Here is a 275,056-nt window from a genome sequence, read left to right as displayed (position 1 = left end):
GGGTGGGGGGGTGGGGGGTGGGGGGGGGGGGGGGTGGGGGGGGGTGGGTGGGGGGTGGGGGGGGGGGGGTGGTGGGGGGGGGGGGGGGGTGGGGGTGGGGTGGGGGTGTGGGGTGGTGGGGGGTGGGGGGGGGTGTGGTGGGGGTGGGGTGGGTGTGGGGGTGGGGGGGGGGGGGGGTGGGTTGGGGGGGGGGGGGGTGGGGGGGGTGGGGGGGGGGGTGGGTGGGGGGTGGGGGTGGGGGGGTGGGGGTGGGGGGGTGGTGGTCTGCCCCTCCCCCACCATGTGTTCTTTCTAATAAATAAAATCTTAAAAAAAAAAAAAAACTCTGATGTATATGAACTGAACATCACAACCAACCAGCTCTAATGATGCAGGAAAAATGATGCATCAGTTTCTTCAGGACTTGAATGATGTTAACAAACTTAACCTAGACAGTGTGGGATCTGTTATTATGTAAACGCTGAAGAAAGTAAAAAAGGTTAATTCCTGGGTGGAAAGCCAAACAAATGAAGAACATCAAGAATTACTTGTCAGTGGCTCCCTTAGCAGCTCCATTGTACTGGTCCTGATGGAACAGAGTCTATTTCAAAGGGCAGTGGGACCAGGAATTTGGTAAAGAACATACTGAGGAAGGAGATTTTTAGCTGAATATGAGCCAATCCAAGTAGATGATGAAGCAAAGCAAGGTCTTTAGCTTTGCCTTCCTGAAGGATGTGCAAGCCAAGATCCTGGAATACCATAAAAAGGCAAGCATGACTTTGCTGATCTGATTGATCATGCAGATCTAAGCAGGATTTGCTGCTGCCAGAGGAAGTAAGTGGTCTGAAGATAAACACGCCACTAAAAAATTGATAACTTGGGCAACTGAGAATGTGAGCAAGAGAGATGTAATCTATACTTACTTCAAAGTGGAAGAGAGAGCTCTGATGTCAAGGCCATGCTGGGAGCCATGGGAATAATGGACACCTCAATCAACAGGGCCTGGCCAGGAGCCAGGGGGCCTAGGTATCTAAAATCCTATGTAAGTCCGTTATCGAGGTGACTGAGTAGGGCACAGAATCTGCAGCTGCCCCTGACATGGAAACTTCCAACATCATTGTCAATTTATGAAAATTTCCATTGTGATCACCCTTTTCTGTTCTTCAAGCACATTCAAACCAACAGCATTTTTCTTTGGCAGAGCCTCTTCTCCCAAGATGCTATCAGCGGTCACTACTTTTGGTAAAAGCTCACAGAGTTGTTCCAGTAAATTGATTGCTAGAAATAAACAGGTTCTATTTGATTTGTTTTCCTAGTATCAGTCATAATCAAGAATTTGATATTTGAAATGCCATGTGTCCCTATTTCTCTTTCCACATGTAGTTTTCCAATGTAAAACTACATTTTTTTCCCATTAAAATTCCCTTTAAAAAAATCCCTGCAAGGGTGCCTGGGTGTTTCAGTTGGTTAAGCATCAGATTCTTAATTTTGGCTCAGGTCATGATCAGGATCATGGATCGAGTCCCTTCATCAGGCTCCTTGCTGGTCCTAGAGCCTAGGTAAGATTCTCTCTCCCTCTCCCCTGCTTCCCCCCTTTCCCTTTCTCTCCTCCCAAATAAATAAATAAATAAATAAATAAATAAATAAATAAATTCCCCTTGGACAAAATATGCAGCTCCCAGACTGGACAAAGAGATATTTCAACACTGCATCTTCTGAAGTTAAAATATCATTCGTGAACTGTTTTACATCAATCAAACCAATTATACCTGCCTTTCAAACTTATTATTAACCCAGACTCCTCCATTTCTTTGAGTTTGGGTAATATCTGAGACCCTAACATATCTATTATTTTATTTTATAAAATATATTGTCAGTAAGCCAATGACTTACTCATATTAAGAATACTAGCACAGCTGTTTGCACCACCTTCCTTTTGCCTGAAATTACCTTTCCCCAGATTTTTTCTTTTTTTTTTAAGACTTTATTTATTTATTCGTGAGAGCCACAGAGAGAGAGGCAGAGACATAGGTAGAGGGAGAAGCAGGCTTCCTGCAAGGAGCCTGATGTGGGACTCGATCCCGGATCCCAGGATCACACCCTAAGCTGAAGGCAGATGCCCAACCGCTGAGCCACCCAGGTGTCTCACTTTCCCCCAGATTTTCATGTGACTGATGACTTATTCAAGTTTCAGACTTGAATATACTTTCCCATATCCCTTTTGCTGTCTTTAAAAAGCTTTTAATTTTTGCTAATCTTGCATTTCTTATCTATAGCCTTTCAGACATAATATTTACAGATTAGTGTTTTTAAAACATAACACAAAAGTGAGAAATGGAACTGTTACTTATTTAGCCTTGTGAGATGGTCCTGTAGCCTGTTTAATCTCATATTCTCCATTGATGCTCTATCTCCACTAGTAAATTAGACAAAATGTTCTACTTGAAATCAGAGCAGTCTTGGATCATCTTTTGTTACTTTTTCTGCATAAAATTTATCCCTTTAAAATCATTTAGCAGAGAGCTCCTTATGCTGCTGCCATTTCAGCTTCTATGTTTTGGCCCTTTTATTACATACCTGATTTATTTATGATTATAGACTCATAATTTCATTCACACATAAAACAACGAAAGAGCCTTTTATTTTCCCTGGTCACAGTATATCATAAACGGCCAAGAGATAATACTATCTTTTTCTAAATGTGTGGAAACACTTTAATAAAGCTAAATGAGGTAATGGTTAGAGGAGGTAGGGAAAAGAGAATTATAAAGTGCTATTTTATGCCATTAAGATGAGGAAACTTGTATCATCATGTTCAGCATTTATTTTATGACTATTAAGAACTCCAAGATGAAAATCACATTCCTCCCTAGGTATGGGCCCTTCCACTTCATCAACCTATACTTCATGTTCCAGAATTGGTCACAGCTTCCATCTAGGTAGTAAGCTATGTGTTCACACGGTGCTAATACTATGATACATTATATGGATATCTTAAAGCTGCCTTCTTCCAAATATATTCCTCTTGGTCAATGTGACTTTTAGGATTTCTTTGATCTTATTGAGTTTCACAAAGAATCCAACAGAGTTTCTGGAAACATCGCAGATGTACACTTCCCAAATATTACGGAGTGATTGAATCCTATATGATGTATAAGGAAGAGATCGTTGTTTATTTGCTCAGAAAGCCTTGGGTCTCTCTTCAAAATTCTTTTCATATTGAGTGTCTTTTACCATATGATGCATTATAAAATGCATAAAGAATACTGAAATCATTTATTCAACAAACAAGAGGCACCTAGATGGCTCAGATTAAGCGTCTGTCCCTTGATTTTGGCTCAGGTCATGATCTCAGAATCACGGGATCAAGCCCTGTGTCTTGCTCATACTTGGTGGAGAATCTGCTTAAGATTCTCTCTCTCCTTCTGCCCCTCCTCTGCTAAAATAAATAAATAACTTTTTTAAAAAAATGAATAGGGATGCCTGAGTGGCTCAGCGTATGAGTGTCTGCCTTCGGCTCAGGGTGTGATCCCAGGATCTGGGATCGAGTCCCATATTGGGCTCCTTGTGGGAAGCTTGCCCCTCCCATTCTCTCTCTCTCTCTCTCTCTCATGAATAAATAGATCTTTAAAAAAAATGAATAACTAAAAAAAATAAAAATAAATGAATAACCAAATAACCTATTTTTTAACACCTTCAGTGATGAGGAATACTGTTCAAGACAGCCCCCTCTGTTTGTAAACACCTATTACTGTTAGATCCACCTAAGTTTGCTTTTCTGTTCAGCTGTCCACTATCTTCAGAGACTATGCAGGAACAAGTCTGGGATCCTCTAATGACAACTTTTCATACATTAGAGGCTGTCAGAATATCTCCCATGTCTTTATTCTCTAAGCCAGATGTCTTCCAGTCTTTTCAATAATCCTTCAAATGATAGTTTTAACCTATCCCAGCTGCCTTCTTCCAAACATGCTCCAGTTACTCAATGTGCCTTTTAAAATGTGATACTCAGAACTGAACAATATGTTCTGAGTGTGGCGTGATCAGGGCAGGGTGCAGGGAGAAGCACTGTCTGTTTATTTTGCCCATTACATCGCTATTAAGTTATACCACATTAACTCTTTACAGTCACATTAAACTGTTGACTCATATTCAGAGTGTAAATAATTCGAAGATAGCCCAGAAATAAACCCATACTTATAAGGTCAATTGATCTATGAGAAAGAAGGCAAGAATATACAATTCTTATATACATGAGAATATAGGTCTTTTCAATAACTGGTGTTGGGAAAATTGGACAGCTACATGTAAAAGAATGAAATTGGACCACTTTCTCACACCATATACAAAAATAAACTCAAGGGACGCCTGGGTGGCTCAGCAGTTTAGCGCCTGCCTTCAGCCCAGGGTGTGATCCTGGAGTCCTGGGATCAAGTCCCACATTGGACTCCCTGCATGAAGCCTGCTTCTCCCTCTGCCTGTGTCTCTGCCTCTCTCTGTGTGTCTCTCATGAATAAATAAAATCTTTTAAAAAATCCTCAAAGTGTATTATACCTAAATGTAAGACCTGAAACAATAAAAATCCTAAAAGCGAACACAGGCAATAATTTCTCTGACATCAGCCACAGCAATATTTTTCTAAGTTTGTCTCCTGAGGCAAGGGAAATAAAAGCAAAAGTAAACTCTTGGGACTACATCGAAATAAAAAGTTTCTGCATAGAATGAAAAAATCAACAAATGAATAAATGAAAGTTTGCATAAAATACAAAGGTAGCTCAGAGGATGGAAAATAATTATCCATAGTGAGTTGGGGAGGGAGGAGAGAAGAGTAAAGGAAAGCTTCCAGTAAGAGATGAGAGGTCTAGAGGATGGAAAAAAGAGGTCAAATGAAGAACATGAGCTAAAGCCTGGAGTCATGAAGCTGTGTGTATTTAGAAAACTGGCCAATTTGTTACTGCCAAAACATAAAATATTTTGCAGCGAGAAATTACAAGGCTGGAACGTAGGCAGACACTTAATTATAGACAGCTCTGAAAAGCTAGATTTTATCCTGTGATAGGAAGTCAGTGAAGAATTTTAAGTACACTGAGAGATAAGATTAGGACTGCATTTTACAAGGACTGCTTCAACAACAGTGTGACAGGTGGATAGGGATGTGCAGAAATGGTGGCAGAGAGACCCAGCTAAGATGTGATTACGACAGTCTATAGGAGAGAAGATGAAAGATGAAGAACTAAAGTAAGGCAGTGAAAATCAGGATTGACAAGAGGAGGCAAGTTCCAACATGTTTAAGAGGTATTCCCGATGGTGACTGATGAGGTGCTGGGGAAAGGAATGGTGGGAGGGAAGCAGGCATGTCTTGGTTTATTGCCAGACTTCAGGGTGAATGACTGGGTAGATGGTTATGTCATCTTCTATGAAGAGAAGACAGAAAGGAAAACAGATTTGGCAAAGTATCTGGCCCCAGACTGACTTTTTGAGATGCCTGTAAAATATCTAGATGAAAATATCCCTTAGCGAGTGCATATTACAATTCTGAGGCTTAGTTGAAATGCCTTGCTGGAGTAGAGTGGTTGGTGAAATTGTTAGGAAGGAGCACCTGGGTGGCTCAGTCAGTTAAGCGTCTGCCTTTAGCTCAGGTCATGATCCCAGGGTCCTGGGATCTAGTCCCACATCGGGCTCTCTGCTCAAAGGGAAATCTCCTTCTCCCTCTCCCTTTGTATGCTTGCTCTCTCTCTCTCTCTCTCAATCTCTCTCAAATAAATAAATCCTTAAAAAAAAGAAATTGTTGTGATAAACCAGGAAGAGGATATGGAGCTGTGCTGTATATAATAAGATGGGAACTAGCCACATGGTGCTATTTAATTTTTTTTTCTAACAGTTTCATTAAAATGTATTCAAATACCATACAATTTGCCAACTTAAACTGTGCAACTCAATGGTTTTTAGTGTATTCAGAGTTGTCCAATCGTTAACACAATTTTGAACCTTCAAAAAAAAAAAAAGCCTGTACCTTTTTTTTTTTTTAAGATTTTATCTATTCATGAGAGACACAGAGCATTGGGGGGAACTTTAAATAGTTGAATATGGCTAGCTGGATATAAGTTAGAGATCAGATGTGATGCTGGGGAAGGAAGAAGCCATGACATTGAGGTAAACATGCTATGACAAGAAACTTGTTATTTTATCCTAAAAGCAATAGGAAGCCCTGAAATATTTTAAGTAAAAGAATGGCACCACTAGATTCAATTTTGTGAAAAATCACCCTGGAGGATATGATAAGTGGAGTGGAGAGGAGTTACAGTGCAAGAAGGCAGACTAGTCAGGAAGGTATCACAGTGCTCTATGGAAAAAAAAAAAGAGGTATGAGGGTGTAAATTAATGTACAGGCAATGTGAATGAAGAGAGAATGAAGACTTCCAAATATGTCTCTTGGGTAACTCATTTTAAATAGCCTATAGAAAATGCCTTCGAAGTTATTCTCACATTGCACTTGGGTATTTTAAAATTAGATTTAGTCTCCTCCTTATAGATAGAGAACTCTATCTATAGATAGAGAGAAGTAAATGGATTTAGGAAGTGATTTCCAAATTTGGCCAGTTATTAGAGTCACCTTGAGGATTTGTAAAATAATTTAAGGAGGGATGAGAAAGAATGAAGAGCTTTGGAGCCATAATAACTCACAGATACCCAACATCAAAGCAGGCTCTTGGGCATGGCAATCTAGAATTTGAGAAGTGTTTTGTTTTGTCTTGTTTTAAGTAAGCTGTACACCCAAGGTGGGGCTTGAACTCATAACTCCAAGATGAAGAGTCACACACTTTACTGAATGAGCCAGCCAGGTGCTCCTGAGAATTCTAAACTAGACAAAGCTTTTGGAAATAGGGGCAAACAGCCCAAATGAAGCCATATGTGTAGATTAGATCATCTACTAAAAAAGTAGAGAGAACCTAGAGCAGAATCTTGGCATTTAAGGGAAGGAAGACAAAATGAAACTAAGAAAGGAGACCAAGTACGAACAGCTAGAAGGGGGAAGAAGAAAATCCCTGAGAAGAGAGTTGCAAGAGACTGGGGTTGTCCAAGGTATCAAAGCCACAAAGACCTCTTCAGGCTAGGTTATGGATGTTCTGAAGATACTATCTAAACTTTAATGATTATCAAAATCCCCAGAGTAGCCTTCTTAAAATATACAGAATCATTGGGCAGCCCAGGGTCAAGTCCCACGTTGGGCTCTCGGCATGGAGCCTGCTTCTCCCTCTGCCTGCGTCTCTCCCTCGCTCTGTGTCTCTCATGAACAAATAAAACTTAAAAAAAAAAAAAATATATATATATATATATATATATATATACACACAGAATCATAATTGCTGCAATGGAGCCTATGACTCTATACCTCTGAAAAGCCTCCTGGGTGATTCTGGTATGTAGTTGAGTTTGAGAACCATTAATTTAAACTACTTGCCCAATCCAGTAACAGAGAAATTTATTTAAAAGCCCTGGAAAGAGACCTAAAAAAAAAAAGAGAGAGAGAGAGAGAGAGAGACCTAAAAAAAGAAAAATCTGCACAGAATGTCAGAATAATTTTGATAGCTTATGTTATAATCTCCCCTTGGAAAGAACTAAGGTAAGTACCTAACTTGCCACAGTAAGGTATTGCACCGATGCAACAAGAATAAAGTAATGCCCACAGTAGACAAAATGTCATTTTCAAATACTACTTAAAAATCTTAAAAGGTGGAAAAGAACATAAAGAGCTAGAATTAAATAATTTATTACAAAGAAGCATTTCCCATAAATCTGTTTCATCAACATACATGACATTTCAGTATATTCATAATTGGAGTAAGGAAAACTTAATACTACTGTGAAAAACAAGAATGAGATTCAGGTAACCATTTGTGATTCTGTGCCCTAAAGGAATCTTGTTCACAATAACAGGAATGTTGATTAAACAACCGACGAGATTGGTGCGCTGAAAGGAAACCCTTCTTTCATTCCTCCAAATACAAGGAGGAAAAGAACTGTAAAATGCTTACTTTATGAATCCTTCCGATCTCACAATTGGTCTGGGTGATTAATTAATCAAGAAATTCTTTCATTTCTCTCCCTACTCCAAAGTAACTAAATATAAATCACCAATCAGCAATGAATAAGGTAAAAGTGGAACTCTAATTCCACTCAATTAGTTTTAAGGTATATTACTCTGAGAATCAAGTTCTTCTACCTAAGTACATGAGGTTTTCCTTTAAGGAACGAGTGCATTTTTAACAGATTCTGGAACTCGGCTTGCATAATAGTCGTAGTTGCGCAGCGTGGCCAGGACGCCTGCGGAGTTCATGTGCTTCACCTCCTTGTTGTACTGAAGGGCATTTCCATGGATATCAGTTAATTTGCCTACAGAAGAAACATCAATACAACATTAGCAGCTGGCCAGATCATTATGTTCCTCGTTATTTTTAAGTGCCTCTTACTTCCCTATGTAATAATATCAATTAATTCTGGATAAGATAGGAAAAATAATGAGTGACTATAAAGGTTAAGCTTAATTCACTTGAATTTAAAACTATAGAACAATTTTGATTAAAAAATATTTTTTCTCCCTGATTAATTTCATTTAGCATTTTTAATTCATATTTCTTGGTGTCAATTAATTTCTCTTTTCCTGAGGTGATTACTTTTCCTGTTGGTTCTGCTCCATCACTACTATTCCCATTTTCAAAAGGGTTTTCTTCCTTCTACCACTGAATATTAACACTTTATTTAATAAGAGTTTAAGTGAAGTATGTTCATCAAATATAATTGTGTTACATTAGTTTCATTTGCATCCTAATGAGATGGGATTGTGATAAATTTAACTCCCTTGTCATGGGACGCCTGGGTGGCTCAGCAGTTGAGCACCTGCCCCTCGCTCAGGGCGTGATCCGCGGTCTCAGGATCGAGTCCGCATCGGGCTCGCTGCCTGGAGCCTGCTTCTCCCTCTGCTTACGTCTCTGCCTTTCTCTATGTCTTTCATGAATAAATAAATAAATCTTAAAAAAAATAACTCCCGGGATCCCTGGGTGGCGCAGCAGTTTGGCGCCTGCCTTTGGCCCAGGGCGCGATCCTGGAGACCCAGGATCGAATCCCACATCAGGCTCCCGGTGCATGGAGCCTGCTTCTCCCTCTGCCTGTGTCTCTGCCTCTCTCTCTCTCTCTCTCTCTGTGACTATCATAAATAAATAAAGATTTAAAAAAAAAAAAAAATAACTCCCTTGTCATATAATATGCTGGTGGGATAATATGGATAATATATTAGGAGAAAGGATAGAATAAAAATAAAGTGTTTTAAGACTAAAAGTAAACTGATGTCTAATATAAACTGAAAAATCATCTTAGTATGCATATATTTATAATATATTTTCAGTCATTCTAAAAAAAAATCTAACTCCATGTTCTTAAGCACTAGGATTGCAATATTTACCAATATTGGCTTACATGAAACTAAGTGAGGTAAAGACGATGATGAACATTTTACTTTCCAAAGGAAAAAAAAAAAAAAAAAAAGAAACCCTAGAAGCATTAAAGCCACAAATCCAGAAGGGTTTAATTAAATCAACTGTATGCAAATTAAAGTCCAAAAGGCAAATAATAACTAAAGAAAAATTAATTTGCTAAAAGATTTACTTTCTCACTTCTGAAATGCAGGGTCGGATTTGACTAATCTCTAGGATTTATTCGAGCTTTTATATCCTCAGAGTCTAAAGTAATATACTGAAATAATTTGTCTTAGCGTAATATAAAAACTATAAAGACTTTAATTCCCCAAAATAAAAGGACTGACCTCCCACAGCATGTAAAATAACTTCCGGAGCACAAGTATCCCATTTCTTACATCCAGGACTTGCGAATACATAGGCAGAGGCTTTGCCTTCAATCAGCTGAATAATCTGTAGGGTTAGAGGTAATAATTTATCCCTAGATCATGAAGTGATTGAAGGATAAGAGAAATTGCTTGTTTCTATCCAGTATAGTTCATCAATTCCTCTGTCAGACTCAGGTTAAAGCTTTCAGCCAATTTAAAGGACATGAGTAGTACAGAGAAACATACAGAATACTATAGGACATAGAATAATATAGTGACCCGAAGGGGGAAAAGGTGGCTAAATAAGCTACAAGGAGGATACTGGAACAGTCTTCATAGTCCTACTTCGATAGTTTTATTTTTATTATGTTGCCTTTTTTCTTACTGTAAAAGCAATATACTGTATATTATAGAAAAATTTAAGATTTTTAATCTTGTAGACAAGTGATCATTATTATATAAAGGACAGAGGAACATCAAGTAGTAAATTAATTTATCAACTACAGTAAGTCCCAACAGATACACAATGCTGACTAGGCTAACAAGTGGTTTCTCTAGTCTCTGGAATCCTAGGTATTGGTGTTTGTACTACCAAAATATGAATTCTTAAATTGTCATCTTAATAACTCAAGCAAAACTGAGGTCACTAATAGAAACTGTATGACTCTAAAAGAGTCATCTGCTATCAGGCTTTCATTAGTTACTTATTTTTTTGATTATACTGTAAAATAATCAGTACTGTAAAATTCAGACCTCAAATATTCTGATGAAGAGACCAGACTGAAAGAAGGAAGAAAATCTCAGTAAACACAATGTAACAAATTGCCCTTCTTAGTATTATTCAAGACACCATCATTAAACCTTGCTGTAGACTTTTATGTAAAAGGTTTTTCCTTCACCTAACAAATACGTGTTGAGTCTTATTATGTGCCAAGAACTATTTCAGGTATATTTTCTTGAGGGAAGAAGGGCTGTAGCCTTCATTAGACTCTTAAAGAGTCCTTGATATAAAAAAAAGTTATTAACTGTTCAATAAAGTCTTTTTATAGAAGAAAGGGTGGAGGATGTGGAGGATGGGGCCTTTGTTCCTAAGGAGAATGGTGCCCCTTGGGAATAAAAGACAGAATGGGATTTTTGTAGCTATAAAATTAAGGGCAAAGAGAAATCACACCTGTCACTACTTCGAATTAGTGATGACCAAGAATACATTTTTACTTTGAAATGTTTTAGATTTCCCCCCACCAAAGTACTGCTATTTTTAACCTCTCATTTTCATCCTCTTAAAAGTAAATCCCTTTGAAAAATCTAAAAATAGTTGATTATTGCTTCCAAAGGGTAGGTGAAGAAAAATGAATCCCACTCAGTTCTGTAAGCATTTACTATTTGCCCTCCCCATGCCAGGCATACAAGTGTGAGATGCACATGCGTTGGGAACTATAGCCAGTCCAGTATCATGAGTATCTGAGTTGGGGGATGTCACGAGATAAGGCTGGGTGTGTTCAAGGGCCAAAAAATATAGAGGAATTTACATTCCATTCTCACAGGCTTGGATCTTAAATTGTTGTGTAGGGAGTAACCCAAGGATTTCGGGCAAGGGAGTGACATCCAGTAAGTTTTGCATTTTAAACTGTTCTGTGGTATTGTGAGACTGGGACTGAACACACAGACCATGTGGAAGCTACTGGAAAGTCTGGGGGATGATGATGGGTGCAACTAGGACGGGGGCAGCTGAGATGGACAAGAGGAGATATTCAGGAGGAATTAAGAAGATACAAAGATAGGATGGGAGGAGTCTAGAATGACTTTCAGGTTTTTGGCTGGAGCAATTATGAAAATAGTGGTGCCATTAAGCAGACAGGAAATAGGAGGAATGCACATGAGGGCAGGAAGAAAAAGGAAGAGATCCAATTGGGTCTGTTGAATTTGAGATATCTGAAGTATGTCACCATGATAATATTCAGGGAGCAATCAGATGAGAAGAGATTGGGGCTAGGGATACAGATTCGATTTCACAATTCTCTCAGGAGGATGGAAGGCTTGGTGAAAGAATGGGGAAAGTATCTAGGAAGGGGCAGGCAGGCCTATCCTTAGAGTCCCCAGAAGAAAGGTGTAGGAAGTAACCCCAGTGGTTCCTTGAGAAAACAAAGGCTGCCAAGACGCATAGGATCCTATCCTAATGGCTTCTGTTAGCACTGAACTCTCTTAGATAAAAAGACTTGAACCATCATATTTTTTAAAAAATTCAAATGTTGCTGAAATGTGCTTTCAATGGTCAATTACAACTTCTAATTCCTTTTCCCAGCTCTTATTTCACATTTTTCAAAAGCTCAAGATTTCTTTCCATGATTTAATTGCATTCCAGCGGAAGGGCAGACATTTTCATACCTTATTTCCTGCTCCTCCCACTCGCAGTACATCATCAGGGTTCATGGCAGTGACACAGTCAGTCACCAACTTGCTATTATGGGACCGGGTCGTTGTGATGATGTGTTTCCCAGCAGGCACCTCTTTCAGCTGAAATCCAAAGGCACCCAAACCTAAAACTCCCCAGATTGTCCTCCCCAACACAGCATCTGGTCCTGCCTATATAAATGAGTGAAACAACAGCAAATCTTGTAATCATCTGGAGAAAAATGTCAGCCATACATAGAATACTGATTTGAATTAGCATCAAGATTTAAAAAAAATAATAATGTAATAAACAACAAGAACAATATTATCCCCAATGTAATTTTCCTGAGATAACCAACTGATTATTCTCTTGTTGTTTGGGTAACAAGTGAGGTTTGAGAGCTACTGAGGGGAACTTATGGTTATTCCTTAGTCCTCAGGAAAGGAAACATCATATAGTGATTCCCATCTCTCTCTGAATCAGCCAGTGATCTTATTATTGTATTTGAATATAGCTGTTTGCAAGAGGACCTGAAGTCCCCAGGAAATGAAACACCATATATTGATTACCACTTTTCATTATCCAAGGAACAGCCAGGATCTTGTTACTATGGGAATACGTAATGGCAATAATGTATTCTGCTGCTATGGAGACAGGGCAATTGAATAGGCTGGTACTGAAGAGTAGCCATGGAAGATGGGGCCAAAGTTAAAGATTTTATTGACAATTGTGGTGGTAAAATAACGGCAATGACGATGCAATCTTAGCATCTGTATTTTCCTCTGCAGAGGTCAAAGAATTTTCAAACATACTGTTATAACTACACACTTCATACGGAAAAACATGACCTGGATTTCATGGAAAGTAAAACTGATGCATAAAATGATTAACACAGAGTCACTGTAACACCATCTTGTTAATACAGTAAACCTATATTGTAGACATACAGACATATATTTTACCGAATACCACGCAAGTACCAGGCACTGTACTAAATGCCTTACATGTATTATCTCATTTAATCCCCAATTCCTTGTTGAAGCAAGTATAATCATCCTTGATTTCCAGATGAGAAAAATGAGATTTGGAATCATTAAGTAACCTGACCAAGGACTCCAGGAAGATCATAACCAAATTCAAGCTAATAGGCAGTATTCTTCATCACTAAACTATACTGCCTCATTTTCCTTGTTAAAATGCTTTCAGACACATCATCTTATTTGCCCACTAGTGGTACTCTGGCTACTGTTACAGTGAAATATGCTTACGTTGTAGGTAGGATTCCCTGGGAAGCAGACTCTGAGACAGGTAGGGTGTTTATTATGGGCCATCCTTGAGATTAACCCCCATGGAAGGGAAGGAGGCAGCATGAGTGGACAGAGGGAGACACAGAGCTGTGATGCAGACCCAGCAACAGTCTCGGCTGGCCCTACAAAGAGCTCTGAAACTAGAATGGCCCTTCAGGGTTATAAAAATTGGAAGGAAGTACCAGGCACTTATACAGTAATCAGTCACTAGAAATGGACTGCCTCGAGAAAGGGCACATCACGGGGCCACGAGGCTCGTTACAGGTGGCAATCCTTGAAGAGGCTGCCGGCTGAAGGCTGTCTGCCCCACAAATGGGGCAACAAAGGTACCAAAGTACAACACTGGGTGCTCAACATATGTTCGTGTGCTTCCCGTGTTCACTCTCAAGTCTGTAATATAGGAGAGTCTTAGAACCTGAAAAGTCCAGATGGGCTCTGGTGCCCACTGGGCTTCAGCTTGATTGCTGAGACAAATTTCATGCTTTCAAGGAAACTAGTTTATTAATGCAGCTCTCCAGTTATTCTGAAAAAGAAAGGAAAGCATCCTAAAGAGTGGACATGGGTATTCTGGTTCCAAAAATGTCCTATTCCCTCCATAAGTGAATATGTAGGCAAAGAGGATGTGTGACCAAGGAATCAGCACCACAGTGAGGTAAGTGCAACCCCACAAGGTAGCCAGCCAGCCCTCCCCTGTGCTCCAGATCTGTCTCTCTCATTCAAAGCACCACACCAACGTTCTGGGAGATAATAAAGGCTGTGTCATCTTACTTCATAATGGTTAATTATGATTCATAATGGTTAAGAAACTCTGACATAAAGACAGATTAGGTTTCTTTGGATTAAGCCATGCTGTTTTTCTTTAAGTGCCTACCAGCTCCAGTATCTGTTAGAATACTAAAGTTTGAACTCTTATCTGGCTCAAGAAAGCACTTTAGAGTAATTACTAAGAGTCTGGACCTGGGTTTCTTTCTTTTTTTTTTTTTTTTTTTAAAGATTTTATTTATTCATTTATTTAGAAAGACCAAAAGAGAACAAGTGCAGAGGAGGGGCACAGGGAAAGGGAAAGGGAGCATCCCAAACAGGCTCCATGCAGAGGGCAGATCCCAACTTGGAGTTCAATCTCACAACCCCAAGATCATGACCTGAGCTGAAATCAAGAGTCGACACTTAACCCACTGAGCCACCCAAGTGACCCTGGACCTGGGTTTCAATCTCCAGATGTGTCAATGACAAACCAGGTGGTCTGGGGAAGTTACTTGCCTCAGTTTCCTCTTCTTTAAAACAGGGAATCAATTAATCAGGCATTAAGGCTTCCTCAAAGGACTGTGGTGTGTATTAAATGAGATAATGCATGTGAATCCCTTGAGCCTGGCAGCACACAGTAAGCTCTAGACAAATTTTAGCTATTATTATTATTATTATACGGATGACTATTTAAAATTGAACATCCAGCCTTGAACACCATCAAAAAAGCTGAGCCACTTTTCCACTTGTTGCAACAAATCTCAAGGCATAATAAGCAAGAGTGAAGGAGGAGATAGAGAGTGCATAGGAACTGTGGTGAAGGGTGAGGCAGCAGTGGGAGAAGCAGAAGGGAAGGATGCGAACTGGCACAAGTCACCTGCCTCTTTTCTACCTCCTAGTGGGGATAGAACCCTAACTATGTTTCTCACCTTGGCTTCATTCTTGTGTTCCCTTAAGTTCTGCTTTTCATTGTTCTGTGGAAAACGAATACAATTGTTCTAATCTCAGGAATAAGTGATGGAAATATTAATAACCCCTAAGCACCGTGATCATCTTCTGGTGAAAAGTGCCATGCATTACAACATTATCTATGAACTAAATGCCCCTCTTTTAAGTAATGGTATTAACTTACTTAAAAGTTTACATAAAAACCGCAAACTTGTGTCTGCATATAATGCTGCATGAAGATTAAAGTCCCAGTAAAAAAAATTAACAAACACTTAAGCAACTCAGTATGGGCAACTTTCCCAGTAATGTACTATTTTTGCTAAATAATCTTAAGCACGTGATTATAAATAAAAAGTTATAATCATACACATGAAAAAACAAGTTGATCTTAGAAGCAGAGGTTAATCCTCCTGCTCTTAACTCGGATTAGAGTAGAGATTCAGAAGTAATAGTCCCCACTCTGGTTACTTTGATTCTCCAAAGTCCTATCAAGGTCACACTAATCTAAATACCTCAAATATCTTACTGTGATGATTTCCTTTAACACTTAAGGTGATTTCTATGGTACAGTTCTGCTTTGGAATGACAGCTGTCTCTTGCTTCTAAGGAAGACAGTTTCTTTTTTTTTTTTTTTTTTTTTTTTTTTAGGAAGATCGTTTCTTTAGAGTATAATAGAAAGTCAAAGCAGATCAGAGAGACAAAATAAGAGAAATGAGTGCAAGAAGTGCAAGAGCCTATCTAGTTCTGTTAACAATGCTAACTGCAATTTAGGCGCTATGTATTATTACCTGGAAAACAACATGGCTAGCATCTTTCCTTGGCTGAAATGGTTCATTTCTTCAACATGCTTCAAGAACCACCTGTAAATCAGGTGTCTCAATGACCAAACTAATCAAGAACCATGTCAATAATTTCCAAACTTTTGCATTTCAATCAGGAGGCGTACGTTAAAAAAAAAAAATCTACGTAAATTACACAGTTTATCTGGGTACACACAGGTACATTTATATTCCTGGTATCAATGCCCCCAAGAGGTTCTGATTCAAAAGGTCTGGAGGAGGATCTGGAAAGCTGTTTTTGTAGACCTCCCCAATAACTGTACAGGCAAGGAAGCTAGAAACCACTGGATTAGATAACATAAGGAAACCATATAACTATAATTATTTATCTAATAAAATATTTTTGTATTGTTTATAGTAATACCTGGTAGTTGTAATATGGCTGGTTAATAACTCCTGCTATGGCTTTTCCCTCATAAGCAATTCCAATAAGAACTGTCACATTGTCAAGAAGACCTGTGAAGAAGAAATGAATATCAAGAACATCAATTATATAACTTTCTCATATCATGACTCACCATCAGAACATTAATGGCTCTAAGTTATTTTTGGAATAAAGGTAAGAAATCTGTAATGATTCATCTACGATCAATCCTACTGCTCGCAAAATGCACAAATTATAAGAGATAGCTGGCCTGAGACAGAAATAGGATGTATAGCCACTTAACTGAATCGATAGACATGGTCTCATTAGTACAGTTTGTAAGCCACTGGAATAATGCAGCCATAACTCCGCAGCCTTTATCGCTAGATTCCTGTGCCCCTCTGCCACCATCCATGGCACTCCCACCAGGATGAGATCGCTGGATCACTCTACTCCAGGATCACTGTCTAGATCTGCATTTCAAGTCTCTAAGGTAAAATTTCTCCAAGTGGAGTCTGCAGATTATCAAGTGGCATCAGAATTACCTGGCCCAGGGGTACCTGGATGACTCAGTGGTTGAGTGTCTGCCTTTGGCTCAGGGCGTGATCCTGGAGTGTTGGGATCAAGTCCTACATCAGGCTCCCTATGGGGAGCCTGCCTCTCTGCCTATGTCTCTGCTTCTGTCTCTGTGTCTCTCATGAATAATCTTTTTTTTTTTTTTTTTTTTTAAGAATTAACTGGCTTAATTTCTTTTTAAAAGTAGGCCTCATGCCCAACATGGGGCTCAAACTCACAACCTTGAGTTCAAGAGCCACGTGCTCTACCGACTGAGCCAGCTAGGCACCCCTCAACTGGCATAAGTTGTTTTTTTTTTTTTATAAAGATTTTATTTATTTATTCATGAGAGACACAGAGAGAGAGAGAGGTAGAGACACAGGCAGAGGGAGAAGCAGGCTCCATGCAAGGAGCTCAACGTGGGACTTGATCCGGGGTCTCCAGGATCACACCCTGCAGCACTAAACCACTGCGCCACCAGGGCTGCCCCTGGCATAAGTTTTAATACGGATTCTCAGGGTCCTTCCCAGAGCCAGTGAATAAAAATCTCTGGAGGTGGGGATCCAGATCTCAACAAGCTACCTGGGTGCTCTTATATCTACTAAGCTGGTTAGAGCTTCCCTATTTCTCAATGGATTATAGCGATGTTTTACTGCACACACATCCATACACGTGCATACATACTGTATGACTGACTCATTATAAATATGCCTTACCCAAGAACAGAGAAAGTTTTTTATAATGACTATGAGAAATTTTTTTATTTAAGTCATGAAGGTGAGAACCGATATAAGAAAACCTGTGTGTAGATCTCTGTTTCAAAAATAAAACTCTAAGCTTATATAGGCTCTGCTCCTAAAACCTAAAACTCTGGCTCTGAGCCTGGTCTTTTTACTTTAATGCTGCCAATTTTTTTTTTTAATTTACTGCTTTCTAATTTTTCTCATCTTAGACAATTTCAGAAAGGAAAAATACTGTACTGTGTTCCCAAACTCATCTTTAAAGGTGAAGCTATGAGTGAGAAAGCAGCTCACAGGCGAGGGGAGGGCGGTGGTGGTAGAGAACAGCTTGGCCTTTCCTTGTTTTCAGCCCCAACAGGGCTGTGGGTTCAGTAGTCCCTCTGTTAACCCCGGCTTCATGTTAGTTATTCTTACCTGGGGAACATTAGAATTGTGGCACTGGTAGAGGGTCGGAGGGTGGGCTTTAAAGAGAATGAATTTTCTCTCTCTGTCATGACAATCACTGATACACAATAACAGCGAGGATGAGTACAAGTACAGCTTTAGGGCATAAACGTAAAATATGATACTGGGTTGTTATGAAACAGATGAAATATTAAGTGTTTCCAACAAAATATCATATACTAGACCTATTGCCATTGAAAACAAACACCAAAGAGATACTGACCTTCAGTATATTCCTTGGTACCATCCAGAGGATCAACCCAGACCACAAGCTAAAAAAGAGGAAGTATCCAAATTAAGCATATACTATTTTAAAAATAGGAGTAAGTAGATTAAAAATACCTTTTTTTTCATTTTTGAAGTTATGTTATGAGTTGCTTAAGCTAATGTCATCAGTTTTGTGACTGAAAAACCTTATTGTTTTGTGATCATGGAAAAAGTCCATTTATATTAGAGAAAAGTCTAATTTAAGAATTTTAAATATGAAATGCTTAACTGGTAAATTTACTGTCACCTGAACAATAAATGCAATGCTATGAACACACTGAGATCTAGGTGGTGGTGCAGGGAAAACTTTAAAGTGGCACCAAAAATGTTTTAAACAATGTGCAGCTGCTACTCACTTTGACATATAAATGCTGATAAAAAAAAAGAATGACACTTTAATTTTAATTAAGGACACCATTTATACACAGCAAAGAAAAACAAATGATTTATAAACTGACAGTAGACTAAAAAAGAAATCCCTTCTGCTTAGGACTTCAACATGATTCAGGAGATGCATTACCCACCAGAATTACGATGCTTAATGTGAATCTGTGAATGAGGCATACTTCTTATGGAAGATACTATGTCTCATTTTCCTTGTATCCTCCCTACCACAGAGCAAAGTGCCATACTCACAGAAGGTATTTGATGAATGCGTGTTAAATAAATCAAAATCCAAGAACTAAAGATTTATGATAGTTATCTGAAGCCACAGATTTAACTTAAGCAGCTTTAAAAGTAAGGTGAGTTTTATGGCCTTCCAAACATATAATACAGAATGACCTGTTTCATCTCCTTCCAGCCCCAATTACCAGTGAAACACTTTACTACCAAATCTACTAACAAATTAGATGTTCTCCCTATAAGTATTTTTAGAGCAGAGAAGAAACTGACAGGATGAGAAACCGAACCCTAAATTAACAGGTCACACATTCCATATGGTTGCCTGACACTTCTGTGCCACCCTGAAATATTTCCATATTCCTGGTTGCCCTCTATCTTATGTCTCTACCAGCTTTTCAACATTATAGGCAAGTTTTATTTCCTAGAGCAAAAAACAGGAAGGTTAACAAAGAATGAAGTAATCATATGGATCATACGTCTTCTTCTTTAATAGCACTGTACTGGGATGGGCATGGCTGCTGCAGTATCTCCTCCCACTGACCATCTTCGATGAGCTCCTGATCCACTTCTTCACAAGGCAGATCCTAAAACAGATAACATTGGTGGTTACCGAAGCTGTTTGGTATTCACAGAGCACCCTTTCTTTGTCTTAGTAACAGGAGAAACGTAGCATCATCATTCACTAGGCCTTCTTATTTCCCATTTATGGCTAGGGCTTACATGAGTCAGAAAATAAAGCAAGCAGTGCTTGAAATGTAAAAATGACCATATATGGCTCATCAAAGTGGACTACAAAAAAATCCCACCTTTATTATCTTGCACAGTTTAAAAAAAAAGTCTAAGTATTACAAACACTTAAATAAGTGGCTCTGGGGATCCCTGGGTGGCGCAGCGGTTTAGCGCCTGCCTTTGGCCCAGGGCACGATCCTGGAGACCCGGGATCGAATCCCACGTCGAGCTCCCGGTGCATGGAGCCTGCTTCTCCCTCTGCCTATGTCTCTGCCTCTCCCTCTCTCTCTGTGTGTGACTATCACATAAATAAAAAATAAAAAAATAAAAAATAAGTGGCTCTGACATCAGATACTTCTCTCTCAATTACATGAGATATTAATTCCTTCACTTTAACCACGTTATAGTTTTGGATAAGCATGCAAATGACTCTAACAAAAACAAAACACCAGAAACCACAAAATCCATTTTATTCCAAAGTTCTAGAACTCTGCCCATCTTATAGTTTGCATGCTGAATATTACAACAGGAACCATATCTTCTATAGTCAAGAATTGAGACATCAGCCTAGAAATGGATTAAAATATTTTATAATCAGACATTTCCTTCAAGTCCAAGGAACAGGATGAGTATTTTGGTGTTACAACACCAGATAGAACGCTGGAAGTAGTAACAGTGGTATATATATCATTAAAGTGGCAATTATAAATCCACACAGTAAACAGTCATTAAAAAAACACTGTATTCCTGGCAAGTCTTACCTCTTCCCCTATAATTGTTAGTTTGGGGAATTTCCGTGCCAGTGAAGAGCATATGCTCATTTGTGCCAATCGGTCAGCTTTGGTCTGCAGGTCTGTTGCACAGGTCTGCAACAAAGAATGAATATTTTAGCAGAACTAACACGAAATAAATTGTTCTCCGATTCCTAATGCATGAGTGTTTACGTCATTTAAATTGCACTGTCTGTTTTTAGGTTCATGGAACTTAACACCAAAGGGGTCAACTAGTTTCCTGGTTCGGATTTTCTCAAGGGATTTTTAAGTGGTTAAAGTTTGGAAAGGAGCTTTTAGATTATTATAGTCTAAACTTATTGAGAAATCCCCTTCATAAGATCTCTAGGTCAATCTTTTGCTTCAAAAGATGAAGAGATAGGAAATTCATAACTTTTCGAGGCAGTCAAAGCTGAAAACTATCTTTAGCTGTTTGAAAGGTATCCCCAATATGGATCCTCCTATAACTTCTACTCACTAATCTGCTACTAATCTACTAAGCATCTACTTTCTTAATAATTCAAGAGGTCCTCTGGATGATAGAAATAATTCCTATTTCTAAAATATAAAAAATGTGAAAATGACAGCAATAACATCTGATATACATAGCTTACCTCCAGAATTCTCAATCACTATGTCAGACAGTTATTCTAGTGAAAGACAATGCAAAATCTTGCAATTGACAGCCACAACCTCTTCTGTTAGTTTGTTTTCACAGAATTATGACATGTTGCAATTTATATATGCCTTGTTAGGTAGAATTATAGATTGTATTATTTTAAATAGTAAAAGTTTTACAATACTTTTTAGTGAAACAAGGAATGATTAAGGAAATCAAAGACTTTTATGCCATGCTGAAGTCTGCTGGTTACCTTAATGCAAAGAACGAGTCTGCTGGTATGGAGGGCCACAAAGACAGAGATCTTTGTTGTACTTCCTAAAGAACTGTGTCTGGTACACCATAGGTACTCTAGAAATATCTGTTGAAACTTCTTAAAAGAACTGTTAAATTTGCGGATGACATAGATCAATCAAGTCTAGAGACTACTCCCTATAAAGTAAAGAAGACACATGGACAACCATTAAGTATATGAGGAAAGCTATTCCAATTCTTTTCTTGTCCAGGATAATATTCCCTGCTCTTTCTACTGACATAGTGCCAGATCTCATCATTCTGAAATACTTTGAGTGACAAATTTAATTCTGCTCTGCCTCTTTTAATTCCGCTGTCTCAATAAATGGATATAAAGTACTAAAATGCCTGACCAGTACAGAGGAAAGGCCAATTATTATCTTTATCACCTATTACCTGGAAGTCCCTGACCAGTTCAGAGGACAGGGAGATCATTACCAGTGCAAAGGACAGGGAAATTATTACCAGTACAGAGGACAGGGAAATTATTACTGTTTTTCCATTACTCCTTAGCAATAGACTGCAATGTGGTACACCTAATTTAATCACAGCATAAAATCAATTTAAAAATAAGTGATACCAAGGAATCTCTCTGAAAAGAAATGGTCAAAGATATTGGCAGTGGTGGCATGATGGATAGTTTTTGTTTATTTTTGCTATTTTTCTCCATTTCCTGTTTTTCATAATAGAAAAAAAAAAAACTTAACAAAAAAGAGAGTAACATTAGTACCCTTTTGAAAGTCACTAGATTACATTGTTGGTTTATCATTGAGCATGTATGTTGTCAACTTAAAACCTCTTTCTTAAACAAATATAAATCAGATTTTCTTCTTATTACTTGAACATGAATATTTTGGGAACTTATAATTATTCTTGATACAATATCCTGTTAGATTTGGACCTCTTTTCCCAGTGTTTGTAACTTTTTCAATACTTATTCTGTGATCCAATATATTAACTACTCTTCCCAGGTTAATTTTATTAATAATATTAGTAAATATGTCTCTATATCCTCCTGTTCTATGACACTTTTGAGAAGACACATTCAATGAATTTTTAAAACTGTACTTAAGTTAATGGTTAAAGAGAATAGGAAGGAGTCAGAAGCAGAGTCCTATGATCTGTCACCAATGATCTTTTCTAGATTGATGTGAGTCATGAATTAAAATGAAATGTATGAGTAACATTGTTCACCCACTTTATGGACACACCTAAGAGTGGTTCAAGATGGGGGATGGGAGATGTCATCTCCATGTTTACCAATCACTTAAATCTTTTTTGTTAATGGAGCATGAAAATTTTTTTCCTGAAATCAAGATATTTTATATATTACATCTACTTCCTATGCTATTAAGCCCATAGTCTATCAAAATTAAAAATGAGATTTAACTTATGATTTTCATTCTTCTTTTTTTAAGTTTTATTTATTTAAATAATCTCTATACCCAACATCAGGCTTGAACCAACCCTGAGATCAAGAATCGGGTACTCTTCTGACTGAGTCAGCGAGGCACCACCCTCCATTTTTATTCTTAATTTTTCTTCTAGTCAGAGGAGATGGGGAGGTAGAGGGACAGAGGGAAAGAGAATCCCAAGCTGACTCCATACCCAGCACAGAGCCCAGAGCCTAATGCAGGACTGGATCTCACAACCCTGAGATCATGACCTGAGCTGAAATGAAGAGTTGGACATTTAACTGACCAAGTCACCCAGACACCCCATTCTGAATTTTTAAAAGCACTTATATTGAATGTCATATAATTGGCTCATCTGAACTTATTACTAAGTTGTTTTTTACTCATATTTTTGGCCATTTTTTTCTGCTAATAGCCTCCGATAAGTCAGCCTCATGCCTGTCTTATCATAAAGGAGTGACTTAACTATAATTCTTTCTATAAATCATTTTAATGTTAATGGTTAATCATATCCTATAATTTTCTCGCTTGGTCAAAATTACACTATGACCTCCTTTAAAAGTTATAGTAAAATTATAGTGTGAAATGATAACCAAATCTTATAGAAGAAATTATATTTTATTTTTTTTTAATATATATTTTTTTCTTTATTTATTTATGATAGGCACAGAGAGAGAGAGGCAGAGACACAGGAGGAAGGAGAAGCAGGCTCCATGCCAGGAGCCCGACGTAGGACTCAATCCCGGGACTCCAGGATCACGCCCTGGGCCAAAGGCAGGCGCCAAACCGCTGAGCCACCCGGGGATCCCCATGAAATTATATTTTAAACTAGAACACAAGCATGGTAGGATTTTCTTTTAAGAATCAACTATCAAAAAAATAATCAATCAATCAATCAATCAATCAATCAACTATAAAAGGGCACCTGGGTGGCTCAGTCAGTTGAGTGTCTGCCTTTGGCTGGAGCCATGATTCCAGGGTCTTAAGACTGAGTCCCACATGGGGCTCTCTGCTCAGCAAGGTGTCAGCTTCTCCCTCTGGCCCTCCCCCCACTTGTGTGCACACTCTCTCTCTCTAATAAATAAATCAAATAAAAAAAATAATCAGGTATCACTAGGGGCAACTGGCTGGCTCAGTCAGTAGAACCTGCAACTCTTGATCTCAGGGTTGTGAGCTGAAGCTCCATGCTGGGTGTAGAGCTTACCTAAAAAACAAAACCAACCAAAAGAATCAACTATCACCATAAACTATCTTTATGATAATTTACCTACTTTTTAAAAATTTATCTAAGTTTTTAATTACCATACTAGGGGGAAAATAAAACCACCTTGTTCTGTGTTTCTTTTCCATAAAGAAGGAAAAAATTTAAAGCTCTGAATATAAGGAATACTAATTTATATGCCAGGTTTTTTTTTTTTTTTTTTTTTTTTTATATGCCAGGTTTTACCAACATGCCAAGTTCGCTAAGCACTGAACGTCTTGTAAGAGATTACTTTAGGATACGAAATTGGTTACGGTGCTCTGGGGCTGGACAGCAGTCAGAAGGCTTAATTATACAAATAAGAGTTTTGGATGCAGGAAGCCTGGAGTCATTTTCAAAGCAGAAACAGAGACTATTTGAATTAAGGGTCTTGCAATCTCTGTAGGGGAGACATTAAGTATTTCAACCATTGAAGTGTCCAGATTATTATATCCTTTAGCTAAGACAAAAATAAAGTCAGTATGAAATGAGATGAGACTTTCAGTACCTTCTGCACGATACCCAGATCTCCTTCAGCAATAACACGTCTGACTATGGTTCCTGCCTTCTGAGCAATAGAATATGCTGAGGCAACCAGCCGCATCAACACAGTGTGACTGGAAGCCATGATAAGCCTAAGGAGAAATTAAGAGAAATGTTGTGTTACTGTCAAGGCCAACTCCTGGCTTCAGTCACTTGAATTCAATTCAACACATAGCTACTGAGTATTTAACTGTGTAGACCTTTTATTAAATATTTACTAAGAGACTTGGAAAAAACCTCCATTTTAGCATTAACTCTCTCAATACATTGTATTACTATACAACGTATAGTATATATTATATACAGTATATGTATATAGTATATATACTATACAATACAATCCTTTCTCTCTGCAGATGAAGCATTTTGAAGCAGGGGGAAAAACAGGCCTCAGTCTATGAGCATGTAAAAAAGTTTTATGTATGAGGTGTATCTATGTACAGGCAAAGGCCGTGGAAAGGTGGAAAGTGCGTCAGGGGCTAAAAATAAAAGATACAATATCTGCCACAAGCAAGCTAATATTTTGGTGGGTTGGGAGTAAAATATTGTAACCTAAACTCTGTAAAGTAAAACTGGTAAGAGCCAGAGAGGTACGAGTAGCATAAGGCATACGGGTGTAGGTACAGAGTAATTAAAAAGAGGATGGCTTGCATATTATTACAGTTAGAGTCTAAAAACCAATGAATGTTCCATTAGAGACTAAATAAAATGTAATATGCTGGCTATTTACTACCATCATCAGTTGCCAAATAAAGAGAACGTGCAACATAGCTAACTGGGGTGAAGACGAATCACCCGGAAAAGTAATAAGTGTCAGAATAGCCCCTGGCCCAATGGAATATATGGGAAAAACAGTCTTCAGGACAGAGTATATTCCTCTTTGAAAATACAAATTCAAAACCTGCATTTTTAGTTACTGCTTTCAGGCTAGGATGTACCACTCAAACTCCCTTCAGGGCTGAAGGGCATTCCCCCAGCTATTAAGAGTACCATCAAGAGATGGCCTTTAGCTGCCACTTTTCTTTGGAAATTTATCTGCTAAGAAGAGTCATTACACCTGATACCAGTTAACAAAGGGGATGGACTTAAAGGTCACTCCACACTCCAACTGGACTGCCACCCCAACTCTCCTGGGTCATCCTAGCTTCTGGAATGCCCAGCCTTGAGGGAAGCCTTCACTGAGACTGCATCACGGCCCAACTCTCTACTCCCCAGGGCATCACTACTTTGTTCACACTTCCCAAGTGACCCCAAGAACACTCCCTAGCAAACCTCTCGGCCTTTATCTCTGTCTCAGAGAGCTCACAGGGAACCAACCAATGACAAAAACTCTCACCACTCTAACTGAATTGGGTCAACATTGTTTCAATGCAACAAAGGAACACAATACAGAACACAAGGGACATTATGAACCTCAATTCAGCAAGAGTCATTTTTCTACCACCAATTTCTGACTGCCTGTTTGATTTGATGTGCCTTTTAAGCTCTTTGTGTCTTTTTTCTCTCATCCTCATCCCATTCATGGGGATTAGGAACATTAATTGAGGCAATAAACAAGTGAAGTGTATGAAACCCTTCAGAAGGAGAACAGAATTGAATCTGATGTAAGGTAATGCATCCCATACTGTGACCAGGAGCTGTCTGGAGTTAAGATGAAAATAAAATGAATTCCTATGCATTTAAATTCCGCTTATCTTATTACAACATAATCAGGCTAGATTTATTTTACAGGCATGCTAGGTGAAAAAAACTGCTTATGAAAATGACTAATTCAGAACAAATAGAAAACAGGAGAAATAATCCAGCACTTTGTTGACCTTATCTCTACTTCCTTATTACCCATGACCTGCTACATATCTGATTTATTCTACACTAGAAAAGGTAGTCTTCAGGCAAATAATCATGTACTACCCAAATGTCTTAACTACTGAGGATATTTTAATATGTGCTGGTCTGCTCGTTTAGTTCCCATGTTATATAAAAGGCCATTAGTGAAAGGCAGATCATTTTTCCTCACTGCACGGTAGTGCTATAACTTTTCACTTAGGTAAGATATCACTTACCTTTAAGCCAGTTAAGAAATCACTCTAGCCTTGTCAGGCTTCACGTATGACTAAACCACTTTTATGTGTGTCACGTCCACAGTATTTTCTTATAAATAAAAACTTAGGCTTTATCTACTACATCCCTCACAAAATGCCTACTATATGAACTGCCAATTAAAGCTAACACCGGTTTCATAAGAACGTAACAGGTTTGATGTAAAGCATAACAGTGATTTTTAAAGAGATCCTGCAGATCACTTTTAGTTGACAAATAGAATATTCCTACCAATTTCTCTGAAATACTTCAGTCCAAATATAATTAGTAATGAAATATTATTACCCCTTGTCTAATATTTTTCTTACATATTTTTTAAACAAATGGATACAATTTTGGCCCTTATTTAAAGAAAATGAGCCTGATTATATTATCAAAACTTATCTATAAAAGAGGTTCCTGTTAGCTTTTTTCATTTTGCCCCCGTCCTAGAACCCAAATGAGAATCACCTGTTGATAGTATTGGAGACTGAGGACCGAGCACTGAGCACCGAGCACTTGTACCACTGCTGCCACCACTGTCACCGCTGTGGAAAAGCTGCCTGCAAGTTGCTAACTTCCTTAGGTAGTTCAGATTATAAATACTGTACTTCCTTCCCTACCAGCTTTATGCCTCCTGGGTCCTAAAACACCACCCTTTGTGAACACATCTTTCTGACAGCTCACTCAAAAACAGCTTAAGGCAGCTAAAGGCTCAGGCACTGGAGTTAACTGCCAGTGTTCAAATCCGGGCTCTGGCACATTTTAGCTGTGTGATCTTGGGAAAGCCACTTAAATTCTCTGTGCCTCAATCTGCAAAATGGAGTTAATAATAGTATCTATAATATAGGGTTATTGTAATTATTAAATGAGTAAAGCAGGTAAAGCACCTGTAACAGTCCCTAGCACAAGGTAAGCACTAAATCATACTGGCTAACCATTATTGAGATAATTGTCCTCATTACTGGCTATCCTGCAGAGACATCAGGGTAGTTTTAAAGACAAAAAAAAAAAAATCCTATAGCTTCTGCAACACTATTTTGACCCTGAGTATATATGTAATATGATAACCAATACAATCCTGAATCAAAGTACAGATTCTCTTCCATAACATTCAGGCTAAAAGTATGTATGATAAAAGGTTGTATGCCACTAAAGGCTATCAACCTAACATCCCATCCTTCAAAAAACCCTTAGAGTTGCCAATAGGGCTATTCTGAAGGATAAAAGCAGGAATCAAGTGATCCACTTCCTTTGATAGCCTGGGAAATCAATCTTGAGTTGAATATAAAGGTGCGGAACACATGAGGATTAGGATCTAAAAATGAATGATGAGTTCTCAATCAGAATACAAAGACTATCTTTTGAAACCTGATTAAGAGATGCTAAGGTTCGGGATCCCTGGGTGGCGCAGCAGTTTAGCGCCTGCCTTTGGCCCAGGGCGCGATCCTGGAGATCCGGGATCGAATCCCACGTCGGGCTCCCGGTGCATGGAGCCTGCTTCTCCCTCTGCCTATCTCTCTCTGTGTGTGTGACTATCATAAATAAAAAAAAAAAAAAAAAAAAAAAGAAAAGAAAAAGGTGAAAAATTCAAATCGTGTTGTGCTAATAACAGTCATCTGCCATAGCACATGGAATATCTAAATGACATGGCATTGCAAACTATAACTAACTGTACTGACTCCTATCTATACTAGCTAGTTGTATTTCACCTCATAAAATTCACATTAAAAAAAAAAGAGATGCTAAGGTTCAAGGTCATGTGGAAAAATAAAAATATGAGCAAAACAGAGCAAACTCTGAAAAAAGAACAATGAGCCAAGATTTTCTCTTTACTGGCTACCAAAATATGATGTAAAACTATCGTAATTGAACAGTTTAGTCCTGAGCAGAATTAAATTCCAGAAATAGATCCAGACACACTAAAGGGGGTATTTCAAATCACAAGGGAAAGTTAATCATACAAAAATGGTGGAAACAAATGCTAATCTTTTTAAGAAAATGTTGGATCCTTTTTGCATGCTCTGTATCAATATACTTTCCAGATCAATGCATGATTTTATCTTATTTTTTTAAAGATTTCATTTATTCATAAGAGACACAGAGAGAGAGGCAAAGACATAGGCAGAGGGAGGAGCAGGCTCCATGCAGGGAGCCCGATACAGGACTTGATCCCAGGACCGCGGGATCAAGACCTGAGTCAGAGGCAGACGCTCAACCGCTGAGCCACCCAGGCATCCCCAATGCATGATTTTAGAAGTAAAGAATGAAACCATAAAAGCATCATAATAAAGCTGCATGAAATATTTTGTAAATTTGGTAAAGGACTTTTTTAAGCACGAGAAGAACTAAAAATCTATATAAAAGAATATATTCGGGATGCCTGGGTGGCTCAGTGATTGAACGTCTGCCTTTGGCTCAGGGCATGATCCCTGAGTCCTGGGATTGAGTCCCACATCAGGTTCCCTGCATGGAGCCTGCTTCTCCCTCTGCCTGTGTCTCTGCCTTTCTCCGTGTCTCTCATAAATAAATAAATAAATCTTTAAAAAAATAAAGAATATATTCACAAATTTGCATAAAAATTGAGATAACAGTGTAACCAAACTACTGCAAAGAAAGCAGATTGACAAAATGAAAAAAAAAAGTAATTTGTATCACATATTAGACATCTGAGTTAATTTTGGTTACGTAAAGGGCTTTTAGGGGAGCCTGGGTGGGCTCAGCCCCATAAGCTTCTGACTCTGGCTCAAGTCAGGATCTCAGGGTACTGGGATGCAGTCTGGAATCCGCTCCCTGCTCAGCGGGGAGTCTACTTCTCCCTCTTCCCCTGCACCCCCCCAACCCCCCCCCCCCGGCCCTGCTGGTGCTTTCTGTCTCTCTCAAATAAATAAAAATCTTTAAGAAAGAGCTTTTACATCAATATGTTAAAAATGAAATACTCCAGTAGAAAAATGAGCAAAGGATACAAATAGGCTGTTGCTAGAAAAACAATGGCCATTTGTTTACACGAAATGCCTAACTTCATTATGAAAGAAATGCAAATCAGAACAGTGAAAGATGACTGTTCATGTCTAAGACTGGCATAGATAATAAATACGCGCGGGGTTGGCTAGCCCGTGACGGCGAGGGAGCATCCTCCTGACCTGTTCGGAAGGATGCAAAGTGGTTCAAACCTCTTAGGACGAGTTTGCAAAGATAACTAAAAGCAAAACGTACACATCTTTTGAGCTAGCAATTAGATTTTCGGGGTAACCTGAATACATCAAGCAAGCCTACAAGCACGTAAGACAGACAGTAGGAACAAAGTGTGCTCTTTGAACGAAATTTTAATTTCAGGCGTCAGGAGGTCTCTAAACCCGAGTGCACTAACGAGCCCAGGATCCAGGTTTCCCCTGTTAATTCTACGATCCATAGCCATGAAAGGACCCCGGAGCGCGAAAATAAACGCACCGATGAACAATTAAATTGCTGACACTCAAGAATCTAAGTCCGAAATGGCAACATCTGGAGGAGCAATCTGATTCACGCAAACTTTTCATTCTTTTTTTAAATCCCTGCAATCTTGTATCCGTGCAAAGGGGTGGAGTTGAGGGGAACCAATGAACGATTCAGATCTCCCCAAGGCCCTTGGCCGGACTCGCGGGGGAGAGACTTACAGTGATAAGCCTGGAACAAAGCTAGACGAAAGACACCTGAAGGCTAACAACAGAAGGCTATGAGGCAACAGGTCCCTCGCGGTGTCCAGCACCTGGACGCCTTCCCGGCTGCAGGTCGCACGTCGGTGGATGGAGGACAAACCTACCGCAGCTACTGCGCATGCGGGAAATTCGGCGCAGGCGCAGAACGGCTACTCCCACGGCCGCCGGAGACTCCCGCCCGCCGGAAAGGTCCGTGTCTCCGCGTTTTCCCCTGAACTCTCCAGCGGCGCGTGCCGCCTAATCTCGCGGGAAGAGGGGTGTCCACTTTGAAAGAATCATTCTGGCGTCGCGGGTTTTCCAGTCGCTTTTGTGCTCCCGGGATTACAGAGTCCCGCGACCGCCGAGCCTGCACCCGCAGGTGTCCGTGGGCGGGCCGCAGGAGGCCCACGACGTCTCCTCCACCTGCGCTCCCCGCAGCAGCATGGCTTTATGCGAAACTGTCACTAGTGCTTTTTTTTTTTTAAGTACTTAAGAGATTTTTTTTTTAATAAATAAATTTTTTATTGGTGTTCAATTACTTAAGAGATTCTTAAGAGTCTGACCCTTTCATGCGCTTGCCAGTAAATCCTGGGAGATACTCTCTTTTCCGGACCAGATGTTCCCTGTTAATGATTTGGAGATTGCTGTTTGGTTTTTGGGGTTTTTTTTTTTTTGGTTTTTGTTTTTCCTCATTCTATAAGGATTTATCATTCCCAAATCACAGTGAAAGAAACTTGAGCAATGTGCTAATTTTGTTCTCTATTATGCGCCTTGGAGATACCACACTAAGAACTGGTATCTAAAAAAAAAAAAAAAAAAAAAAGGGACACCTGGGTGGCTCAGCGGTTGAGTGTCTGCCTGCATTTGGCGCAGGGCGTGATACCACTTACGGGATCGAGTCCCACATCGGGCTCCCTGCGAAGAGCCTGCTTCTCCCTCTGTCTGTGTCTCTGCCTCTCTCTCTCTGTCTCTCATGAATAAATAAATAAAAATCTTTAAATAAATAAAAATTAAAAAAAAGAAAAGAACTGGTCTCTGACATAAAACAATAACATTGCAGAATGTAATATTGTAGTTACAGTACTGAGGTTGATTGCTACAGACGTATTAAACTCTCTGAGTATTAAATGGTTACGTCCTGGGATCCCTGGGTGGTGCAGCGGTTTGGCGCCTGCCTTTGGCCCGGGGCGCGATCCTGGAGACCCGGGATCGAATCCCACGTGGGGCTCCCGGTGCATGGAGCCTGCTTCTCCCTCTGCCTGTGTCTCTGCCTCTCTCTCTCTCTCACTGTGTGCCTATCATAAATTTAAAAAAAAAAAAATATTGGTCCAGTAACAAAACTGGAGAAGAGCAGCTGGAAATTTATCTCATTCAATGTTCAGAGATTAAAGGGTTAACCATGCATTCCATTATTTTCTGTAGGTAAGTCCTTTTTTCATACTGAAATCCGATGGCAATTAAATTCTGATACTTTTCCAAGCTACTGCATGAAGAGGATGCTGAAAGCCATCACTATGCAGCGCACTGCGACATAAGGACTCTTCCATTCACCAATTCTGGCGCACTTCCAAAATACACCAAACAATCCAGTTTTATTTCCGTCCAGGAGGCTGGGTACCAAGGATCGGATATAAGCACAGGTACATATAAGCAGCAAGATTACAGTCAACAGACTCTGAAAATTGAAAATGGCACAATGGCAGACATAGTGAGGCTGGTGAAGCCCCAGCCACATCACCCTGTCTGGCCCTGGGCTGAAGAGGCCTGCACACACACACCTCCCTTTTCGCTCCCTGTTTGGTTTTTGCCCACAAAAGCACAGAAGAAAACCTACTTATTATTGCACTGTTCAAAGTGAGATTGTTGTTGCACTGACAAAAGTAAAAACAAGCAGGCAAAACCAAAATTTGCCTGTATATTCATTTAGGTTTCATCATATATTTAAGGAGCACGCTTTTTGTGCCTCCCTATGTTTATGCTCGGGTGTGGAAGTAGATAGACAATGAGACCAGCAGAGGGAATAGACAACGATATTTTTTTTCAATACTAAAAAGCAGGATACGGGGGTTATAATATAACAAATAAGGGCAGAATTAGTAGCAAATGTATCAGTTACAATAATAAGTTGCTTAAACTCATCCATTTAAAAACAAAGTCTTCAATTCATTAGGAAAGGAAACCCATTATATTATTAGACAGTAGAATTCAGGGTAAGAAAACCTACCAAAAGGAATAGTCATTTTGTATTGTTAACGGTATCATTTATATTAATAAAGATACTACTTTATTTTTCAATTAGAGAAGTAGCTCATGACCACATCAGCACTGTGTAAAAGAAACAAAAAATGCAAACGATCCTATCCGCCCAGACCTTTTCTTAGAGCATGCGTCCTGGGATCGGAATTTTGCTTTATCTCTCCTGATAATGCAGAGCCATAATGCACCATCTAGTTCAGACACATTCTAACTGCAGACTACTTATAATTTTTTATGGGATTTCTCATACTACTGTACACTTGTTTTAGCTTCACTTAATTTGGCAGCAGTTTGTTTTGTGTTTTGGAGACTTGTCTTTAGCTGGACTCTTTAGAGAATTCCCCCTAATTTCATAAAATCAATTATCTTTGCATTAAAAAGAAAAAAAAAACATTGGTTTTGAGAAGAGAGTAGTCAATGAACCATTTTTGTTTTTGCGTGCTCTTCTGTAACTCCCAAACATTTATAATTAGAAACAAACAATAGTTTCTATGAAAATAAAAAAACTCATCAGAGAGCAATATCAACAAATGCCTACCATTATGTTGAGTTCTTGGGAAGGCTTTTACCTATACAATCTCATTTGATTTTCATAATAACTGAGACTTAAAGTAGGCCATTTATTGTGGTAAAAAATTATGTAACAAAATTTGCCATTTTAAGCATACATTAGTTTTTATAATTAAATTCAGTAATTATGTGAGAAGTTTAAGGATAAGCATAACTGACTGTAAGTTCAACAGGAGAAAAGTGTGCAGGTGTCATAGAGAGTAGCCTTGTGTTCTGAGAGCTCAGTGTACCCTCAGTCTAGGTTTTATGGGGAGACAGAGCACTGCTGAATTCTGCAGTTGTTAATGAAAGGCTTGGTTAGAAGATATTCTCTAAGCATTCATTCATTATTGTGCTCCTGTGAGACTAAAGTTCACAGAGTAGATTCACAGATGCAGAACTGCAGGTCAAAACTTAATGCCTTTGAAATGGTGACAGGTCTTGCCAAACTGCCATCCAAAAAAGGAATACAAATTTTCCATTATCACCAGCCGGGTGAGAGAAGCCACTTTCATACACCCTCCTAGTCCTTGTTATCAGCTTCTCAATTTTTGCTTTACTCTGTTGAATAGAAATGGTATCTTGTTTTAACTGTCCTTAATGACTCCTACAGGTGACTGTCTTTGAGTATATTTGAGTATGTTTATTGGCCTTTTCCATTGCTCTCTGAATTGCCTCTTCTTATCTTATGAGGTTTTTTTTTAAAGATTTTATTCATTTATTTGTGAGAGAGGCAGAGACATAGGCAGACTCTGCCATAGGAGAAGCAGACTCTGCAGGGAGCCTGATGTGGGATTCAGTCCCAGGACCTCATGGATCAAGACCTGAGCTGAAGGTAGCCGCTCAATCACTGAGCCACCCTGGCACCCGCCTATGACTTTCTTTCCATTGGGTTGTTTATATTTTCTTGATTCGTAGCAGCTCCTTATACATTTTGGATATTAACTTTTTTTTTAAGTAGACTCCACACCCAGGATGGAGCCCAACACATGGCTTGAACTAATGATCCTGGATCAAAACCTGAGCTGAGATCAAGAGTTGGATGCTTAACCAAGTGAGCCACCCAGGAGCCCATGGATATTAATTTTTATAATGTGTTTGCAAATGTTTTCTTCTACAGTATAGTGAGGGGAAGCAAGATAGGATGCTGATTATCCATATGGGTACTGGGACCCAACTGCATGGATTTGAATCCAACTTTGCCACTTCTTAGTTGTGTGATCATGGGCAAGGTACTTAACACTATGTGCTTCAGTTTCCGTATCTGTAAAATGGCATCAACCACAATACCTACCTCATCACGTAGGATTGTTTTGGCATGTTATATCCTCACTTTATGAGGCTTAATGGTTAAATGAACTAAAGAGCTGGGAACAATGCCTGGTGAAAGGCTGATCCTGAATGCTTACTGTTTGCCACTTGCTTTCTTACTTTGTGGTATGTTTTTCCATATAAATTTTTCTTTTTCTTTTTGTAGAAAAGTGGTCAGTTTTTTTATTTATGTAAGCTGAATCTTCTAGATGTTGTGTCTTATAACTAGAAAGAGGTACACTTTACAATGAAATGGTAACAATTGTGAACCACTATGACCTGGTCACCCCAATACAGATTTCCTCCATTATCTGAGAGTAGAGTGTGCCTATGAAACCTTTCATAAGCCTAAATGGAGTAAAGCAAGGAAGCAATTACCATCAATTTACATGGAAATTTTTTTTAGCCTTCCCAGATGCCCAAAAATAACCTTTCTTAAGCTTTCCTGATATCTTAGGACACATCTTGCTAATGGATGCACACAAAAAAATCCAAGTAGAGCACAGATGCTCACAGACACAGTTCAAAGGGCTCATAGCTGATATTGCAATGCTGAGAGTAGTTGCCAGGGCAGGAGGTTGGCAGGTCCACTTTAGTTGTATGGGATGCCTGCTGCCTCTGTAAAGGCTTGCTGCAAAACAAATGCATAAGGTCATTTTCACTTTTTTTCCCATAAAAGTGAAAATCCTCTTTCATTTTACTGAGTGCTATTTTCACTTTTTTTTTTTTTTTTTTTGTAGAAGTGGCCTAACACAAACTTTCTCAAAATGTGGAATAGAAAAGTGGGTTTCTGTCAGAAACCAGAGCTCAGGTCCTACACCTTATTTACTACTCTGTTAAGAGTGAGATGTGACAAAGATATAAGGATCTGAAAACTACATCATTAGGTTGGTTTATAATACTGGTTCTAAACTCTGCGCTCAGCCAAAGAGGTGCTGCCCCCTGAGGTGGCCATTGGCCCATGTTGTGGTTGAGCCCTGCGTAAACTACTAGACCAAACTGAGATATGCTAGTGTGTAAGATGCATGCTGAATTTCAGAGATTCAGTGTGAAGACAAAGAATGCAGTATCTTTTTTATAATTTTGTATTAATTACATGTTGAAGGGATAGTATCTTGGATCTACTAAAAATATATATTAAATATTTACTATATACTATATACGCTGGATATACCAAAGTATATTAAAAGAAAAAAAAATTGGGGGCAGCCTGGGTGGCTCAGCAGTTTAGCGCCGCCTTCGGCCCAGGGTGTGATCCTGGGGACCCGGGATCGAGTCCCACGTCGGGCTCCCTGCATGGAGCCTGCTTCTCCCTCTGCCTGTGCCTCTTTCTCTCTCTCTGTGTGTCTCTCATGCATAAATGAATAAAATCTTTTTTTACAATTTTTTTTATTGGAGTTCAATTTGCCCACTTATAGCATAACACCCACTGCTCATCCCATCAAGTGCCCCCCTCAGTGCCCGTCACCCAGTCACCCCCACCCCCCGCCCTCCTCCCCTTCCACCACCCCTAGTTCGTTTCCCAGAGTTAGGAGTCTCTCATGTTCTGTCTCCCTTTCTGATATTTCCCACTCATTTTTTCTCCTTTCCCCTTCATTCCCTTTCACTGTTTTTTATATTCCCCAAATGAATGAGACCATGTAATGTTTATCCTTCTCCGATTGACTTATTTCACTCAGCATAATACCCTCCAGTTCCATCCACGTGGAAGCAAATGGGGGGTATTTGTTGTTTCTAATGGCTGAGTAATATTCCATTGTATACATAAACCACATCTTCTTTATCCATTCATCTTCCGATGGACACCGAGGCTCCTTCCACAGTTTGGCTATTGTGGACATTGCTGCTAGAAACATCGGGGTGCAGGTGTCCCGGCGTTTCACTGCATCTGTATCCAATAAAATCTTTTTTTTTCTTTTTTGTATCCAATAAAATCTTAAAAAAAAAAAAAAAATCCAGTCGGGGCTCCGGGATTGAAATCTGAGCCCGGGCAGGCCAGCCGCAATTTGCCCCGCCCCTCGGAGTCAGCCCCGCCCCCGGCGTCAGCCCCGCCCCCGGCGTCAGCCCCGCCCCCGGCGTCAGCCCCGCCCCTCCCTGGTTGCAGCCAAGCCCCGCGGTGGCCGCGTTCCCGCGGTCTCTGGGAAGGCCCTGCTTCCCGCCCCTTCCGTGCCCCGCGCGCGTGCGCACTCCGGCAGAGCTCGTGGAGGTGCTTTGGGGTCCCGGTTCCCCGGAGCCTCGGCGGTCTGACCGCCCCCTTCCCCCCGGCGGAGGACCTGGCGCTCACCCGGCGGCCGGGGTTGGCCCGCCATGCGTTGGGGGCTGTACCCGCGCGGCCCGGGGGCAGCGGCTCTGGCCGCCGCCCGGAATTTTTGGGTGCGGCCCCGCCTTCGCTGCCACCCGCGGGGGCGAGGGACGGCGCGGTCGGTCAGCGGCGCCAGTAACCAGCCGCAGAGCTCGAGTAATGGCCGGTATCGGGGCACGGTGCTGCTGCCGCAGACCAGCTTCCCCATGAAGCTGCTGGGCCGCCAGCAGCCCGACACGGAGCTGGAGATCCAGCAGGTGGGCAGGGAGGCCCGGCCCGGCCGCGCGGAGGGAGGCGGGCGGCACCCCGGAGGGTGGGACGGGGCCTCGGGCTCGGTGACCCGACCGGTGCAAGCAGGGGCGTCCTCGGGCTCTCGTACTTGAAGACCTCTGGGCAGCCCCTGTCCGAGGTGGCGGGTCCCAGAGCAGAGTATTTGTTATTGAGGGGGCGGGGGGGGGGGATGCTCCCATAGCAGCACAGCACTGAATAGAAGTACCCCCCACCTTTTTATTTATTTTTATTTTTTTAATCTTCAGAGCACTTTAATTATAGTTTTGGACCTTGAATATGACAAATGCTTGCATAAGGTGCATGCATAATTCTTTTTGTAATTTGTTTTTGCAGATTACACCATTTTTAAAACCTCACCTTTTTAAAGGCAAAAAACCGAGTTGAATTTGGACACTTTTCCAAGTGGCTTGTGGAAAGCAAATAAACATTGGACACATACAAATAAAAATTCGGTCCCGTGGGCAAGTTGAAAGTGATTTTCATGGTGTCACCGGGCGCCTAGTGGGAATTCTGACTTTTTTTTTTGCAGAAGAGAGTAGCTGAACTTAACGTCCTCAGAGGCCCCTTCCTGAGATGTGCATCTGCCTCCTGTACCTAGACAACTTCCTGAGGGTAGACTCACGTGTTACTTTCTCTGATACTGGAGTCTTTAGGATCCCCGATATTCCCCGATAATTCGGCTTATGTTGGTTAAGCAACTTTGCTTAGCCTGGATAGTCTTAGGGCATTTATCAGAGTTCTAGACTCATAAACCTGTTTTGGCCATCTACTTTTAAAAAGAGTTTTACTCAGTACCACGGATATGCCAGAAACGGTAATAATTTCAGATGTTTTCTCATGTAATTTTCACACCAGCTCTGCGAATCATGAACATTCATCATTAACATTTTTTTTCTCAAGTAAAGGAACAAGCCCATAAAGGGCAAAGTGAAGGGGCCAGGGGTACACAGTAGGTGAGAGAAGGGGGGTAGGGCTGCCAGTGAGGGGTGTTGGGATTTGGAGGGTAGCAAGTGCCGAGGCCACAGGAAAGCAAGAATAAGAGTTGGGGAGAGGGGACTGGGGTGCAGTCTACAGGCCAGTCCACTTGTGTCCACCAAGGAGTGGAGGGTGGGGAGCGCTGAGAGACGGGCCAAGATTTGGTGGTACTGACCTCTGTGGGGTCCTGTTTACCCTGTAAAGAGCTTACACTTCAATGTGGAGCCTGTGGGGAAACTATCAAAAAGTTTTGAATAATGAGGACTCAGATGTGTATTGGGCTTTAGAGTTGAATACGTTGTTATGAAATAATAAGCAAATGCTGGTTATTTATGGTAAGATTCAGGGGGGTATGTATTTGGTTGACGTTCAGACATTGTGGTTCTTTTTACACAGAAATGTGGATTTTCAGAACTTTATTCATGGCAAAGAGAAAGAAAAGTAAAAACAGAATTTTGTCTTCATGATGGACCTCCTTATGCAAATGGTGACCCACATGTTGGACATGCTTTAAATAAGGTAAATTGTACTTACAAGGCCTGAGGGGAAAACCTTTGTTTAAGTATATGTTACAAAAAAAATGTATATCCTGATTTTACGACAGTTACGACAGTTACGTTAACTTGCATTGATAGGTAAAACTAGATGTCTTTGAGTAGGCTCCATGCCCAATGTGGAGCCCAGTGAGGGGCTTGAACTCACAGCCCTGAGATAAGACCTAAGCTGAGGTCAAGAGTCAGATGCTCAACCAACTGAGCCTCCCCAGGCGCCCCAAAACTAAAATATCTTAATAGAAAGCAGCAATAAACAGTTGGGTTTTTAAAAAGATTTTATTTATTTATTCATGAGAGACACACACACAGAGGCAGAGACATAGGCAGAGGGAAAGGAGGTTTCCTGCAGGGAGCCCAACATGGGACTCCATCTGGGACTCCAGGATCATGCCTTGGGCTGAAGGCAGTGCTAAACCGCTGAGCCACCTGGGCTGCACTTAATGCTTTGTGAAAAATAACATCACTGGTATTTGCTTTGGGCTTATTATTATGCCAGTTAATATTTTAGTCAGTAAATAATTATCAAGCACCTATTATGTGCCAGGCATTTTTCTAGACTCAGAATTGCATTGAACAAAACAGCGATGTGTTTTTGTCTTTATGGAGCTTATCTCTGATCAGGAAAGACGTAATAAGACAAATAAGTAAAATCTATAAATGTTAGATAATTGCTGTAGACTGAATATTTGCCCCGTAAATTTATATGTATAAGCCTAATAATCTCTAATGTAATGGTCCTTGGAGTGGGGCGCCTTTGGGGGGTGATTAAGTCATGAGGGCAGAGCCCTTAGCAGGAGATTCGCACCCTTACAGGAGAGACCCCAGAGAACTTCCCTGTCTCCCACATGCCCCTTGAGGTTAGAGCGAGAAACTGCTGGGCTGAATCAGCCAGCACCTTGATCTTGTCCATTTTCTAATTGGAGGTTTTTTTTTTTATTCTGTTTTGAGAGTTCTTTATATATATAGCCTAGGTATGAAACCTTTGTCACATATGTGGTTTGCAACTATTTCTTCCAGTCTGTAACTTATCTTTTCATCCTCTTAACAGAGTATGTTGAAGGGTAAAGTCCTTAACTTCTTTTTTTTTTTTTTTTTTTTTTTAAGATTTATTTATTTGACAGAGTGAGAGTACCCAAGCAGGGAGAGTAGCTGGCAGAGGGAGGGAGAAGCAGACTCCTTGCTAAGCAGGGAGTTTGGACTCGGGGCTGGATCCCAGGACCGCGGGATCATGACCTGACCTGAACCCAGAAACTTAACCAACTGAGCCCCCCAGGTGCCTCAAATTTTTCTTTTTCTTTTTTTTTTTTTTAAATAATCTCTACCCCTAGCGTGGGGCTCAAACTCATGACCTCAAACTCTGAAGAGCCGCATGCTCTTCTGACTGAGCCAGCCAGGTGTTCCTAAAAGTTAATTTTGATGAAGTCCAGCTTATCAGTTTTTCCTTTTATGAATCATGCATGTAGTGTCATGTCTAAGAACTCTGTCAAGCCTTCAAACCTAAAGATTTTCTCCTGTATTTTTTCTACAACTTTTACATTTAAATCCATGATACATTTTGAGTTAACTTTTTTTATAAGGTGTGAGTCTTACACTGAGGGTTATTCTTTTTTTTTTCCTGTGGATGTCTAGCACCATTTATTGGCAAGGCTATTTCCCAAATGAGTTACCTTGGTACTAATGTCAAAAATTAGTTGGGCAAATATGTATGGCTCTATTTCTGGATTCTCTATTCTGTTCTGTTAATCTATTTGTCCTGCTAATACCACCGTGTTGGTGACCATAGCTACAGAATAAATCTTGAAATTGGGTAGTCTCTTTCTTCCATTTTATTTTCAAAATTGCTTTAGCAGTGTCAGTTTCTTTGCTTTTCTATATACATTTTAGGATGATTTTTTAAAAATTATTTATTTATTCGAGACACAGAGAGAGAGAGAGAGGCAGAGACACAGGCAGAGGGGGAAGCAGGCTTCTTGTAGGAAGCCCCATGCAGGACTCGATCCTGAGACCCTGGGATCACACCCTGAGCCAAAAGCAGATGCTCAACCTCCTGAGCCACCTATTTTTTTTTTTACTTCAGTATCAGAGAAATTCTCCCTGAGGAAGTGATTTTTAAACACCATTTTGAGAGTACTAGCAGGTACTAGGTTATGTGAGGTGGATAATAAATAGCACCAGTATGCAATTTTTTGAGAGAACTAATTTTAGCCCCCTCCCATTTTATTGAGACCTAAGTGACGTATAACATTGTATTAGTCTAAGGTGTACAACATAATAATATATGTATATATCATTTAATGAATACCACAATTAGTTAACATCATTTTACTGCTTCTTATATTTTGGATGCTTTTATTCCTTTTACTTGTCTATTTCTCTGGCAGGACCTCCAATACTATGTTGAATAGGAGTGATGAGAGTGTATTATTATTCATAATCTTCGAGGAAAAGCTTTCAACTTTTCACTTTTTAAAAAATAATATTTTATTTATTTATTCATGAGAGACACAGAGAGAGAGGCAGAGACATAGGCAGAGGGAGAAGCGGGCTCCCTGCAGGAAGCCAGTTGCAGGACTCGACCTCAGGACCCCGGGATCATGACCTGAGTCAAAGGCAGACACTCAACCACTGAGCCACTTAGGTGTCCCTCAACTTTTCACTGTTGAGTATAATGGTATCTGTGGGCTTATCATATGTGGTCTTTATTATGTTGAGGTACATTCCTTTTAAATCCACTCTGTTGAGAGTTTTTATCGTGGAAGGATGTTATATTTTGTCAGATGCTTTTTCCGCTTCTATTGAGATAATGATAGGATTTCTGTCAACTTAGTTTTACCAGTTTTTTTGTGTATGTTGATCTATCCTTGAATACCAGGAATAAATCCTATTTGCTTTTGCTGTATCATCCTTTTATTTATTTATTTATTTTTAAAGATTTTATTTATTCATGAGAGACACAGAGAGGGGGGTGGTGCAGAGACACAGGCAGAGAAAGAAGCAGGCTCCTTGCAGAAGCCCAATGTGGGACTCGATCCCCGGTCTCCAGGATCACGCCCTGGGCTGAAGGCAAGCGCTCAGCCGCTGAGCCACCCAGGGATCCCCTGTATCATCCTTTTAAAGTATTGTTGAATTCCGTTTGATAGCATTTTGTTGAGAACTTCTGCATCTTTATTCATCAAGGATTTTGGACTATAGTTTTCTTGTCATGTCCTTATCTGACTTTGGTATCATGGTAAATGTTGACCTTATATAATGAGTTTGGGAGTGTTCTCACCTCCTCAGTTTTTTGGATGAGTTTGAAAAGGTTTGTCATTCATTCTTTTATAAATATTTGTTAGAATGAGTGAAGCTATATGGTCTTGGACTTTTTTTGTTGGGAGGTTTTTAATTACTGATTCAGTCTCCTTACTTGTTACTGATCTTTTCAGATTTTGTTTTTTCTTTTTAAAGATTTTATTTATTTATTCATGAGAGACAGAGAGGCAGAGACACAGGCAGAGGGAGAAGCAGGCTCCATGCATGGAACCCGACATGAGACACAGTCCCCGGTTTCCAGGATCCCACGCTGGGCTGAAGGCGGCGCTAAATCGCTAAGCTACCCAGGCTGCCCAATTTTCTGTTTTTTCTTAATTCAGTCCTGGGAGGCCAGCCTACCAGGGTTATCCAATTTCTTGGCACCTAATTGTTCATAATAGTCTCTTATGGTTCTTTTATTTTTCAAATATGGGTTGGAGTATCTCCTCTTTGGTTTATAATTTTATTTATTTGAGATTTTCTTGATAAGTCTAGCTAAAAGTTTGTCATTTTGTTTATCTTTTCAAAAAATCCATACTAAGTTTTGTTGTTTTCCTGTTCTCTATTTCATTTATTTCTCTTCTAATGTTTGTTATTTCTTCTTTCTACAAACTTGGGCTTAGTTTGTTCTTTTCTAGTTCCATGGGGATGTAAAGTTAGTCTGGGATCTTTCTTCCTTTTTAAGGTAGGCACTAACTGCTATAAGCGCCCCTACCATGGGACACCTGGGTGGCTCAGCGGTTGGGCGTCTGCCTTCAACTCGGAGCGTGATCTCAGGGCCAGGATCGAGTCCCTCATTGGGCTCCTTGCAGGAAGCTTGCTTCTCCCTCTGCCTGTGTCTCTGCCTCTCTCTCTCTCTCTCTGTGTCTTTCATGAATAAATAAATAAAATCTTAAAAAGAAAAACTTCTCTCCCAGAACTGCTTTTGTTCCATTTCATAAGGTCTGGTACATTATGTTTCCATATTTGTTTGTTTTGATATTCTTATTTGACCCATTGGTTTTTCAGAAATATATTATTTTCCACATATTTGTGAATTTTCTAGTTTTCTTCATATTACTGATTTCGAGTTTTATACCATGTGGTATGAAAAGATACTTGATGTGTTCCTAATCCTTCCACATTGTAAGGACTTGTTTTGTAGCCATGTCCATCCTGGCCATTGTTCTGTGTGTGCTTGAGAAGAATATATATTCTGCTGCTGGTGGATGGAGTGTTCTGTATATATGTTAGGTCCATTTGGTCTAAAGTACAGTTCAAGTCCAATGTGTCTCTACTGATTTTCTGTCTGTATGACTGACCTATTCATTGTTGACAAATGGGATATTGAAGTCCTTTACTATTAATGTATTCTTGTCTTTTTTTTTTTTTTAATGTATTCTTGTCTTTTCAGATCTGTTAGTAGTTACTTAATATATCAGGTGCTTTGATGTTTGAGGCACATATTTTTAAGACTGTTATATTCTCCTGATGAATTGACTCCTTTATCATTATGATAATTTTGTCTCTTGTTATAGTTTTTTTTTTTTTTTAAGATTTTATTTCTTTGAGTGAAAAAAGAGAGAGGGTGTGCACACATGAGGGGGGATGGGCTGGAGAAGAAGCAGACTCCCCCCCTGAGCAGGGAGCCCGATGTGGGGCTTCATCCCAGGACCTAGGATCATGACCTGAGCCGAAGACAGATGCTTAACTGCTTGAGCCACCCAGGCATCCCTCATTTAAAGTCTGACTTAAAGTCTGTTCTAAGATAAGTATAGCTATATTGTTCTCTTTGGGTTTCTATTTGTATGGAATCTCTTTTTCTGTCCCTTCACCTGATCCCTATCTGTGTCCTTAAATCTTACAGGAGTCTCTTATAGGCAGCACAGTAGGGTCTTGTTTTTTCATCCATTCAGTCACTCTACATCTATTGATTGGTGATGTAATCCCATTTATATTTACAGTAATTATTAGTAGGCAAGGACTTACTAATGCCAACTTACTGTTTTTTGTTCCTTTCTATCTCCTTTGTAAATTGATTTTTTTTTCATAGTGGTATGTTTTGATTACCTTATCTATATCTTTTATACATTTACTGAAGGCTTTTACTTTGTTATTGATAAAACTTAGAAATTTTGGAGTTCATGAGAGAATGACTAAGAAAATTCTTGAGACATTTTTGGTACAGAAAGGTGACTTTATTATAGTGTGGGGACAGAACTCGTGGGCAGAAAGAGCTGCACTGGGGTTGTGAGAAGTAACTGATTATATACTTTTTAATTAGTGGGGGTTAGGGATAGTGTAAGTCTCTAAGGAATTTGGAAGCAAGGCTTTCAGGACCTTGAGGGGCTAGCTGCTGTTAAAGTAAGGTTACTTTTAGTTTTTAATAAAACATAAACATTAAGACACTAAGGCAGCCGTGAGTTCCTTGAAGAAGGTCATTCTCTGCATACAGGGGTCTATCAGTAGGCTGCAAACTGTAGGGAGATTTATTTACTTATTTAAAGATTTTATTTAGTTAAGAGGGAGAGAGAAAAAGCATGAGTTGGGAGAGGGGCAGAGGGAAAAGTAGGCTCCCTGCTGAGTGCAGAACCCAGTGCAGGGCTTGATCCTAGGACCCTGAGCAAAAGTCAGAAGTTTAAGGACTGAGACACCCATGTGTCCCAGGAGATTTAAGTTAAGCTTCATTTCTCTTGCCTTTGTTTCCCTCATCAATTACTATGAATCTTACGTAAAACACAATAGTCTTCTAAGCTTGCAACAACTTAACTTCAATTATATACAAAACTTCTATCCTTTTACTACTTCCAACACATTTTGTTTTATGTTTTGATGTCATAATTTACATCTTTTTATATTGTGTGTATACTAATAAGTTATTGTCGCTACATTAAATGTACATTAGTTACATTTAATACTTCTGTCCTTGGGGCTTTATTTATTTATTTTTATTTTTTTGGAGAGAGAAAGAGCATGTGATCAGTGGTGAGGGAGAGAGAGAGAGAGAATCCTAAGCAGACTCCACACCCAGTGCCGAGCCTGATGCGGTGCTCAATCCTATGACTCTGAGATCATGATTTGAGTCGAAATGAAGAGCTGGATGCTTAACTGTTAAGGCTGAGCCACTCAGGTGCCCCTGTCTTTTGGTCTTTACATTAGAGTATGGCATAAATACACCAACATAATATACTGTTGGAGTATTTTGAATTTGACTATATACTCACCTTAGTTATTTTTGTGTTTTCCTGGTAGTAAATAGCATCCCTTCGTTGCAGCTTGAAGAGCTCCTTTCAGAATTTCTTATGTGGTAGTTCTGGGGTGATGAACTCCCTCAGCATTTGTTTGTCTAGGAAAGTCTTTACATCTCCTTCATTTCTCAAGGACAGCTTTGCCAGGTAAAGTATTCTTAGTTGGAAATTTATTTGCAGCATTTTAATATGTCATTCCACTCTGTCCTGACCTGCAGGGGTTCTGGGGTTCTGCAGAGAAATCTGATAGTCTTATGCGGGGAGTCTCTGGTAATTGATAAGCTTTTTTCTTTTGCAGCTTTCAAGGTACCTACTTTGTCTTTGATTTTTGACAGTTTAATTATAGTGTGTCTTTTAGAATTTCTCTGGGTTGCATTTTTTTGAGAATGTATGAGCTTAGTGTATTTGGATATCCAATATCTCCCCAGTTTCCCAGTTTTAGGAAGTTCTCAGCTAGTTCCTCCCTTCTTCTTTTCTTTTCTTTTCTTTTCTTTCTTTCTTTCTTTCAAGATTTTATTTATTTATTCATGAGAGACACACACAAAAAGGCAGAGACATAGGCAGAGGGAGAAGCCAGCTCTCTGTGGAGAGCCCAATGTGGGACTCGATCCCAGGACCCTGGGATCATGACCTGAGCTAAAGGCAGATGCTCAGCCACTGAACCACCCAGGTGCCCCTAGTTTATCTTTAAATAAACTTTCTGATTCTCTTTTCCCCTCTCTTTTCCTTCTGGGATTTTTGTAAAGCATAGATTTTCTTTTTTAAGTGGTTTCAAATTATTTCTGAAGAAATAAAGTTATTTCTTTATTTCTTTTCACTCTTGTATCTTTTGTACCTTTAGCTGGATATTTTCAAATGATCTAGCTTTGATTTCACTGATTCATTCTTCTGATGGTTCCTGTGGGCTGTTGAAGCTCTCCATTGAATTCAACACTTCTCCAGCTCCAAAATGTATTGTTGGTTCTTTATTCTTTTCTATCTCTGGATTGAACTTTTTATTATGTTCTTATATTGTTTTTCTGATTTTGTTAAATTGTGTATGTCTGATCTCTTATTGCTCTTGGAGCATCTATGGGACAGTTGGCTTTAATTGTTTGTCAGGCAGTTTGTGGCTTTTCATTTCTGTATGTGTTTATGTGTGTTTTACTAGAAGATTACTTAGTTCCTCTGACAGGGTCATGTTTCCTTGGTTCTTTGTGATTCCTGTAGCCTTGTGTAGTTGACTATGCATTTGAAGAAACAATCACTTCTTCCAGGCTCTGGAAAGACATATAGATGGGAGAGCATGCTGGAGTGTGCTGTGGTGTGGGGTACAGTGTTTGAATGTGTGTGGCCATCCTAGCTTAGGGATGGGGGTGTAGTATCGTGTTTGCTCAGGCAGCTGGGGTCTTCATCAGCAATAGTGTGACCATCAGTAAGATCTGTAGATGGTTCACCATGAATATATGGGCTTTTGGAGTCCTCAGCAATGCTTCCAGGTCCATTGGCCAGGGACCAAGGCAGGTGGTAATGGTGGCCTAAGCCAGTGATCTCCCCACACTTGGTTGTGGTGGGGGGCTGGCTGTAGGTGCCAATGTGGTGGTAAGGACCAGCTGCAGACATAGGCAGTGGTGATGGTCAGAAGCAGGAACAGTGTCCAGGATCACCTTCAGGTAAATAGCTTAGGGGCGCTGGCTGTTAGTGTGTACAACTGTGACTGCTCTTGCAAGCCACATGCCTATGCAAGGTCATGGAGGTTGGTCATGGAAAATTGAGGCTGCTGGCACACAAGTCAGTGAAAGGAATCAGGACCAGATCCAGACCTATAAGCAGTGGGGAGCTTGGCTGTCAACATGCATTTATGTGACTGCAGGGGCTAGTTACAGGCACCCACAGCAATGCAAGCCAGGGATGGTAGTCAGGTTGGAGCTGGGCTTGCGGGGGAAGCAGCTGCGGGAGCCTCGGTTGTTGGCATGTTGTTGTGTAACTGCAGACATTAGCCTCCTGTATGTGCACAGCAGTGGATGCTGGTGATGAGAAATATTTCTTTACACGTGTTGTAGACTTTTTTGTTAGAAACTGGGCATTTTAGATAATACGTTGTGATAAATCTGAATAACAGTCTCTTGGACTCCATCCCCCTGCCCAGCTTTTAATTGAAATTAATAAAACAGTTGGAAATTTTCAGAGTAAAATAGATGGGTTTTGTCTGAAAATTACCAACTGTTTTCTCTGTTGTTTTCAACGACACCTCAGGGCATAAACTGTCCTGTAGACTAATCCATCAAATTTGGGATCCTTTAAAATATTAGGTCCTGGGGTGTTAGTGTTTGACACTTGTTCGGATCCCAGGAGGGCTCCTCCAAGCTGTCTCTTCTGGTTTTCTTCTGCAAACTATCTGACTTAGATTTTAATCTGTGTCATCTTGAATCTATAAACCTTCCAGCTGTGTTTCCCCACAGCCTCCACTCTTTTTGACAGCCCCCTTAGGCTGAATTTCTCTATGTTCTGTTGCTGGGAAGAGATTAAAAGCTGTTGGTTTTACTGCCTGTTCCTCTCCTCAGAGAAAATCACCCAGCCAGGGCTCTGGAGCTGAGAGTGGGGACAACTGTATACTTCTCTGTGAGAGATACCCCTACTTTAGAGTTAGCACTTGTGGGAGAGTCAGCAGTCTGTGATCTTGAACTGCCTTTCCTGTTGTGGAACCACCATTTTATGAGCCTGAACACGTGGGATTGGAGCCCCGGTGTTCCCAGCAGACTTGTACCCAAAGTAGAGTTTCTGTTCCATGAGTGGGAGCCGAGTGGAGGGAGTCCCTTACCTCTTAACTGCACTTGCCTGGAAGTTAGCCTCAGCAGCAGCAGGTGGCTGGGGCAGAGACATAAATGCAGACGTAAATGCTTGCCCTTCCTAGGGAAAATAGCCCTCTAGCTGAGAGCTGGAGCAAGAGGAGCCCTGGGTTCTTGGCAGCACCAGTCTGAAGTTGATTCTCTGCCTCACGGAACTGGCAGGCTGAAGAGAAAGAATGGCCTTGAGTCAAATGCCAAGGACTCTCACTTCTCTGACAAATTTTTGTAGAATTTTTGTTATATAGATGTTTCTTCATCTGTATGATGGGCCATATATCCAGGAGCTTTAAAGATTGGGTTTTAAAATTATTTCCCCAGGAATGCCTGGGTGGCTCAGTGGTTGAGCATCTGCCTTTGACTCCAGGCATGATCTCAGAGTCCCAGGAGCCTACCTTTCCCTCTGCCTGTGTCTCTGTCTCTCTCTTTGTGTCTCTCATGAATAAATAAAATCTAAAAAAAAAAAAAAAAAAAAAAAAAAAGAGAGAGATAAACTAGCTGAAGGGCACTTAAATGGCTCAGTGGTTGAGCATCTTTTAAAAAAAAAAAATTAAATTTACTTCCCCAGTTTTACTAGGAAGTTTGTCCATATAGTTCCTTGCACTGTCATTCTTAAGGTCAGACTCTGTCTCATTGAATTTTCTCTTTTATTGTTTTTAATTACATTGACACTATTTTTTTTAATATTATTTCTTTGTTTCTGCTTGCTTTGGGTTCATTTGTTCTTTTTGTAGTTTCTTGAGGTGAGATTTTACATTTTTGATCAGATTTTCTGTCTTTTCTAGTATATGCATTTTATTGCTATAAATTTTTGTCAGCACTTCTGTAGGTTGTGTTCCACAAATTTTGACATGTATTTAGTTTATATTTTTATTCAGTTCATAGTATTTTGCGATTTCTCTTGAGAATTCTTTTTTGGTCCATGAGTTATTTAGAAGTGTATTTGCCTTTCCATCCCTTTACCCTCCCATATTTATAACATGTCTTATGTATATTTCTATACATATGTTTCTGTCTCCATAAGGTAGTGTTTGATAGTTATTTTTTCACCTGTGAAACATAAGTTGAAGATTTGAGTTAACAGATTAAGATATTTACTCGTATTTCTATCATATCCTTTCTTACTTCTTTGTGTTTCCACATTCCTTTATTGTTTTCCTTCTATTTAGAGAGTTTCCTGTAGTTTTTCCTTAGGGCAGGTCTGCTGGTCAAAGATCATCTTTGTTTTCCTGAATCTGATAATGTCTTGATTTTCCTTTTATCCTTGAAGTATATTTTTGCTACACTTAGGATTTTGGATTGACCGTTTTTGTTTTTTTTTTCCAGCACTTGAAAAATATTGTACTGCTTGCTTCAGGCCTTCAGCTCTAGTGCAAATAACAGTCCGCAGTTTTTCATGCTTCAGACCCAAATTATGCTTTAGAAACAGAAGCAGAGGGCGGCTTTAATTAATTTCTTTACTCCACAGTTGATGGCCCAAAACATTGCCATTGTCGGGCCTTGATCACCAAAGCACCTAAAGGCCAGGCAGCTGCCATGACCATTAAAATTAGGGCTTTTCTTTGTTGCAAACACACATCCAAAATCTAATGGAAATAATTTCAGGAGAAATTAAAAGCACATCAGTTAATCATTTGTTCTTAACAAAAGAAAAATGTACTAAACTCAACTCCTGATTTTATCCCACCACCAGCCTGCACCTCAATTATCAATTAAAATAAACCCTGTTTTCAATAAAGAGCTCTCTTTTCATTGTGCACGTGACTGTGCTGGATGCTCTGGACATCTCAGCAGGACCACCTCTCCCTTCCAAGGTTGGGCACTATGTTTCCCAAAGTGACCTCTCTGTATGGTTCAGGGTTTGATTTCTAGAAAAGAAAAAAAAAAAAAAAACACATTTTCTGATGAAAACTCTACTGTAATTCAAATTATTTTTCAAGTGTAAACAAGGTGTCATTTCTCTCTCTCTCTTTTTTTTTTAAGTCTTATTCACTTAAAGTAATCTCTACACCACACATGGAGTTGGAACTCACACCCCTAAGATCAAGAATCCCATGCTTTCCTAGCTGAGCCAGCCAGGTGCCCCACTCTCTAATGTCTCTTAAGATGTTTTCATTTTCAAAAGTTTAATGATAGTGTCTCTTGGTGTGGATTTCTTTGGATTTGTCATGTTGGACATCATTCAGCTTCTTGAATTTGTAGGCATATATCTTCAACCAGTTTGTGTTGTTTCTGGCCGTTACTTTTTCATTTCTAACTAAAGTCTCCTTTCAGGACAGCAGTGACACCAGTGTTTGATCTTTTGTGATAGTCCCACAACTCCTTGATTTTCATTTTTTTCCCCCGTCTTTTCTCCTCTTTGCTTTTTAGATTGAGTAACTTATCATTCAGTTGTGAAGTTTAGTGATTTTTTTTTTTTTTTTTTTTAGTTTAGTGGTTTTTTTGTTTTGTTTTTTTAAAGATTTATTTTTATTTATTTATGATAGAGAGAGAGAGAGACAGGCAGAAGGAGAAACAGGCTCCATGCCAGGAGCCCGACACGGGACTCGATCTCGGGACTCCAGGATCGCGCCCTGGGCCAAAGGCAGGCGCGAAACCCCTGAGCCACCCAGGGATCCCCAAGTTTAGTGGTTTTTATCTTTGTCTCCTCCATTCAATATGCAAGCCTATCCATTGCATTTCTTTTTTCTTCTTTTTCTCCTTTTTTTTCTTTTGTTTATTTTTTTTAAAGATTTTATTTATTTATTCATGAGAGACACAGAGAAAGAGAAGCAGAGACAGAGGGAGAAGCAGGCTCCATGCAAGGAGCCCGATGTGGGACCCGATTCTGGGACTGCAGGATCACACACTAAGCTGAAGGCAGACGCTCAACCACTGAGCCACCCAGGTGTCCCATCCATTGAGTTTCTATTTCAGTTATTGCTTCACTTTTAAAGTTATTTTCACGTATAAAATTTACAGTTGATGTTCCAGTTAAACCTCAATTTAAAAAATACCATTTATTTTTTCTCTTTCAACAAATTCTTTGAGGCTTTTTATTTTTTCATATTTTTCAATTATGTTCACAACTGTTTAACCATTTTTATCATGGTTGCTTTAAAATCTTTTTCAGATTATTCTAACATCTGTTATCTTAGTGTTGGTTATCTACTATCTTTTTTTTCATTCAGTTTTAGATAGTTACTGTTGGTATGGTGAGTGAATTTTTATTGAAACCTTGACATTTTGTATTTTCTGAGAGTCTGAATTTTAAACATTTTTAGCAGCTTTTATTCACTGACACCTTTCCAATAGAGGAATGTGAGCACTGTCTGGCTACTGCCAGGTGGGGTCAGAAATCCAGATTCTCTACTCAACCTCTTTTAAGACTAAGAAGGGGAGCTCCTTTTTTACTTCTCAGCAGGATAGGAATTCTACTTCCCCCTAAGCCTCCACGGTCACTGCCCAACTATAAAGTGCTAGTGTGCCATGTAACTGCTTTCTGCATGACCTCTAGTGATACCAGGGCAAGAAGAGGTAGCCTTGTTACCACCGAGCAGTGGTGAACATCCCAACTCTGCATTAAGCCTCCTCTGAGTACCCCAGTGGAAATGGGAAGGGGTGCCTCATTGCTGCTGGGTGGGGGGTCCAGGCTCCTTACATGGTGTCCACTGACACCGTAGATGGGGTCTCATTGCCAGCTACAGGGGTGTAGTCCCCACTTGCTACTTGATTTTCTTTAACAACATCTTGGCTGGAGAGGAGGGCTTAAAAATGCCTTGTGACAGATTTACAAAGGTGGAAATCTAAGCTCTTTAGCTTTTGCTTGAAGGGCTGGCTGCTTAACTGGAGTAGAGCAGTTAGGCGTAATTTACACTGGTAGTGTATACTGGATGTCCTTAATGGGACTTGATAAAATAAATTTTGGTGATAAGTACTATGGAATCTTAAAAGGAATTAGGTAGATATATCTGTACTGACATGAAAGATGTCCAAATATTATTAACTGAAGGAAGAAAAACAAATTTTAAAACAGTATTATATTAGGATCTAATTTTGGAAAAAAAATTTAAACCCAATATTTGTTATTACTATAACATTTGTATTTTTTTTAAAGCAAAGATCCTGTGTTACTCTTTTTTTGGGGGGAGGAGAACTTTTATAGTCACAAACAACAAAGAAAATTTAAAAAAATTTAATGTACTTAATGGTTAAACAGTAAATCTGGAAAGTAAATGTGTTTGAATAGTCAAAATTTAAAGAAAGGCAAGGAACACATTGCTCTACCAGATAGGAATATAATGCAGCATTATCTATTCTGATGAATAAAACAAAATAAGTGTCTGGACCAGTCTTGTCTGTTTTATTTTTTTTTTATTTTTTTAAAGATTTTATTTATTTATTCATGAGAGACCAGAGAGAGAGAGAGAGAGAGAGAAGAGACCGAGAGAGAGAGAAAGAGAGGCAGAGACACAAGCAGAGGGAGAAGCAGGCTTCATGCAGGGAGCCTGACGTGGGACTTGATCCTGGGTCTCCAGGATCCCAACCTGGGCTGAAGGCAGCTGAGCCGCTGAGCCACCCGGGCTGCCCAGTCTTGTCTGTTTTAATACATTCTTGTTACTTATCATAGATAACCTTCAAGAGGTATTATCTTTGCTTTAAAATTACTCCTTTTAGATTGTTTTCTCCATTTTATGTTATTTAAGTCTGACTTATCCATTTGTCTTTTGGAACTTTCTGCTGCATGTGTTCAAAGAATTAAGACATTTTTTTTTTTTTTTTGAATTAAGACATTTTAATTCGAAAAAATCTAGTTTCTTGTTTTTAATATACCCAATAAAATAATTTATTATAACAAAAATAAAAAAGAAAACTCTATTGTTCCAGATTCTTTTGGTTGCTAGGGATAGAAAGGCAACTCTTGAATAAATTAAGCAAAAATGGACATTTATCGGCTTTAATATTAACTGTTCTTTTTTTAAGATTTTATTTATTTATTCATGAGAGACACAGAGGGACAGAGAGAGAGAGAGAGGCAGAGAGAGAGACGCAGAGAAAGAATCAGGCTCCATGCAGGAAGCCTGATGTAGGACTCGATCCCGAGACTCCGGGATCACCCTCTGGGCCAAAAGCAGGTGCTCAACTGCTGAGCCACCCAGGTGTCCCAGTATTAACTGTTAAAGTCTAGAGATAGTTTCAGCTCCTTTCATGGCTGGATCCAGGGACTCAGATATTATTAGAGTTGGTTTTTCTCCATTTTTCACTCTTAAACATGGTTCCTCTTTTGATTCTCCCCATACCCTCATTCCCACCCCGCACATTTCTTAACATTTACAGGCTTATATTTTTCTATCTTCTCTTTTCCAGCAATTTTTACAAAAGTCCTGGATTGAATCTCTTTGTCCTGATTTGAGTCACAGGTCTGTCCCTGAATCAATCATTTTGGACTTGGGGATAGAATATGCTGAAGGCCACAGTGGATCATGTGTCCACCCTTGTAGCTGGAGTGGAGGGGAGTGAGCTCCATATGGATTGAGGAGAGAGGAGTTTTCTCTAAAAACTGAGGCACTATACAAATCTGCCTCTCATGTGTATAGTTGGAGGCTCTGTTGAAGATTTTGGGCTCTTTGGAACTAGAGGAGGAACAGTTTTTGTTTTTCCTCAGAGACACCATAAGTAGTCTTGCTTGCTTACCTCCCTTGGAATGCATTTCCTTTTTTTTTTTGGAATGCATTTCCCATGTATTCATTTAAATGGTACATTTTCTCATTTCCTTCATGTCTCTGTTCAGACTTCGTCTCATAGGCGTTACTGATCTTCCTCTACAATAGCCCTGCCACCACAACCAGCTCACATGCTATTTTCAAACTTTCAGCCTTTCTTTTTTCTTCGTAGTGAATGAATATGTTTATTTTCTTTTTTTTTATTTTTTATTTTTTTTATTTATTTATGATAGTCACACACAGAGAGAGAGAGAGAGAGAGAGAGCGGCAGAGATATAGGCAGAGGGAGAAGCAGGCTCCATGCACCGGGAGCCCGACGTGGGATTCGATCCCGGGTCTCCAGGATCGCGCCCCGGGCCAAAGGCAGGCGCCAAACCACTGCGCCACCCAGGGATCCCCTGTTTATTTTCTGTTTTCATTCGAAGGACCTTGTCTCTCCTGTTTACTGCCATACTCTAAGTTTTTACAATAATTTTTGGCATATAGTAGGCATTCAGAAATACGTAGGTGAAACAAAGGAATACATGAGTATTGTGCTAGGAAAAAGAAATGAGGACAGAGGATTATCATGAATAAAAGAAACCAGTGGTTCTTAAACATATGGAGGAGCTTGTTTGGAGAGGACTGGTAAAACATGTGTTTGCATCCCTGCTGTTCCTTTTACACGGGCTTCACATATAACCTTCCCTATAGGGACATTCATTATTAGCTGAAATGATTTCATTCTGCTAATATGGCCAAAAGCAACACTGTTCAGTAGAAATAATGCAGGCTACAAATGTAAGCCACGTAAGTTAAAATTTTTTTAGTAGATGCATAAAAAATGTCAGAAGAAACAGATGAGCCTTATTTTTAACACTATATTTAACTCAGCATATCTAAGCTACCATTTTAATTTATAGCCACTGTGAAACTTTTTTTGAGATATTTCACATTCTATTTTTTTTTTTTTGTACACAGTATTTTAAATCTGGTATATATTTTACATTTATGGTGCATTTCAATTTGGACTAGCCATGTTTTCAGTTGCTCAGTAGCCAGCTGATAGCTACGGGCTACTATATAAAGTATTACAGTCTAGAGCATGTATGTAGACATTCATTTCTTCCACAGATATTTTTAAACAGTGCCAGATACCATTCTAAATGCAGGGGATTTACTGATGAAGAAGACAGATGAGATTTCAAGGAGTTTCTATTTTACTGGGAAGGGATAGATAAACCAGAGAGAATAATTTCAAATAAGAATAAATGGGATGGAGGTTATTTGTGTATTGATTGATTTCAATAATATACGTACTGAAAGTGTACATATCTTAAGTATATATAATTAGATACATTTTTTATGTCTTGTGGTTACTACCCAGGCCACAGGGCTTCCTCCTACTGTTTGGTAAGTTCAAAAGTTAGAATTTTAATTGGGGGAAGCTGTGGGAAGAATATCTAATATCTTTCCTAATTTTGATGGATATGGAAAGGAGGAAATAATTTTCTGGACTATTGCATTGTTTCATTTTGGGAAGAAGGAAATTGAGCTTGGAGCCAAATTGATCCTTTGCGTTTGATCTTCCATTTTATAATGGTAATATATTTTAAAAAGGCTCTGCTCCCCTCTAGTATCTAAAATGAACTAGGAAGGGAAAGTGGTTATAGAACTATACCTAGTGAAGAAGAGTTTGTCAGTGATAGAGTTAACTGTGATATTCCATACTCTAAATACATTATGAGTTTTGCGTTGATTATATTCTATTTCTTAGCTGAAAGTAAATAATATTGAGTTATTCATGTTAATATTTTTAATTAGAGTAAAGCAAATTTATAAATGACTTATTTTTACTGTCTAGTTCTTTTTTTTTTTTTTAAGATTTTTATTTATTCATGAGAGAGAGAGAGAGAGAGAGAGAGAGGCAGAGACACAGGCAGAGGGAGAAGCAGGTTCCATGCAGGGAGCCCTATGTAGGACTCGATCCCAGGTCTCCAGGATCACACCCTGGGCTGAAGGCAGTGCTAAACTGCTGAGCCACCTACCAGGGCTGCCCTACTGTAGTTTTTAAGAGGTCAAATTTTTTTCTTAAAAAAGCAGTATAGACTGCTCTTCTGCATATTCCAACTTTACGAACAAATTGGTAATTCTAGACATAGTATTTTTCACTTTGAAATCTTTGGTTTGTTTTCTGGAGTTAATGGCATTTTAAAACTTCAAATACGTGTTACTTTTGTGTTTCTGTAGAACATGAGTTAATAAATTGAATAGATTATTTTGTTTATTAAATCCCTTTAAAATTGAGCTTTCTCAGTGTTTTACAATGATGAATATAACTGGTGCAAACCGTAAGAGACTCTTAACTATAAGAAACAGGATTGGGATCCCTGGGTGGCGCAGCGGTTTAGCACCTGTCTTTGGCCCAGGGCGCAATCCTGGAGACCCGGGATCGAATCCCACATCGGGCTCCCGGTGCATGGAGCCTGCTTCTCCCTCTGCCTGTGTCTCTGCCTCTCTCTCTCTCTCTCTGTGTGACTATCATAAAAAAAAAAAAAAAGAAAAAAAAAGAAACAGGATTGCTGGAGGGAGGTCGGTGGGAGGAATAGGATAACTGGGTGGTGGGCATTAAGGAGGGCATGCGATGTAATGAACACTGGGTGTTATATGCAACTGATGAATCACTAAATTCTACCCCTGAAACTAATAATATACACTGTGTGTTAACTACATTTGAATTTAAATTAAAAAAATGTTTTAAAAAGGAATATAACTAGGTTACACATTTAGTATATAAATGATAATTATTTTCACAGATTTTGAAGGATATAGCCAATCGGTACCATATGATGAGAGGTTCCAAAATACATTTTGTGCCAGGCTGGGATTGTCATGGATTACCCATTGAAATAAAAGTATTATCAGAACTTGGTGGAAAAGCTCAGAATCTGTCAGCTGTGGAAATTAGAAAGAAAGGTAAATAATCTGTTTCTGTTTGGGAATGATTATTTTTAAATGCTGGTTCCTTGGAAAAGTCAGGGCTTACTCAAAGAGACTTTCTGTTGTTTTTTGTTTTTGTTTTTTGGCTATAATGGGATCTGTTAGAAACCCATTTTTGTCACGGAAAACGCAGATCTTGTTCAATTGACTTTTGTGAGAATTTATGTTCAGAGACTGAAGGAAAGATTTGTGAGCATTTGCAAGTCCATTTTTCAGTTCTTTGATCTTCATATTTTGTGAAATTATGACCGTGCTCACTGTTTTTATTTACTTTTCTGGCTGGAGCTTGTTGACCTATTTCAAATGCTAGACTAAATCAGTTCTAGCATACAGATATATTTTTAAAATTAATCTCATTTGATCCTTTATTAGATTGGGTCAGAGAGGAATCTTCTGTTCTTAAACTACTGTATATTTAGATATTATTGTGAAGATTTTTTGCTTCACTGTAAAACATCTTATTATTGGCTTAACCTAGATGTACTGATTACTTTTTCTGTGTGTAATGAAATAAGAATCATTCTTTTATCTTTTCTCAGATTAAGAAGCATGAAGAATAATTTTTCCAGTTATTTTTTTCTAAATGTAAGGTTATTAAGTCTGGAAAATATTTTTGAAATTCTAGTTAATTTTAGAATTTGTTTTAGTTATCTTCTGAACACCTTTAACCTTTAGAATAATTTTTCTATTAAATACATTTTATAGTATACATTGTGTATAATACCTCCGTTTAGAGGCCTACATTCTAAACCATGTTTAAGAGTTTCAATTTATTGTTTTTCAAATGCTTTTCTTTCTTAATTTTTTTTAGCTAGATTATTTGCTGAAGCAGCAATTAAGAAACAGAGATCAGCTTTTATTCGTTGGGGAGTAATGGCAGATTGGAATAATTGCTACTATACATTTGATGGAAAATATGAGGCCAAACAGTTGAGAATTTTCTACCAAATGTATGAGAAGGTGATGAAGTATTTTTTTTCCCTTTGAGTATGTTATGTGTTATAAAATTCCAGCTTTCATGTAATATATTTGTCTTTATAGGGCTTGGTTTATCGATCTTACAAACCGGTGTTTTGGTCTCCCTCATCAAGGTATGTATGTGTTTTTGGTAGTTAAAGTGGAGAATTTTGTGAGTCCCTCAAATACTTACATCTAATATTCTTAAATCTTAGGACTGCATTGGCTGAAGCAGAACTTGAGTATAATCCTGAACATGTCAGTCGCTCAATATATGTAAAATTCCCTCTCCTGAAACCTTCTCCCAAGTTGGTATCTCTCATAGGTAAGATTTATTCACTGTTTGAGTTTATTAAAGTTACAGAATCGTAACATTTGCTAGTGTATTTGAAATTTTATTTTCACAGATGGGTCATCTCCTGTTAGTTTTTTAGTTTGGACCACCCAGGCTTGGACAATTCCAGCCAATCAAGCTGTTTGTTATATGCCAGACTCAAAGTAAGTATATTACTATATTTTTCATTTTATCCACAAATAGGATTGATTCCATCAATAGCAGTATTTTGCATTTATTTCATCTTATTGTTCACTTAAAATTTAATAAATGATATATAGATTAGTTGTTATGTTCGTATAGATTTTGTTAAGATTTAAATAATTCCATTTAAGATCTCATTTTCACCTTTTTTGAAAAATGAAACAAATGTAAGGGATAAAGTTCTTGAAAGTATTGTTTTTTTCGATTATGAAGTTAGTTTTCCTAAAATGATGTAAACCATTTAAAATATCTGTGACTTTTCTTTTTTCATTATTATTAATTTTCTCTTAAAATTTTATTTTAGATATGCTATTGTGAAATGTTCCACATCTGGAGATCTGTACGTACTTGCTGCAGATAAAGTAACATCTGTTGCTTCTGCTTTGGAAACAACATTTGAGGTTATCTCAACATTTTCAGGTGAAGATTTATAGATACTCTAATGATCACAGTCATCAGAGTACCATTTGTTTTGAGTTTAGTACTTGCTGACTGTTTTGCATTGTGAATTGAAACAGATATGGTCTTTACCTTTCTAGAATATATTTACATTGATTATACTAAAGGAAAATATATTAAACATGATAGTATAGAAAATATGAACATTGATAAAAGCGCAACAGTATTTCTAGCAAATATCCAAAGTAAAATTAGAAAAATGTCTTTTGTACAATGTAGAAATAAACAAATATCCTTTTAAAATTTTATTCAAAATTATTTCACTAAAGATTAACCTTTATCTGATTTAATCAATGGTATAAGGAAGGAAATAATTTTTTTTTTTTTTTTTGGTATATGATTTTAATGAGGAAATTTAGTGAATTCTGAAAATTATTCCAAAGACTATACTTCTATCAGAAGAATCCTTAGTAAGCTGTAATTTGGGAGTTCTAAAGTACTGATTGGTTTTGAAATATAATTATTAAAATCTAGGGAAGTTTAAAATCACCTCTGATCTTTAAGGATACTACATCTTTGAGTTTCTTACTTAAAAAAAAAAATCACAGTGCACCTGGTGGCTCAGTTGGTTAAATGTCCAACTCTTGGTTTTGGCTCAGATCATGATCTCAGGGTTGTGAGATTGAGCCCTGTAGCAGGGTCTGCACTCAGTTCAGAATCTGCTTGAGATTCTTTCTTCCTTTACCTCTGCCCCTCGCACTTGTGCTCTCTCACTCTCTAAAATAAATAAATTAAAAAAAAATCACATGAGTAGAATGAGTAGAGACACCCCAAAATAGAAAGATTGCCTAGCTCAATAGAGAAGCCTTCAAAATGCATCATTTCAGATACAAGCCAGTTAAATAGTTTAAGTTTAAATAACCATAACCGTAACAAAAAAAGTGTTTTATGTCAAAACCAGGAAAGAAGCTACAGAATGTTTGATATTTAATACCATTTGGTCCTTCTTGGTACAATAAATAAGTTAGAGGATTCAGTATATTCTTTATACCCCACCCTCCTATATCTTTTTTAAGCACAGAAGATATTACAGACTTCATTAACAAATTAGATATTGTTATAAAAGCTGAATGGCATTCTCATAAGGTTTTTAAAAGTGCTCAGGTTAAACTTAAGATCACCTTTCTAGATTAGGTAATTGTTTCAAATTATTAGTGTAAGAGAATCATTGGGTTACCATTTTGAGCCACCACATTTCAGAATAGATATACTTCTCTCTTCTGTGGCAAAATAAACTATAGACAGCTTATTACTTATTAAAATAGTAGGAATGAAAAAAATAAAAAATAAAATAGTAGGAATGTTGAACAGCTAAAGTGGAATAATTTTTGTAGGATAGCTTTTCTTTCCAGAAAAATATAAATTGTTTCTTACTGATCAGAGATTTTTTTTTAAAGATTTAATTTATTTATTCATGAGAGACACATAGAGAGGGAGAGATACAGGCAGAGGGAGAAGCAGGCTCCCAACCAGTAGATTCTAATACTATCTCTGGGGAACTCACTGTTGTTTCTTTTCATAAAAGGATAAGAAATGGTGGGGCACCTGAGTGGCTCAGTGATTGAGTGTCTGTCTGGCTCAGGTCATGATCCCAGGGTTCTGGGATTGAGTCCTGCATTAGGCTCCCTGTGGGGAGCCTGCTTCTCCCTCTGCCTATGTCTCTGCCTCTCTCTTTGCAGCTCTCATTAATAAATAAAATCTTAAAAAAAAAACAGAACCTACTGGTCATTGATTTGGTGATCTACTACTGTTTCTTTGTCTTCATGTTCCAAAAGGTGCATAGCTGCACATAAATTAAAGAAATCTTCTAGGGTCCGTTTGAGTCGTATCTTATAATAATTGCTAATATTTAATTTATTTAAAGATGTTATTTATCCATTCTAAATAGAGAGAGTGAGCGAGTGAGTGCAGGAGCAGGGCAGAGGGAGAAGCAGGTGCCCTGCTGAGCAAGGAGCCCCAATACAGGTCTCCATCCAGGACCCCAGGACCACAACCTGAGCCAAAGATGCCCAACCAACTGAGCCACCCAGGTGCCCCAATAATTGCTAATATTTTAATCATTTACTGTGTGGCAAGTATTAGGCTGAGGGTCCCAAATACTTAAAATACATTACCTCAGCTTGTCTTCATGGCAACTCTCTGAGGTAGGACTGTAATTATCCACCTATTATAGATTCCTAAAGGTCACAGGGCAAGTCAAAGGGGAAGCGGATATTTGAGCCCAGCCTCGTTGCAGATCCTGCACCTTTCACCTGATAGTCTGTGGCTACTGTTGATAGTCTGTGGCTACTGTAGAAGCGTTGTCGTGTAAAATAATTCTAAATTATGGCTTTCTTTCCCTACAGGTGCAGATTTGGAAGGTGGTACTTGTGCTCATCCTTTAATTCCTGATAAAGCCTCCCCTCTTTTACCTGCAAGTCATGTGACCATGACAAAAGGAACAGGATTGGTGCACACAGCCCCAGCTCATGGTATGGAGGATTACAGTGTAGCCTCTCAGCACAACCTGCCCACGGTACTTTTCCTCTTTTTTTTCCTTCATCATTATTGCTTTTGTAAAATTAAAGTGATAAATCCTAACTAGCATCTTTATTTTTTGGTGATAAGCAATCATTTTTGTCATAATTTAGTTGTGAAATGCTTAGTTCCCTAATGTTCAGTACCCTAATGCCTCGTTAATTCATACTAATTGTGAAAGATTTCCTAGATTTAGCACAAAATCACCACAAAAGTAGAATTGAAAAATATTAAGTGGGGACAATTTTTTTCTTTCAAAGTATTAATTCATATAGACAGATTGCTTTTAGTTGTGAAAAATGGCGAGCAGGTTTTACTAGTTGAAAAGAACAGGTTTTGTTTTGTTTTTTAAGTAAACAGTCCTTTCTAAATTTATGTTTTACATGCCAATTAGGCAGTTTTTCCATTTACTTCAGATGCATCCCAAAGTCAGCACAATATATGTACATTTCCATAGATCTGGAAATTAAGAGAGACTAAGTTGAAGGTGCTTTTAATATATCTTACTTTTTTGAATGTTATTTTATTTTTCATCATGATGAGTGTACTGTTTAATTCTCACCCCATTGCCCCCACCCCCCACCACCTCCCCTCTAGTAACCATCAGTTTGCTCTCAATAGTTTAGAGTCTGTTTCTTAGTTTTTTTCTTTCTTTTTTTTTCCCCCTCTTCTTTTTCTTTTGTTTGTTTCTCAAATTTCACATACAAGTGAGATCATATGGTATTTGTACCCAGATTTTCAATACAGTGAAAGACTATACTGAGATGTTTTATATATATTGTTTTGTCAGCAATTGTCATAAGATTAAATGTTTTGGTACTTTAATTATTGAAAATAACCCTTTGTAGGACTGTTTAGTGGATGAAGATGGAGTTTTCACAGATGTTGCAGGTCCTAAACTTCAAAACAAGGCTGTCCTTGAAGAGGGAACAGATGTGGGTGAGTCTTGTGTATGTTGTTATCATAAATATATATTTTCTGAAAAACAGCAGCAACCTTTGCTGGCTGTTCTCCCATCTTGCACTTTCATTAGAAACAAAGATCTAAAATTGTAGTTTATTTTACCCCGTGGTTTAAAATGGAGGTTGAGACTTCTTTTGCTTTAAAGTTGCTCTATTTGGTTAAGCAAAGCAGGGGAATCGTTAGCAAATGATGTTATTTTAGGGCCACAACAGTATTAGTTTAGTGGAAGAATCAAGCTTGAGGCTAGTTGTTGATTGTGTATCAGACACTATTTTTTTTATAACCCTTATAATTGACTGAGCACATGTAAAGCACTGTTGATATGTTATGATCTTAGGTATCCTCCAGCCTTGATTTGACTTTCTGACTTTTTATAATTTTGGATCCAAGGACCAGGTACTCTGAAGACTTTCCTTTCCTTTCCTTTTCCTTTTCCTTTTTCTTTTCCTTTTCCTTTTCCTTTTTCCTTTTTCCTTTTTCCTTTCCTTTCCTTTCCAATTTTATTTCTTTATCCATGAGAGACACAGAGAGAGAGAGGCAGAGACACAGGCAGAGGGTCAAGCAGGCTCCATGCAGGGAGCCCGATATGGGAATCGATCCTGGGTCTCCAGAATCATGCCCTGGGCTGAAGGCGGCGCTAAACCACTGAGCCACCCAGGCTGCCCTGAAGACTTTTCTTTGCCCAGATTTACACTAAGGCTAACTAAAGGGTGTATTGCTTGCGTGAGACTATGCTAACAAAGTACCGTAAATTTAGTAGCTTAAAACAATAAAAATTTATTCTCACAGTTCTGGAGGCTAGGAGTCTGAAATCAGTGTGAAATCAGCAGGGCGGTGCTCCAGTAGCATCTGGTTACCCTTAGCATTCCTTGGTTTACAGCTGTATCACTTTAATCTTTACCCCATTGTTGCTCTCATGTGTCTATGTGTCCTCCTCTCTTATTAGAACACTAGTCATTGGACTTAGGGTGCACTTGAATCCAGTGTGAATCTTAACTGGATTATGTCTGCAAAGACCCTATTTCCAAATATGGTCACATTGACAGGTACCAAGCGTTATCTTTTGGGAAGTTAAAATTCAATCCACTGTAGCTGGTTTCTGGATTTTTTGGAAACCATTTTAAGATTCATGGTATGAAACACTATGACAATGAATTTCAAATGTAGAATTTTAGATATATCCTATTTATCTTTGGAGTGAAAAGCCATGGGAGTGGCTTAATTTGTAGTCTAATTAAAGTTTTATAGTCTCTCTCTTTTTTTTTTTTTTGGCCGGGAGATTCCTAGATTATGCCTTTGACAGCTGGTAAGTGGCTACTCTTACAGACTGGTACTTACTAGTCCAGATTTAATACTCCCTGGGAGTTAGAGAGTTATTAGGATTTTCATAGTACTTTTTAATTATGTCTAATATAAATTGTTACTGATTATTTTTCAAGTTATAAAGATGCTTCAGGCTGCAAAGCATTTGTTGAAAGAGGAGAGATTGGTACACAGCTATCCCTATGACTGGAGGACTAAGAAACCAGTGGTTATTCGTGCCAGCAAGCAGTGGTTTGTAAATATCACGGATATCAAGGCTACAGCCAAGGTATAAGAGACATTCTACTGTGAGTGTTGGGTTTTCATCCCCTCGTGTGAAAGGGTTGCATACGAGGTTCAGGGTAGGGTTTGGGGAAAAGAAATGATTGCTTCTATAATGATTTGGTGACTTGATTTCATAAAATTATGATTTTAGAAGGATCTTGGATTTCTCTACCTTCCTTACACACGTGTGGCTTAAAGAGGCTAAGGTACTTGTCTAAATTTCCTGCCCTGTATATTATAAATTAGGAGTGTGTAAATTCTCCTGAGTTCAGGAGATGGTTTAACCTCTTAGAACCTCAGTGTCCTCATCTGGATGGAGCTGATAATATGATGCCTGCCTCATGAGTTAAGTGAATAAAAGCTCCAGAACAGTGGCACACAGTAAACATTCAGTAAAACATTCTAAAAACCCCGTTCTTCCTTATGATTGAAATTACAGTCCATTTAAGAAATTCTTGCCTTGAGTTAACAAATACTTTACAATGGGGATTCTAAATATTAATATATATTTGAGCTCTTTTATTCACTATAATTATGTATCTCTGTGTCATGAACAACTTAATTGAGTGAAAAAGCTCAAATTCATATTTATTAATCAGGCTGATAATGAAGATATTTTGCTTTACTGTTTTCATCTTAACATATAACTGTAGTGACTTGGTTTATTTGTTGGCCTGGCAATTTGAAGCTATGCAAGCAATCTACATTTTCTATATTTGCATAGAATGGGGAACTGTAATATGGACTTTTTTGTGGGTTTTTTTTTTTTTTTTTTACATTCCTGTGAAATCTGTTTCCCTGAGTTGTAGATGTTAAGATTAGTAACTTCTAGCTCTGCACAGATTTTTTATGGAAGAATATCTAAGTGTGATATAATATGCTAGAGCCAAGTGGTTTTTTGTCTTTTTTAATTGTCCTTTATAGACCATTTTCAGTTCCTCTTATGGAAATAAAATAACATACCCTATTGTTTCTACCACCCAAATTCAACATTAATCAACTTTTGGCCAGTTTTATTTTTATTTTTGCCGTTCCTACCACCCCTGCCTATTACTCCTTAATCATTGGATTATTTTGAAGCAAATTTCAGGCCTTATATCTTCCATAAATATTTCAGTATATGTATCGGAAAGATAAAGATTATGTAACAATAATGTGAATGCCATTGTTACCGTCTTATAAAAGTAATGGTTATTGCTTAACAGAATCAAATATCCAGTCTGTATTCATTTTTCTTGGATTTTTAAACCAAGCAGTAATCAAATTGAATTGCAGATGTTGCCATTCTGCCAGTAGGTGGTGCTACAAAGGGTTTCTTGGGAGACGATTTTTTTTTTTTAAGATTTATTTATTTGAGGGAGAGGAAGAGGGAGCGAGCACTGGGGAGCAGCAGAGGGAGAGAGAATTTTGAGCAGATTCCCTGCTGAACACAGAGCCAGACTTCGGGCTTGATCTCAAAACTCTGAGATCATGACCTCAGCTGAAACCAAGAGCCCAAGCAAGTTTAACTGACTTTGCTACCCAGGTGCCCCCCAGGGAGAGGATTTCTTGTAGTTCAGGTTAAGTGAGGAAAATGTTTAAATTGCTCTGGGAGTAGAAAATGCTTTAATTAACGCATGGTGAGATTCTCAAAAATTTAATTAACATATTTTGGCCTTTCTGGAGATTATTACCAAACATTTTCCTATACAGTTCATCTTTTGGTAATTGACAAATTAAATGAAATAAAAAACAATTTTGTGGGGCTGCAGGTAGGGAGAGTTCTTGAGAGAGTAAGTAAATAAGAACTGGGACTCTGAGAAAGTGTTTTCTATGTTGTAAACCACACTATGTGAAATTAGGTTCTATTACAGTCCTTGTTTCTTAATCTACAACAATTGCGCATTTCTTAAGTACTGAAAAATTATCATCGAAATCAAGTTTCAATGGATTTTGACTATAGTTTAATGAAGTTTAATGCTTCTGCTAACCCTGTTATTGCCAGTTTTGACCTAGGGTGCTTGAAAGTTAGTATAAAATCTCTGGTCACATTCTCTAATGGTGAAGTCTGCTCTTGATGTTACTAATTAGATCCTTTCTGGCCGTGTTTTAACTTTGCTTCATTTGCTCTGAAATCTGTAGCTTTTTACTGTAGTTTTTTGGGCATTGGGGAGACATGTAAATAACTATAAACACTGAAAATAACTAGTAGGCTAAATGGTGGCAGTTCTGGAAAAATTGTTCTGTTTACACTTACTGGACTTGATTTGCGAATCAATTGCAGGAATTGTTAAAAAAAGTGAAATTTATTCCTGGATCAGCACTGAATGCCATGGTCGAAACGGTGGACAGACGGCCATATTGGTGTATATCAAGGCAAAGAGTTTGGGGTGTTCCAATCCCTGTATTTCATCACAAGACAAAAGATGAATTCTTGATCAACAGGTAGAACTTTTTCTACGTTTTTTCAGCATTTTAAAGTGAGCTATGTTTTGTTCAAAAGTGAAAAAATGACTATTGAGAGAACTGAGATATGTTAAATCACATATTCTAAAATCACAGTCTTTTTGGGGGAGTAAAATATAATTCAAAAAGATCCTTTGATATGGTTGAAATTTTAACAACTGCATTTTTTCAGTTTGGATAATTAAAAGCGGAGGCTCTGATCCTTTTTCAATGGGAATTCATTGTTTCTGTGTGCCTGTAGCATTGTGCCAGAATCAGGCATCAGGAGGGGATCCCGGTATGCAATTTTTCTTTAGGAATTAGAGTCCCTCTCTTACTTTGGGCTACTGTCTCTCAATAGAAATAACATTATGTAATTATAGACTCTTTAAAATTTAAGAAACTATAATATAGTTAAATGCACAAAATTACATTTATTCTAGTGATGATTACCTTCCGAACTATTTGTTCTTTTCCTTAAGTTTTTTTTTTTTTGAAAAGATACTACATGAACATCGTCAACAGTGTAGGGTAGAAAAGCTTCTACTGCAGAAAGAAAATGTATTTCCTAAACTAGACACTAGACATTCCTTGAGGCACTGAACAAGACCGACTTGGTCCCAGCTTTGAGATCATAGTGAGATCATAGTCTAGCTAGTTTATCTTCTGGGAAATTAGGGAAGTTTTGGTATTGCTGTTACTATCAGATATGGAAAGGGGAGTTTTAATCATTCCTTTTAGGAATACATCCTAGGTTTTCATTTTCTTTGAGTAATTTTATTTTAATTTGGTTAATGGAATTTTTGCTAAACTATGTTTTAACGTGAGTAAAATGTTTGAACCCATTTGGTAAATATTTTCACATTTTATCACTTGAGGATCCAGGGAGGTTTTTGAGGGCATGAAGGCCAGTAAGTAAAGAACGGGGAGTTCAAGAGATTGTAGACATAGGGTTGAATGTCCCTCCTTTGGGGTTCATCAGAATTTATGTAAAAATGTTCCGCTTTTCATTGTCAGCATTGTCCTTATTTTTTTAGGTGGTCGTTTTATGAATGCATGTACCTTAGGGGTTTTAAAATGTTGGTTAAAGTGGGGTGGTATTTTTGTCTTAATCATCTATCGCCACATAATAGGTAGTTCTTAGTGTTTTTTGTGTAAAAGTTCCTTTTCAATTTACTGTTTATTTTTAAAGATTTACTTATTTATTTGAGAGCATGCGCATGTGTGCTTATGAGCAGGGCAGGGGAGGGAGAGGAAGAGAGAGAATCTGAAGTGGACTCCCCACTGAGCACAGAGCTCAATGTGGAACTAGATCCCTTGACCCTGAGATCACAGCCTGAGCCAAAATTAAGAGTTGTACCAACTGAGCCACCCAGCCGCCCCAGTTCCTTTTCAGTTTAAATATACATTTTATCACTGCTTCATGGGTGATCTGACATCTGAGGGCAACATGGCTCAGGGAAGAACTAGAGGCCCCGCCTCGGGCAAATAGTGAATCATAAAGCAACTCATTTGCTTTATTCAGAGAATATGGCATTTGAGTAGGGCCTTGAGGATTAGGTAGGAAACTGGGCAAAGTATTTTGCAAGTAGAGGGATCAGCAGGAGCTGAAGGCTTGGAGAGGGGGAAGCATCACATATGTATAGGAACCATAATAGGACTGTAGGGTGTTGAGGGTTTTAGAAAGATAAACACCAGGAAAGATTGGTTGGGGCAAATTATAGTGAGTCTTGAATAGTAGGTTAAGTATTTCAAACTTTTAAATAGGCATGAGGAGTGAGAGTATATTTTAGGAAAAGAATCTAGAGGTTAGAGGCCAAGAAATCACTGTCAGGTTACTTCAGTATTATTACTTCAATTTGGAGCTAAGGCTCTTTGTCCTAAATATCGTTGCTTACATTGTTCTTATAATTGAGAGCGTGGTCAAATGTGAACCACTGCTACCTTAGTACCTTAAAGTTTAGGTAAATTTACACAAGTATTGTTTAAAATTCCACACTAGAGTTTTCTTTTAAGGAATGTTTTAAGGCATTGTCATCGTTTCTCATTTTTAATTTTTTTTAGTATTTAAGGACAGGATATTTAGGGAAATGCCTCAGAGTGATTGAGGTGGACATACACATATACTAGTAAGAAGAGCAAATTGGTTTATTGGACTATTGTTTAATCATGACAATAAAATGGTACATAGGTCGATTGGTGGTCACTGAGCTAGGTGAAATAAATGTGAGCTTTGTCAGAAAAACACAAACACGTTTTTCATCTGGTATTATTTATATTTTATTTATAGTTGATCCATTCATTCATATACATTGCAGATTGTTTTCCGTGCATCTCCTATTGTCTTGCTTGCACAATAGTAGTTGAATCCTGATTTTGAAGCAGAAGAGATATACAGAATATTGGCCTACAAAAATGACAGACAAACTTAGCCAAATTGTCTATCAATTCGTAGGTCATTTTCCTGTACACCATTTTTCAGTGATGACTCTAATCTTCTTCCATTATTGGGTCCTTCATGTGACATGACAATTGATTTAAGAAGATAGATATTAATTCTTAATTATTTGTCAGTTTTTAAAGATAGCATGAAAGGTTATCTTCTTTCTTTGCAAGCAAGTTAGAATCAAGTGACTATGATTTTCTGTCTTTCTTGGATCTTTCTATTGTAGTGAGTTGGTAACCATCAAAAGTAACAGCATCTCCACTGGAAATTGGCACACAATCCACATGGAGTTGCTGTTACACTTGATGACCCCATTAAGCAAACCAGAGGATTCCTTTTGGTTTTCTGGATGAAAGTCTATAAGTTAAAGCCTTAATTATACTTATTGCACGACAGAAAATATTGGTTTATTCACATTCTAAATAGGCTTAGAGACTGGTAGATTTGAAACTCTGATGTTTAATTTCAATTTGAAGTAAATGTTATCTGTACTTTATATTCACATTTGTATTTGCTCAAGATAGAATTCCATTTCTGACTTTAATATTATTGATTTTTCTAAATCTGCCATTACAATTTAGGTAGAAATTTATTCCTAGTTAATAAAAAATACTTTTTAGCATTTAAAAAAGTAAAATTTAGAAACATTCACCACCTAGAAAAGAAGTTGTTAAATTTTCTTTATTTTGGGTGATTATATCAGTTCGACAGTATTAATGCAATAATCTATGCATTTAGGAAATTTAGCCTCTGATTTCTGGGAATTATGAGAAATTTACTAGAAGCAATCAAGTAATTTCCAGTTCAGTCTGAATGCTGTTTTTGGTTGTTTTTTTTAATGATTTATTAATTTTCGAGAGAGAGCACATGGGGAGGAGGGAGAGAGAACTGCAGGCAGATTTTCTGCTGAGGGCAGAGCCCTCAGAGTTGGGGGTGGGGGTGGGAGGGAGTTGGTGGTGGGGGTGGGGGTGTGTTCTTGATTCCAAGACCCTGGGATCATAACCTGACCCGAAATCACAAGTTGGATGCGCAGTCAGCTGCCTCACCCAGGGGCCCCTGAGTGCTAGCTTTAACTGTCTTCTGTTCATGTTAATAATAATGATCTTTTGGTGAAAAAAATGTTATAATGTTCAGTAAATAAAATATTTCTCCAAAGTTATTTCCTGCCATCTTTAACACATAAGTATGGGATTAAGTTAAAAATAGAATCCCCCCCCCTTCAAATTTCGTGTACTCTACACTTAAATGTATAAATTTAGTAAATATATTGGAAGTAATTTAGCCTCTTACCTCATTCTTATTCCAGTAACTTGCAGAAGAAAAGTTGTCTTACAATCCTTAATATTTTTCCTTTAATAAAGACAAAACACAGGAAACAGTAGAATGACAGCAACAGTTTCTTCTTGCTTAGTGATCTTAATGCTGCTTAATTTCTGATAACCCACTAAATAAGCCTTCAGCTCAGTTGATATCAAAGTCTAGAATGATTGGATGGTGTTATGGTTGCTCATATTACCTAGTGGATTTTCACTGGTTGAAACCTAAGGAGGAACATGTAATGCATGTGTTTAGATAACGCCGTCACGTAAAGTACAAAGTTTTATGACGGATTTATTGCTTTATGAAATACAACATTAAAATGGAAGTATATAGATTATGTGGTGATAAGTGGTTTCACCCATTTTTATCAACAGTAATTTAGACTGATCTGTAGGTTATAAGTGAACTGTCTGTGTTAAATACAGGATATTATTAACAAGAAGCAAGAATTCTTAAATTTCCAAAGATAAATTTTGACTTTTTCCTTTTATGTTTTTCTGAAGAATATTCAGTATCACTAAGAAATACGTATTGTTTTTAAAACAAATATTATTTAAGATTGTTTTAAAAACTTTTTAAAGCATAATCTCAGTTTCATTATGAACAGTTATGCCTGTAAAATATTTATCCTTAAGGAAATAGAACTAATGTCTCTTGTATGAAGATAGATATGTCTCATACAGTTGATTATAAAGGGCCATGATGATGTAAAGAAATAATCTAAGTCAGTTTTGGAAGAATGAACGTACAGCCATTAAAATGCTAGCTTAGCTCTTAATAATTGCCTCGTTCCCAGTGTATGAAAATCAAATAAATGTAGCCCATCCTGACATTTGGCTGTTTCTGGACTTTTGCTACAGTATTATAATGACTATCTCTTAACCACTTGTGTAGCATTTACTTGCATTTCTTTTACAAATTATCATTTTAGACTTTGTTTGAACTAATGTTAAATTTTTCTTTGTTTTACAATTGAGGATAGTTACCTCAAGTTTATAGGTCGTCAGTATATGTTTATTTTTATTGAAAATTTTGTTTTAAAAATTCTCTGGCACAATTTTTTAGGGTCATTCAGACCATCGGTACAAGTCAAGAAAAAGTTCTCACTTTGTGATACCAAATCTGTGCACTTAAGTTTTGATTTGTTTGGATTGTGAGGGTGTTATCTTTTGAACTCTGCATTCTTACTTATAATAAATTTTGTTGTTTTTATCTCAAACTCCAAAATTATCTTTAGCTTCCTTTTCCTGTTTTCAAAAATACAAGTAATATAGTGTCCTAAGATCTTAAAACAGAACTGAGTTGCAGAACATAATGCTTTTTAAAGTACATTTAGTGCGTGATATTTTTATATTTTGTGATACAAAGTAAGGAAGCAAATCTTGCTCTAAAATATTAGTGAGACTTGCTCTGTTAATGAAGCAGAACTGGTTCTCTCCCTTTTCTAAAGTGTTTTGTACTTTTGTTGGAGACACTGAAAGAAAGTATTCTTCTGTCCAGATTCACATGGATATGTCATGAGGGAAAATATTGGGTTATTTACACCACATAAAGTGCGTGGTTTTACTTATGACATTTTTTTTGAAGATGAAAAAAAATAACTACTGTAGGATTATTGTAGATAATTGGTGTAGATAACATTGTGTGGTTATGTCATTTTTAGAAGTATCTTTAGGTAAACAAAAGAAAAACAAAATCAGACTTTACTCCTCACTTAAACAAGAGGCTTATGAGATTTTTAAGAAAGTATATTTGCAAATAAGGTGTTTATAAAATACTTCTTACATTGAAAAATTGTATATATGAGTGGATTGCTAATCTCTTTATAAGAAAATACAACAAAATTTCAAGTTTAGTTAGATTAGAGATGGTTTGGACTTGGTAGGATTTTACAGTTGCCATAATAACTTGTCAGCTGCAAAATTGGGATCTTTATTGTTTGCTATTTTTTGTTATAGTTCTAAAACTTCATTGAATTATCTGCTATTTAGGAACATAAGAAAAGAACTTGGTCTCGAAGTGAATTTTGTCTTTTAAAATGGGTGGATGGGCAACATCTATAATCTTAAGGTTACAGAGTAAGATACTAGGACTTTTTCCTTTTTTAATAATAAAATTTTTCTAACCTTTCTAGCCTTCTTTCTAACAGCTTTTCCCAGTGTTCCCAAAAATTGAAGCTCAGAAAAATAATAGATATTCCTGTCAGTATGTAATAATTGACTGATAGAATCTGGTCTTTGGACTTGGTGCTTGTTCTGTCAACACTCTAATCTCTGGGGACCGACTGCTTCCCTAACTTCATCTCTGGCTCAGGGTTTCATTATGCGTGGGTAATAGAATCTTATTACCTTTGCTTAGCAAACCCCAGAGAACAGGAGTGTGCATTTACAACTACCATGGTTGTCTTTATAGAGGAGTTAGAGAAGCTGAATGGAGAAGTAAAAACAGAATTGAACGATGATTTAGGGCACACAGTTTTAAGGCCAGCGCTGTGTTTGTTACTTAGGCTCATGACTGAAGGATCCCCAAGGCACAGAACAGTGTATCTGTCAGGAGCTGTTAAAGATTTTTTTCTGTGAATCTAATTAGATAGTGCTTGTTAATAAAGTGCTTTGAAAAGTACAATGTGTAGTGTACACATAAATGTTTTTATTTTAATTAATAACATTAATCCTAATATCTCTATTTCCTAAATTCGTATGAAATTCAGACTATTTGCTTTTAGTTTTGTGTTCTTAACCTGTTTATTTCCAGCACATCTAAAACTGTTTTAAACACTGTTTTATTTTACTGTTTACCTAAAGCTACAGTCTAATGATTACATTGTGAAAATAAATTGTCATTATGACACTCATATTTAAAATCATTCTTTTCTATGATAATTTCAGAATTGGTATGAGCATTGTATCTCTTGTAATTGTGTATGTGTAAATGTACTTTGCTAGTATCTCTGTAGAGGGGATTCCTTTAGAAAAATAGCATTATGTTATTCAGATTTTCTTTTCCAGTATTTTCCTATTTTCTTAACTGTTACAATGTTCTGTGCAAACTATATAAAATAGTAATATGTAACTAAATATTGTCATATAACTAGCTATTGCACAAAGTTTTTATGGTCTCCTATCACAAAAGTTTATCTTTACTGTTAAAGTCCATTGAAAATGTGTTGACTACAAGAAATATGGACTTGTGCCCATTTTAACATTATTAGCATTTTTAATTTCTTTAAATGCTGATAACATTATACTTTTTCAAACCATCCTTCCTAGTATACCAATTTAGGTATTTCGAATTTCCGTTTTGAGAGCCTAATTTGTAATACCCATTAGAATTTTGCTTCCTAAGACAGTTTTTTTTCATAAACATTTTATTTGTGAATTGTCAGACCCAAAGAGGTTAAATGATTTGCCCTGCATAGTAATGATAATGAGAAGCAGATCTAGATTAAGAATGCAAAGCTTCTCCTGTGCACTACTCTTTCAATGTCCATTGACTCTCATGGGCTTGCATTTAATTCTTAGTTACTTACATTAATGGAATGTGGTAGAAAGGAAGATAATTCAAAAGTTAGCTTTAGTATGTGTATTTTAATCTGTAAATTTTAATACGGGCCTGTGTTTTGGTAATGGGTTAACAAAATTACTTTCTAATTTTGAATAATAGCTAATGCTTTTTTTTTTAATAGCTAATGCTTATGTAAATACTTATTAATATGTGCCAGACATTGTTCTAGGCATTTTATATATAAGCTTGATTAATATCCAATAGCCATCTTGGTGATGCTATTATTATTTGCATTTTACAAACAGATACAGAAATGGCAAGTGTTGTGTCCAGGGTCACATAACTAGTAAATGGTAGAGTCAGGAAATTAAACCAAAGCTGTCTGGTTCCAGGGTCCACACTCTTGACCATTATATGTCCCCTGACTCAGTGGAAAGCAACTAGAGGAAGTTGTAATGTCAATAAAGCTATAATAATACATTATTCCTGTGAGAAAATGTCGTATAAATTTTTCCCTGATTTTAGTTTTCAAATAATTTTATTTTTTTAAAGATATTTATTATTTGTTTGTTTGTTTATGAGTAACACACAGAGCGATAAAGGCAGAGAAACAGGCAGAGGGAGAAGGAGGCTTCACGCAGGGAGTCTGACGCGGGACTCGATCCCGGATCCCCAGGATCATGCCCTGGGCCGAAGGCGATGCTAAACCGCCGAGCCACTCGGGCTGCCCTCAAATAATTTATAATTGTGTATCTTCCCAAAGATATGGTCAATTTCAGTATTCATTTGATGTGTATTTATTGGCTGTTTACTGTATGTCGAGCACCATGCTAAGTTTTTTGTGGATCATTGCATTTAGTTTAGAGGCATTCTGAGGGAAGCATCTAGGATCACTACAGTTTAAGTTCCATTAGTGCAGGAATCTTACCTGCCTTGTCAAGTGCTATATTTCCACCTCTAGAACAATTCTATGGTACTGGAATTTCTCAGTAAATATTTTTGAAGGAATGAATTGTATTCTTCTTAATAGAGGGAACAACCAAGACTTAGAAACATTTTAGTCCTTGCCATGGTCCTACATGAAGTTTTAGTACTTGGGCATGGTCATCCATCAAGTCTTAGGGCTTGTGTATGGTCCTACATGAAGTGTTAGTCTTGGGCATGCTCATAGTCTTAGTTCTTGGGCCTAGTCCTCTATGAAGTTTTAGTCCTTGGGCGTGGTCCTCTATGAAGTTTTAGTCCGTGGGCCTGATCCTACATGAAGTCTTAGTCTTTGGACCAGGACCTACATGAAGTCTTAGTCCTTGTGCATGGTCCTACATGATGTTTTAGTCCTTGGGCATAGTCCTCTATGAAGTTTTAGTCCTTGGGCCTGGTCCTCCATGAAGTTTTAGTCCTTGGGCCTGGTCCTCCATGAAGTTTTAGTCCTTGGGCATGATCGTACATGTAAAAAGTGGCAGTCAGGATATAAGCCTGGATACTTGCTGTCTAAGTCCATGCTTTAGTGTGGCCTTGCCTGGGTGGCTCAGTGATTGAGCGTCTGCCTTTGGCTCAGGGCATGATCTCAGAATCTGGAATCGAGTCCCGCATTGGGCCCCCTGCATGGAGCTTGCTTCTCCCTCTGCCTGTGTCTCATGAATAAATTAAGTTTTAAAAAAAAAAAAAGTTTGGACAAAAAGATAAGAAAAAAATACTCTGCAGCTAGGGGAAAATATTCTTTTTCTTTCTTTTGTAATTTTAGCTGTTTCTTAAATTTAACATGTTTGGTATTAATCACTGTATTTCATTGAGCATTTCTGCCTTTTCCCCCTAAAACAGCCAGACCACTGAGCATATTATTAAACTAGTGGAACAACACGGCAGTGATGTCTGGTGGACTCTTCCTCCTGAGCAACTTCTTCCTAAAGAAGTCTTATCTCAGGTGAATTTCCATGTATATTCAATAGCCTTTGTGTGCCCTGCATGACTTCATTACAACATGCGGGTTCCTGGGAGATAAAAAGTGGTTATATCATCATGTTAAGTTAATGAGTTAAGTTAATTTACAGTGGAGTAAAGTGTAAATTAACTCCACTGTAATTTAGAAGTCAGTGCAGTTTGAGAGTAGATGGTTCTATTTAACCGAAGAAGTTTGGTATTTAATCTAGCAGTAGAGTACGAGGGTTATTTGTTATCTCATTGAGGGCCAAGATTGATTTTAGCTGATTTAGTTGACTAAGCAGATACAGTTGTATGAGAGCAGTGCCTCACGTTGATGGCATCAGGAATTTGTAGGGTCTGAATTAAGAGTTAACTGATTGCATCACATGTGGAAAAATCCTAATTAGAATATCATTTCATGAAATTAGAACAGTTTATGTTAGTAAATGTGTAATTAGGTGGCCACAATCATTTTTACATGCAAATAAAACAGTTGTACTGAATTGCAAATTACTTAGAACTGTTTTAAGTTTCATTTTAAAATGTGAGTTTAATGCTTGTACAAGCATTTGATTTTTTTAAGACTTTTTTTTTTTTTTTTTTTTTTTTTTGTCTTTGCATGATTAAAGCGTTTTCACATTATCTTATTAGGTTGGTGGTGCTGATGCCTTGGAATATGTGCCTGGTCAGGATATTTTGGACATCTGGTTTGATAGTGGAACTTCATGGTCTTACGTTCTTCCAGGTAATTTTAAATAACAGATTATAAACCAGTCAAGCAGTTTTGAAAATACATAATAGTGACTCAGAGGAAATCTCTAATCTAGGAATACTTTTTTTTCTTTATTTGGAAGAAAACCTTTTTTGGGGAGGCAGGGAAGAAAATTGAAAATCTCCTGCTATGGTATAATTTCAGATCTGGAAGGGCTCTTGGAGATCATTTAAGCCAATGATTTTTAAACTTTTTCTGTTTTTCCAAATGAAATTTCATATAGAACCACAGTACAGAAGCTCGATTAAAAACAGGGATTTTCTTTCTCCTTAGGACCAGCTCATTCTACTTGACTCACTTGGCAGCCTCAAGGCACTAGTTCTGTAAAGTTGAGAAATCACTGAAAGTCTGACCCCGTCATTTTTCAGAACAGGAAATGAGATTAAATTACACCAAGTTAGGTGATGGTCACATAGTTTAGTAGTATCAGACTGGAACTCAGGAACCCTGATTTTTGGATCTCGTTTTTCTTATACGACCTTGCCTTTTCACAGGTCTTCCCCCCTCTATACAGACAGCTGACTGATTTTATACTTACTCAGAGTTTGGGCACACTCGTAACTCACTGAATAAAGAGAAAGGAGAGACCTGGTAGGCAGGAGAAGGCGCACATCCAAGGTTGTGTTTAGATGGTTAAGAAGATGACCTTAAGGATACTGAGTGAACACCAGAGCTAAAACAGAATAAAGCTTGAAGTCATGGGGTGCCTGGCTGGCTCGGGTCATGATCCCAGAGTGTGGGGATGGAGTCTCATGTCTGGCTCCCTGCTCAGTGGGATCTCCCCTGCCCCTCCTCCACTCACACACATTCTCACTTGTCTCTTACATGTTCTCACGCTATCTCTTGCTCTCTCACACTCTTGTGTTCTCTCCCAAATAAAATATTTAAAAAAGTAAAGCTTGAAGTCACGTGAGATTAAAGACAGGAAGGTAGGTGGCAAGGAAGTGAGGGTGGATCAGACACTTCCTCACTCTGCTGCCAAGGGGCAACTTTGGCCCAAGAGATCTGGCTTGCTTTCTGGAGCAGGAGAATGTGGGAGAGGAGCTGGTCTGTGCAGCTGGCCATTCTTAGGGGATTGAAGGGGATTGTCCCCAAGTTTTACTTGAGGTATACTTCTGGTATTGGACCTCACTATTGAGAGGACGTACATATGACTCCTAGTAGGTAAATAAGTTCATTTGGGTCTTTTTAATAACTTGGGGAATTTGAAAAGCAAAATCCATGTGAATTCACATTTCTTCCATATTACAGCTAAAATATATATAGTAATTGATAATGGCCACAAGTAAGTTACCTGTTAGGAACATCTCTTGCAGTTTTTATTTAATAATTTTTAGAATTTATTATTTCTTAAGTCTCTCCTACCATATCTAAGAGAAAAAAAAACTGCAAGTTTAAGTACTTTGTTTCTAAATTACATTGAAAATATAGGCAAATAATACTACGTAAGTAGATAGGTTAAGCAGTGCTGTAAATAGGAGGAAGAATTATCTACTGCTACACTACTATCTACTGCTACGCTGGGGCAGCATCCTGAATTTCAAAAAAAGTTACCATATGCAAAACAGTGTTTACATAGATCAGAGTGCATTAACTTTTTTGGCCTTGGTGAGAGTTGCTGCTACAGACATTGTTGTATTTTAATTTCTGAAGTGGTTTCACATTACTCCACGCAGCACCGTATGCTTTATACTTTGAGCCATTGACTGGGTAGCCTACATGAAGGCTCATTAAAACCTCGCTGGCTGCTGTCAGTGGTACCGATAGAGCTTAGTCATACTCTTTCTAGGGTGTCAGGTTCTTAACCAATTATTTGTGGTGGAAATCGTTCATTGAATGAAATTAATGGTAAAATGCACCTAAGCACCACATCATTTTTTTTTGTCGTATTTAGGTAATTAATTAAAAGAAGGAAAACTGATTTATCATTTAAACATGTGTGTTGCCTGCATAGAAGAACATAAACTACTTTTAAAGATAATACATTTAAAAAAATAATAAAGATAATACATAAGCCCAATTTTAAACTGTAGTCTCTATTTTTTCTCCTAAGATCTCCTGTTCCTCCTCTTCTTCCCCTAAATCCATCAATCAGTCAAAAATCTTATGAGGTCAGTCAATAAGAATTAGATTAATTAGCTTATATTTTATCCCATTTTCCTGAGCTTTTATTTTTTGCAATAAAAAATTGCAGAAGATAGAATGAAGTGGGAAAGAGCCAAGGTACTAAGTAAATTCATAGTTTGAAAAGCCATAAGCAAAGTGATTTTCTGTTAAAGGAAAAGAGAGGAGGTAGAGAGAGAGAGAGAGAGAGAGAGAGAGAGAAAGGCTTTCCTGAGAAGGGTTATTGTACTTTTCATTCTCAAATGCTTGTATTAATTCTAATAATGATGCAGTGTCTGCATATTTCCCTAAGAATATATTATTGCAAAATACAATCAGCTTGATTTCGAGCTTAATTTAGCTACCAGTCTTCATCAGTACCTATTGATGTTTAACAAGACGAATTTGGTGATTACAGCATATGAACTGGTTTTATTTTTCACTGATGAGTTTTATAGCAGTGAAAGATTTGGCTTATGAATTTTAACACCCGGTCAAGTACCTGTTGCATTGTGAGTTCAAGGCCAATAGTACTTCAGAAACTGAAACTGGAACACTTTCTGAAAGGGAATGGCATTTTTAAGTGGATCGTTCATTAAACATTTACCAAAGGCATTAATTATTACAGTGACTTATAAATAAATAATGTTTTTTGAAAAGTTTAAGTAGATCTTATTTTTTAGAACAGTTTTAGAGAAAGTACAGAGATCCCATACACTGTGCCCCCCCGCCCCCGTCTCCTCCACTGTGAACCCACACTGCAGTGGGACATTTTACTGTTGATGGGCCTCCACTGACAAATTATCATCCAGAGTCCACAGTCTACATTAGAGTTTACTCTTCGTGTCATATGTTCTGAGGGTTTTGACAAACGTATGATGACATAGATCTGCCATTATAGTATCTCACAGAATAGTTTCACTGCACTAAAAATTTGCTCCACCTGTTCATCCCTTCATTTCCTGGGAACCACTGATCTTTTTAATATCCATAGTTGTGCCTTTTCCAGAACGTTATATAGTTGAAGTCATACAGTTTGTAGTTTTCACATTGACTTCTTTTACTTAATAACATGCATCAGTGGTTCTTTAAGATCTTTTCCTGGCTTGATGGGTCATTTCTTCGTAGCGCTGAGTAATATTCCATTGTCTGGATGTGCCATAGCTTATTTATCCATTCACCTGGTGAGGTGTTGCGAGTTTTAAAATACTTATCCTACTGCATTTCTGTTTTTTTCTAAGATTTTATTTACGTATTTATTTGAGAGAGAGCATGCTGTAAAGAAGAGGGGAGGGACAGAGGAGGAGGGAGAGGGAAAGAATCCCAAGCAGACTCCCCGCTGAGCATGCAGCCTGGTGAGTGCAGGGCTCCATCCCAGGACCTCTCAGATCAAGACCTAAGCCAAACCAAGAGTTGGATGCTCAACTGACTGAGCCATCCAGGGGCCCCTCTGTATTTTTAACAAATAAAAAGAAATAACTTGAAGTAAATAGAAAAAAAAATCATGTTTTGAAAGAGAAACTAAGATTTATAATTTAGATTTATAGATGTCTTTTTTTTAAAAGGTCACCCTTTTAAGAACATATATAATACTTTTAAAAAGCCTGATTTTAAAAATTAATAATTATATTTTAACATTTTTTACAAATTATTTTTGGTTTAAATTATTTTCGCATGTTACATTGGTAAAGCAGTGGTTTTGACAAATATGGTTTTGTGCTGGTTCTACAACTTGGCCTTCTTAAATACAGTAATTTTGCTAAATATCAATTAAGCGAATAAGTTAAACGAATTTGGTAATGAAAATTATAGATTACTCCCCCATTTTGGGCTGATTTGCTTGGATTTTTTTTGTAAATAATTCTAATTGCTAGTTCTTTATTTACTGCCATCCCTCAATCATAATTTTAGAGGTTTGTTGTTTGGAACACTTTATTATTCCCTCTAAATATGAATTTTTATAATTTTCCCAAGAGAGATAGTTACTGTTATAGAAATACTAACTTTTTCCTACGTGGTTAACTGCCAGTTTTCCTGGAATTTTACAACTCCCAAGTTTATTTCTACCTCGATAAGAAAGTTCTGATTTTTTATTTTACTAAAAGCTCTGGGTGCTGTCTGGCTCACTCAGAGGAGCATGTGACTTTTTTTTTTTTTAAGATTTTATTTATTTATTCATACAAGACACAGAGGGAGAGAGGCAGAGACACAGGCAGAGGGAGAAGCAGGCTCCATGCAGGGATTCCGATGTGGGACTTGATCCTGGAACTCTGGGATCACGCCCCCAAGCCAAAGGCAGACACTCAACCCCTGAGCCACCCAGGTATCCCAAGCATGTGATTCCTGATCTTGGGGTCATGAGTTTCAGCCCCATATTGGGGGTAGAGATTACTTAAGTAAATAAAGCTTTTAAAGAAAAGGTCTATTCAGGGGGAAAAAAGAGGATAAAAGATAAAAAAAAAAAGAAAAAAAGAAAAAAATTGGCACCATTCCTCTCTTTTGTACACTGCTTTTGGAATTAATTTGGTGCAAACTCCTGGAAAGGATTTCACATGCATCAAAAGCTTTTGAGTGGTTTTCTGTCTTTTGCCCCAAAAATTCTATTTATAGGTATCTCTCCTGTACAGGTAATCAGATCTGGATGAAGAATTGTGTGTGAGGATGTTCATTACAGTGTTATTTCTAATAGTACATGATTTGACACAGTAACTCATTGTCCTTGTGTCAATAAGTGAACTAAAGCAATATGATGCACATTCATGTGACAGAATGATATGCAGCCATTCAGTCATGTTTTTGAAAAATAATTGTGGGTATGGTTTCATCTAAGGGCATGTTACATTTTAAAAGTGCCGAATACAAAAACAGGATGTAGGCAGATGTCTTGATTTGCTAACAAACTCCTGGCAATGTTGATGAGCACAGACAGTACTGTAAGGAAATATGCAATAAAGTGATGATCTCTAGGTAGTGGGATATATGTGATTTTATATTTTTTGGACTTTTCAGTGTTTTACAGATTTCTTGAAGTGAGAATGTACAGTTCCTAGAAAAAAAATCATTACTAAAAATAAACTTGCAAAAATAGGAAATAGTCCCAATAATTCATTATATGAGGTTGTACAGTAATTCCAGAATATCCCAGCACTTGAGTTTCACTTTTCTTCCTATTTCTTCTCATCCAAGACTAAATTTCCCTTCGTTTTGAAAGTTTCCACAAGCTTTATTTTTTTTTCATTTGTCCAGAGCTTTGCTATGCTCAAACTCCTCCCTCACCCCTGACCCACATCATCTTTTTCCACTGGTTTCACCAACTACCTTGAAAGGCTCTGGCTTGCAGAAATTTTCTGGGAGTGCACCTCCTTTTTCTAGGATGACACTTTTTGCTTCTTACCCAGTTCCACCTGGAAAAGGCATTGAGACTTTACCCTTGATAAGTATTAGCTGTTCTGCTGTGCTCTTCATTGGCTGATGTCCTCTTGTTTATTAGAATGTTAGAACATATATTTCTAGTACAGAATCAGAGACTATATATTTTTAAAATAGTTTAGGATAACTAATCATATTTTCACAAGTACTGTTTCATATTATAACAGTTTGAAAAAAATACTCCTTTCTTAATGTGCCCTCAGGAAATACCAGTACTCTTTAAATCTTTGTAATAATTAACATTTACTGGTCGTTTACTGTGTCCAAAGCATGTCCTGTTACTCTCTCATCTCTAACAACCGTATAAGGTAAATAGATTTTGGTGTCCTCATTTTGGTGAAGAAGAAACGGGAACCGTGGAAGGTTAAGCCAAGACCCCATCCCTGTACACGCCACACGCCAGATTTCCACTGACATTCTGTTATTGATCATCTCATTGATTATTGCCATATCCAAAATGTGGCCACCAGCAGGAAGTGAACGTTCTGGGTGGGATGGGGTTTGAGTCCTGGTGTTATAGAAGTTTCAGGTCACAGATGGTTACAGATCAGGAGAGGAAGAAGAGTAGTGAATAGAATTAGGTTAGCACTCTAGATGTTGAGGCCAAAACATTTTGTTCTTATTGCATGTATACATTTGCCTTTTTATATCCTCTTAGACTTTCCTGGCTGCACAGACTGATGGAACTGTAGTTTTGCCTAACATCTAACACAGTTATTTCTTACTTAACATAAAATCCATCTCACTAGTGATCAGCTGCAAGAAGGCAGTTACCAGATTTCTTTATATTCCCCCTCTCCCAGTGTCTGGTACAGTGCCTGTCAGGTAGTAAGTTTTCAGAAATGTTGAATGAATTGAGCTGGCCTCATTTAATTATTTTAATCTTGACTCCTGCCTCTACCCAGATACCCATTGTCACATAAGGATTATAACAGTGAATCCTCAATATGAGGACAGAAGAACAAATCTACATTTCACAACTAAAAGGGGTTACGGGGGGATTCCTGGGTGGCGCAGCGGTTTGGCGCCTGCCTTTGGCCCAGGGCGCGATCCTGGAGACCCGGGATCGAATCCCACATCAGGCTCCCGGTGCATGGAGCCTGCTTCTCCCTCTGCCTGTGTCTCTGCCTCTCTCTCTCTCTCTCTCTCTCTCTCTCTCTCTGACTATCATAAATAAATTTAAAAAAAAAATTAAAAAAAAATAAATAAAAGGGGTTACGGGGGCTTCTCAGAGTTGTGAGTGTAGGTTTGAATATGGAAGTAATCTTTCCCAAAGACCTCATGTTATTTTTTTTTTATTTTATTTTATTTTTTTTTAAAGATTTTATTTTAAAAGCAAAAATAAAAACATGGGGGTGCCTGGGTGTCTCATTTGGTTAAGTGTCCAACTCTTGGTTTTGGCACAGATCATGATCTCAGGGTTGTAAGATCGAGCTATGTGTTGTTCTCTCTCTGCCCCTTCCCCCACTCATGCACACTTTCTCTTTCTCTAAATACATAAATAAAATCTTTTTTTTTTTTTTTTAAGATTTTATTTACTTATTCATGAGAGACAGAGAGAGGCAGGCAGGCTCCTTACAGGGAGCCTGATGAGGGACTTGATCCCAGGACCCCAGCATCACGCCCTGAACTGAAGGCAGACGCTCAGCCGCTGAGACACCCAGGGTCCCTAAATAAAATCTTTTTTAAAAACCAAACATTTTACTCTGAAAAGTGACAGAGTAAAGAAGTAGCACATACACTTCATCCAGATTTTCCAAAGTTAGGTTTTTACTATGTTTACTTTATATGTCTTTTCTCTATATGTATAAGCACTTTTCTGTACCATTTAAGGGTAAGCTGCAAACCTGATGCTCTTTTATCCCTAAATATTTTGGTGTATATTTCCTAAAAACACAGCAGTCTCTTATATAACCAATATGAATATCAAAATCAGGAAATTGACACTGATTCCTTCCTACCTACAGATCTTATTCAGATTTCACCCAGTAATCTCCTTTTTAGGGAAAGAAAAAAAATCGAAAGAGTCCTAGAGTCAGCCTGGAGTCATTTGTGGCATTTAGTTGTCCTGTCACTTTAGTCTCATTTTGTTCTTGTCCTTCATGTCCTTGACATTCATGAATGTACAGGTTATTTTGTACATGGTCCCTCACTTTGCATTTGTCCCTCATGGTAACATTTAGACTATGCATTTTGAGCAGGAATATCACAGGAGAGATCCTGTTTCCTTTTCAGTGCGTCCTAACAGAGGTCACACAGGAACTTGCTGGTGCTGTTGCACTGTGATCACTTGGAGGTGGTATCAGCCTGTTTTCTCTCACTTCCCACCCCCATCTCCCTATAGGAATTGTTACATTAGTAAGGATCTCATAGGGAGATATGTAAGACTGGAAATATCCTCATTTCTCATCAAATTTTTACCTACTGGTTAAGCACCCTAGATGATTCTTGACTGAAATGATTGTTACGATGTTTGCCAAATGGTCTTTTATCTCAGATTATTAACTCTTGAATTAACTGTGGTTTATTATTGAATGCAGACCACAGCTCTCAAGCTTGCTTATACATATGTCCCAGCAAATTAGACTTATATTTTTTTCTTTTGCGATACCTTTTTTAAAAGACTATTTTTTTAGAGCAATTTGAGGTTTATAGCAAAACAAAAAGGAAGCTAGAGATTTTCCATATCCTTCTAGCCTCCAAATACACACAGCCTCTCTCATCATCCATATCCCCTACCAGAGTGGCACACTTGTTACAAGGATAAACCTACAGCCACAAATCGTAACCACCCAAAGTCCATAGTCCACATTACGGTTCAGTGTTGGTGTTGTACATGGTATGGGTTTGGACAGGCGGATAATGGGACATGAATCCATCATTACGGTATCACGTAGAGTATTTTCACATATAAAGTTATTAGGTGCTCATTTTCATAAAAGATTTAGCTGGAAATATTGATATTGGTAATTATTATTAATCAGTCCCTAATTTAGGTAGTGTTTTAGTTGCTTATGGTTAGGAGTTCATACTCCCAACATTTATTCTTTTTATCTGATTAATAAACAGGCAGTGAGGGTAATAGCTCAAGTGAATGCAATCTAGCTAGTGCAGGTATAGCCAGACACAAGAAGTAAATAACACGATTGCTTTTTATTTTATAGTTTGATACATATTTATTTTCATTTTCCAGTTGTAATTAACTTTAACTTCTCTGTTTTTTAATATTAATTTTTGAGGTACCGACCAAAGAGCAGATTTGTACTTGGAAGGAAAAGACCAACTTGGTGGTTGGTTTCAGTCTTCTTTACTAACAAGTGTGGCAACAAGGAAAAAAGCACCTTTTAAGTAAGTGTTATACCTAAGCCAAACAAGTCCTCGCACTCTGAGTACTTCTGCTGGGTACTTGCCAGTGTGCAAAGCTCTGCCCCAAGCAGTACATACAGGCATACCTCACTTTATTACGCTTCTCAGATACTACATTTTTTTTTTTACAAATTGAAAACTCAGGACTTCCATGGAGGAAGTACCTGCAGATGTGGTGGAAACAGTAGAACCAGAATCAGAAGTGGAGTCTGAAGATAGAACTGAATTGTGCAATCTCATGATACAACTTTCACAGAGGAGGAAAGCTTCTCATGGATGGACAAAGAAAGTGGTGTCTTGAAATGGAATCGGCTCCTGGTGAAGAGGCTGTGAAGATTGTTGAAGTGACCACAAAGGATTTAGATAGAATATTACATCAATTTAGCTTATAAAGCAGCAGCAGAGTTTGAGAGGATTGGCTCCAGTTTTGATAGTAATTCTATCCTGGGTCAAATGCTATCAAACTTCACATGGTACAGAGTTGTTCATGAAAGGCCGAGTCAGTGTGGCAGGCTTCCTTGTCTTATTTTAAGAAATTGTCCCAGCCACCCCCGCCGGCAGCTGCCTCCACCCTGATCAGTAAGCAGCCATCAGTCTCCTCCAGCAAAAAGATCACAATTTGTTGAAATATCAGGGGATAGTTAACATTTTGTAGTGATAAAGTATTTCTAAATTAAGGTTTGTACATTGTTTTTTTTAGACATAATGCTACTGCACACTTAATATAGTACAGTGTAATGTAGTGGAAAGCAAAAAATTCCCTTGACTCGCTTTATTGCATAATCTGGAGCCAGACCTGCCTATCTCCAAGGACTGCCTGCATATAGAACACCTCCTTTATTAGCTTAGTCTTTTTTTTTTTTTTTTAGTCTTTTGTTTTATGAGGGAAATGAATTTGAAGTAAAAAAGAGAGACAAAGACAATACAGAGAAGTCTTGTCGCTGGTACACATTGTCGTTCCCACAAGAGGCAGTAACATCAGCATTGACTGGAACAGTGGCGACATCTGCGAACAGCTAGATCTTGAAATATGGGAAGACTGGGATCCCTGGGTGGCGCAGCGGTTTAGCGCCTGCCTTTGGCCCAGGGCGCGATCCTGGAGACCTGGGATCGAGTCCCACGTCGGGCTCCCGGTGCATGGAGCCTGCTTCTCCCTCTGCCTGTGTCTCTGCCTCTCTCTCTGTGTGACTATCATAAATAAATAAGAATTAAAAAAAAAATATGGGAAGACTTGTTACACAGGGGTGTAGAGAATGGTATTCTACGTTGACTGAAGACAGCTTGAGGTCAAATATTCTTTTTTTTTTTAAAGACTTTTTTTAAAAATTTTTATTTATTTTTAATTTTATGATAGTTACAGAGAGAGAGAGAGAGGCAGAGACATAGGCAGAGGGAGAAGCAGGCTCCATGCACCAGGAGCCGACGTGGGATTTGATCCCGGGTCTCCAGGATCGCGCCCTGGGCCAAAGGCAGGCGCCAAACCCTGCACCACCCAGGTATCCCAAGCAAATATTCCTGATACTTGGGTCATGATTCATGCCACATATCCTGTGGGTAGAATTTACTTAGAGTAATAATCTTAATAAGCTAAAGGTTATTCAGGGGAAAAAAAGAGGTAAGAGATAAAAAAATCAAAAAAAAAAAAGAAATTTTTGCACCATCCTCTCTTTGTAACTGCTTTTAAATTTGGTATCTGATTTCAATATCAAAAGCTTTTGAGTGGTTTTCTGTCTTTTGCCCCAAAAATTCTATTTATAGGTATCTCTCCTGTACAGGTAATCAGATCTGGATGAAGAATTGTGTGTGAGGATGTTCATTACAGTGTTATTTCTAATAGTACATGATTTGACACAGTAACTCATTGTCCTTGTGTCAATAAGTGACTAAAGCAATATGATGCACATTCATGTGACAGAATGATATGCAGCCATTCAGTCATGTTTTTGAAAAATAATTGTGGGTATGGTTTCATCTAAGGGCATGTTACATTTTAAAAGTGCCGAATACAAAAACAGGATGTAGGCAGATGTCTTGATTTGCTAACAAACTCCTGGCAATGTTGATGAGCACAGACAGTACTGTAAGGAAATATGCAATAAAGTGATGATCTCTAGGTAGTGGGATATATGTGATTTTATAATTTTTGGACTTTTCAGTGTTTTACAGATTTCTTGAAGTGAGAATGTACAGTTCCTAGAAAAAAATCATTACTAAAAATAAACTTGCAAAAATCGGAAATAGTCCCAATAATTCATTATATGAGGTTGTACAGTAATTCCAGAATATCCCAGCACTTGAGTTTCACTTTTCTTCCTATGTCTTCTCATCCAAGACTAAATTTCCCTTCGTTTTGAAAGTTTCCACAAGCTTTATTTTTTTTTTCATTTGTCCAGAGCTTTGCTATGCTCAAACTCCTCCCTCACCCCTGACCCACATCATCTTTTTCCACTGGTTTCACCAACTACCTTGAAAGGCTCTGGCTTGCAGAAATTTTCTGGGAGTGCACCTCCTTTTTCTAGGATGACACTTTTTGCTTCTTACCCAGTTCCACCTGGAAAAGGCATTGAGACTTTACCCTTGATAAGTATTAGCTGTTCTGCTGTGCTCTTCATTGGCTGATGTCCTCTTGTTTATTAGAATGTTAGAACATATATTTCTAGTACAGGATCAGAGACTATATATTTTTAAAATAGTTTAGGATAACTAATCATATTTTCACAAGTACTGTTTCATATTATAACAGTTTGAAAAAAATACTCCTTTCTTAATGTGCCCTCAGGAAATACCAGTACTCTTTAAATCTTTGTAATAATTAACATTTACTGGTCGTTTACTGTGTCCAAAGCATGTCCTGTTACTCTCTCATCTCTAACAACCGTATAAGGTAAATAGATTTTGGTGTCCTCATTTTGGTGAAGAAGAAACGGGAACCGTGGAAGGTTAAGCCGAGACCCCATCCCTGTACACGCCACACGCCAGATTTCCACTGACATTCTGTTATTGATCATCTCATTGATTATTGCCATATCCAAAATGTGGCCACCAGCAGGAAGTGAACGTTCTGGGTGGGATGGGGTTTGAGTCCTGGTGTTATAGAAGTTTCAGGTCACAGATGGTTACAGATCAGGAGAGGAAGAAGAGTAGTGAATAGAATTAGCACTCTAGATGTTGAGGCCAAAACATTTTGTTCTTATTGCATGTATACATTTGCCTTTTTATATCCTCTTAGACTTTCCTGGCTGCACAGACTGATGGAACTGTAGTTTTGCCTAACATCTAACACAGTTATTTCTTACTTAACATAAAATCCATCTCACTAGTGATCAGCTGCAAGAAGGCAGTTACCAGATTTCTTTATATTCCCCCTCTCCCAGTGTCTGGTACAGTGCCTGTCAGGTAGTAAGTTTTCAGAAATGTTGAATGAATTGAGCTGGCCTCATTTAATTATTTTAATCTTGACTCCTGCCTCTACCCAGATACCCATTGTCACATAAGGATTATAACAGTGAATCCTCAATATGAGGACAGAAGAACAAATCTACATTTCACAACTAAAAGGGGTTACGGGGGCTTCTCAGAGTTGTGAGTGTAGGTTTGAATATGGAAGTAATCTTTCCCAAAGACCTCATGTTATTTTATTTTTTTTTATTTTTATTTTTTTTAAAGATTTTATTTTAAAAGCAAAAATAAAAACATGGGGGTGCCTGGGTGTCTCATTTGGTTAAGTGTCCAACTCTTGGTTTTGGCACAGATCATGATCTCAGGGTTGTAAGATCGAGCTATGTGTTGTTCTCTCTCTGCCCCTTCCCCCACTCATGCACACTTTCTCTTTCTCTAAATACATAAATAAAATCTTTTTTTTTTTTTTTTTAAGATTTTATTTACTTATTCATGAGAGACAGAGAGAGGCAGGCAGGCTCCTTACAGGGAGCCTGATGAGGGACTTGATCCCAGGACCCCAGCATCACGCCCTGAACTGAAGGCAGACGCTCAGCCGCTGAGACACCCAGGGTCCCTAAATAAAATCTTTTTTAAAAACCAAACATTTTACTCTGAAAAGTGACAGAGTAAAGAAGTAGCACATACACTTCATCCAGATTTTCCAAAGTTAGGTTTTTACTATGTTTACTTTATATGTCTTTTCTCTATATGTATAAGCACTTTTCTGTACCATTTAAGGGTAAGCTGCAAACCTGATGCTCTTTTATCCCTAAATATTTTGGTGTATATTTCCTAAAAACACAGCAGTCTCTTATATAACCAATATGAATATCAAAATCAGGAAATTGACACTGATTCCTTCCTACCTACAGATCTTATTCAGATTTCACCCAGTAATCTCCTTTTTAGGGAAAGAAAAAAAATCGAAAGAGTCCTAGAGTCAGCCTGGAGTCATTTGTGGCATTTAGTTGTCCTGTCACTTTAGTCTCATTTTGTTCTTGTCCTTCATGTCCTTGACATTCATGAATGTACAGGTTATTTTGTACATGGTCCCTCACTTTGCATTTGTCCCTCATGGTAACATTTAGACTATGCATTTTGAGCAGGAATATCACAGGAGAGATCCTGTTTCCTTTTCAGTGCGTCCTAACAGAGGTCACACAGGAACTTGCTGGTGCTGTTGCACTGTGATCACTTGGAGGTGGTATCAGCCTGTTTTCTCTCACTTCCCACCCCCATCTCCCTATAGGAATTGTTACATTAGTAAGGATCTCATAGGGAGATATGTAAGACTGGAAATATCCTCATTTCTCATCAAATTTTTACCTACTGGTTAAGCACCCTAGATGATTCTTGACTGAAATGATTGTTACGATGTTTGCCAAATGGTCTTTTATCTCAGATTATTAACTCTTGAATTAACTGTGGTTTATTATTGAATGCAGACCACAGCTCTCAAGCTTGCTTATACATATGTCCCAGCAAATTAGACTTATATTTTTTTCTTTTGCGATACCTTTTTTAAAAGACTATTTTTTTAGAGCAATTTGAGGTTTATAGCAAAACAAAAAGGAAGCTAGAGATTTTCCATATCCTTCTAGCCTCCAAATACACACAGCCTCTCTCATCATCCATATCCCCTACCAGAGTGGCACACTTGTTACAAGGATAAACCTACAGCCACAAATCGTAACCACCCAAAGTCCATAGTCCACATTACGGTTCAGTGTTGGTGTTGTACATGGTATGGGTTTGGACAGGCGGATAATGGGACATGAATCCATCATTACGGTATCACGTAGAGTATTTTCACATATAAAGTTATTAGGTGCTCATTTTCATAAAAGATTTAGCTGGAAATATTGATATTGGTAATTATTATTAATCAGTCCCTAATTTAGGTAGTGTTTTAGTTGCTTATGGTTAGGAGTTCATACTCCCAACATTTATTCTTTTTATCTGATTAATAAACAGGCAGTGAGGGTAATAGCTCAAGTGAATGCAATCTAGCTAGTGCAGGTATAGCCAGACACAAGAAGTAAATAACACGATTGCTTTTTATTTTATAGTTTGATACATATTTATTTTCATTTTCCAGTTGTAATTAACTTTAACTTCTCTGTTTTTTAATATTAATTTTTGAGGTACCGACCAAAGAGCAGATTTGTACTTGGAAGGAAAAGACCAACTTGGTGGTTGGTTTCAGTCTTCTTTACTAACAAGTGTGGCAACAAGGAAAAAAGCACCTTTTAAGTAAGTGTTATACCTAAGCCAAACAAGTCCTCGCACTCTGAGTACTTCTGCTGGGTACTTGCCAGTGTGCAAAGCTCTGCCCCAAGCAGTACATACAGGCATACCTCACTTTATTACGCTTCTCAGATACTACATTTTTTTTTTTACAAATTGAAAACTCAGGACTTCCATGGAGGAAGTACCTGCAGATGTGGTGGAAACAGTAGAACCAGAATCAGAAGTGGAGTCTGAAGATAGAACTGAATTGTGCAATCTCATGATACAACTTTCACAGAGGAGGAAAGCTTCTCATGGATGGACAAAGAAAGTGGTGTCTTGAAATGGAATCGGCTCCTGGTGAAGAGGCTGTGAAGATTGTTGAAGTGACCACAAAGGATTTAGATAGAATATTACATCAATTTAGCTTATAAAGCAGCAGCAGAGTTTGAGAGGATTGGCTCCAGTTTTGATAGTAATTCTATCCTGGGTCAAATGCTATCAAACTTCACATGGTACAGAGTTGTTCATGAAAGGCCGAGTCAGTGTGGCAGGCTTCCTTGTCTTATTTTAAGAAATTGTCCCAGCCACCCCCGCCGGCAGCTGCCTCCACCCTGATCAGTAAGCAGCCATCAGTCTCCTCCAGCAAAAAGATCACAATTTGTTGAAATATCAGGGGATAGTTAACATTTTGTAGTGATAAAGTATTTCTAAATTAAGGTTTGTACATTGTTTTTTTTAGACATAATGCTACTGCACACTTAATATAGTACAGTGTAATGTAGTGGAAAGCAAAAAATTCCCTTGACTCGCTTTATTGCATAATCTGGAGCCAGACCTGCCTATCTCCAAGGACTGCCTGCATATAGAACACCTCCTTTATTAGCTTAGTCTTTTTTTTTTTTTTTTAGTCTTTTGTTTTATGAGGGAAATGAATTTGAAGTAAAAAAGAGAGACAAAGACAATACAGAGAAGTCTTGTCGCTGGTACACATTGTCGTTCCCACAAGAGGCAGTAACATCAGCATTGACTGGAACAGTGGCGACATCTGCGAACAGCTAGATCTTGAAATATGGGAAGACTGGGATCCCTGGGTGGCGCAGCGGTTTAGCGCCTGCCTTTGGCCCAGGGCGCGATCCTGGAGACCTGGGATCGAGTCCCACGTCGGGCTCCCGGTACATGGAGCCTGCTTCTCCCTCTGCCTGTGTCTCTGCCTCTCTCTCTGTGTGACTATCATAAATAAATAAGAATTAAAAAAAAAATATGGGAAGACTTGTTACACAGGGGTGTAGAGAATGGTATTCTACGTTGACTGAAGACAGCTTGAGGTCAAATATTCTTTTTTTTTTTTAAAGACTTTTTTAAAAAATTTTTATTTATTTTTAATTTTATGATAGTTACAGAGAGAGAGAGAGAGGCAGAGACATAGGCAGAGGGAGAAGCAGGCTCCATGCACCAGGAGCCCGACGTGGGATTTGATCCCGGGTCTCCAGGATCGCGCCCTGGGCCAAAGGCAGGCGCCAAACTGCTGCACCACCCAGGGATCCCAAGTCAAATATTCTTATACACAATGATTAATGAACATTCCTGTTGTGAATTGTATTAGATTAGATATTCTTAATAAGCTACAGATCATTGATTTTCCTTATTTAAGTGAGTGGATAGAGAATCAGAACAATTCTTAAATAGCTTAAGATTTTTGCTGCCTCACAATGAAAATCCATCCCAGAACAATTTACATATTTGTTTCTAATATAACATGCTTTTATTTTTTTAAAAGATTTTATTTATTTATTCATCAGAGAGTTTGGGGGCAGAGACACCAGCAGAGGGAGAAGCAGGCTTCATGCAGGGAGCCCGATATGGGACTCAATCCCGGACTCTGGGATCACGCCCTGAGCCAAAGGCAGATGCTCAACCACTGAGCCACCCAGGCATCCTTATAACATGCTTTTAAAAGCGAGTAGAACAACAGATATATATTTGCCTCAAATTGTCTTTTTGAAGTAATTTTGAAATGATAATCTGTTCTTTTTAAGACATACTTTTTCCTGGTTAGTTTTAATGATCAAAATCAATACATAATAAATGCTCAGGAATTTATTTACTTATTTAAATATTTTATTTATTTATTCATGAGAGACAGAGAGAGAGAGAGAGAGAGAGAGAGAGAGGAACAGACACTGGAAGAGGGAGAAGCAGGCTCCATGCAGGGGGCCCGACGTGGGATTCGATCCCTGGGTCTCCAGGATCACACCCTAGGCTGAAGGCGGTGCTAAACTGCTGAGCCACCTGGGCTGCCCTCAGGAAATATTTATGTAGTGAATGTAAACATCAAAAATTTTTCTGTGTGGGCAGCCTGGGTGGCTCTGCGGTTTAGCACTGCCTTTGGCCCAGGGTGTGGTCCTGGGGGCCCAGGATCAAGTCCCACATCAGGCTCCCTGCATGGAGCCTGCTTCTCTCTCTGCCTGTGTCTCTGCCTCTCTCTCTCTCTCTCTCGAATAAATAAATAAAATCTTTAAAAAAATTTTTTTTTCTGTGTATAAGTAGAGAGTTCCTATCAATCTTGATACATAAGCGGCTGAGATTTAGACTTTTTTTTTATAGATTTTATTTATTTATTTATGAAAGACCCAGAAAGAGAGGCAGAGACACAGGCAGAGGGAGGAGAAGCAGGCTCCATGCAAGGAGCCTGACGTGGGATTTGATCCTGGGCCCCCAGGACCACACCCTGGGTCAAAGGCGGCGCTAAACCGCAGAGCCACCCAGGCATCCCTGAGATGTAGACTTTAAGAAAAGCTTTCATCCATAATCTGTCAAGAAAAATCCTGGTTTTTTTTGTTAAGCTAAGATACTCTTTTTAAGCTCTAAGTGATCTTCAGTGAGGTCATTATAATTGTGTTTATTATCAAAATGGCTGATTTGTCTTCTTAGGACAGTGGTCGTTCATGGGTTTACCCTTGGAGAAAAGGGAGAAAAGATGTCCAAGTCTCTTGGGAATGTCATCGATCCTGATGTGGTCATCAATGGAGGACAAGTAGGTGGTTCTCTAAAACTTTTTTTTTTTTTTTTTTAAGATTTTATCCATTTACTCATGAAAGACAGAGACAGAGAGGCAGAGACACAGGCCGAGGGAGAAGCAGGCTTCCTGCAGGGAACCTGATGTGGGACTTGATCTCGGGACCTGGGATCATGCCCTGAGCTCAAGGCAGACACTTAACTGCTGAGCCACCCAGGTGTCCCTGTTTTTGTTTTTTATTTTTTTTTAATTAAAATATTTTTATTATTATTTTTAAAAGATTTTTATTTATTTATTCATGAGAGACACAGAGAAAGGCAGAGACATAGGCAGAGGGAGAAGCAGGCTCCCTGCAGGGAGTCCAATGCCGGACTTGATCCCAGGACCCCAGGATCACACCCTGAACCAAAGGGAGACATTCAACCACTGAGCCACCCGTGGCCCTAAAACTTTTGTTTTAAGACTTTTAAGTTGGCAGCCAAAACCTTAATGTAGTTATTTCGATGTAAAATGACAATAACAACGAAACTATCTTTTAGGCTAATAACAGATGACTTATCATGTTTTAAATCTAAACTCTTTTTTTTTCCTCCAAAATTTTTATTTAAATTCTAGTTAGTTAACATGTAGTGTAATATTGGCTTCAGGAGTAGAATTTAGTGTAAATGTAGACTCTTAAATAATACATGATTTTAATGAAAAAGGGAAGTGCTGGGATTGTGGCCCAGTTGACTAATTTCAAGTTTGAATCTATATTATAGGTCCTGAGCCATGCTATCCCTCCCCTGTTTTTTTTTTTTTAAGGTTGATTTATTTATTTCAGAGACTGCACGTGTGTGCGAGCATGGGGAGGGGGCAGAGGGAAGGAGGGAGAGAGAGAGAAGCAGACTCCTCATTGAGCATGGAGCCCACACGGGGCTCCATCTCATTACCCTGAGATCATGACCTGAGCCACAATCAAGAGTTAGACGCTTAACTGACTGAGCCACCCAGGCACGACCTCCCTTTTTTTAAATTAAACTTCAAAAATTTGTTAAAATTTTTACAGTTACATGGAAACAGTGTAAGAAAAAAATTTAGATTGCAACTTCATGTTTCACTATTATATTCTTGGAAATTATACACTTTAAAGCAAGTCATTAATGAACATCATATCTGGGGTTGCTGATAATTTATTTTGGAGTTAGTTTCAGAAAAGAAATTACTTGTCTGTTATTTTACTCCTCTGGCTTTTTACTGCCATCCTAATGCCCAGTAATCCTTGCTCTGTGTAAGGCAAGTCCTGGAAGGGAGTGCAGCCCTTCCAAGACCCCCTCCACCATCGCTGAGGCATCAGGGCCCCACTCCCGCCACCAGCTCTAGTCCATGGATGTGTCAGGCTCATCCGCATCCGCACACACAACCAGACTGCAGCGTGCACTCTTCGGCCCAGTGTTGTTTTTCACAGGCAGCTGACTCCTGAGATTGTTAGCCCTTATTTCATGACAGTGCAGGTATATCTTATCCACATGTCGTGCTTAAATAGTGCTCAAGAGGAATACCTAAAACATTTGTTCACCTAATGAATTGAAAGCCATTTAAACATTTATGTCTTTTTCGTCCACTGAAAGGATCAGAGCGCAGAGCCTCCCTACGGTGCTGATGTCCTGCGCTGGTGGGTGGCTGAGTCCAATGTCTTCACTGAAGTGACCATCAGCCCGTCTGTACTTAATGCTGCCAGAGATGATATTAGCAAGGTCCGAGTCCCTCTTCTTCCTATTTCTGAATACGAAGTTAGCGAAATAACTTAAAAAAAAAAAAATGAGGAACATTTTGTTTGGTATCACAAAATGAAAATGAGTTTCCACACGTTGTGAGCATTTAAAGATATCTTGTGTTTAAAAATATTAATAGTGTAATCCTAAAGTTTTATGTACTGTACTTGGTATTTTATAAAATATAGCCTAATAACAAAATTAATTTTATATACTTTCATGTGCTCAATGACCTTTCACCTTTTATTCCATTTATTTTTATTTTTGCCTGTGAAGCAGGTGAAAATAACACTCTTACTTATATAGATGAACAAATTGGGCCACTGTTAGCTAATTTGCCTGTAAAAGGTTAGGAAGAAATATAATGAAATGTCAGTCCATGTGTAAAGTCCGGTGGTGGTTTCTACAACTCAGCTACTGAAATGAGAGTCTCTTTTTTTGGCATTTGTAGTCTCAGGAATGATCTTTAAAAAATGTCCCATTAAGAAAGTAACATGAAAAAAAAAAAAAAAAAGAAAGTAACATGAGTTGTATAAAAATTATAGAAAAATAAAATAACTTCAGTAAGAATTGAAGGCCTCCTATATTTTTTGACTGCATATTTTTTCTCGATATTAATAGCTCAGGAATACACTCCGCTTTCTCTTGGGAAATGTCGCTGGTTTCAACCCAGAAACAGATTCCATTCCTGTTAACAATATGCATGTCATAGACCAGTACATGCTGCACTTGCTGCAGGATTTAGCAAACAAGGTAAGTACAAATTAATAAGCTTCTGGAAAACAGAAATATGAGCACTGCCGAGTGTTGAGATTGTGAGTTGTGTGCAAGCAGAACAGACATTATTAGAAGTAGTGGCTGTAGCACTAAGCAGAGTTACACTTGACCAGTTCTGCACATTCCCAATATTGCCAGGTTGACTTTAGGTATGTGAAGTTTCAGTTCTTTCCTGGTTTTTCTTTTTCTTTTTTTTTTTTTTTTTGATTCTTATTTTTTTTTTTTTTTAAGATTTTATTTATTTATTCATGAGAGACAGAGACGGGCAGAGGGAGAAGCAGGCTCCATGCAGTGAGCCTGATGTGGGACTCGATCCTAGGTCTCCAGGATCAGGCCCCAGGCTGAAGGCGGCGCTAACCCGCTGAGCCACCCAGGCTGCCCCTTTCCTGGTTTTTCAAAAAAATAGCAGCACCGGGTGTAAACAGTAGGCCCAGGCTGCCCCTCAGACTCCGTTTCCCTCCCAAGATTAGCTTTTAGATATTTCTCCCAACAGGAAGGAATAAAGAAGGCCTCTATTTTATCTGCAGTTACCTCTCGAAGTATAGAAATACCTGAAATGACTATTCTGTGTGTTTCATAAGATGTTTTCTCTTTATATATAAACCCAGATAATGTGTGTTTTCTCAAGTTAGACGTGTGGCTGCTCCCATGTACCCGTACGTCAGAGACACACCTGCGGACTTTTGCCCAATTTTACTTTTCAGGCCTAAATGAGGGAACACTGGCAACTTGCACTCTTTGCTGTTTTCATATGGTGTGGGTTTTTTTTTTTTTTATAAATTTATTTTTTATTGGTGTTCAATTTGCCAACATATAGAATAACACCCAGTGCTCATCCCGTCAAGTGTCCCCCTCAGTGCCCGTCACCCAGTCACCCCTACCCCCCGCCCACCTCCCCTTCCACCAGCCCTAGTTCATTACCCAGAGTTAGGAGTCTCTCATGTTCTGTCTCCCTTTCTGATATTTCCCACTCATTTTTTCTCCTTTCCCCTTCATTCCCTTTCACTATTTTTTATATTCCCCCAATGAATGAGACCATATAATGTTTGTCCTTCTCCAATTGACTTACTTCACTCAGCATAATACCCTCCAGTTCCATCCACGTCGAAGCAGATGGTGGGTATTTGTCGTTTCTAATGGCTGAGGAATATTCCATTGTATACATAGACCACATGTTCTTTATCCATTCATCTTTCTTTTTTTTTTTTTTTAATTTTTCTTTATTTATGATAGTCACACAGAGAGAGAGGGAGAGAGGCAGAGACACAGGCAGAGGGAGAAGCAGGCTCCATGAACCGGGAGCCTGATGTGGGATTCGATCCCGGGTCTCCAGGATCGCGCCCTGGGCCAAAGGCAGGCGCCAAACCGCTGCGCCACCCAGGGATCCCTCCATTCATCTTTCGATGGACACCAAGCTCCTTCCACAGTTTGGCTATTGTGGACATTGCTGCTAGAAACATCGGGGTGCAGGTGTCCTGGCGTTTCACTGCATCTGTATCTTTGGGGTAAATCCCCAGCAGTGCAATTGCTGGGTCATAGGGCAGGTCTATTTTTAACTCTTTGAGGAACCTCCACATAGTTTTCCAGAGTTTTCCATAGTTTTCCAGCTGCACCAGTTCACGTTCCCACCAAGCTGCAAGAGGGTTCCCCTTTCTCAGATGGTGTGGTTTATCATTTAAAACCTGAACCCTTCTTTTGAGGAGTGTTCTTATGTAGTTTCCAGAATAGAATGTTCATTATTTTCTGATTGTTGAATTCAATACCCCAAAATGTCTTAAGGATCCTCAGTCACTCTTGCATGTCTCCTGTTTTGTATCCATCTGCCTTTGAAACATCGTTGAAAAGGTACACATTTTGCCCATGACGGCTTGCATTATTGTTTGCTTACCCCAACTTCCAATTTATTTTGACTTTTGTTCCCTAGATTACCGATTCATATAAACAGTATGATTTTGGAAAAGTTGTTCGGCTGTTACGAGCATTTTATACCAGAGAGCTCTCTAACTTTTATTTCAGCATAATCAAAGACAGGTATGTATGACTGAATATTAAAACATTCAAAAAAAATAAATAAAACATTCAGATCTTTCTTGAGTGTCTACTTGGCAAGTGTTGGGTGTACAGGGGTGAGCAAGAAGGGCAGCGCTGTGCAGTTAAGTTGAGTTCTTCAGTCAAGTGAGCATACACACCTCATAGTGTGATGATGTAAAGAGATCATATAAGGAAAGTGCTTTGTGCCATGTTGATCGAGGGAGCGGGTGCTAATATGAGGTGACGAATATAGTACCTCTTCTCAGGAGTTTGTAAATTTTAATGAGGAGAGACCAACATACAGGCACCTGTTACCACAATAGCATCACGTTAAGATCAGACCCTTTTAGGGGAAGGCTTGGTGCTTGGACTTCGTTGATAGCAACCAAGCCAACGTGAGGGTCAGCCCCGACGCCTAGCACCTCAAGGGTTGTAACTCCCAGTCCTCTGCACGCGCTGATAAGATTGTAAGATACGTACCATCAACTAACATGTTAGTCGTCCTCCAGCATGCAGTTAGCTCTCTCAAAGACAGAACTGGATGCAGCACAGCCGCTAAGAGAGGTTTTGGAGGAGGTGAGCACACCCGGACGGAGGAAAGTGGAATAGAGGACTTACAGATTAAGTCCTATGACAGCATCTTATTCTTAAATTAGACGTAGGCTTAGCTGCTGTAGGAGTGAACCGCCTGAGGCGCGTCCTGCGTCCTCCTGGCTCAGCACTCTCCTGTCCCCTGCTGAGCACGTTGGTCTTGTCCAGGCTCTACTGTGAGAAGGCAGGTGACCCCAAACGGCGCTCCTGCCAGACCGCATTGGCCGAAATTCTGGATGTCATGGTTCGTTCTTTTGCTCCCATTCTTCCTCATTTGGCTGAAGAAGTGTTCCAGCACGTACCTTATGCTAAAGGTAAGGAATACTCGTTTGGTCCTCGAAATGAGAAGGACCCTTGATGAGGGTCGTGACTTCTGATTTCACCCACTTCGTGGAAGGGGCACTTTCTTGCCCACAGTGAGCACTTTGTAGAGAACATGTCTCGGGCCTTTCGTCTTTTCTGCACTTGATTGTTGCGGAGCAGCATGGATTTCTGGGTGGCCATCAGGCCACCTTGACAGGGTGCCTTCTGCAGTGTGTGAGCGGCTTGACTATGCTGCAAAATCGGTTTTTCCTCAATATCTAAATGTCTGAAATATATTTTAGGTTTTTTAAAAACCAAGTGTAGTGCCTTTTAATGAATGATTTTATAATAGTTTTTTCCCTCTGATTGTATTAAGCTTACAGAGAATCAGTAACTACAAAAATCTAGAAGAGGAGGAAAAGCCACTCATAATCTTACTCTCCAGAGACAACTATTTTTAATATTGGGATCTTTTTTTCTGTTTTACTTTCTTTGAGGTATCCTTTTTTCCCTTTGGGATCTTATTATATGTATTTTCCTTTGTTTAGATTTCCAAAGGTGAATATAAATGTTTGGTAAGCATTTAGAATGGCTCCATAATATTTGCCATAAATACCAATTCTTATTTCCCATGAACAGTAAAATATTTAATGGTTAGTGCGTTCTCTATAGTTTAGAATATATGTAAATTATTTTACTTTTGTTTATTTATTATTCTTTTGTTTCAAAGAACCCAAGAGTGTATTTCGTACTGGGTGGATTAGAACTAGTTCTATCTGGAAGAAGCCTGGATTAGAGGAAGCGATAGAGAGCACGTGTGCCATGCGAGATTCGTTCCTTGGAAGCATCCCTGGTAAAAACACAGCCGAGTACGAGGTTATCATTGTGATCGAGCCTGGGCTGCTTTTTGAGATAATAGAGGTGAGTGGCAGTATGTCCCTTTGAAAGTGAGGTTAGTGTCCTAAAGTTTCACCTGACATTTGGCTTTTAAAAATCTCTGTATAAGTAAGATTTTTTTAGTTTAGTAATCTTGTAATCCTGAATACTATCACGGATTCTTTGTTTCCTCCTTTTCGATACTTCCTCTCCCTTCTCTTACAAAACATGTACTCTCTTGCTACGTCCTTCATTAGTGGGGGCAGGGAAGTTGCAACAAGTCCTATCTGAAATGCAGATTCTCAGGGCTATTTAGGTAAGTGATAGAAACTAATGACATTATTACACTACACAAAACTTGAGGGTTTTGTGTTAAGGGCCTAGTTTTCTGTGAATTTTGTCCATCTGGACTAGGTTCAAAGCAAATCTAAAAAAATATTTCCCTCTTTTTCTCAGGAGATATTTTTTAAAACAAAAACAAAAAATTTTTTATTTATTCATGAGAGACACAGAGAGAGAGAGAGAGAGAGAGAGAGAGAGGCAGAGACACAGACAGAGGGAGAAGCAGGCTCCATGCAGGGAGCCCGATGCGGGACTTGATCCCGGGTCTCCAGGATCACAGCCTGGGCCGAAGGCAGGCACTAAACTGCTGAGCCACCCGGACTGTCCTTCTCAGGAGATTTGAAGAAAATTCATTTGCTCCAGCAAATTGCCATGCCATCTCAAAGCATTCATCCTATTTTTATTTCCAGAGAGACCATTAGGATTTTCTTCTTGGGATTCTTAATATTTTCTTTCTTTTTTTTTTTAAGATTTTATTTATTTATTCATGACAGACTCACACACACACACAGAGAGATAGAGAGAGAGAGGCAGAGAGACAGGCAGAGGGAGAAGCAGGCTCCATGCAGGGAGCGCGACGTGGGACTCAATCCTGGGTCTCCAGGATCACGCCCTGGGCTGAAGGCGGCGCTAAACCCCCTTGGGCCACCAGGGCTGCCCGGGATTCTTAATATTTTCTTTGAAGTTTTACTGCTATCATAGATCTGCTAAAAATGACCAACTCATTTGGTCAGTAAGCTCAGTTTAAAATTTTAGTAATGTAATTTAGATTTGAGGTTTATAGTCTGTAGGAGATTGTTGATCAGATTATTTCAGTAAGATGTTCATTCACATTTTAAAATTTGTAAGTTGGGAGGCACCTGGATGGCTCAGTCGGTTCAGTGTCTAGCTCTTGATTTCCGCTCAGGTCATGATCTCTGGGTCATGGGATTGAGCCCCGTGCTGGGCTCACGCTCAGCACAGAGTCTGTTAGAGATTCTATCTCTTTTTTTCCCTTTGTCTAACCTCCTGCACATGTGTGCTCTAAAATAATTTTTTTTTTAAGATTTTATTTACTTATTCACAAGAGACACAGAGAGAGGCAGAGACACAGGCAGAGGGAGAAGCAGGCTCCATGCCTGATGTGGGACTTGATCCCGGGACTCCAGGATCACGCCCTGGGCTGAAGGTGGCGCTAAACCACTGAGGCCACCCAGGTGCCCCAATAAATAAATGTTTAAAAAAATAAAGTGTATGTGCTGGGAGGCTCTGACTGCTTTATTTTATAAGCAAGGGTACTGAAGACCATTGAAACTGTGGCCTAGCCAAGGCTACATATACATAGCCTAGTTTTGGGTTTTCCTCCTACATGTTGTGTGTCTTTTGACTCCATGAGTTCTTAAGTTAAAAAAAATACGGGTTGTTTGGATCATTTATACTGGAAAAAGTAGTTTGGGATTTTAAAAAATAATGTATTTTTCTTAGGGATTACACTAAGTGGCTCTTACTTGGAATCCTGCATCTATGAATTATTAACTGCATGAACTTGTTAAGACCAAATTAAGCTCTCTGAATTGCCTCTTTTTTCTTGAGTTTTTAAAAAATTTTTGTTTGAGAGAGTACACAAGCCGAGGGGGGGAGGGGGGGCAGGGGAGAGTTTCAAGCAGGCTCCACACTCACACAGAGCCTGACATGGGCCTCAAGCCCATGACCCTGGGATCGTGACCTGAGCTGAACTCAGGAGTCGGCCACTTAACTAAGCCACTCAGGTGCCCCTTGACTTACTTATTTTTTTTTAAAGGAATGTCTGTATTGCCTTATAAACTCATTTTGAAGAGAATTACAAGGAAAAATGTAAAAATGCTTATCAAACATCTAACTTTATTCACTTCAGAATACAGTACATAGTCTCTGTGTTATACAGTTGCCACCATTGGTCTGTTGCTAAAAGCAGGTCTGTTTCCTTACACCTCTCCTAGGGTGGGAGGCAGGACACAGGGAACACAGTGAAAGCCTGGGCTCCGAGGTAACGGACCTGGGCTAGACGGGCAGCTCCGCCACTTACTGCTTGAGAACCATGAGGAAGTAGTCGCTCTGAGCAGGTTTCCTTGTTTGGAAAATGGGGATAAGAAACACTGTGGTGATTAGAATGACAGACATTTAGCACCCAGCACAGTGAAGCGCCTGGCGTAGAGTATATTACGTACAGAGTACGGGTGGGCTGTTGCCTGAAAATATTTTAGTTAAAACCTCTCATTCTAGGGGCGCCTGGGTGGCTCAGTAGGTTAAGCGGCCGAGTCTTGACTTCAGCTCAGGGTGGTGGGATCGAGGCCACTGCTCATCAGGGAGTTTGCATGAGATTCTCTGCCTCCCCCATCCCCCTGCTCTCTAAAACTAAAAACAAAACACAACAAAAATCCCTTTCCTTCCTGTAAGAATTGATTTAATAAGATCAACTTAGGAGATCATGGTACCAAAGGGTCACGCATTGGATGCCAGAATTTGCAGTGAACCCATAGATGGTCACTCTGACATCCTATTCCCAGATGCTGCAAGCGGAGGAGACTTCCAGCACCTCTCAGCTGAACGAGCTAATGATGGCTTCCCAGACAACTCTACTGTCTCAGGATCCACCACTCGTAACCACAGATGTAATCGAGCGCCAAGGGACATTCCTGATCAACCTAGAAGGTAAGGAGGAGACGAGAGGAATCGGTGGGACCCAGACAACAGGGATAATCCCAGTCACCTCCAGCTTTGCGGTGGATCAGGTCTGACCTAAAGGCAAATATGTTCTTGGAACATCTTTTTATGGCAACTGGCTAAGTTTGTAAACCCGCTCTCCGAAGTGTCCTGCTTGAACTTGCAACAGGGCCAGAGCCAGGCGAGGGCTTCCCTTCCCCGTGGCTAAGGGTCATGGTAGGTGACGCGGGGTGGCCTCCCTCTTTCGTGTCTTGCTTCCTTGGCACCCAGGATCCCAGGACTGCCTAGGTTGCCCCCGCCCCGGTGTGGACTCTGAAATTTCTCCCTTGCACACCGTACATGAAGAGCTAGCCGTTCTTAACGCAGGGCTGAGAAGTTGGACAGAGCCCTTCCCACCTGTGGCATCTCGTGAGCAGACGGCTCGCGGGCATTTGAGAGAGGATTTTTGTCGGCCTTGCTCATTCCCCGCGGCGGTGTGCACGGAAACATGACCCTGTGGGAACGGTGACCTGCCTGTGTTCCTCGAGGTGTTTAGGTGCCTTCAGGAGGTGGGAGGCCCCATCATGGGCCTCAGTCTACATGTGAGGCCTGGAAGCACTGACCAGGTAGTAAAGATGCTCACCAGCTTTTGAAAGTGTGAACATACATTCTTCATATGACGGCTAGAAAGTAACTTTCCTTACTATAATAAATTCACTCTGAAGTCTGGGAGTATTGACAGTGGAGACATTTTTGTCTCCTTTTGTCTAAACCAAGAATTTTTTTTTTCTTTTTTGAGGTAGGGGTGAGATGTGGAGGGAGGGGCAGAGGGACAGCTAGAGAGAATCCTAGGCGGGCTCCACATCCTGCTTGGAGCCCGACCCCAGACGCCCCTACACCAAGGTTTATGTGGGGACACTGCAGTTGTCACCGTGGTTTGGCTCTTTCTACAACTCTTGTGTAGCTGTAGCGGGAGGGTCACTTATCAGAACGGTGCCCGGATGAAGAGCTAGAGGCCTGTGCTGCCCGAGGAGATCAGAACTCCGAGACCCGGGGAGAATCCGTTAACCTCTCACTCAGGGTTTCTGCTTCCTCAGCGGTCTTCAGTGGTCGGGGTGCGAGTCCATGTCACAGCTGGTGACGGAATGTGGGAAACGAAGTCATACGGACTGGCTTTACCCAAGGGAGGGAGAAAGCTTTGAAAAAGGAACACTGGCAAAACCAGTCAGTTGATAGGAAATAGGGAGACCAGGTGAACGCCCCTCAGTGTCTTCCTGAATCTTTCTCACAGGTGGTGATATTCGCGAAGAGTCTTCATATAAAGTAATTGTCATGCCAACTACCAAAGAAAAATGCCCTCGTTGTTGGAAGTACACAGCTGAGTCTTCAGATACACTCTGCCCCCGATGCGCAGAAGTCGTCAACGGAAAGTAAGAGCTCAGCGTGCTGGCAGCATCTCTGTGAGCAAGAAGGCGTTGAGAGTTCCAATGGACTCTTCACAACACCAGGAAGCAAGCAAGCCTAGATTTAGGTCGTGAGTGGAGGAGCAGTAGTGTAAGGGGCAAATTCAGAATTATAAGCTTTTCCTGTATTAGATGATAATATATATATATATATATATATATATATATATATATATATATATATGCAGAAAAACCTAAATATGCCTAAACCTAAATATGCAGATGGACCTACACATATCCATAATGGATTTATTGAGAACAGATACACTGAAGAATGTGTGACTTTAAATGTGGCTGACCAGAAAAGTTTTATATTTTATAAAGCTTCTTGACTCAGTATTTAAGTTCTATAATGTCTAAAAATAAAGGCATCTGGAAATTGATTCTGAAGTTGCAAAAATCAAGTAAAAAAAATATGGTCTCCGAGGAGAATGGCAGAGGTGTGTTTCCCTTAGAAAAAAAGATTTCATTCGGCCTCACTAGTGAACATTATCCTTTGTGCAATAGCTAGGTTTTTTTGTTTGCATTAGAAAGAAAACATCACCGAACTTGTTATTCTTGCACAAGAGGAGGAAACAAAATATAAATACTTATATTTATGAATGTTTAAACATGAAAGCTGAAAATTTATTTCACTAATATACATAAGTTCACAACAATGAACAGACACAGAAAATAGAAGTATGTACAGAATGTCACTACTTACAGTACATTACAGTAGGTAACAGCATTTTATAAACAGTTCAGGATTGGATTAAAACCTTTACAGGGACGACTAATTCTATTCAGCAGACAACTTTTAGAAGCCCAACAAATTCATTCCTGTCAGGGTGAGGGAGGGTTTTCGCTGTTGCTATGGAGTACTTTAAAAATATCTGTCTCTTATAAATGAATGAACCACAGCAACTCTTAAGTGAACATTATATTCCATGAAAGCTTAATATTATTAAATCTGTTTTAATTTTAAGTTGTAATCAACCATTAAAAAAAAAAAAGCAATTTAAATGTAATAGTGCTTACTTTGACCTTAGATGAATTTTTCTACCAAAGGTGAAACTCTCCATTTCTTATTTTCTTTTTGCAAAAGTATGAAGCATTTAGAAGGTTGGTGCTATGTTCCTCTTCACCTATGTTTATGTGGCTCTTCTAAGTTCTACATCTAAACACAACCTGTAATGTAGAAGTTATGATTATTTGAAAACACTTCTGTTTCCTTCAGCATTATGCAGTGGAATTTAACAAGGTACAGATGCCTAGGTTACTGTTGATGCCTAGGTGAAGAAAGGTGTGTGGGGCGTGGGGCGTGGGTGGGAGTTCTCTCTGGAGAGACACTACTAGTTACTGGCTTCCCAGCAGGAAGTGCGACCCACCTTTGTTTCAGAAATCACCCATTCTTCATGAAATCTAATTTTTATTTGTGGCTCTTCATTGTTACAGAATGTGTACATAGGTATTTCTTCTCTCAGATTTATTTTAAAAAAGCCCTTGATGAAACAGTAAGACATTTAACTGCTTTTCTTATTAACCTTATAACTCAGAATTGCCTTAAAATTCCTTGAATGGTAAATCTTAGGATTACAAATGTAACTACAGGTTTGTAATTCAATGATTTGTTATGATCCTATGAGCCATATTTCAGCTTATTAATAATCTCAACAATCCCCAAGTTTATGTTTCCTACCAGAATGAGTCTAACCAGCTTTATCATCTAACATGTTTATTAGGTACTCCCTCTCCCCCCAAAAGTGATAATAGAATCAAAGTGAGGATTTAAAGTTTCTTTGGCCAGCCTCCAAAATTCGTAACTACTTTCTGAGTATTTAGAAAAATTACAGGAAGAACGAATCTTTTAGAATGCATGTAACGTGACTACATAAAGCTAGGCCGGTTTACAAGAAATCTATGACTGCGTCTGGACGGGCCTGCGGAGATCCAAGCAGAGGCTGAGAGGCTGGACCAGCGTAAAGGACCTGTTCCGTGCTGCTACTGGACAGAGCGTGTATCTCCATCAGACTTCCAGGCCCTCACCCAAATATTCAAGACGTCTTAAAGCTTTATCTTTCAAGATTTTTAAAGTAAATGGTAATCATTAAGTTTTAGACAATTATTCTTATTTGGGTGTGATCCTTCAGTTAAAAAGAATTTACACTGGGATATTCTCAAACATGAGACTTTTCTTTATATTCCTGAGGGGCATATTCCTCAACTCCACAAGTTGCTAAAGTTGGCTTCTTACAAATACGTGAAGCAACAAACTTCTTTATCACAATGAGTTACTATGAATAACAATCGTGATCCATGACAGAGATCGATAATTGCACCGTATGGCTACATTCCAAAGATACACCGTAATAAATACTCGGTATTTGTAGAGCTCAAAGCACTTTTTATAGAGTTTTGGTTAATCTGGTTTTAATCGACAAATAATTATTCAGCACTTGGACTGCTCTAGGCACTCTAGGGTACAAAATTAGTTGTATTTTATTCTCTCAACCCAGCTGTGAGGTAGGTTTGCAAAGCTGTAATATCACTAGACTTTTTCTGTATTATTCCCAAGAACAGATAACGTTACCGTATCCCAGAAGCAGACATTTCTAAACACTCGTAGGAAAAATAAATTGGACTTAAATTTTTAGCATCTTTGCCCTTTTTTTTAAACATAAATTTTACAAGATAATACATTTTTACAATTACCTGATGTGGATACAACTTTGAATCTTGGCAAAAAGTAAATCTTAACTTACACTGTAATTAATTTTGCTTTGTTGCTTGCATCTCAGATTCTCAACTTTGGCAAGTACAACAGGTTAAGGGTTCTATTCAGTGTCCCTTCTGATGAATATGATGATCTTGAACCCATTCCTCCTCCAAAGCAAGGTCATCCTCCTCCAGTGGCGGCAGCATAACCTCTGGGAAAGAACCTGTCCGCATCCAGAACTCCAGGCAGCAGCCCAGTATGTTGGATTTAAGCATGCCGACAAAAGCGAGTGGATGGTTCTCTAATTTTACTGATGGGGACTATACATGAACACATTTAAATTTAACTACAATAACATTTCGAGTACGAAATATAGAATCTGATAAGAACATAATCTGTAAATTATAACCCATTTGAAATAGCAAAGTTTACCCATTAAGCTACTTAAGTGCTTAAATTAGAAATAAACAGTAAAACATCTGTTAGTAATTAATGGTATAATTGATATTTGTTTGTATTTTATCTCCAATGTTAACCAAAGGAGTGGAATTTAGCCAGGACTGCACTTTTAAAAAGTAGTATGTATTTTTTATTTTACAAAAGAAGAAAGACATACACTTCCTCCATAAAATTCCAGATCTTACTATGTAAAATTACCATGCACTAAGAGAGTCACACGGTTTTAGACCGTTTTCAGTACTGAAGGGTCATAAGGAAGGGAGAGAGATGGCTTCCACAGCCTCAATGAGGTGTAAGGCTAAACCATATTGCCCGTGGTTTTCTGGTAAAAGCTCGATTACTTTAGTTACTAATTTAGCCGTTGTTGCGATTGGCACATCCGTGTTTTGAAGATCTTGGGGATTCTGCAAATGGGACACAAGAATAACCCATCAGCACTGCGCAGCAGTAACGCTTCCTCCCTTAAGAGGGGTCGGGATAGAGATTGCCCAGTAAGTGCTCTGGAACCCACTTAGGCCTGCTGCTTAGAGTTTCTCCCCAACTGTTAGTAAACGTGCATCTAGGAGAGCACCCAGTGACCTGGTCGCTCAGCCTCCTGTACTTACCATGGCCTTGAGCCAAGTACAGAGAGTGGGTGGAAGTCTGGCGAGCAGCTCCATCCCTTCCTTCGTCTGCGTGTGGAGGAGCGCGTGAGCCAGTCTCTGCCCCGTTAACACCAGCAGCTGCGAGGCCAGGACCTCCTTGTCCTGGACCTGGAGAATGGCCTGCGGGGGGCGCATGGACGGGGGCACAGTAAGAGCGGCCATGCGGCCGGCTGACCCTGGCACACGGCTGGCTTACTCTAGGAAAGGCTTTGCCAGTCAAGAGCTTCTAGTTCATCTTTCAGCTGTGGCCATGTGTACACCCAAAAGAAAGTCCAAATCAAATTTCGTGTTCGAAATTCAAATTTCTGCTCACTGCCTCATTCTTATCTCCTCTAATTTTTTAAAAAATATTTTATTTAAATTCAGTTTGCCAACACCCAGTGCTTATTCCATTAGGTGCCCTCCTTAGTGCCTATCACCCTAATTTTTTAATTCAGTATGACTGTAAAAATCATTTTTTTAAGTTTATGGCAAAAAAATGGAATTAAATCACATCGTGACTACTTAAAACCTAACGGCTTCTGAAAATACTGTGAAAAACCATGCACTATGAAGTATGCGACCTCCCCCTGCCCACCTGCCCAGTCCTCTCCCACTTCTTTATCCTGGCCTGCCATGCGTGGTCCCCCGCTTGGCCCTCTGGTTTCTGGCCCTGCCAAGTTAGTCTTGCCCCAGGCCCTTGGACCTTCTCAGCACTTCTGCCTCAGGCATTGTTGCCCCAGTTTCCTGGGTGACTGGCTGCATCTTCTCCTTGGGACTCAGTTCAGAGGTCACCTCTGACCACCATATGTAGTAGCTCCTGTTTATTCACATGATCCTATTTTTCTTCACAACGTTTATCACTCAGTACAAAATTTAGCACGCTTGCAGTGCCTGCGGGGCTCAGTCGGGCGTCCGACTCTTGATTTCGGCTCAGATCATGATCTCAGGGTCATGAGATCAAGCCCTGCACTGGGCTCCCTGCTGGGCATGAGGCCTGCTTAAGTTTCTCACCCCGACCCTACCAATGTTTGCATGCTGGCTCAAAAAAAAAAAAAAAAAAAAATCCAACATGCTTTCTGGCTTCTAAATAGACCATCAATTCCATGAGGAAGGAGCCTTGTCTGTTTTGTGTGCCTCTGCACAGTACAGGCCTGGCACACTGCAGGGGTTTATTAAACACAGACCAGAAACAGGAGTTTGACTACAGTTTTATATTTAAGATTTTATTTATTTGAGAGAGAAAGAGTGTGTGAGAGTGAGAGATTATGAGCAGGGGGAGAGGCAGAGGGAGAAGCAGACTGCCTGCTGAGCAGGAAGCCCGATGTGGGGCTTGATCCCAGGACCCTGAGATCACGATCTGAACTGAAGGCAGATGCTTAACCGACTGAGCCACCTAGGTGCCCTACAGTTTTAGATTTTAATATTCTGTTGTTTTTGTGTTCAGAAGTCCTAACAAAAGGAAAAGCAAAAACCTTTATTGGAGCCTTTATGGATTTGTCACTCCAACTCTAATTTTGGTCATGGATTTGTCACTCCAACTCTAATTTTGGTCATTTGAGCCCCCGCTCACAGGGTGAGCTCACCTCCTCTCCTAAGTGGTCCACACCATAGTTGTAGAGTTCGCTCACGTAATGCCTTCGAACAGCATCTTCACTGACTTGCAGGTGATGAGCCAAATCCACAGCTAGAACTGGCCAATCTTGGTCTTTCCCAAAAGGAGTGGTCGGTGCCTCTTCTGAGGACTCTCCATCCTTCACAGCTAAATGCTGGGCCTGGACAGCCGCACTGACGACTTTCAGTAAGAACTTGCAAACGGAGGAGGACAGAGCATGGTCAGTGTGCAAAAATGTCTAAGTGTAAAAAAATGTCTAAGTAACTGGCTTTCTTGTCAATGAGGTTGGCTTTTCCACGGAAATTAAAAAGATTACCAAAAAGAAATGTACCACTGAAAGGGAAATTAACTTTCAAGAATACCTTGAAAGTGGTCATCCTTTAAGGTCAGCTAAATTTTTGATTTACTGTTTTCTTCTGAGAAACAAAAATAAAATCAATGTAATTTACCTGTTGTCGTACAGAAATAAAATTTGGATCCATCTCCCCACTAGGTAATAACTGAATTGAAGTTAGGTCTTTGAAGAATGCATTTTTCCCCTAAAGAGAGAGAAAATACCAAGAAAACAGATGAGTATGGATTATTATTAAGGGCAGGACAAAAGATTTAAAAACTGAAGTCATTTCATCAGTGACTCATGGTTGATCTGTCTTCTCGAACAGTAACATTTTAGGACTGTATTCAGTTACCCCTTAGAGCAATTATCCAGTATGTGGTGGGCGGACCCTGACATACGATCCCCTTCTCCTGGTCCGCATGCCTGGCCGGCAGAGTGAGGCAGATGGTAGCGTGCCATGTTCACAATCACATTACAAAAGGGCTGGAGCTTCTGCCCTGGGTGCTCCTCTTCACTCTCACTTGCTCGGAGGGAGCTGGCTGCCATGGTGTGACCTGGCCTATTCTGGAGAGGTGTGCGTGGCAAGAATAGTCTTGCCCACAATCGTGTAAGATTGCCAGGGGATCCCGTCTCCACCCAGTGGGGGCTTGAGATGGGCTGAAACCCCAACTACAGACGCGTGAGACACTGAGCTACAGACGACTCAATGGGGGGGGGGGGACCCAGATTCCTGACTCACAAAAATGGCAGTAAATGTCTGTTGTTTTCATCCACTAAATTTTGAGGTACTTTGTTTTGCAGTAATAGGTAAGTAAGACACAGTGTGTCTCTGCATCCTTTTAATAACACTTGTTCAATTGTTTGAAGACACCCTGTTGAAAAGCCAAAGCAGAACATCAGAAAGCTGGGTTTCAGAAATTCCTTGGGAGGAAATGTGATACAGAGCAAAGAGTGCTGGCCTCTGGAGGTCAGAAAGGCTCGGGCCCTCATGCCAGGCCTACCGCTTCCCACCAGGTTACCTGGGTTAACAAGCAACGCCATCGTCCCAGACTACTGTGTTTCCACCTGAGGTCATCCCAGGTGTCTTCTATTGGCTTTCTAGATGAAATAATCTCCCGACTACAGGTCATCTAGTGTGACTGCCCATTAGGATGAAGCTACTCATCCTTTAGCGATGAGGAACAGCAGGTGTCCTAGGGCAACCCACTGCATTTTGGACATCACTGGTGTACAGTTTTTCCACAGGGGCACCCGGTGGCTCAGTTATGCGTCTGTCTTCAGGTCAGGTCATGATCTCAGGGTCCTGGGACTGAGCCCCACATTGGGCTCTGTGCTCAGAACAGAGTCTGCTTGAGATTCTCTCTCTCCCTCTGTCCTTCCTGCTTGTGCTCATGTGCACACGCTCTCTCTCTAATAAATCTTAAAAAATATATATACGGTTCAAATTTAGTTAACAGGTGAGGCCTGCAGATACACAAGAGGGAGTAAATGAGTCTGTCCAAGAAGATGCAGAAGGAGAATGGCAGACAGCTGCTAGGGCAAAATGACGGAACCAGAACAGTGAAGGTGAGCCAGAACTACAGGCCAGGGATAGCGAGCAGAGCGCCCCCAGCGGGTGACCCCCCTACACGTCACAGAAGTACTGAGCAACTTCTATTGAACAAGACAGTCCTGCTTATTGTCCTGCCTGCGCCTGCTAATCCCTCAGCGGCAAGATGGCTCGGAAGTCCTTCGGGCACTTACCTTACTATCAAAGAGTGAAAGTGGCTTCACAGTCTTCAGAGAAAACCTCATAACCGCATACAGGATGGAGCACAGGACAGAATGGTGCTCCACCAGAGGGTAGTGGATGTGTTTCTGTTCGAGGGCCAGTTCCACTATGGAGATTGGTCCTTCGACAGAGAGCCACGCATCCTCCGTGTCCAGGACAGGCACTTGCATTTCATCCCTGCTCACATCGGCCTACACGTGTGGAGAACAGAGAATCGTGTTCAGAATCGGAGAAATGACAGCTTGCAAAATAAATACCTTAACAGCTTACAAGTAGGGAAGTGCAAAGCCCTTTTCTCTCCCAAATTACAACAACAAAAAAATCAAATCTAACTTTTTTGTAAGAAAACACTATTTGAGGGATCCCTGAGTGGCGCAGTGGTTTGGCGCCTGCCTTTGGCCCAGGGCGCGATCCTGGAGACCCGGGATCGAATCCCACGTCGGGCTCCCGGTGCATGGAGCCTGCTTCTCCCTCTGCCTGTGTCTCTGCCTCTCTCTCTCTCTCTCTGTGACTTACTTTCTATAAATAAGTAAAGAAAAAAAAATATTTAAAAAAAAAACACTATTTGGGGAGCCTAAGTCAAAACTTAGAAATGAATAAATGAAAAAAACTTCTTTCTATAGTCCTTTCCTAAGTCCAAAGATTTTAAAAACATTTAATACCTCAGAGGCAGTTCAGAATGAAAATATACCTCTTTTACCTCCATTAAAGTTTGAAGAAGATCCAAGCAGGAGCCAAGGAAAGATGTCATTGCTGTGTCACTCATCCCCACATCCTGTTTTTACAAAGGAACATGATTAGCGCATGCCTGAGACAAGGTATTCTATGCAAAGTGCAAGATGAACAGCTGTACCTCTAGTTATGGGAAATTCACTTACCCTTCGGCATAACCTATCCTTTGGTGATTTTCCAACCTAAGACAACAAGATATAAAATACTATATTTATTTAACAGTTTAAATAAAAAGGCATTACTATGGTAGTATGGCACAGAAAGTAAAAAGTAAGCAAACAAAAAAATACGAACTCACCTATAAATAAATGTTGGTTCTACTCAATTATAACAAAATGCAATTAACTTTGTGGTGGAACTTAAAACTATATTATGAAAAATATGTCACTGGGCTCACAAGTAATCCTTTTGCAAAACTTATTTTTGAATTAAATTTTAAGAAACCCTCTAAAAATTTGGTCCTCACTTTGTACAATCAAACGACTTGTTGCCTTAAAACCCAGAACCAAACTCAAGGTTCTGAATAAGGAGGAGCTAAGAATTTTGCTTGTTGATAAAGATACACAATAATTTTAAATGGTCACAAGGAGGGATCCCTGGATGGCGCAGCGGTTTAGGCGCCTGCCTTTGGCCCAGGGCGCGATCCTGGAGACCCGGGATCGAATCCCACATCGGGCTCCTGGTGCATGGAGCCTGCTTCTCCCTCTGCCTGTGTCTCTGCCTCTCTCTCTGTGTGACTATCATAAGTAAATAAAAATTAAAAAAAAAATTAAATGGTCGGAAGGAGGGGAAAAACAATCTAATGAAGAAGTTATATTCCTGACTCAGAAAATTGGCTGATTTTCTCGATTCAGTAAGTACTTAGTATACTAAGTATTCTACTGTATACTTTAGAGAGGGTAGTAAGTGGGAGATGGAAGGTACGTCACTTGATAAGAATTCCCAGGAGGCAGTGATAAATCAGGGGAGACGGGGCTCCAGCACCCAGGCCCCTGCCTCATTACCTCCCTGAGGTCACTGCAGTGGCCTTCAAACAACCAAACTCAGCCCATCCCAACCCCGACATATTTCACCATTTTAAAAGAATCATCTTTTAAAATGCAAATCTGAACATATCATTCTTCTGCTTAAAACTGCCCCAGTGTCTTCCAGATAAAAGAACAGCTACCACTTACTGAGCCCTCACCAGATGTGCCAGACCCTAGGCTAAGCAGTTTACACAGATCGTTAGAAAACCCCAAATCCACAGCCCGCATGGGAAATGCTTCACGCTCTGCTCCCCGGAGCTCCTTCCTACAGCCCGTCCCCCGCAGCTCTGTATCAAACACGTATTCGGCTGGAATATGATTTCTTCTCACCCACTGCTTCATATATACCCATCCTCCAAGATTCAGCTCAGAAGACTTCCCTTTCACTTGTTATTTATTTACCTCCTCTTCTCAGTCCCCGAAGCACCCTATTTATCTTTTGGACTGGGAGTTCTTGGAGGGCAGGGGCTGAGACTTTTAGCTCTGTAACCACAGGACTTAGCACAGTCCTTGGCACATAAGAGATCCTTACAATAAATATTTATCGAATGGATCATCAAAACTCTCTGCCTCCTATTCAGGACAGTTTAAATTCAAATCCAAGTTGTGGGGCTCAAATGTGACCGCTGATGTGAGAATACTATAAAACTCAATGGTAACATACATGCAAAAGGCTTCGCACTATTGTTCTCCCAAAAGAGCGACAGATGTAAAGGAGGACAGAGCAGTATCAGAAAGGCCCCAAGGAGCAAGTTGGAAAAAAAGAAACATTTAAGCGGGCAAGGAAGGTGAGCACACAAGAAAAATCAGGTTTCACTAGAAAACCTATTACCAATAACAGCAAAGAAAGCATTTTCAGTGGAGCTGTGGCCCAAGGGGTCTGAATGTAGTATGGCTCAGGGTTTAGGAATGTCTGTCACTGTACATTTGAAAGAACGTGTTGTAATTGTAGTGATAACTCTCCTGACATCCACGTAACTGATGCTAGATAAACTTACATTCTTGACTGGCCTGGGAACACACTGATGGGGCCCAGGGCACCCAGCAAGCTCGCAGCTGCCATCAGCTGAGTTCTATGCCCACATGCTATGTTTGTCCCTAAAGCTATTTAGGCTGGTTTTAATATGTAATATTCTAATTATGTAACTTAAGTAACTGATAAAATGTGAGGAAAAAAAGGGAGTTGTTATACTAGGTTGCATGCTTTAAAGACATACAGAGTAGCTGACTCCTAGCTCTACTGGATTAGATGCAGAGGAAGCAACTACAAAGATGAGAGCATAAATTTTAAAATCTAAAGATTTTGCACTCAGACTGCATCACAACTTTAAAGAACTGGGATCTAGAAATCATATGCAAGGCCTTTGGGGTGAGCTTTACGTAGGAAAACTTAAAAGTAGGATGGCAGCTGACCCCATTCAAAGAAAATACCTTGATCCTACATCCAAAGATTGAAGAGTAAATTGTACATCTGTACACTTTAATTAAAAATAAGGTGCAACTCCTTCCCTCAAGCAACCATGAGTCCTACTCTCTTTGCTTAGAGGCTTTTAAAGTACAGTACTCTCAAGGATCTGGAAGGTTCTTCTCCAGGTCATCAAAATGCCAGCACTAGGCACGACATTTAACTGAGCATTAGTAAAATGTAATATCAAATAAAAAATAGTCTAACAAGGCCCACTGTAAATACTCTAGTATCAATAACCAAGGAAACAAAATAAACACATACATGAAATTTAAAATTACCTTATCCATCAAGTATGTAGCAGCAGAAAACCTTTTAACCAAGAACGTATTCCACATCATCAGAGCAATGCCTAGATGGCAAGTAAAAGTAGTAAATAGAAGGCTTGTCTGTTTCCGATTTTATCATTCTTAACAAATTACTGTCTTCCTTAAACTTATAAAACTATATGGGCTATTTATGTAGATATCATTTCTTACATTTTATGCGATATTTATAAAGTAATAAAAACCTTTATCTTCAATGATAATTAGAACTGAGCTGCGTAAGATGATATCTAAATGGCCAGTAAGTGTAAAGATAATTATATAATTAGTTATGGGAGAAATACAAATTAAAATCACAAAGAAATTTCAATACACAACCAACACAAAGACTAAAAAAAAAAATTTTTTTTTTAATAGATGGCACCAAGTGTTGGAGAAGATAAGGAAACCACTGGAATGCTCACAGATTGCTGGGGGCATCAGAAAGCGGTAAACCACTTGGAAACCACTTGGTAAACCACCTGTTTGGACATATCTTCTAAAGCTAACTACATGTCTACCATATGACCCAGCGATTCTACTGTCTAAAGGAACACAAAGATGAGTGTTGAGAACAGCATTATTCAAAATAGCTAAACAAGAGAAACAACCCAATGCCCAAAATCAATTTTTACCTATGTAACCACTAACTAAAGTGACATATAAGGAAGTATTAAAAAATAAAAACATAAAAACCAAACAAGAAATATATGCTATATGCTTCTATACTCAATAAACCATGGCATTAACATTTCTGAAAGTGCTGTCAGGCAGCTTAAACATGACATTTCCCATGTGGTCAGTACTACCCAGGTGGCTGCTTCTGTATCTAGGGGTGAGGGCCTCAGAGGCTGTGGGGAGGCCAGGAGGCTGACTCACTGTACAAACGGGTAAGTTCTTACTTAAATAAATACTAGCCTGAAGTTAGTAGTGACTTAATTTTAAATTAACAACTAAGGATAGAATTCTCTAGACCATATTTTCCAAATGAGTCACTTTAAATCTTCTTTTTTCCTCCTAAGAAGAAGGTAAGATCTAAGAGATGAATAAATAAAATTTTCAAGTTCTCGTCACATAAAATGAGAGAAATATTTTAGAATTTCTCCAATTTGAATCATACCACCTGTGAGAAGGTAGTACCGGTAAAGAATAAATGAGTAGCTTCCCCAAAATTCATCACGCAGACACCAACTTGATACCTCCGTCTTATGTCGCTCAACATCTAGTTTTACCACTTAGTAAAATAACTAGGCTCGTGCCAAGCTCCTCCATTAATTCTTCCAGGGAAACCCATCTATCTATTTAATGGACCCAGGAGCCTGTTTACAATTTTTCCATAACAATTTGTGACATTTTGTCAAGGAGACATCAGTAGTCCCCACGTCACAGGGACTTAAAAAGAAGTACTAGGTAGTTTGTTAGGCTCTTGGCTACCTAACTTTTTCATCAGCAACTTCAGTCCTGAGAAGCCCATCCCTCTTTTCCTTATCTACCTGTGACCAAAACAGAAAATCAGTGGTTTATGTCTAATATTCTCCTTACTTCTCCCCTCTCGTCCCCTTCTGCATAGCATTTTTCCAAGTAATTAAAAGAGCCAGTGCTTTGCACGTCACAATACACATACACAGTTATGTGTTGGATGGTAGCACCATCAAATAAAAACTGAACAGAATGTGAACTTAAAGATTCCTGCTTCTTTGGTCCCCACCAGCTATGTTTTAGCATCTATTTACTTACCATTCTGAACATGCGCGTTAAGAATGTGCTTCAAGTGTTCTATCGACCTAACGAAAAAACGTGCTTCCTTACATAGAGGGAGAAAAAGAGAGAGAGAGAAAAGAAGAAGTATCATTTAACAGATGTTTCCAATACAAATGGTGACTTTTTACATAAATTTCTGCATGAAGCTGTCAAAGAATGTGGTGATAAGAACATGGAAGTATTAGGTAAGAGATGATTTTTCATAGGATAGTGTCAATGGTCTCTCTTAAATTCACATTACCTATATGATGACTGATGCCTAGAAACCCCCAGGTCATATATGCTGACATCTGGAATCAAAATTTACTGTGGCTTGTACATAACAGCAATATTTTGTACATAACAGCAATATTTTGTCTAATAAATACTTGAATTTCACACAGATGTGAAAATGTTGAGTTTACTTCTTCACAAATATCATTCATTCATTATTCAACAAATAGTTATTGAGCAACTACTATGCACCAGGCTATTTGAGGCACCAGAGATACTGTAATGAACAGAGACCCAAATCCTAGCCCTCACTAAGGTTACATTCTACCAAGGGAGCTAAATATATAGTAGATTAGTGATAGGTGCCAAGGAAAAAAACTAAAGCAATGATGGGAAACATGATCAGAGAGGATGTTAGAAATTCAACTCCTTCTAATCAAGGTAGTTGCTTACATATTAACACTCAAATATAGCATGTAAAACTGATGAGATTATCCAGATAGTTCCTAAATAATTTTATAGGCTGTACAAACATCAAACATGTCACCTCTGCTAATACATCCTGGTGTTAGCAATTTTCCAAAGGCGATTTCAAGTGTTTTGATCCTAATGAAGCTGTGTGTGAAAAATGGTGGAACCGGGGTAGGGGTTGGATGGAGCAAGGAGAATTAACAAGAAAAGAAAGAAAAATGACCACTTATTTGAAATGTAAACAATTTCAATGGACAATGATAACATTAATCAAAACGTCAGGCATGATACATGCATTTTCTCTATAAACTGCTACAACTTTATAAGACAGCTAGAGTCCTCATTTACTTTTAGTAGAAAATCAAGAACAAAGGATTCAGAAGTGTCCCAGAGGTCATACACCTAGTGAGGAGAGGCGATGTGGCTCTCTGTGTCTGTAGGCTGCCTTTGGTTAATAACAAATGATGTAAAACAGAGTTTTCCTCTTACATAGCACTTTGTTAGACCTGAATCTGGAATTAATTTATCCAGATTTTAGAAATTATTTTGTCCTTATTATAGCCCTAACATTCTTTTCTCATGTAGGAAAAATTTTCCATTTAAGTAGAGAGCCCCAACATAATTGCCATTCTGGCTGCAGAGTGGGCTACTGAAGAGGGTGACTCAAGGGGCATCAAGGGGGTCCCCCCGTCCTAACATCACTTTTTGGTTAACATTTAATTGATCAAAAAACCATTCCTTTGTTTAAAGCATTTTATATTAAAAAATATTTTCCTTTAATATGTAAGTGATTATATATTAAAGACATTCTTTTTGGAGGAAAAGTATCATTATTGTATTAGTGTGTGAATTAGTTCATTAGTGAGACATGTAACTTGACATAAGGACGATATTTTGCTTTGAGAGGGATAATTCACCAGAGCACTGACCAGGCAGACCGAAGTGAAGGACTTATTGGCAAAGAGGACTATCTATCCTGTTTTTACATTTTACTTGATCCTGGCATCAATCCTGAAGGATTGACACCTTCATTTTAAATAGGTTGAGGGAGAAACAAACAGGTTCAGAGATTCAGTGACTGGCCCAAACGCAGACACTTGTCACAAATTCCAGGTCTCCTGTCACAAATTCCAGGGCCCTTCTCCCTATTCTGCTGCAGACTATGAATGTCCTGGAGAGAAAAGCAGCAGAAAATCATGCTCCAGCACAGAGCTGGAAGGGCAGTTAGGCTAATCCTGGACTAGAGTCAGCCTTGTACACAACGTGGCTTTCTTGATTTTTCTGAGGCAAACCTAAGAGAAGTGATGAACACACACAGGGATATATATCTAAAGAAGCAGACACTAAGTTAACATTGGGATCTTTACCCTTTTACCATGATAACTATCATATTAAAAACCTTCTAGTATATGCCATCTCATGTAGGAATTCAAAAGTAAATAAAAAATATACTTACCATAACCTAACCGGGAGTAGGACAAAACACAGTGTCTTTAACCACAGAGAAACCTACACTTAAATCCTGGTCCAAACCCTGACTTAGCAATGTGCCTTTGGGCATAGAACTGAACTTTTCTGAGCCTAGTGTTCTCCTCGTGACAATATCCACACCTCACATGTTCTCTGTGAGGATTGTGAGAGAGAATGCAAGAAAAGGCCTAGCACATCTCCTAGAACAGAGGTATCCCAAAGGGGAAAGTCCAGTGTTTACAGTAAGTTCCTGAATCAAACAGTCCCACATATGCACAGCATGAGCACAACCACAGAATTAAAATGAAAGAAAGAGCAAGAATCTTACCTCTGGATCTTTATTCCACTGAACAACATACTCCCAACAGCAATGTGCATGTAGCACGTCTAGCTCAAGGCTACAAGGAAACTGCTTATAGGCTAAATGCAGCAAGTCTGAAAGCCACAAGAGAGCAATATATTTGTTATTCTTTCTTTAACAAAGACTCAGCCACCTCTCCTCTGCTCTGATTGCATATTTCTTCATGTTTATGTATTACCTGGTATAGCTCCTAGGTTCATCTCCACCTCTGACACCTCAAATAAACCTCTGTTAATACCTTCTTTGGATTCATCTGGGTTTTCTGCATCTCTTTCCTTATTAGCCAGTTTTAATATTGCAGGGCTGAAGTCCTGTTTAAATATCCACTTGGCTACACTGTCTGCAATGCCACCTACAGTTTGGAGACAAGAAAGAAAATGAAAATTTACAGTGTTTACCAAAGACAGTGAGGGCAAGTGAGATACCTGATACCTAAAAGCATCTCTATACTCCTATAAATTATTAGATAAATACAAGTATATAGATTTGTCTGCTCACCACATAGTATCATTGTCCACAAATTCAAAACGTATTGTACCAGACACAGATGAAAGGATGAATAATACATCTTCAAAACACTTTCATTTATTTTTTTTAAGATTTTATTTAAGAGAGTGAGCAAGAGTGAGCGCATAAGCATGGGAAGGGGGATAGGGAGAGGGAGAAGCAGACTCCCCATTGAGCAGGGAACTCAGACATTGGGTCTAGATCCCAGAACCATGCTGAAGGCAGATGCTTAATGGACTGAGCCACCCAGGCACCCCTAAAACACTTTCATTTAAATATAATTGAAATAGACTGATTAGCATGATGCCTTTCTAGGGTTTTTAGGGCAACATATTACTTTTAATAGTCAACTAATTTGTCTACATGGAATACTTAAGGGCAAAATTTAGCCATGTCTAAGAACCATGGTGCTACCTCGTGTTTGTCAAAAAATTATAAATGTAAACTGAAAAACACTCAAGACAAAGAGTTCTGTTTATTACCGGAAATAAATTATACATTCTTCTGTAATTTACTAAAACCTAGTCTTTCTTCCTATTTTGACTCAATATAAACCTTTCTACAAAAAGAACACTTCACAGTGAAATCACAATTATCAGTGATAATAAATGACAGCAGTGAGCTGGGTACTCCAATTTCTTAGGTTTGACTCGCAAATCATTTGGTTGTTTCCATTCCAGAATCAAACCCTCAATTCTGTTACTTAGGTTAATGTCACAGTGACGGTCCTACCCTATCAGCAGGTGGCACCATGGAGCGTAGGATTTACAATTCAGAATTTTTCACAGGCCTTTAAAAAAAAAACTTATTTAAACTTAAAAAAAAAAAAAAGGTTCCCATTCACATGGAGTATCTTTTCCCATCCTTTCAATTTCAGTCTGTGTGTGTTGACTTATCTAAAGTGAGTCTCAAGGCAGCATGTATGTAGGGTTTTGTTTTTGTTTTTGTTTTTGTTTTTTTTTTTTTTTACCCATTCAGCCACATTCTGTCTTTTGACTGGAGAATTTAGCACATTTATAATTAATTACTGATTGGTATCTGCTTGTTGCCATGCTAATTGTTTTCTGTTTTCACAGTTCCTTTCTTCCTTTATTCTTCTTGCTCTCTTCCTCTGTGGTTTGATAACTTTCTTTGGTGGTGTGCTTATAGTCCTCCCTCCCTTTTGCGTATTTACTAAACGTTGTTGCTGTGTGGTTACCATGAGCTTAGATGTAACAACTTACCTCTGTAACAGTCTGACTGGGTGAGTTCTACACCCCCGTCTTTGAGTTCACTGGTCCTTTCTTCTGCTTCACCGAGTCTGCTGCTGAAACCCTCTAGGGGATACTGAGTTTAGGGATTGTATTCTTCAGCTCTACTTGGTCCTTTCCTTTATTTTCCATCTCCTTGAAGTTATCACTGTGTTCATCCATTTTTCTCTCCAGTTTGGTGAGCATTTTTATGATCATAACATGGAACTTTTTATCAGGTAAATGACTCATCTCCATTTGATTAAGGTTTGTTTTTTTCCACCCCTCTCTCAAGTTTTATTTTGTTCTTTCACTGGAACCTATTTCTCTATTTCTTCCTTTTTCTTGAAGCTCTGTGTTGGTTTCTACACAGCAGATGGAACCCACCTCCCCCAGTCTCGAAGGAGTGGCCTTGTGTAGGAGATGCATTCAATTGATTGTCATTCAATCCTGCCTTGGCTCTTGGTTGTCTCTCAAACCTCTGGGCTTATCCAAGCTACCCAGTATATTTTTAATAGTTCCCAGGAGCTGAGGATATGCCAAGACCTGCCAGTGTCCCATAAGGGAGGATCTTAACAACCTGATTCAGGCTGACAGAAAGCCAGAACCCTCAAGCACCAGTTGTTGTTTTTAAAAAGATTTATTTATTTGAAAGAGAGAGAGAACACAAGTGAGAGGGGCAGAGAGAGAGAGAGAATCTCAAGCAAACTCCAGGCTGAGCACAGAGCTCGATATGGGGCTTGATTTCACAACCCTGAGATCAAGACCTGAGCCAAAACCAAGAGTCAGATGCTGAACTGACTATACCACCCAGGTGCCCTATCAGGCATCAGCTTTTAAAAAGTATGTAAATCTATATAGTCCTGTGAGACCTGCAAGCATAAGCCCCACTGGTCACCAGAGCCAGGTGATCTGGAGGTGTCCCCTGGGTGGCAGTCACCAAAATCAGGGTTCCATACAAGTGTCTAAGTTCTTTCTGGTTATACTGGCAAACTGAGACAAGGCCAAGATGGCATCCACAGCCTATGTTCCTTGAGACCAGCTCCTAAAGCCTGCCTCTCAGGCCAAAGCTTACAAATCTTATAAAGAATGAGAAAACAAGTTAACTATATAAAAATCTATAAATATATGGATATTTATAAATCCAGGAATACAGACATTCCAGTATCAAATGACTGACAGAGCTGCTGGTAAAAAGAAAGTAACATAAGGACAACTAAAATTTTAAGATGTTTACAGTTGTGCAGGATATAAGCACAGGAACACAATGATTCCAGGACAGTAAACAGTAATAAATCACAGAAGTATAAAGTTCTGTGGAAATTAGGAAGAAGAGAAAATTTGCAGCTGATGGATCATGAGCAGTTTCTTGGAGGAGGTAGCTTTTGAGCTAGGCCTTGAATGGGGAGTAAGTACAATTTAGAATCTAGCATGAGACAGGTGGGTTGGGGGGGAAGGCTCAGATCCAGAGACGGGAAATCACAGATGCTTCATTCAAACCACAATCAAGCAACAAGCAAGAAATGGAAAAATGGGTTGGAAGCGAAAAGTTCTTACAGAAGGTGTTTATATTTGTTCCAGAACTTCTCTAGTCTTGGGATCTCCTTAAACTCTTAAAAATTACTGATGAAGAACTTTAGCTTATGGGTCATATTTGTTGATATTTATGGTATTAGAAATCAAAACAGAAAATTTAAAATATTTTTATTAATTCATTTTAAATACAAATGATAAACCTATTACATGTTAGTAACATTTTATGAAAATAACTCTATATCCCAAAGCAAGAAAAGACATATAGTGAGAGGAATAACACTACATCTTTGCAAACCTCTTTGTTTTCCTTATAACTGGATTCTCCAATCAGATTATTATTTTTTTAAGATTTATGTATTTGAGAGAGAAAGAGAGAGCTCGAGAGCTTGCAGGGTGGAGGGGAGGGGCAGAGGAAGAGGGAGACAGAATCCCAAGCAGACTCTCCATTGAGTGTGGAACCAGACGCAGGGCTCACAACCTGATGTCATGACCTGAGTCAAAATCAAGAGTCAGAAGTATAATGGCCTGAGCCACCCAGGCGCCTCCCTCTCCAATCAACTTCTGCATTCCATCTACTGTGATCTGTTCTGGTTGCAGCACAGGGGGGAAATCTAGCCTCCCACAGACATGAAGTTGGGAAAGGGAGGGCTCTTGAGGTCCTCTTGACCACTCTTTGAGAATGGCTAATTTTCTAAGGCAGAGGAAGTAGTGGGGATTCCTGAGCAGGGGACCAACAAGATAAGACTCTGAGAAGGTTGACTGAGAAGAAATATGTGGTGGGTTAATTTTTTAAAATCTGAATATATTTCTCCTCCCTTATTCTTGCATCATTTCTATAAAAACTACCAGAAATGCCCACACCATAACATACAGATACATAGGCACAATGCTCAAATAAATAAACATCAGCTTACCCTTTCCTCCTTCTAATAACTTTTTGACAGAAAGCCTCGGGAGTGGCTCAGCCTGCAGCGACGACACTTTGCAGGTTGATGTGTTTGCTTTGCTGTGAAGTAGGGTCTGAAGTATGAGACAATCCTCCAGCTGTTTCAGCAGAAGCTTCCAATACTCAGTGTCAAGAGAAAGGGCCTCCCAGGAATCAGTGAGGGCCTCAGAATCAGCACCCAAAACTGTCTGGGAAAACTAACACAAAATGTACCGGTGATATTCTGGCAAAGATTCTGGATCAGCATTCACTTAAATGAGCTTTTAACTTGAAAGCTGACGGACAGTAAGGATACATCACAGCAGCACACAGATGCAGATTCCCGAATATTACTACGGAGCTGGATGGAACATGACTGACTCGCGGGCAACAGTGACAGAGTTTGGACATTTACAGAAAGACCTGCAGCAACGCCTGATTCACCCAGTGTGTACTTCGACAAGTGTGCAGAGCCATCCTTGACAAGGGCCACGGTTTTTTCTGTCAGTACCGGGATAGTGCTGGTAGTGTACTTTTGAGAACGCACCCACCAATATACAAAATGTGTCTCAAATTTCTTTTCTCTCCATTATCATAAACATCTTAGGCCAGTAATATTAAATTTAGCATACATACTACTGAGATTCACAATGTTAAGTGAATCTCTACAGGCCTATTTCAGTGACTCATCTGATTAAATGCAACATCCCTCTAGAAAAAAATTATTTGATCTACCATGAGATACAAGAGATGCCTGTTTCGTTTTTTTTTTTTAAATAAATTTGAGTCTTCAAGAGATGAGGGAAAACCACAAAGCAAAAGGTCAAAAGAAAACTTTTATTTGAATCCTTCAACACTACTTGCCCAAAACAACTTTTGTTTATAAAAGCGGAGGGCTATAAATACAACTACAGAACTTCAGAGTACCAACGGACCTCAGAAATAATGCAGTCTAACCCTGACCCCCTTCAGATGAGGAACCTGAAGCAGGAAGCTCATGTTTAAGGGACTTACCACAAATCACGTGCCATTGGCAGAGTCACATCTCTGCCCTCCAACTACAGTACTTTTCCCCTCGAGATGAAAAGTACGAGGTAATGGAAAAGTTCAAATATGCATGTCATCTGAATAAACAAGTTAAGGGCTGCACCCCTCACTCCGCAAAAGACAAATGAGAACCTGCTGGACACACATTTCAAACTCGAGATGTTCCATAACACCAAAGACACTGCAGCCCCAGGCAAGGCAAAGCAGCCCCTCAGCAGGCTGGGCAGGTACAAATCCAGCTTATCCAAGGACAGGTACGCCCCTTTCTCACTTACTTTTTTCTCAGTCATACTGTTTGAGATCTGTGCGGCAACGGAATGCCCAACATGTGCAGACAACAGGGCAGCGCCATTGTTCTCAGACTGAATACAAGCTGTGCGCATCTGCTGCCACCAAGGGGACACAGACTGGGAATCCCAGGTCTCGTCGATGGCCACTAAAGGCAAAAGGAGAAAGTTAAAGAAACTCAACTTGTCAATTCTTTCTGTTCAATCTTTAACATTAAACATACACTGAAACTAAATATCTCAGTGATATACTTGTATATTTCTGAATTAGAAAAGAAATTCACAACTTTTTAAAAGATTTTATTTATTTGACAGAGAGAGAGAGAGAGAGAGAGAAAGAGAGAGAGAGAGAGCATAAGCATAAGAGGCAGAGGGAGAGGGAGAAGCAGGCTCCCTGCTGAGCATGGAGCCTGACATGGGGCTTGATCCTATGACTCCAGGATCATGACCTGAGCAGAAGGCAGATGCTTAACCGAGTCACCCAAGCACCTTCCACAACTTCTTTTATCAGAATATTTATATTCCATTTATTTAGGTTGTGTTAGTTGTTTTGCTTCTGAATCAACTTTAAATCTCTGGAATATTTAAATCTCTGGAATATTTTCATCATTGCTGAAAACTACTATTGAATGTTTTAATAAAATGTTAAATAATGTTCTAGTAAAACAGACTATATATATTATATATAATATAAAATAGATTATTCTAATGAGGTCAAAAAGAATTTTAAAAATTACCTCTACCAAAGATCATATGATTTATCTCAATGAATTAAAAATACATTGTTCAGGCAGCCCCGGTGGCTCAGCGGTTTAGCACCGCCTTCACCCCAGGGCCTGATCCTGGAGACCCAGGATCGAGTCCCACATCGGGCTCCCTGCATGGAGCCTGCTTCTCTCTCTGCCTGTGTCTCTAACTCTTTCTCTCTGTGTGTCTCTCATGAATAAATAAATAAAATCTTACTAAAAAAATAAATAAAGGGCAGCCCCGGTGGCTCGCGGCTTAGCGCCACCTTCAGTCCAGGATGTGATTGATCCTGGAGACCGGGGATCAAGTCCCATGTCAGACTCCTTGCATGGAGCCTGCTTCTCCCTCTGCCTGCCTCTCTCTCTCTCTCTCTCTCTCTGCATCTCTCATGAATAAATCTTTAAAAAAATAAAAAATAAAAATGCTTTGTTCATATCACATTTTTTAAAAGATTTATTTATTTATTCATGAGAGACAGAGAGACAGAGACAGAGAGAGAGAAAGAGAGAGAGAGAGAGGCAGAGACACAGGCAGAGGGAGAAGCAGGCTCCATACAGGGAGCCCAACATGGGACTTGATCCCAGGTCTCCAGGATCACACCCTGGGCTGAAGGTGGCGCTAAACCACTGAGCCACCCAGGCTGCCTGTATCACATTATTTTTGATGATGAAGTATGAATTTAATTTTTATAAAGCATACTTTGAATGCATTGAGAGCTTTCTATTTATTAATAGAAATATTAATAGAAATATTTTTAAATATTTTTTAAAAGATCCCTAGAGAAATGTTCTGGATACTGTAGCATACACTCCTTTTACTAACAGAAAGCATCCTCCCCTCCCATTTATGTGGTTTTTCATATAATAATCTACATCTCTAAGAGCAGCAGCCTGCATCTCAGGGCCCACGGAACTGCAACATCCACCAGCATGTTACCTTTCATCTTGCTTAGGAGGGACAGCATCGTATGAAGACAGCACACAGATTGTGGTTTATCCAAAATATCCTTTTCCTTAGAAAGCCAAACACTCAGGAGCAGAGACTGAAATTAAATTTAAGTCATTCTCAGTAATAAGAAAAACAAAATATTGTAATTTTCAAGAGAACACATGTGTTTATGAGTGATTTCATCCTTCAGGGTGAAAAATAAGGGGCTGCTTATTACGTCACATAACATGAGGGGTAGAACAGGGTACTCTGTCTACTTAAGAGATTCTTTATCATCTGTCAGATATGTAAATTTCACCATTTCCATTTCTTCTTTGGGATAAGTACTGCCTTCCAGGTTAAGCTTTGATTAGGGAGCATATTGCCAGAAAGATTACTACCAAGTTAGCCTAAATTAGCTGTAGATTGGCAAGAAGCCACTCGGCTGATTGGAGGAAAGGAAGGATCTGGAGCTGTGGACCTTATTCGACATTGGCCACAAGGTGCTGTGGACTTGGCAATGGTGAACAGGTATGTAAACTATCAGATTCTAGTTTTTAACTCACTAATAAGTCATGAGAAACAGATTTTAAGCAAAAACACCGAAGTCAATATAAGTGACTTTTAAGATGCCTATGAACCAAAATATCTTTTTAAATATTTTAAGATGTACAAAATGTGTACATAGATAATTCTGGGATTATGAGAAGTTGAATGGCATGGCATCACACCTGCCAGTACGGGTGTTTATGAAAGGCGTGGTTGCTTTAATTCTGCAGGACATTCATGTAAGAAAAAAAAAACCTTGAAAATAAAAGGTTGACTACCAGTTTAAATATATTAGTACAAATAGTTTTCAAAAATTCAGAAAAGTAGAAGTTGAAGTAGTGTGTGAAGGAAATTAACTTAGGAGAACAACTCAAAGGCCAGAAGATGGAAGTACTTGCCAGGCATCACCCTGGTCAATCCCAACAACCTTGTGGCAGGGATGGTCTCCCGGATTTTACAAATGATGAAAAGGAAAAGTAACTTACCCAGCACCATATAGCTAATGAGTCAGGACTGAAGTCTGAACCAAGATGTGCCTGACTCTCACATGCATGTTTTTTTTCTCTTTAAAAAACTGTACCTGTATATATAGGCATGTATGTATAATATGTACAAGTAAAAAATACACTTTCAAAAGGAGTCTATTCTCCTTTTTCAGTTTAACCCTCTATGTCCCTTCCTATGTCAGCCTCCTTTCTATCTCATCCTATCCAGAAACCTGTTTTTTTTTTTTTATAACCAAACATGGGCTTTCATAATTTGTAGATTTGTAAGACAATATATGTGTAAGACATGTGCTTTCATATTTGTCTGTGTATTTCTAAGTACAGCTATACACAGAGCATTATGGGGCTGGCATGGGGGAGAGGTGGTCACTGCTTGATAAAAATGGGGTCATATTATACCACGTTCATTCCACTTGCCACACAACACACCCTGTGTGGTCCACAAAATTTTGACTGATTTTATCCACTTATAAAGGTGATTCCCTCTTCTCTTCTTGACCTTCTCCTTACCTCACACAACACTGCTACTTATTATAACTACTAGGCAAGCTAAAAAATGAGTTGCCTGTATAGGCAACAAAGACACTCCAAAACCAATTGGAAAACAGCCTGTCTTGGTATTTTGAACACACATGGGCTATGAAAACAAATCAAAAGGAAATGAGGGGGGAAGGTAGAATTTATCTTTTGGGTTCATTCTGATTAATTTTAGGCACAAAATATATGACCAGGAATATTTTAAGAGCACACCAGGTTTCTAAACACATCTATGGGTTTATGTCTTGCAAAGCTTGATTCATCTCTACACCAGCAACAAAGTTTCAAAATGCTCAAAACATGGACAACCCAAAGGGTTACTGCAGACTAAATCATACTTAGACAAATTAAATGCCACGACCTGAATCTCTGTTCATACTATAAACTCTTCTATTTTTCTCTCCAACTAACCACTCCCCCTATCTACCATCACCTTTATTTAGTAAATCCTGAAACAAAAAACCCTGTTCTGTTTAACTCTCCTTCTATCTCTCTCTGTCAGCCCTGTTTCTAACTCTGATGCAAGGTAATCTTTGCTTATAACCTAGTGGATGTTCCCCTTGTTTTTCATTAACTTGAAAAATCTAATCAGTTATGCTTCAGTTAGCATCTAAAAAGTCAGTGTGAAACAGGGGATGCCACGAGAGCCATCAGAACACAATGATATAATTTTAGTATCACTTAAAAGCAATAGATTATTTATTAAGCTTCCGGAAAATTTAAGGTAAAAAGAGAAAAATAATCAAAGAGAATACAGAGATAAGATACCATATAAAAACATATAGATATACATAACATAAAAAGACAATATACAGAAGATAGCAATCTCTAGAAGTAGTAAATATAAAATATCCTTTCAAAGAATAGCAAAGAATGTCACATATTATTTATAGTGTGGATATTCATATTATAAATGTATACTATGTTATTTTACATATAAATGTCACAAATTGACATATTACCAGGTGATATGTGAGTATTAGATTTTTATTAAGAGAAATTTTGAGAGGAAATTTAGTTAATTTCTCTTTTCTAAGTCAAGCAGTATCTAAGACTTGGTAAAAACTGTATGTAAGAATGAAACAGAAAATCCCTCAGGTTCTTGGTAGATATTTCTAATGCCTAATGAACTTTACTTTTTGCTAAATATCCTCTTCCTGTGATATTAACATCCCAGATGTTTTAATCCTTCATTCAGCAGAAATGCTGACAGAACATGAAGAAGCCATCTGTTAGCCCTGTCTCTACTTAAACTTATTTTGTCAGTTTTCTGAATGAGCCTTATTTTCTAGTCTTTCCTGAAAATTAGGTCTATTTTGTACACAGAATTAAAACTTGATAAAATTCCACTGAAGGTAATTATAGTTTTAAACACTTTAAAAACTATCATGCTATTGTCTGTGAATTGCAATATAATAAAATACTGACTAAATCAAATGTAAGTTTTACAGAAAAATCGGTGAGCATAATACATCTAGAACTATCTCAAAAGTTGTCAATATACACAAACCAAAAAAATATATACACACAAACTAGATAATAGATAGCAAGTTTCTTCACGAACATAATTCCAATAAAACCCCCATTTAAATATTTCAGAAAATAGGAACATTATTAGCATTTCAAATGTCTTTATAACACCAATAATATATTTTGCTGAAAGACCTAACACCTTTTATTTATGACTTTTATATGCCTAATTCCTAAAAATATCTACTACTCTTTTTATGTAATACAATAGACATTTATTCTTTTTAAAAAAAAACTATTTGAAATTTAAAATTTAATTTTAAATTTAAATTCTTAAATTTAAAAATGTCATCAGTTAATATTTTGGCACTGGCACTAACGGCTTTGGGAATCAGCAAGATGTAAGCAAGATGCATACTCACTAAGTCGGCACACGGAACCCCTGCACTTGATTTGTCCAAGGCCAGGCAGCTTAGTCACAGCCTGAATGTGCTGGCTGCTGTTTTCTCTGATCAATATGACCAAAATGACTAAGCAGGCTTGTTTAAAAAGCTTGTCTTATTGTACATTCAATTTTTCTTTTTCTTTTTAAAATATTTTATTTGAGATAGCGAGCAAAAGAGAAAGAGAGCAAGAGCAGGGGCGAGGGGTGGGGGTGGGGGACAGGCAGAGGGAGAGGGAGAAGCAGGCTCTCCACTAAGCAGAGAGCCCACCTCGGAGCTCGATCCCAGGACCCCAGGATCATGACCTGAGCTCAAGGCAGTCACTTAACCCACTGACCCTCGCAGGCACCCCTGTATGCAATTCCTTACTTTAATTCTTGAGCTTTGTTTTTTTTTTTTTGAAGGGGTTTCCCCTTTCCTTCTGATTCATTACTATTAATTACATGCTTTCAGTGAAAATGCATTTCTCTGTACTCAATAGGATTTTAAAAACTTACGCAACTGCTTAAAAGCATTCAGCTATTGATAGAATACTTAAGAAAAAAAAAACACCACCACCTAACCACAAAGTATTTGAGAAAAGCAAAGGAAAAAGCGACCACTCATTTGGAATGCATGAAATACAATCTCTCAGAGTCAGAGAATTTTAAAAAGAATTTAAAATTAGAACTCATTTTATAAATTCTATAGCACAATAATATATATACTTACAGATCACAGCTTTATAGATTTAAAATAGTGACATTTCCTACATATCACATTATTACAACACATACATGTTTACAATAAAGTTCACTCATTTTAAGTTGGGTAGCCAACACCAAAAACACAGTAAAGCATATCTTCACCTTCTGAAGTTCCCTGGGGCTAGTCCCACCCTCATCTTCCACAAAAGCCCATCTGCTCTGTCACTATATTTTTGCTTATTCTAGTATTTCATACAACTAAAATCATACAGTAGGTAGTCTTGTTTCTGGATCTTTTCACTTAGTGTGATGCTTTTGAGATTCATTCATTTATTTATTACACAGTTATTTTGCATATCAGTTCATTCCACTGTATGGATATACCATAACTTATCCACTTATCAGTTGGTGGGTATGTGGACTGTTTGCACTTTGAGCTATAATGAACAAAACTGCTGTTAACATTTTATTCCAAATCTTTGTGAACATATTTTCATTCCTCATAGATAAATACCTAGGACTGAGATTGCTGTATTTTATGGTAAATCTCTGTTCAGCGTTATAAGAAACTTTTTAAAAGGATCATTCATTCATTCATTCATTCATTCATTCATTCATTCATTTGAGAGAGAAAGAGCAAGAGCAAGTGATAGAAAACATGAGCAGGGAGAGGGAGAAGCAGACTTCCTGCTGAGGAAGGAGCCCAACATGGAACTCAATCCCTGGGATCATGACCTGAACAAAAGGCAGATGCCTAACCAACTGAGCTACCCAGGTGTCCTGGAAACTTTTTAACTATTTTCCAAAGTTGCATTAGTTGGCATTCCCATTACCGTGGTGACAGTTGATTTCCACATCTTCAACACTTAATGCTACTAGTAAGTAGTCTTCATTTTAGTCACCTTCGTGAGATAGAGATTACTGTGGTTTTATGTGGTATTTTCCTAATAGCGAGTGATGCTGACCACCTTTCAGGTGACCATTTGCCATTTGTATGTATATTTTTTGGTGATGTGACTGTTCAAATCATTTGCTTTCCTTACTGTATTATTATTGAATGGTACAAATTCTTTCTTAATGTATATTCAATTCATTTAAATAAGTTAAGTAAGTTTTAAAGGAAGAGTTTGCCTTTCAGTTTCTTAACAATTCTAAAACAGAGAAGTTTTAAATTTTGATGAAGTGTAATTGATCAATATTTTTTTCAGGTTCATGCTTTTTGGCATCCCTTGAAATCTCTGCCCAAATCAAGCTTTCTCCTATGTTTTCTTCTGTAAGTTCTATAGTTTTAGCTCTTATATTTATGTTCCATTTTGAGTTAATCTTTACGTATGGCTTGAGGTAAGATGTGAGGTTCATTTTTTCCCAAGGTCTCTTGAACCCCAAATCTAATGCATTTTATTGATGCTATTGAACACAAAGTAAAAATAAGTATTCTGTACTCAAGTCTGAATAAGATATACCTCTTTTTTTTTAATTTTATAATACAGATTCACTAGTGGTATAAAAAAATGCACAACAAAGTCCCACGCATCCTTTCCACAGCCTCCCCTAATGCTGACATCCTACACAATACCAAAATCAAGAAATTAACATTGGTAAAATCCACAGAGCTTATTCAAATTTCACCAGTAACACATGCACCCATGTGTGTGTGCATGCAATTCTATCAAATGTGTAGCTTTTGATCACCACGATCAAGCACTCAACTATGTACAGCAGCATAAGACTCCCTGTGTCAACACTTTACAGCCAACCCATCACTCCCCTCGCTCATCCCTCACTGTTGGCAACCACTAACCTCTTCTCTATCTCTAGAACAGTGCTATTTCATGACTGTTACAAAAATGGAATCATGCAAGTACATGTCTTTCTAAGATGGGCATTTTTCTAATCAGTGTATTTTCCTTGTGGTTCATTCACAAGGTATTGTGTGAATCAATAGTTAATCTTCTTTATTGTTGAGGAGTATTCCATGGTAAAGGTGTACCACAGTTTAGCCATTCACTCACCAAAGGATATTTGTATAGTTTGCAGTTTGGGGCTATTACAAATAAAGTTGGTTATGAATACCTATGTACAACCTATGTATATCTTTAAGTGCCTTACTTCTTGACATACATACTATAACAAAAAATGGAATTTGTTTTTAAAGGATGTAAATGTTCAGTTAAAACAATACATGAACATAGTCATCAAGCTCACAGAGGAGACTGCCCAGATCCTGAACAAAATGTAAGGTGTTAGTGGGGACATGGAATATGTATGTGAGTATGTGAGAGGTTAGGTTAAAGAGAAGGGAGGACAGCAAGCTCACCTCCCCTGTCCTGTGCAGAAGGGCAAACATTTAGTGTTGTCATTTTCTACTGAGTGATTCTTTTGTTTTACATTTATTATAGCACAGAGACTAAACCCTAACCTATATTCAAAATTGGGAATGTTTGGTAACAATTCCATATTGCTCTAAGGGGAAGTTGATCTTGTTCCCTAAAGATCTTTTTTACTTCTAATGTGATCATTTTCACTGGTGATCAGAATCTGCTATACATGTCAGATTTTAAATTAATTTTAGGCTGACCATGGAATATGCCTGCTATCATTTAGAGGGAATCAGAAAAATAAAATAATATTACTCAATTAAATATAATGATTATAAATTTCCTCGGTCACTTTTGGAAGGTTTTCATATATGTTCTATGATGTGGTTTAAACAATGGTTTAAAAAAAAAAAAAAAAGAACTGACACTTCTGGATGACATGAGCAGGGATGAAGAACGTGCAAAAACAAGAAAGCTTACCAACAACAGCTGAGGGCTAAGTCCAGCTGATTCCAGAGTGTGACACATATCCTCGGTAGAGCTTTCTCCATGCAAACACTTCCAAAAAAAGAAACTGCCTAGTAGTAAAACAAAAGCAAAATGCATTAGCCAGTGATTACTTATCATTTGGACTAACATTCTTCCTGAACTGAATCAGGATCCCCAGAGAAGCAAAACAGCATGAGAGGAAAAGAAATTAATGTCTCAATTTTGCTTGACTTTAAAGCAGAAAGCAAATCATTACATATCTAACACTGTCTCTTTAGTATATGTATCAGCCAATAAAACTTATGACATAGTGCCTACATATCCAGAGTATCTTTTATTAACTTTTCAGTATACATTAAATTCTTAGGTTAATTTTATAACAAACTAAGTCTTTGAGATGCTGTAAACTCTTCCCAGGCTTTCCTCTGGAAGACACAGGATTCAAAGAGCAGTTTATCATTCCACCTACCTAAAGCCACATACTCTTCTTCACTTATCTTCTTTATGTTGATCACATCTTTCTCATATTCTAAATATTCCAGGAATGTTTTTACAGGCAACACACCATCTTTATCATCAGAAAATCGGACAGTAGTAGTTCTGGTTTTTTCCTCTTTGTACTTCTCTAGTAATGCCTGGAGTTTAAGCAGTTCTTTTTCATCAAGCCTCAGTAACACAGCCAAGTCCTTAAAAAAAATAGGAAAAAAAAAAGTTTTGAGTACATCATATCTCTTCCCATGACTCTGCCATAGGAGTCAACCCCATCATCTGAAGTGAAATGCAAGCACATAAGCAAATGATGACTTGTTAATTTATGTGATAGGTATAATGTACTCTGCTTAAAATTTTACTCACAAATTCATGAGTTCAATGCTAAATAACCTGAACTAACCTTGAAACACTGCATATTACTAAGAGTACCATTTTTATACAATTTATTGAGAATACTCTATATTCTTTTAAAATGTTTGGATTTTACTAAAATTGTATTAATTTATAATGAGGAAAAAAACTGCAAGAGTATCAACTGCAACTCTTGTGACTCTAAGTAAACTAAAGGCCTATCAGAAATTCAATGTTTATTTATTAAGCAGCATAAACACAATAAAAAATACTGGAAATCAAGCCTCATTGTATCTTAGACATACATCCTCTCAGGGATACAGAGATTGAAAGTCACAGATACATCCTGCCAGCCTTTCAAACTATTTTTACAGACCACATGTGCAAAAACGTCTCCTAATATTACTATTATTTTTCTAAGTTAGGGATAAACACACACATACATACACGCTTAAAAGACCATAAATTCACCATAGCAAGCAAAACTTTCTTCCCCCCATGCTGCACGATAAACCTGCTCTTAAGAATGCAACTTTCAAAAAAAAAAAAAAAAAAGAATGCAACTTTCATTTACTTATTTATTTATTCAAGGCTGTTGTTTTTAAAAACAAGTAGTGAACTGCAGACTGCTATGAACACACACCAGTAGTTCAATGCTATACTGAATTTATAGGAGCTTATATGAACTTATATGAACCCCACAGTAACAAAAATTCCAGACTTGAATTTTAGTTTTATATGCACAAGATTAGCCATTCAGCCTAGAAGCTGACTGTACATTTTTTGAAGGATCTAAATGAATTCACAGCAAATATAATTTTAATCTTAAAAAAGTGTTTTAAAAAAGAACAATCAGGCAACTGATATTTTAAATTTTCTAATTTTTCTTTTATCTTTGCATGCTGTGTTGGGGATATCAAGTAGAAATGAATTCTGTAGGGGATTATTAATGGCATATACTTAACCTTCTTTGGCAAAGTAGGAAACTTTGGATCTTATGAAAAAATCAGGCATGAAAGAATCTATGAAATGTCTAGGCAATCCTATAGACATAATTCAGTCAACTTGAACCTTCTTGTTGTTTGAAATGATTTTTTACTATTGAAGTAGAAAAATAAAATGATCCTGAAAAATGGCTTTGTTTAAAGACAACTGCAGAATAATATGAAGACTGTTAAAATGCTTTATGAAATCCATCTATAATCCCAAGGATAAAAAAGATGTTAGAATGTATAAAGTGGTTTCCAATACAGAGAGAAAAACTTTCATTTCTCTGTTTAAAAATTTGTATTCACATATGTATATTTAAAATAAAAGGTTTCCACTTTAAACTTCCATTAAATTTCAGATACACAAGATATCTTTTCGTAAGTAATATCAGTGATTTGATAAATCACTAAAATCACTGAAATAATGATTTTCCTTTAGATAAGTGTAAGATATGGGCCCTAAGGGCAAGCAACCCATCCATAGTCACACAGTTATCTGAGGGAAAGAGAGGACTACATTTCTCTTTATGCTCTATTAAGGAAACTTTATTTCTTTGTATGAAAAGTAAGAATTTTGTACACATGCCCCCAAAATGAGTGATACTGCACTATAATGAAGATTATAAGGTGCTGCCATTTTTTTGTGTTTTGCAGAATGAAAACACAGAACATTACTATAATTAAACACTTTGATGTAAGACAAAATTTTTTAAAAAATATATTTTATTCATGAGAAACACACAGAGAAAGGCAGAGACATAGGCAGAGGGAGAAGCAGGCTCAGTCTCATGCAGAACTCAATTCCAGGACACTGGGATCATGACCTGAGCCAAAGGCAGACACTCAACCACTGAGCTACCCAAATGCCCCAAGATAGAATTTTTTTAAAAATATGTCATTATGTAGTAGACAACAAAACAAGCTATATGAGTTTGTTCACAACACCACCACAGAAAAATCAGTCTCTTCTACCTGGCAAAATCTTTTTAATTTTCTTTAAAAGAAATTAGTTTTGTTACTTCAGCCAACTGAATATATTTTATTTTATTTTATTTTTTTTTATAAATTTTTATTTATTTATGATAGTCACACAGAGAGAGAGAGAGAGGCAGAGACACAGGCAGAGGGAGAAGCAGGCTCCATGCACCAGGAGCCCAACGTGGGATTCGATCCCGGGTCTCCAGGATCGCGCCCTGGGCCAAAGGCAGGCGCCAAACCGCTGCGCCACCCAGGGAGCCCCTGAATATATTTTAATTGGCAAATCTTGTCATTATGTTGTAAGAAGCAACCTTAAAAAGTGAGTTCAAAGAAATCAAATGCTTCTTGGATAGTGAAGATGGATTAACAATAATAGCAAAATTAATATAAATACTAAGGTACAGAGAACCAGCAGGTCTTGTAAAGAAAATACACCTTTCCACTTCATAAAAATCATTAATTTTCTACTTCTTTACTATCAGTTAAAAAATTAAAAATAATCAGAATATTCTGTATAATGAGGAATGGACTTACTTACATTATCTGAGAATGGTGTGTTTGGATGAAAATCAAGGGAATTTAACTGACTGACAGACTCATAAAGATGGAGTAATTTCAGTTTATTGGCACAAAACTGTAGCAATCCTTCATCAACAGACTCAAGATCTAAAAGGTGGAAGAAAAAATACATTAAAGAGACATGTTTAAAAGACTCACAAAAAGGTTTTTCTTTCATTAATAGTTATAGTATTATATACTTCTCTGATATTCTATTTTATTAAATACTGAGATGTTTAAGATATAACATTACTAAGACAAAGATTAATTTTTCCATCATAGAAAAATGTCCACTTTTTTTTTTTTAAGATTTTATTTATTTATTCATGAGAGACAGAGAGAGAGAGAGAAAGAGAGGCAGAGACACAGGCAGAGGGAAAGGAGGCTCCATGCAGGGAGCCCAACATGGGACTCGATCCTGGGTCTCCAGGATCATACCCCGGGCTGAAGGCTGCGCTAAACCGCTGGGCCACCAGGGCTGCCCTCCATATTTTTTTTTAAAAGACATAAGGCATACTAGTATTGGGGTGGTGGGGGATGGGGGTGGGGGAGGCACAGAGAGAAGAAAGGAAAAAAAAGAGCTATCTTAGTCTAATACTCAAATTTTTAAAAAATGATCTGAAAACAGCTTTGAAAATACTCTTCACTGCCCCATAACTTATATGTTGCCTATTATGCCAATAGACAGAGGACAGATGAATAGAAAGCTGCCTGGTTTTTATCATCGTGGTGGTTAAAGATCCTTGGACTCAAGCACAAACTCTGGACTGTGACAGATCTATTCTCAAGAAGGCTGGTAAAGAAACCAAAGTACAATTCTACTTAACATTCTCTGTCAATCAGGCTTTTTAAAAAAAGATTAATGCTAGAGAAATACTCTATATTTCTGCATGATAATTTAAATATTTATCATCTAATATAAAACAATTATTCTTTTAAAAGGCAGACACTTTACCTCCAAGAGTTGGTATAGCTACAATACAACACAGCATATTAAATAGGCAAAATTTTTTAGAATCTCAATTATGGGTAGAACTTGAAACTAGTGATTTTACAGAATTCCATCAGTGGTACCTGGTTTACTCTCAGCCCAGTGCAAGACAAACTGATTTAATAAATTTTGAGACTTTGGTAAAGCCTTGAGGTATGGCTTTATAAGCATCAAGCTTTACAAGCACACTGCTTTTTAAAAGAGATATTTCTAACAAATTGTATGCACTAAAGAAATTCACTATTTTCCAAAAGTCAGCTTTAAACATGTGTTGAAAAAAATCTCAACACTACAATGTTTACAGTCATGAAATGGGATACTATGATCTGTTTATTAAACCACTTTAATTGGCTTGTATGTAAATATAAAGTTGGCTTTATACAATTAACATGACAAGCAAAAAGTCACAGCTAGATGAAGTCTACACATTACACACTATAATTTAATTGATGTTAGGTATTCAGGATAAATTGAATTTTGCCGGGTCAGCTGGATAGAGTATGGAGTTAAAAATCCCACAATTAGAGGATGTAATTTTTTTTTCAAACAAATTTTGAGCTGTAAGAAACAACCAGCAAACCCAGAACTAATAATTTACTCATAGTCTGATTTTGGAAGTCCTTAAGTGTGAGGAAGAGGAAGTGGAGGAGAAAATGTGGATTCCACACACTAAACAGAACATTAATTCAAAGCCTACTTTTTAAAAATCATTATTCATTCAAAACAAAATTTAAAGAATGCTTCATCTACAGAAATTGCTCTCCTCCCACAAAGTTAAATAAAAGACTAGTGACAGCAAGAAAGCCTGGCTATTTTTTGCATACCACCAGCTAACTTTCTCTCATGCTGATGGCTTTCACGTGTGTACAACTGTATCAGAATAATGACTTCTCACCATCCTATACTGGTGTCTCTCCTCACTTAGAAATATTTTAAAAGAAATAGTAACAGAAAGAAACAGTATATATTCAGAGAAAGCTGAGATGAAGATCAGCAAATAGGGAATAAAAAAGTCTCCAAATACTAAAGGTATGAAATAAGTGTTCTTATTTCTTATATGTATTATTTCCACATTGAAGTAACATGATGATATCATAAGCAGTAATAGCTTTTTATAATCAATTACAAAATTTGAAGACCAGAACCTCCAATCAGTATAAACCTTATTACCTTGATTTTTTAAAGTGTCCATTAAAGTCTGAGTGATGTTTCTAAGGCAGGAAAATGGTAAACGTTCACTTGCCAAAATGCTTTCCAAAGCCTAGGAGAAAGATATTGAGCAATTCTAACAATTAGAAGGCAATGGTTTTGTTTGTTAAATTTTATATTTATACCAACCAAAACCAAAGGTTTTGTTGGTATAAAACCTTTACTACCCCAAATTTCCAAGGGAAGTTCCATACTTAAGATGTTTATACATACCTGAGGAGAGTTGCATCTTATGTATTATACAACCAATTTCATCTCATGCCCATTATGGGGGAATGACAAAAAGTCCAGACTCAGAATGAAACAACTAGAAGGCAACTTGTATTTAACAGAATGGTAAGATGAAACAGGGACCATGACAAAGCTATTCACTGATAAGAAGAGTGTAAGTCTATACTCCACAGGCATAAATGAAAAGCAGAGGCTGTTACTGTTGTGTCAATGATAAAAGCTAATGACAACTTAATTCCTGGTTAATGACTGCATCTGACCATGGACAGCTGAATCTACAGGCCATATACATGCTCCCTACCTCGCCCCACCTTCCCCTTCCTGCCCCTCCCTCAGTAGATACTTAAGAGACTTCACCACCAGTTCCAAAATCTCTCTTTATGCCTAAAGAAGCAACCATCAGAATAACCAATGGGTAGACACAGCAGTTAAAGTTCATACTTATCCTCTCATATTAGCTCATTAAACTTTTTCTTTTTATTGATGCGAGTAAATAATTTCAAAAGTAGGCTGAGAATGTAGCATGGCACAAAGATTGTAACACAACCACCTGTGTGTGCGTGTATGTGTGTCTAGGTAAGAAATGGGCTCAGAGGGTGTTTCAAGAGGGTGGTCAAACCCATGATGAGGCAACTATATGGTGGATATAAAGAAAGTGACTGAAAAAGGCAAATACTCAGCAAAATGTAATTATCTCTGATCTATCTAGCAGCTGGCTTGCCTATTATTCACTCTTCCAAAGCCTCAAATATTTTTTTTCTTTTAGTGCTGAAAACAATACACAACTTTCACTTTCAGCATTTTTTATAAAATTCAGAGTTTCACACACAATTTAGTATAGTTTTTTTAAAAAGTCACGACAGTTTGTAGTATGCTAACCTTTCCCAATTTTTTATTCCATGATGTAAGATAAGAAAAAAAATGGTACCAAAATGAGAAGGCTTGTTTGAGTTATAACCCTCCTTTTTTGACTACAGGTTCTCTAAATTACCTCTCTTGGATGCCCACCTATCTATCATAGGAATGTCATCTTTCATAACTGAGACTTTGCCCTGAGAAAAAATGAGAACCAATTAGCCCTGTCAGTAGAATGGAAAACTTAATTAAAGTCACAGAGACTTGAATGGCTTGGTCATTTAAATGTCTATTAGGGGTACCTAGGTGGCTCAGTCGTTGAGTGTCTGTCTGCCTTTGGCTCAGGTTGTGATCCTGGGGTCGTGGAATCAAGTCCCACATCAGGCTCCCCAGGGGGAACCTGCTTCTACCTCTACCTATGTCTCTGCCTCTCTGTGCCTCTCATGAATAAAGAAATAAAATCTTAAAAAAAAAAAAAAGTCTGACTATTGATTTCAGCTCAGGTCATGATCTCAAGGTTGTGAGATCAAGCCCTTCATCGGATTATGCACTGGGCATAGAGCCTGCTTAAGATCCTTTCCGTCTCCCTCTACCCCCACCCCCTCACCACCACCCGTCTCTTTAAAAAAAAAAAGTCACAGGGACTTGCCTGTTCTATAATAAAATAAAAAAGCACTTAAGAAAAATCACTGCAATATGAAAATAAAAGGGGATAAAAAAATCAGTATTTGCTGAATTCTCCCACATATCTATCATTATTCTAGTCGTTGTGGATTATGAAATGGACATATCTGGGGAGGTCCCTACTTGAAGGAGCTTAAAAGAGTTAAAAAGGAAAAAAATGGTGAGCTGTGATTCATATACCTGAATTAGAGAACAAGTAGTCATTAGCTCTCCAGTTCTGATTAGAAGTAGAGTAGGAGTTCAGAGGTATCCATGGGGATTGAAGGGTTATGTAAGAATTGATAGAGTTAAAACCTGAGCAGCATTATGAGGAGTTTGGAGAAGAAGGTAAGAGTGAAAGAAATCACAGTGAGTTATCATATTAGAACCACCAACCTGGCAAAAGGCAACAAGTCTGACAATACCATGGGACTCTGAGGCTGTGGAGCAATAGGCCCTCTTACACAGTATGAGTGGAAACATAAATTAGTGCAAGTATTTTGAGAAGCAATCTTTTCATCAACAAGTACAGCCAGAGAAGCTCTTCCCCTACAATTCCCCTCTTAGGCACAAACTCAAGAGAAGTTCTTGCATATGTGCACCCAGGGAAATAAAGATACGTGACATCTGACGTACAAGGACAATCACAGTATCATTGTAATAGCAAAAAACTGGAAACAACTTAAATGTCCACTGACAGGAGGAGTGAATAAAGTATAGTGGTAGACTCAGTGCACATCCACTGCAGCTACATGCATCAGCATAGAGGTCTCAAAGAAACATAATGTTGAAGGAATGAAGTCATAGAAGACATGGAGCATGACTCCATTTATATAAAGTTTTAAAAGGCAGAAAATGCATCAATGTCTGAAAGAAGCTATACAGAAATATAACTATAAAAAGCAAAAGAGAGAGAAACACAAAATTCTCAACACTTGTTACCTTAGGAATGAGAGAAGGGGCTTGAAAAGGTGTACTTAGAGCTCTTCAGAGTTCTTGGTAACATTCTATTTCTTAAGGTGGGTGGTCATACATGTGTTCGTTATTATTCTTTTGTCAGAATACATGTCATGTATAGATGTGTGTGTATGTTTAAAACATGGACACACGTGTATGGTAATGTTACTTCATTTTAAAAAAAAGAAGGAAAGGAAAGACAATGGGAACTTCTATACGTGAATATAAAAAGGATGCATGAATAAAAACAGGAAAAGAGGAGGTTAGCCTATCATGTTTGGAGGAAAAAAGGAAAATAAAGACTTTCTTTTTTTTTTTTTTTTTTTTTTTTTTTAAATAAAGACTTTCTTAAGAGAAATATGTCACAGCTACTCAGCAGGAACATTCACATATCATACATACTTGTTTCTTCGTTGCAGGATACTTAATATCAAGAATTAATTCCTTTATTTGTGTTTCAACCAAATCTACAAAGAAAAAATTAAAATTTTCACTTTTATTATAAAGTAAACTGTATTCTGAAAGAATAATGCACATATTTGTAACCATCAGCCTAAAAGACTCCTGGTTTCTCTCACATTATTGTTTAATTGTTACAAATTTTAATATCTCCCAGAGGGTATGCCTCATGTTTATAGAGCAATTCCAATAAAAAATATACATGATAATCTGCACCTCACCTTATCTCCAGGAATTAAAACAGCTGGCAAATGAACTGAAATATTTTGATTGCTGAGTGTAGAATACACTACAAATTTAGAAAATGACATAAGAGCATGTGTTATTTTTACAAAGGACACACACCGAGATTTGGAGATCTAGTTTTCAGCAGGGCTGCCAGTTTCTTCACGAGGTGCATGTCCTTGGCTCGTTCGCACTTCTTGTCACTAAAACAGAAAATACAACAAATTCTTATAGAATGTGAAATCGCTTTCCTTCTACGTCTGACACACTCCAACTCTCTGTTTTATATTCTTCCTACTTAACTTCAAAGATATCTGTCTACTGAGAAAACAAGGAACAAAACAGTAACTACAAAACAAATAGCAAAATAAGAGATGGAAAAGTCAGTGGAGGAACACTTCATGAATCTTACCTCAGGGCTAAATGGAAAGGAACATTTACTGTTTTCACACTTCCAGACACTGGATCAACAAGACAGATCTGGTAAGTCTGTGGCTGCCAACTCTGACTGGTAACGTTATTTAAGCCCATTATTTTATAGCCAGGATACAGAAGCCTGAGGAAATTACAAACCAATATGGTAAGAATATTAGAGAAAAAGGGGAAATGCCACAAGTGCTTTTACGATAGGTAGGGACCCCTGCGTTACTATCAATTCAGGAGCACTAATAAGAAAAATGAACACGACCTGGTATCAAAGAATAATAAAAATAGATCCTGACTGGTAAAGTTCTGCCTTGGTAAAATGTGCGAGGAAATGAAATGAGTCAGGCCTGTGTAGCAATGGCAAACACAGCCTTCACCCTCACTTAACATCGTCACCACAGGAATCTGAAGGAATCTCTCCTTTTGAGACGTGGAGACAGCCTGAGGAAGGGATGGGGACAAATGGCAGCACTCCAGGTAACTTTATTAAATTCAGTAGCATATCATGGCCTTTTCAGTAAGGCTTTGTTATTAAATCCTTAATCCTTAATTAGATAGCAGGCACTCTCAGGGAAAACCATAATAAAGAACGCTGCAATTCTCAAACAACCTGCAATCTAATAAGGAGCTTTAATAAAAACTTCAATCAAAGCATTCCTTTTTGTCACTAGGAAAACGCCAGGGTTTACAGCTTACCTGCAGTGCTTTCCCACGTTGAAAGCACCTACTCTAGGCCCCTGCTGCGTGCTCCACACTTCTAAGATTCCCCTTCTTGGTGCATAGATCACGAGGAACTGAGCCACTCGACTTGGACCCTGAGTATTTCCAAAGGGGGAAAAATCCGCCTTTTCTGGTACTCTTTCATGGAGGTCCTCCACGATTTGGATCCAACCGATCTGTGCATCTCGATATCCTTGGAGACCGAGGAAAAGGGAAGCTAATTAGTTTATCTAGGTTCAAGCGCAGCCTTCTGAAGCACTGTGGGATATTTCAGCAAGGGGTTTGAGAAAAGCTATAAAAGTACATTATCTTTTTATTATGAAATATCTTAAATAGGAAAGCAGTAATTATAATAAATATTGACTCAATCCCAAAGCCTTATTAAATCTTAGTACATTGTTATATTTGCTTCTGATCACTTTTTTCCTTAAAAAAAAAAAAATCATTATGGCTTTTTGAGTACCCTTCCTCTATCCCATTCCCTCCCCTCCTTCTCTTAAAAAAAAAAAAAAATCTAAAAAAAAAACCTCTCCCTTTAAAAAACCTGGGAGAGGTTATCAGGTTTGGATTTTAAATAAAAGTCCAATTAAAATATAAGAGAAAGAGATCAACTTGACTTCCTGCTTTTCAAATCCCTTGGTGCTATGCAGATGGGGAGAATATGGTACAAGGTGGTAGCAGGAAGCCCCAGCCTATGAGAGACAGATGCAGCTAACACAGTCTTCCAACTCAGTCTCTTCCACAGGCAACTGACTCCACTCTCTTCCAGGTGTGGGGAAAACAGCACTAGCTGCCAAAGGAAAAAGCAACAATGCCAGCAACAGGATCGCTACACTGGATCTGGACCCTGATATACCTATATCTTCTATATTCTGGAAAAGTCTTGCTGAGACCCACCCTTGATGTAATCTCAGAAGACAAACACCAAGGAGAAATGATGTATCTGCAGTGCTGAAATCTAGTTCTACAGACACCTAAACACACAACAGGCAACCACTGCAAGAATTCTCTGGCAAGAAGGTGATAAGGGTCTCAACCTGTCCAGGGTATCTTAATGTCCTCCAATCCATTATTCTTCACATTGCTGAACACAGAGTAGACTGCATCACAACTGTAATTTCTAATTAGTAATCTGTGCTGACATGTTACTATTCCAGATGATTCAAAAAAAATGCATTCTCCCTTCTTCCTTGGTCAAAAGAGATTTTATCTTTTTCAGGTTGACAGTGTGCCTAGACATTTTCAAGTCTCCCTCATAGCTGGGTATGACTTATATGACTAAGTCCTAGCTAATGCACTGCAGAAAAAGCTTGGCAAAAAATCATCTTCAAAGTGGACTGGCTCAGTTGGTAGTTCTTCTTCCTTTCTTCCTTCCTGGAATGCAGATAAGAAGGCTGGAGCTCCAGCAGCCATCTGAACCATAAAATAACCTTGAGTGGGTGGGGAGGTTCAAGAAGTGAAACTGGGTTCCTGAGGATATCATGGGCATATCATATTAATCGTGAACTTGGGTTTTTTATTAGCAGCTAACTACAACTCCTAACTGACATATTACCAAGAAATTTAAGTAAACTAACCCAAGCATACAGATATGGAAGTCAAGTCAGCAAAGATGGGTTTTGACATCTTTAGTTTGAAAGACTTAGCATTCTAGATTTGAAGAGAACGTGTGACTTAAGCATGACCTTGTGAAGTGGAATGAATTTAACAGGGGCAAGAAATTTGACAATGGGAATTTGACAATGACAGTAAGAACTGAAAAGTAAACAAGGAAGAGATTAAAAGTACCTATATAATTTGATCAGACTTAAGGGACAGATCAATTGGACTACTAGATCAAGTGTTACTAACATGAGTTCATGTTAAAAGGAAAAAAAAGACAGCATAAGCATAATGAATTAAGCAATGCTGTCCACTAGAAGCTGAAGGATAATACTGCTCAACTACTGGGGTAAAAAAAATAACTTTTTTTTTCTGGATTTTTATAAGAAAGTACCTTTCCACATGCGTATTGCAATTCCTCTAGCTACATCCAATAAAATCACTCTGCCAAAATCATCTGTTACTGCTGCCAGTGTGTTACATGGAGACAGACATATACTTTCACCATGGCGTCTAGAATCTGGAAGTCCAAATCTGATATTTAAAAGAAAATAAAAAGCTCAAATCAAATTCCAATCTCGAAAAAACTGACAGAATCATGAAATGCATTAACAAAATAGACCAAATTTATTTTTAATAAAAAATTGTAAGCCCTGCACGGATTACTGTTTATTAACTAATCACACCAGACATTTTGCAACACAAAATGCATTATAAAATAAAAATACCTAAATTTTATTTCAAAGATTTTCTATACAGATATCCATAATCTTTTATTTTTAGAGAATATCAAGTATAACTATCTTTTCTTGATTGTCATGTCATAGGAAATAGTGCCCTCACAACCAATTAAATTTTGGAATACTCTGCTGCCACACAGGCATCTTTTGTCTAAGTTCGATTTTCTAATCTCTTCTTTCTGAAAGATATCATATTCTTCTGACACCAATGTATCTGCCTAAAGAACTCCCCCTCTTCTAAATAATTTTCTCTCAACTGTTCTTGGTCTATAACCAATCTTACTAGAACCGTAAGATAAAAGTAGAGGTACGCAAAACAAGCAGGTGTGCTCACTTAGAGCAAGTCCCTGAGACAAAGTGCCCCGATATTATTACATCTATTTGGAGGCACAGAGCCATCTGGACTACTTCTTGATTCTTCAGTGAATTTAGAAAATGTGAGGTGTTCTAATATTTTAAAAAGATGAAAAAATCTTAGAGAATAATCTTCAATAAATTTTAATAGATCTCTTTGACAAACATCTACAATGGGGAGAGAATTGTTTCCCTTCATGATAGTATTCTCTATTAGGTAATAAAAATAATTTAAAAACAAAATCAAGCAAGAATCATGCCTTCTTGCCCCAAAGCCTGACGAATACACTATCCTACAGCACTACTGAAGTAAACAAAAAAGCACAACCCTGCATTCTAAAGACTGCTTGAAGGCATGGGAATCCTTGTTTTTATGTTTTTTTTTTAAAGAAATCACTACACATTTTTAAAGTTTATATAGCTTACTGACAAACGAAACTGAAAGAAAAAATCAGCTGTCACAAAACTAATTTTCTTGCAACCTAAGCTAAAGTTATAGGTGTTTGTTAAAAAAAAAAAAAAAAAAGCACACTCAGCACGTACATCTTTTGAGCCACCCACTATAGGACTGGGAGATAGCTGTGACCAAACTGGGGAAGACTCACTCTCCTCATGGACTTTATATTGTGATAGAAGCTCCTAAACCTCATAAGATCCAGTCAACTAAGCACACTGAAAGACTATAAATTTAACAGTACATTTTTTAAAATAAGAAAATCTGAGAAGAACACGACAGACTTGCCTTACAGCTAATGGGGTGGCTGGCTCCACCTTTGGTTTTTGCTTCTGCACTGCTTCCTCTTCGTGCTTGCTCTTCCAACCAAGCCAACCACTGAACAGAAAGAAAATTTAGAATAAAACCAATGCTTTCAGCATTTTACTGTGCAAATTACCAACACAGATGTTAAAACCGGGCAAGATACAGATAATTTTACAGGGAACTGTGGTAGGATTACCTGGCAGCATTAAATAAAGCAGAAGTGAGTTTACTTGCGACCGCCAGTGCCACATGAGACAGCAATGGTTGTGTGCTCCCCTGGAACATAGGACACGTGAAAGAGAAAACTGAATGGCTGACAAAGACATAAAACATACTTTCTAAACAGGGCTTACTTTTAAAAGTTTTGAAGAGCTGTAAAGTCTGGACTAGTAAAAATATTCAGCATCTTTCAGACCATACAATAAAATCTTTTTTTTAGGAGGCAGAGATACAATCAAGCGTTTTAACTCTACAGTAGGGAAATAAAATCACTAGTAAGCTATTTTGTCTTCAGGATTTCCCTCCTTTAATTGTAATTTAATTGAAAAAGTGTAAACTAGGATGTTAAGATGGCGTTATTCTGTCAAAGCCATAGACTTCCTATCTACACACAACTGGCTCTTGCCCTCTTTTTTTTTTTTTTTAACATGCCTTTTTATTAAAGTAAAGAGAAAGCTTAGACAATTCTGAGAAGGTGGGCTTTTTAAGCAAGAAATAAAAGACAAGCAAGTCCAGCACCTAACTGTCCCCTATTTTAGGAACCAATTTCCACCACATACATCAACTATACTTGGCCGCTTTACAATTCCTGATTACTCAAATCCCTGGTGGGCCGACATTCATAACCCTGAGTGGCCGATTATCACATCAATATTTAAAGACGAATCAACTATCCAAGAACCAGTCGTCTATTTCTTCAAAATAGAAGAATCTATTTTACACTGACTTTAGTACTTTCTCAGTTTACCTAAAAAATTTAGAAGGAAGTCAGCAGAGACTAATTTTAGCTTCAGTTGAAACACAGAAATGTAAGCTACTTAATCTTTCTAAAGCTAACTTGTAATATCCAATTTGCAGACAAGTTGAGAAACCAAGAGAGGTCTTACTCATGATCAGTGATGAAACTCTTACCTCCAAAGCATAGAAGAAGCCAGTAAATGGATTGGACCCAACGGTGATGTACTGAGACATGGCAGGTAGACTGTTTTTAATTGCTGCATTAAATCCACCTATGTTGGAGGCAGTCTTCATTTGGTCAAAAGGGGAGAGAGTCATAATACCTGTTTTAAAACAACAACAGCAACAACATGTGAACTGAACGCACTGAAATGGCATTGTCATTTTAGGTCATTAGATTTTTATATCAATTCCATTCAAAGATGCAAACTGCTTAGTTTAACAAATAAAAGTCACTTTTAAAATCTACAAAATCAATGTCATAAAATATTCATAAGATATTAAAGTGCTATCTATTTTTCTAAGCCATAAAATACTACAAAACAAAATTTAAATATTAATTTTTTAATGATACAAAACTCAAACAGTACAAAAAGTATACCGTCTGTAGATCTCCAGGTATTAATTGGTTCTTAGAGGCAACAACTGAAACAAGCTCTAATGCTGCTCTCCAGAGATGTTTTACATACATAAATGACAACATACCAAGTAAGCAGATGTGTGCCTTATTTTTTTATTTAATAAAATATCAAAGAAACATGCCTCATTCTTCTCAATAACTCAGAATATTCTACTATATGACCATACCATAATTGATTTGACCTACTGATGGATATTTAGGTTGTTTCCCATCTTTTGTCACTACAAATGATACTGCAATATATATCTTTGATATGTCTCTGCACACCTACATGTCTGTGTGGAAAACTCTTATAGACAGAAGTGTGGGCTCAAAGGGGATCACATTTTTTAAAACTTTATCAAATACTGTTATACTGGATTCCATAAAAGTGTTGCTAATTTACCAAATTTTGGTTTCCACCAAAAAGGTCAGAGAGCATCAGTGCTCCCATACCCCTATTAACACAGCAAACACAAACATTTTCAAACATTAACTTTGTAGTCCAGAAATCCCCAACCGTTTTCTAAGGGAGAGTTAACTTTTCATTTCCCAAAGACTCTAAAAGCAAAGCAGACACAGATCACATGCCTGTGTGGAGCAGCAGAGGAAAAACCAAGGTCATGTAAACTCACCAGGGAGGGTGGTAGGGAGAAAAAGACAGGGGGAAATAAGCTTAGAGATCTAGGGAGTAAAGATGTACTGCTAAGATTCCAACCTATGTGGACTCAGGCACACATACCGTAACCAAGTACTCATCTGGGATGTGAAGATACCCAGTTGGGAAGTGCTAAACTCAAATACACCATAGAATGGAAGATGAGTTATTCTAATTTCCATATACAGGTGTTGCCTCTACTTTGCCTGCAAATGGTCAAAAAACATATTGTACCTGAAGAAGAGTCCTGGGAAAGGAAATACTGTCAAGGAATTCATGAGCAAACTATTAGCTGGATTTAGGAATTAAAGTGATCAAGTAACTTGTAGAAGTTGGACTATTCTGAAAGATCAGAGTGCGTGGCTCACGCTCATAAATGAATTCATAATTCAACATAAAAAATATTTTCACTACATGATAAAAATCTGTACAAGTTTGGTCTGAGTCTACCAGAATGAAATCAAAGGGTGAATTGTGTGGCACATAAATTGAAATTTAAGTTTTATTTATTTATTTTTTTTGGCAGGTGAAACAATTTTTATTTCACAGTTGTCTTTAAAACCACAAAGACATTATGTTCTTCATATAAAAACATTAGTACAGATAACTATACTTTCTAGAAAATGATTATATAGACCCTCTCAAAGAAAAATGCAGACCATTATACGGTTCAGACAAGTTACTTGGGAAAAACACATCTGGACCGATTCCTAAAACATACCAGAAGACCACGCTGCATCTTTTGGTTCAAAGTATAGATTACTGTCATCAGTAAGGGCTTCTGCATTCTTACATATTTGATAATACACATATAGACTGGTTTGTGACTTAATGCTCCATTGGTTCATCAGCCTTTTCTGCAGGTTCATCAGCAGGTTGAGCAGGCTGTGCCTTTCTCTGTGGTCTTTCAAGACCTTCCAGGAACCGGAGATACATCATCGTCATCATCATAAATCGTAAACTCCAAGTCTTTACCAACAATTCCAATGGAAACATTCTTTGTAGTTAGGTCCTGTTCTGCAGGAAGTGTCTCTCGTAAGGCACGCAGACCATGTTTAACCAGTTCATTCAAATTGCACTCCACAAACCCAGACATATGTCTCTCCAAGTAAGTACGAGCTGATTGAGAACGGACTCCAATGGACATGGCTCTACAGTCAAAATAGTTGGCAGATGGACAGGTTTGGAAAATGTGAGGGCCCATATCATCATAACCAGCGATAAGCAGTCCAACACCATATGGTCTCCGGCCATACCGTTGTGTTGGTATCTGGTATCTATTTCCAATTAGAGATACAAGACGAGACACAGGAAGAGGTCTGTCAAATACAAATCTGGAATCCAAACACTCCTGGCGCATAAAATTACATAACAGTCTAGCATCAGCAGTAAGTCCCGCAACTGAGATACCAATATGGTTATCAACATGGAGAATTTTCTTTTGATAAGCTGCAAGCTCTGACTGTGCTCTCTTCAATGCAACCAACACTGCATGGGTTTTTGATTTCAGACCAATTGTGGCTGAACCTTGTTTGCCAGCTTCCATTGCATATTCAATTTGATGAATCCTGCCCTGAGGGCTCCAAACAGTGACGTCATTGCCATACTGGTTGCGAAACATGGTTCCGGCACAGGTCCCGCTGCCGAAATTTGTTTTAAAATAACTTCCTCATGTTCCCACACACTACAGGTGGGAGTATAAATTGCTTTAAGCTACCCAGAGGACAATTTCCTGATACATATCAAAAATTTTAAGTGAGTTTAGTCTAATTTATTCTGAAGAGGTGATGGCTGATCAGTTCTTTCCATCCTCACCATTACTATCTTCCCCTTCCCACAATTCCAGTCATCTACTTTCAGTGCCAGGCACACCTAGATCCTGTTGTCAACTGTACAACCTCTGAAACCTTGATTTCAAGCATAGCACTTTTTGACAACCAACTCTTGGCTTTCCATCCTACTTAGTAAGCCCTATAATAATTTCACCATATCATCAAGAGTTTCAATTCACTAACTCTACTATTTTTTCACTACTGAGTAACTTCTGCATTCATTCCCCTTATCTGGCTTAGATTTGTGTTGCATCATAATCATTCTCTTGCAGACACCTACAACTGCTCTGTGTGTCTCTCTCTCACACACTCAACTGGCGAAATCCTAATCTGGATGAACTAAACTTTCTGCATCCTCCACTGTTTACAGCAGAACAGCTGACCATTGCCAGAAAAAAAACAATGCACCTGGGTTTCAAAGTAAGGCTCACAGACAAATGGACATCTAAGACCAGCCCCAAATCCTACTGTCCTCCTCGACCCTTACCCCGATGCCTCCATGCCACTCATTTTCCACAGTCTACATCTTACTGACGACATCCTGGTGGTATAGAGAGCTGTCCTGCTGTCTATACTGCGGCATAAGGGGTGGAATCTAGAGGACCTGAGTAACTAATCTTAGCATTATATTTCATTGATTTAAGGTAAATGAAGATACAGTTAATTGAAAGCCCCTCTTTCTCCCTTCATATTTTTCCAATATACACATATTTCAATTTTTTATTAAATTCGCATTTACTGTTTTCATTAAGAATGATGTAAATATTACTCACTGCTGAGACATGCTGCCTACTGTAATAACATTTCCTTAGATGTGAGTTTTTTTTGTATATCCTGAACATCTGAGGCCTTTCCACACTTTGAAACACCTTAGTATAAATATTAATATAATTTATAATATAAATTATAATTTATAGTTAAAAATACATATTAAAATATAGTACTTTTAAATTCTAATTTTATTTTATTTTATTTTTTAATTTTTATTTATTTATGATAGTCACAGAGAGAGAGAGAGAGAGAGAGAGAGAGAGGCAGAGACATAGGCAGAGGGAGAAGCAGGCTCCATGCACCGGGAGCCCGATGTGGAATTCGATCCCGGGTCTCCAGGATCGCGCCCTGGGCCAAAGGCAGGCGCCAAACCGCTGCGCCACCCGGGGTTCCCCTAAATTCTAATTTTAAATATAATTTATTAAACATTAAACCACTATTAAAATTAAGAATTAAATATTACCATTATTATAACATGAATACTAATTTAAATCTTAAATAAATTTCCATGAAGTCAAACTCATTGGATAATTTTCTAGGTCTATTATAGTGGCTCCAGAAGACATCTTTGACAAAATAATATTTGAGCAGAGGCTTGAATGAAGTGAGAAAGCCATGTGGCTAGCTGGGTAAAATTTTCCAGGCAGAAGGAGCAACAATTACAAATGTTCTCAAGTGGAAGAATGCTTGATGTGTCTAAGGGAAAACAAAGAGTTAACATGGTGGAACACATGGAGGGGATACTAAAGAAGATAAAGGTAAAAGATGTACTATAAAGCAGGCAATGTCAAGCCTGGTATGCCTCTGTAAAACCTTTGGATTTTATCAGGAATAAGACAGGAAGGCGTTATAAATAATATTTTGTGCAGAAGAGTGACAAAAACATGACTTACATTTCAAAAAGAATATTAGCTGCTAACTGGTGAACAGATTTTAGGGAGGGAAGAAAGGAAGCAGAAAGACCAGTTAGAATGTTTTTTTCCTCAACAGTTCAGACAAGACACAATGGTAGCTAAGACCACAGCACTAACAATGATGGAGATGAGCAGCGGCCACATAGTGTCTACTGCGCAGAAAGAGACAAATGGGAGTTTGGATGAAAAACATGAGAAAAAGAGAGGTCAAGAGTGACTCAGAGTCTTTTGGTGTGAACAAAAGAAGAGATGATACGGAAGAAAAAAGAAGGAAAAAATTTGGGGAGGAAATGGAGAATTCTTTTTGGATATGTTAAGTTTAGATAGCAAGGTGGACAAATTTCGTAGGAGCTAGAAAAGGAGCATGAATTTTAAGGAAGAGGTGAAGACTGGATATAAAAATGGAGATGCTGTGATTCAGTTTCCTGTTCTTGTGTTTCTAATTTTTGAAAGTAGGGGTGGAAATATTTCTCCTTTGACCTACTCCAATCTAGCCTTCATTCTTACTGGCATCAAAAATTTTAAGTGTGTTTAGTCTAATTTATTCTGGTCCACCTAAAGTGCTCATATCAGATTCAATGCAGTGCTCTGTGTTGTCAAATTCAAAGGACCTTCTCCTTTTCCTGAATTCTATAAAGCATTCCAAATTTTCATCAATAATCTAGACTTCTCTAAACTTCAAACACATATGTCTGCCTACTTGACACCTCCCTTTGAATGTGTAATTGTGTCACAAGTTAACCTGTTAAAATAACATAACTCTGATCTGTCCCTCTCAAAGCCTCTTCCTTCTCCTTATTCTTATTTTTGTAAAGTCTGATCATGCACTCATAAGAAATCCTTAAAATAAAATTAAAAAAGCAAGAAATCCTTGAATCTTTCTTTTCTGTCATTTCTCATAACCATCCTTTTCCAATTGCAAAATGTATCTTAATTCTGTCTACCCCCCCTCCTACTCTACTGGCTTCCACCATAGGCAAAGTTGTCATTCTCCCCTAGTACAACAAGCTCCTTGTCTCCCTGCCTTTACTAAAAAGTAAAAAGTAAAATAAAAATTTTACAAGCCTCTCTCTAAGCAGCAGGTCAGCAGGATAATTTTAAATATCCCATACCTAGACTCATCAATGACATCCACTATAGTTAAAATAGAATCCAAACTCCTTGCCTTACATGATCTGACCCCAGTCTACATCTCTAACCTTGTTCCACTGACCCTTACTCTTTACAATCAAGTCATATGGACCTTCTTCCTGTTTCTCTGGACTTTGAGGCCCCACAGGCCTTTGTTTTTGCTGTTTCCCCTGACCAGAATGTTCTTCCTACACCTCTTCAAATAGCTGGCTCCTTCTCACCCATCACATGTTACTTCCCTGGAGAAACCTTTCTTCACCAGTCTACCTGATGTGCCCTCTCTCTTTACTCTCCATCAAAACCCTCTGCTTATTTTCTTTGTGACACATACCAACATTTGGATATTACCAAATTATTCATTTGGTTTAATTATTTATTGTGTGTCTCCCTATCACCAGAATGTAAGCTCCATCAGGGCAGGGTCCTGTCTGCCTTTTATTTCTAGCTCCAATATTAATTAGCACCAAAGACATAATAAGTATTCACTGCTTTGTTGAATGAATTCATTAAAACTTTACATAAAGATGTACATGCATAATAAAGTCCATTTTATCTTTTTTAAAAAAATCATTTTGTAGGCTAGGAGATAAATGAATAGAATAATATTTTTTATCCAATCATTTTTCCTAGCCCATTTCAATGTTCCAAAGTTCAATTAACAGAACAGGGAAGCCACCCTGAACTGAACTCAACACTTTGGAATTTTGTGCAAAAAGAGTAAAGATGAACTGTCTACCAGTAAAGCGCTTACTGTAGAGTATTCCACAGGAGAACTATGCAACAATAAACAAAGAGATCTGGGTATCAGGTATGTTCTGTCCAACCCTGCAGATTCGTACTCTTTCCTTTTCTCCCCACCCACTCCCAGGGGCCAGTGTTGAAGATTATGTTGACCTCCACTTGGATTCCGACAATGGGAAGCCTCATCAGAAGATCAAAGACAGAAAGGAAATTGAAGGCAGGATACCTATTTTCTGTGACATTTGAGCAAAAGCCAACCTGCTCTTAAGATGCGATTCTACTCATCATCTCCAAGTTCTGGAACCACACCAGGCCCTCACCTCGTCTGGCAAGGAGTGGTTAACAGTGGGCTGCTAAGAAGCCCTGACATGCTGTACTATCCTTTATGGTTCTCCTACACCACATCTTTCTAAATAGTTTCTCTATAAATAAAATGTGTTTCAATTGTCCTATTTCAAGGGTGCCATCTGTCTTCTATTAGGATCCTGATAAAAATGTGTATTTAGCAAAACTGATTGAAAGCCTCTTTCCGATTAATTAGAAAAGGGCTATAATATAGCTGGTATGATATTATCCTATTTGTGAAAACCCATTACCATATAACCATATCTATATTATAAATGCATTTCACACACAAGTCTGTAAGATGTTTACCAAATACCAATGGTATTTCTGAATGGTAGGGTTAAGGGGATATTTTTTCTTTTTCTCTTTATATATTTATGTGTATTTGAATTTTTTTAACAAGCATATATTGATAAACAGAAAAAACAATTTTTAAAAAATATTTCCTTCTCTACCCCCCATTTCTACTACCTTAATTCAGAAACTGATTGCTTCTTACCAAGATAATTACAACTTCCTTACTGTGCCTAGTTTCTAGTCTTGACCTCTACAGTATAACCTCTAAAAAACTTCCACGAAAGTGATTTTTCTAACAGGCTAAGTGATAATACCATCCTCTTGCTCAGAATTCTTCAATGGCTCTCAATGTTGCTAGAAGAAAAATCTAAATTCCTCCACATAGTATATAGGCCCTTCAAACTCTGATTCCTATTTACATGTGTGCTAGCTGGTTGTCCTTAGTACCCATTAGTTTTACAGCACGTGATGCACTTTCACCCCCAAGCCCACATACATGTTGGCTCAAATGCCACCTCTGTGCTCGTTCTCCCGATCAAGTTCTTTTTTTTTTTTTTTAACCAGTCAACTTTTATTGGATATTAATTGTGAATTAAGCAATGGAAGGATTCAAGGATGCCAGGCAAAAGTCATGGTCAGGAATGCCAAATGTGCCTCCACACTGGGCCCTCTTCAGTGGTACTTGTGTAGCCGTTCATGTTTGAGCTCCTTGTAAGAACGACAGTAGCTGAAAAGCACATAAGCAGCCAGCACCATAGAAATCCCAGCAACGCCCCCTTTCTTCACATTGATATACTTGTTGTAATACCGGTAGTAACCTCTTTGAAATGCTCCAGCAATGCCCTTAGGGGTTAAATCCCGCATCAGTATCCAGCCTGGCAGCTCTCCTAGTTTCACCTCCATGAGCTTCTTTTCCTTCACTGGTACGGGCGACGCCATCTTGGAGTCCTGGGTGTCCGCTCTGCCTCCTGATCAAGTTCTACTCTTTCTTCCGATTTCAGACTGAAGTCAGCCTCCTGGTTCCCTACATCGCTCAGTGCTAGGGGCTTCTCTTCTGCTCTCACTCCAGCTAGTCCACTTGTTGACTACTGCTATAGTACTGCAATTATTTTCACATATGTCTTCCAACTAAACTCGCGCTTCCTTGATGAGACCATTCTTTTCCTTTCTACGTTCCCAATCCCCAACAGAGTGAGTCTTCAAAGATGCTTACAAGGAGAGATACATTTTTATCTATATTCTGCTGGTCTAAAAGTTACATTTTTTTAAAAGATTTTATTTATTGGACAGAGAGAGAGAGAGCACACAAGCAGGGAAAGCACAGAAAGAGGGAGAAGCAGGCTCCCCACTAAGCAGGGTGCCTGATGTGGGGTTCTATCCCAGGACCCCAGGATCATGACCTGAGCAGAAGGCAGAAGCTTAACTGAGCCACCGAGGCATCCTAAAAGGTTATATTTTTAGAAGATTGAGCTATATGGTAATTAATTACATGGATTAAACATATCTGCAAAAAAAAAATTAAGTCAAATAATGAAAGACTTAAAACTGTTCAATATTGCTCCTGAAGACATAATTATTAAAACTGTTACCACTTCTTAAACACATACACCTATGATAATCCATAAGTCTGGAGTAACTTCCAAGTATCTCACTACAAGTGATGCATTTTTCTTTTCACATAAGAATAAATGTACATTTCTAACAAATGAGACACATTGATTAAAAAGCAGAAGTAGTAAATTCCATAAAAATGTGAACTAGTAATGCTTACCTATGCTAGCATGATCAATAATAGTGTCAATATCTTGGAGACCCCATTTCTTATAAGCTAATGGTGGGGGTTGAATATTCTCATTGCCCGATGCTGCAGCTGTTAAAGAAAAAAAAAATCAAACTTAACTATAATGAAGTTTTATAAAAAGCCATTAAAACTGTAATAACTTCATTTTTCACTCTAAAATTTAAATGATAATAGTGAGGCAAGACAATATAAACAAGGCTAAAGTGAACTTTATTCATGCCAAGACAATACATGAAAAATGCAAATATTAAGGGTGAGTTGACTGCCACAAAGATTTTGGAACATTCATGTAATTAGAGAAGGCTGTTATAAACCCTAGACTATTACTAAAATTTAAGGTGAATTCAAACTGAAATTGGTGACAAATAAGCAATTTCTTCCCCTTGAGAAAGACAGTGGATAAAATCTGGGAATAGCTACCAGTGCCTTAACTTGGGAAAAACTAAAAACCTGATGATACACATGGCAGGAGTGCATATATATAGCAAGGTCTCTAAGGCAAGTAACCAAGGCCAGCCTTGATAGAAAGATATGTTAACAGCAAAAGCATCACCAGAAAGAATTAATAAAAGGCCCCTCACTGTCCAGTATTTCTTCCTAGTGAGTAATGAAAGAAAAAGCAATATTACACCTCTTGCCACAGGTTCAGGCACAAGATCCTATTTATCAGCAAATTTACTGTTTATTTGCACACAACAACTTCTTGGCTATGCAATCAGAATTCTTTTTAGAGCAACTTACGATAAGAGGGCACTAAATGGCTTACTTACTTCCAAGGAGACAAAATGGCTTTATGGTCTTAAACATAAAAGTAAACAGGAATTCAAAAATAATAAAAATTAAATGGCTGACAATACCAATAATAATCATCTATTTCTAGTTTATTTCATTGACTGAATTCTTACTTGCAGAAAACTATCAGTCTCTTTAGGCAATATATTAGCAATAACTACTTTAAATGACCTCAAGATAATGATGCTTATTGCGGCTAAATTTAAATAATTTAAAAGATTATGAAAGTTAGTATAAAAATTCAAACAAGTTCTGACCTAGTAGAAAAGCATATACTATTAAAAACCCACATAACCCAAACTTCAGGATTTTACCAATCACATCAATCTGCAAACTAAACAAATTTTGTCTTAGGTCCATTAAGGCCCCTCTACCAAACCCAGAAGAAAAGGAGGAAGTCTGCACTAGTACTGCTATTTTCACTGGGTTTAATTAAGGCTTTTCTAAAATTGGGATCTTGATAGTGTGTTCTTCTCTGGCAGCATTTTTGCTTCTTTGTGGTACATAAAATACTAGTGTGTCTACAAATAATGGCATCTTGAATTTGATAAAATACAACTCCATTCTGTGTCTTCTTTCAAAGAATGTAAACTCTGAGTAGTAAGAGTGAGAGCTCTTCATTATCTCTGTACTTTTTACCCCTAAGTCTAGAAATAATGTGGTTGCCCACACACACAATAGTTGCCTATTGTTCAGGCCTCTAGTCCATTCAGAAGCATTCCAGGTTAGCAAACAAAGCTTGTGTTGACTCCCTGTTGAGTCCTGCCTACCAGGAAGAAAACCTTCCCCTGCACAAAGTGGTACCCTTCAACTTCATGAGGATGAAAGCAATGCAGAATCACATGATTCTAGTAGACCAGCCCGAGAGCTGCTGATCTAGTGAGAAATTTGATACCATGGGTAGACGGAATGCAATCCCTCACCCCAATACGTAGAAAGTGTAGATTTTCAATCCTTGCCTTTACTTACTCAGCAATCTATCCAACAGTACACCCCCATTTCTATAGTAGCAGGAAGTTTTTTCCATAAATCTAGTACGGAGGTCTTTTTTAATGTAGAGCACATGTTTAATTCTCTAAGTAAGTTAAATTAAGTAAGATGTTAGAAGTTAGATACATCTCGTCAAACAATTACCTTTTGCTACCTGATTTCGACAAGCACGAAGAGATTGAAAAAGGCTAAATCCATCAATAGTCACAATGGCAGCCGGATATAAGATACTCAACTCTTCATTCTATTCAAGAAATAAGAAAGAAGAAACTAATACGTTTTCATCATTCCCAAATAATCTTATCTACTTTTGTATTAGAGGTGAATGTCAAGATTAATGAAAAATAGAAGATATTATGAAAATATTAATGAAAAATAGAAATAACTGTCAATCACCCAGCATATAAAACATTACCAAACAGAGAAAAAGTAAAAATAAATGCAAAATTAATTTCAGGATGCCTTTTGGCTAAGCACTTAAAATTCTTCTCAAACATAAACCTTCTTTTTTTTTTTAAAGATTTATTTATTTATTCATGAGAGACACACACACAGAGAGAGATAGAAGCAGAGACATAGGCAGAGGGAGAAGCAGGCTCCAATGCAGGAAGCCCAATGTGGGACTTGATCCCGGAACTCCGGGATCACGTTCTGAGCCAGAGGCAGACACTAACCGCTGAGCCACACAGGCATCCCAAACATGAGCCTTCTTACACATAACATATAATGCTTTCAGGACAGGTGGTGAGATTAACAAAAAAGTAGAAGTTTCATAAAAATTAAATATAGTCATTGTGCAAATACAAACAATATATTAAAGTATATAGTAGAATGTGTTATTACTCAATGTGTCAATGATATTTTTCCATTTAAGTGAGCAATCATTTTTTGTTGTGGCTATGCAGCACTGCATCATATGTTCCAAAACACAGTGAACCAGTGATAGACATTTAGTTTGGGAGACAAAGCAGATCAAGCCACTCTCCTGAGCCTCTCCCATAGCTTCTAACTGCACTTACAATAAAGTCTGGCCTCTTTATCCAGGCCTGCAAGATGGGGCACCCATCTCTAACACCATCTCACCTCTCCCTCCCTTGCCCCTTGAATGAACAAAGGCCATCATCACCTCAGAGCTCTGAACTTGCCTAGACCTTACTTCCCAGATCATCACCGGCCTAACTCTTCTGATTATTCAGTTCTCAGCTCAAATATAGTTCTACCCAGAGGCTGCTCGCAAGCCTCTAACTCAGACAGCACTTCCACCCTTCTGCCTCATTACTATCTCATCCACACGATTACTTCCTTCCTACTATCTATTAGACACTGGAACCATCTTAGTATCTCTAGTTGTCTATTTCTGGTTTCCACCCCCCACCCCCCATGAAATGAGAAATCCCTGGGTGTCTGGTTCCCCAAGGAATTCTCTGTGGTTGGAACTGGGCTGGGCACATAATAGGCAGTAACTAAATATTTATGAATGAATTAATACATTTTCATTATTATAAATATCACTGCAATAAACATTTTCCTGTGCATATCTTCTCACACTGCTGTAAATTTCTTCAACTGGGTCTCTGGGTCAGAATGTTCTCAATTTTCACCCATATTATTAACTGCCCTCAAGAAAGTACCTGCCAGTTTACACTTCCACCAACAATACACAAGAGTGCTTGCTTTTCCATATTGTCATTAACAGTTTCATTGTCAATATGAAAGGTGAAAAACTATCCAAATGTAGTTGCTGCTAGTTCTCAGGTTATTATTTACGTTCAAAATTTTATCATATTCTTTTTGACCAATTATATATCTTCTTGTAAGAACTGCCTTACCCTTTTTCCTACTAGACCAATAGGCTGTTTCTGTTTTTAAAAGAGATTTGTGGGCCAGAAGGAATAGGAGCCAGGGGAAAGGAGCTGGCAAGGGTGCTGACATAACAGGGTCACAAAGCTAAGCTTGTATGGCCCAATGACCGTGACAGCAAGGAGAGAGCCTCCTTATTGGTTTGGAGGAGCTAATCACCAGCAAGTCAATTATCTCCAAAACCAGACAGTCCTCCTGAAGAATGAAGATACTAATACAGACACCAATGGTCCAAAAGCTGTAAAAATTATGCTAGATGATGGAGATGTTTGTGCAGAAGACACAGGAGTTTCTCTGACATTCCAGACACATTCCATTTGGAATCTTCTCCTGCAATGACCTGCTGTCACTTCTACTATACTCAATGCCCCCAGAATTGAATCAGAAGAAATCTGCTCTGTGTTCTTTCAGATTTGGAAGTATAATGAAGAAGATGCAAATATATACTTTTGATATATAAACTTATGCATCAGATCAAAAGATGCATATGTAGAATACAGAGTAAAAACAAAGACTTCTGTCTTCATGTTCAGTAAAAATTATTTTTCAACTAATACATTTTCTTGACTCATGAACAGCGAGTATTTATTTATTTATTTATTTATTTATTTATTTTTAAATTTTTTATTTATTTATGATAGTCACAGAGAGAGAGAGAGAGAGGCAGAGACACAGGCAGAGGGAGAAGCAGGCTCCATGCACCGGGAGCCTGATGTGGGATTCGATCCCGGGTCTCCAGGATCGCGCCCTGGGCCAAAGGCAGGCGCCAAACCGCTGCGCCACCCAGGGATCCCGAACAGCGAGTATTTAAATGTGATCTTTTTCCCACTGGCTTTAAAAAAAGAAAAAAGAAAAAAAAAAGAGTAGTATAGACATAACTAAGCTTATAGGGTTTAAAGAACCTTCACTATCCAGAGAATTAATAGAAAACAGCTCTTGAGAAGTATCTTCAATGAACAGATTATCTTCTTAGATTTCCAAGAGCTCCTTCTTCATTTCCTTCAGTGGTTTTATTTCTCCTATCTTCTGATGGTGATTATTATTAAGATTTAAGTTTTCAGTCTTCAAGTTTTATTTTCCTATATCCTTTACTTGGGAGAACTTATTCATTATCTAGGACTTCAACCAACTTCCTCAATCTAGTCTTTGTGCCTGTGTAGGAATTCTGTATCATTACAGCCATACTGGTACTTTCTTTTTATTTCCTACCATCACCTCAAATTCAACATGTCCAAAACCAAATTTAACAACTCTAATTCACTGCCAAAGCAGTTCTCTCTTCCAACTTCGGAAGTGTCAATGGCACTCTTTGGCATGGGTATCTTAAGAGTCAACTCACCTTCCTCACCACTATTCCACATCTCTATACAATAACCAAGTCCTGTCAACTGTTCCTGTAAAATGATTTTTGGACTGGCCCTCTCTCTTTCTCCACACAGCCATTATAGAGTCTGGTCCCAACACTGCATGTCTGATATAGATAACTTCAAAAAATCAGATAACTAGCCTCCTTGAGTCCAGACTCTCAAAACTCCAATTCCTCCTGAAGAAAGAGTCCTTCAATATCCCTTTGATACATCACTTCCTTCTCATAAATCTTTAGTTGCTCAGCTCATCTCCTAAATCAATTCTGATTTTTTACTCAGTTTTCAAATTTATGGAAATGTAGCCACTTTGCCTATTCAACAGTTTCTCACTACTTACTGACCTAAGTTTCTCTGTTATTTCATACACAGTCCTACATTTGAATCCCCCTTTATATTTCTCCTGGTTACCTAAAATACTTTCCCCTCTTTTCCTATCAACTAATTAGATTCTATAACCATTATTTGCAGCTTAATTCAAATCTCACCTCCTCAATGAAAGTTTCTTTTACTGTCCTCATTCTAATTGAGCTCCTCTTTCTCCAAACTTATTCAGAATCTATTTCAGGCCATGTAAGATAGCAATTTACTAGGTATTGCTCTGTATTACTGATTAATGCACTCAAAGGTATTAATAGGAATTAGTCTAGTCTCTCTTACTAGATTAAGTTTCTTCTACAGCTCCAGTCCCCATAGCTCCAGGCCATCTCTCATACAATTTAAGTCCACATAGGTACTCAACACATGCATCTGTTTACCTGAAACCTTTTGGAAACAGGACAGCAAAAAGAAAGAAGGCATATATTTACAGAGATTTGATGGTATATACTGTGAGCCAAAGAAGAGCATATTAGTTTACATGGCTCCACAATTTTTTTTTTTTTTTTTGACTGTGAGACTATCAAACTCTCACACAGCACTTGCAAAGTGAAAGCCGTACATTTGGAGAGCCTTAGATACAAAACTGTATCATTTTCCACCCAAATCTTCAGTGAATCAATTTTCCACTATTAACAAAAATTTCACCCCCTTTCTGAGAAACAGATAAATACAATGTAGTAGTACTAGTAGTATTAAAAATAGAGTCAGAATTTTTTTCTTTTTTGTGTATAATTCTGATACCTAAATCCAAATAAAAAAACATATACCACATTTGTGCCTTAAGTTACTATCAAATTCCAAAAATAAGAAACTCTTTTGGGCTTCTGACTAAAGTGTTTTATTGTATTGTAGAACAAAATGTATGATATTTCATTAAATAAGTAAAAGCAAGCCTGGGATTCTTTACTCAGTTGTAAACAGGTTATATCTCTGGAATATGACAACACAGCTAACTAACTATGCCCCAAGACAAAGACAGCTTTAAGTTTCCCAATAAAGAGAGAAAACACTACCTCAAAGTAAAGCCACTATTACTCGGAACACAATCTTTTACACTACCTGTTCGGTCACGCCAGGATGTCGTGGGATTTCATAGGTTCTGCATTTCAACTGTAGCACCAGCTCTTCATTCAAAAGTTGTGCAAGCAAGAGCACACCATTCTAGGGAGGGAGCACAGAGAAGAGCCTTGCTTGTTTTCTTATTTCTTACCAAAAGACCTGAACAAGCATGGCCAGGTAAAGACTGTCATTTCCCAACAGTTTTCCATGGATATTAGGTACTCTCTCTCAGAAGAATACAGCTCCTTTTCTCTAGAGCTTCTACCAGAACTCTCCACCACAACCTTTCCCCGTCCCTGCTTCCACCCCATGAAGCAGCAACTACACATTTCCAAGCACCAGGTAATGTAATGAGTCACAAACAAGTATAATAGGGATGCATAACTAGATATTCCAGTCAAGTGGTGTTCTCTACTGTACAACACTCACCTCAGTGTAGAAGCGTACATAACCTGAAGTAAAGCCCACCACAATGCAGGTCCAGTCAGGACGCCCTGTGGAACTCCTGTTACCAACAAAATTTATTATTTTAATAGCTCATAAATCAAAGCAAAGCAAACAAATAACTTATTTATCCTTACCTCTTTTGGCTTGCTAGTGGGATACATAGAGCACTGGTTACACATTCTCTAAAAAGAAAAGCAGAATTATATGCTTATTTAATGAATTTATCAATTACTTTTATTTCCCTATAATTTAATGTTAAAGGGCAACCAGTGGAACATGAGCTCTGCGGACCAGTTTTATTCAGTGCCTAAGTAAAAATATGGTGAAACTCTACCATAAGTAGAATCATGAAAATCATTTACATAAGAGATGGCTGGGTGGGATGCCTGGGTGGTTCAGTGGCTGAGTGTCTGCCTTGGGCTCAGGGCATGATCCCAGGGTCCTGGGATCGAGTGCTGCATCAGACTCCCCACAGGGAGCCTGCTTCTCCCTCTGCCTGTGTCTCTGCCTCTCTCTGTGCGTCTCTCATGAATAAATAAATACAATCTCAAAAAAAAAAAAAAAAGGTGCCTGAATGGCTGGGTTGGTTCAGCATCCAACTTTTGATTTCGGCTCAGGTCATAATCTCAAGGTCATGAGACTGAGCCCCACGTTGGGCTCTGCAGTGAGCGTGGAGCCTAAGATTCTCTTTCTCCCTCTGCCCCTCTTCCCCCCTTGCTCATCTGTGTGCTCTCTTTCTTAAAAAGAAAAAATATCATTCACATAAAAGGTAAAGACACATTCTCTTGAGGGCAATAAAAAACAGTATTTTTCACTCTGTATTGTCATAAAAAGCATTAAAGAAAGCAAAACTTTACTGTACACAACTGATTATATACAGAACTGAGAAACAGCAAATCATCACGAGCAGTCATTTCCTACCCCCCTCTCCTCTGCATCAGCTAAGCACTGGCAGAGCGTGGGAGGAATGTCAGTCACATTACAGGCAAACCATATTCCTATAAGTACATTATTCTAAGGATGAACTGCATTTTAATTAGTTGGCTTCTTCCTTGATATTTTGCAGAAATTGCCCCCAGATAACCCATTTCTCAGCACATGCTCCACTGGATGTTACCTAAAAGATTCTCTTTGTGACATGTGGACTTGAAAAATCTGTCAGGAGCTCAGAGACTAAGGCTCAAAATTAAAATGACTCCTACTGACTGACTTTAATTTAACCTGTCAACCCTCAGGACCCATCACCAGCTTATTCAAGAAACTATAAACACTCCTGCCCCATACATTATGTTAGGCAACCACTGAAGAAAATATTTTGTTTGTTGTCTTTAAAGTAATTGAACCATTATGTTTGCTTTGCATCTCTAACATAAATGTTGCCAAAATGTTTAGACTAAATGACTTAAGGAGAAATACTATCATTTGTTTTGATAAGAGTAGAAAACATTCCAATGAATATCTACAATGTGCCAAGCATGTACCATGGGCTTCCCCGTGGTTGTCTTTTATCTAAACCCAAAGTCTAAAATATCTTACTCATTCTCATTAGGCAGCTTTCAGCCATGCAACTTAAAGTGAAAACAGTTTTTGGCTCCAGGATCCAGGGTAGCAGCTCCACCATATAATCACACCAGAGAAGTGCCTTCCTGGGTACTTAAGAAACCTGAATTGACTATCTTGCCTTTCTCAAGTATTTATGAGTTTTAAGAATTAATGGAGCACTGTCCCCTTTAAGTACAAGGCCAATGCCACCAAAGCAGAGAAAATAATGACTGCCTTTGACTTTTTGGCGAAATAAAATTAGTAATGAACACAGGAAATGGCAAAATGTAGAAAGTAAGGTATTCTGAATTCTTCTTTAAATCTCCCCTGCAAATAGGAGTTAAAAAAAAAAAAAAAGTAATCACATAACTTAAATTTGCTGACCAAATCATGCTCTACAACCTCTAGGTTGGGTTGAATATACATTCACTACATATCCCAGTGGTGAAACTTCTCAGAGATCAAACAATTTCACATACACGTTTAACGCACAGAGAAACAAAAAATTAACTAGTACCTACCCTTCTTCGACATTTAAAGAACCACTCCAGCCAACAGCAAATTGCATTTCTTCCTTTCCTTTATCACTGTACTTCCATTTTGCTGAAAAAATTATCATATAAAATCACTTTACAGTATACTAAAACAGTGGTTTATGAATTTCATGGTTTCTCTTTAGAATGAATACAGAATGTAATTGTTCTATATTAATGGGCTCTTTATAGACCAACACTGAAGACATTTTAAAAGATTTTTATAAAACCCAACCCAGGCTACTCTCCTTTATTCTCTCCTTCCTCCAATTAAATTCATCTAATGTCCTAGTTCTTGCAGAACAGAGTTATTAATTCTTACGTACCACCCCATCTGTTGTACTTATAAAATGACTTTCATCTTTACTTTTTTATTAGATTTATGCTATAGGAGGATAAATCTGGTTTTAAGACCATTCCACAGCCATTTACTAGACGATCTGATTTTGATGAGGTTTTTCATCTCATATGTAAATCTTAATTTTAATCTTCAATGGAAATTATGAACTGAAAATGTATGCCTCAAATAAGAAACTAGAGTCCTATGAGTTTTCAAGTCATGGTTGAAAATCACTTCATTCATATTAGTACTAAAAAGGGGTCAGCAGCCTTTTCAGCTCTGACTGCCCCTTGCAAGAATTGGGCAATGCTTGCTTAGGTCTCTGAAGTGCAACAGACTCACAGCTGAAGTATCTGAGCCAAGAAAGAAAAAGAGAGGATCAACCAAAAGAAGAAAAGAAAGTGAGAAACACACACAAATAAAAAGTGCTTTGCAAAACAGGAATCACACTATAGAATGCCACCATACAATCCATACAACATAAGTAACATGATTTCTTTCTACCTAATCCATTTCTGTCTTACTCTATGCATTAAAATAAAGTACACTGAAAAGAATAAGAGTACTTACGCACTAGAAAAACTGCTTTTTGCCCTCGAGCTATAACCATAAGATCATTGGTTGGAGATAGGGATAAAACACAATCTTGCAGCCAGGAAGTTTTTTGTGTTTTGCAACTATTTCCTTCTTCTTCCTGTGGATAAAACTTCAATTACAGTGTATTCAAAAATATCCAGAGTATTGCATTTCAGTCTATCTGCCTTGAGGGACGAGGGGGAACAACATCTTCCCATTTCTTTTTAAAGTCTCAGTAAGATTCCTTATCAAAACATGTCACAGATGACCAAGAAAGAAAATAGCCACTACAAACTAATCTCAGTTTTAAATATTAATGCAAGAAATTTTAACACAAGCACATATTGACTAGTAAGACATTAAATTCAGTGAATAATCTAAATTCAGAGAGACAGCTAAATTATCTGCAGCTACACAGCAAAGAAAAAATTATCTAATGCTTATGGTTGTAGAATCAATAAAAATATGTGATAAATGTGATACTTTCTCCTGAAAGTTTTTCATTTGAACTGAAAGGTGTTTTCATTTTCAATTGAAAAACTATTTATAAAATAATTAAAAAGAGGAAAATCTTCATTGTTAAGAATTCAAGAGATCTAAAAAGGTCTTTGAAAAGTCTCTCTCATACTCTTAATACTCTAGCCTCCTAGTTGTTCATTCTAGAGACAACCAGTGTGATCAGTATGTTTTTCTAGTGACAGTTTGTGCAAATAGATTACTCCTCTTTTCCCGCTTTTCTTACATAAATGGTAGCACATTATACACTTCTCTATACCGTTTTTCTCTTAACATATATCTCAGACTTCATTTCCCATGAAGTTTATTTTTTTAAGTTGCATAATATTCCACTGTATAGACACACCATAATTCAACCCGTCTATTTGTAGACATCTGTGATGTCTACACTCTGCTGCTGCTACAAATCATGACATAGTGAATAAACCTTATACTCCTGCCAGTTTGTGCAGGAGTTTATTAGTAGGATAAATTCCTATAAGTGAAATTGCCAGGTCAAAGGTAATACGTATTAGTAAATTTGCTAGGTACTTCCAAATTGCATTCCATGGAGGTAGTATTAATTTATACTCCAACCAGCAAGCTTTGAAAGTGTCTGCTTCTCCACAGACTTTTCAAAAGATGCTTTATTTCTGGATCTTTGTTAGTGTAACAGATGGAAAATGGTATCTCAATATACTGCCTTCTTATTGAGAACAGGACCACCAGTCTGTTCCTTTCCTTTGCAGATTTCCTGTTGGGTTGCTATTCTTCTTATTTATTTGTATATTTGTGTATATATATTCTTTACATATACAGAAAATTAGCCTTGTGAACATTAAGACTTGCCAGTCCATGTGGCAGCTGAATTTGCTCCATGTAGAATTTTTTTTAATGTCAAGTAGGTAAATTATTGATCTATTCTCTTATGGCTTCTAAGCTTTCTGTCATAGGGACTCCTACCCTCAGCCCTACTCAGTGGCTCTTAGCTGAATTAATCAGGGAGAGACAGGGAGAGAGGAGGATGTAGGCAGTCTTCCTCCCTCCCTCCTTCCTTTCTTTCTTCCCTCACTCCCTCCCCCCCTTCCCTTCTTCCTCTCCCTCCCTCCCTCTTACTTTTCTTTCTTTCTTTAATTTATACACTTATGCTTTTTAAAACTTAGTAAATAGGAATCAAATAAACCCTGAACCTTCTTCTTATGCAAAGTGAGCAAAGTAAGGAAGCTGCACCCTCTCCTGAAAGATAGGGAGAAGAGGAATATTGGAAAAATTCCTTGTTTTATTTATTACTCCTTTTTTTTAAAGGAATTTTACTATCCAGCTTTCTGTTCTTACTGTGTAATTTTCTATATATAAATAAGGGAGAAAATTTGTCCCCTAAAGATAAAAGTAATAAAGTAAAGGTTAGTTGTAGTTCATTTTACCCTGGGCCTATAATTTCTGTTTAGGCCCCCACACCTCAAAACGACTCCTAGTGGCTCAGCTGTGAGCTGAAAGCAACGCTGCCCTGTGTTCCCTCTCTAATAATGGAGATTCCAGTTGTACCTACTCTGAGGTTCAGGACTTTTCAAGTGATTAGAGTAGCTCATCTTCAGGTAGGTGGCTAGAAGCAGGGAAGTCACACCGGGATATTTAAGTATTGTAGGAAGAAATCAGAGGTGCCTAAAACTCTGATTACTCTCAGACTTTAAAATTTCCATCTCAGTGCAATATGAAAGAATCAACACACTGCTCCGAAAAAAAGGATACAGCTCAAATTTAGCAAATTCTATACAATCAGGTTTTCTCCTTTTATCACACTTCCCAAATGATATTCAAACAATAGATCCTGAAAATTTACTTTTTGAAAAGTTACTTTTCATGAAAGCACATTACTTCTGTTTCTCTCCTACATTTTCAAAATAATGCCACTAACAAGGATTAGATCTACATGTTTATATTTGCTGAAAAAGACACAGAGTAAAAGAATAGAATAAGATCCAAGGCATTTAAAGGCTAACTGGTTCAAAACCTCATTTTATAATGAAGAAAAAAGTATCGGGGAGGTTAGGGATATGCTTCCTGCCACAAAATCAGTGTCAGAACCCAAATTAGAATCCAAGCCTCCTAACATTTAATTCAGGTGGTCTTTCCATCCCATCACCCTGCTTGTTCATCCTGGTATAGAGCTGTAACAGCTCTAAAAGAAGCCTGTCTTAGCCTGTGATTTGACTCTAGTCTCACAGTCAATGAAAGACTTTTCTCAAAGGATTACTATTACCGATCACTCTATCCCAGGCTAACCTTCCCACAGACACTGCTTGAACATGTGAGCCAGTGTGTCCTTGAGACATTTCTCCTGGCATCCTTCAAAAGTACTTTACCTCTTCTTCCTTTCTGTCCCAAGTCCCAGTTCTTATCCCTCCATCCTACTGACTTTTTAACCTTCTTTCAAACTCATTGCAATCAAAAGTCTTAGTACTCTCTACCTATTTACTGTGGTTTTATTTCTCCCACACTAGACTCCGGGCCTTTTCATTGGCTATGCCCATGCTTGACTGGACTCAAGTCCACACATCACATAGCCCACTGACACACAGATGAGTGGAAACAGCATTCCCACGTCTCTTGTATTCACAAAGATAGTGGAATAGCCTACAATCACTCTTTCACGACCCTGTATGCCAGTGAGCAACCGATTCAAAGCTAGTATCTTTAAGTAATAGTATCCTCTGGAACATTTTCCCTTAAGTAATACTAAGATTTAGCAGTTCAAGATTCCAGTTGACATAACCATGGAAAATACAAGTTAGAGAGATGTAAGAGGGCCTAGAACTCAGCTCTGTCTACTACCATCTTAGAAGATGGACTACAAGTGATCCCAGAAGCAAGCATGAATTTTAATTTTACCCTGTAAGAACTAACCAAGATGAAAGCACGGGAAACAAACACCACTTGGAAGCAAATTCAGATAAACTACAACCCAATCACTGGTTCCATGCCTAACCCTGCTTAGCCACCTCATAAATGTACCTTTCTAGGAATATGAAGCCAGAAAAAAGAAACTTCACATGAATTAGCAGTCTAGTTTCTGGGAATTCAACCATTTTCAGGTTTTACTGAAAGAGGGAGAAAACCAAACTCTGTCACTCTTCACTGCATTTTCTTTTCTATGACCTCTCTACCTCTCCATCTTGCCTCATGACAGAGGGACAAAAAGCCACTCTGCCCTGTTTGCCATGGTAAAATAGGGCACATCCAAGCAGGAGGTCCACATTCTAAAAATAGGTTAGAATATACTACCATATGGTTATATTACATTACGTTATCATCAATAGGGTTTGATACACCATAAATTTCTAGATTTAAGTCCTGCTGCTTGGGCATGATGCCAGCTTATCATGAAATGCAATGGTGGTGAGCTCTTAACACAAGCTCAATAGTCCTGTGATGCCCAGTCATACAGAGCAGGGCATGGGGGCAGCGAGACACCTACACAGCCAAAAGCTCCTGGTCACATGTGATTCAAAGACACCATTCTTTGTGCGTAAGACACACTATTCAATGTATCAGATTGAATAAGATTAAAAGCCCCTACTGACAGTAACCAAACGAATAATATCCTTAAACTTATACACAGAAGTAAAAATGTGTTGTTTCACCATAACTAGTTTTTTCTCCATAACCTTTATTAGCTATTTTGCCAAATAGTGTCAATTATGCCAGAGTATTAGGAAGTAAAACTGAAAATCACTGGGAGAGTGGGAGAAGAAGCCTTTTATAAATCAAATTTCTTTCAATAAATCTTTAACCTCAAAAAGAAAAAAAAATCCCTACGTATATCAGGATGGCACATCAACAATGAACATGTTATGTATGAAGGCAAATAAAGATCAAAAGGATGGAAAAGTACATGTCCTAAATTGTTCTACAGAGTCTGCTACTTTGGACCCAAGCAATTTGGTGTGTAGAAATCAGGCCACAGTAAGGTGACAGACATCTCTTCTCACAATAAAGAAATCTTTCCACACCATCTTGAGTAGAGGTCTGTGAGCCTATCAACAAGCATTTGGCACTGATGTGACTTTGGGTTTGGTAACCTAACTCAAGGCAAATGCACAGGCATCGTATCAGTGATTTGGAAGATGTTCCCTGCAACATTTGCAAATATCTACTATGTGCTAGAATCTGTGGTAAGTGCTTTACAGGTAAATCTTAATTCTTATGGTAACTCCCAAAAGGTTATGTTAGTCTCCCAGTTTTGAGATGGACAAACAGATACTTATCAAGATAGCCTCCCCCAGGTTACACAGATGGGGTAGGAATGTGCACTCAAGCTTTGGAGTTCCCCTGAAGTGCCAACCCTCTGTGCTGCTTCCCACACTGCACCGCCAAGGGAAGCTGGTCCCTCTAAGCACACCTGTCACAGCACCTTTGGATCTTACCTGTTGCTCTCCTTGCTATTATCACCTGGAGTAACCAGGTGTAGTGCCTGCTGCTATGCATCCAGAACTAAAGAAATGATGAGAAGCTCCCCCACTTGTAGACCAAAAGGCAAGTGCCCCTCAGGGACTGAAGAAGTAAAGAAGTGATGTGGATCAATTGAGGTCTAACCTAATCCAATTCAGCCACATGGTTGACTGCGGGAACCTTTTCTGCAAAGGCTTATCACATATTTATTTTTATTTTTTATTTTTTTATTTATTTATGATAGTCACAGAGAGAGAGAGGCAGAGACACAGGCAGAGGGAAAAGCAGGCCCCATGCACTGAGAGCCCGATGTGGGACTCGATCCCGGGTCCCCAGGATCGCGCCCTGGGCCAAAGGCAGGCGCCAAACCGCTGCGCCACCCAGGGATCCCGGCTTATCACATATTTAATATTCTTGTTCAACTAGTCTCTCTTTAAAGAGAGCCATTAAATAGTTTTTTCCCTTTTAATATAGTTAAACACAGAATAAGTGTACATGGAGTATTTATTAAATTTAAAAAGTCATGAATACTAGAATAAATGTTAAGAAATATGAAGTCAAGCTCTGCCTTGAAAGCACTAAAACCTTAACAGATGATTAATAGTTCCTCAGGGTTTCTCAGCCTCAGCACCACTGACATTTGGGGCTGGACCATGCATTGCTGGAGACTCAGCAGCATCACTAGCCTCTACACACCAAATACCCACAGCACTTTCCCAGTTGGGACAACCACCAATGTCTCTAGATGTTGCCAAATGTACTCTGCAGAGCAAAATGCCCTGAAGTTGAGAACTACTGATCTAGCCAAAGAAACATACTGTAAAAATTTATTTATTTTATTTTTAGAGAGGGAGAGGAGGGGCCAAGGGGGAAGGAGAGAGACTTAAACAGGGGCTCAACCTCAGGACCTTGAGATCATGACCTGAGCTGAAATCAAGAATCAGATGCTTAACCAGCTGAGCCACCCAGAGTTCCCTGTAAAAAAAATTTTTTTCATCACCAAATTAAGAAATTGTAGTAGTAGGTACAAGACAGTATGATCAAAGACCCCAAAACCGTCTGTCTGGGATCAACAATCTCCCCCTCACATATGTGTCATAACCTCTCTCAGCCAGCTGATGAGATTACAAAGTCGTATAAAGAAACAGAAAGAACCACAGAGATCATTTGATTCAAAATCTTCATTGTCCAAGAAAGGAAACCAAGGCTTGGATAGAGTAAGTGGACTGTCGCTAACCACACAAATGCCATAGGTAATAAATTTAAGTAATACACATTCATATAGTCCTTGGACACTTTCCCTAGCAACTCTGGTTCCTAACCTCTAAAATCAAGGGTCTGGACAAATAATCCAAATAAGAGGAAGAATGAAGCAACTGTTTGTGGGTCAAAATCCCAGAGGATGACCAGATCTTCAGTGGTCTCACGTCCTTCTCCCAGCTTTAATCTATCCTCCACAACACACTCCAGTAGGGCTACACACTTCTGTGTGCCAGCCCTGTGTTAGGGCAGAAAGAAGAGAGAAGAGAATTTTCACCAAACCTGACTGGGTTGGGGGAGGGGGGTAGGATGTCAACAACAACAACAAAACCTCCTATTGGATGTAACTCCTAAACTAAATCCTGCTGGGAGAGTAGAAGTAGCCAGACTGGGGGCAGCAGCAGAGAGGAAGAGGAGGTAGACATCCCAGACTAGTCCCCTGTGTCGTATTTCTCTAGAAAACCATGAACTCAACATATCTGAAGGCCTAGAGGCAAACGAGCCAGCAAGGAGCTGCTGTCAAAGCAGAGTCCAAAAGTGTAAGGTAAAGGGGGACACGGCGGCAGCAGGTGGGTGACGAAGAGCTTTCATCTACCATGCTGAGATGCTCACACTTGACCTTGAGGATACCAGTACTCGCTGAAGCATTTTTTGAGCAATGAAGCTATCTGGTCAAATCTTCTTTGTGTATGCACATTATTTTAAACTTAAAAAAAAAAAAAAGAAACTTCCAAAATAGCAATAAAAATGATTTCCCATCCCAACAGATTTCAATTTCTTCTTCCCCACCCCCCCCCCCCATCCCTCCTGGTCTCACCCTCTTTCCCCTTCCTCACTGCACCATAACAAAATAGACAAAAGATGCCCAAAATAATATCTACGCTTACAACCTGAGATGTACTCCAAATTTTTAAAATTCTATTTTATTTCATTACTTCAAAAGTGCTGGTCAAGACACAATACAGTGATTTTATCAAAGTCAAGAAATAGTTTGAAATACATTGCTCTAAGCAAAGGTTTCTCAGTACTTTTGACATTTTGCATAGGATAATTCTTCATGGTAGGGTAGTACCCTCAAGTGCAATAACCAACAGTGTCTCCAGACATTGCCAAATATCCCTTGGGGGGCAAAACTGCCCCGGGCAGAGAACCACAGCTCTAGGCAATAGAGGGTAGAAGCAAGGCTGGAGGATAGGCTAGGGAGCCCTAAATTAGATAGTTGATAAAGGAACCCCAGGAAGGAAAACAGACAAATATTTATATCAGAAATACAAACAGAATGTGGGTCTTTTTGAAGGAATTCTTGGGTCAGATCTTTGAGGGGAACCTCAAGTCCAAGCAAAAGTACCTGGATGAAAGTATTGGTACAGCAGAAATGAGGAAATCTCTTCCAGGCTGGATTCCATGAACTAGCACTGGTTTTTACAAGAATTTTACTCACACAAAATTTCCAATTCATCAAGAGAGCTCAGGTAAGAAAGGAGCTAATAAGAATATAAAGTCACACAGAGCATCAGCATACATTCAGTGACTAACAAGATGCAAGCTAATCATTTTGCTTTCTACCATAAGGGCATCTGCCTAGGTTTTCTGAGAACCTTCCCCACAATAATGGGGCCTGTAATCACTAATACTGCCCCCTTGAAGCTACTGATTCTAAACTAACAGCATCATTTGAAAAGATAATTTCCCAAGCAACATATAAAAAAAAAAAAAAAAAAAACAACCCACAAACAAAAACAGCACTACCTACCAAGGACTATCTTACCTTGGCTTTCTACAAAAAACTAGTACCTACCTGATTATTATATCATTACATTATAACATAGATAACATTAAATTTATCTATTAGCTATAAAACATTATCCCTGTTTGGGGAACAGAAGGAGGGAATATATTATTTTATTTAAATATGGCCCAAACTTCAAGGATTTTTCTTTGAATTGAGACCAGTAAGAATGTTTCTTAATCTGCACAACTATTGAAGCCACCACCAATGAAGATTATAAAAAGGAATTCAGTCTAAACAACAAGAGCTAAAACATATGTTTTTAAAAATATATTTCTTTTGATTTTAAGCCCACAAATTTGTCAAGTGATTATTCTTTCACAATGCAGCAGATGATAAAAAACTGCAGTAATTTAACAAGCCTTTCAATTATGTCTAGCCGCCACAGAGCTGGTAAATTACTACTCTGTAAACATAGTGGCAAATGTTTTTTGGTATTATCAGCTACTGTGGTGACTAGGTGGCCATTGATGTAGCCAGAATCGTTTCTCAAAGGTTTCGACTTTAGCATTGTAAGTCTATCATCTGCAATATATACTGTCACTGTCATTGTGCTTTCATAGGTGAAATCACGGAACAGTCAGACCATTCAATGTAATTCTCAGTTGTTTACTACCTAAATTGTCGATGTAAAATGGTCATCTACGCTTTTTAAACCAAGAGACCTACATGCTGCAGCAATTCTGAAACAAACGGTAAACAACTATACAAATGGGTTTTTCTCATTTTTCTGGTCTATTATTAACATACATAATGCTCAGCGTTTCTCAAATGTTTTTTAAGGTAGCAGACTTTTCATTCCCAAACAAAATGTTATACAAAACTTCAATATTGCCGATACAGGGAAAAACCTCCCAATTATATTAACTGGAAAAAGGAAGGAGCAGAACACAAAGCCCAAAGAATTTTCTGGTAAAGAAAAAAAGAAACACCTGAATTTTATCCTCACTCTCCCCAGTGATGGGAAAACCCCACTAAAAACAGCAGTAGCAGAGTTTAAAGGCAAAAGTCAGTAAGGGAAGAAACAATGAGGCCAGAGGGTGGGGATCGAGAGAGTTATACTGAAAGCAATATGCTAGACCAAGATTTCTGAACTTTGGGACAACTGACATTTTGTGCTGGACAACTGTTTGTTCTGGAGGGCTACCCTGTGCATTGTAAGTTGCTTAACAGCATCCCTGGCCTCTATCCACTTAGATACACCTCCCCCAGGCTGTGACAACCAAAAATGTGTTTAGACATTGTAAACTGTCTCCTAAGGGGACAAAATCACCCCCCAACTGAGAATCACTAGGCTAGATCCAGCTTGTATTAATGTCAACAGGAAGGTCATTGGCAAAAGGAGTACTTTTAATTTTTTTTAAAGATTTTATATACTTGAGAGAGAGGAGAGAGAGAATGAGCGAGCACACAGCTGGGGGAGGAGCAGAGGGAGAAAAACAAGCAGACTCCGTGCTCAGCACAAAGCTCGACGTAAGACTCACTCACCCTCAGAACCCTGAGATCGTGACCTAAGTGGAAACTAAATCAGATGCTTAACCGACTGAGCCACCCAGGCACCCCACAAAAGTGGTATTTCTAAGAGTCTAATGTCAAAGTCCTAATGAGAGCCCACCTTAGTAAGGAGAACCTCTGTAGCCATCTCCCCCTTTGTACAAGAACCTAAACATAACTTTAGTATCACTTGAGTGTTCTCCTCTGCCTCTGGCCAATCTGGTGCTATGTCTCTTGTGTGGTAGAGGACGCCAGAGTCTAATGACACTAAAATAAGGCAAAATATTTTCCAGTATTATCCCAGATTATTAATGTTCTAAGAATCTCTAATCAGGTCACACCATATTCTACTTCTCAGTCTGTAAACAAACATTTCTCTAGGGCCCTCTATCTGGCTTTCATTCCTTGTTAATCTGCTAAATCAAATTGCCTCTATAAACTGTAATATATCACTTTCTGCAAACAGATGGAACATATTCTAAAGTGTCTTTTGAATGGAAAATTCCCCCACTTTCTACCTTAACTGAGGGCCTTAACGCAGCACCTTCTGTGCTTCCTGTTTCAGAAACCACTGCCAAACAAATCCTTGACTCTATACTTCCTACAGTTGGGACTCAATACACCAATGAAGGAAAGCTCATTAATCTGCCTTACAACTAAAATTAAATTAAACCTTGTCAAGCTTCTTCCTTAACTGCCTCAATTTCCATTATAGCATTAAGCTAGGCAAAAATCTTCCTCTCTAATCACTTCTTTCCCAAAGCAAACAAAACTAACAGCCCTTGTAACACTGTTTAAAAAAAAACAAGGAAGCTATTTACTATTTATTATAGGATCATTAATTGGTAGGTGTTATAGTAAAACTCTCTTCTTTTCCAATTTCTCCAAGCAAGACACCACCCCTTCATGATGCTCACTTAAAATTAAGTTAGTACAGAATATCCTTTTGCCTTCTTTTTCCCATCTTGAAAGTCGGTTCTGTTTGCATTTTTAATTCTTTAGTATATTTACTTATGGGCAAATAGGAATTCCTTAACCTTATTCTTTGCACTTGCGCACATAAGAATTATGCTTGATGTGGATCCATTATTTGGGGCATTTCTACAGATTGAATTGTATCCTCTTCAAAATTCATGTGTTGAACACCTAATCCCCCAGTGTAATTGTTATTTGGAGGTAAGAGGGTAACTAGGTTAAATGAGGTCATAAGGGCAGAATCTTAATCTGACAGACTGGTTATCCCTGTAAGAAGAAAGGACACCAGGACTCACTGCTGTCTCTCTTTGCACACAGAGGACAGGCCACGTGAGGACACAGTGAGGTGTCCATCTACAAGCCAGGAAGAGGGGTCTCACCAGAAACCAATTCTGACAGCACCTTGATCTTGAACCTCTAGCTTCCAGAATTGTGAAACAATAAATTTCTGTTAAGCCACCCAGTCTGTGACATTCTGTTATGGCAGCTGAGTGGACTCATACAGGCATGAAATATCTACAGGAGAAAGACAACCGTCCTCTTCTCTAACTGAAGCCATCCTTAAAGCTCGAAGCCTGCCCGTGTCATGGATGTATACTTTCTGCTGATAAAGATCATTAGAACATGCTTTCTTCACTTAGCACTTATTACCAAAACACACCACTGCTCTCATGTCATACTACTCTCCTATGCTGGTCATGATAACCACAGGCCCATGGTAGAGAACCCTATACTATTTTTGCAGTTACATACAGCACCCTGACACAGCCATAAATTAATTTGAGACCTTTCTCTTGTTCCAACACTGGCCTCAACTTTAATGTGGACAAGACCTGCCAGTGAGACTCTCAAGGTGGGCAGGTTTTAAGTCCACAATCTGTTCCTAACAAGAAACAGTGCAAAGTTCCCTCTCCATTCTGATGAGGCGGCTACATCTCTTACCTTGACCAGAGCATGCAGTTCATACATCTGTCAAAATTTACTGATTCTTGTTACACCTCTAGAGCTGGCTATGCCTTTGGAATTGTTCATAATCCTAGACAGCAATAGAAATAACATAAGTCTCTTATCTCAGCTGAGTTAACATTTCTAATTGCCCTGGAATAAAACATTTCACTTGGCAAAACGTCATACTGATGTTATGTGTGACAGTTCTAGATGCTGCTGCAGTGCAAGAAGACAGAAGTCATATCCTTTTTCCTGGCCACACTGCCATTTTTGTTCTCATTCACCAAACAGTCTCCCTGAACAAAGATGCTGTCTTATTTTGAGGACAGGATCCAAACTCAAGACACACTGTTAAATACAGCAGGATCATTTTAACATCCAGGTAACATCTCAATATCACTGTCCTGGCCCACTTTTGTTGTCATTCAAATACCTTCTCCTTCACCACATACATAAGATCATGACAAGGTACAAGGGTTCATAGGAGGATAATAAGAACAGTTAGGAATGATTGCTACACCCAGAATTGTTGTCAACTCTCACTTGCTGTATTTGTCAAATTGGCTAGGTGAGCAAATCAATTAAGACAAAGAGAACAACAAGCTACCCTCATCCACATGGGCCATTTGTAAACATTCAAATCTTATCCAAATGAAGAAATGTGCTACATTACATAAAAATTAATGTGCTCTGGAATGAGTAGAAGCATATTTCAGCTTTTCACTGAAACAGTTAAAAAATGTTACTCTTAGATTTTGGATTTTCTTGCCAATAAAAAGAAAATGGCACACTTTAACAGATTTAAAGGAAGTCTGTTTAAACATACACACTCTAACTAGGAATCATTGGCCACATCACCCAGAATCAGCTGGAAAAGTGGCACATCGAAATGAAATACTATAAACTAAACTCTTGGCCCATGACCTTAATGAGTATGAGAGGCACAACTAATAAAAAGACCCACTACTACCTATTCCACAGAGCTGCAAAGGTGAGCTTTCCAAAACAGAAATAGTGTGGTTTCTGATCACATTTAAAATAAACTCCAAATGCATAAAGCCTTACCCCAGGCCTATTGCTTCTCTGACCCCAAATTGTAGTTGCAATAATTTTCTACTATGTTAGGTTATAATGCCATAAAGAAGCGTATGCTTAGGGAAGGCACACTGCTAGATGAGCCAGAAAGCAGGTCTGACACACTGTCAAGTCATCTAACTCCCTTAAAATTATCAGAGAAAATCTAAGAGATGTTTGTGAGGAAAACTAGCCTCACACACAATTCCTCAACTATGTCACTCACAAGTAAAAATCCATTCCAGGAAGAACCAACTAGGTATCAACAGACACTTAAAATGTGGACCTCTGGGTCTGTAAGTAAGTGACATAACTCAGCACCAGCACCATCTTACGTATTTAACAATAACTGTCCCAGTGGAATCTCCTCTGAGATTATAAATACATGTGTCCACTTTAACAACCAATGTCTGTGAGGTTTATTCCAGAAAACTTCAAACTTACTCAGGAGCTTGTTGTCACTTAGTTATAGGATTCTAGAGAACAAATACTAAAAGTAAATGTATCCAAAACCACATGCAAAGTAGCTGTTAGTTACACTACCGTTTTCTGAGAAATTCTCAAAGCACAGTCATCTCCTTCTGAGAGGTTTGCTCACATAAAGCCATGTAGAGCATCCAAACTTCTTTACACATACGTCTCCTCTTCCTTCCTTCTGCCTCCCATTCTTGTCATAGCTAACCAGACTGCTGGTGGATGTTGGGCCAGAGGGCAACAGTGGTAGGTGGGCTGACATCCCATGCAGTAGCCCAGCATAAACACTATGCCCCACCCTCTGCAAATATCCTATACTGAATACTGATGAACTGACCCCATCAAATCCTCATATGAGCTCTAGGTGTGAAACAAAGAGGAGAAAGAATCCAAGACAAGTCAAAGATATAAACAACAGTCATGAAATAGTCTAACTCTTGAGTAAGCAGAAGACAGTCGATCATAGTAAAAACAGAGACAGAGTACTGCTGAGTCTCCTTGTTAACACAGCACTAGAGAGGCAAGGAACAAGGTGTGTGTTTGCTTAAGTGATGGTATAACCAAGTTCCTTGAGCTGCATTACTTCATATTCAATACATCTCAATTCAGGAGGCCTTCTGAAATGGTTTCCTGTTCTTAATTTCCCCTTGGAGTTTTTCCATAGATTGGTATGACCTTTGCATGCTCTGCTTCCTGCAACACAATGCTCCTTCATTTCTCCCCCAGACCTATTCCTTTAGTTTTCCCCAACTCTAGAAGTGACATACCATCCAGCCAGCTGCTCAAAAGCCAAATATCTGGGAGGGGTATTTTTAAAAACAAACAAAACAATTTATTATGGACATTTTCAAACACTGACAAAGATAAAGAGAATGGTATCTATTACCCAGCCTTAGGGAGTAACAACATCTTATCAAGTATGTTTTACCTTCTCCACACCACATCAAAGAAGTTAATCTCTGTTGTTTTTTTCCCCTTCAGCCCTCACAACCAATTTACATGAAAGTCTTATCATTATTTCTAAAACTTATCTGTGAATCACTCACTTTCTCATCTTCATTGATACCACCTTAAGGTAAGCCATCATTTCTCAACTACATTACCATGACAGCCTCCTAATTGGTCTCCCTGCTTCAGCTTTTGCTCTCCACTTCAACCTATTCCAAAAAAGCAGCCAAGATGACCTTTAAAAATGAGAAATTAGGCATGCCTGGGTGGCTCAGCGGTTGTGTCTCTGCCTTCGGCTCAGGGCATGATCCCAGGGTCCAGGGATCAAGTCCCGCATCGGGCTCCCCACAGGAAGCCTGCTTCTCCCTCTGCCTATGTCTCTGCCTCTGTGTGTCTCTCATGAATAATAAAAAACCTTTAAAGAAAAATAAAAGAAATCAGCTATGTGTGGTTTCCTATCACATTTAGAATAAACTCCAAATTCACAAAGCCTTACATCAGGCCTGCTTACTTCTCTGACCCCATATCATAGCCTGAGTCCTGCCCAGCCACACTGGCCTTCTCCATGTCCGCCGAACTCCAAGCCCAGTCCTTCCATGGGGCCTCTGCATGAGCTGTTGCCCTGCCTGCAATGCTCACTACCAGACCTTCACCTGGCTGGCTCCCTGTTGTCTTTCAGATCTCAGCTTCAATATCCCATCCTCTGAAAAACCTTCCACCCAAACTACCGTAGTCCTTTGATCACTTGCCACCACATCACCATTTGAATCCTCTATGTAATTTTGATTACCACTATTTGATACTTTTATCTATCTTTTTGAAAAAGTTTCTCTCCCCATTTGAGTGTAAGCTGCCAGGAATAGAGATGATAAGAAGACCTATTTAATATATATGTTTATTCTTCTTTCTTCATAAAAAATCCTGGTATTGTTCAGGTATTAACTCCACTCCTATCCAGTCATGGGCTTCAGGAGAAGCAGACACTTTAATCCTCCACCTCCAGAGAATGGTAGAACTGACTAGTCCCTTGCCAGTGACTAGTTCAGAAATGAGTTTCTGGTCTATTCCAGCCAAAGAGATATAGACCAGGTTCACTAGAGGCTTCTGAGAAAGTTGTTCCCTGCTCCTACAAGAATCACAGAAAGCCCTAGTCGTTTTCTCCCCTCTGGTCATGAATGAAGAAACATGGTGGCACATGCCATCTATGAGAGGAACAATCTTTAGGATGAAGTCAACACCATATATGCAGAATGGACAGAAGGGAAGAACTTAAGTCCTTGATGACAGAGTTGAATCTCCTGATCAAATCATCTATGAGTCCATACTACCCTGACTTCCTTCTATATGAGCTAATGAATGTCCTTGTTATTTAAGTCAGTTTAGGTTAGCTTTTTCTATTAGTCATAGGTGAAAATACACACAGGGACTTCATGTACCTTACTCATTACTATGCTAGCAGCAACCAGAAAATTGCCTAGAATATGGTGGACACTGGACAAATATATATTGAAAAAATAAGTGGAGGAGTCTGAAATAATAACTAATGAAGGAGAAAGAATCCCAAAGCAGTTATTTTTCATTTAGCCTGCTTAACTATAAAGTTAAGTCCTTAAGAAAGGTATCTACATAGGTATTATTAAGTAAGCACAAAGATGTTCTTGACGAAGGTTTTAAAATGACAACCAAACGCAGGAATATGTCACCATCATTACAAATGGAAAATGCCACTTTCAACAAACATGCATACATTTATGACTTACAGGTTCTTGGGGTTCTGTTTCTTCCCATGCTCCCCAACCATCATCTTCCCAGTTTGTTGATTTACCTATTATTAAAAAAGATGAAAAGTGCTTACATGAAATACAGAGCTTGACACATTTTATAAAACATTTTCTCTAAATGTAATAGAACCAACTCCTGATATATAAATATTATTCTGGTATTAAGGGAGAAAAAAAAGTAAACTATATAATAGCAGGATTTTTCTATATGTAATAATAACTAAGAAACATTTGTCCTGAATTTCCCAACCTATGTAATAGTAAAACTGCAAGCCATTTGATCTCAAGATATTGGATGTTAGGTTTAGCCACATTTAAACCAAACCACAAAAGTGAATTTTAAAAATCCTTAAAATGACAAACATTTGTTGCTCAGACATGACAAATTAAATACAATGACAAAAAAGCACACCTAAAATTCCATACAGATGTCTTCATGTAACTGGTTTTTCATAAGACAATGAAAAAAAACCTGAATTTGGAAGAGGTTCATGATTTCTATTTTCTGATACTCTGTGATTTCTTACACAAGAACACTTTCTCAGATTAAAAGAGGATGTTCAACAAACACTGCAATAAGGAATTAAAAATCTCATAGCTATGATTATGATCCCTCACACTGCTCCTATTACTTTTCTATAATTATCTTTGAATTTATCTCATGATATATCAGAAGAGGAATAAAGCTATCACTTTTTGAGCAACTACTCTAAGACAAATATTAGACATTTTATATCTATTAACTCAAACTAAATTAAAAAACAGATAAAGTTCAAAGAAAATATAAAAAGAGCAGTGACTTGAAAAACCATAAATTTAGCCCCCAGAATCAAATTGCCTAGGTTCATATCCTGGAACTAGCCATTACCATCAAGTTACCCCACATCTGTAAGCTTTACTTATCTCCATAAAAGCACAGAAAATAAAAGTGTTTACATCTAGTAGGGCTGTTACAAGGATTTGTTTTTTTTTTTATTTTTTAAGATTTTATTTATTCATTCATGAGAGACACAGAGAGAGAGACGCAGAGACACAGGCAGAGGGAGAAGCAGGCTCCATGCAGGGAGTCTGATGTGGGACTAGATCCTGGGTTTCCAGGATCACGCCCTGGACCAAAGGTGGCGCTAAACCGCTGAGCCACCCAGGCTGCCCTGTTTCAAGGACTTAAATTAAAAAGCATACCAAAGGCCTCAGTGCCTAACCCATAAATTTTCAGTTCTAAAGACTTAGCCATTAAAATACTACAAGATATAAATAAAATACTGAATTTAAACCAATTAGCTTCAAATTTCTAAGGAAGAATCATTTTAAAATGGGGGATGCCTGGGTGGCTCAGTCTGTCAAGCATCTGCTTTCAGCTCAGGTCATGATCCCCACATGGGCTCCCTGCTCAGGGGGGGAGCCTGCTTCTCCCTCTTCCTCTGCCTGCCACTCCCCCTGTTTGTGCACACTCTCCCTCTCTCCCTGTGTCAAATAAATAATCTTTTTAAAAAAACAAAAGATGGGACTGAACCTGATATCTAGGATGCTTACAGTAAGAAGGACACAAATAAAACTTTCAAGCACATATAAGATTTAAAAGTTGCTAAAATGAATTACGTACAGATGATAAGAAAGTTAACAGTTTGGCACTTGGAATCTGCTCAATTAGCTTTGTGATAATATTCCCATCTTCGGTACTAAAACACCAGGTAACTACTTCCTAATATGCCAAGCACATTGCTAGCCATATATTAAGTCCTAAAACAGTGCTATCATCCGATTAGCACCGCACAACTTATAGAAGATTTCCATATACACGTCAATTAAACAATTTAACAAATACTCTGTTAAATACCATGTGTCATGCCCTCTGGTAGGAACTAAGAAAAATTCAAACACATTCCTTGTCCTTAAAGATCTTATGATCTAATGTCTACTAGCAGACAAACACATAACTATAGTACACGGTGAGTACTATAACAACTATCATAAAAAGGATGAGAGAATGAGAGGGATGACAATATATAGGGAGGAGTCACCTTAACCTAAGCCTTTAAAAAGCAGCAAGGAACTTTTCAAATATATTTGAAAGAAAGGTCAGCATGAGCAAAGGCAAAAAGGGGCAACTTACATACAGGGGTTTTCGTGTAACAACTAACATGTATTCGGCATTTCTGTGTGTCTAAGTGCTTTATAGACATAAACTCACTTAAGCATGACAAGAATTATCATCCCCTTTCTACAATGAGACAACCAGATTACTTAGTTTATATAGCTTGACCGAGATCACAGAGAATTAAGTGGCAGAGTGGGGTTTGAAAAAGGGCTTCCAAAAAAAAAAAAAAAAAGAAAAAGAAAAAGGGCTTCCAGAGTTCCAAAGCCCAAGCTCACAAGTATTCTGCTCTACCTACTTCTTCTGTGGCTTATGAAGAAGCATAAAAATTAGGAAACATGAGACTTACAGTCCAGGCCAAAGCAAGATTATTATGTATTATTTTTAAATAGAAGCATTTTGTTATCAGATTTGGAAATTTTTTTTGATAACTTGGAAAATTAGTTTGTTCTTTGGCAATCTAATTCACTTAGGCAATTTCTTTTTTCTGCTAATTTTTCCACTACACCAAAAACAACTGCTGTATTGTGGGCTCATGGCAACTAAGCCATTCCATCTACAGAATTTTAGAAAATGCTGTTTTTCTTGTTTGAGAAAGCAACCTTAAAAAGCTTATCACTCTAAAATCCATGATTCCATTTTAATATTGCTATAGAAAGAATCTATCGAAATACCACAATCTCAGAGAAAGCATTCACTCCACTCATTCAATCATCCATTCAACAAACACAGCATCTTTTATGTGTTGGCCACTGTGGTAAGTGTAGAGACAAAATCAAATAAGCCTTCAAAGAGCTTAGTTGGTGCACATAACCTCTGCTGAATGCTCTACAATACTATGAAAAATGTGTTATTTCTCCTCTGTACTGGAATACAAAGTACCTGAGTCAATTCAAAAATGACTCATACAATCAAAAGATAGCACCAATTTGGATTTCCTGCCCCTGCAGAGACCCAGTATCTCTTTATGTGGTTATTCCAAACATCCAGGAAGAGAAAGACCTTGAGAAATACTTTCTTTATACAAGATATTTGTGTTTATGGAGATTTCTATTTCTCAAGGCCTTTGACTGAGAAGTTCCTATTAACAAAAGAGAAAGGGGACTTAACCAGGCATCTCCTCCAATGACGGGAATACATTTTCTAAAGAAGTCATAGCACAGAGTTTAAAAGGTGAAACAGAACTATTAGTCAGGAAGATTAAAGATGTGTTTGAAGGTTGGTCTGGAATCCTGAATCTATTTATAATACTATAAAATGCATTATAGATTCTAGTCAACATAAAAATAGAAAACATTTTATTTTAAAGGGAAACATTTGCAAACTGGGCACTACCCTTATGGCTATTTCTACTCTGTGCTGGTAATATAAATTTTGTAGCCTCCTAAGGTCTGTTGAAAATCACTTGATACTATTTTGCAGGCTGCTATTTGATAGCTATTGTCTGCTGTTAAAAAGTGTTGGCATCTTAGCACTTTACCGAGGTTATTCCTTATGCCTATGCAAGCAGGCCAAGCACATTAAAAAAAAAAAAAAAAAAGGATGGTGTATATTAAAAAAAATAGCTGATGAATGTCTTATCAAGTTGCCATTCAGGTAAACAATTTTATTCAGGCAGTCTTTCCCTCTGGTAACTTTTCTATGAAGGTTGACATTCTTCAGTTGCTCCCATTATCAGCATTTTTTAATTTATCCTTAATGAAGACTGTGGATAATAAAAGCAATATATTTAACATATATTTAAGAACTGTGCACTGTTTAATGTCAATATGAACCATTACTTTAAGACCTTAAGATCTGTAAATTCTATGTACTCATGACAAAATCACACTAACTTTTTATTATTAGTTACTATAAAGAAAAGCTAATAGTTCACCATGTATCTCTTAGGAAAGATTAAAATTACCCTGGCCCATAGGATATTTTGAATTTTAACACCAAGCTGTGGTACAACTTAAGAGGTAAGTCAGTTTACCAAAGTGTACTATAGAATAAGGGGAACAGAACATACGACTTATTTAGGGTGGTCAGGATCCAATGTAAACATTCCAAACACTCCAAACAAATCACTAAATCATAGAGCTAATGGCACTTACCCAGTTTGCTTACTGAGCTAAGTGGCACTCATTTCAGTCAAAGGCTAAATTATAAGGTAATTTTAAGTGTTTCCCTCATTTATTAAATAAGCAAGTAGCAAACACCCAATCTCTGAAAAGCAAATCTTTAACGGTCATCAATTTTCTTTTTTTTTTCTGTCTTTAATTTTGCTGAAGTCCAATTCAACAAAATTGACCAGAAAATTAAAGAGTATGGGTTTCATATTCACTGCCTTTATAAAACCAGAGTTACTGTCTCTTCTGCAGATTCCTCTCTCTAGGCAGCCCTAAAAACTCTGCAAGAGGTGCAAATAATGAATTAAAGATGACTAAAGTTTCAGGGTTGGCCTCACCCTGCAGATCTGATGTAGACTGTCCATGGATCACTCTGTGAACACTACCCTCAAAGATAAACGCCAGTCTAATCTGATCCTAATATCTTTTTTCCCTTTGCCTGGCACCACCCTTCTATTTCTTCTTCCCAGTTAGACTCGACTCATTGGTAAGTTGTCCTTAGCAGCACTGTCCAATAAAAATATAATGCAAGCCACACATTTCGTTTTAAATTTACTCGTAGCCACATTTTAAAAGTAGAAAACATCAGGTATAACTTTAATAACAGATGTTATTTAATACAGCCAAGATATCATTTCAATATGTAGTCAATGTTAAATATTGAAATGATATCTTGTTAAATTATTCATAAGATACTTTACTTTTTACCCCATACTAAGTCTTCAGAATCTGATGTGTATTTTATTCTTAGAGCACATCTGTTTGGACTAGCCACATTTCAAGTGCTCAAAAGTATATGTGGCTAATGGCTACAAGTATAAGACAACACAGGTCCTAAATAATTATTAGGTCTCTAGTGTCAGGTTGTTCGGGTTGGATACCCAGTTTTACCCCTAAAGAGTTATATAACCTTAGGCAACTTATTTAATTTCTTCCTGCCTCAGCTTCCTCTTTAGCAAAATGGAGTTAATAACTGTATTACTTCAGGATGCCTGGGTGGCTCAGCGGTTGAGCGTCTGTCTTTGGCTCAGGATGTGATCCCAGAACCCTGGATAGAGTCCCACATTGTGCTCCCTGCATGGAGCCTGCTTCTCCCTCTCCCTCTGCCTCTCTCTCTCATGAATAAATAAATAAAATATATATTTTAAAAAACTGTATTTACTTCATATAGTTGTTAGAGTTACTATATCCAAAGCACTAGGAACAGTGCTCAGCATATAGAACCTCCTAACAACTGTTAAAATTATCATTCTCCATCAAGTGGGGTTTATCCCTAGGATGCAGGGATAGCTCAATATTCACAAATCAATTAAGGTAATACATCAAATCAGTAAGATTAAAGGGTTAAAAACCATATGATCATTTCAATAGATGCAGAAAAAGCATTTGACAAATGACAACATCCATTTATGATAAAAAAAAAATCCTCTACAAAGTAAGTTTAGAGGGACCATACTTCAACATAATAAAGGCCAAAAATGGAAAACCCACAGCAAAAAATGTGGGAAAAACTGAGATTTTTTTTCCCCTAAGAGGAGGAACAAGAAAAAAATGTCCATTCTTTTTTTTTATTTTAAAGATTTTATTTATTTAATGATAGAGAGAGGCAGAGACACAGGCAGAGGGAGAAGCAGGCTTCCTGAGGGGAGCCCAAAACAGGACTTGATTCCAAGATCTCAGGATCATGACCGGAGCCAAAAGTAGACGCTCAACCACTGAGCCACCCAGGCGCCCCAAGGATGTCCATTCTTATCACCTTTATTCACTATAGCACTGGAAGTCCTAGCTACAGCAATTAAACAGCGTAAAGAAGTAAAAGGCATCCAAATTTGTAGTAAAACTCTATTTGCAATTGACATGATACCATATATGGAAAACCTGAAAGACTCCACCAAAAACTACAACTGATAAATTAATCCGGTAAGGTCACAGGATGCAAAAAACAACATATCTATGGTATTTCTATACACTAATAATGAAGCAGCAAAAACAGCAATTAAGAAAACAATCCTACCTACAATTGCACCAAAAATAATAAGATAGTTAGGACTAAACTTAACCAAGGAGATGAAAGACATGTACCCTAAAATCTATAAAACACTGATGAAGGATATTGAAGACAACACAAATGGAAAGATAATCCATGCTCATGAATTAGAAGAATATTGTTAAAATGTCTAGACAAAGCAGTCTACACATTTAATGCAATCCCTATCAAAATAGCAACAGCATTTTTCACAGAATTAGAACAATCTTAAAATTTGTAATGGCACCACAAAAGACCTCAAATAGAGCAATGTTGGGAAAAAAAATAAATAAAAAGTGAGGTATAAGAATTCTAGATTTCAGGATATACTACAAAGCCGTAGTAATCAAGAGTAGGATACTAGCACAAAAATAGACATATAGATCAATGGAACAAATAGCCCAGGAATAAACCCACGATTATACAGTCAATTAATCTTCAATAAAGAAGTCAAGAATATACAATGGGAGACAATCTCTTCAACAAATGGTATTGGGAAAAGTGGACAGCTATATGAAAAGCATGAAACTGGACCACTTTCTCACACCATACACTAAAATACACCAAAACAGATAAAATACCTAAATGTGAAACCTGAAACCATAAAAATTCCTAGCAGAGAACACAGGCAGTAATTTCTCTGACATCAGCCAAAGCAACATTTTTCTAGATATGTCTCCTGAGGCAAGGAACACACACACACACACAAATAAAATGTTGGAACTACATCAAAACAAAGAGGTGCACAGCAAAGAAAAACAGTTAACAAAACTAAAAGACAACCTCCTGAATGGTAAAAGATATTCGCAAAAGACATATCTAATAAAGAGTTAGTATCCAAAATATATAAAGAATTTATATAACCCAACACAAAATAATCCAATTAAAAATGGGCAAAAGACGCAAATAGACATTTCTCCAAAGAAGATCTACAGATGACCAACAGACACATAAAAAGATGCTCAACATCATTCCTCATCAGGGAAATGCCAATCGAAACCACAACAAGATAGCACCTCACACTTGCCCAAATAGCTAAAATCAAAAATACAAGAAACAACAAGTGTTGATGAGGATGTGGTGAAAAGGAACCCTTATGCATGACTGGTGGGAATACAAAAGGGTGCAGCCACTGTGGAACAGTATGGAGGTTCCTCAAACAATGAAAAATAGAATTACCATATGATCCAGTAAGTCCACCCAAAGAATATGAAAATACTAACCCAAAAGGATACATGCATTCATGTGTTTATTTCAGCCTTATTTATAATAGCCAAATTACTGAAAGAGCCCAAGCATCCATCAATAGATGAATGGATAAAGAAGTGGTATACATAAACAGTGGAATATCAGCCATAAAACCCCTGAAATCTTGCCATTTACAACAACATGGATGTATGGATCCATCCAACATGGATGGATTCAAAGACTGTAACATTTAAATGAAATAAGCCAGGGAAAGATAAATACCATGATTTCAATTATGTGTGTCATGTGAGAAACAAAACAAGCAAAGGGAAAGAAAAAACAGAAACAAAGAAACTATTAACTATAGAGAACTTATGATTAACAGAGGGTAAGTGGGTAGGGGGATGGGTGAAATAGGAGATGGGGATTAAGGAATACACTTGTGATGAGCACTGGGTGATAGATGGAATTGTTGAACACCTGATTTGGTACACTTGAAGCTAATATAACACTATGTTAATTATACTGGAATTAAAATTTAAAAAGTAAAAATAAACTTATCTGCAAAAAAAAGCTTTTAAAAAATGGCAAATATTGCCTATTGGAGAAGCCTAAAAATAGATTATAAGAATGCCTCCCTAGTCTTGCTACGTTCATGCTATGATTCATGTGCCGGATGTTGCTCCTAAAGCAGTTATTTTACAACTATATTACATCAGGATAGCATCTGGCTATAAGCTAAATATTTCAAAGGCTCATGTTTTGTTTGTTTTAAGATTTTATTTATTTGAGAGAAAAACAGAGAGAGAGGGAGCAGGAGTAGGGGGAGGAGCAGAGGGAAAGGGAGAAGCACACACCCCACTGAACAGGGAGGGAGCCTGATGCAGGGCTCAATTCCAGGACCCTGGAATCAGGACCTGAGCTTAATGCAGATACTTAACTGACTGAGCCACCCAGGCATCGCTCAAAGGCTCATGTTTTAACTGTGGTTTCCCACCGCATTTCCTGCACAACCTACTAAAAAAACTGGCATTTCTGAATACATGAGATACTTCTGCTTAGTTTTGAATCTTTTAATGGGGGGGGGGGATAAAGGGGACAAGCCTTTCTTGAAGAGTGAAGCTTCCTTTAAATTCCATTTTCACACTCTTAGCCAACTTCCCTTAAAATTCACAGAAAATTGGGCAGTTCCGGTGGCTCAGTGGTTTAGCGCCGCCTTCAACCCAGGGCCTGATCCTGGAGACTGGGAATCGAGTCCCACGTCAGGTCCCTGCATGGAGCCTGCTTCTCCCTCTGCCTGTGTCTCTGTCCCTCTCTCTGTTATCTCTCATTAATAAATAAATAAATAAATAATCTTAAAATAATAATTCACAGAAAATCAAGGATTACATTAGGATTCTGGGTCTTTACAGAAGCTAGCCAGCTTAAAATATTTTGTTAGTTCACCTCATTTGATGATATTACCCTTCATTCTTGTTTCATACCACATCTTCAATCATTCTTGCTCTTTACATCAAAAAAAAATCATAAGCGGATCTCTAACCAACTTATATGATGTGAGAGAAATAAAAAACAAGCAAACTGAAGTAATACATAATAGTAACAAAAAGCAACTACTTCCCCACAGATTAGCCGCTTGACTTTTCAATGCTGAACTTTATATCTGTTCCTGAAGAGGACTATTGTGAAATGCCCAGAGGAATTGATAACATAAGCATAAAGTGTTGTTTTTATCAAGTTCAATGTTTTGCCTGAATGAAAAAAAAAAAAAAAAAAAAAACAGTGACTTAACTTCAACATGTAAAATGTAACTATCTCTACTTCTGGAGAGAATTTTTTCCCCTGAAGAGATTATATTGGTATAAAAAAGCTACTCAGTCTCTCACTTGATAAATGTTATAGTCATTGAAACATAGGGAAAACACATTTTAATTCAGTCATCAAAAATTAGAGATGTCTTTTGAGGAGTATTTCCAGTGAATAAATTATTCTACCAACAAAAGCTCAAATAAGAAATTCAACTTCTGCTTTCCATAGCTCTTTTTAATTCCAAAAATACCTTATTCTGATTTGCTTCTGAACAGTCTGTCCTCATAAACTCAGTGTTTCTCATATAACAAGAACCGGAAGCTAGAAAGGAAATTGAATCCTGAAGTGGGCAATTAATTTGGCAGTATTTGGTTTTTCCAATAGGAGTATGTCAAGATCAAAAACTAAATGAGAAACTGAAATCACTAAATGTTTGGAAAAGAAAAACTTAATTTAATCTCCATGGTCTAATAAAAGATCTTATTAGCACAGAAACACATTCATTTCCATTCTTCTGAGACAAGACAAAAAATATACTCATTCCTGTGAAGAGCAAGAACCTCTAGAACCTATGATTTGTAAATAATTGAAAAACTTCCGGGGAGCCCTGAGAGGCTCAGCAGTTTGGCACCTGCCTTTGGCTCAGGGAGTGATCCTGGAGTCTTGGGATCGAGTCCCATATCGGGCTCCCTGCATGGGGCCTGCTTCTCCCTCTCCCTGTGTCTCTGCCTCTCCCTCTCTCTGTGTCTCTCATGAATAAATAAATAAAATATTAAGAAAAAAAAAACTTCAACAAATTTTAGCTGGCTCTTCTTGGCCAATGCAAAGAACCCATCATATACCAATAAAAGTAAAAAAATAACAAGAATAGAGAAGCTGCTTAATTTCCTATGGCTCAGAATTATTCATCTTTTTATATTTCTAGGGAAATGGGAAAATAAATTTTGTATTAGCATATTCTTTTCAGCACATAAAAATATGTAGCAATCTAAAATGAGGGCATCCCATTTCAACAAGCAGAGTCTCTTTCTTTCAAATCAATTCATTAAATCAAACTAGATCTTTAAGGGCTCTTTCAGTTCTAGAATTCTAATGACCCCTGTTGTCAAGAAGTGACCTCTCATATCACATAAGAAAGTATGCCCTAATAGACAACTGACAAAATGACAGAACTGAAAATATCTTTAAGCAGAAATGCTATATCCTTCTGCTCTAAGAAGTTTATCAAAATAAACATGCTCCCTTTGCCCAAAAACCTAAGAAATCTTTAGACCCACCTTAACAAAAACAGTACATATAGACAATGAAATTTAATTGCCCTATTCCATTTTCTATTCATTTTGTTTTTCAAAGGAAACCACTAAAGTCAATAATACCTTATGTATATCAGAAAAAAACTTCTGCATCTTTTTTTTTATCTCTTTTTTTTCCTCTCTTTTTTTCTGCATCTTTTATAATTGTTTCCTAATGTGTTACTGGTTTATCATAACCAGAGCAGCAGAAAGGGATAAGCACATAAGGTGAGGGTGTGCCATTACAAAATATGGGTGACGGCATGTAAATAATGCTAGCTATTGCTAATTTCTGCATAGTCTAAAGAAGACAATTCAAGACTATTATTTAACCCATTCTAATATTCAACTAGTCTCTGTGAGAAAACTTTATATTTAAATTCTTCCAATACCAGCTTAACTTTGCTATTACCTGCTGCTTCAAAAAAAAAAAAAATACAGATAAAGCCTGACAATAATCTTAAAACAGGAGAACTGTTGTTCACATATCAGAAAAATAACACTCAAACTAGTAACACAGAGTGTCAACAAATACATGTGTAAAGAGGCATTTCTGTTTACCATAGATAGGAATGAACCTGACCAATTTTTAGAGTAATCTGGCAACTGTAACCAGCATTTAAAATGTGAATTTCTATTATTCAGCAATTCTAATTCTAGAAAAGTACATATAGAAACACCAACATCCTACATAAAGACATGCATAAGGATGCTTACTGCAGCATTTTCTTATAGCAAAAATTTTGGAAATAATCTAAATGTTCGTTGATAGAACAGTTAAATATAGCCTGGTGGAGTCTTCACTGGAACACTGTGCAGCCATTAGAAAAAATTGCCATAGAGTTGCATATACAAACTTGGAAAGATGTTGACATTATATAATTAAGTACACCAAAAAAAGTTTCAGAATACACCTTCAGAAAAAGGTCCACAATATTTTACAAAAATGGGACAATATAAAATTAAAAATAAATACCCAAGCAGCAAGTCTGTATGTTTATTGTCTAAGCAGAAAGTCTCAGAAGATTCTCATCACAGCAGCTACAACATAACTTTCTTTGGTGACGGAACTGTTCTGTATCTGTGCTGTCCAGTAAGGTATCCATTAGGCATATGTAGTCATTGAGCACTTGAAAAGCAGTATGACTAAAGAACTGAATTTATTTCCTATTAAACTTAATTACCACAGTATCACATATGACTAGTGGCTACCATAGTGAAGAGCATAGCACTAATATTTTAACACCTAGAAAGTGGGATATGAGTAGCCAGAAGGTGACTTTCATGTCTGATTTTATATACCAAAAAAAAAAAAAAAGGCAATGTGATGAGTAACTATGTCTCTTGATCTTCTCTCTTCTGGGCAATTCATATGCGGGACCTAGACTCACATAGTACAAAGGAAAGTAATCTGCGTTTGATCACTGGTTTTTGGTCTTTTTTTCTGGTCTTCTTTCCAAAGGAGAAATTTTTGTAAAATATGTATTCTTTTTTTTTGGTGTACTTAATATATACATACACACACACCATTTTGTTTATCCATTCATTCATCAGTTAACACTTGGGTTACTTTTACTCCTTGGCTTTTGTGAGTAGAACCTCTATGAACACAGGTGTGCAAATATCCCTGAGACATTGCTTTCAGCTCTTTTGGATATGAGGATGCTGGATTATACAGTAATTTTTTTTTTTTTTTTTTAGGAAATTCCATACTGTTTTCCATAGCAGTTACACCATTTTACAATTCTACCAACAGCATAGAGCCCCAATTTCTTCACATCCTTGCCACCAGTTATTTTTTTTAATAATAGCCATCATAATGGATATGAAGTGATCTCTCATTATGGTTTTGATTTGCATTTCTCTTATGATAACTGATATTGACCATCTATTCACGGTTTATGATCATTTCTATGACATCTTTGGAAAATGTCTATTCAAGTCCTCTGCCCAGTTTTTAATCAGTTTATTTTACTATTGAGCTGTAGCTCAGTTCAGCTCTTTATATATCGTGGATACTAGTCCTTTATCAGATACATGATTTACAAATATTTTCTCCCATTCTGTAGGTTGCCTTTTTACTGTTGATCCTATCCTTTGATTCACAGATATTTTAAAGTTTGATATACTCCCATTTGCCTGTTTTTGCTTTCATTGCCTATACCTTGTGTTATAGCCAAGAACTCGTTATGAAGTCCAATGTCATGAAGCTTCCCCCTATGTTTTCTTCTAAGCATTTACAATTTTAGGTGTTACGTTTAAGTCTTTAATCCATTTTGAGTTAATTTTTGTATAGAAGACGAAGGTCCAAATTCATTCTTTTGTTTATGGATATGTAGTTTTCCCAATAACATTTGCTGAAGAAACTGCCCTTTTTTCCCACTGAGTGGTCTTGGTACTCTTGTCAAAGATCATTTAACCATATATGCAAAGGTTTATTTCCAGACTCTAGCCTACTGGTCTATTTGTCTGTCTTTATGCCAGTACCAGTTCGATTACTTTGATTTGATGGTTTTGATTACTGCAGTTTTTGTAATGTTTGAAATCAAGAAGTATGAGTCCTCCAACTTTTTTTTTCAAAATTGCTTTCACTATTCAGATACCAAGTCTCATTTTTCATGTGTGCTATGACAAAAAAAAAAAAAAAAGGTTGGGAATGACTGAGACTTATAGAATATTATCTTCAAACTTTTTGTTTATATACACCCCAAGAGGTTTTCAATGGTATGTATCCCTTGCACAAATGTCATTTCTGATGTACAATAAACATTGACAATTTAATATAAATGTATACATCCTTTTAAATTTATTCACATTTTACGTATAAGGGAATGATAGACACCATGTTAAAAAATTGTTCTCTAAAAGTAATTTTAATAAATCCTCTTTTCTCCATAAATTCTTATTTCCATTCCATTTCCTCCAGAGTGCTACTCTAATGTAATATTAATATATTTTTATGATTAATCCAAAAATTTCTCTGCAAAAACATGAACTGAGAAAAGTTTTCCTATAATAACTCCACATATTAAAATGTTTCTTCTTGGGACGCCTGGGTAGCTCAGCGGTTGAGCCTTTGGCTCAGGGTGTGATCCTGGAGTCCCAAGATCAAGTCCCACATTGGGCCTCCTGCATGGGGCCTGCTTTTCCCTCTGCCTATGTCTCTTCCCCTCTCTCTCTCTTTCTCTCTCTCTCTCTGTCTCTCATGAATAAATAAAACCTTTAAAAAAAGTTTTTTCTTGACCTATTATAATTATTATTAGAAGTTGATAACTGAGAATAACATACATATATCACAAATTTTGATGACTATTAAACATAAATAGCAAAAATTATTAGGAAATGTCCCAATGAGATGGATTGGGGAGTTCATAGTCCCTTGAGTAAAAGAGAAGTTTTTGGTTTTTTTTTTAAACACCTTGGAATAATAATATTCAGAATGTGTGAAAGGTGAGCCTTTATTTAGTAAAGTGCGAGGAGGGCAGGATAGAAAAGTAGGTACTTTCATAAAAGTATTTGTAAATCAACTTACTTAAAACTATCTGTTCCCAAGTAACCCTTAGGCAAATTTCCATGCAACTCCAAAATACTCTTAATTTCCATCTGACAACCCTGCTACTGTATAAAATTTAAGTTCCTGACAATCCCTGCAGCTTCACCTCTTACCGTACCCCACTCTCACAAAATTTTCTACTTGCAGTTTTCTAAACTCCATCTGTTCACATCCCTTGCCTGACCACTTTCTCTCCACCTGACAAGCATCTATTAAACAATTAAGACCAAAAAAAACCAATTAAGACTTAGTGAAGATGACATTTCCTCTAAGACAACTTCCCCGAGTCCCCCATGTAGAATGAACATTCCTTCCATCTCTGTCATGTGCCAAATTATAGGACAACACTTTTTTTTTTTTTTTTAGGACAACACTTTTAATGCTCCTTTTACATACTTATTTCCTTTATTGACTGAATGTTCCTTGAGGATAGGGACCTATTTTATTCACCCTTTAAGACTACTTTGTGCCTAGTACATAGGAAGTACTCATCAAACATTAGCTCCATGAAAAAATTAAAGACTACTCATGTCTCAATTTCCTCATGACAAATTCTATCTGTGAGAGCCTCTTCCAATCTTAAATTGCTAATAAAATCCACTAAATCCATAAATTTCTGGAAATTCCTATAAATGTTCTACTTTCAGATTATGTCTTTTCTCCCAGTAGGATCTCAAACAAGAGAAAGGATTTTTCATGAAGCCTTTAAAAAATGGGTATTTTATGCCATCTGTATTATCCCATCATGTAAAGTTGACCCCATGACTTTAGGTTACCCTAAAAAGCACACTTTGCTCAGTGATTGTATAAAAATATGACTTTAATTGATGACTCCAATGTAATTCCCTGCATGCTTTATCTTCAGTCTTTCTGGTAAAAGAGGCAAGAAGGGAAGTTGTCTTACTTGTTTAGTATGTCACTAGGAAATTATTTTATTACCAGGTAAATTATAGGATCCACAATATTGTAATATCCAAATTACCTCCAAATATTCTGATTCTCCCTCTCTGTACATGTATTTCTTTTTTTGCCCAACTCAATTTTAAATATCAGAAAGTTCTGGTCAAAACTCCAGTCTCGCTGGAGATTATGACACTGTAGTTTATGTGCGGACCCCTAATTAACTACCCACCTCTGAAATTTCAAAATATGAGACCAAATATTTTGTCTGAAATAGCATCTGTTGAGTAGAAACAATTATTAATAGTTATCACTAGTGTAAACATTGGAAAATAGTAGGGTTCAAGATCTCTTTTAAAGCCATAGAAAATAGATTTCATTTCATAATTGAGGATACAAAGTAACAAAGTCATAATGTTATTCTCTGACAATTCAAATGTGGAAGAGAGTAGTACTGAGTTCTGGGTCCCCAAGTACCAGGTATCATTAGGTCTATGCCAGCTGTCCACATTAAAATAAAAGAATTACTAAACTAATAAGCCTTCCAGATTATCATTATTGTTGCTTTGGTTTTATATATCCTCTAGAAATGAGCTAAGAAATTAAAACTATATAAGCTAGGAAAATAAAATGTTCTCATGAATTGCTTCCCAATAATCATTTATAACAAATAAAGTGAAGCCAAGCAAGGCCAAACACCATCAGCAGGTTAAGGCAGGTCCCACCTGCTCAGTTCAGGTTGGATGGTGTTAAGGCAGGTCCCACTTGCTCAGTTCAGGTTGTCTTAATGAAGAGCTCTTTACAATACCTGGTGTTTTGTTTGGGGGGGGTGGGGTGCAGGGAGAAAGACCTGCAGTGATTATGGAAATCCATAGCCCTAGTCATCCCAAGAATTCCAACAAAATTATCAACAGTAGGACGGCATATTTTGATGATCTTTACTTGTAAATCAAAGCACTATTTTAGCTGTAAAATATCAGTTTGGCAAAGGGGCTCCCTGGTTAAGATGTTCTTTCTCCATTTATTTTCTACTTGAATTGATGATAGCCCCAATAACACTAACATACACAAACCTCAGAATTTGACTTAAAAGGGTGATATATTAAATCACACTTGTAAACCTATAACCATATTGCAAATAATCCAGATGCTTGGTGGTATGACTACCTATCTCCAACTGCCTGGATTGAGTTCGTATCGTTAGACTAGCCTTCACTGTGTGACCTTGGACAACTATTCAACCTGTATGTGCCTAAATTTTAGCATCTATAATTACGTCATACACTATGGTATGCACTGGCCACATCCGGCTATTGACACACTTGGCGGATTTTAATTAATTTAAGCTCAAATTAAGTAAAATTAAAAATTCAGTTCCTTAGTAGCACTTGCTACATTTCAAGGGCTCAACAGCCAGATGTGGCTAGAGGCTACCATACTGGATAACACAGACCTAGTAATAGAAATAAGACAATATGGCTGGGAGTAACGAATGTGATCAAGGGAGCAGGAACAACTATGTTAGATTAGGTGATGAGAAAAGGCCTCCATGAGATGTTGGCATTTGAGGGGAGACTCGACTAACAAGATGCAGCTAGAATGCAAAGATCTGCATACAGCATCCAAAGCAGAGATAAGAGCAAGGGCAAAGGCCTCAAACACAAATAAGCCTGACTGGTTTAACAACAAACTGTGTGTGAAGCACAAAAAATAAGGGGAGAGTAGCATGAGTTGCAAGAAGTGGCAGGAGGCAGGACGTCAAGGGCCTTTAAAACAATATAAGAACTTTGGAACTTCTATTAAGTGCAATACAGAGAGTTATAAAGGGGCATGTTATGACCTAAATTGCCTTTAAATGTTCATTCTGTTTTTGAGAAATAATTACAAGAAACCAAGAGTGGAAGCTGGAAGATCTATATGAGAGGCCTGGTGCCATTGCCCATGTAAACGAAGAGCAGGGGAGTGGCAGGGGGATAGAGAAAACCTGTTGTTTCCTCTACATCCTCTGTCCTATATCTATTATCCTTCACACCTGGCTCCTTGAAAAAGTCAACTTCCTTTTTTTAGCTCCTCAATAGCCTGTAAATATGCTTTCTGCCTCCACCAATGCACAGAGACTGTCCTAAGGCCCCAGTCACCTCCACCTTCCTAAAACCAGTGGGCACTTTTGCACCCTTACCTCAGCTGACCTCAGCTGCATCTGCAGCTGCTGACCGCTCTTCCCCTTCATCAAATCTTCTCCTCTCTCCACTCCTGGGCATTGCTCTCACCTGGTTTTCCTCCTTCTCAGGCTTCTTCCCATTAACCTCTACACGACTCTTATACACCAGGCTCCTCTAAGGGTGCATATCCAGTACTCACTTCTTTGCATAATCTTTGAGACTGAACTGACACTTTTGGCTGGCAACTCCCAAACTAACACTTCTGGCTGGGGATCCTTACTAAGTTTTAGACCTCTAGGTCTAGTGTTTGACTGGACCCCTCACTTTGACATACCACAAACATCTCACATGCAAAAGGGTCCAAATATCTCCTTCACACTCTCATTAAACACCCTTGACCAAGCCAAAGGCATTCTCAACTCTCTCACTCATCAGCTAGGACCCATCACCAGATCTTCACGAGGTCCTGTACAGATTCTATCTCCTTGATAACTTTCCAACCCATCTCTTCCTCTCAAGTCCTGCTGAAGCTACCTGAGTTCCGGCTCACGTTGCTTCTTGAGGGACTGCAACACCCTCCCCCCCGCCTCCAATTTCCCTGCTTCCCATCTCACCACACCGCGACCAAAGTACCTAACAGGTATCCAAACACTTTGATGAATAGAAGTACAAACCTGCCCATGTCCTTTCTCTGCTGAGAAGCCTTTCTAAGACATCCCACTGCTTCCACAGGCTTCTCGTGATCAAACACCTTTATAGCCGCAGCTCTCCTACATCCTCCTCTTCAGCCAAGCGGCAATTCTTAGTTTTCTAAATGTCACGTCATCTCAGGCCTCTCTTCCTCCGCACATTCTATCACGTGTCCCCGTGTATCTAACCAACCACTACTTCAAAGGTGGGCTTGAGTATCACCACTGCAAGGAGTGTCTGCTAGTGCCAGATACGTATACATCTATGTACAGGTGTGTATATATACACACATATATGTGTATATACATACATGTATGTACGTATGCATGCATATACATGTGTATGTGTGTGTATATATATCACACCGAATGGTTGCTGTTAAATTGTCCCAGTAAACTTTAGCTCCAAGAGGGCAGAGACCACCAGCCTCATTTGATCTGCAGCCCTACTTGATGGGCACAGATTTGGGATCTTCTACTCACAGGGCACGGAGCATAGCCGGTGGACCTCTCCTCACCATCCCACTACAGCACAAAACGACAGCACTGTACCACAGAACCGAGTATCCTTCAGGTGGGAGATGCGAAGAAGAAACCAATAAACTGCACAACGCACACCCCTTCCACAGGGGAAATGTGGAAGATTCTGAGAAACTAAGCCATATCTCATACACCAGACTTGGGGTCGGATACTACCCGGGCTGGGGCTTGTTTAACACGCTTTTGATGATAATCACAGGTGGCAGGCGTCTCGTCTCCCTAAAGGAAATCAACTTTTCCGGGCCCTCGCACCGTAATTTTGGTTCCTGCTGTAGATTCGCGCTCACTTCCTGGCAGGTTTTCCTTATTTGGGAGACGCTTACTCACCACCTCAGGAGTCACTCACTTGTCAATCGTTTATTCTGTACATCTGCATGGATGGGGGGGGAGGGGCTGGAAGACGGGAGACTGGGCGGTGAGCAACACTTTCTCGGGAGGGAGGGCGACACAAGGCCCCAGTCCCAGGCTCGCAGCGGGGAGGCGGGGGCTGTACCGGGGGCAGCGCTGACAGCTGGCAAGGCTCGGGAGGGAGGATGTGACCGCGGGGCCGGCGGGCTGGAGGGGGGCGGGGGGATGGGCAGGGGGGCGGGGAGCGGGGTCGGCAGAGGCGACCGGAAGCGCGGCGCGGTTCTGACCAGAGGGCGAGCGGCTGAGGAGAAGGCTGGGCGACAGGAGGACGGCACGGACGCCGCCAGGGCGGACGGAGCTGTAGGACGAGGAGGGCCGGGGATTCTCGCGCGGGGGGACGAGGGGCCCCGCGCCCGCCGAGCAGCGGCCGCGGCGGGGCGGGGCGGGGGACGGGAGCGGCAGGCGGGGGGCACTTACTGGGGTCCCTCCGCACGGCGCCGCTGGGGGTCTCCTCCCGCAGGTGAGGGAAGAGGAAGTCCCGGGCGGCCTGGAGGTCCTGGAAGTAGCAGAACTGGACAATGGAGCAAGCCATGGCTCCGGGAACCCCGGCCGGGCGCCCACCTCGCCTCCCCTCACCACGCCCTGCCGCTCCCCCACCGCCGCCCCTCGGCTCCCACAGCCGAGCCCGCACTGCTTCTCGCCGCGCAGGGGCGGGGACTCCAAACCGGAAGCTGTCAGCGCGCGCCGGCCCGCCGCCCCGGGGAGCTGCGCATGCGCGGGCCGACCCAGGCGCCCCCGGGGGGGCGGGGCGGGCGAGGTCCGAGTCACGTGACCGGCGGCGGCCGCCCGGGGAGCCCGCGTCGACGTGGAGGCTGCGCGCCTGCACCCGGGAACGAGCCCTGTTCGTCGTTCTGGCTTTGAGCCACGGTGACCTCATGGGACGTCGTGCACGCCAGCCCTGGAGTCGTTTGGCACGATCCTGCTGTTCCGGGGAAGGAGCCCTGTTTCGGTGTCGCGCAAGCATCGGAGTTTGCAGCGGTGACGTCCTCGTCTGGAAATCCGCTCCGGTCGGACCGACTCCTACCTGCTCGCGCTGTGAATCCCCGTAGTACTCTGCACGCCCCGCTGTAGTACGCGGTGTGCTGCGGTGTCTTCAAGTCTTCGACGTTCAGTTGGCTTTTCATTCATGCCGACGTTCATGCCTCCATTCAGCAACTGTGGGTTGCTGGTCTTTCCTACGCCCGCCGCGCGAGGCGCTGAGTATGAAGCAGAGAATAAAAGAGACGAGATACTTTGTTCCCACGGAGCCAGAATGTCAGGAGCAGACAGGTAGTAAGCGGCTAATTACTCCTCTCTTTTAGCTGAAATCGTTGACAGTGCCAGGAAGGGAAGAAGTACAGAGTGTTGAGACCGGACAAGACAGGGGACCCTTACCTGGTGGTGGTTTTTCTGTTGGGGTGCCGGTGGAGGGCTGCCACTGCCAGAATCAGGAACGGACTCTGCTGTAGACACCTGGGGGTCGGGACCTCGTTTAACTCCTCTTTACATCCACACTATCCAGCATTAGGACCTGGCAGGTCCTGCTTCGTAAATAGTTACCGAAGGAGTAAATGGAACGGAGTGTCTACCTAAAGTCAATAGAGTGGCCCGCTTCTTTTACAAGGCACTTTATTAAAAAAAAAAAAAAAGATTTTGCTTATTTGTTCATGAGAAATAGAGAGAGAGAGAGAGTCAGAGACACAGGCAGAGGGAGAAGCAGGCCCCATGCAGGGAGCCCGACGTGGGACTCGATCCCGTGCCTCCAGGATCACACCCTGGGCTGAAGGCAGGTGCTCAACCGCTGAGCCACCCGGGTGTCCCTAGCACTCTATATTCTATAAAGTATTTCTCTGTACATTGGTTGGGTAGTCACAATGCCATCTTGAAACACTGTGTCTCATTTCACTTTTTAATTTTTTTTTAATATTTTAATTTATTCATGAGAGACTCGCAGAGAGAGAGAAAGAGAGAGAGAGAGGCAGAAGGAGAAGCAGATGGGTACTCATCCCAGGACCTCAGGATCACGACCTGGGCTAAAGGCAGACGCTCAACCACTGAGCCACCCAGGTGCCCCTCTCAGTTTCTTAAATAGATTTATCTAAGTGTCACCAAGAAGACTCTTGAAGTACATTTACGTTATTTTTTCTAAAACCAAAAGGGAATGATTTTAATGTTAGCGCAAAGCACTGTAGGCACTCCCATGTTTCCCGAAACCACTTCCCAAAGTCATCATCCAGTTTGTATGACAGAAAATGGGAGGAAAATTTGTGGCGGGCAAATAGATGAAGTCCAGAGCATTCATGTCTGTCAGGCCTCTGTACACACTGAGTCCTAATAATATAATTTAGTGCCCAGGTTCCTACTCCATTAATTCCTTTTTCTAGAGTAGATTGGTTTTCACAAATTAGATGGTCTCTGTTATCAGGTTAACAGGGATCACCTGTAAAGTACATGGTTGGATTAAATGTGCTATAAGGTTCCTTAAACATCAGTGACCTATAATTCTGTGATGCAAGCTTGCAGAAAAGGTAAGCTTTCGATGCTTCTGTTTCCTATCCAGCAAAAAAAAAAAAGCATGCTTCCTCAGATCATCCCATCCTGGTAATTAAACCCCCAAAATATGGCACCAGTACCAAACTAGAATAAGGTTTAAATTTATATTCCTAGCTTTAGAGGATGAACAAAGAACACGTGATACTTTTTGGAAGGATACAATGTCATTCCTTGAAAATCATTCAAGTTCCTATTCAGGTAAATGCATTTTGTGGAAGAAACTGCCCTTGGCTGATTCAGCTGGCCTTTGTTCTGCCCTGAGGCATTCATATATTTCCTGTGTTGTGGCCATTGAATTTCATTACTGCAGGGTTTCAATGGCGAAGTCCCTGACTTCCTTCCAAGTGGTATTGAAAAGGCTCATTCATGAGTGTTTTGAAGGACTTTAGATACCCTTCACAGAAATTACAACACTTTCATGAACTGAACTCTTCCCCCAGGAAGTTGTAAAGCTGCAGGGAGATGCCTCTGGAGCTCTGCTGCCATGGTTTCTGAGAGTGTGGGAGGGTTGTGTTAGACAGTGAACATCACTAACCACACAGTCACAAGGAAGCACATTGCAGAAAATGTGCAGGCTTTACACGTCCCAGAATAGATCCTGTCTCTCTGAGGTATGAGTTCGGAAGCTGGGAAAAGCACCAAAATAATCCAAATTTTGTGACCAAAATAATCACAGGGGGGTGCTAAATGAACTCCCTAGAATCCATTATTGTGAGAGCGCTGGTAACTGTTGTTAAGAGAGAGGTGCTTCCTGAACATGGTCAGCAGCAGGTCCTTGCCCATCTTTAACAGCAGCCTGACTCTGCAGGTGCTGGGATCCGGGATGGGAGGCAAAGAATAAAGGAAAGAATAGTGGTCCTGGAGTCGGGAGACCGTGGGTCTATCTCAGAGAGACCACAAATAAGTCAGATGAACTTGGGCAATGCATGTCATCTTCCAGGGCCTTTGTGTTTTCACCAACAAAATGAAGAGAATGGACTCTAAAGTCTGTCTCAGGGATGCATGGTTCTCGTAAGAAACTGAGAGGGAAAAGGTCTCAGAGTTGGAGTTGCTTAGAAGGCGGAATTTAGGTAGCTGCCCCAATAAGAGGCATGGGTGGACAGGAGTGAATGTGAGAGCACTGAGCATCTCTAAGTGGAATGAAGGAGAGCGGGGAATGATGATAGATGGACACTGAAAGCTTACCTCCTTGTGCAGAAGGCCACTCTTGAACTGAAGCGTGAGCTAAACTAGTTTTTACTCAATAAACATCTGCAGCAGATAACATCTTATTATACTGAAGGTGATGTGAGCATAGTGAGGTGATAAGCAACAGGCCTCCAGAGACTTCCTACCTAACCGGGAAACGACCACAAATGACTCTAACAAAAAGCAGAGTGTGATGACTGATGTGGATGACTATTGGTACTCCTAAAGGGCTGTGGCAGATAAAAGGAGAAATCAAGTTTGATTGGCAGGCTTGTCCTGTGGAAACGGAGTGGTGAGGAAGAGGTATGAAAGCTGATAAACAGATTGTTCCAGATTATGGGGAATCTCAACGTCCCCATACTACAATCTGAATTTTATTCTATATACAAGGGGTAGCCAATTGAAGATATTTTTAGAAGAGGTAGGACATGATGAGTAGCAGTATGTGGCATGGTTAAAGGGAGAGACCACCTCAAGATCCCATTAAAATATTCTAAATAAGAAATAGTGACAGTGGAAAGTCAATTCAGCTCTAGAGGCCAAATCAGTGGATTTTTAGTATATGATTAGATATAGGGAGTAGGGAGGGAAGATGAGAGCCAAAACGACTGATGTTCAAGCGTATTGTGTAGGGCAGCCTGGGTGGCTCAGTGTTTAAGGGTCTGCCTTCAGCTCAGGATGTGATCCTGGAGTCCTGGGATCGAATCCCATACTGGGTTCCCTGCATGGAGCCTGCTTCTCCCTCTGCCTGTGTCTGTGTGTGTCTCTTATAAATAAATAAAATCTTTTTTTTTTTTTAAAGTACATTGTGTAAAGAACTATGGAGATGGCAGTGGCATGTCAGCCACCAAAAGAGAACCTCCTAGGAATGGATTTGGGGGCCAACAGGAATTGGATGAATGCAGTATTGGATTGTTAAATTTGCAGTGCCTATGGAAGAGCTATGCAGAGCTATGGAAGTGTTTTTGTTTTTGTTTTTGGTTTTGTTTTTTAAATAAGCAGAAGTTAGAAATACAGGATTAGAGAGTCCTGAGATAGACCTACCAATGGAAGCCATCTGCAGAAGTTAAACTGAAGGATAGGGATTAAAAGTGCCACTGGACTCTGCGGGGAGAGAAAAATTGGTAGCCCAGGAAACAACCTAGGAGAGCTGCTTTTTAAAGGCCAATAGAGGAAGAGCTCTAGTAAAGGAGACTGGAAAAAAACAAAGAAGTAAACCATATATAGTAGGACTATGTCACAGAGGCTAAGGGAGGCAGAAGAAAATTTTGTGACCAGATGATTTTATTGTGTTGAGTTCAATAAAGAATTTGAAGGGAGTGAAAGCTAAGAAGAGGTGATTGCATTTAGGGGGTAGGAAGTCACCAGTGATTATCCAGCTTATAGAACAGCAAACTCTGTTTCCTTGGCAGAGATTACCAACTTCAGAGGTAGCTTATTTTTCTAACAGCCACAGGGGCTTAGTTACTTCATCTCTTTGTCTCTAACTCTGGCTAAAGGAGAAACTTTTTATAGAGAAAAAACAGCTTTTTTTTTTTTTACTGGGATTTAACAATTATGGACAGAAGAACTAACTTCACTAAGCTTTAAGCTTAAACAAGCTTCTATTGCTTGTTTGAACGTAAGAAAAGATACTTCAGTTTTCAGTATTTTCCAATATTTACATTGGGCCAAAATCTACCTTATAATGGCATAAGAGAAGATATTAACATAGTTAGCTAAAAAAGGTAGGTACTGGTGCACCTGGGTGGCTCAGTGGTTGAGCATCTGCCTTCTGCTCAGGTTGTGATCCCAGGGTCCTGGGATCAAGTCCCACATCAGGCTCCCTGCAGGGAGCCACTTCTACCTCTGCCTATGTCTCTGCCTCTCTCTCTGTCTCTCACTTTCTCTCTCTCTCTCTCTGTCTCTCATGAATAAATAAAGTCTTTTTTTAAAAATGTAGGTACCATAATGTCTTTAAATCTCGCTCTTCATGTGTGTGTATCATTCATAACTTTTTAAAGATATAATTGGCATATAATGTTAGTTTCAGGTGTACAATAGGGTGACTCAATATTTGTGTATGTTGCACAATGATCATTTTTTATTCTTTTATTTTTTTCACAATGATCATTTCAAGTCTAGTTCATATCTGCATGATACATAGTTTTTTTCTTATGATAAGAACTTTTAAGATCTACTCCCTTATCAACATTCAAATAAGCAACACAGTATTATTAACTATAGTCATGATGCTGTATATTACATTCCCCTGACTTACTTATTTTATGAACAGAAGTTTTACTTTTTGACCTTTTTCACTCATTTCGCTCACACCCCACACACCTCCCATCTCTGGCAGCCACCAATCTGTTACCTCTCTGTGAGCTTGATTTTGTTTTTGTTTTAATTCCATCTATAAGTTTCCATCTTCTTGACCCTGATGCATTTAGGACTTGTCTGCTAAATAAGCGACCATCTTTATTTTTTTTAAGGTTTTATTTATTTATTCATGAGACGCAGAGAGAGAGGCAGAGACATAGGCAGAGAGAGAAGCAGGCTCCATGCAGGGAGACCGATGTGGGACTCAGTCCTAAGACTACATGATCACGCCCTGAGCTGAAGGCAGGCGCTCAGCTGCTGAGCCATGCAGGCGTCCTGCCACTATCTTTAAAACAATGAGAATGGGCATTTGTGGAAAAGATTATCCATTTCCTTTTTCTCTCTCTCTCTTTTTTTTTTTTTTCCTTTTTCTCTTTTCTGAGAGAACTATTATTGGAGCAACTAAGTGCCCAGATTTAAAAACAAATCTCTCTGGTTCCTCAGTCTGGTCCTCAGACTTCCCAATCTCTCTGGACTCTGAATGTATCCATATGACTGAATTCTGGCCAATGAGATGGAGCACAGATTGTTGGAAGGAAATTCCAGAAAGTTTACCTGAAAGAGGAACAAACAGCTAAGAAAACCCCTTTTGGTCTTTCCTTCTCCTTTTCTGTTTCTTTCATAGGATGTGACATTATGGCTGTAACTCCAGCACCAATTTCAGACAAATGAAGCGACCTCAACTATGGCTGACCATGAGGATAGGAGCTTGGGTCTCCTTTGTTTTGTGAAGCCGCCATGTCATGCTTAAACAGCCACATCTGGATTTCTTTTACATGAGAAAATAAATCTTTATGTGTTTCAGCTACGTTATTTTGGGTTTTCTGTTATTGTAGCAGAACCTAATTTTGACACAGTACGACCTAAATAACCAAGAGGAACTCTTCATGAAGGAAGCTTGTTCTGTCCCATATGCCTTATTTAAATAAAAACATTTTCATTTCTCTGAGACTCTTTCTCTAGAAGAGTTCAGAAAACATTAGACCAACTACCTGGACATTTTGAGTTGTTTAAATACTCTTGGTTTCATTTGGACATGAAAAATATATCTCAGATGACCAAATATTTCTTGTTTTTTTTTTTTTTTTTTTTTTTTTTTTTTTTTTTTTTGGCACAACTGAAACAGTTCCTTAAAAGGTTCTATGAAATAAAGAAATATCCCCAGGGTTATTGAGTAGCTGAGTTAAAAGTTCCAACCAGTGATTTTCATAAGGGAAAAACAAGAGCAGGTCAACAAAAGGACGTATCGTTGGAAGGACCTGGTACCCTAAGTCCAGGGACCTGGGACCCCAACCCAGAAAGCCATCACATTGGGATTTATGAACTCAGCTGAGACTGACATCTTTCTTCCCATCTTTCCCAAACCTGACTCACCCTTTCCTTACAAGTTTCCCAAATCTTAGGTTCAATGAAGCACATCCTCCCGGCCCCTTCCTTCCCCTTTGATCACTTTGTAACTAGATATTTTACTAGCTTCTTCTTAGCTTTCTCCTCTGCTCCAGTTCCTTCTTCAAAGTTGCTGTTATTCCAGGCCCCTTTCTTTCTGTTAATAGTATTTCTTCTTCTGTTGGTGGATCATTTAATAACAAAAAGACTAAAAATATCCTTGGGGCGCCTGGCTTGCTCAGTCAGTAGAGCTCAAGCCCGACGTAGGAGGTAGAGATTACTTAATACATAAAAGGCTTTCAAAATTAAAAAATTAAATCAGAGCGCCTGGATGGTCCAGTGGGTTAAGCGTCCGACTCTTGGTTTGCTCAGGTCATGATCTCAAGGTCATTAGATCAAGCCCCACATTGGGCTCCTTGCTCAGCAGCATGTCTGCTGGAGAGTCTCTTTCTTTCTTCCTCTACCCCTTCCCCTCTCACACAACACGTTCTCTCTCAAATTATCTAATTAATTAATAAATTAAAATATTTTTTCTCCCCTTGTTCATCAGCCAGTCACCAAATTCTACTGATTTAGGGTCCAAAATTTCTCTCAGATTGAGCCCTCTTGTTTCCATCCTCATCTCCATCTCCGGAATCCAGACCTTCATGGCCACTTGCCTGAACTGTTTTTATAGCCCTCTGATTCCTCTTCCTTCTGATTCTGGTGCCTTCCCTCCTCAATCATTCTACACATTGCTGCCAGAATTGTCTTCCTCACAGTGTGACTTCTGTAAATCTTTGATACAGTGTCACTTCTTTAATGTGTTCATTTAAGGGCCATCTTATAGGTGCTCATTAGGTACTAGGAGTAACTGGAGGCCCTGTGGACATAAGTATAAAGAAGACCCAGTGCTGGTGGAGATGGTGGCTTACCAAGACATAAACAGGTAAAAATGCTATACAAAGGTGCACAGCCGGAGATGATACCACAGCTTTGGGATTTGGAAAAGTCTATTTGTAGGTAACATCTGAGCTGAGTCTTAAGAGCAAAATAGGTTTTAGCTGGCTGATGATGGTGGAAAGGGAGAAGGGAGGAAGTAACCTGAGCAAAGGAAACATCACCAAAGGCTTGGGAGCAGCAATGACTTGTGTGTACAGAGAAACACAAGAAGCTGTTTCTAGAAGGTGAAGTGTGACACCATGGTCAGAGGCAAGTCCGGAGAGGTGGACTGTGTGAACTTAAATGTCCACAGATTTCATTTCCTCCAGAAATTCAGGGCTAATCAATATTGCTTAGTTCACTTAAAGGTGAGAAAGGTCTCCTTTTGTTTATCTTCTTCATGAATACCACTTTTCACATCTTGTCTGCAGTCTAAAGGGCTGCAGGGAGGGGACAGGATTTTGTAGGTTGGGAATCACAAAGTGTTAATCCGGCCTAGCTCCACCTGACCTGCTTGACGATTCCCACTAGAAGCTAGATTTGTGTTGTATGTTGCCTTTCTGTTCCTCATTGGTAAAGCTTTCCCAGACTACTAGAGTTCATGGTTAAGGAACTTCCCCTTATGTGTTCAGTGAAGCATTCCCCTCTTTCAGGTCCTTCTTACATTTCTCCTCCTTACATTTCTCCTCCTTACATTTACTGGCATTAGGAGACCCAGTGTCTCATTCTTCTTGATGTAGTTTTGTTCCATTAGGTGTTGTCAGTGAGAAGCGTCCTTCCAGCAGCCACTGATTTGATTGATACTTGATGCATCTTTCAAATCTTTTTACAAATCCAATCCTTACCACTATCCTAATTAGTTGAGTATTTTGATCTCAGCCATGCTCCATTCTTCTCTTGCTTGCATGAAATGGCACCTGGAAGATTTGAGGCCATTCAGGACTATAGACCTGCATAGAAGTATGCTGGAACATTCTAAAGTAGTTAATTACTGAACACCTGCTATATGCTGCTCCTTTACCCGGTACACTTTGAAATCCTTTAAAACTCAGCTCAATTCTCACCTCCTTGGTGAAAGACCTGATTTCCTCAGGCAAAAATCAGTCTCTTTGAACCCCATAGCTTTTTATCTGCATATCTATTATAAAGCATAGCACATTGCATTATATGGTTAACTGTTTGCATTTCTGTCTCCCCCACTAGATGGTGATGTCCTCAAGGGCAGGGATTATGACCTGTTTACCTTTGTGACATTCATTTATTCACTCATTCAATACATTTAAAAAAATACCTACTAGGTATCAGGAGCTAAACACACACACACACAACTCATACTCAGTACACAACAGAGACATGTCTATGCTAGTAGATAATAGACTCCAATGAGAGGTAAATAAACAGGCAATTATAACTCCGTTTTGAAAATGCAATGTTGAACATACAGAGGAGCACATAAAAAGGGCACCTCCCTTTAAGAATCAGAGAAGGCTTCCTGGAGGAAGTATCCTCTAAACTGAGGTCAGAAAGATTGAGTAGGTGTTAGATATAAAGTGGATGGAGGATAGGATGGGAACAAGGAGGGCAAAGTATTCTGAGGCACACAGGAAATAGCTCAAAACCCAAGAGGAGAAGACATAGTGTATGCTGAGATTGAATATCCTGTAGCCTGTCTAGAGCTAAGAGGAAAATGTCAAAGCTGGAGATGTAAAGGGGGCAATATCATAACAGACTCAAAGATAGGTACTACAGTTTATTCAAATTTGTTTCTTTCTCCAGTGCCTCGCAAAGTACTTGACTAATAAGTAGCTGGCTAATAAACATCTGTGGAAGAGAGGGAGAAAGAAGGAATGGCTCAGCACTCCAGTGGGTGGTATATAAATGACATGAAATGCAGATCCTGCCTGCCCTCAGGGCTATTGAGAGACAAGACATATCTGTCAAAATATGTAAATAAAAATGGGCCCCTTTGATTCAATACCAAAAGAGAGCAATGCAGGCAAACCTGGTTAACTCTGGAGAGATTGCTGTCACCAGAACTTGTCAGGGAAGCCTGCATCAAGAGGATGAGGTCTGAACTACATCTGTAAGATAAGTATGGTTTAAGCAGGAAGAAATGAAAAAACAGATTTTGACATTTTACTTCGTGGAGGTGAGAGGCAAGGTGAAGGAGGAAGAGAATCCCTTTTAAACTATTCTTGGTTCCTCTTCCTATCAACTTCTGTTTAATGAAGAGGTGTTTTGAGAACATCAGCATGTTTGCTAGAGAGATCCGACTGCATAGAGCGTGAGACTCTGTCTAGAAAGACCTGTTCATGGAATCAGAGCCCAAGAGACTCATGTTCATACACTTGACCCAAAGTGAATATACTCTTTAGTATGGATTTGTGTTATGAAAAAAAAAGCAGTACAGAAATACAAAATATGTTCAGTGTTAATTGTTCAACTAAAATAAAACCATTTTCCAAAAAGGATCAATTTTGCTTTACAAAAGCAACCAATATCCTACAAATTAGAAGCAATAATTAACCAAGAAAATTCTAGAACAACAAGTCTGTGGATAGTTTCTTGAGCCTGTGTAATGGAATTTAACTTCTACTATCCTGGCTAAGTCTTCTATTAGCTGTGCTGGCATTTTTGCCTATTGTCTTATAAACGCATTCCAGTTACAGCTTGCGTATCACAATTGGATATCTTTGATTTTTTTCCCCAATTTTAGTGCAGGAAATTATTTTCTGTCAATGTAATGGTTTATATGTTATGAAATTAAAACTTATTTTCTCCTCATTTCTTTTCTGTTAAGCTTTAAAAAATTTCAACATTCTTTTTCAGTCTTTGCTATTGTTTGCAACACTCCCAAATTTAGAATAATCCTTAAATTTTCTTATTGAGCATTTTTCCTCCTCCTCTCTTAGAAAATCCTTAAATTTTTGCCCATCACATTCATGCTTTTTATTTATAGACTGTGACTTAAAAGTGTGAGTTCACTGTAGAATTTCAAAATGTACTTGTAGACAAATATACTGACCAGATTTATTATTTCCCTGCACATCCTTCTCTTAAGCAGGCTAGCCATACTTATATATTCCTTTATAATAATTTTAGCAGTTTTAAATCCTCCTGCCCAAGTCCATTTGAATTGATACTGAAAATAAAATTTTATAAGATATGATCATGAGATAAATTTTTTTTTTAAGATTTTTATTTATTTATTCATGAGAGACACACAGAGAGAGAGTCAAAGACAGGCAGAGGGAGAAACAGGCTCCATGCAGGGAGCCCAATGCGGAACTGGATCTCGGGTCTCCAGGATCATGCCCTAGACTGAAGGTGGCGCTAAACCGCTGAGCCACCCGGGCTGCCCGCCCCCCCAATTTTTTTAATCATTAGTTAACATTTACTAGCAGTGCTGTATTGTACTCAAGCTGCTTTCTACTAGTGAGCCAGAGCTGATTAGAGTAAACTTGGAAGAAATTTGTAAACCATTGCTTTCAGCTTGGTGTCTTAAAATCTGCCACAATGAGAATTTGTACACCAGAGAAATCAGCAAACCCTACAAATTGGGATTTACTTTTTCTACCTCTATCAAAACCACTTGTTAGACTATATTTCACTGAATCTAAGATGTTGTTGCTTAAAAGCTGGACAATTATTTTATACATCACAAAGAATAAGAAACATTGTCAGTTAGACTATAATATAACCTTTTTTTTTTGGTAAAGTGTATTTCCCTTTCAAAGGTATTAAAATGTGGAAAAATATATCTTAGAATCAATGATATATGACAATGAGGTCTCACATATTTTCTACAATTAGAACATGAGACAATGAGAAATTTCCTCAGTAGGCTCTGTCTATTGTGGAAATCGTAGTTTGGGGGATTTTGGACTGAGCCAATACAAAAGAGATCTTTTTGGAATTATTTGATTACCTTCTTACCTAAATACTGTTACACTCTTAGTTTGTTTCTAATCTTTTGGAATAATGCACACATTTTCTTTAAAAAAAATGCAGCTAGCCTCATACTTTTCCATGATATTGTCAATAGCATTTTAAATGAATTAATTTCTTTTTTTAAATGAATTAATTTCTTGACAGTAACACTTGCGTCTATACTTCAGTCCGCTAGTCAATTTATATAAAAATTATAACATGTTTATTACTGATTTCTTTTTTTTAAAAGATATATTTATTTGAGAGAGAGAGAGAGCGCGAGTGAATAGGGAGGGGTAGAGGAAGAGGGAGGGAGAAATTTTAGCAGACTCCTCACTGAGCTCAGAGCCCGACAGGGGACTTGATCTCAGGACCCTGAGATCATGACCTGAGCTGAAACCAAGAGTCTGACGCGCAACCAATTGCACCACCCAGGGGCCCCACTAATGATTTATTTCTTAATAATCATGCCCTTCCTCTCCTGCTGAGTTGCTTCTGAACTTAAAGGTTAATGAAACTGAAGCACATTTTAAAACTTTCTATGTGAGCCATGATAAGTTCTCTGTTCTTTTTTTTTTTTTTTTTTTTTTTTTATTTATGATAGTCACACACAGAGAGAGAGAGAGGCAGAGATACAGGCAGAGGGAGAAGCAGGCTCCATGCACCGGGAGCCTGACGTGGGATTCGATCCCGGGTCTCCAGGATCGCGCCCTGGGCCAAAGGCAGGCGCCAAACCGCTGCGCCACCCAGGGATCCCAGTTCTCTGTTCTTAACAGAAAAACAGTAACATGGAACTACATATGTGGTTGTCTCTCTTGCCAGTTAGGTTATTTATATCTTATCAGAAAAAAAGCCATTGTATTGATATATCTACCTGCTACTTAACAGGGCGAAACTTAATTATGACATTGTAGGAAACCAATGATCAGGGAGTGTATAAATAACTCATTCACTAAACTCAAAATACAAATGGCCAGCAGATAATTTATGGTGACGATGTAAATGGCAAAAATGCTAGGAGATAACAAGCACTGGTTTTTAAAAGATCAAACATCAAAGCAAACTGCAGTGTTGAATCCATTTTGAAAACCACTTATTCTGAATTAATGTTATGTTTGAAAAGACAAAGAGCTGGATAATCACTTGTGAGCAGGAAAATAAATCATTTGTTGTTATAGAATTTGAAAAATCAACGCTGTGACTTTTAGATTGTCCAGTAATTTCCTTTGCAGCTAGTAATTTTTAAAACATAGCTACAAAACAGTTTTGCTATTCCTACTGAATACTTGATGAGTGATGATTTATATAGAAAAGGAGTAAAAGCAAGGAGTGTTTCTTATGGAGTTTATGCATTGTGTAACTCTAGGAGTCTCACACATCAAATGTGCTTTCACTATTAAGATAAGGAAACTATTTGCCAACCTTCATTTAATCCGAAAGTAGACTCTGTGTGGTATGTATCATAAGTGTCAATTATTAAAATTACTATCATTTATGTTGCTATGAAATGAATATAGATTTTATGTGTGGAAATGAGCCACCTGCATTTTATTTTTTTAAAAATAGGTGTAATCTCATCTTGCATTTAACTAATTTAGCCATGTACCATGAATCCTTGAGCATCTGCTGTCATTCTATTTCCCTTTATCTATTCTGTTTCTCTCTCCATCATCCATCATCACTGCATCTTCACACACTGTGTACTCTCTGAGTGCATGACTCTGTAGTATATGCAGCCATTCTTGCTAAATTATATTTCCTAAAAAATACTTACCCTTTGGAGAACAATATATTTTGTAAGGTATGACATTAAGCTCTGTAAACCTGACAAAATCCATTTTGAGATTTTTTTTTTCCTAAAGAAATTAAATTTCGAAAGTGCTGAGATGTTAAGCAATGAATAAAACAAGGGAATAAATAATTCACTAATGTATTAATAAATATTTCAGTGCTGAATGGAGTCCTGGTTAATGCATGTTAATATCTTAGTAAGTGAAATTCTTTGAATGTTTTATATGTTACAACTTAAACTATTTAATATTACTAGTCATGGATTTATAGATAAAATATTTAACGAAAGTCAGTAATGAATATGAAAAGGACACTTTACAGGTGTTTTAATAAATGAACTCCATAATAGTATAAGACATTCAAAGGCAAAGATATGTATTTATCATCCTCTAAATCTGATTTTGTTGTAGAGTCCTTATTAGGACTCTTTTTACTTAAAATAGATTGTCAGGGTGAATTCTGAACACAAATATTAAGAGGCTCATTGCTATTTCAATGAGCTTATGACCTCTCTTTATATTACACTTTTGTCCCTGAAATGTTGTCTTCAGAGATTTTTAAAGAATATTTTAAAAGATTTTGTTTATTTATTTATTCATGAGAGACACAGAGAGGCAGAGACACAGGCAGAAGGAGAGGCAGGCTCAATGCAGGGAGCCCGATGTGGACTCGATCTCAGCACTCTGTGATCATGCCCTGGGCTGAAGGCAGACGCTCAACTGCTGAGCCACCCAGGTGTCCCAGATGGATTTTTTTTTTCCAGATGGATTTTTTTAAATACGAAATTTATTTTTGCTACTTCAGCCTTAAGCAGTGCATTTTTAATAATTTGACATTATCCTGTAGGATGAAGAGTTTATTAGGGCTGCCAACTGCAAACTGTCCCTCTGATCAATACACTGCACGTTAGTGATACTGCACACATGCTCACATTCAACGAGTTAAGTCTCTTAACCTCACAAACCTTTGTGTGCACAGAAGAATATAATTTCAGAAAGTGTTTTCTGGCAGGGCACTTTTGACATTTTGGACCTGATAACTCCTTGTTGTGGAGACTGCCCTGTCCTGTATACTGTAGGATATTTAGAAATATCCTGTCCTTTTTTTTTTTTTTCTCTAAATCCAATGGCCAACATAGAGTACATCATTAGTTTCAGATGTAGAGTTCAGTAACTTATCAGTTGCATATAATACCAGTGCTCATCACATCCCATGCCCTCCTTAATACCCATCACCCAGTTACCCCATTTCCCTACCCACTTCCCCTCCAGTAACTTTCAGTTTTTCCCTATAGTTAAGAAGAAATATCCTGACTTTTGTATGCTACATGCCAGGAACTGTTCCTGTTCCTTTCCCCCATTGTGATGACTAAATATATCTCCAAACATTGCCAAATGACCCCTAGGAAACAAAATCATCCCTTGTTGAGAACCACTGATTTTACAGTAATATGTTTTCTGGAAGGAAGTTAGGAATTATAACATAAGAAAGTATCAAAAGTCCTTTACTATAACAGAAAGTGGCTAGTAATCTATAATGATTATTCCTGTAAAATCAACTTTATTTAAATGTATATTACATAGATTTTAATTGTACAGTTTGATGAGTTTTAACAAATATGTACATCCATGTTGCCTTGGCCCAGTCGAGATATAGAATGTTTCCAGGGTGCCTGGCTGGCTCAGTCCATGGAGCTTGTGAGTTTTGATCTCACAGTCGTGAGTTTGAGCCCCATATTGGGCATAGAGATTACTTAAAAATGTATAATATATATATAGAGAGAACATTTCCATCATCTTAGAGAGTTTCATTTTGCTGCTTTGCTGTCAATCCTGGCCTGTACTAATCCAAGCCCTGGCCCAGAAAAGCACCGACTTCTATAGTAATAAGGTAGTTTTGGCTGTTCTAGAACTTCCTATAAATGGAATAAAAAAGTATACACTCTTTTGTGTCTGACCTCTTTCACTCAATTAAATCTCTGTGAGATTTATCAATATTGTTGTATATATTAGAAATTTGTTCAGTTTTATATCCATTTGTCTGGTTATATCCAATCTGTTTATTCACTCACCTGTTAATGGACTTGAGGTTGTTTTCAGTTTGGGTCTATCACAAACAAAACTTTTTTTTGAACATTCATGTGCAAGCCTTTGTGTAGACATATATTTTTTATATCTTTTAGGTAAACACCTAAAACTGGCATTGCCATATCAGAAGATAGTTGTTTTATTACATTTAGAGACAGATAGTTATACCATTTTACACTCTTACCAACAACACCTGAGAGTTCCAGTTGTTACACATTATCATGAACACTTGATATTGTCAGTCATTTTAATTTTAGCTGTTTTCATGATTCTGTAGAGATCTCTCGTCATGATTTTAATTTGCTTTTTTCCTGATAACTAATGAAGTTGAGTGTATTTTTATGGGCTGATAAGCCATCCATGCGTCTTCCTTTGTGAAGTGTTTGCTTAAGGCTTTTGCACATTTTCCAATTGGGTTACTTTCTTATTGAGTTGTGAAGAGTTCTTTATATTCTGGATACAAGGACTTCATCCTATGTGTGTATGGATATATATGTATATATAGTATATATGTATGTACACATATATACAGTGAATACTTTATCTGGTCTTATAGATAGACTTTCTGGGACAGAGCCACTATAAAGATTGCATTTAAAGGATCTCATTATTTGAAATAAGTCCTTCTGAGATTATTTTTATAAAGCAAACACCTAAGCACAGGTTTATTCTATTTTCATATAAATGGTTCTTAAAGCTTGCATAATCCTAAATCATAGTAGTTACACATAAAAAAACTCCACTCATTCCTTAACACAACTACTAACAATTTTGTAATTGTAAATAATCAAAAATCTAAAAAGCAACACTTACTTTATCAAATATTCTGAGGTGTTTCTCCTTTTTTTTTTTTTTAGATTTTTTGAAAATTTATTTATTCGTGAGAGACAGAGAGAAGGAGGCAGAGACACACAGGCAGAGAGAGAAGCAGGCTCCATGCCGGGAGCCTGATGCAGGACTCGATCCCAGGACTCCAGGATCACACCCGGGCCGAAGGCTGGCACTCAACCACTGAGCCATCCAGGTGTCCCTGAGCTGCTTCTCTTGAAGAGATGTATATGTCTATGGCTCAATGTTAGGTAACTCGATAAACTGATATTAGGACAGTGGGGAGGAGTGATATAATCTCTATAGTATAGTATTATATATATAATATAGTATAGTATTATATATACATATATTTTATGTATATACATATAAAATGTGAATATATGATGATAAGTTGATGATGATGGAGAAAAAGCAGAAAATTCTTGCTATTCTTTAGAATTTCCCACCCCAGGGCATCCTGTATTTTAAGATACCATCCCATTTGTCAAAGGACATGCTGTATGTAGAAATGCTACTAGAGTTACCTGGGTTGGGCTCCAGAATCAGCCACCTCCAATTACAGTATTTCTTAACTAGTCGGTAAACTTTCCAGGAATGGTACTGCATTTATCCAAGGAAACAAAAGAGTACATGGCAGTTAGCTTCCTTGGAGGGCCCTCAGAAAATGTGAAGCTTGGAGTAAATATAGACGGTCCTCAGCTTTAGGTGGTTCTACCCCCTACCATTTGATGTTTCTAGCATTCAGTAATTTCCCAGATGTTACCACTCTGTGCATTGAAAGGAAGGCTGAAGACAAATGAATTTGTGTCATTCTTCCACCCTCGATAATTGTGTCACTGCACTGCCTTGCTTCTGAGTGTCTCTGAGGGCCCACTGAGTGTTGTTCAAACTGCTTACATGACAGGGTTTAAGAAAAAAGGTCTTGGCACTGTGTCTGGCACACAGTAGGTCACAATAAATAGTAGTTCCCAACCTTTGATCCCGGGGTGGTGGTAAATTTGGGGGGAGGATTTCTTCCACATAGAGCCAGGTCTACTCAGATAAGCTCTCTTGCTAAATCTCTATGCTAGAAGGTGCATTTGTTTTTAAACTACTCCCTTGCTAAGAGGGCACTCCTTTTAAAATCTTAGTTTTAGACTCTCTCTCTCTCTTTCTCAAATAAATAAATAAAATCTTTTAAAAGGGGGAGGGAGTGCCTGGGTGGTTCAGTTGGTTAAGTGTCTGCCTTTGGCTTAGGTCAGGATCCTGGGATCCAGCTCCGTGTTGGGCTCCCTGCTCAGAGGGGAGCCTGCTTCTCCCTCTCCCTCTGCCCTTCCTCTCCTCTCCTTTGGCTCTTGCACACTCTCTCCCTCAAATAAATAAAACCTTTAAGATAGATGATAGATAGATAGATAGATAGATAGATAGATAGATAGATAATAAAATCTTAGTTTCCTTCGTGTCCTAAGATCTTAGGACAATCTCTGAGCCAAGCGCCCTACTGAACAAGCCCAAGGCATAATCATCATTTCCCAGGTGGACACTGAAGTCCCCCTGATTAACCGGGGCTGATTGACACTGCCTGCTGTCCCCGCAGAGCCAGCAAGCTCCTTTCTCTGTGGTCAGCTTCCCTTTCATTCCCAGCCCGAGCAATTTTCCTTTTGTTTTCATGCCCCCTCAACTATGACTTAACAGAGGATTTGTTATATTTTACTCAGCATTTTGAGGTGGAAAGCTGAAAGATTGTTAGATACTTTTAGTCCTCCTTCCAGCAGGAAACAGAACTCTCTTAGTCTTTCTTTTTTTTACGATTCAAATTTGACTTTTATTCAGAATAAAGCTTCGAGGTGTTTTTTTTTCCCATTTTGAAGAAAAAAAATATAGTGAAAGTGCAAAGCATGAAAATCTGAATGCCAATGAAATCAGTGCATATATTTAAAAGGAATAGAGTCCTTGGCCTGCTTTTTGTATTAAGCAGTTTGCTCTAAGTGCTAAGGGACACCTCATAACACAGTTGAAGAAAATGGATTTTTGCCTTCTGGGTTTGAGTCTTTGCCCTTCCTTTTATTCTTTATTTAACCCTGGATATGTAATTTATCCTAAGTGAGACTTCATTTTCACCTTTAACATAGGAACAATGATACTTGTTTAACTCCCTTGTAGGGTTATTATGAGGGTCAAATAAAATAATGTGCAGTAGGTTACAGCTTTTTATAGACTGTAGGGCATGATGCAAATTACAGTTACTACCAGGCACTTTCAAGTGGTACTAGTGAATTACATTTGCTTTTATTCTCTGTGTTAAATGTTTCTGAGAATTATGGGTTGGGCCAACTCATTGGCTAATATAATCTTTTTATCTTTAAAAAATTTTTACAAATTCATTCATTTACCTTAGACAGAGAGAGAGAGAGAGAGAGAGAGAGAGAGAGCGCAAGTGGAGGGAGGGGCAGAGAGAGAGAGAATCTCAAGCAGACCTCACTGAGCATGGAGGCCATCGAGGGGCTCCCATCTCATGATTCATGAGATGGTGACCTGAGCTGAAACCAAGTGTCAGATGCTCAACCAACTGAACCACCCAGGAAAACCCTGCTAATTGTTTTTTTGTTTTGTTTTAATAAAGACAAAAGCTGGATTTAACTCTTCACCGAATACTATGATTAATTATGTTGAAAATATTATTCTCTATATCCTAGCTCAGACTTATGATCCTAGATAGAGAGAATGAAATAGAATTCCTGAAGTTATAGGAAATAGGAATAGACATATACAGAAGTAGATAAATTGCTTAGGTTAATGGAAAAAGAGCCCCTTCCTTTTCTCACCCAAGAGCAAGGACTTCTATGTTGTGGGTTGTGTGCCATAATTTTTCTGACTTATCTTTTCTTACTAAATATTCTCACACTCTGGGCAAGATACACACCAAGGTAGTTGAGAATTTTGGCCACTGCTGTATAAATAGTAGAGTAGTAGTAGTATTTTTTTAAAAAAATAATTGTGGTAAAATAGACATGGCTCTCTGAGCCCCATACTATTGGGATTTTATGGAGGCATCCTCACATAGGCGTGATAGATTATTAACTCTATTTTCAGCCCCTCTTCCATCTCAACAGAGTGTGGGGTAGGGCTGAAAATGCCAACCTTCAATCATAACTTGGTCTTTCCAGTGACCAGTCCTCATCCAAGAGCCATCTAGGAGCCCAGCCAGAGTCGTTTATTTGAAAAAAAAGATGCCCTTATTGCCCAGGATGTTATAAGAGTTTCGGGAATCTTGTGTCAGGAACTGGGGGAAGAAACCAATGTATGTATTTCTTATTATAAATCACAGGGGTAGTACTCCCAAAAGTAAGCTTAAAGATCACTTCCTCAGGAAGACCTCTGATACCAAAGTCAAGGACTATGCTCTATCCTCTGCTATGAGCACAGAGAACACACTAGGTTTCTACTTTCCCTGGAACTTATTATATCAATATTTATATAGTGTTTGTGTTATATATTAGAATATAAACTCCAGGAGGGCTGAAATTGTGACTCCTCTTATCTTCAGTGCTATAAATCACAATTAATGCCTAGAACACAGTGGATGGTCAATTAACATTTCTGGAATAAATGAGTTTTGATCAATAGCATTTGTGAGGCTAACCTCTCTCCCTCTCATTCTCTGTCTACAGAGATATTTACTCTTACTGAGTTTAATAAGCTATTACTTATAACCCAGTTTTTCCCCCTCCCTCTTCTCTCTATGATCAGTTTCCTTTTCCCAACACCTACTGGTTGGACACAGTGTCATGGTGAATGAATGGATGGTGGAGTGGCTACAACGTTGCCAGGCAGGAGAGAGGGCTCTCTTTTTGCACTTTTCAAGGGCTTCATCTGACAAAGCAATGGTGTCCTCCTGCACCCAGAAGTTTGCATTTTGACCTTATTCCTAGGGAATGTGCCCATCAAACTGTGGAGGAAGTTGTTCCTTTCTTCAATACACTTGACCTCTTTTCCTACTTTAACTTAACCACTAGAGGGGGCAGTGACCTGCTCTGTTGGGGCACCGGAAATGTACCTGTAGAGTATGAGGGCTAGGTAGGTCTTGGTGATCTCCTGGGCCAACTCTTCCAGTTTTATAAGCAAATAGAATAAGGGACTTGCCTAAGATTACAGAGTTGGTCAGTGACAAAACCCAGATCCCTTGTTTTCCCTTCTAGCATTCTTCATTGCAGCACACTGTCTCCTGCCCACAAGTCCTTGGAGGATTCTTGCAGGGTCCACTGAGATAGATCAATTTTGACAAGGCTGATTAGCTCGCCAACAATTCCTTGGACTGCCAGCATCATCATCCAAGTTTATTAATGGTCCATATCTATGCTTGTGGGCTGGAGGGAGGAGTAGCATGACATAATGGCAACTGTGTTGAATGCCAGCAGTTAGAAAAAACAAGATGTAGTGGATGGTTGGTGCTAGCTATTGTCTTTCTGTTACATAAGAGGGCAAGCTTTCTGTTACATCTGAGGCTTATAACTACCCTTTCCATCCCTCACCTACTCTCAGAGTTGTGGGTCAATAACCCAGGTCTGGCTAATCACAGCTTCGTGTTCCTCCCAGATGCAGTGATGATTCAAGAGAGGATATGAAATCCAGCTGGGTCTATTAGGGTCCTACCCATGTCTTTAGGAGTTTGAAATCAAAGGAATAACTGTCATGTCTCAGGGGGCATGGTGCCAGAAGAATACAAAGTTGGATGACCGTGGACATCCCTCTAGTCAAATAGAGAAGACTTGCTACCAGAGGAGATTAAGAGAGTTAAGCATAGACCCAGAGCCGAAAGCCATAGGGAGTAACAAATCCCAGTTTTAGTCCTTCAGCCCTGGCTCCTACAGCTTCACAGGTTCCCTGAGTTACCCTACCTACATGATCCTATTAGTTCCTGCTTTTTTGTTATTTAAAGGTAGTTTGGTTACATTTTTGTCACAGTGAAGAATTTTGACTAGCACAGAGACAGTTCAAACTTGGTGTACGGTAATAACACCATTCCTCTGACTTCCAAACTCAAAATCAAGCCAGAGGTCCATCTTTCAAAACCAGACTCATGGGTGGATAGTGATTAGTCTAGTCTTAACATTTTTAAAATACTCCCTCACTGTTTTCTGTCCCAGTTAGCTCAACCAGGAAGCACATGTTGTTAGTGAGGCAAGGCACATGGGTCACATGGTTCAATTAGTCCTGTTTTGTCTATAACATAAGACTTACCCCTGAAAACATCCAGCTGTTTTGCAACCCATGCCCTTGACCATGTTGTGAACCAGTGTGGCTCAGAGCACATCTACACTGTCTCTGGAAGGGAGCGTGAGGTCATAGAAGGAGCGCTGGGCTGCTCCTTCAGCTGCTCAGGTGATAGCGTTCTATCAAACTCCAACTTTTCCTTATTGGAAGAGCCCCCAAGTGAGTCATTTAACTTTTTTGGGCTTCGTTTTACCAGATTACAAAAAATACTCTACTTGAGTGACATGGTCCTAAGATATCGTCTAGCTTTAAAATGGCATTATTCCCAAAGAACAAGTGAAGTACATCTTTGATGAAGGACAAGTCAGTCTAACTGTCCTTGTACCAAAAGGATATTGTGTTCGACCCTACTGTTTTTTCATCGGTCCTTAGGGCAGACTAAGTAAGGAATCATTAAGCATCTTTCAAATAGAAGTTTCTGCTTCTGGCACCAAAGCACAGCCCTGCACTCCTTGGCAAATGATTTGCTACCCTTAGGGCTGATTCTTAAATATGCCAGGGAAAGCCAATCCCTTCTGTAATATCAATGATTGTGAGGCAGCAGTGATTTACTTCAGGGCCTGGGAGCCAGAGCTTTCGTCACATTCTCACCTCTGCCACCCTGGCTCCCTGTGACACCTCCTTGTCCCAAACTGTGAAGGCTGAGGGTTGCTAGGAGACCAGAGCTGAGGCAGCAGACAGCCATCAAGGGGCCTCAGCTCACTGGGGTAGCTAGACCAGGGAACACGGCCTCGTGAGGAAGTAGGGAGGCAAATCCCTCTTGGACTTCTGATCTAGTTTCTAGAAACCGAGTCAAAGTACAACTGGGGGTGGGTTGGGGAAGAGCTTTCTCAGTTCTCCAGATCAGATAAGAGGCAGAGATGCAAGATGAGGCAGCACATGAGAGAAATTACACGAGGCTGTAGAGATGGCAAAGAAACCAAAGGCTTGTTGCTCAGAGGAAATAATGGCAGAAGGAGACATTTGGATTGCAGTTCCTGGTGAACTGGTGTGGGACTAATAGTCCCCCGCTTTCCTCAGATCTGACATGGCGGCCAAATGCTTGCAGGTTCCTGGGATCCATGTGTTGAGACCATCCTTCCTCGGCCTGAGCTTGCCTCTGGGAAGCACTCGAGCTGATCCAAATGCAGATGTATTTGAATTGCTCCAGATGGCAGGAAGCTGAGCCAGTAGCGCTCAGTGTTAGTAGGTGGGGAGCAGTGATAAATTGGACTCTGGTGGGAACCCCCTAGGACATAAGGTTAAGACCACTGTAAGGCAAAGGGTGACCTCCTTACCTGGTTATGTGCTTGACATAGCACCTGGAACATGGGAAAAGCTCAAGGTCTATTGTACTGGTTATACTTAGCTTGACAGATGGGTATTGACTATTCTCGCTCTATCCCCAGACTTTGCCTCTAATTATTTTGAGGTGACTGTGGCTGACAAATATCTTTAAAGTAGATCTTGTCTTTTAATGCCCCTTAAAGGCCTCTTGTACTGTTCCTGTCCATAATGTGAGTTTTAGACTCAGAATCAGTCCCCATTGGACAGTCAACAGTGATGATTCATTCTAACATTTGCCCACATAATTTGCCCATCCCTGACAGACCAAAATACCTGACTCCACAGAACAGAACTCCACATCAACCACGTGCTACCACATCTGGCCAGGAAAACGCCACCTTCCTCTCATTTTTGATTGTCAATTGTAGAATGTCTTATAGATGTTTACGTGTTGTGTGGTCTGCCCCAGAAGTCACCATGTCTTGGTGAGGGCAATATGACCTTCAGGTGAGTCTCTTGTTGCTCTAGCCTTGACTGCTGACCTGGACACAGCTGACTCCACTTGAGGTTATGGCTTATTGCTCCTAGTGGTCACAGCAGCAACAGCAGCACGGTAACAATAAGCTCTGCATTAGAAGGAATCACATCCTGGAATGATGTAATGTTTCTGGATGTGTGGTGGTTGGGTCACATGAAGTCTGACATCATCTGGAGGTGGGAGCTTCTGGGAATGCTGCCACTAGCAACTTTGCGGGGCAGATCAGATCATAGCTCTTTCAGGAGGCAGAAAAGCAAACAAAGCAGAGCAAAACAAAAGGTATGTGCCAGCTTCAAAAATCCAAGTGGTCAAATCACAAGGGAGAAGAAAGAGAGTTGTAATACTTACTCCAGAGACTCTAAAGCCTTACCCCTCAGCATTCAGACACATTTATAATCAAAGGACCTTGAGAGGCTTATCTGCTTCAACCATTTGCCTCTAAGGAAGATTATATCTAAAACTTCAAAGCCTGTAAAACTCTAGGAGAATGATGGCACATAACCTGCTTTGGTAGGTGGCTCCAATGTCACTGCCTTTGGAGCAGTGGCTCTTAGTTGACTAACTAGATGTCTGGGGGGAGGGTTTGGCCATGTCACACCAGCAGAGATTCTTATGTATTCTAGGTGAGTAGGGGGATAGAATTTGGGGAGAGGAATGTGGAGTTAGGCAAATAATGTTTCTAACAAGCTCCCTGGATGGAGTAAATATAATATTTTAAAAATACACAGCTTTGCCTTTATTAATTATGATGATATTTTTAATTGCAAAATTTCAAACATAGAGAAAAATCAGAGAATACTAAAAGAAACACCCACATCTACCCTTCACCTAAATTCACCAATTAAGAACATTTTCCATATCCATTTTATTTTTGTCTTTTTCAGACACACACAGAGTACATAGAGAAAAATCAAGCAAACTCCCTCTCTTTCATGTGTATCTAATTTTTTGAAGAATTCTGAAAAACTGTCCAAATTTTTCGAACCAAATGTCACTGCTGCGTAGTCCTCTCCCCCCATGTTGAGAACCTTTTTTTTTTTTTTAAATCAAGACAGTGTGTTCTTTTTTTCTTAAATTTTTATTTATTTATGATAGTCACACAGAGAGAGAGAGAGAGAGAGGCAGAGACACAGGCAGAGGGAGAAGCAGGCTCCATGCACCAGGAGCCCGATGTGGGATTCGATCCCGGGTCTCCAGGATTGCGCCCTGGGCCAAAGGCAGGCGCCAAACCGCTGCGCCACCCAGGGATCCCAAGACAGTGTGTTCTTGTGTTTGGTTCTCTTACGCCTAAAGATAAATGATAAACTTTCACTCTCTGGGGAAAATAAGATAACAGCTATCACTGCCATAAACACACTTTCTGCCTCTTCATTTTCACCAAGAGGAAAGCGAAGCACTAAGCACGTAAAATGACTTATTTGGTCCTGGCTAGACTGTATGATGGCCAGGATTCAAAGACTTTCAGTTTCCATCTTTTTGTACCAGCCACAGAAAAGCAGAGGTTGCTCTGTGACACTGACTTTTCTGTCCTGTCTTCTATTCAACAAGAGTGACATAAGGAATGTCATAGACCAAGTACCTCACTGCTCAGCTCTGAAACCTTCTGTTTCTACTCTTCCATCTGACTCCCTCAGTGCCTGGTTTTTAGTAAAAAGATACGCCGTAAGAATATCTTGCGGCTGGACCCCATCTTAAGCTTCCACCCAGCCATCTCACTTCTCCACACTGAGCCCTCAAATACCAACATGCTCCCAATATACATACGTGTGTGTGCATCACCAATAAAATTAACAACTCAAGTCAACAGTGGTTTATTGAGCATCTCGCTAAGATCAGGTTTGGGTCCTGGAAACTCTGGACATGATCCCTGCCCTCGGGAAGTTTCCTGATCTACCAAAGAACACAGATATTAGACAAATTATTTTATTTGTGATGCATGTTGTATGGGGAGGGAGCACAGGTATTTAGGGGATCCTACTGCAGGGGAATTTGAACCTAGTTTAGGTCAGGGAAGTGATCCTTGGGGAAGAGATGTTTAGGCTGGTTTCTCAACACCTGAGAAAGACAGCAGCAGAATATGGGGGAGTATGAGGAGTATGTTGATAATCTTCTGCATCAAAGACGTACAAACTCGCGAGGCTCTGCAGCTGTTGGAAAAGGAGCCCCAGCTGCTGCTTCTATCCACAGCCCATGTTAGCCTTTGAGTAGGTTGCCTTTTATCTTAAACCTTGCTTTTCATGATCTGTTGAAGCTTTCTGGGTTCAACAAATTATTTCACTTAGCAAAGTGTTGGAATTATACTCACCTCTATGCATATCTACTCTGGCAGTCTGCTCTCTATTCCTAATTTGGGAATCATTTTTCTACAAGCTTATATTTCAAGTCTCTGGACAGCCAGTCAAAGTAGAATTCCAAATCTGCAAAAAATTGTCAGACTGCATAAAAAGCAATATCCTACTATATTTGTTTACAAAAGATATACTTTATTTTTGTTCTTTTACTTTGAAAAAGAAATGTAAGCTCTCTGCCAAATGTGGAGCTCAAACTGATGACCCTGAGATCAAGAGTCACACACTCCACCGACTGAGATAGCCAGGTGCTCCTCTCCCCACAACAAGAGATGTACTCTGAGAAGAAAGACACAGGTTAAAAGTTAAGTGATGAAAAAAGATGTATTATGTAAACACTAATCATAAGAAAGAAGAATAAAAAGTAAAAACAAGGGCACCTGGGTGGCTCAGTGGTTGAGCATCTGTCTCTGGCTCAGGGTGTGATCCCAAGGTCCTGGGAATCGAGTCCCGCATTGGGCTCCCCACAGGGAGCCTGCTTCTCCCTCTGCCTATGTCTCTGCCTCTCTCTCATGAATAAATAAATAAAATCTTTTTTCTAAGTAAAAGCAATGGTTCATGAGAGACAACAGAAACGAGAAAATAAAATGAGCAATTCAAGAGATGCAATATGCCATTAACAGTCATTCCAGTAAAAGAGAACAGAGAAAATGGAGAGAAGGAAATGATCAAAGAAAAGTATGAGAACTGTTCCTAGGCTTGAAGGACATTCACCTCCAGACTAAAAGGCTCACAAGTAACCAACGCAATAAATAAGGAACCAAGCCAACTTTTAGAACACTGTGAGACAGCATGCTGAAAACCCCCAGAGAGAAAAAGTAGAACATACCAACAAGTTCTGGAATAAGAATGGAATCAGACTTCTGAATCACATCATTGAAAATTAGATGACAATGAAGCAAAGACTTCAAAAGCAACACACACACACACACACACACACACACACACAAACACACACATCTATATATTCAATCTGGAATTTTACTCATCCAAGCTATCATTCAAATACGACACTAGAACTAGATAAAAGATATTTTCAGACATGTAAGTTCTCCAAAATTTACTTCTCCCTTTTAGAAAGCTACTGAATGATGTGGACCTTAAAAGAGAGAGAGAGAGAGAGAAAGAGAGAGAGAGAGAGAGAGAGAAAGGGCAAACCAAGAACTAAGCATCCAAGAAACAAAGGATCTTGCATTAGAGGAATTAAACTCCCAGGATGGAAGAAATGGAAGTGTCCTATGTTTCTGGCTGAGCGTCAAGCCTAGAGCATATCCTGTGCAGGTTGGAGGCAGGCAAAAGAGCACACCAGGAGGGCTGTCTCCAAGGATGAAAATGGATCTGGGGATACCTGATATATTTGCACAGGAAATACATCTCATGAGGATGACCCCCACCCCGGCTTCCTTTGTAGTTGGGAATGAACCTGTAACATCATTCTGGCCAGTAAGACACAAGTTGCATTCTACTGGGTAGAAATGCTAGGAAAACTATTGTTTCCTCATGAAAAATAAAAAACTATCTGGAACACTTACTCTGTTGGTCCTTGACCTTTCCTTCCTCTTGGAATGAAGATGTCTTATCTTGTGGACATAGAGGAGCCATCTTGAGACCATGAGTACAAAAACCATAATCTAAGGATTCGATAGTATAAAGATCAAGGATCCTGGAACATGGATGATAGGACAGAAGCAGTGTTTCCCAAAGTGTGGTGGGGGAATGGGGTCATTTAAGTGGAATTTATGCAGATTAGCATTAAATAACATTGAATAATGCACACCAAAATCCAATCATTATTGCTATAATTTTTCTTTGCTAGTATGACTGGTTTGCTAAATGCACCAATAGACCAAGTGAATTATTACTACCACCTTCAAAACAGGGGCAATGCAAAGGTTCAGTTTTCATATGTCAAAATGAAAGAATATAGAATTGTTTTGATAATATGAAAAAAAGGGGATCCCTGGGTGGCGCAGCGGTTTGGCGCCTGCCTTTGGCCCAGGGCGCGATCCTGGAGACCCGGGATCGAGTCCCACATCAGGCTCCCGGTGCATGGAGCCTGCTTCTCCCTCCGCCTGTGTCTCTGCCTCTCTCTCTCTCTCTGTGACTATCATAAATAAATAAAAAATTAAAAAAAAAAAAAGATAATATGAAAAAAATATGTAGTAGATCACTAAGAAAAATACTTTTTTTTAAAAAAAAATATCACTGCTTAACCAAAGAGTCACAGCACAAGGGATGATTGGGAGAGATGGGGTGGGATACAAAATAAACTTTCATATGGCCCTACACAGTCATTGCAATGTCCTTGTACTATAAGGGAGAAACAAAAGAAATGACATTTACTCCTGTTCCAATATCTATTTCTCAAAGATAATCCTGCTTTCCAGTATTAAATTATGAAAATGCTATCCTTTCGCCTCATAAAACTGGTTACTCTTTCAAAGTTCCTCCCATCCGCCTCTTCTGGTGCCTCAAAAAGCTTTTGAAAATAAATGAGCTGAGGCATATTATTCATCTCTTCTGGTCTCTATGTGACTTTCATATCTAACGCTTAACCCCAGACCCTGGGGAATCGAGTGTCCCTCCCCAATCAGATTTGATGAAACAGCAAGAGGTTTTCAGAGAAACACTGAACAACCTGATTGCTGGCAGCAAGAACAAAGGCTCAACCTCTAGTTTTCCAGATGTGGGTGGATTCTGTCCACACAGATACCATTTAAAATTTAATTTTAAATCCTTTGAGTTCCTCCAAAGAAGATATTTAATGAACCGTGGGAGCTGGTGACAATTTTTAATTATTCACAATATCTTTTTCTTAGTAAAATGATCCATGCTTTCAAGAAGGGGAAGAGAAACTACCAACAACTTGCCAGGCACTGTACCTCCTTTAATTCTTATAATCACCTCGAGGAGTGGTATTATTATTGATCAAGTTTGGCCAAGTCAGCTTGCTTGACTATTAACTGGCAAAGTCGGGATTGGAACTCGCGTGTGCTTGACCCTAATTTTTTTTTTTTTTTTGGCTATTCCTCTGCGCTGGGAATTTTGTCACCTTCAATGCTGCAGGATTTCACCTAGTGAGCTGCTAGCCGTTTTGTTGACAGATTAATCATAGGGCTTTACAGAAATGGTGATATCAGCTGTTCTTCTTAGACTTAGTGGTCAACTGCCTTCATGTGCAAAAAGCCCAGTACCATCAGGCAGTAAACAAAAAGAAACAGCAGGGAGCATCTCTAGTCTCAAGATACTCAAATCTAGATGGAGGAAGAGAACAGGTAAAGAAATCGTATTTGTCACCAGATAGTAATTAATAAGCCAGAGACGGCTTGATTTCTCTTCTAGTTTTTTTTTTTTTTTTTGGTCTATTCTAAAGATAGTAAGCACACATGGTAAGCAAATCTTCTCTAATCTCATCTTTTGATATATTTCTTTTAACTCTTGTTTTCAACACACATGTGTACATATGTTTAGGCATTGAATTGAGTGATATTGTATATACTTGTATGTATTGTTTTTTTTTGTTTTTGCTTTTTTGTTTTTTTTATTCACTATTGTGTCATGGGCCCAGCAGGTACGGTCTGCCACTGGGTTGGAGGTTCCTGGTGTCTGAGGGGCACAGGAGGTAGACACAGCTTCTGTTCCTCCAGGTTATAGCAGGTGGGTCCACTAGGGCACAAGCCAGACAGCTGTGCCATGTATAGAAATGGTGCTCATTTTCAGCTACCCTGGAGAACTATATGGAGCTCCAGAGAGGATTTATTTTTAACTCCTTAATGCCTAGATGAAGAGAACCATACTTGACACAAAAAAAGGAATATCCAGCCTTGTATGCATTAAGACTTTTACTTCTGGTAATAATAATTCCAAGGCCTTACTTTTGCATAACATTCCTGAGTTTGTTTGCAAAATACTTTCACATACATTAGTTTATTTACATAAATCTGGGTCTTTTACATTTGTCATCCCATTTGAGAAGGCAAATGTAGCTTTCCTGGATTAAAAAAAAAATTAAGGGGAGAATGTGAAGGAGACGGGCCTAAGATTTAGGTGGAGTTTGGCTGTGGCAGCTCCTGCCAGAATGTGGAGGTGTTCCCTGGGGCTCTCCCAGCTGTATCCAAGGTGACACTGGACTCTGCAGAAGGTGGTCCAGGAATGTGCCCATTCTTAGCTGAACGAGCAAGGAATGTGCCTCTGCCAAGCTGTCTCCTGCAGTGGGGATCAGACCATGTAGTCTCAGTACCATTCACAACAATAGCAACAATAGATCCTTCACAATGATCACCTGATCAACTCCTCACGAGAGCCCCAAGAGGGAAAAATTATGATCCCAATTTTCTCTGTGGGGAAAAACGGAACTAAGCAAAGGCCAATGACTTCCCAAAGCTCCACAGTTACTAAGTATTAGATGCCGGATTTGAATTCTGGTCTATCAAGCCTTAAGGTCTCTAAAGGTTAGGTCCTCCTCCCCCAACCCCACACCATCTCACCAGATTCTAATTTCTTTCCCTGCTTCCATTCCCTTCCTCAGGGAATCACTCCTGGACTATTCCCAAAGTCCAAATTCTTGTTTCTTTACTAAGAAAAGCCAGCATACCCATGAAGACGCTCAGAAGAACAAAGGACCGTACGTAGGATTCCTATTCCTTAGAAAGTAACTCTGGTAATTTAGAGTGATGCTTTTTCTCCTCTCTCTTATGTTATATATTATCTCAACATTTAGGACAGCTGTATCAGATGGGTATTATTCCTCCCTTTTACGGGAGAGAAAACTGTGTCACAGTAAAATACTTTGTCCAAGGTTGCAGGTTTTAAGTAGTGCAGATATAATTTTTCATCACATCCCTTTGACTTGAGAACTACTGTTGTTTCTTGCTGTTCTTAAAATGTACCAGAAATTCCAACATCTGTACTTCTAAACCGCGTTTCTCCCCACTGACTCATGCCCCTGGGAGCGCAAAAATCCCTTTTCAGACACCACATGTCCAGAGTTTGGGTTAGAAAAACAAGGTCAAAGACAAGAAGCCTTGGAAGTAGGGACTGAGCCCATATTCCTTCCTGCCTTCCTTAGTGGGTGAACTTCTCGCATTGGAAGGTGCTCCGGCAGGAGTGATGCTTGACGGCCTGGAGTGGCCCCAGTGTGGCCTTGGCGAGGCCGGCTATTTGCAGCTCTGAGGGATCGCAGCCCTTTCTGCGGGAACAGAGATAAAAACCACAGAGGCAAACAGGCACATGCCATTTTCTATTTTATTTTTATTTCTTAGTCGTCTGCAGGCTCTGCCGGGAGGGCAGGGCTCAGGAGAGAGAATGCACTACAGGAACTAATGGGACCACGAAGTAGCCTCCAGCCTCTGTGTTTCCTCTCTGGTGGTTTAGCTTCTGCTGCCGGGCTCTCCCCACAGCCCAGAAGCCACACCTCAGCAAGGATCACTGTGGGCCATGGCCCTCTAACACTCCTGCTTGGGGAGCTATGCTCCAGGGAGATGCACCTGCTGTTTGGGGCTCCCACGTGTGCTGCCTGACAAACCGCATCAGCTTTGCCAATGGGCTGAGCAAAAGATGAGCCTGTGCACAGAAACAGCTACAGGGCATGAAAGCACATGACCCCATGCCTGGTCTCATCTCCTACTCTCTTCACATCTAGAGGAGGAGTGGAGCCAGTCAGTCAAGGAGCTGGTCACCTTCCCCCTGCAATCCTTCTATTTGGCAATTATAGGGCTGCTATTCCCAGGAAGCCTCCCAGAGACACCAGAGCGCGTACACACAGCAGGAGATACACTGGTAATCATTATGTCATCGTGGATTTGGCTTCTTTTCATTAACTAAGAACGCTTTGCCCAAGTCCTCGGCCCTGCTAGCCTGTAGCTATGTAGGCAGCCTTCACATGTGTCAAAAGTTGAACTCAGTTTCCCAATTGTCTGTTTACACAGGATTTCTTCCTCTATAATGTTGGTGACACAGACAGAAATCACTCATCTGTGAGCTGACCCTGGGAAGATAGAGCCATCCTGTTGGTCTGTTCGAGAGTTGAAGGCATTAAGGACAAAGACTCCCACTTAGACTGAAATGTGGAGGAATGACTTCTGAAAGGTGACATCGTGGGGAAGTAGAGGCAGTCTGGAGTCACGTGCAACGTGCCCCGAGATCCCATCTTTGAATATGGAGTGTAAGTACCCATGGATGCCAATGCTTGAGAGCCAACAGCCTATGTGAGAAAAGACACAGGGATGTCTTTTAAAATATATTTTCCTTAGACTCCTTGGTTGCATTTTTGCAAAGCTGGTGGGTGAGGGAACAGCTGTTGACTGAGATCCAGGTGTGGAAGAGTGATCTGGTTGGCCAGGAGCCATCCTGGAGCTGTCTTGGGCTGGAGCAGACCCAGAGAGGAAGGCTGAATTTTCACTACGATGGCACTGTGGCAAGCAGGACAGGTGAGGCCCAGCATAGGGGGAGTGTCAACCACCCTCCTAAAGCAACTTCACCCTGGCACCAGTGACCCTGGTATTTGTGGTCATCCCTAAAAGCTAACCTTGCCCTGTGTGGCCTCGGTGATTCATCCCTAACACCGAGGGACATCAAGGGAGCTCAATGTGGGACTTGATCCCAGGACCTGGAGATCATGACCTGAACCAAAGGCAGATGCTTAACTGACTGAACCACCCAGGTGCCCCCTAACCCGTTTTAAAAACACATATCCTTCCCATATATGCAGGAAGAGATAAAGGGAGTGAAGAACAGCCAGGCTATTCTGACATCAGTTTTAGGGCCTATTTTACACCTAATTAATATCCTCTGTACCCTCTGGCTTTCCAGGAATATACAAGGGAAGAAGCCCTTTGGATCACAAGTAAAACAACCTTGAAGGTCTGATAACAGTTTTGAAGAGTAAGCCAAGTATTCATTTTGTAAAGAGGAGGAGTAATAGAAATAAAGAAAAAAAAAACCTTTGAAAATAGATTCACATGTATATTTTGAAAACCAGGGTGTTCACAGTAAACAAAGTAAAATTAACATCTGCAAAGAGATGGAGCTATGTATTTGAAAGACTGGGGGAGTCACAATATTTGGTCCAAAGGGTAAAGAGGTGATGGCTCTAAGAGAGTAAAACATGAAGAGTATTTATTAGCTCTGTTATGTGATTGCTGGGGCTGCAGAGTACATGCTTTCTCTCATCTTCCCACCACTTTGCATGTATAAATGCACACATTTATACCTTCTTATTTATTAAGCTGTGATTATGTCTTTCCAAGGTAATCCTTGGAAACATTGCCAGCACAGAATGGGACACTTTAGGATCATGAAGTGGTGAGGGGCAGGGAAAGAACACTTCTGGGTGGGTAGCTGCAGACTAGAAGAGTAAACAAGGTAACCACTTGGGATCCTAACTCTGTTATTTTTTTAAATAGACCTTAATTTTTTAGAGCAGGTTTAGGTTCCCAGCAAAATTGAGTGGAGAATACAGAGTTCTCCATACATCCCTGTTCCCATACACACACACACAGCCTCTCCCCACTCTCAGCCTGGCCTTCTAGAGCTGTCCACTGGCTGCCATCAATGAACCTACATGGACATGTTTTTATCACCCAAAGTCCATAGTTTATATTAGGAGTCACTCTAACCTTATAATTTTTCGTGCGGGGTCCCATGAGCAAGCTCAGTACCAGCGTCCACATCAAGTTGGCCCTCAGGTGAAGTGGCCTCCAGAGCATCTCCATACGCCTTTGCAAAGCCCTTATGCTGGCCCATGCGCCTTCAGTGTCCATGCCCAAGGCTGTCCATGATTCCCCTTTCTGTGGTCCATACTGCCAAGGCAAGTGCAATGCCTGGGATTTTTCTATCTCTTTCCCCACATCAGAACTCTTAATTATGTCTCATCTCCCTGGGAAGAAGTTCAGTGCTTTTCAAGGTCATATCTAGTTATTTATACGCAGATGTGGGCAAGGTGCTAATGAGTGATATTAGAGGCAAGAGAAAGCTGTAGGGGACCACGCTCAGTCAGGGAAAGGACACTCACATCCTGTGAATTTCGAGAAGCAGGCTCGAGCAAGCCGCAGGGCTAGATATCCCTGGGCTGGCAGGTGTTGGAGTCCCTCTCAAATCATATCAGATAGGAGGACACCTATTCTACTTTTGCAAAGAGAGCCCTGTATTTTTCCTATCTGTCCTATTTTTCCTACCTTAGATTTGCAATGCAAGGAGAAGGATGATCCTTCCACTCCCTGCTTGCCTCCCTGTCACCATTCCTTTTCTTTCTTCCTTTCTTTCTTTCTTTTTCTTTTTCTTTTTCTTTCTTTTTCTTTTTCTTTTTCTTTTTCTTTTCTTTCTTTCCATTTCATTTCACGACCTGATTCAGGTCTCCTAGGATTATAGGCCCTTAGGCAGTGGTGTGTTGATAATGTTTAACAACTGGCTCCCAAAAAATGAGTGTGTGAGTTTATTATGAATTTCACTGATACAAAGGGAGTGTGGCATATGATTTATAAACGATAATGCAGTGTAAAACATGCTTTACTGTAAATCCCATATAGCCAATTGACTTTTACAAAATGCTTTTGTTGATTTTTGCTGCATTCATGTATCTATAGCCAACCTACAGTTGGCTTCTGGATTCAGAAGTCAGTTGCAGTTTAACTATCGTGTGACAAATGGGGTTGCAGCCCAACCTGCTAAATCTTTTTCCAGCGTTTATTGTCATTACACATTTAAAAAAAAGATTTTATTTATTTATTCATGAGAGACACACAGAGAGAGGCAGAAATGCAGGCAGAAGGAGAAGGACCCTAAGATCCCAGGACCCCAAGATCATGACCTGAGCCACCCAGGTGCCCCACAGTTTTAAAAAAGATTTTATTTACTCATTTGAGAGAGAGAGAGAGAGAGAGAGAGAGAGAGAGAACAAGAGCTGGAGGGAGAGGGAGAAGCAGGCTCTCTGCTGAGGAGGGAGCCTCCACCTGGCTCTGGATCCCAGGACCCAGGGAACATGACCTGAGCTAAAGGCAGATGCTTAACCAACTGAGCCACCCAGGCACCTCTTGTCATTACATTTGCGATGTCACCTACAGTTTGTCTAGCGTTTATCACCTTTATAGGAATTATAACCATTAAACCGAGAGCTCTTTCAGTTCTGGTTATATTTGTAGTATAATTTTTAAAATAATAGTTTTAAGAACTGGCTTGCAAAATTCCTCCCAAATGTCATGATTGCTCTCCCGAGCCAAGCCAGCTCCATTCACCTCTGCTTTTGGGGTAGCAGTGACCTAGCTTGATTCCCTTCCTACCTTTTTCAAAGCAGGGCTAGGGTGTAGAATTAAATAATCGAAATCACTACACGGCTTCCACTTTTTGTTGTGTTGGACCACAGAAAGTCAGCTGACATCATGCTAGCTTTATATTCTGAGATGCCTGGAAACCGTCTAACAGAACAGACCACGGCCTCAGTGAAGGAGATGGGCCCCTCTGTGAAGTGACACAGCCTCCTGCCAACCTGCCCTTTATCTCCCAGCTCAAGCGGAGGCACTAAGCCCTCTCACTGAGGAGGAGGTGTGACTGAGATGGGAGAGGAGGGCAGGAGGTTAAATCAAGTGTCTCTAGTCTTTTCTTCAAGCCTCCTGGCTTCCTACCCAGCTAAGCACAGCATCAGTGACAGGGACAGGGTGGGTCTCCAGACATCAGCGTGACAATCACAACCCAACCTCAGCTCCTTTTCTGTCCTTGAGTCACTCTGTTCTACTTCACTGACTAAGTCTGGTTTGCCACAGAAAACAATTCTGGAAGGGAAGAAGATTGTAAACATGATCGAACCATAAATAACACTAATGTGCATTTGGGAGAGAATCAGAAAGGACCCAGGTAGGCTCCTTTACTCTTTGTTTATTAATCTCCCATCCAGGAACCTACAGCTGTACGTCTGCTCTGAGTGGGAAGCACAGTCTCTTCTGGGACTTGACTAGAGAGCATGTGATTTCCCCTTTCAGAGTTTCCATTGATTTGGTGGACAGTCGATTCCCTTAAAGTTGGGTTTTGTGCCTTTGCCAGTCTGGTCTCAGTGAGTTGCATTTAATTTCTACCGTTATTAATGTTACCATTATTAATACCATAATTTCAGGAAGGATGAGTAGGAGACAGAGTAGAAGGATGTGGGGCAAGGAAGGCGACAGATAATATGAAGTTACTTAAAAAAAAAAAAAGCCAGAATATTTTTTTTTAAAGCCAGAATATTTTTAACTGAGGTAAAATTCATTTAACATAGGAGTCACCATTATCACCATTTTCAAGTGTGTAAATCAGTGGCGTGTTGTACATTCACACTCTTGTGCAAGCATCATCGTATTCTAGTCCTGGAACAGTTTCATCATCCCAAAAGGCAACTCTGTACCCGTTAAGCTACAGTGACTCCTCTTTCCCTCTCTCTTCCTCCCTCCCGTCCACTCCCAGTCCCCTGGCAACTACTAATCTGCTTCCATCTCTCTGGATTTTCCTATTCTGGATATTTCATATAAATTAAATTGCACAGTATGTGTTTTTATGTGTGCCTGGCTTCTTTCACTTGGCTTCGTGTCTTCTAGGTTCATCTGTGTTTAGTAGGTATCATTAGTTACTTTTGATTAAAAAAAAAATCGAGGGGACAAAGTCACAAACCCACCTTACCTGGCCAGATTTCTTCTTTCACCCAGTTTCACCTGACAGTCCAAGAGAGCAAGAACTGCCATCGCAAGTCTCTGATTTGGCGCCTTATTCAGGTCCCAAGGGAAGTGGGAAAGGAGGATTAAAAGAAATAAAGTCTATATACCCCATGTGAACAGCTCTTCCTCTAGGGATACCAGGTCAAAAAAGGTCTTAAAAAAAAAGTTTTAGTCTTACTTTGGCTTGCATTTCTGCACACTTACAGGGCATTGTGTGAGTAAAGCTTCCTTCTTGGTTCAGTAAGAACTGACTTAGTAGACTATCTCTCTAATTTGTTTTGTTTTCCAATAGCCATGGGGAAGTAAAAGATAAAACCATGGCAATGAAGAAATAAAGGTTATAAACAAAGACCTATGAGCTCATCAGAGAGAAAAATGGGTAAGATCTCCATGACTTCACCACTTGTGAAACTCTTGGCAATTCTGACAAGGGAATGGTACTATAAGAATATTTGCTTAAACATTTCCTCATGGCTTTGTGCCTCATCACAAAGTCATTTATTAGGCTTCTATTTATTCTTCTATTGTCACTTTTTGTCTTACCCTCTTAGTGGAGTGATAGCTCTTTGGAGGAAGGATCTATGTCCTGATTTGTGTTTCTGCAACCCAAATCTCTGATGGCTCAAAGGGCCTTGTCTGAGTAATAACAGGACTTCTCTTTATGTTGTTATATTAGTTAGAGTGATTAATGTGGGCTGTAGGAACAAAACAACCTCAAAATCTCAGCGGTTTAACCCAGTAAATGTTTATTCTTTGCTCACATTGCAACTCAAAATAAGTCTGGCAGCTCTTCTCCAAGTGATGACTCGGGGATTTGTCCTCCTTCCATCTCTGGGGTTTGCTGTCCTCTCCCATCCTCCCGAGTCCTCTGTGGGGCATCTGAATTGAGCTGAGCAGCGAGCATGGAGAGACCGAGCAGAGGGTGTTGTGGAGATTTTACGGTCCAGGCCTGAAAGTGGTTTACGTCACTTCTGGTCATGTTCTTTAGCTACTGCAAGGGGGCCTGGAAGATGTAGTCTCCGGTGTGCTCAAGAGGGGGAAATGTTACTGTGTACTACCTAGCCAGTCTCTGCCATGATTGTTGCTTCCCTCTAGCATGTTGGGAGGAGGTGGGTAAGGGAAGGCTGTTCCATCTCGGTTTCCAGGCCAATCCTGCCACCCCCATGCCTCTGCTTTGCACTATTCTGGACTATTGAACTCCACTCCACCATGGGCCATCATTCACTTTCCTGATGGCCACTTCCTGCAGTTCCAGAACCTTCTCTCTTCCATCAATACTGCTATCATGAAGCTGACATCAAGATGAGGAGAGTCTGTTTTCCCTTTTACCACTCACTCCACACAGACCCTTCCCTTAATCCAAATTAGGCCAAGGTCAGACTGTAACAACAAAACTTTACTGAAGGCTTTAATATCACAGAGGGAAATGACAAGGCAAAGAAACCTAAAATGAGTGGAGATACAACTGTTGTCAGAGCTCACCCGCTGAAGCTGGTATGTCTCTGGCCTGCCTCACTGGCGTGGAGGACAGCCTTCTTCCTGCCCACCCCACAAAGGAAAGGCCTCACACTGCCCCCCTCTGTTGAGCCATAAGCCTCATTGTCCCCCAATCCCTCAAAGGTAAAAGGTTCTCTGCCTTCTGCATCTTTTCTGTCTGCCTCTGGGTCATCCCATCCTCGTGTGACAGGTTCCAGAAATTACCATTCCTTTTAGAAAAATGTGCAACCCCCAGGCCCTAGAAGGTAGCCTCTATCCTCAGAAACACAGTCTCTTTAGAAAATAATGAGTTAGGTTTTTGTTTTTGTTTTTGTTTTTTTGCTTTGAAACAGTTCACTTAAATTTTCTAAAAACACAGCAATAATTGATGCTGTGGGGCAGCCCGGGTGGCGCAGCGGTTTAGCGCCGCCTGCAGCCCAGAGCGTGATCCTGGAGACCCTGGATCGAGTCCCACGTCAGGCTCTCTGTATGATGCCTGCTTCTCCCTCTGCCTGTGTCTCTGCCTCTCTCTCTCTCTCTCTCTCTCTCTCTCTGTCTCTATGAATAAATAAATAAAATCTTTAAAAAAATAATTGATGCTGTGAACCTAATGAGACTACTGGTGGAGCATTTTGGGGCTGGCCCCAGCACCATGCAGCACCCTCCCCACCAGTCCAGCCACCAATGGGGGTGGCCCCACCTGAAGTGGGATGTGGTCAGTTTTGGAAAGGGGACAGAGAAGGAGTGAGGCCAGGAACCCCTCTATATCCCCAAAGAGGACCTTGCCCTGCTCAGGGAGCAGACCCACAGCTGCCACAAGTGGCTGGGGCGCTGGGGCACTTGGTATTTTTCCTGGTTCTAATCAAAGGGAAACCAACAAACCAACCCCAGAACCTGAAAACAAGCGACATAACCCAGGGACCATCTCAGTCCCATGCACTTTCCTTCCCCTGCACCAATCCCACAGCTGAGTAGAGCTCCCGTGTTTATTATCACAGCTGGGTTAGAAGAGCGCCACCTAAGGGCACGATCAGCGCAGTCACAGCGACGTTGCTAAACTCAGCCCAATTTGTTTTCCTTTTTTTTCCTTCTGTTGGAGGTAACATCCATGCCTGCCATCCTTGCCAGTGTGTTGGGGGCTCTGCAGCCCGTCTACCCAAGCAACTGCATGTTCCCAAAGCAAGCAATACTTTTTAGGATGATGGGTCCAAGGTCCTATTTAGCAATCTCCACACAATTGCATACACTTTATAGGACCATGTAACTCAACTGAAACTTTTGCAGCTGGTAGGTAAGCTACAATGACAAACCATATGTCCCAGAAGAGGGTCTCCACTCTACTTTTCTTTCTTTCTTTCTTTCTTTCTTTCTTTCTTTCTTTCTTTCTTTCTTTCTTTCTTTCTTTCTTTCTTTCTCAGACTCTTTTGGTAGCAAAGAAGATTCCACTAAACCAACCTATGCAAAAATGGACTTAAGCTATGGGCAGCGAGGCTCCTCCTGGCTCTTCTTCACTGTGCCTCAGTCTCCGCTCTTCACACACTGGCCCCTGCTTCTGCATACACAAGTGGAAAGACGGTGTCCAAGTTTATAATGTTATTATGGCATTTCAATTCAGTTTGTGTTATTCAATCCAGCACAGTGTCCAAGTTCATATTATTCCAATTCAGGTAGCCATATGCAGTCTGCAACTGTCTCCTGCCCCAGTTTTAGTTTTGGAGACAGGATGGTCCATCTTAGATGGTCACCCTTTATCTTACTAATCTACTAACCCAGGGAGACAGGGCCCATGTGATATAAAAGTCTCTGCCATTATCTACCTTGTGGGTTGAGTGGTGCGATATTGTGAGTTATAGTAAAAAACAGGTATTTGGTCTTCGTCCACTGTTCCAAGCACAGGGCTTCCAAAACCCTTGGCATTTCCGAAGTGAATAAGAGCAATAAAGTTGTCCTTTGTTTTGTTAATGAGGTGACTTTTGGATGGCACCTAACGATGGGGGCAAATTGCCAAAAGAACCAACCACAGGATTATAGGGTTGGAACTGTTCAATCCCATCCCCCTGACCTCCATGGAGGGGAGAGGAGCTGGGGATTGAATCAATCACCAATAACCAATAATTTAATCATACCTATATATTGAAGCCTCCATCCAAACCCAAAAGGACACCGTTTGGAGAGCTTCCCAGTTGGCAAACACCTGGAGATGTGGGGAGAGTGGCATTCGCCATTAGGGGAGAGGGCATGGAAGTTCCATATGTTGCCTCATGCATCTTTTCCATTTGGCTGTTCCTGAGTTATATCCTTTCATAATTAACTAGTTATTCTATAAGTAAAATGCTTCTCAGAGTTCTGGGAGCTGCTTTAGTAAGTTAATCAAGCCAAAGGAGGGGGTTATTGGAACTTCTTATCTATAGCTGGCCCATCAGAAGCACAGATAATAAGATGAACTGGACATTGGCCTCTGAAGGGGGACAGATAGGGAAGGGGAGATAGTCTTATAGGATTAGACCCTTAACCCATGGAATCTGATGCTCAGACTTGAGCTGAAATTGTAAAACACCCAGCTGGCCTCTGAGACTTGCTTGCTGGTGTGGTGGGGGGGAAAAACACATCAGAATTGATATCAGAATCTAAGTGGCCATTTCCATGACAATTGAAGTTTCTGGAGCAAAGGAATCCTTATCTGAAGGTAATTATCTTTTCCACTGCCTATAACACGGAAAACTGCTCAGAAGTTTGATAAGAGATTTTCCTTGACTGGAACCTCTTCATTAAGATGTCCAGGGTCATAGATTTGAGTATGGATCAAAGCCCAAATACTTGATACCCACCCATGCGTGTTGTAGGAATCCCTGTAGGAAGGAAGCTTCTGGCCTATGCAGAGCCTGGGACTGAGAACTCAGTCCTGAGACAACAACCAGAGAAGGTCCCCATTCCCCTTTCACGTGTAGTTCCAAGCGTCTTGGTCTTTTGTCTGTCATACTTGCATCCGCCAGAGGCCCGGGTGGTTCTTTATACATAGTAGCCCCTCAGCTAATACTCATGGAATGAATGAGCTCCTGGTTCATTCGAACTGAGGTCTGTGCCATTTGCTGCTTCACAAAGAATTGTTGGTTACCTGGTGGTTTGCTCAACGTTTCTTTCTTTTCCATATTGTGAGTCCATAAATTTAGTTGATATTTTTTGGTACTCAGCTTTTTTTTTTCTTTTTAAGATTTTGTTTATTTATTCATGAGAGACACACAGAGAGAGAGGCAGAGACAAAGACAAAGGGAGAAGCAGGCTGCCTGCGGGGAGCCTGATGAGGGACTTGATCCCAGGACCCCAGGATCACAACCTGAGCTGAAGGCAGACACTCAACCACTGAGCCACTCAGGAGCTCCCCGGTCCTCAACTTTTTAAGACTTTCCTAACTCTCTTGACAGGCAGAGGCATCACCTTCTCTAGGCCACTGTAGTAACTGGTTTACCTTGTTGGTAAATCATTCTGGAACCCAGTTACTTGCACCCAGGTCTGCGTACCCAATGAGAATATGAACTCTTAAAGGTGAGAATTCTCTTTCTCTGTGCCTGGTGCATGTCAATTGCTAAAAGATATTTCTTGAAATTACAAATCAATAAATGAGCCAAGCTATGCTTCCTGGGGTATAGTAGCTTTAGGGAAAAAAAAAATTGAGTGACTGCAGCAACCAACAATTTTTCTCTGGATCTGCCTTCTTCCCACTCATGACACACCCTTCAAATTCCAACCAGATATTTCTGCTCTTGCCCCTGGGTGAGTATTTTACATATGTTCTCATTCATTCGTTATCTCAAATATATTTTTATGTGTCTGCCAGGGCCAAATAATACACAAACCCTGAGAATACACTAATGATGATGATGGTTCTCGGGAGTGTTTGGGAGGCCCAATTAATAGCATTTCCTTTCCTAAGTTCTTTTTTTAAAAAAAGAGAAGATTTATTTATTTATTTATTTATTTGAGAGTGAGAGAGCTCGAGCAAGCAGGAGAGAGGGGCAGAGGGAGAGAGGAACCCAAGCAGACTCTGAGCTGGGTGAGGAGTCCATCTCAGGGCTTGATCTCACCACCCTGAGATCATGACCTGAGCCAAAACCAAAGCTCAATGCTCAACTGACTGCACCGCCCAAGCTCCCCTCTTTCCTAAGTTCTGAACCCATCTAGAAATAAGACAAAAGAGCCAGCATATAGAATCAAAGTTATAACATCCAAAAAATGTCTAAGTAAAGCTTATATTGAAGAATGGACCTTTTATCTGTGGACCAGTAGGTTTCTAAAGAGGATATCCCCAAATTAAATAGACTTACCACCCTGTCATAGGCAGTGATTCCCCACATGGTCTGCCCCTTGAAAATCAGCCACAGGGTAACAGACTGTGTGCTCTCTGGGGGGAGGCTGGCCCAACAGGAGAGGACACTGAAGGATTAAGTGATGGAGAGAGATCCTTCTGGTTACCCCAGGGCTTCAGCCACTGGTTAACTGGCTCTCATTGGCGATCCTTCTTATAACCAATATTGAAAGTGACAGCCCTGCTGTCACTATGCCCGGAGGAGGGAGCCACCGCTGGTGTCAGTAGTGGGCACTCCCCCTGCTGTGATGGCCCAGCCACACCTGTGCCAAAGCTGCTGATGCCCGGATGAGGCCATAAAGTCTGAGGACTCCTGTGGCTGCCAAAGTCAGCAAAGTCGCCAAAGAGGTTGTCGGTGCCAGAGGTTTGTGACCTCAGCATCTCTCAGAGCTCATGGACAAAGAGCTCCTGTGGTTTCCATTTGCCTTTTTCCTGTAGCGTCCGAGGCATAAGCTTTAGGCTGGTCACCGAGGACAGATGGATGAATCCTTCTGAGGGACTGACGCAGCCACCCGTGTAGGCCAGTCATGGGGGTGACTCCAAACTAGGTTGTTCATACCATCTCAGAGATGCTGTCAGAACTGAAGCCACACAGCGTTTACCAGCCAGCCTTTCCCTGGTGCTCCTGTGCTTGGTCCCCTTGCCTGTACAGAATTAGGAATTAGGAATTTTTATAAATCCTTTCTTTATCTTGAGAATGGCGCAATTATTTGTTATGTGCTTTTGGTTTGGTGTTGAAAATTTTTGACATATTAAATGCAAATGTAAATTTAAATTATCAATGGGAATTTGTAAAAAATGTGCCTGCTTGTATAACCCAGTATTGGTATTTCTTAGCGTTGTAATATTTCGGGAGTCTTAAAACCATGCGTCTGGAGCTCCCTCAACCCTCAACCTCTCAGAGGCCCCCTGCTCCACTCCTTGTGCTGTTTTACCCTTCTCATTCTGGACCTCTATCCTGTATCAAACATATTTGTCTTAAAGATCTCCTTCTTAAAAAGATCTTTTCCAGAAGCTTCCTCTATCCCTCATCTAAGTAAATACTGTTGAACACTGCCCCATTCCCACGTCCATCTATCCTTGCAACATGCCCTGACTTGTCTGAGTCCTAGAGTGAACCCAGCTTAGCCTCATGCTGGGCTCCCTGCATGATTTAGGAATGAGTCGAGAGGGGCTTATCTAAATTAATCCAGGAACTTAATTAAATTAATAAAAGCAACCTTCACAGGGTGGATATAAAGAGGACCCTGTGTTTTGGATTTGTTTCCATTTTTTCCTTCAATCTTAGCTTCTGGGATGCCTGGGTGGCTCAGTGGTCAAGCATCTGCCTTGGGGCTCAGGACATGATCCTGGAATCCCAGTATCAAGTTCCACATCGGGCTTCCTGCAGACTCCTGCAGGGAGTCTGCTTCTCCCTCTGCCTATGTCTCTCTCTCTGTCTCTCATGAATAAATAAATAAAATCTTAAAAAAAAACTTAGCTTCTATTCAGTATTGACTAAATCATTACATTTCTTAAAAAAAAAAAAAAAAACCTAGTAATCACACTATTGGGTATTTACCCTCCAAACACAAAAATAATCATTCAAAAAGATGGATGCACCTCTATGCTTATTGCATCATTAGTTATAATAGCCAAGATGTGGAAGCAGCCCAAGTGTCCATTGACTGATGGATGGATAAAGAAGATGTGGTATATTCAATGGAATATTATTTAGCCATGAAAAAGAATGACACCTTGCCATTTGCGACAACATGGATGGAGCTAGAGAGTGTAATGCTAACAAAATAAGTCATTCAAAGACATATACCATATGATCTCATTCATATGTGGACTTTAAGAAACAAAACAAGCAAAAGACAAAAAAAGAGAGAGAGAGAGAGAAACCGGGAAACAGACTCTTAACTACAGAGAACAAATTGATGCTTATCAGAGGGGGAGTGGGTGGGTGGATGGGTGAAATAAGTGAGGGAGGTTAAGAGTATACTTATCATGATGAGCATGGAACACTGTCTACAATTGTTGAATCACTACATTGTACACCCAAACTAAGATAACAGTATATGTTAACTATACTAGAATTAAAATTAAAAACTTAAAAAAAATAAGTCACTACATTTCAACCATCACACCTAGAAATCTTGTGAGTGCAATCATAATTTAAGCAAAGTTTAAAACAAATTTTCGTCAGAGATTTGAATTAACAAGGCTAGTTTGGGAGTTATAAATATTTCTGCATTTTGTCTTCTTCACAGAAGGAGTCTTACTTCACATTTAGTACTCAAAATGCATTAGTGGCTTGTGATTCTCTGATTCCCTGGTGAATGTAGAATGAACTTACTTAAATGACAGAGAACCCTGGAGGCAGTAAGAAGGAAGTAGGTGAAACTTCCATACTTGGTTTTAAAAATGTAAACAATCGTTAAAAAGAAAACTGCCAGCCCAAAATGGGTATTAGTTGGGCCAGCCCAAATCACCAAACTGGGGCTTAGTACCTAACCTAACTGCAGCTTCAACTCACCCTAGAAATCCAAGTCCTAACCTACCAATAGAGAATTTTCCAGTGAGCACCAATGATGGAATCTGTCCCCCAAAGGAAGGACCTGTAATCTGCATAATGAGACCCCTTGCCCTTGCCCCTAAGGGAAAGTCATCTTCCCTGGAACAATCCTTTCTTTTACCAAAAATTTTTTTAAAGATCTATTCATTTATTTGAGAGAGACAGAGAGAGAGAACACAAGTGGGAGGAGCAGAAGGAGAGGGAGAGTGAATCTTAAGCAGACTCCATGCTGAGCACAGAGCCCCATATGGGGCTTGATGATCTTACAGCCCCAAGATTGACCTGAGCCAAAACCAAGAGTTGGATGCTCAAGTGACTAAACCACCCAGGTACCCCACAAATCCTTTCTTTTCTTTTGCTTATAATTTACTTGCTCCACCCTCCTTCCATCTTGTATGACTCCTCTGCATCTCCCTACTTGCTAGGTGGGATGCTGCCCTATTCATGAATCATTTAATAAAGCCAACAAGGTCTTCAAATTTACTCACTTGAATTTTTTTTTTTTTAACACAATCATGACTTGTTGTCATAGCACCGGGAGGTGATCATTTTTGCCTGCTCTCCTGCTGCTGACCAACTAACCTAACCAGCTCCTCTTCCACACACAACATCATCCCTCAATTTAGAGTGAAGTCGATAATTCATGAACATTTGGGGGTAGTTGTCACCTCTGCTGATTCACTGGCTGGCGTAGCTGAAGCCACCACCAGCGCACACCTGCCTCAGACATAGGCAGAGAGCGGGGTGGCCTGATGCTATCTTAGGTAACTGGAGCACTGCTTCTGGAAGTGAGAAGATGTCTTTAAATTATTCAGTGAGCCTTCCTCTAGTTCACAGCCCTTTCACAACAGTAGGGAAAGCAGCAGAAAAGTGCCATGATGGCCTCGACACAGAGGGGCTTAATGGGAAGGACAAAAATAGGGAAGGAGGAGTCATCAGCTGGAAGATGCCAAGCAGGACCTGGAATGTTGCAAAGCCCAGGCCTGCTCACCTTCTTTCCAGGTGGGAATGTTGGGAGAGAGGGGGGAAGGGTGCAGTGGGTCTCAACCAGGGTTATTGTTGCCCTAGGGGGCATTTATTAATGCATGTATGAATGTGTGTGTCAATGTGTATTAATCTTGAGGGCAGGGATCTTACTTATGTCATTCCAATGTTATAGACCCAGCTCTAGCCCTTAGCAGACTTTCATAAATGCAGGCATGTTGAATGAGATGTGCTATTTTTTTCAGCTCTCTTCATATACTAAAAACAAAAACAAAAACCTAAATAAGTCTATTTCTTTTACTTGATTACTTAGCTCACAGTCTTTCATATATCAGAAGTTGGACTTCTTTTCTGTAGGGTGGATGACCATATCAGGCGCCTAGTACTTTTAAAGGGATTATTGCTTGGAGGAGAAGTCTTCCATATTTTTAAGACAAAAAAGACTAAAGCATTCCCAGGATGTGAGGGCTTGTTAAGGGTTTCTGGGTCCTATATATCCGCTGCAGATGTTTTGTTGTCTTTCTTCTTAGGATAGATGTTTAAAATCAGATGGGCTTCAGCTTACATGATCAATACACTTTGGGAGCACTAATGCTCATTTCTATAGGTCTGTAGCAAGCCTACTGTTACTAGGTTGTTTCATTGGACCGAGACCAAGACCTTAACTACGTATCTGTGTCCTACAGTTCATTTACACTTTTTCATGATAGGCAGGTGTGGCCCGACTCCATTCCATGGACCCCAGCATGCAGGAAGGCAGAAAAATAAAGAAAATACAGCAAGTCAGGAGGTAAAGAGCCCAGTACAGCTGGACTACTGAGTATGACCTGAATGTAGGCAGAGCTAATGGTCAAAACCCTATGTCCTGGGTGTTTGTTGTCTTCCCGGTATCCAACCTTCTATTTCTGTCAACAGCCCCTATTTTCATTTTGGAATCCATTCCTTCTGCATTTTATTTGTTGTAATCTAGGTGGGGATCCGGCACAGGTACATCTAGTAGATCTAGTAGAAACTAGATTGAGGCCCAAACCAATTAGTGCATCCTATTCTCTTGATACAAGGGTAGGGATGAGATCTAGACTGGTCTAATGGGTGTGGATCTCTTGGCTTTATACCAGATTATTTCTACCACATTTGAACCTAGAAGGAAGTTGTTCCCAGAGTGGGTGACAGCCAGCCATCTGGGGACTATAAGGAGAGAATGGAATCAATACAGAAGAAGTTGAGTCATGGGACAGAGAAAAAAAAAGGAGGTCCTACTGATGTCATTTAAGCCCCTGCAACAAGATGTGCCTGAACTTCTGAAAGTTCCAGTTACATGAGCCAATACATTCCCTTTTTGTTTTAGGCCAGTTTGGTTTAATAGTCTGTTACTTGCAACTGCAAAAATCCCAATGTATACACTGAGTTAGCCAAATTCCTTCAGGTCCAAAGGGTAAGCAGAGAGTGAGGATGGAGAGAAAAAAACCCAAACAAATTATAGGAGGATACTGGAAAGTTCTATGGAGTGTGAGCAATAGCTTCCATGAAGTGAAATAATGTGTGATGATGCCCCTGAATGGACATGTGTAAGTGGTTGGCTTGGTAGTTGAAGTCCTATTTATCTCAGAGTTCTTTTTTGTAAGTGCAGTTTTTTTTTTTTTGATAAGTCCCAAACATTCTTATTTAAAACGTAGCTCTAGTAATCTAAATATGGGATATAAACCTTCCCAAGGCCTACTGACCTTCTGAGAAATATTTGAACCATAAAACCCAAAAATAAACTAAGTCCCTTTTCTGAAAGTTTCAGCCATCTGAAAATCAAAAAGGAGCATAGATTCCTATAGTTCAATTTATTCCAAGTCTTAGTTACCAACAGCAACAGATTATTTTGAACACAGTTCTCTGACACTACTGTCTTTCTCCATATTCTTCTTGGCAAATTGGTAGAAAATCTGTAGTAACATTCCATAGTGAGAATATGAGATTATTTCAGATAGTCACAGACACACGACACATTACCCTTCCGTCCCTGACAAATATTCAGTACATATGGCTTCAGTTCCATTATTGCTTTCCATCCCTGCTGATCAGAACACAAGATTCTCTCATGGTTAGAGGTTCAGCATAACCTATACAAAATATGATGCCGTTGCTTGAGTGACAAGTCCACGAAGACAAGAGTGTACAATGGATTTTTCAAAACCACTGCTGGGAGGGAATGTGAGATTTGGGGCTGTTAGAGATTTCACTGTCATATTCTAACTATGGCATTGTCTACACCCTTCTCTTTCTGAAGAGTAGTGCTTTATTTTCACAAATCCCTTTCATTAATTTCTAGGAAATAGGTTGGTACCATTTTCTGGCCATAGAATATACCAGTGACTCATCTTTAGTCCAGTACTTTCTACCTAATGTGAGATAAGCTAGTAGTAGGTGAATGAATATGAATAGTAGTATGTGAAGGTAATTTTCATGTCTAACTTTTCTGTTCTCTGAACACATAGTCCAAGTAACTGAGTGCTTACTCATCCTTCTAAAAGTTTCAAGTGTGTTACTTTTGTCTTTCTGATTGGGTAATAAAAGAGGAAAGAAAGTCCCTCTGGGATAGAGAATTGGATGACTACCAGGTGGTCTCTGCTTGCCTACCTGAAAATGTGTACTTAACACTTGCTAGATTGTTTCCTCTCCACCCCACTTCCCTTGAGTACCCCCGCCCTTTAAACATCATATGTTGGACCCCTCAGCAACCTCTGCACCCAAGGTAGGTATCTCTAGCCTTCATCCCTCTTCTTGTTCTACTTTCTTCCTCACTGACTCATGCTGCAGAGACTTAAGCATACCCCTAACCAGAACTCACCAAATTATGACAGACCAGATGAAGAAAATGCAATATCGTATTTGTTATATCTTGTTAGTTAATACATCATCCCAGGGCTGAGTGGCTGAGAATAACCACATTTATTCTGCTCACAAATGTGTAATTCAGGCTCAGCTTGTCAGGAACAGCTTATCTCTGCTTTACCTGGCATCAGCATAGAGTGTCTCAAAGTTGGGGGTTCATCTGAAGTGAGCATCCTCTGAAGTTTCGCTCACTCATCCATGTCTGGTGGCTGATGCTGAGCAGGCTCAAAACAGCTGGGGCTCTTGGAGTCCTTGCATTTTTTACATATATTCTCTCCAGCATGGTGGCTCCAGGGTAGCCACTTCTCTCAAATGTTGGTTCGACACACCCATGGTATGTGTCTGAACACAGGGAGTCTAGTGGGCATTGTGTTGTTTTCTTCTAACCCAATCTCGGACGTCACAGTCCCACTTGAATTACATTATATTCATTACAAGGGAGTCACTAAGGCCAACCCATTTTCAAGGGGGGAGGGAATTAAACTCCACCATGTTACAAGAGAAGTATCAAAGGATTTCCAGACTTGCTTTAAAACCATATGGGTCATCTCTGCTCCACATGATATGAGCTGGTTCCCTCACGCCTGTAGCGTCTCTCTCCACATGGTTCCTCATCATCAAGGAAGCTACTTTAGGCTTGTTCCCATAGCATCACGTTCCAGGAGGTGAAGGGTAGAAGCCATAAGGCCTCTGGAGGCCTATGTTCAAATTCACGGAATGTCATTTCTACAACATTCTATTAGTCAAAGCTGGTCACCAGGCCAATCCAGATTTAGGGAGTAGGAAAATGTACTACCTTTTGACACAAGAAGTTGGAAGGATTTGCTGTTGGTTGTAACTCCCCACAGGTGACCATACCAACATCTTTCCTTGAACAGTAGGAGTTAACATACTAAGTCTTAAGATGTAAGAAGGGTAAGCTATCCCATTTCATCCCTCCCTTATGTGTAGTAAAGCAGCACAGGAAGCTGTGTTGAAGAGTTTCTGGGGGTGCTTCCTTTCTGTCTTGTGGGGAGCTCCCCTTCCTTTTTCCCATGGGAAAAGATTTCCAGCGGACCCTGTCTGACCCTCATGCCTGACTAGACACACTCACCAGTCAATAGACTCTCCTCCTGAGAGACACTGAGGCTGGGAAACTGAAAGGTAGGGGTGTGCAGTCTTCTGGAGGTGACTGAATAGGAGTCCTCAGCATTGCCTTTTTCATCCTCCCGAGACCAAATTCACACACTGAAACATGAACAAAGGGCTGAACGGAGTGTCCCAAAGCATTACAGAGGCTCAGGAGCAATGAGTTTGTTTAGTTAACTTGGTGCCTTATCATGCACAGGGATGGATGAGGCAGGGTGAACAGAGGGCAGTGTTGGCCTCCTTGAGTTGTCTGTCACTCCCAAACTCTGTCTCCTTGATGGTCCATGTGTCCCTCCCCCGTGAGGAAGGAAGGTCCTCTGTAAGGACCACTTTCTTCCTGTGGGTACACTATACCTCCCCACAAGTTAAGTATCCAAGCCCCAATCCCTCTGTGGCTCATATATACATCTGCCTCAGGCTTCAGTCGGAGGCAGTAAAATCTTCCCACAGGTTTCTGTGGACCCTGAGGGGGGTGTGACGGAAGTCAGGTTTCTTCTCAGCCAAATGTGGCTGGGGGTGTGCTGGGGGTGGGGAAGTGCTAGGTCAGCTCCCTAGGTGAGCCAACACCGCTCCAGTTTCTCTCCAGCAGCAAGAACCACGGCCAATTTCTCTTAAATTACCCAAGAACAGTCATACTGCACCATGGAGAGAACTAATTTTACTTAGTTGCTGACTTTCTTCTGCATGATTTTGACCCTACTTCTGACTACTTCTGATAAAATAATAAGTCCTGGCCTTATTATACTAAAGGTTCATTTACTTCCTTTTCCTTACAGATGTCTTCACATGAGCAGCAAATGCCTCTATTTGGTCTGTCTGGCATGAATGGCTCAATGCTTGACATGATATCTCTTGCATTCTTGAATTTCTTCCCTTAAAACTGGGTTGCAGGTGGAGTGGAGTAGGGAGGAGCCAGGGAGGTTTTTTTTTTTTTTTTTTTTTTAACTTTGTTCCTGATAGCCCTGAAAAGAGGAGATAGCAGCTTGGAGTGGCCTTGCCTACTGATTATATTTTGAGTAGATACAAGAATCCCAGCAGGATAATATGGCATAGGACAAGGACATATTTTTCAAATATAAATTTATAGTGTGTTGTGTGGGTGTGCAGCTAGCACCACACCACATGTTAGGTATGCTGTTGTGTAGATATAATAGAAGTTTGTCTCCAAAGAGGTGTTAGGATCCGACTTTGGATGTAAGCAGGTCTATACCAGCTCTTCCTCTCTTCCTCCCTTCTCTTTTCCTCTCTCTCCTCCCGCCCTCCTCCCTCTCCCCTTTCTCTCTCTCTCTTTCTTTTGCTCTTTCCCTCTTCTTTCTTTCTTCCTTCCTTCATTCCTTCCTTTTTCTCTCTTTCTTTCTCTTTTCTTTCTTTTTCCCTCTTTCCTTCCTTTTTTTCTTGTCTTTCATTTTATATTAAGCATGTTCTGTGTACCAGATGCTGAGGATGTTATAGTGAATCAGAAACAAAATCTCTGCTTTTTGGTAATCACAATCTAAAAATCTTAGGGAAGGATCCCTGGGTGGCTCAGCAGTTTAGCACCTGCCTTCAGCCCAGGGCATGATCCTGGAGTCCCAGGATCAAATTCCACATCAGGTTCCCTGCGTGGAGCCTGCTTCTCCCTCTGCCTGTGTCTCTGCCTCTCTCTGTGTGTGTCTGTTATGAATGAATAAATAAAATCTTTAAAAAATATATAAATAAATAAAAATCTTGGGTGTTCTGGTAAATTTTGACTATGTTTCTAAAGAGCATTATGTAGTGACTGGACTGTGTCTAATCAGCCACTACTCTGATAATCTGCCCCCATGACTTGACCCACCACGTTCTAAAACCCTAACCTTTTACCCCTGGATTTTTCTACCTAATTTTCTCGTTAGTCCAGAATTTGCCACTTCAAACTGGAGTTAGCAGTCAGAAAAACCATAAATCATCTTCCTCCCTTTTTTCAGATTGACAGGTTTGCTATGTTTTCAGCAGCAAAGTAAATATGAGAGGCTGATTGTTTTGTAAATTGCTCTTCATCGGTTTATTAATAAAAATACCTCTAAGATATTTGCAATAGTATGACTGAAATACAGTTTTAGGTGGTAATGTGAGATTTTGTCTTTTTAAATATATTATCAGGCATCTTAGAGGTATTTGAGAAAAGATTGTTGGGGCTGTGACTTAGGTGGCACTGGAGACCAAGCTGATATATTTTATTTCTAGATATATAACTTCTATTCTTCAATTGCAGTAAATTGTAGTATTAGAACAAACCGAATTCAAGAGCACTTTTTTTTTTCCTGCTTTCTCCAATCAAAGGCTTGACCTCTGCTGATTTAAAAGTAAAATGGATCTCACCTCCTTTTAGAAGACTTTGGAAGTTTAGATTTAGTTCATTTGATGAAGTGTGTTCAAAGACATAAATGGAGTCTCAGAAGCAATGGTCCAAATCCAATGTAGCTGAACAAGAAAACACCAAGAGACTTTGAGTCAGAAGCGTTTCTATCTTAAATGTGCCTTGTGGCGCGAGATGTCAGTGGGAACTGAGACACATAGCACAACACCGTGGTGGTTCTTATAATGATAGCATTGCAAAAACATGAGCTAAACATCCCTTCTTGAATCTTGCCACTCCTTAGGCTTATCACAAAATTAAGCTCTGACCGTCAGACGTCCAGTCAGCTCTCTCATGTGTCTGGTAGTGCTTGTCAAACAGGCATGTCGTCTTGCCATCATTTACATCCATGCAAAGCTAAAGAGCAGGAAAGGAATGAGATTTGCCGGGTCAGGGAACAGGAAGAAAATGGGTGCCTTAGCCATCTTTTACTTTTGATTCACAGGAAGACGCTAAGAAGGAGCTGGGGATGTGAACACAATTTCTACATCAACAAGCCAAAGTTCTTTAAACATGGGGTTAAATCTTACACAGGGAAAGGCTGAATATTTTTCTGTAAAATTTGGCCCTTAACAAGACAAATATTGTCATGATTTCATATGAAGACCAAAACCAAACAAAAGAAAAATGTGCCTTCTTTCTTTAAGTAAAAGGGTATTTGTAAGGATGTTGAGTGGCACCTGGGGCCCATGGGTGATTTTTTTTCCATGGGTAATTAATTAGGTAATACCCGTCAGCAGATCTGCCCCCCAAAGCATGAACCTGTTTGGGTCAGCAGATTGTGAGAGAAGCAGAGGGCCCTCTTCAGGAGGGAGACTCCCCAGTGAGACAGCCAGGCATTTATATCCATCTAATACTCCTGTCAGCTGGCCCTTGGCCCCTGGTCCTGCTCGGCTGAGCTCTACCCTAGCTCAGACTCTAGACCCACTGTCTTCCAGCTCCCTACCCTGACTCTGGCCATTGTCCTGAGCTTAATTCCATGACGGGACCCTAACCACTCGTTGCGTTGCTGACCTTGTTGCCTATTTATTGCTCTGTGTTCTCTGAGCTCTCCCTCCACCTGGCAACCAGATCCTTCAGTGTCCTTCATGGTCTGGGTTAGATGCTCCTGACCTTGGACACTACTTAGCTGTTTTTATTAGACACAGCCCTCCCAGCAAAACTTTAGCTCTTTCCTTCAGCAAAAAGTCCAACTTATGTGAGGTGAAGAGCCTCTACTGCAGTGGTTCACGGTCCATTCTTGTTGATTCAGCATAGCTGAAGGCTTTGCACAACATCAGCAGTAATAGCGTCTCCCCAGTACAACGAATCTCAACACGAGCGAATAGAGAATGTCGAGTAAGCCCCCATGAGGGTATATCAAATTCTCCCAGAGTGGGAGGAAAGTCTTACAGTAAAACACGTCCCCCTCCTTTGCCAGATGCTTCTGGTGTACATCCAGGGCAGTAAGCCTTCTTTCCAACACCAGTTTCTCCTCAAGGAATCACTGCTCTAGGAGACACTTTCCTCCCCTCAGCATAGGTCATTCAAAGTATGCGTGCCTTGATCCCAGTTTTGGATTTTTGTGGATTCTTTTTCCCCCTTCTCTGCTCCTGATGAGTAGAAGCTGTTGAAAGCAAGAGTGGGCAATCACTCCTCGAAAATGCTTTTCAATTGTGGTGAATGTCTTTTCCTTGCATTCTCTGAGCAAAATGAACAAGCTGGAAAGAAAATACTATGTGAGAAGTGTGAGGCTGCAAGGATGGCACAACGAGTTGGGAGAAAAGAGCTTTCTTTTTGCCACCCATGGCTCAGAATTGTCATGAGCCTCTGGGTAACTCTCATTACTTCTGACCTGTCTTCTCTGAGATGAAATTTGTGTCATGTGGGGTCTGTAGCATGCTGAGACCTTGAGTAGTGGTTGGTGGTACCGTTTCCTACTTGGACATCCTCTTAATACTTCATAGCTGTAGAGCATCTTGCTGGCTCTTACTGATATTTTCTTGAAACCGCCATCAGCTCTGGGGGATTGGTGAGTATATCAATAGGTATATCAATAGTTCCACTTTTATGAGGGAGAGTGGGCATCGCATGGCGATGTTACTTTTCAAAATCAAAACCAGTCTTGTGACATATACTTTTAACAGCAGAAGGAGAATGATAAGGCCTGAATGCCCTTCAGATCAGAGCATGAATGCATCTAGGAGGAGATTCAGGGTGCTGCCTTTAGAGTTTCATTTCAGCCAAGCCCAGCTAACGCTCAGTTTTGGAGTTGCTAGCATACTGTCATAGGCATTTGGAGAAAGCCACACCACCATTAAATGTTGTACAGTAGATCACAGTAAGCCTGGCTAAGCTAGCCCATTGCAAGGCATGTTGCTTATCTGTTCTTCATTCTAAAAACCAAAATCTTGCCTGCAATTGTCAATGAAATTCTACTTCCTATAGATATGTGTATCAATGTACTTATTTAAGGAGATTATTTAACTATAGACTTTATAAACACAGCAGACAACATTAATTCAGAATGACTAAATTTGCATATGAATTAGCTGTGTATAGTATGCCTTATGATAAACTCAACCAAACATAATTATCTATAACAAACCATATAAACCATCTACTGTGGTTCAAATAATTAATCTCAAAATCCTCCACGGTGGAAATTATAATAATCTTTGTTTGGGTGTGTCTAGGAGAGTAGTCTGTGTTCTGATATAGTTTGATCCTTCTGGGCCAGGTGCTTTTGTTTATGGCTTATGCTGTTTTTATATTTAGGACCCTATCTTATCAATAGAGAATTTTTAGTTTCTATTTTTGGCAGTGGCTCAAGGTTCAGATTTTAAGTACTGAAGACGTATTAATGGCAGTTTAGAGGAGTTGCTGTCTTTTAATACTATTGGAAAAGTGTCTGTTCCTGGATACATATTACTCAAATGGGGCATCTCTCTGTATTATTGTCGTTTGCCAATTTTCTTTCTCTCTAAATGTTTTATAACTGCTGCCTGTTTAAATGCCTTTAACAGGATGCCAAGTAGAAGAAGGGGAAGGCAAAGTGATGGGACCTGGGGAGACTTGTTTTATAGCCTCTGGATTTTTGGTGGGAAGAAATGTGTGTAGCTCCAATCTGAACTGAAAAGGCCCTCAAAATCAGGAAGAAGTCAGATATGCCAGGAGCAAGGTTATTAAAAATCCCTCTAGCTTCAGAGATCTTGGATTTTACTGTTTAACCATTTCACACCCAAGTTGGGACAGGCTACAGAAATGTCCTTCAAAACCAGGAGAAAGCAGCCTGGAGTTCTCTTAAAAGAGCCGGCAAACAGAATTTGAAGAGTTAGTTTCAAAACGTACAAGAATTAGAGTTTAAGGAAGAAAGTGTTAGTCACTATTGCCAAATTTCAGGATGATCAAATTCTTTTGTCTGGTCATTAACCTTTTACAGTGTAGCTTATCTATGTGACGCTTGGGTCAATCCGCCTGGTTTACACTCAGTGGGTCATTCTCTCCCCGCAGCTTCCTGGGCTCCCACCCCCCTCACCCTGCTCCTCCCAACCCAAACTATCATGCAGGTGCCTAATTAGGTCTGGCCTGAGATACATTTCCCAAAGTAGGTCCTTGCAGAACCCTGTTCCATGGGCTTTTAATACCTGCGCTGTGAAGCCAATAGTGTGCTCTGCTGTAAGCAATATGGAAAATGCTGAGTTAAATTAAGGACATTATTTCATTTGCTTCAGGACCTCTTAGGATCTTTATTATGTTAATTCACAGAGCAACTTGCAAAGAGGGACACAACATCTGAGTTCCCTAAATTTGTGTGATTATAGTGGACTATTTTGTGGTGTGCCTGTGTTAACTCTGGGAGTTTTCTGTGTGCCTGAAAGATGGTTTGAGAAATACTGGCCAAAGTACATTTCCAAACTGTATTCTGAAATCTGTCCCTACATGATCCAACTCAGGTGAGGAATGGCTGAGGAAGAGAAAGTCTCCGTGTTATGGATATGGGCCTGCACTCACCCAACCCGAGATCTCCCCCAGTTTTGACTCTGGCTCTCCCTCCCACAGCTCCTAGATCCAGCATTCCAGATTCTCTAACATATGACTGACTCCAAACCACTGCTCCAGTTTACCACCTGAGGTTGGAGGTGGGAAAGGAAATAGACAAGGCAGTAACTGCACTTCTCATCAGCTACCTAAACACATTAAATTACTCATTTCTTGAATCTGTCCATAGAATCTTCCATCTCTGCCTCTTCTCATCCTACCCCTTCACCATGATGTCTCTTCTGCTCAACTCACTCATCCAACTGCATCTGGAGTTGGCCATCTCGCATGCCACCTCTTTCAGGCAGCTTCCCCATTTCCCCTTTCCAGAATAAAAACTGTCCTTCTCTCTTCTTGGAACCATCCCAGCCCCTTGACTGCTTTTCATGGTATTTAACTCTCTACTTGGGGCACCTGGGTGGCTCAGTGGGTAAGAGTCTGCCTTTGGCTCAGGTCGGGATACTGGGGTCTTGGGATCAAGTTCCACATAGGGCTCCCCAAGGGGAGGCTGCTTCTCCCTCTGCCCCTGTCTCTGCCTCTCTCTGTGTGTCTCTCATGAATAAATAATAAAATCTTAAAAAAAATAACTCTCTACTTGGTATGATAATTTGCCAAGGTTTTTCTTTTGTCTTCTTTAATAACACTACTTTCACATCTGTTGAACATCTACCACATACCAGGTTTTTTGTTACATGCTTTACACATCTCTCTCTCTCTTTTTTTAAAGATTTTATTTATTTATTAGAGACAGAGAGAGAGAGAGATTGGGAGAGAGAGAGGCAGAGATACAGGCAGAGGGAGAAGCAGAGGGAGAAGCAGGTTCCATGCAGGAAGCCCGACACGGGACTCGATCCCGGGTCTCCATGATCATGCCCCAGGGCTGAAGGTGGTGCTAACCCGCTAAGTCACTGGGGCTGCCCCATATCTCTCTTTTTAAGAGAGAGAGAGAGTGCGTGTGCATGTGGGTGAGCTGGGGGGTGGGGAGGAGTGTGGCACAGGGAGAGGGAAAGAATCTTAAGCAGGCTCTATGTTCAGCACAGAGCCCTACATAGGCCTGGATCTCACAACTCTGAGATCATGACCTAAGCCAAAATGAAGAGTCCAGTGCTTAACTGACTACATCACCCAGGTGCCCCTTTACACATCTCTTCTTTATTAACTCTGTAAAGTTTTACTATCTCTCTTTACAAATTAGGAAAAAGTTGAATCAATCAAGCATCTTAGCTGGTAAAAATGGCAACCAGGATGGTCCCGAGACCTAGACCTTGGTGAATCTGCTTCCCAAACCCATAGGCTAAAAGAATGGTCCCTGGTCTGTATCTTAGTAGGCAGTAATTTTTGTAAAGTGTTCTACTTACCCAATTGTACACTCTGTGAGCACCAGCACCTTGATTATAATAATGAAGTAAAATCCTAAAGGGGTTTTTAAACAAGGGATTTTACAATGACTTTAACAGGATTATCATCAATGGCAAAACAATTCTCTGCACTAAAAATGATACCAAATGGCTAAAGAACAGATTCTGATTCGAGTCACTATATCCTCTCCACTGTCAACTATAAAACAATAGGTCATCATAGCCTTTAGGAAAATTGACTAGTTTCGTTACAGATCCTCTTTTGGTGCCCATTTAATTCTTTTAATCCTACACCACCTGCAGAGGGATAGCAAGAGTAACTTTGGCACCAAAATCAAAATGATGATAGTGATGATAGTGATAATATTTATTTTATTTATTTTAATATTTATTCTGGGCCCCATTTTATTAACTAGGTGGTGTGTTAGTAGCTTCACATACATCATCTTATCTAATTGCCACTGTAACTTTATGATATGTATCCATTATGCCCATTTTACTGGTAAGAAAACAGACTCAGGGAGACTAAACAACCTGCCTAAGATCACACAACTAGTAACGACATTGCTCGGATTGGGATCTAGGTATGATTTGCTGCAAAACTAAACTCTGCTCTTCAAACTGTGGTATGTACATCTCTGGTGTTGAAGAAAAGCTTTCTTTCCTTTTTTTAAAGGTATACAGTGTAGAGTTTTAAGGAATTCAACTTCAAGATACTCAATTCCTCTCTGAGATATTCTTTCCTAGAGAACACAGCTGTGTTCACAAAAGCTTTTCATATTCTTCACCCATTTTAAACCTCACTATGGGCACATTGCCCTGGGATGTAAAAACTTCTAGATGCCAAGCCAAAGGAGGGCATCCTTCAATGATAAAAATTCACTGTGAACCCTAGGATTTCCTGGTTTTACTCACGTTTTTCTGTCTTTCTTGGTTTTATTTATTTATGTATTTTAAAGATTTATTTATTTATTTATTTATTTATTTATTTATTCACAAAGCAGAGACATAAGCAGAGGGAGAAGCAGGCTCCCTGAGGGGAGCCTCATGCAGGACTTGATCCCACGACCCTGGGATCAGGACCTGAGCCAAAGGCAGACACTCAACCACTGAGCTACCCAAGTGCCCTCTTTCCTGGCTTTACTCCTGTTTTTGTCTGAAGGTGGAGGGTGGCATTCTCTGTGCTGGGAATTCTGATGCAGATATGTGGTAGACTGGATGGCAGGAGAACAGACCATTTGCTTAATAGTTTTGCCCCTTGCATTCCCTGATTTGTCAAAGTGAAGCAGAGACCATCAGTAAGAAACACTAAATGTTTAACATAGATTTCTTAAGACATTTAAATGTCAATTTTTTTTCCCAACCATTTTCAAAAGAATACCTGCTTCCTCGTCTATAGCTAGCTGGGAGGCTAGTCAACTCTGTAGAACAATATAGGGAGTGGCATTAATTCTTTTAACGGTAACAGGAAGCTTTTTCAGGATACATTAGCTAAAACCCATAGATAAAACTTTTATGTGATTTCTTTTATAAAATTAGTAGTTAAAATCTATGTTATCAAATTGTATTATTAAATATTTATTCCAGTTACAATCAATGCTCCTTTCATCTTATAAAATGCTTAAATTATTTTTAACTCATTAGCAAAAAATAAAATTATGGGCTAGTAGCCCACACCTATATATAGGAAATGTTTGATCATGATTCATCTGTCAAGGAAATGTAGTGCCAATATAAATTTTATATTTCATTATATCTGATAATAATAAAACTTTTACTTTGTTTTCATTGATTATATTTAATAATCATTGTAATGATAATGGAATCTAAAATGTTTCTTAAACATTTAACACCTTAAGTCACCAAAGTAAAACAAGAGTTACTTCCAGCTTGGAGTCTAGAACCCAGACATATCCCACTGTTCAGTGTTGTGGTGATGCTCTGGCATCACCATTAAGCCACTGACAGGACCAATCTTACAGGGTGATCAACAGTCCTTCTTTGCCCAGCACTGGCCTGGTTTTAGCATTGAAAGTCCTGCTTCCCAGGAAACCACTTCCAGGATGGGAAATATCCTAAAGTTTGGTGATGGGTGTGAAAGGTTGAGGGTGGGAGGAACAAAAGCTATACAGTAGCCCCCCAAAATGGGATCTGAAAGCAGTACTGATTTGGTGTCAAAAGATTAAGCATAGATTCTCCACCTTCCAAAGTCACTGTTGTTTTTCCCCCAGACTGTGGTATTGACAAGCATGATTTCCAGTTCTCACTAAAGGATCACCCCTCGTTGCATCCCTGAGTCATGCCACTTTAAGCGTACAGCTCAAGGACATGTCGTCGTGAGTGTTAACAGCTCACCTTTGGCTTTGCTTGTGGATTAACTGTCATGCTTTGTATCAACTGCTGAAGTTTTCACACTGTGAATATGGTGACCATGTTTGCTAAATGTTCAGACGATAAAAATGAGAACAATGTTGATTCAACACCAGCCTGACCCAGATATGACCGACTGTGTTCTTCCTATGATTGATGGAAGGACACATAAAACAGGACAAGGGATGTAAGTGATTCAAAGAGAACAATCTACATAATGTGCAGAAAAGAATTTGTAGCTGAGAATGGTAGAGAAGGAGAATTGAAAGCACATAGAGATATTGAAACTCACAACTTTAGCTTTTAACTTAATCAGAAGTTTCTCATATCCCCAAATGACATCAATTTTCAGCCCAAAATAGTGGTCACTAAATTAGCTTGCGCATCACACTAACATGCATTATCCAGCATTCTCTTGGTTGTTCTATGAAACTTTGTAAAGACATATTTTCTGATTCAGAGATTGTGATGAAAATATCCTTTGGGTGAGCAAAATAAGACATCTTGATAACAAATGTGTTGGTATCTTGCAGTGTACGGCTGATTTGATCAGATCCTACCACCCATCATGCTGTTTATAGTATAGCAAGTGATGCATCAAATCACAGCATCAAACAAGTGTGTTGTCCCTAGTTTTTAGGTCCTTTGATTTGAAAACTGGAGTTCCAAGTCATGTTCTTGATTTCTATTAAGACTTTAATGAAACTGCAGAAAGCACCACTAAGATTCTCGATATCCAAATAAAAACTAGACTTGGTTCCTCCACATGCATCCAGGAGACAGTGCAGATGTGAGTCTTGGCAAATTCCATTCAGTCTGTAAACTTCTTACCAAATAAAATCAAACTGATTTACATACTGAAAAGATCCCACATGCCTTGCATACAACACTGCTAAAGAGAGCATTTCTTTACCTGCAAGATGGGATGTCACCCAATATATGAATGGTTTAATAAATCCAATTACATCTTCAAAATTAAAGAAAAAAATTCCAAAAAAAGGGGAAGGTTTGCTTATCTGTGATACTGAAACTTTCATAATGAAAGTTGTTGGTCGATTTTTAGTTTCTGCAAAATGCACCAAGGCACTTAATGAGATTTTTGACTTTACAGAAATCAAAGATGTCCTTAGGTATGTACCTACAGGTTTGCTATCACAGGTGCTGGCCATTGAAAAGATATTAAAATGTTGACCTGCTATAAAATCACATTTTCAAAGTATGGTGGAAGAATGTTCTATAGTTTGGAAAAGCATGAGGGCCAAGAGTGGAGACAAAGACTACAATAAAAGAGAAACCTACACACTGTTTCTCCACAGCAAGATTGTCTCTGAGGAATCCAAAGAGCCTAGAAGATAAACTGACTGTATCTGAAGTGCTTGATGTTATGGGTTGGTGGTGATAAAAACTCATAGTTGTTTTTTCTTAAGATTTCTTTATTTATTTTAGAAAGAGAAAGAACATGAGTGGAGATGGGGCAGAGAGAGAGGGAAAGGGAGAGAGAGAGAGAGAATCCTCAAGCAGACTCCCCGCTGAGTTCAGAGCCTGACACGGGGCCCCATCTCATGACTCTGAGATCATCACCTGAGCCAAAATCAAGAGTCAGGCACTTAACCGATTCAGCCACCCAGATGCCCCAAACTCAGAGTTTTAAGAAATGATTCAGTTTTTGGAATTTTGCTTTAAAACTTAAAAAAAAAAATGTTACCAGCAAAGGACAGCCAAGTTCAACAGGACTTTCTCAGTATCTTTACTAAAACTACAATTTATTTGGAATCTGGCCTCTCCTTTACAAGCTCAAACCACCTCCTGTGCTTTAAAACCACCTTCCCCAAGAAGGAGATGTTTAACCTACAAGGACATATAGTGGGATTTGTAGCGTTTACAAATGATGGACATTTTAAACATTGGTAGTCTGTGGGATGAATTTATAGATGCAAAGGGCCGGAAAGACTAAAGCTGGTCTATCAAAATGAGCCTGTAGATACAAAGTGGGTGGACGTGTTCGCAGAACTGGAAATGAGTTCCTAGAAGTCTCAAACCCTGTGGTCACTAAAACATAAAATCCTAAGGGTTCCATGTTCAAAGACATTCATTGTGGGGATATGGAGCTAGAGGTTAGCACACTGGACTGACACCAGGACTCAGTGTAATGTGAGTCTGGTAAGAGCAAAGCTGCAGGTCAAAGTGAATTCCACTGTATTCAGTTTATCACTACAGAAAGAAAAGAAGGGTAGAAAGGTGGCAGGCAGGCCGGCGAAGTATTATTGGAAATGGAAACACAGAGTAAAATTTCCTACTGCATCATGAGACAGAAAGAAACACGTCATTGTTATTTTTTTTAATATTGATAATGGTTTAGTTAGTCCTGTTGTGGTTATGCTCTTTTTATTTATAAGAAATTTATATAGCTTAAGCATATGCAATAATGCAGCCCATAAAATTTAAGTATCCAATGATGAGTTAAAAATAAACTGTGGTATTGGAAGAAGCACTATGAGAATATTGTTCTATTTTTTCCTATACGTATTTTTTTGTTTAGTTAGTCCTACTATCAGTTGCTAGCAATTCACACTGTTAACTAGTCCTATTCTTTTTTAAATAATAGCATTTCTATGACAGAAAGGCAGACAATATAGAATAATACAGAATTTCAAATTAATGCCTGTTTTCATCCTTTGATGTTAATTTAGTAATCATGTGTGTGTAATGATTATTATTTATCATATTGTTTTGATTTTTGGTGTGGTACGGCCATGCTATCAGATGTGCCCTGATTTGTCTCTTGAAAAAACTGGTCCCTGCATCCATCTTATGTGGAAAAACACCTCTAGCTTTCTGGGGTGGCTGGGACTTATTTTTTTTTTAACAGATACTAAGATTTAGATTCTGATATTTTCCTGGCTACGACTAAAAATAATTTTAAAAATTGTGTCCCTAAACAAATCTCCCCAGTGAGTCAAATGGAAATGCACATGTGGGGACAGAACATTATGTTCACGGTGCTGAGGACCTAGAGCCCAAAGCTGAGTCACACCCAGTCATCTTATCCCATTCTCACTCTCTCGAGAACTTTCCACTCCGCCATTTTATTTCAGGCCAACGTACTAAGGCCCAGATGAAGAGAAATCCTTGGTTTTAATTACACATACACATAAAGACAATGAAAAAAAAAAAAAAAGAAAGAAAGATTCGAGCACCTTCTATGTGTCAAAAATGGTAACAAGCATATAAGCATATACATTTTCTTATTCAGTCCTCATAATGAAGTGAGGGGTGTAATAGTAATCATACTATTATTATTCTCACCTGACAGGCAATCAGGGGCTCCATAAGGTTATTCCAAATCCAGCTACTAGAGGAGAGATGAAATCTAGGCCCAGATCTTAACATCTTCAGGCTCTGAGATCTCACCTTCTCTGAGGGCCTGAGCCTTGTTCTTTCTTGATGCTCCCTGATCCCCAGGTTCCTGGCACACAGACGCCAGATGTGTATGCTCAACAACTGTTTGGTGAAAGAATGGACACGGTCACCTGTGTGAGGGGCCTGGAGCCCCGTGGCAACCTTTGCTGGGGTGTTGTCCTAGTAGTCACTGCTCTGGGCTCATTTCTTCTTCATTATCTCCTTAATTAGACTTGGGAATTCCTTGAGTGCAGGACCTTGTCGAATTGCCTATAGAAAAACTCCACAACCTCGTAGAGTGAAACAGTGTCTGGGTGGCTCAGTCGGTTGAGTGTCTGCTTTCAGCTCCGGTCACCATCCTGGGGTCCAGAGATTGAGTCCTGAGTCGGGCTCCCTGCTCAGCGAGGAGTCTGCTTCTCCCTTTCCCTCTGCCCCCACCCTGGCTCATGCTCTCTCTCTCTCTCTAAAAAAAAAAAAAAAAAAAACAAAACAAAACAAAAAAAAACAACAGTGCCTGAATTGCCAGCATCTAGTACAGTGCCTTCTACACACTAAATGTTAAGTAAATGTTTGTTGAATGAATGAATAATGAATCTACTTTCCAAAGCAGCAGTTCATCACCTTGACTACGCATTGGAATCTCCCAGGAGGGATTTTAAAACATACTGATGTCTGGGTCCCATTCCCAGAGCTTTTTAACTTAATTGATCTGGAGCAGGGATTAAGTGTCAGGATTTTCAGAAGTTGCCGAGATCAAGTTAATCAGCAGTAAGGCTGCTGTAGACAAAGATTCGAAGAGTCCAAGTATGTGGTCCACATATGGAAGTGTGTAAGCACGTGTGTGTGTGTGTGTGTGTGTGTATTAGGATGGTTTGGAATATATTCAATACATCTTTTTCCCGGTGTTTAAACAGAATAGCCCTTGAACTTCTTTTACTCAAATGCAGTTTCTCTGGAGGCTGTAGAAGTTGACCTCTCGATTGCCTACACTGTATCATTTCTGAGGTCCCTTTCCCTCTCCACAGCTTCACTTAACAACAACAACAAGAACAACAACAACAAAAAAAACCCAACACACACAAAAAAACTTTATGCTCCTGCCAAGTAAGGCCAGTCTGGGTCCTCAGTGCCTTTATTTTTTTTAAGTGGAAGAATTTTTCTCAGCTCTGAAATCAATGCTCTGATTGGCAGTTAACGAGCCCCGACACCCTACAATTCTTGCAGAAAATCTCAATGTATTAAAATTCCGATCACACGGATTCCAGTGCTTGGCCTCCCCATCCGGATGCCACATTCCCAGAGTCCACAGCCGGCGCCCATCCAGCTCCATTTCCTCCGACGTTTTCAGCTGGTGCGAGGCCTGACATCAGTGATGACTCACTAAGCTGCTGTCTGAGGCAAATCTGCTGTTTGCTCAGAAATCCCTTCTAGGTGGAGATCAGACATCTGTGGGTGCAATCATCTGTCGGAGGCAGAGGCAAACCTTTCTAGTACCAGCTGGTGGCTGCAAGCAGATTTGCCTGTGGCCTCCATTGCTAAGGGGTCAGCGTTTTTTTCCCTCCAAACACAGAGACTTACATGCTATATGCAGACAGAAGGCCCTGGGACACCCCTGCCTTGCTGTCTCCATCTCTGACACCCTCACCAAGGACAGGCACAAACTCAAGGGGTGGTTCTCGATGATTTTTTTTTTTTAAAGCCTGGTGGTTTCCTATAGGCTTCTCACCCACTCTGCTGTCTGCTAACACAGAGCAGGGCAGAGATTGCTGTGAAGCTTCACTTCCCGCAATTTGTATGAATAAACCAGAAGCACGTTGAGCAAGCTTTTTAAAACCAGATACTGATACTATCTCCCCTCTGGAGATTTTTGTCAAGAGTCTCCCCTCCCTTGAAGGAATCGCTATCTTGCTGCCCTTCATGGTGTGCACATGTGGGTGTGCACACATGCCCTGCCACCATCCCTGGATGGTGGACTCCGGTATAGGCCTGGTGACTTTGAGCCACCATGGGGCAGATCAGAACCAAGTGACCCTGATGTCCCTCCAGATCAAGGACACACACCCAGAGCCCCGAGGAGAATAGGGCAGACTGGCACCAGGTGCCCTCAGACATAGAGGGACTCCAGGTACAAGGGCAGTGGGGAAGCTCATGAAGTGCCCTTCTTTGCTCTATGACATTTTTGCATCTCTTCCATCTGTGTTTAAATTCACTTGGGGGACGCCTGGGTGGCTTAGTGGTTGAGTAAATGCCTTTGGCTCAGGGCGTGATCCTGGGGTCCTGGGATCAAGTCCCACATTGGGCTTCCCGCAGGGAGCCTGATTCTCCCTCTGCCTTTGTCTCTGCCTCTCTCTCTCTGTGTGTGTTTCTCATGAATAAATAAATAAGATCTATTTAAAAAAATAAATTTACTTGGGCTTAGAAAACTCTTGTCTGCTGACCTCTTTAGGGAAGGTCAGCTTGTCCATTCTGTTTCCTTCATTATCCTTCCTTGAAAGCATAGTGAGAGGCAGGATTTGTCTCAGAGCAACCCACCTACACAAACCCTCCTTAATGGAGTGTGGTTTCAAATGGCGTCTTTTAAACACAAGCTAACTTGCGGCAAATAGAAGTCTTTCCTGTTTTCTGTATCGATCGAAGGGTTATAACTTACAGCTTTTGGAGTTCAACTTCCTTACCTCTACGTCTGATTCTCAAGTATTCGTTTTTAACCTGGTCAGTTCCCCATGATCAGCCTGCTTCCCCTGGAGCCTTTCCTTACTTTCTGGAGATGGTCTTGTTTCCCAACATGGTGTCTACACTCAGTGGAGGTGCATGCCCAGTTCCCATTCATGGGCGACAAGGAAGAGCCCAGAGTAGCCAGAGATAAGCCCCGGGAGCAGAGCTGGGCTAGGAAATGGGTGTGAGCCTTGGCAGAGGATGGAAGTCATAGCTTAGATTCAGTGGGGGCAAGTTCAAGGTCATAGGTTGACGGCTAGTCCTGAAGGTCCCGATTAGAGGGAGATTGGGCTCAGATCTGGAGTGAGGGGTTTAACGTTTTCCTGAACAACAAGAGGATGTCTTCTTCTTCTTTTTTAAAAGATTTTATTTACTTATTCGTGAGACACACAGAGAGAAGCAGAGACATAGGCAGAGGGAGAAGCAGGCTCCCGTAGGGAGCCCAATGTGGGACTTGATCCCAGAACCCCAGGGTCATGACCTGAGCCAAAGTCAGACACTTAACCACTGAGCCACCCACGTGCCCCAAGGGCATGTCTTCTAATCATGTAAATTTCAGAGGATTTTATTATCAGGGAAGAATCTCAACTGAGTCACTGGGGTAACCCCGTAATTGGGCCATTGACCCCTCAAGTCTGGGTAGCATGTCCAGGTAAGAGGCTGTTGGCCAGCGCCAAAGACTACTGTCACAAAGTTAAGCACACCTCTGGAGTCATTCTCCTCCAGAGGAAAAGGCTGACCTCTCGTCCTCCCTGTTGATCTTACACCTTTCTTCCCTCACTCTTAGAGCATCTCCCATTGCTCTTCTTCATGAAAAACATTTATTGAGGGCCTATTATGTATACTGTTTTTGCGCTGAGAGCAAGATGGAAGTTTCCATTCTGTTCACTCGTCCAAATGGGACAGTTAGAGATGGAAAGATGCCAAAATCTGGGTTCTCTCCATGTAAGAGATGCAACGCACCGCATGCAGACACCCCTGCAGAGATGGTGGGACTCAAGCCAGAGGAGCAGTATTCCTGAGCTTTGGGCCCTGGGAGGACCCCCAGCAGCTGAGGATCGCCATGTGAACTGATTAGACTCAAAGGTGCCAGGAAAGGGTCTTTTTTGCCATTCTCATGAGGGTTTTCTGTCCTCTAGGACCCACCCATACAACTGGCTGTAACTGATGCCTGTCTGTCAACCAGAAGCAGGTGACAGAGAATCACCTCAGCTGTTTGGAACAGCTTGCTGCAGTTGAGGGGATCAAAGCCTAGTTCCTCAGGGTCCATTCTCCAGGCATGTCATCTCCCTTGAGGACTAGACTTTTTAACCTGCCTGAAGAAAACACAGGCATAAAATCCACAAAACGTTAGGTAGTCAATTGCTATTATAGCATCAAGCAGGGTATGGGGATCACAGTGAAGGATCGGGGGCTACTTGGGGGTAATCTGGGAAGAATCCTCTGAGGAAGTGACATTTAAGCAGAGACAAAATAAGTGAGAGAGTAAAATAAGCAAAAAGCTGGGGGAAGAGAATTTCAGGTAGAGGGAAAGGCACATGCAAAGGCCCGGAGGCAAGAAGTAGCTTGGACGTGAGCAAAGTGAGGATTGGGAGGTGAGGTTACAGGGGTGGATAGGGGCCAGATCACAAGAGGCCTCGGGGTGCAGTGAGGAATTGTTCTTTCTCCCCTCCCAGCAGGTGGGCATGCACAGGAGTGAGAAAAATAGGTAAGAGCCACTTCTGCATCTCCTCCAGGGGTGCTGAGGCTAGGGCTGTGTATGCAACAACCAGTGTGTTCTCAGAGGAGGCACCCAATGGAGTCACCTCTTGCCAGGCTTGGCTACTAACCAGCTGGACAGATGATAGGCTTAGTTGTTCAGGATGTTTATGGAAATCCCTAGAACCTCACTTTGTGTAACTAAACCCCTTGCTTGAAAGGAAAATGGTGGGGGTCTTGTTTATTCAACTCAAGGAAGTTAGATTTTACACCAGGCCCACCTTTTTTTTTTTTTCTGTAAAGATTTATCTATTTATTTTGGAGAGAGAGAGAGAGAGAGAGAGAGAGAGAGAGAGAGAGAGAGAGAGAGAGAGAAACAGACTGCCCATTGAACCTGCGGGGAGCCCGATGTGGGACTCCAACTCATAACTTCATGACCTGAGTGGAAGGCAGATTCTCAACCCAGGTGCCCCCAGACCCACCTTTTTTTTTTTTTTTTTTTAATTTGCCAACACCTTTTTTTTTAAAACTAGTTATGCCACCATGTGTTATGCTTATGACAGGACACACACTCTTAAGCTAAATTATTTACAATGTATATACCGTCTTCTCATTCTAAAAGGATTTAATGATGGTATGAATGTTTGAGGAGCAGAATCACTTTTAGGGGATGTCATGGGTATATCATTAAAAAGCTACTCTGCAAGATTTGAGCAAGAACCGGAAAAAGCTTTCAGAGCTCAACTTGAGATGACAGTACAAGACTGCTGGAATGTTCCACAACCTCAATACGGCATTTTGTGAGGAACCACCACCCAGTTTTCCAGAGTGGCTGTTCCAGTTCACATTCCTACCAACAGTGCAGGAGGGTTGCTCCCCTTTCTCCATATTCTCTCCAACATTTGTTGTTTCCTGTCTTGTTAATTTTCCCCATTCTCACTGGTGTGAAGTGGTGTCTCATTATGGTTTTGATGTGTATTTCCCTGATGGCCAGTGATGCAGAGCATTTTCTCATGTGCTTGTTGGCCATGTCTATGTCTTCCTCTGTGAAATTTCTGTTCATGTGTTTTGCCTATTTCATGATTGGATTGTTTGTTCTTTGCTGTTGAGTTTAATAAGTCCTTTACAGATCTTGGATACTGGCCCTTTATCTGATATGTCATATGCAAATATCTTCTCCCATGCTGTGGGTTGTCTTGTAGTTTTATGGACTGTTTCTTTTGCTGTGCAGAAGCTTTTTATCTTGATTAAGTCCCAATAGTTCATTTTGCTTCTGTTTCCCTTGCCTTCATAGATGTATCTTGCAAGAAGTTGCTGCGGCCAAGTTCAAAAAGGGTGTTGCCTACGTTCTTCTCTGGGATTTTGATGGATGTTTGTCTCACATTTAGATCCTTCATCCATTTTGAGTTTATCTTTGTGTCTGGTGTAAGAGAATGGTCTAGTTTCATTCTTCTGTACGTGACTGTCCAATTTTCCCAGCACCATTTATTGAAGAGACTGTCCTTCTTCCAGTGGATAGTCTTTCCTGCTTTGTCGAATATTAGTTGACCATAGAGTTGAGGGCCCATTTCTGGATTCTCTATTCTGTTCCATTGATCTATGTGTCTGTTTTGGTGCCAGTACCACACTGTCTTGATGATCACAGCTTAAAAATAGAGCTACCCTATGACCCAGAAATTGCACTTCTGGGGATTTACCCCAAAGATAGAGGTGCAGTGAAATGGCAGGACACCTGCACCCCAATGTTTCTAGCAGCAATGTCCACAATAGCCAAACTGTGGAAGGAGCTTGGTGTCCATCGAAAGATGAATGGATAAAGAAGATGTGGTCTATGTATACACTGGAATATTCCTCAGCCATTAGAAATGACAAATACTCACCATTTGCTTCAACATGGATAGAACTGGAGGGTATTAGGCTGAGTGAAGTAAGTCAATCGGAGAAGGACAATCATTATATGGTTTCACTCAGGGAATATAAAAAATAGTGAAAGCGAATAAAGGGGAAAGGAAAGAAAATGAGTGGGAAATATCAGAGAGAGTAACAGAACATGAGAGACTCCTAACTCTGGGAAACAAACAATGGGTAGTGGAAGGGGAGGTGGGCAGGGGGATGAGGTGACTGGGTGACAGGCACTGAGGGAGTCACTTGATGGGATGAGCACTGGGTGTTATATGTTGGCAAATCAAACTCTAATAAAAAATAATTAAAATAAAAAACAAGGCATTTTGTGGGGGTGGCATCAGCCTCATAAAGTTTTACAAACCTGAATTTGCCAACAGCATGCTCTTGCAAGACCTACAAAATCCCATGAGGTACCACTGGCTGAGTATTTCCTGTGTCGACCCCTATATTGTTTTAGGAATCTGTTAAGGTTGCAATTAATTCAGCCATCTTTGAAAACATTTGTTTGTGGGACAAATGTCTTTAAAGCAGGCAGGCAGTGGTATCATAGGACCATATACCCTGGAGTCATCGAATCCCAACTGCTTCTCTGTGAAGTAATTCCCTCTACGACCCTTTTCCCAGAATTTGAAGAATATCTGCTTGAATGCTGACAGGCTGCTAACTTTCTTCATTAAGCAACCAATTTCCTTGTTGACAGCTTTCATCCAGCATTCCCAAAAGTATTTTACAGAGTACTTGCTTCAGGAGATAGTAACAGATGAGTCCTGAAAAGTGAATTAATAAATAAGATTGAGTTTGATTTGGTGGTCGATTCAGTTTGGGAAATATTCTTCTTGGAGAAATTGTAAGCATATTAACTCTAATACAGTAAAGCATTTGAGGAGTCCAGCTACGAAGAAACCCGTTTAATTTCATCTAACCCAGGGTTTCCTGAATTTGCCCCCATGGTGCTTGCTAATAACATCCAATGGAAGAGTCCTCTGTGGGGAAATAATCTGAGGGAAATCTGTCCTAATGGTTAGAAATTTTTTTCATTTACTGAAGAGAAATCAGCCTCCCTGTAACTGTCAGCTGCTGTTTTCAATTCTTCCCTCAGGAATTACTATGAATAAATCAAATCCTTCCTCCAAAGGCCAGCCCTTTGTCTAGAAGAAGCTGCCATGTTCCTCAAAGGTCTGCCCTTGACCAGAAAACAAAAATAAAAACAGTACACAGCTTTGGTGACTTCAACTGTACCTTATAGCCCTGACCTCCTGAATGTGAAGTGTCCAGACTTGGGCACAGTTCCCCAGATGTGCTTTTATAAATGCAAAATATAGATTATTCCCCCCTTAATCTGGATGCCGCAATTCCAAAAAGAGGGCTGGTGCAGATGGCATTAGTTTCAAATACAGGTCATGTTAGTTGTTGCTTCGGTTTAATTAAGTGGTCGACTGAAAGCCTCCAGGCCTTTTCTCCTTGACTGGTTGCCAAACCAGTTTGCCTCCATTTCTCTCCATTGAATGGGTATAAGGGTGTACTGCTTTCTTGCCCTGTCCTCTCTTAAGCTTTACAAATAAACAGGGTCCCTTAATAAACCAATTGTCCCTCTTTATATTCTAGAACAATTTCAGACCCTGGATGGAGAGACGCCTACAGACGAGCGACCCATCTGTAGAACAGTGTTACTCAGCAATGTTGCCAACCTCACTCCAACTTGTCATCTAGGGACCATGCCTCTGGCTCTTGCTTTCCTCTTTGAGACCACAACCCAAGTCACTGAGTCACTGCTAGTTTCTTCCAAGATCTTGTTCTTCTGGAAAAAGAATTCCACCTTTACCAGTTACTCTTGTGCCCCGTGCAGCCTGCCTCCTGGGACAGACGTGTTTTTTCATGGTTAGATCTCTCTAATGCTGGCCACAAATCTATTTTAACCTTTGTCTATCTCCTTGAAGGAGTTCTGCTCTCTCTCTCTCTCTCTCTCTCTCTCCTTTGACCCTGTGGGCCTCTGTTGGGAATGATGAATATGTAGCACATGTGCTACTCCTCCCCAATCCCCACATCCTTGGCAACTGCTTTGAATATAAATTGTTAAAAAGTTAGTAATTTCATAACCTCTGGCTTAATTTGGGCCTTATGCATCCTGGTAGTATCCTTTCAGGTCTATGCCTGTCTTTCACGTCGATAATGTTTAAGAGCAGAGCTCTGGGAATCAGACTCTCTAGATTCAAATCCAGATTTGGGAAACCTACTGGTTGTATGACCTTGGCCAATTTATATAACCATGTGAACTTTGATTTTCTCATCTGTGAAATGGGCATAACAGCTTTACCTAATAAATATAGTCATCTAAGGATTGAGTGATAAAATATTTATAATGGGTTTTGCATGCTTCCTGGCATACATTAAGAATTCAATAAACGTCAGCTAAGTAAACCACACACAAATGATCTGTCCTGGCCCCACTAAAGTCGTCAAGGATAGTTTGGGATTATATTATTAGAATTATATTTAAATTATTCTGGAACCATGCTCCTCTTTAGAATTTCTGACCACGATATTTTACCTGTCTTGTCTGAGGGTCAGACTTCTGCTTTCCATGCCAGACTATTCCCAGCATCCCCTCCCTTGGTTCATGCACTCTAAGGTGACCACGTCACCAGGTTCTAAGGTATTATCTGCTATGTCAACAACCAATTGGCCATGTTTGAGTCCAAATAGTGATTCATCTTTTGACCCCTCTCTGCCTTCTCAGTGAGCCCACCCTAAAAGGAAGAGTAA

At 39.4% G+C, this 275,056-nt stretch overlaps 7 protein-coding genes, 2 long non-coding RNA genes and 1 other non-coding gene across 14 annotated transcripts in view; 2 read left to right on the top strand and 8 right to left on the bottom strand.

The window, feature by feature from the left end:
- LOC121501784 (basic proline-rich protein-like) overlaps positions 1 to 209 on the bottom strand; it is a gene marked incomplete at both ends in the record, with an annotated part of 2,043 nt that extends 1,834 nt beyond the window's left edge. The window contains one exon of the mRNA XM_041774230.1: positions 1 to 209. This exon is cut by the window's left edge and continues 98 nt beyond it. Within this exon, the coding sequence (XP_041630164.1) occupies positions 1 to 209 (209 nt within the window).
- A 7,525-nt stretch (positions 210 to 7,734) lies between these two features.
- On the bottom strand, positions 7,735 to 30,546 carry BPNT1 (3'(2'), 5'-bisphosphate nucleotidase 1). Of its 3 annotated transcripts, none has more exons than XM_041723520.1 (10): positions 30,390 to 30,546; positions 24,620 to 24,746; positions 20,535 to 20,639; positions 19,521 to 19,628; positions 18,377 to 18,425; positions 16,415 to 16,506; positions 15,193 to 15,237; positions 12,206 to 12,403; positions 9,800 to 9,905; positions 7,735 to 8,373 (listed from the first exon to the last, which is right to left on the bottom strand). In XM_041723520.1, the coding sequence occupies exons 2-10, from the start codon at positions 24,737 to 24,739 to the stop codon at positions 8,225 to 8,227; spliced, it is 972 nt and encodes a 323-aa protein (XP_041579454.1). In that variant the 5' UTR covers positions 24,740 to 24,746; positions 30,390 to 30,546; the 3' UTR covers positions 7,735 to 8,224. The 3 variants fall into 3 exon arrangements, with proteins under 3 accessions (XP_041579454.1, XP_041579455.1, XP_041579457.1); XM_041723521.1 differs by lacking the exon at positions 30,390 to 30,546 and adding an exon at positions 27,205 to 27,306; XM_041723523.1 differs by lacking the exon at positions 15,193 to 15,237.
- Positions 30,547 to 31,890: 1,344 nt separating this feature from the next.
- LOC121471529 (protein kish-A-like) lies at positions 31,891 to 32,145 on the bottom strand. Its single transcript, XM_041722345.1, has one exon. The coding sequence runs from the start codon at positions 32,143 to 32,145 to the stop codon at positions 31,891 to 31,893; it is 255 nt and encodes an 84-aa protein (XP_041578279.1).
- A 4,553-nt stretch (positions 32,146 to 36,698) lies between these two features.
- On the top strand, positions 36,699 to 104,847 carry IARS2 (isoleucyl-tRNA synthetase 2, mitochondrial). Its single transcript, XM_041723655.1, has 23 exons — positions 36,699 to 37,085; positions 38,491 to 38,613; positions 56,489 to 56,648; positions 57,484 to 57,632; positions 57,714 to 57,763; positions 57,845 to 57,954; positions 58,037 to 58,127; positions 58,472 to 58,587; positions 60,972 to 61,141; positions 61,992 to 62,082; positions 63,546 to 63,697; positions 65,957 to 66,117; positions 75,206 to 75,308; positions 75,959 to 76,052; positions 84,851 to 84,959; positions 93,582 to 93,684; positions 95,277 to 95,402; positions 96,042 to 96,173; positions 98,122 to 98,228; positions 98,988 to 99,133; positions 99,853 to 100,043; positions 102,866 to 103,010; positions 104,293 to 104,847. Exons 1-23 carry the CDS (start codon positions 36,834 to 36,836, stop codon positions 104,433 to 104,435), a joined length of 3,024 nt encoding a protein of 1,007 aa, XP_041579589.1. The 5' UTR covers positions 36,699 to 36,833; the 3' UTR covers positions 104,436 to 104,847.
- Positions 68,380 to 70,304, bottom strand: LOC121472359. The gene is made up of 2 exons (XR_005982857.1): positions 69,854 to 70,304; positions 68,380 to 68,524 (listed from the first exon to the last, which is right to left on the bottom strand). It is a non-coding gene; the product is annotated as an uncharacterized LOC121472359 (long non-coding RNA).
- A 222-nt stretch (positions 104,848 to 105,069) lies between the features above and the next one.
- Positions 105,070 to 202,843, bottom strand: RAB3GAP2 (RAB3 GTPase activating non-catalytic protein subunit 2). Of its 3 annotated transcripts, none has more exons than XM_041723650.1 (35): positions 202,364 to 202,843; positions 183,153 to 183,217; positions 167,481 to 167,604; positions 166,559 to 166,640; positions 164,630 to 164,677; positions 164,478 to 164,553; positions 164,049 to 164,150; positions 159,529 to 159,628; positions 157,573 to 157,671; positions 148,668 to 148,816; positions 147,733 to 147,812; positions 147,519 to 147,608; positions 146,077 to 146,216; positions 144,057 to 144,273; positions 143,347 to 143,490; positions 143,055 to 143,137; positions 142,653 to 142,717; positions 139,506 to 139,596; positions 137,325 to 137,452; positions 134,446 to 134,662; positions 133,968 to 134,065; positions 126,988 to 127,093; positions 125,293 to 125,453; positions 123,960 to 124,188; positions 119,952 to 120,125; positions 119,741 to 119,847; positions 117,235 to 117,301; positions 115,474 to 115,544; positions 112,846 to 112,881; positions 112,659 to 112,742; positions 111,940 to 112,158; positions 110,309 to 110,398; positions 109,831 to 110,052; positions 108,227 to 108,385; positions 105,070 to 108,025 (listed from the first exon to the last, which is right to left on the bottom strand). In XM_041723650.1, the coding sequence occupies exons 1-35, from the start codon at positions 202,821 to 202,823 to the stop codon at positions 107,870 to 107,872; spliced, it is 4,539 nt and encodes a 1,512-aa protein (XP_041579584.1). In that variant the 5' UTR covers positions 202,824 to 202,843; the 3' UTR covers positions 105,070 to 107,869. The 3 variants fall into 3 exon arrangements, with proteins under 3 accessions (XP_041579584.1, XP_041579586.1, XP_041579585.1); XM_041723652.1 differs by having other exon boundaries at positions 120,012 to 120,125; XM_041723651.1 differs by having other exon boundaries at positions 112,668 to 112,742; positions 202,364 to 202,842.
- LOC121472355 (proteasome subunit alpha type-1-like) lies at positions 148,835 to 152,477 on the bottom strand. Its single transcript, XM_041723653.1, has one exon. The coding sequence runs from the start codon at positions 151,389 to 151,391 to the stop codon at positions 150,678 to 150,680; it is 714 nt and encodes a 237-aa protein (XP_041579587.1). The 5' UTR covers positions 151,392 to 152,477; the 3' UTR covers positions 148,835 to 150,677.
- Positions 154,989 to 155,120, bottom strand: LOC121472417. The gene has a single exon (XR_005982895.1). It is a non-coding gene; the product is annotated as a small nucleolar RNA SNORA36 family (small nucleolar RNA).
- LOC121472357 (ATP synthase subunit f, mitochondrial-like) lies at positions 156,363 to 156,778 on the bottom strand. The gene has a single exon (XM_041723654.1). The coding sequence runs from the start codon at positions 156,738 to 156,740 to the stop codon at positions 156,474 to 156,476; it is 267 nt and encodes an 88-aa protein (XP_041579588.1). The 5' UTR covers positions 156,741 to 156,778; the 3' UTR covers positions 156,363 to 156,473.
- A 16,244-nt stretch (positions 202,844 to 219,087) lies between the features above and the next one.
- Positions 219,088 to 235,291, top strand: LOC121472139. The gene is made up of 3 exons (XR_005982782.1): positions 219,088 to 219,221; positions 234,306 to 234,541; positions 235,189 to 235,291. It is a non-coding gene; the product is annotated as an uncharacterized LOC121472139 (long non-coding RNA).
- The last annotated feature ends 39,765 nt before the right edge of the window (positions 235,292 to 275,056 follow it).

Source organism: Vulpes lagopus, chromosome 11, assembly GCF_018345385.1.
Source record: "Vulpes lagopus strain Blue_001 chromosome 11, ASM1834538v1, whole genome shotgun sequence".
NCBI classification, from domain to species: Eukaryota; Metazoa; Chordata; class Mammalia; order Carnivora; family Canidae; genus Vulpes; species Vulpes lagopus.
The sequence above is the reverse complement of the archived record's forward strand: the minus strand, read 5'-3'. Positions and strand labels throughout refer to the sequence as shown.

What these genes read in the sequence shown, in the direction of transcription:
- IARS2 (XM_041723655.1), top strand. Translation starts at nt 36,834, where the DNA reads ATGCGTTGGGGGCTGTACCCGCGCGGCCCGGGGGCAGCGGCTCTGGCC. An exon ending in TCTACCAAATGTATGAGAAG is followed by an intron (nt 57,633 to 57,713) that starts GTGATGAAGTAT and finishes TTGTCTTTATAG; the next exon opens with GGCTTGGTTTATCGATCTTA. An exon ending in AGGAAAAAAGCACCTTTTAA is followed by an intron (nt 84,960 to 93,581) that starts GTAAGTGTTATA and finishes TTGTCTTCTTAG; the next exon opens with GACAGTGGTCGTTCATGGGT.
- BPNT1 (XM_041723520.1), bottom strand. Translation starts at nt 24,739, where the DNA reads ATGGCTTCCAGTCACACTGTGTTGATGCGGCTGGTTGCCTCAGCATAT. An exon ending in TAACAATTATAGGGGAAGAG is followed by an intron (nt 19,629 to 20,534) that starts GTAAGACTTGCC and finishes TATCTGTTTTAG; the next exon opens with GATCTGCCTTGTGAAGAAGT. An exon ending in TGGGAGGAGCAGGAAATAAG is followed by an intron (nt 9,906 to 12,205) that starts GTATGAAAATGT and finishes CTAACCCTACAG; the next exon opens with ATTATTCAGCTGATTGAAGG.
- LOC121472355 (XM_041723653.1), bottom strand. Translation starts at nt 151,391, where the DNA reads ATGTTTCGCAACCAGTATGGCAATGACGTCACTGTTTGGAGCCCTCAG.
- RAB3GAP2 (XM_041723650.1), bottom strand. Translation starts at nt 202,823, where the DNA reads ATGAGGTCACCGTGGCTCAAAGCCAGAACGACGAACAGGGCTCGTTCC. An exon ending in ATCCTGGCGTGACCGAACAG is followed by an intron (nt 159,629 to 164,048) that starts GTAGTGTAAAAG and finishes TTTCTTGAATAG; the next exon opens with AATGAAGAGTTGAGTATCTT. An exon ending in TATTGATCATGCTAGCATAG is followed by an intron (nt 148,817 to 157,572) that starts GTAAGCATTACT and finishes GTTTTAAAACAG; the next exon opens with GTATTATGACTCTCTCCCCT.
- LOC121471529 (XM_041722345.1), bottom strand. Translation starts at nt 32,145, where the DNA reads ATGTGGCTGGGGCTTCACCAGCCTCACTATGTCTGCCATTGTGCCATT.
- LOC121472357 (XM_041723654.1), bottom strand. Translation starts at nt 156,740, where the DNA reads ATGGCGTCGCCCGTACCAGTGAAGGAAAAGAAGCTCATGGAGGTGAAA.